The sequence below is a fragment of the Anomalospiza imberbis genome, chromosome 21, assembly GCF_031753505.1.
Source record: "Anomalospiza imberbis isolate Cuckoo-Finch-1a 21T00152 chromosome 21, ASM3175350v1, whole genome shotgun sequence".
NCBI lineage: Eukaryota > Metazoa > Chordata > Aves > Passeriformes > Viduidae > Anomalospiza > Anomalospiza imberbis.
Window position 1 is genome coordinate 1,273,231 of NC_089701.1, and position 213,216 is coordinate 1,486,446.

The 213,216-nt window shown below is 44.6% G+C and overlaps 2 protein-coding genes and 1 long non-coding RNA gene across 19 annotated transcripts; 2 read left to right on the forward strand and 1 right to left on the reverse strand.

The window, feature by feature from the left end:
- The first annotated feature begins 1,455 nt into the window (after positions 1–1,455).
- DENND1A (DENN domain containing 1A) lies at positions 1,456–157,063 on the forward strand. 10 transcript variants are annotated; one of them, XM_068210944.1, is made up of 24 exons: positions 1,456–1,614; positions 7,328–7,398; positions 32,513–32,556; positions 47,304–47,353; positions 50,158–50,277; positions 70,058–70,127; positions 70,633–70,713; positions 72,813–72,866; positions 76,427–76,537; positions 80,317–80,417; positions 86,133–86,178; positions 94,509–94,610; positions 101,235–101,360; positions 123,450–123,551; positions 124,057–124,144; positions 124,674–124,714; positions 125,630–125,701; positions 126,763–126,819; positions 131,703–131,834; positions 142,814–142,873; positions 147,222–147,310; positions 150,718–150,846; positions 153,140–153,395; positions 154,243–157,063. In XM_068210944.1, exons 1-24 carry the CDS (start codon positions 1,598–1,600, stop codon positions 155,527–155,529), a joined length of 3,306 nt encoding a protein of 1,101 aa, XP_068067045.1. In that variant the 5' UTR covers positions 1,456–1,597; the 3' UTR covers positions 155,530–157,063. The 10 variants fall into 10 exon arrangements, with proteins under 10 accessions (XP_068067045.1, XP_068067049.1, XP_068067050.1 ...); XM_068210948.1 differs by lacking the exon at positions 150,718–150,846; XM_068210949.1 differs by lacking the exon at positions 150,718–150,846 and having other exon boundaries at positions 142,817–142,873.
- Positions 94,660–96,536, forward strand: LOC137486066 (uncharacterized). Its single transcript, XR_011005569.1, has 2 exons — positions 94,660–94,894; positions 95,545–96,536. It is a non-coding gene; the product is annotated as an uncharacterized lncRNA (long non-coding RNA).
- A 161-nt stretch (positions 157,064–157,224) lies between the features above and the next one.
- Positions 157,225–212,974, reverse strand: CRB2 (crumbs cell polarity complex component 2). 8 transcript variants are annotated; one of them, XM_068210923.1, is made up of 14 exons: positions 212,835–212,974; positions 206,109–206,172; positions 181,060–181,758; positions 179,130–179,325; positions 178,576–178,715; positions 177,940–178,122; positions 176,944–177,057; positions 167,750–168,688; positions 166,428–166,984; positions 165,438–165,603; positions 164,166–165,033; positions 163,250–163,366; positions 162,685–162,811; positions 160,150–160,777 (listed from the first exon to the last, which is right to left on the reverse strand). In XM_068210923.1, exons 3-14 carry the CDS (start codon positions 181,637–181,639, stop codon positions 160,550–160,552), a joined length of 4,215 nt encoding a protein of 1,404 aa, XP_068067024.1. In that variant the 5' UTR covers positions 181,640–181,758; positions 206,109–206,172; positions 212,835–212,974; the 3' UTR covers positions 160,150–160,549. The 8 variants fall into 8 exon arrangements, with proteins under 8 accessions (XP_068067022.1, XP_068067021.1, XP_068067024.1 ...); XM_068210924.1 differs by having other exon boundaries at positions 206,105–206,172; XM_068210921.1 differs by lacking the exons at positions 160,150–160,777; positions 206,109–206,172; positions 212,835–212,974 and adding exons at positions 157,225–159,740; positions 191,975–192,112.
- Positions 212,975–213,216: the final 242 nt, after the last annotated feature.

The window sequence follows — 213,216 nt, forward strand, 5'->3', positions numbered from 1 at the left end:
GATTTGCACTTTGGAGGCTTTTTAAAGACAAATTTAAAATTCTTTAATTCCTCACTGCAGACCATCCTCAACTCTAAATAAAGTTAAAAATTGCTACACTATACTAGAAATGCTCCAAACCTTCCTGAAAAGCCTGTAAATCGTGTTTAGTGAAATAGTTGGGTACCTGTTTGTTCCTGTTTGCCAACTCCAAGACAGCATGTTTCAAAAGCTGTGATTTTTGAGTCAATATAAGACATGTTTTCAGCACACCGCATTCCATTTCTGAGAAATCTCCAGGCCCCTTTATGACCTTGCTTGGCCTTGAGATTCTCTCTAGTCATGTTTCACTGTCTTTTCATCCGCTTTGGTCTCTGTGCTCACAGTGCACAATGCTCTGTCACAGCTCTGCCAGGCACCCCTCCCAGCCCCCCCGTGCCTCTTTTCTTTGACTTCTGCAGTCCCTGGACATCGAGTACCTGTTCCTGCCTGAGACTCCGGCCTGTGCCCACGGGGACGGCTCCCTTCTGCCCGGGGTTTTCCGAGATGGGCAGTCCTGCTCATCATCTGGCCTGGATATCAGTGGCTATTCGGGGCTCGGGATCAAGCCGGTGACGCGGTTTGGCCCCGTCAGTCCCGGCCTGGCCCTGCTGTTCGGGGTCACTCCAGGCCGCTCCTCAGCTGCTGAACGCGGCGGGCAGCTGAGGAGGCCTGGAAGGAGCGCGGCCGGCCTGGATCTCCCTGAGGGGAGCGGGGCCCGTCCCAATCTCCCTTGAGGGGAGCGGGGCCGCCCGTCCCAGTCTCCCCGAGGGGAGCGGGGCCGCCCGTCCCAGTCTCCCCGAGGGGAGCGGGGCCCGTCCCAATCTCCCTGAGGGGAGCGGGGCCCGTCCCAGTCTCCCCGAGGGGAGCGGGGCCCGTCCCAATCTCCCTTGAGGGGAGCGGGGCCCGTCCCAATCTCCCTGAGGGGAGCGGGGCCCGTCCCAGTCTCCCCGAGGGGAGCGGGGCCCGTCCCAGTCTCCCCGAGGGGAGCGTGGCCCCCCGTCCCAGTCTCCCCGAGGGGAGCGGGGCCACTCCGCATTGCCACTGCCGACCCCCGGCACAGTAACAGAGACACAGGATAGGTCGGGTAGGAAGGGACTTTTTGGGGCATCTGGTCCAACCTCCCTGTCCAGACAGTCATGAAAACACATGGTACAGGATCGTGTCCTGACGGTTCTGGAATATTCCCTGTGAGGGAGACTGCACGTCCTCTCGGGACAATCTGTTCCAGTGCTCGGGCACTCGCGCAGTGAAGAGAGTCCGCCTCGTGTTCGGGTGGAACTTGCTGTGCATCAGTTTCCTGCTGTGTACTCCTGTGGCTCGGCACCACGAGCAGGGCCCGGTCCTTTCCGTGACGGTCGCCCCGGACAGGGACACACCGCCCGCCCCGGACAGGGACACACCGCCCGCCCCGGGCTCCGCCGCACTACAGCTCCCGGCAGCCCCCGCGCCGTGACTCGGCCGGGGCGCCGCGGCGCGGGCCGGGATGGAGTGAGGGGCGAGCGGCGGACAGAGCGCGGCCCTGCGGCCCCCGCCCGTGTCTCGCTCCGCCCCGGGTCTATGCGGCCTCCCGGAGACCATGGGATCCAGGATCAAGTGAGTGCCCTCCGCAGCTCTCCAGCCCTGCTTCAGGCCCTCGGGAGAGCGAGAAGGGGACTGACTTCCCCGCCCTCCCTCCGCTCCGTGTGAGGCCGCGCGGGCGGGACCCCGGCCGAGCCCGCGGGCCTCGGGTTGGGCGAGAAGGAGAGGGAGAAGGGGAGAGAGCGCTCCCTGCCCCGCCGGCCGGAGGGACGGGCAGGACGGGCCCGCGTCCGGGCGAGACCCCGGCGGGACCCTCCGGCCCTGCCCCAGCAGAGGGACGAGGGCCGACCCTGCCTCACACCGAGCCCGCTGCCCCTCCCGCTCTCAGGGCCAGGCGGGGAGGGCCGTGCCATGCTATCGGTGCAGGCCTGAGGGAGGGCGGGGTGCTGTGTTGGGAACATCTTCATCGCCAGCACAGCCGGCGCCTCTTCGGGGGTGTGGAGGGGTCGAGGGAGTGCAAATTTCTTTGCCCAGGTTAGAGTGTGCTGACGGAAGGATTGCAGTCTGGCTAGGAGATAGCCAAAGTGCATTAGCAAAGGGGTTTGGGGGAAGGAGAGGAGTGATGCAAGTGATTGATGTGCTGGGCCTGCAGATCCATGCCCTCAAATGTTGGTGTTTTTTTTAAATTTTTCATAAAATTGTTAGTTGATTTACTGGTAAGCCTTGTTGGTATGATTGGTATAATCACTTTAAAAGTCTCAGTTTCTTCATATTTAATTCCAGGAAAATTCAGTTCCTCGGACACAGGTAGAGGTGTAATAAAGATATTCCCAAGCAGGGAGTGCTGTGTGTGAAACAGTTATAGAGTGGAGGGACCCAGGTGGAATCTGTTTTATTCAGCAGGTGCTGTCGAGCGCTTGGTTTTCCTTCTTGAACACAGCGTTCTTCAGGATTACATTGGACTTTAACTTTTCAGTTGTTTTGTTTAACTTGAATACAAGACTGGAGAGGACATGGTTTGTGTGATGACACATCTTCATGTTCCCAAGCCCATAGGCTGGATAGGTGAAATGTGTCTTTTCAGCCAGGTGTCTTAGGAAAATGTAACCAGATAATGAGTGTTTGTAATGATAGCACTGTGGCAGTTGGTTAGTTCCGGAAAAGAAATGAACCTTTCTTCCTTCCTTAAGCATACTGTGGGCATGAATTTTGCACCTCTTTGGAGTATGTGTTCTCAGCTGTTGATGCAGAGAAATGAAAGCTTGAGAAAGTGCTTAAACTCTTACAGTCAAATACAGGTGGAATTGACAACTGTATGTATTTTGGCAGCAGAGCAGACTGTATCTCTAACTTGCACCTTCAGACCCTGCAGCAATCACCCTTGCTTGGATCACTTCAAGATTATGATCCAGAATGACTTCTTATGATGACCTTATCTTAAATCTGTTAAGAGGTTGATGCTTACTTTAAATGCAGTTTGTTTTGTGGTGCTGTATCCACAGGCTGTGTTTGCCATCTTTGGGTTTGTGGTTGCTGATTGGACTTCAGTGGCTTTGAGTAGACTTTGCTAAATGAGAATGTCATCAAGGCAGGTGAGATGCTCCAACTAGAAACTGGTGTCAGGGAGATGTAGCTGTTAGAAATAGTTAGTGCAGCCAGAGGAGTTAAGGACCTTTTCTGTGCTAAGTCTTTCAGTGCGAACTTGTCTTTTAAGACTGCAGATAAAACCCCTGTCTTTCCCAATCACCCGAGTAGCAGAGGTAATAAACCCAGGTAAACATTGCTTTTCATTCTTCGTGGACTTTGTGAGAAAGCATTTTGTCCACTAGGTGATTAAGCAACTTTGCCTTGAGCAACACTTAATAAACTGCTTTTTTTCCACTTTGGGCAGAACACTGTGCCTGAGTAGTGTAAGGACAAAATTTCAAAACAGTCTTAAAATATATAGAGTGAGAAAGCCTGTCTGAGTAAGAGGCTTTTCTGGTCTGCCTTTCTGAGCTGGATGTTTAATCCAGCAAAGACTTTAATGTTGGTAACTTCCTTATCGGGGCTAGTTGGAACTGTGAATGGGAGAACTGTTTGTTAACTGGGAAGGGTGAGGCACGTCTTCTTTAGGGGTGTCGCCAGTATGTGCTGGAGCCCCAGTAAACATCCAGCAGTCAGATCCCTTGCTTCTTGCAGTAGATTGATAACTGAGAGGGATGTTAAACTGCTTGGCACAGGATCCCTTGCATGCACTGTGATAGACTCTGCATGAAACCTGGGCATATCTGTCAGTTAGATTTCTGATGGGTGTATAATAATGAGTCATTTGAGTGAAAGATTGCTTAGAGAAAAGCATCAGTAGCTGCATCAGACTGAAGTGAAAGAAATCAAGGAATTGCCAGCAGTCCTGTAAGCTTTTGGCTTCTGTATAGCTGCAGGCAAAAAAAAAGCTAAATTGAGCATTGGGTTACAGTGCTGGGTTAATCCTCTGTCTCAGGGAACGTGCCAGGCACTCTTTGCCAGCCAGGTGAGGTAGCAAAGGAGCTTTGTTAACCTGCTGCTGTCACTGCTCCCGAGCCTTTGTACTCCATGTTACAAGACAGAAAGGGTTTCTTATTTATTTATCTTAAATAATGTGTCAATATCAATCTGTTCAGAATGGCATTGCACTGTAAAAACAGTTGGCATGTCCCTTTCCAGAGGTGGTTGTATTTCACTGGTGACACAATAGGTGCCAAGTGTACATCTGGGAAAGCTTTCAGAGATTTAACAGAACGTTTGTTATATGCTAAGATGAAATATTATCTACCTAGGGAATACCAGGCAAAAAAGTTAAATACAAGGAAATTAATCAAGCCTTCTGTTATAGTTTCTGAATTGAATTAGTGATTACAGTTTTCTGCTAATAATTTACTTTCTGCAAGAGTTGAGCAACTAAGTCTTGTTACAGGACAACTAATTATCAGGCAATGTCAGACTCCTCTCTTATGCCTCAGTTCTTAAGCTGAATGATACTTTCTGTCATAAGTGCTATTGCATTTTCCTGTGTGTACAAACAATGCTCCTGGCAGAATCGAAGTAGGCTGTAGATATGTAAAGTATGTACTTCCAGCCATGCAGCTTCGGAGAAGGGCTTGATTTAATTTTATTCTGAATAAATCTCTTACAGTTTGGTAAAAACTACATTTTTTGATCATAAAAGGTGCATAAATACCTTATTTGAAATATTTTATTTCAGTGTAAAATTGAATTTTATATTAATTGCTTTGAAACGGATGCTATTTCTAGATCAGAGATTTGAAGTAATTCATACAAATAGCATTTATCACAGAAGTATTATTTTCTCGTACAGCTCCATCCTTAGCTAGTGTTTACAAAGAAGTATTGCATTTCCTTCTGAAATTACCTAGTTCTCAAATAAGTGAGGTACTATGTCTTTTTGTACCTCTGTGTCCTATGTATTTTTTTAAATTGCATCTTATTGTTCACTTGGTAAGTGACCATGGGTCTGTAAGTGATTTCTGGGAGGAGGGAAAACTTGGTGTATGTGTTCAAGGCTCTTGTGCTGTGGAGGATTGCTGGGGTTTCTGTGCAATTCTCAGGTGACACTGGACTACAGAATACACATTTCTGATCATGTCTATGCTGTATTTGCAAACTGTATGAAGTCTCATAGTGACTTTTTTCCTTAATGCCCTGAAAAGTTATAAAATATCCACAATCCAACAATGGCTTCATTCTCATACTGAGGTGCTGGTTGTTGAATGCAGCCTTTAATACTGAGTTTCTCACTTGGGAAGGCTACTTTAATTTCAGTGTTCATAGAAATAAATGGGTGTTTGTCATGGAAAATTAAAATACAAAATGTGATGTCTTTTTGTCTGAAAGTTTTGGAATATGGTCTGTGCTCCTGCCAGCTGTGTTACCCGGTGCTTTCACTTAAGAATTTGAACGTGGGTTCTAACATAATGCTAAAAAGGTGTTTGTTGTTTTAACCATTAGCTGTAAAAATATAAAGTTTATAAACTTTTAATTAAGGAAACAGAGTGCTAAAAATAAAGGCATAAACAAGAAGGGTATGATAAGGCTGCCCAGCAATGTGTATAAAAGGAAAAATACATTTCTGGTGCTCTGTGGGTAGCAGGGCTGTCGGATGGAGCTAAACCCCAGTATTTGCAGGTTATTGCTGCAACTTGAGCAGCACAGTGAGAATTATGCAAGATTGCTCTTATATTGCACAATAACAGCTGACTTTGGATTTCTCATAACTTATGAGTGTAGTTTTCTGAAAAAACAGCTACTTAAGACAAATCAGTTGGGAACTGGTGGCAAATTAAATTACCATTAATTGAGTTGTGAACCATTGTTGCTCCTGAGAGGAGCTCTGTAAAACTGAGGAGTGTGATCCTGTGCCACTGAAAGCAGTGGTAGCTTTTCTGTCAGTTTAAATAGGTGTGGGGTTTGGCTTAGAGCCACTTGAGTTAGGCTAAGTGGGCCTGTGGCATGGTTAGAAATGTTTTCCTTAATCCTTTTGGTGTTAAAGTAGGATTAAAAATAATAGAAATTCTCCGAAGAGTTAAGCTGAACTCCTTGGCATGCTTGTATGTTTGGTTTGAAATGTTGGGTAAGATGAGTTTAATTTTTTTAATTATCATTCAGGAATTCTAGCATTTATATTTACGGGTTTTGTCATTTTTTTTGTCCTTAGCTGTAAGGAAGTTACAAAATTCACAAGTAAATTATAGCACAGCAATTTCCTAATGTTAGTTTGCATTAACACATAGGAGACAATATTATCACTATGCAAGCAGCTGTAAATTTAGAACAGTAATTATGCAATTTTGATTCTTGATTTTAACCAGAAAGTCTAAGAATAAAGTGTCACATGTTCAGACCTGCAAAATCCTTATTTCAGGACTACAGTCTCTTTAATCTCATAAAAAATATCTGGAGTAGCTAAAATTGTTAGTCAGGAATTAAGTCAAAATAGTCTTTCTTATATAATCACCTGCTGCCTTTGCATGCTCATTATGAGATGTAATTCCAGAGCATCACTTAGGAGTTAAATTAGTAAGAACTGAAAATATACACTAAATTGTTTGTTTGTTTTGAAGTAATAGCATCAACTTCTTACTTTTACTACTGGTATATTTATAACTCTTGAGCAAAGTAAATCTCTTTCCTCAAGCATCACTTACATCTTCTAGCTCAATTTGGTATGGTTTTTGACTGTCACACTTATTTCTATGCATCTGGCAAATTTCTGGATTTAAGACTCTGGAGTCTCATGAGACCAACCTCATGCATTTGTAATATTCTCCAGCATGGCCTTTATTTGGCAAAGAGGTAGAAATATTTTGACAGGTTTTAAAAAGGGGCACTGTCTTCATCCTAAATACAGCCTCTTAGGTTTTTCAGTAGTGTGTGCAGAAAGTGATTTTGCCTCCTCTTGACTGCATCTCCTTTTTTTTTTCCAATTTTCCTGGGCAAATAGATGTCATGAAGTTGAACTCAAGGGTCACAGTAGTGAAAATGTGAATCTGGGTTCTGTTTGTCCAGTGTTGGACAATGTGACTTTTCAGTTTGGTGAAAAGTTCCCAATACCTTTTTTTCCTGAAAAACATCCTGTATTTAGCACCTTACAAAGGTCTGATGAGAAATTATTCAAGGCTGTAAATGAAGAAATGAGGATTCTCTAGTTGTTATTGTACTGTGTGCATGCTGAGAACCCTTTCTGACTGCCTCAGTGCAAGTGCTCTTAAACCAAATTCTCAGTGTGCTAAATACCTTCCTTTTGTTTCAGACAAAATCCAGAAACTACCTTTGAGGTGTATGCAGAAGTGACCCACTCAGGAATCAGTTGCATTGGGAAAGGTACTGTTTTGCACTGTTTCTACCTATTTATTGGCTAAAACTATTCTTAAAAACCATGTATTGTGAGATAATTAAGTATATTTAACATTATGCTGTTCTAGCTTTTAAAATATCTTAATTACAGGTTCTGTGGAATCTTTTACAGTTAGGACTAAGAAATTTATGTTTCTGTATCTGATTGTGGACAATTTTCAGGTTTTTTGACTGTTTTGTCTCTTTTTGTCTTTTAAAATAGAATTAACTCTTTTCTTGACTTGGTTGAAAAAGTAAGTGCTTTTTCAAATTGGTATTTGCTGCTCATGTAAAAAAGGGTAGTTTTAAACCAAAAACATACTCTTAAGAGATCCTGATTATTTGTCTACGGAAGTATTTTTATCTGCTCCCAGGATTCTTGCTTTGATTAAATGACTTTAACTGGAAAGTAGGCATGGATGCAGCTTATGATTTGGTTAACTGTTTTTACCATTGTTATAAAGTCATAATTACACGAGTATTTTTATTTAATATTATTTTTATAAGTATTCCTATGTTTATGGTAGAGGAATTTTTGATTGCACTTTTATCTCACCTGAGGAACTTGATCAAATAAGCAGGAAAAGCAAAGGTTGAAATGGAATGCCAAAATTTAGTTCAAGGTACTGTTATGAGGGTTCAGTCTCTAGAAGGGTACAGAAAGGAAGTTTGTCAAAATTAAATAGTTATGATTAGTCAGCATGTACTGACGTACTATTTCTTTTGTCTTTTATGAAAAAGAATCGTGTGTGTGTGTTGTAGATATGGTGAAATGAGCCAATAGAAAGGATTTTTCTATTTTATTGACTGGAAAGCCACTTGCCTCCTTTTATATCTGTGTTTGTTACAGTCTGCAAAAGTCAAATAGCTGCAACTCCTTCCTTGCCTGCCAAAGCCTCCATAGGAGTTGTAGCTGGAATACAGTTTTGGCTTGTCCTACTGCTCTGTGCCATCACAACTATTTGATGTAACTGCAGGAGCCCTTTTAATAACTGGTCTTTGTTTCTGCACATCTGACCTGGATTCTAGTGCCAGAAAATCTGAACAAATTTGACCATAAACATTACATTGTACAGTACTAGTGTCTGGGTATAATCTTCTCTTTGAAGTTTGTTTGCATCCCCCTGGAGGGATTAATTCCCTGCTGTGGGAAGGTGGGTTAAAAAGCATGGAAACTACTTTACAGGTTTTTAATTGGAGAATTTAGTATACATTTTGTTCTATAAACCAACTGATTCTGTGGGAGTTTCTCTTAGTTGTGTTTTTAGGTTTGTTGTATGCACTTGTAGGTGCAAAATCTTTAGAATTTCTTTTTAGGGAGTAAAAAAACAGTTTTAATAATTGTTTTTACTAGCCATGTATTTTGAAGTTACTCTCTCTGAGGAATCTTTTAAGACATTTTTCCCAACCATTTTTTTATGCTTAAGAGGTATACTTTATTCTCAGAAACCTCAGATTTGTGTATACCCAATTATTTTGTCCTTCTGTTCTGAATGAAAGTTGTCTTGTTCTCTGCAGTGTCAGCTGTATTTAACAGTTGTACTGTATCCCAGGCAAATCACCATTCCAGAAATACACACCTAGAAACTTTCATGTAGTCTGTGTCCACTTTCTGGCTGTCTCTTCCATGCCAAAAGCCTAAGAATATAGATTAACTTTTGTTTTTTTTGCAGTTGGGGAATGTTGCATGGCAAGGAGCAGCTACTGTTGAGAAAACTAAAATGCATAAAAGTTGTGTGAGAAGCAAGTTATCAGGCAGATTTGAAACTATTTCTCCCCATTTAATTGGTCCCAAAATTAATTAAGGCAGCTATTTTTGAAGTTTGTGTCTAGTATAATAGCACTGTTGATACTTAAAATGCTCTTAATTGTGGTATCAATCTTCTGACTTGGTCTTGAGGAGAAAGAATTGCTCCAAAGCTGTAACTGTCCTAGTGTGGGGGATTGTCTGGCTTGTGGAGGGTAAAACTTGCCTCCATTTTGGTACTGAAAAGTTTGTGTAGCTGTCATGGATTAACCCCAGCTGGCAGCTCAGCCCCACGCAGCCGCCCGCTCCCCAGCCATGGTGGGATGCGGGAGCAAATTGGAAAAGTGAGAAGGTAGCAAAGGATGTTTCCATGTGACTGTGAAGTATCAACTGAAATTTTAGGCTTTAATGTATTTCAAAGTTCACAGTCAACTGCAGAAGGGAAAAATGTGTTCTGGATTCCACAAAAGACACCAATAAACCAGACCCAGTTCAATGGAGGGCCGCAAAGGTGGTGAGCGAGCTGAAGCACTGCAGTGTGAGGAGACAAGAGTGCTGGGCTGGTCCAGCCTGGAGGAGGCTCCAGGGAGCCTGAGCAGCAGCCTTCCACACCCGGGAGCTCATCGGGGTGAGGTATCCGGGCTCGCCAAGTGATGCGTGGCAGGAGGACAAGGTGCAGTGACAGGCTGGATCAAGAGACATTCTCAGTGACTATGGAGAACCTGTTCACCATGAGGAGTCAAGTACAGACCAGGTCACTCAAGAGATGTTGTGCATCTCCATCCGTGGAGGTTTTCAAGACTGAACTGCTTCAAAACCATGAAGAATCCGGTCTGACCTCACACCTGGCCTGTGTTTGAGCAGGAGGTTGGACTAGAGGCCACCCAAGGTTCCTTCCTGCCTCAGTTATCCTATGATCCTAAGATTTGATTTCTAGAAGTGTAAGCTTCAGGATCATCTGGGGAATATTTTGTATGCTTAATAAGGTGCAAAGAGAAAAATGTCATTGAAACCAAAGAAGTTGGAAAAGCAAACATTGTTTTATTCCAGTCCAGGCAGAACTTTGCTAAACCACAGTGAAATGTGTGAACTGAGAGTGGAAATGATCACTGGATCAGCTTCCTGTGCTCTCACTGTCCCTTCCCCTCAAGATTGTTTAGAAATAATAATCATCTGTGCTCAGCACTGTATATTTTTGGCACATGAAATCTTTGGTAGATTATACAATTCCAGCATTCAGTCGTATTTAAAGGTGTTTTTTGTGCTTTCTTTGTTGAATTCACAGGTCTTACTTGGAAACTTACAGATTTTTTTCTTAATTAAGTAAATGTGATGTCTTTTTTTGAGAACTATGATGCAGGATAGCTTCAACTCTGACTGCGTGAAGATGAGTATTTCTTATTAAAGATAGATTTCCTTAGGAGAAGACAGCACCAAGCCATTTTTTTTTTGCCTAATGATTGCTGTTTCAATGGAAGCTGGTAATTCCCCTTTCTGAGAGGACATGTATTTGTCCTGTTCTTTCTTTTAGTACCAATATACCTATAAAAGCTTTTCTTGTTGTCCTTGGTGTCTTTGGCCAGATTTACTTCTGGCAGGGCTTTAGCTTTCCTAACCTGATGCCTGGCTGTTCAAGCAGTTCCTCTACATTCCTTCCAGGCCATGTTTCCCTGCTTCCACCCTCTGGAAGCTGCCTGTTTGTGTTTAGTTTGTCCAGGAACTCCTTGTTCATCCTTAGAGGCCTCTTCTCCCCTGATTTCCTCTTTATAGGCTTGCATTGCTCCGGAGCCTGGAGCCTCCTCACCAAAAGTGAGAAGCTGCAAATTAGAACAGAGCTTGTGTTTTTACAGTGACAGTAGGTGGAGTTTATCTAGTGAGAAATCTGTGTTGTGTGTGTCAGGTATAAGTATGTCAAGCATAGGGACTTTGCAATTCTAATGCTTCTCACCAGCTCCCACACATTTACTTTCAGAAAAAGAGGGAAAAATAGCCATGGTTTTATTGTAAAAGTGAAATATTTTAGGGAAAAATTGGCTCAAAGTAAAACTAATAAGTTTTGTGTTTCTCGTGCATGATCTTCTCTCGTGCATTGAATTGTTACACGATGTGGATAATTAAAAGCTTTTTATGAAATACTGCTATTTTACTGGATTTCTTTTCCTATTTTTAATCTTTGTGTAAAGAAAGGAAAAAAACATTTGATAAGATTGTGTTTTTTTTATTTGTCGTGCATTTCATAATACTGGAACTTCACAGAAGGTGAGGCAGTAAATTACAAAGGACTTTTATTGTTTCTTTTACAGAAGATAACTGCTTAAGCTCACTTAAGCACTCTTAGATATCCAGTTCTATGCTATTGACACATTGTAGAGAAGTGCATTGCAAGTGTTTCCTATGTGTTTAATCTCAGCCAGGAGATTGTTTTGTGCGAGTTTTTTGAGACGCAGAAGTAGAAAGGATCTCCTAGCAAATTTAGTTTAAATACCTTTATAAAGAAAGTGAAAGCTTACTACTTGTGAAATTTTTCTTTTAACGTTCAAAGCACTTTATGATCTTAAAACTGCTGCAGATCATTCATCAAAAATAGGATGTGACAAATTTAAGGCTGTTGCTGGACTTCAGCCAAAGATTCTCTCTTGTTAGAAAGGGCTGTGAGGAGAATTGTAGTCTGACTGTCAAACTGTTCATATAGCAAAAGAGAATTTGTTAGTCTAAAGTAACTGATCAAAATAGTCTCTGAAGTAAGAGCATTTGAAAGTAAATGCTCACAAGAGTAGAACACCCCCTACACCCCTGTCTGGGAGGACGTACCATGCTTTTGTGTGGGGTTTTTGTGTTCTTGCCAAAGCAGACATTATAAAAGTATGTCAAATCTGTAGCTTTACCATGTAGTGTGCCAAAAGGCCTTTCTCTCCAAGGACCTCATTTTTCATCTTTTTGTGAGTGTAGCATAAATTCTTGCTGTGTGTTCAAGGAAAAAGCTGAAATGGTTTAGTACAGCTAAAGGATTTCTTTCTGAGTGTTTTTTTAAAAAACCGTGGTAAGTTAGAAGCCTAAATGCGACCGCATGGACAAAGTGTAAGTATGGTAGAGTTTAACAAATGTTCACTGGATTAGGAAAGGAAATGTAGTTTATGCTACTTCTTTTATGACAGAATTTAAAAGATCTTGCTGTAAGACTCTCCGTGTGCTTCTTTCTTTTCTCGAAAACATACCCTAAGTTGAAAAGGGAGATGAATCTTAGAAGGAAACTATTAACTCTGAGGTAGTTTATCATTGTTTGAGTGAAAGGATGAAATTTACATTTGAATTGGCTCCTAGAGTAGCATGTACTACTAATCTTGTTCCTACTAGAAGCTTGTGAGTAGTTTAAGTACTTCCTTCTTTACTTTTCATGTCCTAGCCTTGAGTTGTAATAGCTCTTTCCCTCCCTTCCCCCTTCCCAGTAGATCACAAATGTATAACTTAAACTAATCGAAGTCCTTAACTCTACTGGGAGAAGTCATGATGTACTTGGGCCTTAAAATTATTCTACAGCTGTCACTGTGGTTTCTGTGCTAGGACTTTCACAGGTAGGGAGAACTAGCAGCTTTCTGTCTCTTGTCAGACACACTGCTGCTCCCTGTCCCTGACAAAATTATCTTTTGTCATAGATTATAATGTTACATAGCAGAGCAGTGCCTCCTATACTGATGTAGGATTTTCTTGAACATAAGCAAAGTTACTGGACTAGGATTAAGTTAAGAGTTGATCATTCAAAGGTTTGTCAACCTTACCATGCACCTCTCAGAGCAGCCTTTATTTTTTTAGGATGAAAGCATTTTATTGGTTCCAATATGCCCATTCTGTATTGAGAAATAGATGAAATGTTGAAGGTTTAGGACTGTCAAAGGTAGTGCAGAATGCAGGTCTCTTTCCATTAAATAAGGGCTTTCTGTTGAAGGGGCTGGAATTCCCATATCACGAGTTTTCCTATCCCATCTTTACAGTGTTGTGTTGCTACACCAAACTTCCTAAAGCAGGATTGGAAAAGTAACCAAAGCTAAGTAGGTAGGTGGTATTTGGGAATTCTAATTCTCCTAAGCTGCTGCTTTGTTTTTCTGTTTCCATTTGATTGCTTTGCTTCTAAGTACAAACAAGGTGGAAGATTTTAACAAAGAGCTTGCTGGGACTGCAGTGTCAGGGTAAGTCAATAGCACAGTTTGAGCTGTTTTCTGTGAAGACAGTTTACAGTTTGGTTTTTACACTATAAATGAAATAGAGAACTCAATTTGAAGAGAAACTCACCTTAGGAAAAAAGTACTAGAATCTATCATTTTGCAAGTCAGCATATATTTTATCTAACACATTTTTAGGCGTATTCTTGTCTGAGAGTACTAGATTTAATAAACCCCCAAACCAGTAATATCAAATCTAACTGAGTGTTTCTCTGTTGCTGTGAGCTATTTTGTGGGAAGAGAGCTCTTTGGCCTTTTTGCTTCATGCTTTAACTATTTCTGTCTACAGTCTTTCCTATTTCACAAGTATTTACTAATCTGCAGTATATTGCTATGCTGGCACTGTTTAACTAGACAGAAAAAATTCAGCACAGAAAGTCTCACTCACAAGACTTTAAACTCTTTTGTTGATTTATATTTTTTTAAAGGAGCTTGACATCTTCATCAAGTTCACAGTGGGCCTGCTTTGTTTGCTTTCCTTGAATGCTTGATAAGATTTTTCTTCTATTGTTTTGTGCAGCAAGGACAGAACTTGCCATGGCTGAGGTGGTTTTTTTGTAAATCCACAATATGGTCATTGTCTGCTGCTGAATAATTGTGACTGCTTTTTGTACAACCAGAACTAAGGCTTTGGCTGTGAACAGATTCCTTCTTAGCGTGAAAAGAGACTAATCCATGTAAATACAGCCCCAAAATAAAGCTTTACAGAAAAAGGGAAAGGCTGCTAAGCAGGAGGGCAGAGGTCAGCAATTTAACCTTTAACCTAACAAATAAGAAGCATGAAAGTTCCCGAATTGGTTTACAAAGGCAAGCTCCTGTGATCTGTCAGTTTTTCTTTTCATGATAGAGTTGGGTGAGAAAACTGACTGACAGCTAGTGCCTTTTTAACTGCAGGTTGGAATTAACTGCTAAACTGAAACTTTCTTAGGGAGGGTTTTTCTAGTGATTCTAACAAATTAATTTCATTCACTAGCAATACTTTTTCTTGAATTTATAGATGAATTTGGGTGGTTGTTCCTTTCAGAACGTTCTTGAGAGACTCAATTTAGATACCCAATATTACGGAGACATTTAAGATTTCAGCATTTGAAGCATTTAGGAATTTGGGGAAGCACTTGTTGCAATTAACTCTCTCTTACTGTGCTGCTTTAAGAATAGGGCTGCCATGCCAGTAACTGCAAAGAGATTGTACTTTGAACAGAGTCCAAACGTTGATGTTAAAGGGGGGCTGTGTGTGTGTGACTTTATTTAAGGGAGTAGTTTAAACTTTAGTCCATTCTTAGTCATAAGCATTTCCAAGGGGGTTTGTTTTTTGGTTGTTCTCAATCACAACAGGTAATCTCGTTAATGAGTGTTAACTTCTGCTAAAAGCTTAGTGCATCTGTAGTTAACCTGGATTCAGACATTGCTGTAAAGGACTTTCAATTCGAGCGGCATTCAGGTGAAAAAGAAACAAAGTAGTAATGACTTTAAAGGAGACTCCCTGTGGATTTAAGAACAGGAACTTTGGGTGGTTCCTTTCCCTGAAGTGAGCACGGTCCCCTCAGTGACTCTGACTGGTCCATCCATAGTAGGATGATGCTTCCTGTGAATGTTTTCAATAGAAATACTGGAATTTAGAATTTGTGTCTGTCTTTATTCCGCTGTTGTGTAGGTTGGTAGCTGCAGCAGAGCACTCCAAAGTGCTTTAGGGCACTTAGCAGAGCACTGCTTCAAGGGCAGCACTCAGGCAAAGCAAGTGTGGGGAAGTAAAAGATGAACTAGATCTATTTGTATTGCTGGTTCTTTTTCTTGCAAGAAGAGAATGCAAACTGGAATTCAGAAAGAGGCCTGTGAGTGCCCAAGGCATGGGCTGCCTGCCTTTGGTGTGGTATTTTTTGTCATGAACAAAAAGTGACATTGTTAGGTTTTCCTGTGGTTTTTTGTTGGTTTTGTTTTGTGTTGATTTTTTCTGTTTGTTCGTGGTTTGGGTGTTAGGTTTTTTTATAAATTAAAATGGAGTTTAAAGATATGATTTGAGGTTAGATTATTATCAAATAAGTGTAAAATTAATGCAAGACTGTAGTTTTACTTCAGCAGTTGTCAAAACCCAAGATCAAATCTAAACAAATCCTAAACTCCACCTTCTGTGCTACTAGAGACAATTTGCATTTTGGTCCTTCTTGGACTAGCAAGTTTTGGTAAACCATTTGTCAGAATTCCAGATGCTGACAGATTTTTGGCTCCTGGGCAAATGATTTTTATGTCATTTTTAAAGATGTAAACAGCATTTTATGTACATTTTAATATTACTTATTTCATGGAAGTATCAAATAGAAACCAAGGAAGTTGGGCTTCCATATTGAGAATGAAAACCTTGGATAGAGGGATAGGAAGAGACGACTAATACTGATAATCTGTTGTCTGGAATGGGTTATAGTCTAGAGAGTTTTTTCTGAACACTTTCCTGACTGGAATATCTCCCATTAGAATTTGTGCTGGGATGTTAAGTGAACTTTAATTATAGACTCTCAACTCCCATTGCATTACAGGTGTTAACTCAATCCCGTATTTGGTTCCTTTGAAGAATCATTTACTTTGTAACTATGTCGTTCAGAATACAAATAGTGGTAACATGACCCCTTCATTAATTGATTCTTACATTGTTGCACCCCTTCAGAAAATGACTCTAGTTTCTGTCTGTAAAATACTTTGGAGATCCTTGAGCTCTTCTGTTCCAGAGGTTCTAAAACCGGATTATCACTGTGGAGAAACACCTATCAAAAATACTTAATGCAGGCTCAAGCCAAGTGTGAGAATGTGAAGACAGAATGGCTGCTTGAGCACCACAGTGTGGGTGGAGGCAGAGTCGGGCTGCTGGTGTTCCCCGGGTTAGCTGTGTTTTGACTCGGTGTTATTTCAGTGCTGTGCTTGGTGTTTGTGTGAATCTGGCACGAGAGAGTGCAGACAAGCAGGGAAGGGTCCCAGGAGGGGAGGAGCAGCTCCAGTGGAGCAGAAGCTGGCGCGTGCTGTAGGACGGGTCCGTAGGACAGAGCTGCTCCGTGGGCAAGGGCGGAGCAAGTGCTAATAAAACACGGCAGAGGAAAGGTAAAATGCAAAAAATCCCAACCCCAAAACCAAACCACAACCCCCAAAACTTTCCTTGAAAGAAATATGAAATTTTCTTCTGGAGTTGTGCTTCGCTTGCACCTAAAGTAGTTTTTGGTTTTAGCTGATACTTGTCTGTTGGTCATTGGCTCAGTTTAATTTGAAGAGTTTATCAAACATGTAGAAAAGATTCATTAGGGTAAATAACCTTCTCTTAAAGCTATAACCTCTGTCCACAAATGCATTAACATTCTTTTTTTTTTATGTTTGCCACAAAATAATGGATTGACCTCATCTTATTCCATTTTATCTAGAGGTGATCCTGGTGTGCAGAAAAGTGTTACAAATATGATTATTTTGCTTCATTGTGATTATTTTCTTTCTACGCTAAAGATCAGATTATATTTGCCCTGTGTATTTGTTAAGGCCTGTTTGTGATGATCCATCATCTTCTTTTGTACACAGTAGTGGTAAAAACTGTTTTTAGTTTGTGTTTGGGAAAATTTACTTGTAAATTAATTGCTAGAAATATCTACTGCTACAGTATATCACAGTGCATCAATATTGTGTAATTAAAGAGACCTCTTTAAGCTATTTTCTGCTGGAAAGAATTAGCATGTTAAAACAGAAGTGTGCAGCTTTGTGTGTACGTGGCAGTGTTCATAAACAAGAATAGATGTAGTGAGTAAATAGAATTATTTAACTTGTTCAGTATTTTATTCCTTAATGAACCGTAGAGGTAAAGAGTAGTAAAATCTCACAATTTGCCATCTCTCTTGCACGGATGGCAAAAGTGTGTTTTGTTGCACTTAGAAATACTAAATGTGGCATCCAGTAATACAGTAATTACAGCTTATCATTTTGATGTATTTCTTGATTGCTTTGCTCTACCCTGGCCATGGGATTCTGTCCTTCACTAAATCATCTTGAAACAATTCTGTATCTAGACTAAATCCTTAGAATACAGTGGGTATCAATCACATGGACAATTAAAATTAAGTATTGACATGTTTTTAAAATAGTCATACATCTCAATTTTGTTTATCTCAAAGTTTTAAAAACCTAATGACCTCATTGCAGCTCGACTATAATTACCATGTTTAAACTTCTATGCATTTTTTAGTTTAAACAGCCTTTGTATTTTTTTTAAACCAAAAGAAAATTAATGAGAAGAGACAAAGAGACATCAAAGAGGTTTTCCCTCTGATTGCAGTGTTAGAAGTTTTGCCTGAAAATAGGTTACATTTCTTCTGTTTTCAGCTGAATCCTCATTAACTTTACATTTTAATGATGTCCAGAGCAAATTATACGATTATGGGAGATGCCTTAAAGGGAAGCTTAAAGGACACCTTTTTAATGTTTGTTTCTTTACTGGTGGCAGTATTTGCACCAGTATTATAAGCAGCATTAGACTGCTGAAAGTAATCCCAAAACATATCAAAAATATATTCAATTTTTGCCATATATGTAGTATGAGTGTCTTAATTTAATATTTAACACAAATAGAGCATGTTATGGGGAGATCTTAATCTTTGTAGAAGAAAAATGTAAATCAGATCCTTTGAAAGAGTTTACAAATTACTTGTGCATCTTCTATTCAGTTTTATTTATAATGATCAAGTAAAATGGAGACAGATGATTTAACAAAGTCTTGGAATTGTTTTGTTTTCTTGAACCTTCCATGGAAACAATGGTTGAAGTGTTAATAAAGTGCTAGTTTGTATTTTTACAATGACAAAAAGCATTATTGGGGAAACTTGGTAGAATTTAAAATTATTCTGTTTAGAGGAGCTCTAATAAAGGCAGTTCTGTGTTCTAATATACTTCTACTAAAAATTAAGGTTGCATAATTAACTTTCTAGATGAAGAATTGCGTTACATCAAATGCAGCAGCAAAACCTTGTATTCAGTGCACCCTAAACAAGGTTACCTGGAATTGGCAATAGCTGGGATGGAATTTGGACAGTTTGGAACGAAATACATAATTTCTGACTGTAGCTCAATGAAAAGTTAGAGGAAAAGATCTTGTGAAAAGTGGGGTCTTCTGTTTCGTGTCCTGGCACTTGGTGTCAGTGCTTTATGAATAGAACCTTTGATTTTGTTGTGCTGCACTTCAATCAATAAGTTTTTGGGAGCTGGGATTATGACAAGGGGATGGGAAGAAGTAGGAGTGTGCCGAAGTGCAGGTGCAAGGTAGGACTCAAAATCCAGCTGACACAGTGAAATGTTTCCATTTGTTTGAATTCTTCATCACTGATTACAGACTACTGTGTCTTGATGGAAGCATTTGATATGCCTGTCATTAATAATCATTGAATAAAGCAGGAGTTGTTAGACAAAAAGAAAACTAAGCTTAGCCTTTCCATTTCAGTATGATTCTACATCTTCTATTTCATGTTAATTTTCTGTAGAAACTTTTCAGAAATCTAAATTGTCATGATTGTCTGGGAGTTATGACAGACCCAAACTGCACATCCAGCTTGGTGGACTTTATGTGATATTGTGTTAGAAAATGGATTTGAGTCTTCCAAAGGTTTGGCTCTCTGCAAGTGTGAAAACAGCTGTTGAAAGCCATGGTTTAAGTTCCTAGTTAATCTTAAGTCTTTTAGCTTTGATGCCTGCTAATGTAACTTTAGCTTGAAGATGGTGTTGCTAAAGGAAATAAAGATTGAGTGCAATTTCCTGCTTTTTCTCATCTTTATTTTATAATTATCAGAAAATTGACAATCTTTAGTTGAGATGCAGAATAAAAATACTGATTAATAAACTCAGGAAGATACAGATTACTAACCTCTAGCTGACAGAAAGATGTGCATGTTATTTTTATTACCTTGGCAAGAAGAATTTTGTATAGAATCGTATTAGCACTGAAAACATGGAATGTTCTTCCTGGTAACGTGTTCTCCAAGTATTTGCAGTGTTGCTGTTTCCAGCCAGTTATGTGTTAATGATACTGCAAGGCTGAAGCATTCCAATCATTCATATGCCTGTCCTCCCTTTCTCATAAGGGTTTCTTTGCTCAGGGTTTTTGCCTTATTCCTTTTGCTTTGTTGTGGTCAATTCAGTCAGTATAATAGCAGAGATACTGGCTTTTTCCCCCCCTTTTTTTTTCTTTAATAGAGAGTTATGTTAGAGATATACTATAACAGAGATAAGAGCTATTTATGTCCTAAGCTATTGATTTTTAATTAATGTTGCCTGGGCTCATACATGTTGGCAGAATTGCTAACAGCTTGTGGCATTTTTTAATTCACATCTTCTTTTTTGGTATTTTGACAGTGTCATTCATATCTCATGAAAAAGTACCTCGTCAGGTTAAATGTGTTAAAACACCGAGCAAAAAAAAAAGGAGAGAATGGAACATAGGGCTGCCTAGAAACCTTGATCCATTGCCAAAGTATTTAAACAATTTAGTGTTTTGGTTTTCTAGCTCCAAGCTGCTTCTCAAATCCCTTGCTAATTAATCCAGTTAATTCTTTGTAGACTAACTGTATGCAGGGCTTTTTCTTGGGCCTCTATCGCTGAGAACCCTGTTTTGTTTGAAGCAAACCTAAGCTCAGTTATAAAGGTTGTAGTAACAACGTGAGTACTTGCAGATGTAAATACAGTGTTTTGAGCCTTTTTAAAAGCAGTTGTGTTTATGTGGGTAACTTCTAATTTAATCTTTCATGTTTAAAAATTAAACATATATACTTGTATAAGAAGATGGAGAGAACATCATTGGTTACTTAAGAAAAGGCTGTGGAGCCTCTGTGGAACAATTATGGCATGGAGCACTGACGTGGTACTAGACTTTATGATACATGTTTATTTTTCAATGAGTAAACCATGGTAAATAGCATTAATTTCTGTTCTCAAAAAGGGTGTTTGGGCATCGTGCTAATAAGAGTTTAGCAAAAAGGGGAGTTTTTAGAAATGACCTGTTGGTGCTTGAAATTCTTCTGATGAGAGTACAACAGCAGTATGAATTCAGACCTGGAAAAAGCAGCTGGGGAGCAGAGAGCTTAGAAACCCAGTTAGACATGGAATGAAATAATGAGAACAGAATAGGTACTGCTCAAGGTGTGCTGGTGTGTGATAAGAGCCGCCCAGCTCTTGAGCTTCTTTCTAGTTTGTCCGATTTGTGAGAGCTGTTTCCTGCAGCATCCCACTCCCAGAGTCAATGGCCAGCTGCACTTCAGCACAGCCTGGATCATCAGCCTGTGGAGAGAGTTTGTACAAGTGGATTCAAGTTACAGTTTTAGATTACCTTTGGAATTGGTAGTGAGGGAAAAAGATTGTTTTCAACAAATCTGCTGGTCAGGGTGACCAGGTTGAAATGAATCTGCAGAGCTCTGAAAAGGGCTGAAAGTTTAGTTGGGAGTTTGTGGTTTCTTAAAGCTGGGCAAGGGAAAGAGAAAGGAAATCAGTGAAATTGCTGGGTTTATATACACCTGATTTCCAGGCTGTGACATGATCATGAAATGTTCCTGCTCAGAACTGGACTTCTCTGCTCTCTTAGGAGCATTTTGATAGCTGGATGTATGCTCTCATACATCTTGGAAGTATCAAGTGTCTGAAAACATTTTTTGCGGTTAAAAATCCTTTTGATACCCTTGCCTTTTCTACAGTAGCAGAAGTGTTTTAAATTTTTTTAGCCAGATGATAGATTTCCTGTCTAGCTGCACTCAATATCAGCGAACTCCTCTTTATCTAAACCAAGTTTCTCTTCAAGCGGACAACACTGCTTTAAATGTGCTAAACTTATTTTCACAGAGACCTTCCTTTTGTTTCAGCGCTGCACACAGCATATTGAGCTTTGCTAGTGGTAACTGAAAGTGTAGCAGCCATGAACTAGGTCAGTCCTGCAAGTGTCGATATATCCATGGCTCTGTTGTGCTGCCTGGTGCTGTCCAGTTAATGAACTTTCCTCCAAAAGGGACAAGTCATTCTGAGCAGCTGAACACAAAGTGATGTTGTTTTTCTTTCGTCTCACGGTCATTAGCTCCATGAGATGTATTTTTCCATGTTAGGACCTCCTTCCCCTCACCCCCACTACGTTTTGAATTATATTCAAGAAGTTCATCTTCTGTCATCAACATTTCTGACTCCATGGAAATGTTTTGCTGGGGTGCATGTTGGATGCTTTTCCTGTTCTTACAAACTTTCCTCCCATTTAATACTTTGGTTGAAGGCTTTCACGGGACCCCAGTGATGCTGCAGCCTTAGGTGAGGCTCACTGTGACCAGTCTCTGTTTTTTTGGTTTTTTTAAACTGGATTCCAGCTTACCTGTTCTTACAGATTTTTACTGTTTTACCATTTTGAAAGAATGGGCAGCACTAATAGGAGTGGTGAATTGAGATGGGCATGTTGCATGGCTCAAGCTGAAACAAAAAGGTGAGGCTGAGTACTGAAGGGTACAAGGCCAAGTTCTGAAGTGAACCAATAAAATAATTAGTGCTCTCTCTTATGGATGATCTTTTAATATATGAACTTATACACCTCAAAGCTCAGGAATACGCTGGTGACCATGGAAACCCTCGGTTAGTTCTGTTTCTTAGCCCAGGTTTCTGGGGTTATCAGTGCAGTGGGTGTGAAGCTCTAAGTATGTCTGCACTAGAAAAGCTACAAGCAGAGCACCGCTGTGAAATCAGCTCCCCAGAAATGCTCGTGAGGTTTGGCTGTTCTTTGTTGGTAGGGACATGGATGAATCAGATCTGTGGTATGACAGATAAGCTGTATCCTACTGCACATGCCCAAAAACATTTGTGGTGACATCTCCACTGCAGGGACCAATGGACTGGAGAACGAGGTTTTCAGCATTTCATCTTTGATGGAGTTGTTTTGTTTCAGTGCCATACGGATCACTATGGCATCCTGAACTAGGCAGAGGTGCACTAAGAGAAGCCATCGAGCCCCAGCTGCTGGTGCAGCTCTGCTTTCTCTGAGCTGTGCAGTTGCTGTGCCGGAGGTTCCCCTCAGAGGGAATTTGTGCAGTTGGTGACAGAGCAGTGTCTGGGAGCAGTGCTGCTCCACTGCAGTAGCACACGGGCACTTGGAGCCTGGAAACAGTTGGAGACTGCCGATACTGAGAGCATGAACGTGGGGTCAGAGTTTGAATTAGAAAGTTACATAGCTTGAGGCTTAGAAATCAGTATTCACTGTTGCATGTGTAACAAAGAAGGTTTCTCTCTGTAGTTCAGGCAATTATCCAGTTGCTCAAGAGAAGGGTTGTTGTTTTTCCTTTCTTAGTACAACACTTCAAGAACTTATGGTTGGCTACAACTCTTCTGTTCCAAGTTCCTTTTTCAGTCAGTTCAGATTAAACCTGATATGTGACAATGTCTATCTGAAGTTATTGTGGTCGGTGAACTTTGGAAAGAAATTTTTAAAAAGTCAAACAATTGTAAAATGTTCTCTAAGACATAGAAAATATAGATTATTTCCAAATTTAAATGGTCAAACTATCACTAAAGCTAAACCCAAAAATGACAAAAAAATAAGCATCTTATAAAACTCAAGGTATTTTCTAGTAGTGAAAAGCCTGGCAGTGTGTTGGAAAATACTGTTTGTTTTCATTAGCAATTCCTTTAGGTTTTGTAATGCAGTTGATTGATTGCCATGGCCACATTGTGGTTTTACACAAGTTCCTTTTAATACACTATTGCTAAAAAGCAGTATGAAATAAAGTGTTAATTCTGGTTTTCTTCAGAGCAGCAACCAAGTTAAAAGTTATTTGGTTGACACAGGAAAGTAGAAAATGTATCATTACATAAAAATTTCTTGTAAATTTAATTGAATAAGGATCTTTTAAATGAAGGTGCTTAATATGCTAATTAATACAGTTGGGTATTAATTCAGTTGGCTATAAGCTCTAATTTTATCAAATATAACTTTTATTTTTGCTGCTGTACAGAGTGAGCTTAGGGAAATTGTTTTGGGCGCATGTGCTTGGCCCTTCAGCAGAAGAAGTGGTCTTGGGCCAGCAGACAGGCATTCAGAAGCCATCTGAAATACATGTCCAGTAAATATTAAAGAGGTGACTGTTTATGGTAAAGCTGTCTGGTTGCTTTGGTCTTAGCCTGAGAATTTGCATACTGAGAATCTAAGCTAACAGATTTAGACAATTACTGCTTGTGTCTGGTATTGTTAAACTCTAGATGATGCACTAATTTGGATTAATTAATTAATCAGGATTAATTTTTGCTGCATGTTAGCTAGATGTGATAAAGGTCTTTTAGTTTTCTTTCTTTATTGCTTCTGAGTCTTTTAGAAAAATCTTAGCTTGTAAATCCTGCACTGCATGGTATTGGCACTTGCAGACTTGTCACATTTAAATCAGAGTCTGAAATATTAGTTAACTGATTCTTTCATATCCCCAGGACAAGGAGGGCTTGCCAGCTGCTGTGGAAGTGGGGAGACTGTCACCAGGCAACTCCGCTGTCCGGAATATAAATACAAAGGGGCAGGAGAGAAACAAATTCAGTATTCATGGCCTGAGCACTTAAAACACATCTCTATTAAATTTATAGACTGTCAAAAAGGTTATGAGAAAAAATACTCTGATCAAACACAAATAAATTAAAAAATTATTAAACCCCCAAAAAAGCCTGCTTAAAGTAGGTGTTCCCATTCAACTTCTGCATTTAAACTCTTTTGTATGATTATTACAGGCAGCCTGTAAAATGTTTCAAAACACTTCGTATTTCATTTTGTGAGCTGGGCTTTGTGGATTTCTTGACCATTGGAGTACGATTTTACCTAATTATATTTTTTGCAAGTTTTAGCTGCTGTATAATTTGCTGACTAAAACTACAGGGGGAAAAATAATTTAAAATATAATCCATTCAAAATTTGCAGTTTGCAGGACTCCTGGAGTTTGGCTTCGAATTGCAGGAATACGACATTTCTGGGTTGGTTGAAGAACAGATGGTTATCAAGAGAAATATCCCCTTAAGTGCACAGTAAAGCAAACTCAAAAGATTCATCAACCGTGCTTTAATGTGGGCTCGAGGTATCACCAAAGTCATTAACCAGCGCAGAGAAAAGATCTGAAGGCCTCAAATGGAGATGGGAGATGTAACAAACAGGAAATACGATCTTATTTTGTCTTCTGGTTTTGATCGCTGTTATTTTAGTTTTAGCTCTATCCTGTGCATCCCCTTCTTATAGTTCTAGCTTTAATTCTGTCAGTATCAGCAGTTTAAAAATTAATCTGGACTGAAAGCTTCCTGCTCTTCTTCGTAAAGAAATAATTCTGAGTTTGCTGATCACTTAAGACGTCTTAGGCTTTCCAATGTCTCCCTACTCTTAGCAGTTTGGAATGGTAGCAATAGGCATTAATCTGTACCGTTATACAGCTGGGTTTTGTAAAACCAATATCTTGGTGTGGATGAGATGAACTTAAGGGTTTAATAGAGAGATACTTCCCCAATTGTATTTCCTATTTTGAACACACTGCTTGCACCACAACTGTTTCCCAACTTCCATTAAAAGAATTGGTAAATTTTTGATTACACCTGGCCCCATTCCCTGTAAGAGTCCAAGGCAGTAAATAACAGCAGTTAAGATGGAACATGTTGCCTTTTAGGAGGGTCTGACTAAATGCTCTGCACGTGGCAAACTGGGCAGTTCAACAGCTTGACATGACAACTAATAATTGATGAGGAAACCAATGGAGCCTCTTCTGTTTGTAAAAGGCAGTGAGTGTTTTTCCTGTCTTCTTATCCAAGAAGTGAACGTTGTTTTTGTTTATGTAACAGGATTGTAAAGTGAACCAAGACCCTTTTAGATGGAAAGTTGGTTTGTCTGCTAGAAACAATGAAAGTCTCATATTTAACGTTTACTCTGAATGACTTAGAAAGCTGCTGCTGGTCTCGTGCCTGCACTGGAAGCCTGGTGTGAAGGGATCAGAAGCCTGGTGTGAGGGGATCAGAAGCCTGGTGTGAGGGGATCAGAAGCCTGGTGTGCATCCCCATGTATGAACATAACTCTGACAACCTGTGCCAATTCTTGAGTTGTTAGAGCTGTTACCTCTGTCCATCTCTTCATTCTGGGGAGCTGTATATTGCCTTAAGTAAAAATCTGCAAGGTAATCTGTAACTTAACCTGCTTTTTGTTTGAAGGATTTTTTAAAAAACACATATAAGATGTTGCTGAACACTGCCGAGGAAAGTTTTGTTCCTCACTGCCCCTCTGGCTCTTGATGTGTTAGTAATATAAAAACAATTATGGAAATCATAGTGATTTGCTTAATCTGTTCTGGTTTTCTCCCTTCCTTCCTGTTATCTATGATGTATATTTTATACTGCCTTTGCTCTCAGTCTTTGCTGCTTTCGCATCACTTTACTGAAGCCTGAACAGCATTTTGTGTCTGAGTTACAAACCTTATATTATGTTTCTAGATTAAACTGTTGTGAAAAGCATTTCCATGTTACCAGTGAGGTTTTTGGCACTTGCAGGGCAGACTTCCAAATGTTCTGTTAAAGAGGGAGAAGGCAAACTTAGGAGTCTGTGTTTTGTGACGTGACTGTCCGTGGGCTCGTGCACCGCGGCTGATGCACCAGTCCTGGCTGGTTCTCTCACTGCAGGGCCGTGTCCACCGACGCAGGCCCAGCCTGGCACAGGGACGCAGCCTGGATGCGGGGGTGGGATGTTTGTTTGCTCTGTGATCTGCTAGCTGAAGAGGTTGGTTACAAACTCACGTGGGTTGTGTGTTTGAGCGTGGAACCTGCTGTGGGTGCTTGCTGTGCTCAGCGACGCCTTGGGGAGACATCAGTCTCCCACACTGTGGTGCTGGCAGTGGGCTTGTGTGATGGGGTGTAAGACTTTCTTGTAGAGTTTTCTTTTGCGTCTTGGTTGTTTTCTGACTTGCACACTTCTAGAACAAAGTGCACTTTAAAGAGAAAAGATTGAAGGCTTAAAACTGCATATTAAATAAAAATGGAAATTTTTATTCCATATGTATTTTATGCCAGAATTTGTTCTGAGGTTTCATGTCTGTCTGGTGTGTGTGTAGGTTTTTTCTTTCCCACATTTTCTCCTCCCATCCCCGCCTTTTTCCCTCCTCCCCTGCTTCCCGCTCTCCGAGATGGTATCTGCAGGCTGAGCTGCAGCAGGTTAGGGGCAAGCAGGAGTGTTCGGCTGGGCTGAGTGCAGGACACCAAGGAGTTTGCAGAGGTTTGGAAAGAAGTTTGCATTGCTTTTTAGTTGTGCTGCATAAGGATGAGAATGTGTAGTGGGTATTGAAATTAAAAGTTACTCTGAATGGAATTCCTGTTCATTTTAGAGGGATTGCACCTATAAGGACCTTAAAGGAGTGAATGAGGTAAATAATTAGTTAGGAGAAAAAATGAAGTAATTTTCACTATATTTTTCAATTTGGGATTGAAATTATTTATTTGTAGGCAGTATGGATTAAATTGGCTGACTTTTATCAGAAAAGCAAGTTTGTTTATATTGGGTTTGCATGGTTTACTCTGGGAAGTATTTTCTGATAATTTTTTTAAAAATTCCATGGTCTTATAATTTCCATACAATTCGAATACAGACCAGTTTGAGCTGTGCTGTTTGTAGAAGTAATTAAGCATGTGTCTTTTAAAAGCAAAACTCCTCACTTTATGACGTAAGAAAAGTTGTGAGTAAAAGAGCAGCATAGTTACACTAATATGCCATTGTAGCATGTTCCCATCCTGTCATCTGGAAAATTAAATCAGGTTCCAGCATGGATTAACATCCAGACTTGTGTGGAGGGGAAGGTACTGTCTTAAATGCCATGAAATTGAACAATGGGATTATACAGTTCACAGCTAATTTCAATATTCTGCTGTACTTGGCTTTTTGTTAAACAAGATCCTGTATGGAGAGGCCGGGATAGCTTTTAGAACTTGGAAACATTCACAAATTAAATTAAATACTAACAATAATAGCTGGGATATGTTTGAGTAATGAATGCAGTGCTCTACGTCATGTGCACAGATACGACGTGGAATCTCCACTTCCAGAGGGAAAATCTGGATGCGTTAGCCGTGAGAATTGCTCTCACCCAGTGTGGAATCTGTGCTCTGTGTTACCCCTCTGGTGAGTCTGTAAATGCTGCAGAAAAGCCTTGCTCCCTGTCCCCGAGAACGAGCTGGCTTTGCTCACCCCTTTCCAAAATAATTGTTCCAGTGGGAAGCGATTCCGCCGGCTCCCTCAGAAGCACCTCTTAAAACAGTTGTAAGGGGCACTGCTGCAGAAATAGCCACATAGCCTATTTCATCCGGGGTTTTCCAGCCCGGGCCTCCCTGGGACACGCTGTCCCTGGTGAGCACCAAGGGCTGCTGCAGCTCCAGGACTGTGGCCAGCTGAGATTTTGTGGCAGCAGCTGCTTTGTATGGAGCTGTATCCTCTGGGACGAGAGCTTCAATGGTGCACGTCAGGTTGGTGAGTGAGCCCACGCTGGCTTCACTGAAGTCACTCGTGGATCTTAGGGAATTGCTACAAAGTGCCATTGGTTAACAAGTTTTTAAACCTGAGTGTAAGCATTAGGAATAAAATCGACTTTTTTCTTGGTAGCAGCAGTTTAAGTTTGTGACATACGTGTATTTCATTGCATTTGTGTTCCTACAAGAAGGGGAGATTGTAGATGGGATGGTGTATTTTAGCTTTATTTTGGAATGTTATTGCTTGTATTCTTTCTGCTTTACACTTGAAACTTACAGTTTCCAGTGCTGTATTTCAGCATGTATTTATATTCATGGATGGCTGTTTTCCAGGGAAGTTTGTGAACACTTGCTTTAGGCATAAACTGTGTGGATCTTGTCATCTTTGTGAGCTGAAACTACAAAACCAGTTGTAATGGAAGATAAACAGGAGATGCTAGGTTACCAACAACAGAAAAGTTCAGCGTGTAGCACAACCTGAATTCCTGGTTTGGGATTTGGATAAGTTTAGTTAGAGAAGCATCTCCATAATTCCTGTGACTTTTTCCTTTTGGGGATTAACCTGCACTGCGTTTGTTCCTGCTTTGCAAGGTCTCCTCCTGCTCTCAGCTGAGCTTTCAGAGCTCTGTTAAGTTATAGGTGACTGCAAGGCTTCAGCTCAGTGCTTTGCCCGTAGCTGGGCAAGAGGTTGGTTGGGATTTCAGCCTGGCTCTTCCCTTGTTCTGATGTCAGCAAATAGATTCCACTCTCCTGAACTTGAAAAAAGGTATTTTACATGTGTTTACTTTGCATCATTTCACTCGAAAGCCTGTTAAGTACCTGGAATAACAGCGTTCACTATGTTTTGAGTTGCAGAGGGCTTTCTTGCTGTCTACAACTACAGTGGAGCTGCATCTAACTGTTTGCATGCGCTGTGCAAAACAAATTACTGCGAGTAAAAGTGTTTGAAGTTCCCAAGTTACTTAAGTTTTACAGGCAGAGTTGACAGTCAGTTCTGTTCATGTGTTTGCCAAATATTTCACACGAGTGCTGAAACAGTTTTCACTGATTAAAGCTGAATCCTGGGTGCTGGCTTGGCCTGTATCTGTTTGACTGTTTTCTCTTGTTCAGAATAATTTGGATATCTTGTCTGTTGTGATTTTTGTGTGACTTGTGCTTATTCCTTCAGGGGAGAGCCTGGCTCTACTGAATAATATAATAGCAATGTTTGATTTAGAGATATTTATATTTCATAAAGTTAGGTATCTTGAGGGCCACTGTTGTATGTATTTATGTCAGTCCTCTTGGTGTAGTGAGGGTAGTCTGGCTTCCTGAAACTTCACGGCATGACCGTGTAGAATTTAAATATACTTCTATTGTGTATACCTGGGTAGGTAATTGTAGTTGAAAACACCTTTCAAATTCACACTGTGTTAACAGTGAAGAATGGATGCAGTGATGAAAGCTGTAAGATGTGAAGTAGTTTCTTTTTCCCTGTGACTAGTGTAGTGTTTTCCAAATAAAGACAGTGAAAGTTTAGTAAATATTCCCAGACCATTTAAAAGGTGAAGTGATGGAGCTGACCCTATGTTAAATAGAAAGGACTTGTGAAAACATGAGGACCTGTGGCTGCCAGGCATACCACAGAGTGGTTTTCTTACCTGTAGTGTTCCAGTTTGTCTGGATTAGCCATCCTGATGCTGTTGTGAGTTGTGTCATCCCAAGTGGCCAGTGGACAAGCTGTATCCCTGTGTCACACGGGCGTGTGACACGCAGGGCAGTCCCCTCAGGTGGGACCAGAGGCAGGAGCAGGGATGTGTTTGCTCAGGGTGAGTTCAGCTGCTGTGGATGCCGGAGTCTCACCAAGCCCTGCACAGACCTCTGCCTCTGGACCAGGAGCTGAGATGGGGCTCAGGCTTCATTTAAATACACTCCAGTAGGTTTGTCTGGGCTGTCCTTCATGGCAGGGAGCTCCAGGAACACAGAAGGGCTTTCAAGATGCTAAGAAAACAGCAAAAATACATGTTTACACACACACACAATTACTTTGTATGGCTAATCTGTTTTGTTGGATTTTTCAAGAATGGTTTGCCATCTATGGACAAATGTGTTTAGAGCAAACACACTTTGGATTTATGTCAAATTGAGTTCCTCATTTCCCTAAGAAAATGGTAAATGATACAATGTTGTGTGTGGCAGTATGTGTATATATATTTATATTAAGTTTGAGAGCAATGGATCAACTCGGGGGCAGGGGGGTGGAATGTAAGTTTTATGTTCAGACACCATTACAGATGTCTGCAGCAATAGAAATTTGTTTCTTTCATTGATTTGGGGTTTTTTTTTCTGTAAAATTCTGAAATCTTGCCCTCCGTTAATTTAAAAATTGTTTTAAAATATGCATCTGACTAGGTGTGGCATAGTTTCCTTTTAGCACTGGTGCTGTACTTGCTGTGCTGAAGTGTGAAGCCGTACTGTCCTAATTGCTAACTGTGTGCAGAGAGGGCCCATGCCAGCACAGCTGGTCACATCTTTTGGTGTGTTTGACACCTTGCTCACTTACCTGCGTGTAGGCTGAAGAATTTTCAAAGTAAGACTTTAAAAGGAGATCCTTGCTCTCTGTTTCTGATTTGCTGTGGTAATGTAGAGGGGTTTGCTGTTATGTGCATGTACAGTTTGATATATTGAATATATATCACGGTGAAATGTTAAGACCAAGTATCTGATTGTCTGGAAGATGTAAAGCTGGACAGTTTATAAAGGCCCAGGCTGTTGGATTTCTCACGTGGACAGAGTACACCGTGAACAGGAGCTTGCACCTGCTGGCAACGCGGCCACCGTGGCCCAGCGCCTGAGTCGGCGAACGCTGCTCTGGGGACTCCGGCCTGGCACCCGTGGCACAGCAGAGGAAGTGCCCGTGCCACCCCTCGCTCCTGAGCCCGGCATGGCCCAGCCTGGGGCCGTGACTGCAGCACAAAACCCAGCCTGGCACCCGTGGCACAGCAGAGGAGGTGCCCGTGCCACCCCTCGCTCCTGAGCCGGGCATGGCCCAGCCTGGGGCCGTGTCTGCAGCACAAAACCCAGCCTGGCACCCGTGGCACAGCAGAGGAAGTGCCCGTGCCACCCCTCGCTCCTGAGCCGGGCAGGGCCCAGCCTGGGGCCGTGTCTGCAGCACAAAACCCAGCCTGGCACCCGTGGCACAGCAGAGGAGGTGCCCGTGCCACCCCTCGCTCCTGAGCCCGGCACGGCCCAGCCTGGGGCCGTGACTGCAGCACAAAACCCAGCCTGGCACCCGTGGCACAGCAGAGGAAGTGCCCGTGCCACCCCTCGCTCCTGAGCCGGGCATGGCCCAGCCTGGGGCCGTGTCTGCAGCACAAAACCCAGCCTGGCACCCGTGGCACAGCAGAGGAGGTGCCCGTGCCACCCCTCGCTCCTGAGCCGGGCATGGCCCAGCCTGGGGCCGTGACTGCAGCACAAAACCCAGCCTGGCACCCGTGGCACAGCAGAGGAGGTGCCCGTGCCACCCCTTGCTCCTGAGCCGGGCATGGCCCAGCCTGGGGCCGTGACTGCAGCACAAAACCCAGCCTGGCACCCGTGGCACAGCAGAGGAAGTGCCCGTGCCACCCCTTGCTCCTGAGCCCGGCATGGCCCAGCCTGGGGCCGTGTCTGCAGCACAAAACCCAGCCTGGCACCGAAGGACGGTGCTGCCATGACACTGTTCGTTTGTTCGTGCATTGAACTTCATTTTGAACTCTTGCCTGATTGTTACATGGTTTGGTGTTTGTAATTAAAAAATTATCTTTGTAGAATGGAATGTGGCCTTCTCCGATGTATTCCTTTGAAAAATGGATGGCTTTGAAGAGATCTGTTTTAAATAGGTTGTCGTATAAATAATTTCCATCATGATATTCTGTTGTTTTATGAACATCTCTAATTAAATTTAAGATAACTTCTCAGGGAATACTACCATATTATTTATTCTGACAGCCAAAGGAGTAAGGACGTTGCATCAGTCTTGAATGCTTGGTACTCTGAAGTGTTTCACACTTGTTTTCCTGATGAGAGAGGTTCCAGAACTGTGTTAATTGCCTCTTCACAATTCTGGATAAATATTTTTGGGTTTTTAGGGAGCATACCTTAACGTAATTATAAAGTAATTTTGAGGGATTTGTAAACTGGTATCACTGAAAACTGTCTATGGCGGTAAATTAACACAGTGCCTGGAGGTGGCAAAACTGATTGTCTGATTTTAACCAAAATGAGGTGCACTGGGTAACCATTTCCTGGTGACAAGCCCAGGTGGCAAATTGCAGCCAGAAAAATGTAGCCCAAGTACCAGCCTGAAGTTCAGTCTAGCACCAGGGCTTCTCTTAAAAAGTAATTTATATATTTTTATATATATATAATGCGCGTGTGTGTGTGTACACACAGGCATTTTTGGTTTCATGTGTTTTGTGTGTGTTTTATGTACAGTTTTTTTCTGTCTGGAGGAGGGTAAAGGGAGAGCCTTGAAAAGTCCTTCCCTGCTCTTATCAGCACAGCAGCCTCAGCTGCCCTCCTTGGATCCCCTGCCAGGGTTGCTATCATCTTCTGATCAAATATTAATGTGTGATTCTCTGCTTGCTCACTAATCCAAAGCCAATTAATATTATCTGTCAATTATTTACAGATCCTGAGGTGCGGAGGCAATTCCCAGAGGGCTACAGTGACCAGGTTTGGAATGCGTAATTAATTTTTTACATGACAAAATTTATTTCAGGGTTGTTCAACATATTATTGCTGCTCTTTTTACTGAAAGAGATAAATGCATTCTTAGAAAGAAAAAGAAGCTGTAATTAGAAGCAGAAGGATAAAAACATTTTTACACATAAAGCAGAAAACGGAAGAATTTGGATCTCATAAGATTGGTTTACAATCTCATTTTTACAAGCGAACATGAGAGCGAGAAGGAAAATTGATTAATAAATTTCACTTTTTGCCTTTAGGTGCCAGAGCTGCAGTTCATTTGGCAGAGCTCTCTGCATTGTCTGATGTTTATAGCTGTGTTTAACTGGGCACCTGGCACTACAGAACATTTTTTAAATTCTTGCCTGATCATGCAGTCTCTAGTCTGCTTCAAAAAGATGGTATAAAAGCCCAAATGTGTGGGTAGAACACACAGGCATTTATCATTCGGTTTAAACGCAGATTGAATTCGGAATTCTTCCCAGGATCTCTAGCTGACTCAGGAATTAACACCTCCAAATTTCCTTGCCCGTGCCATCGGGAGTGGCCTGGGCTGGTGCTAGGGTGGAGACTGTTCCGGGGTGTCGGGGGAGCACTGGGTGCCCAGTGCTGGTGCCAGGCTCAGCACTGGGCTGGTGCTGCCCTCAGCTCCTGCTCCTCCACTCCTGGGAAGTGCCGAAGCTGTGGCGTGGCGGAGCTGTTCAGCAGAACAATACATTTGGTCTCAGTGAGTCTCTGATACTGGGTGATATCAGGTTAGGGTCAGCACAGCTATATTAGCTCAGATCCTTTCCCTCTAATTATGTTTTCACACAACATGAAGTTCTGTGGCATTTAGACTAAAGCATTTAACCAATTGTTAGCTGTGAGGGCTCACCACAGCCAAGACAAATGGTTTCATATTTGGCTGTAATCACTGTGTGCACTGGGACCTTGACCAGGCCTTCTGGGTGGTTTCGTAGTAATAGTATTTTTTCAAAACACCCATTGAACTACCTGACAGCTTTTCACTGTAGTTCATTGTTTGGACTTGCTGTACACACGGAGTATAACATGGAACTAAACCTTTTGGAGGACTGCATCCTTATTGCCACTGTGGGTCTGTAAGTAGTAAATAAACAGCTCTCTGAGTTTGGATTTCCATGAGAACTAGCTGCTTTTCAGCAGTGCTGTGTCTCAGGTTAATCATGAGTGAACGGATGGTCCTTCAGAGCTGGGATGGTCAATTGTGTCCAGGATCAGGGTGTTACAGGAGAGTCTTGTAATATAATTGACTTTATAAAGTTCCTAATGATCCCCTTTCTTCTGCTGGAAATGGTTAGACTTGTATTATATTGCTATGAATATGCAAGACTGAAGGAAACTCAGAGGAGCCAGAGGCTCATAAAAATTCGTAAGATGTTCACCCAGTTCTAGTCAGAATTTCCAATTGCTGATGTCAGACCCCCTGAAAACACAGAGCTGTGTTTGTGTGGTTTTGGGGTGGGGTTTTACTTTGTCAGTTATTTAGCACATGTGAACTTACAGGGAAAGCAAAAGAAACGAGGCTGAACTTCTCAGATTTGAGTAGATTTCAAAGACCTTTTTCCTGTTGATGCACAGAAGGAGTATTTTCTGATCCTGGTAGCTCGATTTTCCTAAAGAGGAGAACATGTCCAGAGCTGACAGATTTAGATTTGAAAAATCGCTTACTTGTGAACATCGAGTAAGCAAGAGAGGAAGAGCTACATCCATGTTTGTCCTTATTGATTTAGAGCTCTGAAAATACAGAAGTTGCAAAAAATTAAGTTAGGTTTATTTCTTAAAACTTCAGTTTATTATTCTTTGGAAGAAAAAAAAATGTAGAAGTGCCAAGTCACTGCAGAGGAAGATCCACGGTAAAAACCCCTTGATTTTTCTGTGTGTATTCTGTATGCAAAGGAGAGAGATGATCTGCATGTTAGTGCAGGCAAAAATTGTTTCTAGCAATCAAACATTTATGATTTAATCCAGAAGGAATATTTGAGTTAAATCAACACAAGGTAAAGCACTTATTAGTAAGAAGAAAAAAAAGGAAAAACACCTCAAGTTTTTTTTTTATTCATCTAAACTCTCAGTGCTTGTTTTTACATACACTGTATTTCCCATGTACCAGCACATCTGATCAGAGACCCTCACTGCTGCTAGATGTTTTATTCTGTGTGTTCTTTGTACCTTACAGTAAAAGAATCTGTCACAAATTATTGTGCCTCACTGCTTTAGAAACTGAGAAAAAAGGGAGGTTAGATTGACATCTGTGACTGAATAATGATGACCAGCCTTTTGGCTCCCCTTGAGCCACAAAGCCAGCATTGCCTTTAGAGAGGAAAAAGGAGTAAGAAGAAAGGGGAGGGATAAAAGAGAGTTACAAATCTGTGGTCCCGGAGATGTATTACTGTTGGGCCAGTTGTCTGCGTGGTATGATAATCCATTTTGATCTTCTGTCTTAATTGTCTGCTAAAGACAAATGGGCAGTAAAAGTTCATCAGTTTCATCTTTTGCTTCTCATTTAGAGACAGAATAAATGATCCATGGCTACAGAAGAAACCTTTCTTTCTGACACGGAAGTAATGCAGACCCAACACGTTTTATTAAAATATTTCTCCCTCATTATTTCAGTCCTCTCAGCTCTGATAGATCTTACTGTTTCATGAAGAATGTAATCTGAAATGTAAATAAGGGGTTTGATACAAAGTCAGGAAGTAATGAGCAGGCCAGCCACATTGCAGGAATTTTGATTGTAATTACTGACAAAGTGAATTCTGCGTGTCCTGATTTTTTTCCCTCAAGTTGTCTTTGACATGTTCAGACCACAATGACATCTACGGTTTAAATCTGTTAAATAACTGTATAAGGGAATATTTTATAGAAAATGTCATAGACAAGGTAACTGAGGAGCCTTACCAAGGGGAGAAAATGCTAATGATTGCTCCAGGCCTCTTGAAATGGGCAAAATGAGGCTTTTTTGAATGGCAGGAGGGACACTGGAGTAGTCTTGAGATACATTTTTAAATATGAGACTGTTTTAACTTGTTGGGATGTTTTATAATAGTTTTTAAGAACAAAATGTATATGTATATGTTTGTGGTTTTACCTAGCATGAAATCAGTAATTGTTGGTATTATAAGCAACAGTTTCCCAGTGCTGGATTTTCAGCATGACCTCAGAATTTAAACCAGATGAGAACTCTAAGTTTTTCTTTATAAAATGCAGTCACTGTAACTAGAAGTATCCTTTCAAAAACTTGACAAATCCTTCTGTATCACTGTATTTTCTGATTTGGGCTCCTAATAAAAAGTTAATAATGAAGTTAATGTTTTTTAGGTGGAATCCTGTGCTGTTGGGGTATTGTAAACATCATCCATGGCAGGTCACCACATGAATTTTGGCTGTCCACTCTTTTGAAGATTAATCCCAAGATTAACAGCTCTCCTGGGTTAATTTAAAGACAAGGACGTTTGCAGCAGAGATACAAACTTCTATCAGAAACAGTACAGCAAACAGTTGTATAAATATATAGAAATAGGAAGTAGTAAAACAATCAATGGAAGGTATAGGAGGAATTACACAGCCTTGGAAAATGCAGTACATTTAAAAATACTTCTTTATTTCAAGTAGTGCATCATTTGGCTCCTGACTGTTTTAATCTTTATAGCTCATCTGAAAAGGAAAGGAGAAATGGTGTTTGTGAGCTGCTCTCAGTGGTATGATGGCTTGTCTGTAATTTGATGAACTATTGTATGTTCAGTTAATTACTCCAGGAATGACTGAGGTATGTGTGCTTGCAAGCTGGTACTTATGCAGATTGCTACTTCTGTTCTGCTGGTAATTTTTCTTTCCACTGGCATTGAAACAGAGTTTATAACGAAACCAACAATCTTTATACATTTATAGATAAACTATAAAACTTTATGGCAGTCTTTATATAGAAACTAATGGTCTTTCTTGTACAGAGTCAATGAGCATTGTGCAAACATTGCACACAGGGAAAAATGAAAAGCACTTTCTTTGTGTCATTGAGAGTTGTGTGATTGGAGGCTGGTTACACAGTGCTGGCCACTAATGGAGCATAAACCCCCTGTCTTGGAAAGTCTGTGTGCACTAAGGGACTGAGCTGCTCGAACAGGGATGATTATGACCCAGTTGCATATTTCTGAATTGCACATAATCTGAGGATAAACTTTTTACCTTACAGGTTGCATACACAGTATGATAAAACCTATCTTAAGAGTGATTTCAATTAAGAGCTGTCCTTTTGGGAGCAGATGAAGTTGGGTGGGAAAGGCTGAGCAGTTAGTAATTTAATAAATGCAGAAAAGTGGTTCTGGTGTTTTTTGTCTTTGAGCTTGTGGTTGAAGTAGCTGCTGCACATGATCCTATCTGGGAAAGAGCTGAGGTGGAAATGTTTGTTTTCCTGTTTGTGCATCATTGATGGCATTAATTGAATGTCTTTTCACTTATGATATCTGTGTCTCAGAAGTCATGGTGCAGGGCAGGAGTGGTAAAGGTGCAGAAATCAAATAGTAATTAACTGGCAATTAATGTTTTGAAGGAGCTCAGGAGGTCACTTGTTTTGGCCTGAGAGTACCTGAGGTAGTGTTGGACTCTGGAGTCTCTCTGTGAAAACCACACCAAAAGCTAGCGTCCAGAAGTCAGAAGAATTCGGAATAGAAATAGAGGAATAATTGGGTTCAACTGTGAGGAAATATGTCCAAGCCACTTTTTAAACCATCTCAGTTCTCTTTAATGAAAAATTTGAATAGATATTGGAAGTTTGCTAAACACAATTTGATTTTACTACAGATGATTCAGCGAGTGCAAATATTACTGGCTACAGTCGTATGGCCTTTGTTATACAAGAGGTCAGACTAGATGATCATAATGGTCCCTTCTGGTCTTAAAAATCTGTGAATATATGAATAATTTAAAACCTGTTCTGCAAACCCTTATTCGTTGAGGTGGTGATATTAAAATCCTGTGGGACTGCTTGTGTGAGTAGAGGTTGTGGGATCAGGCCTAGAGTGAGTAATCGTTATCACTTCTGTTTAAATTTATTGATAAAGGTATAAAATATTCACTGCCGGTAAAGCTGGGTTTCTTTAAAATGGGAGATGCTTCAGCAGTATTATTCTACTTAGGTTTGGTGAAGCAGTCAGTAGCAAAATAGTTTTGGAAGTTGTCTTGTACCAGGCTCCTGAACCATTCCATTTTATACTGGTGCTATTGATCGATTCATAAACTATTTCAAAATTATTGTTTAGAGACTTGTAATATATAGAAAGCACCTTTGTTTTGCTTAAGAAGAATATGAAATAACCTTCAAGATCCTGCCAGTGGGGGTTTGGGCACGTTAAAGTACAGTCAGCTCATTCCCTGCCCGTAAAGCTCTCCCTTGCTCCTTGTGGTGGTGGTGTTTGCATGGACAGGAGCTGGGAAGTGCTGTCCCTTGCAAAGAAGGCTTTGTTGGTGATGATGGATGACACTCACTGGTATTCACACACTCAGTCCTTCACGTGTGTCTGGACAGCAGCGTGGAACTGGTGGCGTGTTAGAGGGACAAGCTGGACATGACCCTTGTTAAACCAGGGAAGTCCAAAGTTCTTTGCTTTGCACTTGGAAAACTGCAGATTCTGAGTTTGGTCGTCTTTGGTCATATCAGCTCTCCTTTCTTCAAGTAAGACCCACTTTCCTAATGAATGTTTTTATAGCTCTCAGGTTTTGACCACAATTCTCTCTAACATATTCTCGTATCTGAATATCTGAAAGTTGTAGAAATGCTGATCTATTTAAAAAGCTTTATCCTCTTATAACCTTCAGTTGTCTGAAGTGATCACTGACTCCATCTCATCTCTGCAAAATATGTTAGAGAAGTTCTTCTTGCCCTGTAGGCAAGAGTGTCCTCATCATACTCATCATTTTAATCTTTGTTCTTTAGGGAATTCTCAAACCGGTGCGATGGGAACACGAGCCTGAGAAACAGGGCCTTGGGAAGTTTCAGAGTTGGTCAGCTGTTGCCCCCTTTGGGATGATGGTTCAGTTTTGTTACACTTCCTCCCTGCAACAGGCAGATACTACCTGGGTGAGGGAGGTGTTAAACAACTTGGTTAGCGGCAACTTCACCGCGTTCCTCAGCAGAGAGGAGCATCTTGGGCACAGCAATTGGACACCTGCGAGAAGGCAAATCCAGGGGCTGTACCAGCTGCTGGTACTTGATAGTGCTGTGACAGCTGCAGCCTTAGCAGTGAGATTGCATTTTCAGCTTACAACTCCTGAAGTGTTACTCTGTTTTCTTCTGAGTCCCCTGGCACTGATGGGACAGGTTTCCTCAGTACTCGTCAGGAATTAGCTGCTTGCTCGGTTGTTGGTTTGGGTTCCCAGCCCATAGCTTATTTCTGCTGAGGCTGTCACTGATGGAGATTTGTGGTATGAAATGACAAAGGGAATTCGGGATGCTCTTTGGTAACCACTGCAGGAAGAAACTGAAATCTAATGCTCATGTCTCACAGTTTTTAATGCTTTGAGTTTCCATAAAAGACCTTTTCAGTGAAATTACTTAGTTTTGCAGTGGGAGATGGTAGAATTTCTCTAATATGGAAATGGCAGAAATGTGATTCCAGAGACCTCCTGTGCACAGAGGCAGAGGTGCACAGAGGATTGGTGACCAATCCTTACCCTGTCCTCTTAGACACAAAATTCTGCTCTTGGCTTTAAAGTGTTCCAACATTGCAAGTTTCTGCACATCCTTTTTCTGGAGCAAGAGATGGGAGTTGATTTACTAAGTAGTTTGTTTGTTTTTCTCCTTTTTTTTTTCTTTTCTTTTTTTTTTTTTTTTTTTGCTGGCTGTTTGTTGACAACATCCTAGGGATTAATTTTTCCTTTAATTCAGTTTCCCATCTGTTGTGCCTGGATGTGGCAGAAGTGTATATGAAAATTTGCACCCAGCTAGAAGAGATTACAATCTTTAAAAAAGTCAAAACTGTTTGTGGGTTTTTTCCTACCTTATGAAAAATGAATCTCCTGTTGGGACTGAACTACAGTGCAGATTTATAAAGGTGTAACGTAGTTACATGGGTGGGTTTTGATTGTAGGTTTTAATTTCCATTTGGAGCTCTGGCCCTTCTCTTTTAACCTATTATATTTGTGAGAATGAATTCCTGTGGCTTGCATTATCTGACGATAGCAAAGACCAAATCTGGTTGTGTATATGACTGAAAATCTAGTTGGAACAGTGCTGCCACAGTAGTCTCCTGTGATGATAAAGTTTGTATTTGACGAACAGAACTCTTTTTCGGGTGCTGTGGCAGACAGTGCTTCCAAGTATTTCCTTGCCTTGTATTTTGGAGAGGCTGCACAGTGGATGGGGCAGTGGTGATTAGCAGAGCCTGATGCTGCCCAGTTATGTAAACAGAGCATTTCTTTCACACACATCTTGTTAACTCTCTGCTGCAGACCTTTATTGGTGCTTCTTCAATAATTTGTTTAAACTATGCAGTACAGATTCCTTATTTTAGCACTAAGACTTACAAAGGCTTCTTTTAGCAGCCTTTAATTTCGTACTTATGTATGTGACATAGCCTGTGGCTGTGATCTCTGCTGTGAATCCGCAGTTGTTTTGGGATGAAAGCAGAAGGCAGCTGGAAACTCAGTAGCTACATCTAGCTGTCTACCTAGAGAAGGCCTTGATTTCAAGTTTATCTAAACAAGCTCGACTAATCCCAACTATCTGGGGGGATCCACTGTCAAAACAAGCAGCATGGCCCTAAGGCAAACACAACCATACAGAAATGAAGGCTGGGACTTCCAATACTCCAATGACTGCATACTGGAGGCTTTTTTCCTGAAAAGAGAGTAAGAGAGGTGCAATTTGCATAATGCCTTTTCATCAGGAACTTTTGGAAAGCTGACAGAGGTCCAGCTTATAGCGCTGTAGCCACAATACAGAGTCTATAGGAGAATCCTTGAATGACCTGACCATATTGAAAGAAAAAATGAAAGCATCGAAGTATAGCCAAGTGAGTGTGGAAAAGAGGGCTGGTGCATTGTCTAACATCTGCTCTACTTCTCGTTAGTTTTGTTCTTCGGTATTCTATGTGGACTTTGGAGAAACCTAAGACAGCCTAACATGAATCCTATAATCTTCCTTCTGAATATTTATGTAGTGTGCCAGCCTCTAAGCTGTCCTTTGCATCTTCCTACTTCCCCCTCATTTTCATGCTCTCAAATGAGGCCAACATTTCAAAAGCTAAATAAATGTTTGTGAATGTTTATAAAAGATTTGCATAAATTTGTCCTTGTTTGACAAAGATCACTTTTTTCTTATGCCAGTTCTGAAATATTTTAAAGGTTTCAGTGCTTGTCTTGACAACAAAGTCCTGCCTCAGAGAACAATGATTGCTGATTAAGTGGGTATGTGCTCGGAGCTGAATAGACCGATGGAGAGACGGCTGAAAAGGCCACTCATCTTAAGCCAGAATTATAATATTTAACAAATGCTAACCCAAGGATAGATTTAAAGCTTTGGTTTCGGTGCAGTGTACCTGTGCAACTTACTTAGGGGGCTGAGCAGGATGTGATTATCTTTTCACAGCTAATAGTTCTCACCTCATTTCTGCTAAATCTGCAAGTGAAAATACACTTGGTTTTAGTAATTAAATGTTTAAAATACATTTAATTGAATCAGTGTTCCAGCTCTCTGCTATTGACACTTCTTACCTTTACCAATTGATCACTGTTTATGCACATAATTGGAACTGATTTTTTTTATGCCTGTTAGTATAATTTTTCAGTTATTTCTGATTTCAGGCTGGAACAATTATTCAACAGTACAACAGTAGCTGTAGATTTTTTTTGTAGCTAAAATCTATTTCTCTTAGAATGAAACTAAATCTCTGCTTTTACTGAAGGGGTTTTAAAGACATTTGTTGAGGAGATCTCTCTGAAAAACTGCTTAAATATTTAGCTCAGCTTTACTTTCAGATTTTTTTTTCTACTGGAGAAAAGTAATAGTCGTTCCTGTTCTTTTGTTCTATGAGTTGAGAGGTTGAAGTTGTCATTAAGGCAAAAACTAGAGCTACTTCTCTGACACAGTTTTTATCACATCTGCTAGGCCTGTGTCCCAGGAGGAGCTGAGCAGAGCCCGGAATTCAGCGTAGGCCCATTATCTGCTGGTTTTGCGCGTGTTGTAAAAGGAGTGAGACCTCAGGGAGGCTTGGAGCCTCCTCCCGTGTAATGTCCAAATCAGATTTGAAGGACTGGTGGCAGGAAAGCTTTGGCCTTGGGGTGTGAATTCTAAGAAACAGAGTCACAATTAGGTTTAAAAAATTCAGGGATTTTGAGCTTTATCTTGAAATATGTTTTTAGTAATGCAAGGAGAAAAGTTGCCCATCTGTGCACATATTTTGTACGTTTAAAATATTTAAATGCTAGCAGGCTTCAATATGCTTAGGAAATGTTATTTATCTCCTGCTCTTCCTGTTTCCAGGATTGTGGATATGCGTGTTGGGGTCTTTCTGCTTGTTTGTTTGAAACAGTGCTTTCCTGAGAACAATCAGTTACCTTCAATGAAATGATGTTATTTTGTATGGCCCTGTTCCCCTGCTGACTCTCAGACAGGGACAGGCGACTTTGGGAGAAAAACCCTCCCCTAATTCAAGCTTTAGAATTGCTCAGAAAGAGCTGGTGGATTTCTGGAGCACAGAACAAATGGATAATCCAGTGCTATCAAGTTGTATTGGAATACCAGTAGAATTAGAAGAGTAGACATAAAACTAAATTCAGGCAATTTAAAGTAATTTTATTAAGCACATTGTGTCCAGATTTTTTTGGGTGTAGAACATTCTTTGAAAGAACTAATGAAAATAATTATTTAAAATATTTACTACATTACAAAATTCAGTAATGCTCAGTAAGGATATAAGGCATAAAAAGATTTAATTGCAAAATCAATGCAATATGAAATTTGACATAAATATTTTAAAGAAGCAAAGATTTTTTTTACAAAGAATCTGTGTTGTACCAGTTTTCTCAAAACTAGAGAAACCTTTGGAACTTGGAGAAATGTTGGGTTTAAGGTTATTGTTTGCTTTTTTTAATTCTTAAACCTGTTACTCCCTTGCAGTGGATCATTTAATTAATTGTTAACTTAAAATTATCCAAATAGATGAATTATATATAAGAGCAGTTTACAATTTTGTGGGTATAGGAGAGCTTAACGGACAACCCAAGTTCAGTTGGATAATATTTTGCTTCCGTTAAGCTCTTAGCATTTTTAATGCTAAATTATCATTTCTGTAGTGTTTAAATTTGCTGCCGCTTCTGAGGAGCGGTGAAGTCACCAGTAGCTGCTCCCTGGCCTGGTGGAGATGCTGGTCCCTGTGCTCACACGCCCTGAGCCCGTCAGGCTGGACGCAGTTCTCTTCTGGGCCCTCCCTGTTCTCCAGTTTCTCCTCCATCCTTCCTCAGTCTGTGATGTTCTTGGAAGTCTCTTGGTGTCCCTCCGTGGCAGAGGGAGCGTGTCATGCTGGTTTGCTGGGTTCAGATGGCCTTTCAAGCTGGGTAAGGAGAAAGGTGCTTCCACCCTCGCAGTGTAGTGTTTCATTTGCAGCAGCCTCAGCTGCACTGTGCCTCAGGTGTAAGGGCAAGTAAATGAAACAGCAATCCACCTTTTTCATCACAGAGTCATCTCTTCTGCATGGAAAACTCCTCTCGCTGGCCATGTTCTCTTGTAACATATACTTGTGGGGTTTTGGGTTCCTTCCTTTCCACCTCCCCTCCAGGATCCTCAGCTGGAGTCCAGTCTCTACTCTGGGTGGTCCTTCCAGTTTCATCTAGATTTTCCTCAGGTTTTCCATTACGGGTTCCCAGCCGGTTGGTTTGTGTGGTGTGTTGTTTCCCTGCTCTGACTCCCATTCCTATGTAAGTATCATACCTTAATCATTCAGCATTTTCCACAGATCTCCTGGTATTTTAATTTCTTTTCTGTCCCACTTCTCCCTACACTTCTTGTTCCCCTTTGCACCTCTGGTGTCTCGTGCATCTTTCTAGGAGCAGATACTTTGCAGCAGACCCTTCTCTAGCCCAGCCATTTGCACATCATTTATCAGCGCAGTTTTATTTAATTGCAGCTGCACGTGGGATATTTGTTAGTGCTGTTCATTTGAGCAGAAGTGAAGCAACCCACTGTATTTAAGAGAATCTGAAGTTGTTCTGTTGATTTGGAAGTGGGAGCATACGGTGAAGGGTTTAAAAATAAAAAAGACTTCAGCTACAGCTTGCATATTAAATTCACAAGTGAATGTGCACATTTTTTCAGCATTGTTGAGCTTTCTTTGCTGTTTGGTTGCAACAGAGAGATGGTTTGGGACACGAGCCCGGTGTGTATTGTGTGTATTTCCCAGCCTGGCTTTCCAAGTCTGTCCTGCCCGTGTAGGAAAGCCTTGCCGAGCCTGCCTCACCTTCAGAGGTGGCTGTGACACAAAAGGGCTGAGCGCGGTCTTCCTGCCTCATTTATTTTGAAAACTTCGCTGTGAAACCAAACTTAATCAATGAGATCTGTGTTGTGTCCGATAAGTTATGTACTGGCTTTATTGATTGGGAAGGATTTTAGAAAACCCTTGTGGGGTTTCTAATGTCAGCGGTGTTTTGATTATGAAAAGAGTTGGAACCTTGGGACGGGGAGCCAGGTGGTGCCTGTGCTGCAGCCCCCGGTGCCGCGGCTGCGCCGCATCCCCCGGGACACGGTTCATGCCCTGCACTTCAGCTCTGGTGCCTGGCTGCTGGAGATGCACTTTTTGCTCATTAAAATGTTAAAAATCAAACTGCATGTAAAAAGATTTGTGAAAATATAAACTTGGGGATTGATCCAGAAAACTGGCGCGTGGTCCCCTGGAGACCCCGGCGGCAGCTCCTGGGTAATTTACATTGATCAGCTGCCTGTCCTGGACTGCTGGGGGGTTCTGGTCTTCTTTTTAGGGGCTTTTGCTTTACAGGCATTTATGCAGGTTTTTCTTTAGGAAGATAGCCATAAGGGAATAAAACTAGAAAACAGACTATTGATACGTCCTCTGTGCTTCATGATGGGTTAAAAAACAATAAAAGGTTATAAGATGTTGACATGGAGCAATTGTAGGTATTGTTTGGTTTTGTTTTGTTTTGTCTGAAATCATAAAAAAATGAAGATTTTTCTAGGTCATAAGCAATAACCCATAGAGGTTGGGTAGAATGTTGCATATGAATGATGTAGATATTGCTTATCTTTCAAACTGAGGAGTATTTAAAGAATTTTAAAAAAAGCAGCATTTAGAGTAACGAGCTTGCAACTTGAGCAAAAATGGGATAGTTCTCCAGTAACTATTTTTCTTACGTGCAAAAGATCAGCAGTTTTCCTAATTAAAAACTAATTCTACATATGGTATTTATATTATTTTACTAGTTACCATTGAAAAATAAGCCTGCAGTTAACCTGTGCTAGTCTCAGTTTTTTTGGTTGTGAATCGAGGCAGACAAGAATTGGTGCATAATGAAAGGCAAGTTATGTCCAATGACATTGCAAAAGTCAGATAATAATATCACTGTAAAATCTTTCTTTAAAAGAGAGGGCAGTTTAGAGCACTACAGAGCCAACATATGCCCTGTTTACGTGAACGTTTCCTTTGCTGCGATTAGGAAGCTGTAAATATCAAGGCACAAGTGCGGAGTAAGTTCTGAGTAATGCACTTCTCCAGTGACACAATGCTGATGAGATGCTGAATGTTTTATTATGTGAATGGTTTCACTTGCAGTTACAGGTATTATTCAAGTCATCAAAATAATAGAGAGAATATATTCTGCCATTTTGAGGTGACTGATGGCTTTGTCTTCTGGCACTGTTTTATTTCAGAATGTTATGTATCTATATGATTTTGTTTCTGAAAAAATAGCTAAAGTCGTTGTTTTGAGGAGTTGATAAGGCCGATAAAGATACGGGCACTTTGTTCTCCTGATAGAATAATTTCACAATTGTAGAAATCTTTTGTGGGTTTTGTTTGTTTGTTTGTTTGCTGGCATTTTGCACTGTAAGATTTCAGTTGTGGCAAAGGACCACTGTGTAGTAGTTAAAATTTGTCCAGATGCAGTTTGTGTGCCTGAGCAATTGGAGTTGTTCAGCTTGTGAAAGTCAGTGAGATTCTGCACCAGGGGGAACCTGATCATATTAATGAGACCTTTACTATCAAGGCATTATTTTGTATCAAAATAGAGATTTCTGCAGAGTTTCCTTTGCAATCTGCATAGCTCCTTTCCAAGTTTCCTGCTGCAATTCAAAGGAGGAGACGTCTTTGCTCTACGTGGCATTCTTCAATAGATCTTTCTTGTTCTTTAAAAGCAGGAGGTTGTTAAATAATCTATCAATAAACTGTCAAGAAGTCAAAGTTTCCATATCTGTTTTTGCCTGAAATCCTCAGAACTTGCCACGTTTTAGTTGTCAAGAAACCTCCAAAGAAGAGTGTGAGCAGTTGAGCCTGAAACCACGGCTCAGGATGGGCTGTGCCTGTTTGAATTATGCAGGAGGAACGTGTTCCTGCAAGGGAGTCAATATGTTTTGTGCTTCACTGGAGAGGTTATTAGATTGATGGAGTTTATTTGGGAATGATGGCATTTGGCTTAGAAATAAATGAAGCAAGAAGCATCTACTTAGTTATTGATGATAATTTATTGCTATTGGTCAGAAAAGTGTTGATTTTGTCAGAGGGTTTGTTGTTTGTTCAGGGTTCTGAAAGCAGAAATAGAATTTACACTTCAGGACCTGAAATATTGAAGTGTGAAGGAGAATGAGCAATGAATTGGCTGTAGGAAAGATCTGTAAACTGAGAGAACTTTCTGGTGTCTTGTGGGTTACAGAATTCCAATTTTGAAGATCTGATGGTTTGCTTTTGTCTATGAACACAACTGTTTTGGGACTAACAGGTTTCTGGCTTTGCCTCTTTAGTGACTGTACTTGTTTAATGTTGTAAAGTTGAAAATTACTAATTTATCTGCTGATCATGTTTTCACTTCTCATATTCATCCTTTTCTTTGCTCTCATGCTTAAACGCTTTTCTGTTTGTGGTGCTGTTTTGCAACTTCTAGAAAATGGTTGGTAGGTTAAACAATCCATATCAATTTTAATACACATAATTTTAATCAGTCTTTTAACTCTGAGATTTCCTTTCTAATAGCAGTAGGCAACATTAAGCATTCCTGCTATGAGACCTATTGGCTTCATCTTTTGTTATTTATCTTGCTGATGTTAGGAAGTATTCTCTAATCCCCCAGACCTCTGTTCCTAGGTAACAGTCAAAAGCTGTGCCAGCAGAAGTGGTCCTGCCAGGCCAGGCCCATGTGGTTTGGTGTTATTCACTCCGATCCATATGGTCAGGGTAGGGACTGTCCCCAGAGAGGTGTTAACACTCAGCAACCCAACCTCCTCCTCCTCTTTGGAGAATTGCTGGATGGCTCCTGCTGCCTGCCCATGTGTGAATCTTGATTAATTTTTCATTTTTAATGAAGTTTGATCATGTTTATTATTTCACATGATTGACTGCCTGGTACTACTTCCATGTAATTGATAAAGCCCATATTTCTTCATCTGTCTTTTATTTCTTCAGGGCAAACTTGTGAAATTGTGTGATGTGGTTAATATTAGATTTATTGGTCCCCATAGATGTATAAATTATCTTTTTTTTTTCTCTCTCTCTCTACAGGAAGTTCTACAGACTCTGACCAAGTTTTGTTTCCCCTTCTATGTGGACAGGTATTGTTAGCTTTTCAAACTTTACAAGAAAATAAGCTTGTCAATAAAACCCCTGTAGAAAATAAAAGCCATACCATTCATAGTGTTCTGTCTGTGTGACTGGGACTTAAAGCACCTGAGTGCAAATTATAGTCTCAGAATCACTTTTTCCTGGGGTTTTTATGGGCACCATGAAACAAAAAGAAGTTTTAAAAGTTGGAGTTGTTTGGTGGGAGTACTCTGAGGGCGTTTTGTTTTACTTCTGCACAATGCTTGGATGGAAAATGCTTGGGTAGGAATTGTCAAATATGCATATTAATATCAAAGTTTGGCTGCTTGTGCATTTTGTTTCTTAATTGCCAAAATTTGGGTGGAACAATTAATGAAATGCTCTCCATTTGAAGGCCTCTTGATGTTGCTGGAATGCTGCTGCTTTACTTGACAGGTACTTAAGGTGACATCTGATTTTGGGGGAGAAATTCTGAAGTGAATGTGAGAAGATCTGAGAATATTTGCTTCCTGTAATTTAGGAAACTGTAGGACTTTTTTAATTTTGCATTTACTGTGAGTTATTCTTGATGGTTTTGTGAAAAGAACAACAATTGAAATTTTGAAAGGCTTATCTCTGAGCATCACTTAATTGGTCAGAATGACTTGTCTTCATCAGCTGAGACACAGAATGGTTTGGGTTGAGGGAATTGACCTTTACTGTGATTGAACTGCTGCAAGTCTTTTTCTCATTTTAGAATTTGGAATCCCTGTTTTACTGCTCATCCTTTTCATTTCCTAAGGGCTGGAAGCAGGGAAATACTCATACATTTTTCTCATGTATTTGTTTCTACTAGAAATAGTTATGCTTTCTGAGTGTAGATTTATTGTACCTAGGGGTTTTGTTTGTTTTGTTGTTTTTGGTTTTCCTCAGCAATATAACATTTTGAAAGATAGAACACTGAAAACCCATATGGGGTGCAAATGAGAACATAATGAAAAGTGATTCCCATTTCTGGATCCACTTGTTTGTCTGAATGTCACAGACTGTCACTGAAAGACTGCAAGCCAGCCAGTTTGAACGAAAAGGAGACACTGTCACCCAGAGCACACTTAATAATTTCAGATGGAGAATGGACTTCCCACACTGCAGGAGGCAGAGCACACCTCAGGCTAAGGCTGTGGCAGCTGAAGGAGATGCTTGTGCTCCTTCTCTTCTGGGTGTGAAGAGGCAGTGGTGGCTCTGAAGGTTGTGGCTCTCAGTGGCACAGACACTCCATTCTTTTTACACTGACTCTGTTCATGTGTTGGTCAGAACCCCAGGGCCTGGCTGGCCATTCCTTCAGGCAATGGCCCAGGAGTTTTCTGCTCTTGTGGGGGTGGAATGAGGCAGAGGCTCTTCTCCAGCTGCAGGAGAGCAGAGCTGCTCCTTGGTTCTGCTCCCTGCCAGGACTGATAGTCAGGTGCAGGTGCTGGGGGGGATTTTATGGAAATCACTCCTCTCCCCTTCCCTCCAGCCATAACTTCGGTCTGCCCTGTTAGAGATGAGGTTTATGCTGCTTCCATCCTGTGAGGCTCTAAATAGATCTTCTGCCCATTTGAAAGCAGAGCTGGGAATCTGAAGGGTTGATACTAAAATCTTAGGAAGAACACTTTTTATGTGGCAAAGTTTATCCTTCCCTGTGAAAAACTGGCACTGAACTTGAGCAGGACCTGTCAGCAAGGTTTGGTTTCTCCAGGACACGTGAATGCAGGACTCTCTAGGTTTGCTCTGGAGGAACTCACCGGCTTGTCCGAGTTGTTTAATAAACAAGCTTCTCCCTGCTGCTAATGAAACGTGTTTTTTCCCCCTGTTCCATAATTTTAATTGTCAGTTCTAATGCTATTTCTCACACACGCTCTGCTCTCAACCTTGTTAAAATTAAGCATATAATACCCTTTTAAAACACCATACTAAAATCACCATAGTAACATTACGTCCAAGCTTTACAGATACAACACACCACCAGAGAGGGATTTTGGGGTATCCCCAGCAGCTCAGTGTGGTCTATGGAAGTAGTTGCTCTGCTGACATTTAGATTTCAGGAGGATGATAGTACTCACTATCTAATTCTCAGACTATTGGAATGCTTTCTATATCTGTCTTTTTGTCCATCTTCATCGCAGCATGTTTTCCCTTCCCTGTTTGGAATCCACTGAAGGATTCTTCTTCCTAAGTTGGACAGTGCCATCTTTCCCATTTGGATCCAGCTTTTATTTCTGCAAGTCTGTTTTTCCTTTGTTCCCTCTAGGCACTGAGTGTGTACTCTCCCACAAAAATTGGTTTTTTGCATGTGGCGTCATAGAAGAGAACATTTTAAGGCCTGTGACTGTTAGTTAAATGGCTTTGAATTTACCAGGGTATTCCTTGCAATTGGTAGGAGTGACTTGTAACGCTACATGGCAGTGCAAGTCAGATTTCTCAGTTCTCAGAAAACCTAAAAAAACCCTAGAACGTGACCTGAAATAAGTCTTAATTTCCTATAATTAGAAATATTTGGGTTATATGAGAGAACATGGGGTTGGTTGCTGGTTGATAATCAGAACCATTTTCTTTTAAAGATAAACTCATTATTAGTATCCTCCCACACTTAAAAAATGGGAAAAATAAACCACAAACCCCCCCACTCCTCCCTCATCAAGCACATTTAAGGTTCTGGAGAGTGCATACTTTTTAGTTCATTTCTCAAAGAAAACTCTGCGGAAAGAGGAAATGTTATAGGTTCAATGACTTGGATGTGATACTTGACACAGAGTTAGCTCAGCAGTAATTTTTCTCTCTTGCTCTCTGTTTCCAGCCATGCCATTAACCAAGTTGGGCAGAACTTCACGTTTGTGCTCACAGACATTGACAGCAAGCAGAGGTTTGGCTTCTGTCGCTTATCTTCAGGGGCCAAGAGCTGCTTCTGTATCTTAAGGTAGGTCTGTGGTTTGGCTCCTGGCTGACTGCAGGAGCAGTGTTTGACTTTGCAGCTACACTGCAATTACCATTTCCAGCTGGTCAGAACTATTTCCCTATCTGCTCCTCAAAGTCACTGTTCTTCTGCACAAGTGGTGCAAAATCCCTTGCACTTGGAGTTCCTCTGTAGATAACTGTATTTGTTTGTAGTCAACGTTCTGGAGTTAACAAAGTGGAAAAAAAGTCTCTGCAGTAATTTGATATGACATAGCATGATGGCAGCTGTTATCTTTAGCTGTCACAACTGATCTTGTTAAGACATTTTGTGGACATTTGTACATGCAAGTTTTATTAACAAAACATCTGTTGGTAACCGAGAGGATGTCACTGGTGCTCTCCACAGCCCCAGAGTTTATATGTGTGAGCTTTGCTCTGTCCTGTTGAGGGTTTTGCGAAGTTTGGCATAATAAAGACTGTTAGTGGAAGTTTGAGCTATGCATTTCACAGAAAATGGGCCAAGAGGCTCTGTTAGAGTAGTTTTTGATAACCTCCCACAGCCATGTTGGAATACAGTCCAGAATTTTTATTTATATTTGCTGCAGGAAATGATGCCAGTAAAATCAATTTTGATGTCTACCAATATTTTAGTTCCATTAAGAACTTCCATGGATTGAAGATTTTCATGTGGCAAATGCTCTGTCTTGTTTTAAACACGTCTAAGAATTGCCTCTCTTCTACTTTCTGCTTTTTGTGTGCTCTTGAGGAATTGGAAGTTTAGGAGCAGTAGCCCAGGTGAAGCCAGCACAGAGGTGACTGAGGACAGCCAGGGAGGTGACAGCACAGCTGGGGCTGAAGCCTCCCAAATGAGGACACTGCTCTGTGAGCAGCTGGACACATCTGTCGGGGCCATCCCTGGCTGGCTTTGTGCGGGACGCAGCCAGGGTGAGGACAGAGGAGCTTCTCTTTGTCTCATGTGGGGCACCTCAGTGGGACCCTGGGTGTGTCTGGATGTGCCCCTCTGAAGCATTCCGGGGGGACATTGAAAATACAAGGTCACCTCTCCTTGCAGGGGGCTGCACACAGCAATGCCATGGAATGGGAGCTTAATATTCAGAGAAATTGTGAGATCTACCCAAATTCCTCATTAACTGAGCGGGAGGCGGAGTGACAGGTGTTTGCTCAGTATCTTCTTCCATTCTGTCTGTGCTGCAGCAGACACTTCAGCTATTATTAGCTCTGGCAGTCCAGCAGCAGGGACTGTATCCTGCAGGCAGGAAGGTGTTTCCCAGCTCTCCCCACAGGGCTGCTCCCCGGTGCAGCTGGGTGCCGAGTCCCTCAGTCTCATGTGGGCAGTGCCTGCCTTCAGAGGGTAACTTCACCTGATCAGTGCCAGATTAAAGGAGAAACGCAGTTCTGAAAAGAAAATCTGAGTGAGGAATAGTCTGGGTCCCTGCTTGATCCCTCCTGGACCAGAGTTCTTTGCTGTCAGCTCCCTTATGGTGAGTGAGTGCCAAGAAGAAATGCAGGAGTTCTGTTGTAGTTAAATGCCTTTTGCTTCAACTCGTAACCAGGAACAGCCAACCACAGTGGATGAACTGGGACTCTTCACTTCCTGTTGCTTCTTCTGTGCACTGACGGAAAAAGAAAGTTCATTATTAATACAAGTTCGTGCAAGTTTTAGAGGAGAATAAAGAGTGTAAATCAACAATACATAAAATCACTTCCTCTATTCCCAGGACTGCATCTCCCATTATTGATGTGACACTTCTCAGTGTCCTTTATGCACTAAAGGATGGTGCATGGTAAATGGGTGGGGGAAAACATGCTGAAAAATGGGAGAACGATAAGTAAAAGCAAATGGGGATGAAAAGAATGCTTGTTTAATTGTTTTTAAATTACAGATTGGATGGCAGCAAGCTTCAAGTAGTCCTTGCTATGCTCAGCAACAGAGCAAGAGCTAATTATGGTGTTTATTACTAGAGGTGATAGTCACAGGCTTAGCAGGGATCTTATGGGTCTGGCTGTGGTAAAATGGTTTGGAGGTGGAAAATCATCCTATGTTTAGATTAGTTATTGAAGAGAAACAGCAGAAAAAGGAATTATTTTCACTCAGAGAGTGCTTGAAAAAATTTCTGCAATGTTCTGGACGCAAAGTACTCTAGGGCCAGAAGTCAGGGTCTGGACTTGAGCTTTGAAGTGACCCAGAGGCTTTTCCCTGTGGATGCAGAGCACAGCGAGGCGCCTCTTGGAGTTCAGTAGCAGTGGGGTTATCCTGTGGCCAGCAGAGAGGCAGTTCCATTTGGCAGGGAATTGCTTTGACTGTTTTAACCAATACTGCTTAGAAACCTGCTTTTGAGGTAGTTACCACAGCGTTTTTCCTGCTGTAGTAGCTCCCACAGATCAGTGAACTCTCTGATAATTGTGAAACCTGCTTTTCCGGGTGTTCTGTGGTGTTTTCAAGGTAGAGGCACCCTATTCAGTGCCGAACCTGCCTCTCTTCTTCGGGCTCCTCTTCCCTGCCCCGGTTTTGTCGCTCGGGTGAAGCCGCGGGGCCCGGCCGGGCGACCCGGAGCGGCTGCGCTGCGGCGGCGGCGCCAGCAGAGGGCGCGCGGGGGCGCAGGTACGGCCCAGGTGAGGAGCAGAGCCCGGAGGGTTTGGGGTGAGCCCAGGTGAGGAGCAGAGCCCGGAGGGTTTGGGGTGAGCCCAGGTGAGGAGCAGAGCCCGGAGGGTTTGGGGTGAGCCCAGGTGAGGAGCAGAGCCCGGAGGGTTTGGGGTGAGCCCAGGTGAGGAGCAGAGCCCGGAGGGTTTGGGGTGAGCCCAGGTGAGGAGCAGAGCCCGGAGGGTTTGGGGTGAGCCCAGGTGAGGAGCAGAGCCCGGAGGGTTTGGGGTGAGCCCAGGTGAGGAGCAGAGCCCGGAGGGTTTGGGGTGAGCCCAGGTGAGGAGCAGAGCCCGGAGGGTTTGGGGTGAGCCCAGGTGAGGAGCAGAGCCCGGAGGGTTTGGGGTGAGCCCAGGTGAGGAGCAGAGCCCGGAGGGTTTGGGGTGAGCCCAGGTGAGGAGCAGAGCCCGGAGGGTTTGGGGTGAGCCCAGGTGAGGAGCAGAGCCCGGAGGGTTTGGGGTGAGCCCAGGTGAGGAGCAGAGCCCGGAGGGTTTGGGGTGAGCCCAGGTGAGGGGCAGAGCCCGGAGGGTTTGGGGTGAGCCCAGGTGAGGAGCAGAGCCCGGAGGGTTTGGGGTGAGCCCAGGTGAGGAGCAGAGCCCGGAGGGTTTGGGGTGAGCCCAGGTGAGGGGCAGAGCCCGGAGGGTTTGGGGTGAGCCCAGGTGAGGGGCAGAGCCCGGAGGGTTTGGGGTGAGCCCAGGTGAGGGGCAGAGCCCGGAGGGTTTGGGGTGAGCCCAGGTGAGGAGCAGAGCCCGGAGGGTTTGGGGTGAGCCCAGGTGAGGAGCAGAGCCCGGAGGGTTTGGGGTGAGCCCAGGTGAGGAGCAGAGCCCGGAGGGTTTGGGGTGAGCCCAGGTGAGGAGCAGAGCCCGGAGGGTTTGGGGTGAGCCCAGGTGAGGAGCAGAGCCCGGAGGGTTTGGGGTGAGCCCAGGTGAGGAGCAGAGCCCGGAGGGTTTGGGGTGAGCCCAGGTGAGGAGCAGAGCCCGGAGGGTTTGGGGTGAGCCCAGGTGAGGAGCAGAGCCCGGAGGGTTTGGGGTGAGCCCAGGTGAGGAGCAGAGCCCGGAGGGTTTGGGGTGAGCCCAGGTGAGGAGCAGAGCCCGGAGGGTTTGGGGTGAGCCCAGGTGAGGAGCAGAGCCCGGAGGGTTTGGGGTGAGCCCAGGTGAGGAGCAGAGCCCGGAGGGTTTGGGGTGAGCCCAGGTGAGGAGCAGAGCCCGGAGGGTTTGGGGTGAGCCCAGGTGAGGAGCAGAGCCCGGAGGGTTTGGGGTGAGCCCAGGTGAGGAGCAGAGCCCGGAGGGTTTGGGGTGAGCCCAGGTGAGGAGCAGAGCCCGGAGGGTTTGGGGTGAGCCCAGGTGAGGAGCAGAGCCCGGAGGGTTTGGGGTGAGCCCAGGTGAGGAGCAGAGCCCGGAGGGTTTGGGGTGAGCCCAGGTGAGGAGCAGAGCCCGGAGGGTTTGGGATGAGCCCAGGTGAGGAGCAGAGCCCGGAGGGTTTGGGGTGAGCCCAGGTGAGGAGCAGAGCCCGGAGGGTTTGGGGTGAGCCCAGGTGAGGAGCAGAGCCCGGAGGGTTTGGGGTGAGCCCAGGTGAGGAGCAGAGCCCGGAGGGTTTGGGGTGAGCCCAGGTGAGGAGCAGAGCCCGGAGGGTTTGGGGTGAGCCCAGGTGAGGAGCAGAGCCCGGAGGGTTTGGGGTGAGCCCAGGTGAGGAGCAGAGCCCGGAGGGTTTGGGGTGAGCCCAGGTGAGGAGCAGAGCCCGGAGGGTTTGGGGTGAGCCCAGGTGAGGAGCAGAGCCCGGAGGGTTTGGGGTGAGCCCAGGTGAGGAGCAGAGCCCGGAGGGTTTGGGGTGAGCCCAGGTGAGGAGCAGAGCCCGGAGGGTTTGGGGTGAGCCCAGGTGAGGAGCAGAGCCCGGAGGGTTTGGGGTGAGCCCAGGTGAGGAGCAGAGCCCGGAGGGTTTGGGGTGAGCCCAGGTGAGGAGCAGAGCCCGGAGGGTTTGGGGTCTGAGCTCAGGTGAGTTGTCATGGCACACAGCCACATCTCCCAGTGAAACTGGAATTCCAGGCTGCCTTTTTCAATGAAATATGGTACAAAACTTTAAAATGTGCTTTTGAATAATTTTCTTTACAATAGAGTACGAGCTGGTGTCCAGTATTCATATTCTGTGTTCTAATTTGGGAATTTCACACCAGAATGTCTTTTCTTTCTAGGACTTTATTTAAGGATTTCAGGATTTCGGCTGCAATGGGATAAATCCTAATAGCTATACATGAAGAGGCTGAATTTTTATTGTTTCACTCCAATTTTGCATCAGATTTCACATGGGCTTTTGAGGGAGAACAGTGTGGATAGTTCTGGATTTAGTGAGGAGCTCTGGTCTTTTATTTAAAAGAAAACAAAAGCAAGCCCAAGTTTGTATAATTTTGCTTTGGTTCACAAACTTTCTGGGCAAAATTACTGGTTTGCAAAGGTCCCATGTGCAAGTGTGATTTCAGTTTTACTGAATTTGAAGTTTTTGTTGGGTTATTCAGGTTTTGTACGCAAACTGAAATCATTCTTTTGAAGTGAAATGCAGAAACATTTGTGTGGAAATCCCTCTCGGCACAAAATAGCTGAGCTCTGCACCACTCTTTTTCTAAGATAAAAAGAAATGAATCCATAATAGTTTGTGACAGATGGCAGAAAATGTAACTAAGTGAATGTGATTCTGTATGGAGTTATTTGAGGTTTTTGGTGTGATTTGTTGTGAGTTCCTCTCCTCCCCCCTTCCCTTCCCTTTGATTGCAGTCTTTGTCCATTTATTCTTAGGACAGAATAAGATTTCTGAGCAGGGGCCTCTCTTGTGGTGCAAAGTGAGAATTGTTTTTAATTGAGCAGAAACATGTGGAAGGATCAGGAATATCTCAAGGGATTACAGAAAAATTCCAAATTTGTACTACTTACAGCTTGTGTTTAGAGCGAGGTCTGCTGGGAATAAATGTTAGTTAGTGTGACCTGTGACCTTAAAAACTGTTGACATGGATTTCAGCCAGAAACTGGCCACAGAACTCCTTTGTTAGGCTCATTCATAGCTCCTTGAAAACTCCAGTCAGTGAAAGTTGCCAGCTCAAATCTAAGGAAAGCAGAGCCCTTTTTTTCCTTTTTTTTTTATTTTCTTTCTTTCTTTCTTTTTTTTATTTTTTTTTTCTTCCCATGCTTTGGAAACAGTGGCCGCCCCTTAACCAGCAAGACTCCTTTAATAGGGCTGCAGGGCCGGGCCCTGATTGGAACTGACAGCTTCCTGGCCCGGGCGTGCCAACTGGCAGGGCCCTGAGCCATGGGACACACAGACAGACAGACAGAGCCGGGGGCTGCCCTGCACGCAGCCCCGGGGCCTGCTGGGGACAGAGCTGCCCCACAGCCCCACAGCCCTGCTGGGGACAGAGCTGCCCCACAGCCCCACAGCCCCACAGCCCCACAGCCCTGCTGAGGACAGAGCTGCCCCACAGCCCCACAGCCCTGCTGAGGACAGAGCAGCCCCACAGCCCCACAGCCCCACAGCCCTGCTGGGGACAGTCCAGCCCCACAGCCCCACAGCCCTGCTGGGGACAGAGCTGCCCCACAGCCCCACAGCCCTGCTGGGGACAGAGCTGCCCCACAGCCCCACAGCCCCACAGCCCCACAGCCCTGCTGAGGACAGAGCTGCCCCACAGCCCCACAGCCCTGCTGAGGACAGAGCTGCCCCACAGCCCCACTGCCCTGCTGGGGACAGTCCAACCCCACAGTCCTGCTGGGGACAGAGCTGCCCCACAGCCCCACAGCCCTGCTGGGGACAGTCCAACCCCACAGCCCCACAGCCCCACAGCCCTGCTGGGAACAGAGCTGCCCCACAGCCCCACAGCCCCACAGCCCCACAGCCCTGCTGGGGACAGTCCAACCCCACAGTCCTGCTGGGGACAGAGCTGCCCCACAGCCCCACAGCCCTGCTGGGGACAGTCCAACCCCACAGCCCCACAGCCCCACAGCCCTGCTGGGATCAGTCCAACCCCACAGCCCCACAGCCCTGCTGGGGACAGAGCAGCCCCACAGCCCCACAGCCCCACAGCCCTGCTGGGGACAGAGCAGCCCCACAGCCCCACAGCCCCACAGCCCTGCTTGGGGACAGTCCAGCCCCACAGCCCTGCTGGGGACAGTCCAGCCCCACAGCCCCACTGCCCCACTGCCCCACAGCCCTGCTGGGATCAGTCCAACCCCACAGCCCCACAGCCCTGCTGGGGACAGTCCAGCCCCACAGCCCCACAGCCCTGCTGGGGACAGAGCAGCCCCACAGCCCCACAGCCCTGCTTGGGGACAGTCCAGCCCCACAGCCCCACAGCCCCACAGCCCTGCTGGGGACAGAGCAGCCCCACAGCCCCACAGCCCTGCTGGGGACAGTCCAACCCCACAGCCCCACAGCCCTGCTTGGGGACAGAGCTGCCCCACAGCCCCACAGCCCTGCTGGGGACAGAGCTGCCCCACAGCCCCACAGCCCTGCTGGGGACAGAGCTGCCCCACAGCCCCACAGCCCTGCTGGGAACAGAGCTGCCCCACAGCCCCACAGCCCCACAGCCCCACAGCCCTGCTGGGGACAGAGCTGCCCCACAGCCCCACAGCCCCACAGCCCTGCTGGGGACAGTCCAGCCCCACAGCCCCACAGCCCTGCTGGGGACAGTCCAGCCCCACAGCCCCACAGCCCCACAGCCCTGCTGGGCCCTGCTGGGGGAGCGGGCTCAGCCCCCAGTCCTGCTGGGGAGGGAAGAAGCCCAGCCCCACAGCTCTGCCAGTACCTACCCTGGGGGAGGAGATCGAGTGTTTGTGGTGAGGCTTGTTTTATAGTAATTGTCCTGTTGTTTTCTAGAATTTTCCCTTTTCATCGATTTGGCCAAAATCAATGTTTTGCTTCCATATCTATATGATTCTTTGAAGCCTTGCAGAAGATGTTTGGTAATGGCTGGAAATGCTTGGAACACTTTTTGGACAGGCTGTTTGGTCCTTGAGGTGTATCGACCCTGGAATCCCTGTTCTACTTAAAATGCTTGGGAGATGAAAGCAAATGGCAAACTGCTTCTGTTAGACATGGCAAAGGCCACAAAATACATGTATAAATCATGGGCAATTGGATCTCTGATTCAAAACTGCAGCGGAATTGTACCTAATGAAAATGTTGCTGTTGAGCCTCTGATGCCTTCATAGATTTTTTTTTCATTATTTTTTTTTATCAGCACTTGCACTGACTGTCAGTGAGAGCTGGAGAGCAGAGATTCCTCAGTTCCTTTGCATGGGCCTTACAGAGAGAAGGGAAGAGGGCAGGCAGGACTCGGAGCTGCAGCCTGGCCTTCTTCCACAGAAACTGGAGTTTCTTCCAAGCTGTAACTGCAGCAAAGCAGGGCAGCTTCGTGTGCTGGGTGACGGGAAATTGAGCTGAAGTGGCTCAGAAAATGTGCGAACGCCCCGAGGGCGTGTGCAGGGCTGGAGGGGCTCGGGGTGCTACAGGCATTCTGCCTTAACTTGACATGTTTATAAAACAGTTTACATCTCAAAAGTTTAGGGTTTTTACCCCTGTTGATTCGCTTAAACAGACACTGGCTCTTATTTTCAGTTGCTTGTCAGAATATATATGGAAAACTGATGAACCTAGTGAAGAGGGAGCTTGACATCAATTAAATTTAGCTATCTGCTTTGTGTTTCTTCTTCCTGATACGCTGTCTCCGTATAGCTTTCCCAAACTTCCTGTGGTTTTCCATTATTGTCCTTACAAGTTTTACAAGATAGAGATGAGCTGTTTGAAACTACCGTTCCAGGAAAAGAAGAATAGAATTTTGTATTACATCTGCTCATTTGTTGTCCTCCATTTTCATCTCTGCGATTAACCATTTTGTAGACTCTAGAAACTTCTTCCAGAAAGCCTGTAAGGCCTAGTATCTTCTCTTGCTCAAGTATCCTTGAATAAGATCATGGTAGTTTAAATAAGCTATTAATGCCTTATGGCTGGAGTAGGGGACTTGAAGTCTTTGCTGCGGAAGCTCTGCTCTGTGTGATCAGCTGGTGATGCTGTTTGAACCAGAAGCTCCCCTCTGTTTCTGTAATTTTTTTCTCTTACTGTCCACTAGAAACAGAAATTATTTATGTCCATCTAGTGAGTTTGAAGTTTTATCTGCAGGCGTGGCTGGCTGCACTCAAATGCTGAGTTTGTAAGAGGTTATTTGGGTGATATTAGGAAGGTGTTTTTTCCTGCTGAACTTCTAGATAAACCAGACTGCTCATTGGTAAGTGCAGCCATGAGCTGTACCAAAAAATGGTCTGTCCTGGGAAGTACTGATATTGGAAATAAATATTCAAAGTCAAATTTTCAACAGTCAAACTTTAGCCTCTCCCTGCTTGTAAATCATGGGCTGCAAAGAAAGCCCATACAGTGCTTGGCATTGGAGTAAAGCTGCTGATTTTGTGTTTCAATACGTGTGTGCGTATGCACATCATCATTTTTAGTTGAAAGTTGAAGTGTTGTCCTTTAACACCGGTGCTTATTTATTCCCATGTTGGTTCTGGTACCGAGGCTGAGCTGCGTACTTGCATTAATGTTGTAGTGGGATGAAGTTATCCCACTTGTGAGTTAGTAGCAGCCAGAAGTACAGGGAGTTGTTTACAGGGAGCCCATGGATCCTGCCTTTCTGTGGAAGCATTCAAGCAGCAAGCCCTGCACAGTCTGTTTGGCACAGTAGCCGCTCTCAGCTGGCCCCGTGCCCTCCTGCTGTTAGGCAGGGCAGAGGATGTGCCAGATCCCGCCTTGTGCCGGAGCAGAGCCTGCCTGCAAATCTGCTTGTAGTTAGCCTGGGGCCTTTTGGCAGCACTCTACAGCCCATTGATTTAGTTGCAATGCTTTTTCCTTAATATTTTCCATCTGGCCAACAATGACCTATAACGACAGACACAAAACAGAGTTTGAATTATGAGCAGCGTAATTGTGCAAACGCTTCCAAATCTGGCTCTAGAACCTGCAGCGATGGGCGCCGCCGCCGCGCGGCCGCGGGAGCTCGTTCCACAGTGCTGGTGCAAAGGAGAAGCCTCGGAGCTCTCGCGTTCCAGCTCTGTCCCAGAGAAATGTGCAGTCCAGTTAAACTGGGAGTGTGTTCCATTCTTGCTTTTCCTTGCTGTCTGTTGGTCCTGAGCCGGCGGTGCAGCTCCCACAGCCTCAGCTTCCTCACGCTCCCCTGCACACACACTGCCAGGGCCAAACCCTGCTGTGGGGCCCTGAGCCAGCGGGAGAGAGGGACCCTGGAGCAGGCCTGGGGCAGCCAGGGCAAGAACATGAGTATGGAAACGCTCCAGGACATGCAGCGACAGGTTTGGGGCCTTGCACTGTCAGGGATGTTCTGAGCTCCCACCTGCAGCCATGCTTTCCAGAGGGAGCTGCTTCCAGAGCTGGGCTGTTTGTCAGCTCTCCCAGTTCTGGACAAGCAGAATTACTGCTTCCATCACAGTGATCATGAGCACTTCTAGTCCTCTTTGTCTTTAAAGTCTGTATCCTTGAAGATCTGTGAACTTACTTGCACTGTTCCACACATTCTAGCAGTCCTGCAAGCTTCTTCTCTTCCCTCTACATTGCCAGTCCAGGGAATACTAATTTAACTGACTTTCAGTAAATGTGAAGGATAGTGAAGCTGTGTCATAGAAAGTTTATTGCAGATTTTACTGAAGCTTTAATCTTGACCGCAAGTCAAAACACTTTTATAAAATATCAGTGAGAAGGATCACAACAAAAATGTCAAGTGATAGTAACGTATCACTACTGGTGGAGTTGGATAAAGCTGATAGTGCTGCATTCAGTCCAGCTACTTCACTGGTCTTGCCTTCTGACCAGAAACCAATTTTACGTAATTAATTAGCCCTTCATGCCGCACCTTCTTTCGTTGCTGAACAACTGTAACAGAAGTAATTAAATCATGTCACTTTTTATTACCTTTGGCCCTGGCTGACTGGCTTGGAAACTTCATCTTAGAGCTAGTACAAACTGAATTAGTGCATCAGCTTGGGAAAACCCCCTCCCTGGCATCAAAAAGGCAGAGAGGAAGCAGTTAAAGTGCAAGATGGATAGATCCTCTCTTCCACAAATGGATCACTTTTGGGTTGCTGTCTGAAGGCTTACAAATGCATCTGTCAGGAGCGAGAGCATCCTGTCCCTGCTGACAGATGTGTACAACATTCCCAAAGAGATTACATGGCAACTTCCTCCTTCAAAACTGGAGCTGTGGCAGAGCCCTCGGGTTATGCAGAGGTAATTGGAGACGCTGGGGCTGATGGAGAGGTGGAACTGCCAGAAAAGCTGCTGGAGTAACTTGTGCATGTTGTTCCAGCAGGAGCCCTGGTCCAGGCACTGTAGTCATGGGAGAGAGGCTTTGTGTGGCTTCCGAGAGGCAGAGTTCCCTGGGCTGTGCAGGGAGCCCAAATAAAACCCCTCATTTGTAACCCTGGCTGTTTATGAACATGCTTGATAAGGGACAGCGCTTCCTCCACACTGAGCATTACCTGCACTAATGGTTCAGTGTGTTTTAGAATTTATCAGTGTTTGAATATTCAGAGAATAAAATTATTGTGGGCAGTTTCCTGGTTTAATCAGTTGTTTAAGCTGATGGTTAGACAAGAAGTCTCATAAATAAAAATTGGGCTTGCTGGCCAGGAAACAGGCCAGAAAGACTTTTCTGTTAATTAATGTGTCATACATTTTCAGGAATTCTGTGGATAGGTTCATCAGTGGTATTTTTGCAGGTGAAGATCAAGTACTATCATTTTATGTGCTTATTTTTACATCTGAATGTTCGCTGTGAATCTAAACCATCGTACAGGGTGGCCATAAACAATCTGCACTCAAATGTCAGACTCTGACTTGATCTTTGCAGCCTTCCTATTGACATCTTCTCTGCAAGTGCTTGTTTGCTGTAAGTAAGGTGATTTTTACATGCCTAGCCCAGTTCCTTGCATTCTCAAATTATCAGTTGCAAGTACCACAGCGCTGACATAATCATGAATTTTTCACTTGGCTCTTTCAGCTCTGCTTGTGGTTTAACTTTTATGACTTCCTACCAACTTTGCTTATTATTAGGAGCTGTGTGTACTCCCTCTGAGCATGTGAATATTTCTTCCCTACGATGAAGCTCCCTCCCTGTGAAGGGAACTGTAAAACCTCTTGCTTCACTTAACTTTGTTTCTTGCCAGTAGGGGAACACAAGTGGTTTGGGGAATGCAGAGGAGAGGTACATGTAATTGGTTTCTCCTCTGTTACTGAAATGCCCTCATTCCCCACCCCAGCGTCCTCTGTAGCTAATTTGCCAAAATGCAAGGATTCACCGCCGTGTCTCAGAACTCACACACAGGCATCACAAGTATCACACACAGGTATCACAAGTACACACCTGATGCTCAGCTTTGACTTTCAATGCGTGGCAAATCCCTTTAGCAGCCGCGCACAGCTGGCTGCTGTGCAGTGGGGCTCTTGAACACTTGGAGTGTAAAATTTTTCTGTATGAGGCAAAGCGACGCAGAGTCCCCAGTCAGGTGCAAAACCCTGGCCTTTTTAAGCAGTTAGGCCTTTATCAATTGCATGGTTTTTAAGTCATAACAAACATAATCAACCAACCACCATAGACCACTATATGAACATGTAATGGTTATAGAGCTTGTTCTTCTGCCTCTAATTCAGCTGAGTCACTTTCCCATAGCCCTCTTCTACCTAGCTGAAGTAGCAGGCCTGAGCTGTGGTTTTACAAGGGTAACAAGGCCCTTATTTTATAAGGCGTTACCTATATGCAACATTTTTCTTCCCTTCTGGAATTTATCTGTGTCCCAGAGAGGCTTTGGAGCTCACTGCAGCGCGTGCCAGAGCACGGGGCTTGGTGACTGGGAGGGAGCACTTTTGATTTATAATAAAAAGTTCATAATGCTACTGAAATTTCAGCTGAAACTTAGTACTAGAGGGCATAGCTTGACAAGCACATATGATTGGAGTCAGTAATGAAAAGGAGCTGTTTCTCTGGTCAAGGAAAAAGGGTTAATTTGCATCGGGATGAAAAGGCTGTTCAGGATCTACTATTTCAACCTGTGATAGACTTAACAGCAGGCTTTGATCCTCAAATGAAATGTGATGGATTTCAACTGATGCCAGATGTCTCAAACCTAGTGGGATCTCTGATTGTCTGCCACATCTAGAATTCTCTCTTCCAGCACTTTCATGTGTGCTTTTAAACGTGGTTTGAGAAGAGAGATTCCTTGACAAGCTAAGCCTTTGGAATCCTCTCTCTGTATTGTCACTTTGGTGGGGATCTTGCGGCTCTCATGCTGTCTAGTGCATCCTGCTTTTTAAAATCAGGCTTCGTGTACCAAACTGCTCTAACTCCTGCATAGCCAGTGTTTTTAAGTCCAGGTAATTTAGAGCCAGTATAATCTGTAGCTCTTCTCAGTTTAAGGCTGTTCTCTGCCCTCTTCATGTTTGTTATTTAGAGCATTTTACCCTGGCTGAGTGAAGCCACTGGTCACTGTGTTTCTGTGGGTGTTGAAGGGAACGAGGGAACGTAAGTGTTGACTTTTTTACTCCAAGGCTATCTTGTTGCATTTCATATATCTCATTATAAAGTGCCAAGGCCTTCAGCATGCCCATCTTCTCACCCAGTGGGCTTTCTGGGATATCCTTTGCCCTTAGGTTTAAGAAAAGCATACAAACATAATTGTCAGTGTGTAAATACAAACAGATGTTTTTCTTGTTTTTCTTATGTACCTTTATTTCCTCTCATTCCTTCAGTCCTTTGCTGTCAAACATGCTTGAAGTTTCTGTGTTGGTCTTAAACTAAAAAACTCTAAAGGTCTACAGGTTTCTTTTCTGAAGAAAAAATGAAGCACCCTATGATTGTGAGCGATCTACCTGAGGGAAAACAGACAGTCCCAACAACAGACCAGGCCACAAAGATACTTCTGAAATAACTTGAACACAAAATAGTCTATCATATCATTCAATAAGATTTCTAAAATTTTAGAGTGATTAGTAATTCACAAGGAGAAAGCTTGACTATTGAGAATGTACTTCAAATTTTGCACCTTCTAAGCCGTGCTGTGTTTGTGAACATCCAGTCCCTTGTAGGGAGCGGGGGGTGGTGGTCCTGGCCCTGGCAGCCAGAAGGTGTGGGATTCACTGTAGTGTTCCAGGCTCCTAAAACCCCTTGGTTTCAGATGAAACGTTCTCCAGTGAAAGCTCAAGGCATGTTCTTAATGAAAAACCTGGTTATTTTTCATACTGTAAAATGAAGTTGCTCCGTCCCTCGCTCTGCGAGAGGCCAGGAGGTGGCCGTGGATGCTGCGCGGTGCCACACACTCATGCTGAACTCCTCTGAGTTCCTTCCATTTGCAGCAATTCCACAGTGCAGCTGCACTGGACTCTTGTTTCCCTCCAAGGTTTTAGAGTGACCACAAAGAGCCCAGGGAATGGTGACAGCTTTGTCCCGCTCAGCCTGCAGCTCCCGTTGCCATGTCCCAATTAGGTGGCAGTGCACCAACAGAAGCCTCTCCAAATGGGCATCTCGAGCTGCCCTGGCACTTCTGAGCTTGACTAAAATGTGAAATTGTTACATCATAAATCTCTTTTTTGCAGTTTTCTGGCTCGTGTTGTTCTGGGGGCATTCAGCTGCCTTGAGCTCCTTTGTGAGCTGCAGCTCCAGGGCCACGGGAGCTCCTTGGGAAGGGCTGGGCTCAGCGCTGGCATTTAGGGAACTCGGGAGTCTTTGTGCCAGGGAGACTTGCTGGAACTGCTCAGACATGGTCACACTGTGCAGAGAAACAGGAAAGGGAATGCTTTAATTGACTTTTGTTGTTAATACACAATGGCAAGTCAGCAAAGTAAGCACTTGCTGTTGACAGTTATTTATGAAGATGCTCCATAAGATGAGATCCAGTTCTGTGGGGTTTAGTACTTCTGAAATATGTACATGAGTCATGCTTGAGCTGCATAACTTTAAACTGAATCATGGAATGATCACTCATGGGTAATAATCAAAGGAAGTTTGTTACAAAACTGGGGCAAATGCATGAAGAAAAGACATCGTGTGGGAGGGAAAAAAAGCAAGGGTGCAGCTGGCTTTGTGCACTGGCAGGGGCACTTCCAGCGGGGCAGGTCTGATGCACGGGCAAACCTGAAATAAATAAATGAATGGAAAGCTGGTGTTCAAAGGAGGCTGTCGGCTGCTCCCCTGGAAGGCAAGGCTGCATCTCATCCACATGCACAGGGGTTGCTATGGAGATTTGGGGTGTCTGTGCTTAAGCTCCTGAGTGTGAGAAGGTGTCAGCAGGCCGAGTCTAGAGCAGAGAATAACGAGGCACTGAGGTCCACGAGGTGTAGGGAACACACTGGAGCACAGAAACAGCTGAACTGAGAATTTAGCCTACAGAAATTCCCAAATGAGCCTAGAGATGCCTTGGTTCTTCCAGATGCATTTTGTAAAGATGCTGGAAACACTGGGTGACGGAAGGAAAAGAAGGTGGGGAAAAGAATTTAATAGTGTATTCCTGCAAGGAAAATAATAGCATGTGGAGAGTCATCCCTCTCTTGAGTGGAGAAATGGGATTAGTTTTAAAAATCTGTAGTTTAATGTCATTTTACTTCATCTTAATTGTAAAAAATTAAGGTGAAATTTAGAAAGAATTAAAAAGGGAAATTAATACTTTTAATGAAGGGAAGGAAAAGGGGTTTTGATAAGGTGTTTTTGCTATTTAAAATCATGATTGCATAGAAGCCCTGAAGACCATTGTGGCTTAGCAAACATAGCTTAGTTTATCATTAGAACCATTGCTAACCTAAAATAGAAAGTGATTCCATGATTAGGAATAATGCTGGCTGGGGGAAGAATCATTAGTTGCCAGGTACAGGAGGATGGAAGGAAGCAATATTTGGTTTAAGTTTAAATTGCAGAGTTTTATCTTTAAATGCAAGAAGTCCTAAGATAACAAGTCACCAGGAGACTGGAGTAATTTTTGACATGTTTTCCATCCTTGCATTTTTTCAAACACAGTGTTGGGATTATCCACAGAGATCCTTCTCAGTTCCTGCTGAGGATCTGTCGTTTATCCTGCAGGAATTGATGGGCACTGAGTCAGAAAATGTGTTCTGCTTCACCAGGAACCTTGACTGGGTTAAGATATTGAAATGAAAAATGGCAATAATAATAATAATAATAATAATAACAATAATAACAATAATAATAACAATAATAATAATTTGTCTCTTTTTCCAATCTGCTGAATTTTCCTCGGGATTTTCAGCTCTCTCCTACCTGTGCTGGCGTTCTGCTGCTGGTTACAGTGATGGTGTGGAGGGGACACAGGGAGGGGAGCAGCTGCCCATGTGGCACGGGTCCCTCCTGTTGCAGTGTCACCCTGCTGGGCTCCGTGGTGGCATCACTGCCGCAGCACGAGGCAGGGAGTTGTTATTTGTTATTTTCTGTTCTTCAGCGTCCATGAACCGAGGCGCTGGGTGTTTCAGTGGCACGCGCAGGAGTAGTGCTGGCAGAAGATGCATTTGGCCTGAGTTTCCTCTTGCTTACACTTTTGTCAGTGAAGTTAGTGATGATGTGTCTATAGTTCATGTAATAGCTGAGATCGTAATTGTATTCCGTGCTCTAGGTCACTGTAGATTATTGTGCTGAGCAAAAAGGTCAAGATTTGGGAACTCCGTGAAACCAATCCTGGCTAATACAGACAGATTTTGTAAGCCTGTCACCACAGAGAAGTGTGCCCATCTGCAAAATGGAAATGACTGTTCTGTTTTGCAAGGGAGATGGCAGTTGGTTATGCTGTTATCAAAATATATATAGTATGTGTTATAAATAAATACGTGTTAAAAATTCCACTTCTGATCTGTGTGAATGGATGGAGTAAAAGTTATGTGTGCTTGCAACTCAGTCTAGGAGGGGATGCTGCAGAGATGTGTTGATGTCAGACTAGTTACTGAGTCACATAATTTCAAACGAGAGCTGTGCCTGGGTGCAGCTCAGCCTGTACGCGGCGCAGGAGCTGCTCTGCTGCTCCAGGACTTGTGCACCAAGGTGGGGCTTCACAGGTCCAGAGGAAACCAAAGGTGCCGCAGGTGCCCTTCCACAAGTGTTGGCTTTGCTTTTTCATGGTGTCAGCACACCAGTAAATGGAATGTTGGAGCTGGCAATGTTAGACATTAGCTTTATAAACAGATGCTATGGTAATTGGCAAATCTTCGTAAATCATTTGAAAAGGCCCCCCTTGCCACTAGAGTTTGCTGCTGCTGCACTGGGAGATGGAGTGTTTTTGCTGACAGGGTTCCCAAACCCTGGAGCGCTCCCTGGAAGTTGGGTTTGATGAGTTCAGCATTCACAGGTTGGGTATCCTGCTATTGCATCCTCCTTCCTGGTTGCCTGCTACAAGTAACACTGGAAAGTCTCTCCTTTTTTAAGCTGACTTCTCTGGAGCTTCACCTTTCTAAGAGTAAGCACAAAGCTAAGACAGAACTGAAATTTCAGATCGCCCCTTTACTGTTGTTTAGCCCTCAGCCCGATGTGGTCCCTGCTCTTGGAGGCTTTGAACTGCAGCCCTGCTGGGGCTGAGCTGTCCTGGAGGGTTTGATGCTGTGGGAGGGGCTGCTCCGCTGGCTCTGGGCAATCTCACTGCTGAGCGCTTCCCTTCCTTTGCTTAACCTCTGACCTGGGAAAACAAGAGTTCATCAAAACTTCTGAGGCAGCTAAGAGGAAGGGGAAGTGTTTGGTTACAAATTAAATATGAGCAAGTCGTGAGCCATAAATCTTCAGTAGTGCTACCAGTTGTGCTACTTAAGGTCCACGCGGTACAGAAAATTTTGGGTTATAAACTCTGCCTGTGTTTCTTTGGAGGGATGTTTAAAGGCTGCCATGAGGATTTGCTTTCTTTAAGAAATAAAAGAAAATCCACATTGTTTTCCTTTTTCCTTTTGGCAGACATCTACAGAAACAAATTCAGATAACTGTATTTCTTGGGGGATTTTTAAGATTTTTTTCAACTTTATCTGGTCACAGTTTGGTCTAATAAAAGCAGAATTTTTTTTATTCTTGAGTAGTTAACACATAGATTAAGTGATGAAGTAAGAGTGTTGAAGATGGCAGGATAAGTTTCTAATGTATCCAGAAATTTTGGGATGAGAGAGATATCCTGAATTGTGCTGTGACAATGGAGGGGGGTGAAAACTGAAGTGAGATTGTCTGCATAATTTGCACAATTTTGTGGTGGGTTTGTCTTCGTTTGCCTTGCCCCTCTCTTGAGCAAGAGCCGCACAGATCCCCATGTGCTGTGGAGGGATGAGTTCTGCTTCAAATACCAGCTCGTTCCCTCGGATTCCAAACTGTGACACTGTCCTCAGTGCGGGACATTATTCTCAGAATAGAAAAAGAAGCAGTTATGATGAGATGCTAACCCATCATTTGGAAAGCAAGGAGGAGCGAACGTTAAGAAAAGGACAGTAGGTTCATCAGAGGATGCTGGGGAAGAGAAGGGAAAGCCGGGGAGTCGCGAGGGTAGCAGAAATGGGGCTGTGTCTGCTTCTGTGGGGGGGTTTGACATTGTGTGAGTATGAGACCTGTCTGGGCCGTTTTTACTGGAATCACAGCGGCTCTTTCCTCGGTGCCCAGTAAAAGAGCTGAAGTTGTTTGGGCTGCAGTGTTCTGGTGCTGGAGCCCGCAGCTGTGTCCTGTTGGGTGTGTGCTGGTAATGCAGGAGCCCGCTGGGAGCTGCAGGGAGGCTCAGCCCTGAGCACGGCCCTGGCAGGACAGCTGAGGGAGCTCTGCAGGACACCCAGCATTTGGGGGCTCAGCTTTGGGGGCTCAGCCCGGCCCCCTTGGCTCCCGGCTCCAGCTCCCCTGGGCCCTGAGGAGGTGGAGGCCTGGGGGAACTGCTTTTGTTTTCCTCTTCTACAAGACATGGTACACAGCCATTAGAAGCACAGTAATGGTTTTAAGGACTCTCATTTTAACTCAGTAAATGTATTTTTCTGGCCAAGTCCCTGAGCGATTAGGTAGAACTTTAATGGTGCCTCTGTGGAAGCAGCTGTGGTTTCCCACTGCCAGGGGGCTTTCTGCCTTCCTGCTTTTCTGTCTTCTCAAACTCTTTTGATAGATGCCTTGCACGGATTTGTTTACCAGGTTCTTAATCTCTACTTAGCAGATATGTTTGGAGAGGATTTCTTGTTACTCTTGTAATGGCTTTTAACTCTGCAGAAGTTTATTTAACTAAACAGAAAGAAAGAAACTTATCTTCTACCTAATCCTTCTGGATTGTTTACAATATAATGTCAAACTTAAATGCTGTTTAAAGTGGTAATTGTCTGTCTTTCTGCTCTATTCGAATACACACTTTGTAAAGATGTTTGGAGCGTATTCATTTAAACGATAATACTGTCATATAACATGAAAAGTTAAGTTGCTTATCAGTATATTTTGATAAGCTACTTACATTTTACAGTAGCATTTGCAGGCTTCAAACAAACGCTAATGATGGAGTGCCAGTCACTTTGTCTGTCTCATAGAGAGCTTCTCACCTCATTTATCACCAGAGCTGCACAGCCAGGGACCACGGGGCACTGCATTCCTTACAGCTGTCAGGATGTAGTCATATTTTATAAAAACTTTAACTCCTGTCTGACTATATCAAAAGAGAATCCATTTGCTTCAGAAAGCAGCTGTGACTAAAGAGCGTCAGGGAGTGCATCTCTGGCCGGCTTTGGCCGAGGTGAATTCCCACGTGGTGTTGGGAAAGGCAGTGAAATACAGAACTGTGCCATGGAACAGGGCACAGAACCCCACCAAAGCTGCAGGGGAAAGGAACATACTCACTGTCTTACTTTGTGGAATGGAGATGTAAAGAAATGAAAAAGATGTGCTTTTTCTGCATGTTTCCCTTTTCATTTTGTTTCTTCTTTTCTTTGGAAGTTGTGTGCATGTACCGAAGGTGAAGTTTCTGTTTGACTGAAGCAAGGGAAGATACAGTGATGGAATGAGATTTTAAAACAATTAAAAACTGAGATACTGATTATTAAATTTTAAAAGTCCACTTGTATTAGGATTCAAACCAAAATAACTGTATTTTCTTTTTTTTCCTTTTTTTCTTTTTTTTTTCAGTTACCTCCCATGGTTTGAAGTCTTTTATAAACTGCTCAATGTCTTGGCAGATTATTCAGCAAAAGGACAGGTATTATTCTAAGATACTGACCCTCCTTTTCCTATCCCAATATCAAATGAATGAGGGTGAGAGGATGAAAGAAGCTGTTTGAAGAAGTGCTTCTCTCAGAGATGACCGTGTGAATTATTAATCTGTATGATGCAGTGATACAGAAGATCATATTCGGCTTGGCAAGCGCCTCTGAAAAATAAATACACATTGAATTTTCTTTTTGAAAATGATAAAGAGCAAGACCGTGGCTGTGGATCCAGCCCAAGACCCTGCAGTCACCCATGCTGGCTTTCCTGACCCCCTGAGCTGTGTTCAGCACTGTAATTCTGCCGTTCCCATAGTGCACAGTCCCATCAGTCTCTGCCAGTGTCTGATCCAAGTTTGTCATGGGCAGTAAAAGTACAACTGATCTTACAAATGCAAAATGTTTACCTACCCCTGTGGCCTGCCCTGCCCTTCTGCCTCGGGCCTTCCCTGGTGACAGCAGTGTTTGCTCAGTATTCCTGGTTTATTCTCATTTCAGGATAGTCAGAGGAGTGAGCTCCTAGAAACATTTCATAAACTCACCATCCCTGAGCCTGGAACCTCTGTTCATCTTGGAGTGGTAAGTGTGGGGGGTGGGAGATGTAAACTAAGGTGTTTAATATTCATTCCATGTCCTAGTAGAGGAATGTCAAAAGCAATCCTCTCTCCTGGAGCTTGTACACAGGTGTTGTTTTCCTGTGAGGAGCTGTGAAATTCCCTTTTCACAACTGGGGCCCTCTCCTTCCCTCTCGCTAACCTTGGATGTCTTTGAAATGCAGTTGATGGGAGGAAGGCTGTGTGTATTCCCCTGGGAATGTCTCACCATATCCTCGGTGACCTGCAGGAGGTCAGGAGCACCAGCAGGACATTTACTGCCCACACTTCTGCTCAGCTCCTGGCCCTGGGAGTTTGAAGGGGGAGCAGGCTGGGAAGCAAACAGGCACTTACCTGTCACAGCAGCCTTGGGAGCATTAACTGCTCATCACATTTTCTGGTTCCTTCTCCTCTTCCTTCCCCCGCCTCAAAAAATCTCACACAAAAATAATTTATTTCATTTTTATATTTAGTGAGAAAATTAAGCAAAGCACACTGACAGTATAGATGTGGGATTGCATTGATAGGATTGTATTTTGAATTTATTCTTGTGGGGATTTTGTCTTCATTTTAGCAGCACAGCCTTGTGCTCCAGGCTGTGGTGAGCACTGCAGATGCTCCTCGCTGCTGCTGCCAGCCGAGAGTTCATGCGGACCCTCATGGGAAGTCTCCCTTGCATCTCCTTAGCTGCTCTTAAAGCGCTGTCTGGCAGGAAGCAGCTCATGGCCCTTGCTCCCCCCAAGGCTGGCAGTGCCCAGGGAGCAGCTGTGTGGCCCTGCTGGTCCCAGCTGGCCCTGGGCACGTCCCCAGCCCCTCGAAGATCCCTCCTGAGGAGCAGCATTTCTGTTTGGGGATGAGCTGTCTCCCAAGGCCAGAGGCAGTGAGGATATTCCAGTTTTTTCATACCAGTGGTTCCAAGGAATGCTGCCTGTCTCCCCTTGTCTCAGACATTTCATGGGCAGTGGAGCAAGAAAGGATAGAAGGATAGAAAAAAGCAGCCCAGGGACCGTGTCTTTCTGATTTTATTTTGGCTGTTTCTGAGCCCATGGCGGGGTCGGAGCGAGGTTCCTCTGTGTGGTACAGCTCTGAGTGCTGTTCCTCTGCCTTGGCTTTGCATCTTTGCGACCAAACCAAACCAAACCCAACCAGTGAAGCATCAGAAAGCAAAACTTGTGTTTCTCATTTAGTGTCTCCGTTCAGTGGAGCTGTGGTCCCCACCTGCTATTTCAGGTTACAGCCTGAGATGGCTGAGACTTGTGTGCAAGAGAATTGTGCCAATTGTGGAGCTGTGCCAAGGATGGAACAGCCTCTAAGGCTTCAGCCAGTAATTAATAAGTAGCCCTAAGACAAATTGTGAAAATCTTAAAAATTATATGAATTGTATACAAGTCCCATTCTCTCCTTTCCAAAGCCCTGACCAAGGATCATGCAAGTCATCCATGGGGAGATTGGGAGCTGCAGTGAAGCTGGGCTCCTGGAATGCAGACAATTAAAAATATTGAACAATATAATGGATTGTGAAAATATGAGAGCAATATGGTCTTTCAAAATGTGCTTTCAGGATGTATAAAAGTGACCTAGAACTTTCCAGTATTTCTCAGGTAAGCAGGCATTGAACCTTAGGAAGCATTTCCCAGTACATTTCCATAGCTTCCCCCTTGGCTGGAATGAACCTCTCTGGTGCTGTGAGTCAGAGAAGACCCTGCCTGCTGCAGCTTCCTGAAGTCCATCCTGCCGTGGGCTGGGGAAAGAGCCTGAAGTACAGCCTGCCTTGGAGTTTCCTTGGCATCTGTCGCAGCCGCTGTGAGTCTGTCTGTGGCAGCAGCTCTGAAGAACAAAAACATGGACTATGACTTTGCAGGAGCATTTGATACTTTCTGTCTTACTGCATGTCCTATTGCCGTGTGATCGGGGAACCCAGCCTGTGGAATCCAGGACAGAGAACTCAGGCTGGTAGTTGGTAACTGATGTTCTGCCATTTCTACTTAGCTGAGCAACTGCTGTTACTGCTGATACCAATACCAAGCAAAAAATGTCGACTGCTTTCGACATTATCGAAATAATCAATATTTGCTCTTTTTGTAGCACTCTTACTTTACTGTGCCTGACACCAGAGAGCTTCCCAGTATACCTGAAAATGTGAGTATTTGGGAGGACCCTACACTTCACTGCTTCCATTTAAAGTCAGCAGCTGTATAGAGACAAATACTGCTCTGCTAGGTTTTGTTCTGTAAAATACTGAGCATTCAGGAGCTGACAGTCTGCATGTGTGATTAAAAGCTGAACTGTGTGAAGGACAAGGTACTGATGGGCAGATTGATGTGCTAAGACAGCAGCTCTGCTAACCCTTCACTTCCACCCCTCTGGAAGAACGACCTGAGAGAGCAGGGAAAATGCTCTGCTTGCTAGATGGCTCCTGAGAATGCCAAGCACACCTGGGCTCTTCAGAGCCACTTTTTGGGAGACCTTTTCAGCCTCACACAGTCACGTGTGTTCCAGTCTGGCTCAGCTTTCCAGCCAGATGATAAGTCTGTGGGGAGACAATGCTGGCATTTGCTTCTCTTAAGTACTCTTTAATGTGCTCCTGCTCTGTCTCAGCCAAACTCCTGTGCCTGACATCTCAGTTTTCTTTCCCGAGCGTTTTACGGTGGGTCTCAGCATCATATCCTTCAGCTGATGGCATGAAAGGAAAAAGGGAGTCATCGAGACTTTCCATCTCATTTGTGGGTGATTTGTATAGCAGATAGCATTCGGGGATTTTTGTTTGCCTTTCAAAACACTGTTGCTGATTTTTGTGTGTTGCAGACTCTTCAGACTGACACATATTCTGACAGGAAATTTAATAGATATGCTCTTTCTTCTGAGGTGCTTTATTTTTGTGCAAATATGATAAGCTGGGCGTAATTCAGGAATCAGTTCCTGAGTCTAAACCAGCCATTGTCCTAATTCATAGATTCATAAAATCCCAGAATGATTTGGTTGGAAGGGACCTTAAAGCCCATCCAGTGCCACCCCCTGCCACGGGCAGCGACACCTTCCACTATCCCAGGGCTGTGTAATTTCTTAGGAGGTTTTTATCTACCTGTTAAAGCAACTTTCCTGTGGAAGTGGAGCATATCAGGAAATAATACAAGGAGATTAAATGGGCATAAGTCTGCTGTATTTTAATCAATTGATCTGGTTTATTCAAAATTCCACATATCTTACCAGGAATTGCATGTAAAACACATATTAGCAAAAGTTTTAGTGGTTCCAAACCTGGGAGCTGGATGTCATGATGAGTGGAGAGCTGCAGAGAGCTCTGTTTGGAATGTTACCAAACCTGTTGGAATTACCTGACTTTGTGTCAGGTCAGTGTGTTTAATGAGTCACAGAGCCATTTAGCACGGGCACCTTTCTGTAACAGCAACTCATTCCCTGCTTCAGGAGATGTGAGTTGTGTGATGGATATGAAAATGCAGAGTGACTTCAGAAATAAATGGGGTTGGCTGCAGGAAATACAGTGCAAGACTGGAATTGCTGGTACTAGCTGTTGTGTTTCAGAAGTAGCAGGTAAGTTAACAGGCTGAAATGGTGGCATTGTCTTGGGGATGATGTCCTGTGTATTTCTGTATCACTCAGTCCTTCTTCCTCTTCAGATGATGGTGGAAGAGAAGTGATTTTTAATCTGAAAGCCAGTGTAGTCAGTATGTGTTTATTGATATTAGATAGCAAATGATCAGATGGATGATTGATCTGGGAATGAACCTTCAAAGCAGTGTGAGGGAGTTTTGTAGCGCTCTTGGTGAATTTTGAGAGCAGTGGGGATACCTGTTCTGAAAATCCCCCTTTTTACTGCCCCAAGAAAGGTTTAAATCCTAGGAAGCAAAATACATAACAATTACCCTGCAAACTGGAACGCTTTCATTTGTATTTATTTAACTCATTCATGGTTTTGTCACTTACGAGACATGTCTTTCAAAATACATGTGTAAGTCCCAATTTCAGCTTCAGAGCTGACAGCTTTCTTATAAATACAACTTCGAGGGAACACGTGAATCTCCTCAGTACCAATACATTTCCATGCAGCCCACATGGTTCCCAGGTGTCCTTGGCAAATCTCAGAGAGCAGACAAGACTGAAACCTTATAAATCTTTCCATCTGAAGGTACATTTATGTGTCATGTCATCACAATAAACGTGATGAAAGAACAATTGCAAACCAAGTCCCCACGTCCATTTTCCTCTTGCAGCGGAGGCTGTTGCCTCACAAACAGATCGTGTGGAGCAGGGCTGCATCCTCGGGCTGGATGCAGGGATTGTGTGCTGCTTTTGCTGTGCCCCTGAGTTGGGTGCCATCAAAGCGAGTTCAGGGCTCCTTAAAAATTCTTCTAATTCCCACTGTTAGCAGGAATTGTGTCGTCACGCGCTGTGTTTTGGCGTGGTGGAAGGGTGGGTGAGAGGGGGAAGAAGAGCCGTAGAGAAGACAGCTTATGTTTAGACAAAAATATCATGTTAATCAGCACAGATGGGATGAGAAATACAGAAAAAGTACATGATAGTTTAATAGGTTTTTGGCAAAATGCGTTGGCTTTTTTTTTCTCCTTTGACTGTACCTGTCTGTGGTTCCAGCTCTGCTGTAACAAAGACCTGAATGATTGTTTTATTTTACATGTTTGAAGCCAACCATAATGAGCTCAGTTTTTATCCCTCTACATACTGGTACCGAAGTCTCCCAAATACAATGCTTAATTTTCCTTCAGCTCTTTGTGTTTGGATGGCAAGCTGGGGAACATATTTTTGCACAGTATGAAGCATCTTGGCAGACTTCTCAGGCCAAGTATCTTGGATCTGTCAAAAGTGCTAATAGGCTTTGTTGAGCTTCTTTAAGTTTCTAAATCATATTTGCTTTTTGCTTTTCTGCACTTTTTTATTTAAGGATGATTAAGATTGCACTTGAATTCATGACTAATCTAATTTTTCTCTCACATGTGCTTTTTGTATAAGGCTGTCTTTATCCTATAGCAACCCTTTCATGTCTGTAAGAAGCTATTTGGAAACAAATTCCCTAATTCAGCATTTTTGGGTATTACCTTTTCCTCCACCTCTCCCCTTTTCTTTAATTTCTCTGTTTTAAGAAGTGAAGTGCTCAGAGAGAGAACTCCCTTCCTGCTTCCTCAGCCTCCCCAGGGAAGTGCTCCTGTCTCCCACCCAGGAATGTCCGAGGGAGGGGTCCGGTTCAGGCAGCTGGGTTTGCGTGTGTGAAATGACCAGACGTGTTCCCAGTAATCACAATTGTTCTAGCACAGGCTGAGCTCATAACTAAATTTACTACATTAGAATTGTCCTCTGAGAGCTGCTTTTAGTTTTGGGATGTGGGTTTTTGGTACTTTATCAGGCAGCTTTGAAGTCTCCATAAAAGTGCCAAAACATTTTTTTTCTCAGACAAGTATCTTGTATTCAAACGCTGTTTGTGAAACATCATCAGTCCAGCTTCCCAAAACTTAGGGGAGAGATACTGCAATTAGAAAGGCCTCTGCCACAAGATGAAATCCTGCTTGCATTTGTTAAGCCACGTTCTGGATGTAGCACAATAGAAGGATGAAATCTCTGTGCTTTGGGTTGGGTTGGGGTTTTTTTTTGGGTTTTTTTGGGGTTTTTTTTTGGGACACTTGGTTTTGTAATATCATGAGTCAAAAATGATTTTTCTCTCTCCCCAGAGAAATCTGACAGAGTATTTTGTAGCAGTTGATGTCAACAACATGCTGCATCTCTACGCCAGTATGCTGTACGAGCGCCGCATCCTCATTTGCTGTAGTAAGCTGAGCACTGTAAGTAAAATGCACAAGAATTTCCTCTATTCACAGTATTTAATTTGTTTTAATTGCAGTCATAGGTAGGAAATTACCTGACTGTCTCCAGGTCTATCTTTCAACGTCAGTTATGCGGCCCCAGCTCCGTTGTGTGCCTTATTGTATGGATTTTGTGGAACTTCTCTTGGCCCCTGATGTTCAAAACAATTTTTTGGATGCAGGCGTTTTTGCGGCTATTTGGTACACGAATGTTCAAAGACTTTTGCCACAGTGAAATCCTTTATTCAGAATTTACTTGACAGGGGAAAAAAAGATAAATGTCACTGTCAAATGGATGTTCCAGTGACCTCCGGAACGGACCAGAGGAGTGGGCTAAAGTACACTGACAATGCACAGTTTTGCACTTGTGTTTGATAAGGTTTAGTCTTAATGCTCCTTAGGCTCCGTCAAGTGTCTGTGAGATGAAAGCTGCTGAATATTCTAGAGTACTCTCTTCTAAAAATGGCTGGAGATCAAAACAAGCACAGGGCTTGATTCAGTTCAAAGTTTTGTGTTATGCATTTCAAGGTTTAGCAGTCAATAAGATTGTGATTTTCTGTATGAAAGCCAATGTTTGCTCTGTAAATGGCTATTGATTGCTTTCCTTTGTGAGCGCTGAAGATGGTTTAACTAATTTTGGTTTCTAGTGCTGTGGGCTGAGCACTGAAGCAGTCCTGGCTGAAGTACAGCTGCCATTTCCATTTCCTAGGGCTGTAACTGGTGTCTGGCTGTGTGATCAGACCTGCTTGGTGCTTGAGATTCAAACTGCTCCATGGCATTGTGAGTGCTCTGCAAGGCTGGAGCGATGTCCACAAACCCTCGTAAGGATGGTCTGTCAGCACAGGGCAGACAAATGAGAGGAGTAACACCTCAGACTTAATCCCAGAATGACCATTACACTATCACTTTGAAAGTAAGCGAAAGGAGAGTTATAATAGCCTCTGGCACCTAATAACAATTATTAATAATGTTTACAATCAATCCCACATTTAACTGAAAGCATTTAAGTATTATAAAGTTTAATACCATAGAAAACTTGTAAAATCTTAACTTCTCTATCTGCCACATGTTCTATGTCCTCGCTACTAAAATAAGGAAAATTCCATCCAGGTCTGGTAATGGAATCAAATGAAGGAGAGGTGTTTATTTCAGCAACCTACAGAATGAAAAGAACAGTGAATGATCAGAGAGGAGGGAAGAAGAGAAGGGCTGCCCAAAGCATTTCAGAGGTTGTGTGGTTGGTTGGTTTAATCTCTCCCTTTGTGACAGAGCCTGGGAAGAGGAATTACTTACCTGTCACTGTGCCTTCCTTAATGAGCCAGTTCACAAGTGGGGCTGGGTTTTTTCCTCTCTTTCTGCTATTTCTCTTCCTTTTGCCTCTGTCCAAGATAAAAGCACGTCTGGTTCTTGGGAGGGAGGGGTATTCATACTGGGTGTTCCTAGGTTACAAGTTTCTCTATAAACTGCTGGCAGATTGGCGTGACAGCGTAAGGCAGGTTTGAGGAGCTGGGCCGGAGCCAGCGGTTGCCGCTCGCCGTTCCAGCCCAGGAACATTCTCTGCTCCCAGCCTGTGCTTGGCAGTGCCAAGACCTTGTCCCTGGAAAGGAACCAAACCCCCCTGTCCCCGAGTGCAGCCAGCCTGGGGGGCTGCTCAGGGGCTGCTGCCTTTGTCTGGAGCTTTTAGCTTTTAACACACGAGTGGAAGGGACCTGTTTGCAGGTCACTTCTGTTAGTCCTGGGAGATACAGGTCAGACTTAGGGCTTGAATTTAGTACCAGGTAAGAGAGGGGAAAGGAAACCACCCTGGGTAGAGAGGCTTTTATGGTGGAATGAATTCTGGGCTACAATACATGATCTCAAATTCAAAACTTGATTTTAAGTGTCCTTATACCCTTAAGCTGAATAAGATTTAGAGGTAACTGAACAAAGCTGTGTTTGTTAGCTATTTTATAAACCATGTGTACTGAACCTATGGAGAAATTATAGCTGTTTGCTTGGATTTTGTTCTTCTTCTCTACAAATGGAAATGCAGATAATTTCTCAAAATGTTGAAGCAGCTATTTCTGTTAAATTTCGTTACATATTCTGTGATCTAACTCCTCAAGGAAAGCCAGATATGAACCAAAATGATAAATCCCCTGTGCCAGAAGCTCACCTGCTGGTGGGAGCCTGCTGCTGCAGAAATGAAACCAGAGCTCTCCTTGCATCCCGAGTTCTCCTCTTCAGAACCTGCAGCGTGGCCACCCCAGGGTGTTTCCTGGCTGGCAGCAGGGCAGCAGCATGCTGCCTCTCATTATTAGGTGTCATTCATGAAGCTCTGAAATGACTTAAACTCGGGGATTTCAGGGATGCTTCTGTCTGGTTCCATCATACTGAGGTGGATTTCTTTGCTTGATTTTCCTGTGATTTTTGGAGTTTTAGCACAAAGAGAAGAATCCCCTTGTGACACAGATACTGCTTTGATCCTGGAGCAGAGCTTCCCGTGCCACTTCTGCCACGGCACGGGGAGCTCTGGCACAGCCTCTTGCTCCTTGGCTGGGGTCTGACTGGCCTAGGGCTCTGAGGGTGAGGAATTAGAACAACACACGAACGCTTTGATACCCCACCTGTGCTGGAATTAACGGCATGACTTGTCCTTGCTTAGTTTGAGCTTGGACACCTTCAGGCCACACAGGGACCTCAGTGCCGTGGAGTTTGTCTCCTCAGGACTTGTGAGCAGTGCTCTCCCTCCTTCCCCCTGCCCTGCTCGATTTCCTCCTGCCTTCCCAGAGCTGGGAGGGTTTGTTGAGAGTTGTGTTCAGAACACCTCTCACAAGTGAAGCTCAGTGTAGTGCTTGAGCTGAGTGTCCCTGCAGATTAAAGGACACTGAACTGGGAACGTGGGCAGGGTGGATGTGACTCTGCCCTGTCACCTCTGAGTCTGCCTTGGATGTGTCTGTGTGTGAGTGCTCAGATTTATTTATTTATCTTATTTCCCCGAGTGCGTGTGCTCATATTCTTTTCTTACAGTATTTGCCTATAGCTTTTGCTGAGATTGGCTTATTGAGCATTACCACCTGCTCCATATTAATATCCGTAGTGAATGTGACACATATCCTGCTCATCTTCTTCTCCAAATTAATAATTATTGTTTGAAATAGGATTGAGAGCAGTAATTTCCTCTGTGAGGATTCTCCCCATGGCTTCACTGGCACTTGCCTTTGCTATTTGAGTACCTGTCACACCAAAACTCTTCTGCATGAGTTTTTAACAATATAACTGAGCAATTCGATGGATCACATGATTAGGTGAAGGGCAATTAGATAAAATTCCCTTTTAATGCATCAAGATTTAATCACTGAATTTAGTGTACTGTGGTTTTACGAAATGCATGCCACGTTTTTTTCAGTTGGTGTTATAATTTCAGAGCAATTTTATGATATTGAATGGATGGCAATTTCCAGGTTTGGGATGTTTGCCATTACTATTTCTTTTTCCCTTTGTGTTTTCATTTCCACGTTTCTGTTGCTTTATACAATACTGGGTGTTCTTTGCAGGTTGGGTTTGTTGAGTGAATCATGTTCTCAGCTGTTCACAAAGGCAGATGGCAGCCACTCCTGCTCCCCCCGAGACCCTTGTTTTTGTCAGCAGGGCTGTGTATTTTCTAATAAAGTATTGATAGGAAAGCAGAATTGATTCTTTACTTTCTAGCCTCCAAGTTGACCACTTGAAGCTTGGGGTTTGTCTCACGTACGCTGCGGTTTCTCTGTGTTTTTCAGTTAACTGCCTGCATCCATGGGTCTGCAGCCATGCTCTACCCCATGTTCTGGCAGCACGTTTACATTCCTGTCCTGCCCCCACATCTCCTGGACTACTGCTGGTAAGGCCACGTCTGTGTGTGCAGCCCGGGTGTGTTCTGGAGGGGTGTGTCGGTCCCTCACGCTGGGCACACGGCTTAGAGTGAGTCTGAAGCCCTGCCCTGGTGCAGCTGCTCCTGGGGATCCAGCTGGATAACCAGCAGTGAGTGAAGGCCTGGAAACCAAATTGTGCAGCTTTAAAGGAAGTTTGCTCCTGTGCAGCTGATTTAAGTGTTGTGTGTGCCCGTGTCAGGAACGGGGAGCGGAATCTAAAGAGTTATCTCCTGTGGAAATGAGCTTTCCCTGGCTCCCTGCGCAGGGAGGGCAGGTCCCAGTCATTTGCAGTGCCAGCAGGTGCCCTTCCCTGGATAATGGGCTTCTCACGTGTAATTAACACTTGGAGAGGCTGCCCCAGCTCCCCTCAGGTACCTGCTGCTCAGCACAGGCTCTGCCTTCCGAGATCAGTTATTCATGGACTTCCTGACAAAGGCAGGGACGGAGGGTGAAAAAGCAAACCCTGGGGCAAGAGAGAAAGCCAGGAGTCACTGAGCATCACTGAGGGCATTCTTTGGTGGCCAACACCCAGCCATGGCAGGAGGGAGCCGGGCTGTGTGCAAAGAATGATTTCAAAATGTACAGCTGTTAGGCAGCTCGCAAATGCAACAACTGATTTCCTTACCCAGCCAGGAACTTCAATTGGAGAGGTAGCTACACACTCGGTCATTGTTTGAGTAAGTCAATTTTGCAACAATTTATGAGCCGTAAAATATTTCCCAAAATAGAGTCCACCATCTATTTTGTAACCATGTGAACTTGGAGATGTCATTTTTGCCTGGGAGGACAGAGCAATCAGCTCCCTGCTCCCTGCTTTAAGGCAGTATTTCTGCTTCCTGGTGTCTGCCTCTAAAGGGAAATGACCTGAGATTATTTGAAATAGAAGAGTTCCATTTAATTTTAATTATTGCCTGGTTATTTCTTTTGCAAATATGACACTAGAATTTGAGAGAGCTGAAATGGGAGCAGAACTTGAAGCAATGAGAATTCTTCAGTTCTTATGAATACAGAATATCTAGTTCATTCAGTTGGCTGTGCTCACCTACTGACTGTGCTGTGATGTTTTGAATCTTCTCCTGCTCTTTTGAGACTCACAGAAGGATGGATAGTGCGTGTCACTCGAGATCTTTGGAAGTTTTTTGAAAAAAAGTATATTCTACCTGTGATTCTTTGCCTTTTGCTTCCCATTTCCCTCTTGAAAGGGTTTTCTTGATATTTGTATTCCCTTGCATTCCTCACTGGTGTACCTTCCCTCAGAACTGAAAACGCTGAAAGGCTGTGTCTCCCAAATGTCTGCTCTCAGTGCACTTGCCCTGCAGTGGGGTGCTGGCTCAGTGCTGCTGGCAGATCCTCCATGGAGCTGCAGTGACTTCTGTCACCTCGGCCCTGTCAGGTAGATTGCTGAGCACCAGGGGCAGGAGGGGAAGCAAGCAGAAGAGTGCTATCCTTTGTTTTTATTTTTTAATTAGGCACCGCTCTTTAATGTATTTTCAGCCCAGGGAAGCATTTTTGGAGCAGGAGACTAAAATACTGTCACTAGAGACCATACTTTAATGCACAATTGCTTGTTCCTTTGAATACAGAGCAAGAGAGGAAGTACAGAAGCACAGCTGCACTGCTGGTGGCCGGTTTGGGGTTGTTTGGTTGGGTTTTGTTTGTTTAGAGCACATGCCAGCAGGTGCCAGAGGTCCTGCTTAGTGAGGTGCTGCCCCCAAGCATCGATAGTCAGGCACATACAACTGTTTGAATTTGGCCAGATCTTGTCCATCTATTTAATGGGAGTTTAAACATTTGGTGATGTGAAGGAAGCAGTGTATCAATTTTCCTCACTACTTTTCCCACTTTGTTTTCTTTATGCCATAAAACCACTCCCACTGTGTCTGTTTGCTTCCTTCTTGCTCTCAGCGTTTGTGTTTAAAATGAGCCCTTAGAAAAGCCTGGCTTTGCTGAGCTGGGACACAGCTGAGTGTGTGCTGAGCCCCAGAGCTTTGTCACCAGAAGAAACAGTACGTTTTGCAGGGTGATTAAAACAGTCCTTTCTATCAGACAGACAGCTTAGCAGCCAACGTGAATAAATTCTGAGAGCACCCTGGCCCAGCTGCTGAACAAACACTTCTGTTGGGGCAGTTTGCCCTTTCTCCAGGAGCTTTTTTAACCCCCTTTCTCCTGATTTCTAAACCTGCATATAGTCAATGTGCTCCTCGAGTAAGTGGAGGCGGAGCTGGAGTCCTCCTGCTGCTGGGAAACAAAAATTCCTGCCCGGGGAGCTCTCAGTGGGCATTGCCATTGAGCCTGGCACACCTGGGCACTCACTGAAGCCTCTGGTAGCTGCTCTCCTGGTGTCGGAGCCGTGCGTTCCCCGCATTGTTCCAATTTATGCAGTCAGGTTTCTAATTTGCATCAATTACCCCAATACATTTCGGGTGGAATTCTGCTGCATTTCAGTGAGGAATTTGAAGAGAAATCAAGAGACTGCCCTGGAGAGGGAAGTACCAAGGTGTGGGAAACAGCCACCCGTTAAATCAATGTTTGTAGAGCAAGACATGAATGTGGTAAATGTGCTCTCATCCATTTCCCTGAACAATGAAGCAAAATGGTGAAATCCCTGTGTAGCTGTAAATAGGAACCTTTTGGAGATCCCTGGGCTTTTACATTACTTTCCTGGTGAATTGCAGTATTTTTTAAGGCTGGGCTTTTTTCACTTAAGAAGAAATGTCCCTCTATTTCACCTGCTTCTCTTCCAATTAGTAGTTGCCCACCTCTTGGGAGCATAATTAAGAGGTCTCTAGTTTGCCTAAGGAAACGAATTAAAGAAATTGTAAAAATGCAACTGTAATAAATGGGCAATATATAGCCATTATGTCCCCAAAATCCATATTCATGCTTATGCATTGCTACTTTAATGATTTGATATTTACCTATGTAACTCATTTGATTATAAATAAGGCTGATTGCCTTGGGAGCCAGCATAGCACAAGAGGAGTAATGACCCCTCTCTTTGTTCCAAAAGGCTCATGCAGGCACTTTGTTTGAGCAGTAAATACATGTGGTAGAAACTGATACTTCTTAATTTTGCACTTAATGGCTATTGGCTGCCAGCAAACAACTTTGAGTAATTAGTAGTTGTGGCTGCAAGAAGCCCCAGGACTGATGAAGTGTCAAGCAGTGGGGAAGGCCTGCTCTGAAGGGCAGTCTTTAATCTGCCAGGGCTCCCAGAAGGATTAAAGGTTGTGCCGGGTGTTTCTGCCCTTTATACACGGGATGTGTCTTGCTGAACTTCACTTGGAAGTCTTGCAAGTACAAATCTACCCTGATAAAATATTCAAAACTGCTGGAGTGTTCCACGTCTCAGGACCTGAACGGCAGTGAGGAAGGACAGTGTGTGTGCCCTGGGTGGGGAGGGGGGGACACACCACATCCCCCTGCACAGGATGCTAAAGGTCTACTTAAATAATGGCCTGTGATTAACTCATGGTCAAGAGAAATGGTGATAAAAGCAATTTATGAAGCCTGACATGAACTTGGGGCATTTACTTCTAGGTGTGTTTCCTATTCAGTCATATTGATGAGTGATGATGGAAGAATAGAATCTCTCTGGTAGATTTTATTGGAAATACTTATGCTCTTTACCAGAATTACATTTTATTGAGGTTATTTATGCAGTCCCTGGAATTATTTTGTGTGCTTTATTGCTGTTACATGTAATGTTTATCACTTCAAAATTGAAAAGCTGAGCCTTTGCATCCAAAGCTGATCCATGTATCTTGAGCCATATCTTTTCTTGCCACGTTTGGAGATGTTAATAAATGGCTGGTTTTCAGGAATACTGCACTCTTCCTGCTTCCTTTCATTCCATTAGCTGAGGTTCCACTAGATGAGACATTTGCAGGCTTAAGACTTCCTGCCGAGGTTCCGACTTTGTACGGTGGGGATTGAAGCTGTGGCGTTGCTGGAAGTCCCTAATTGGAACCACATTGGTGGCGGTGGCACCGGAGGGGCCGGAGCAGCCCAGCCCGGCTCGGGGGCCGTTGTGCAGCCAGAGCCAAAGCAGGGCTTCATTCTCTCGGTGTAAAATCCCTGGCTGTTCCCTGGCTCCTGAGCCGTGGCCGCTGGAGCTGAAGAGATGGCATTTGTCACAAGTGCAGCGTGTCTGTGACAAAGCAGTGCTCAGCTGAGCAGCCCTCGTGTGTCCTGGGGAGCAGTCAGACCTCCGGCCCCGGGACTTGGGTGCGTGTTCCGCTTGCCACCTGCGGGGCTCCCAGCAAGCGGAACGCTCGGGATAATCCTGTGCTGTAGCAGCCCCTCTGGGCTCTGTCCCACGGGGCTGTGGGGTGCACTCATTGCAGTGACGTGGGACTAGGTGCTGGAATGTTCTGCCAGTGAACTGGGAAGGGGCTGGGGAAGTTGTATGTGTTTAATGTCTCAGAAAAGAAAAAGAACTGGTTTCACATGGAATTTCTACTGCAGGGGCTGTTTCCACCTCGGTAGAGCATCCTAGAGAGTGGCAGTTTGAGGGGGTGTATTAATCAACAACATAAATATTAATATGCTTATCAGTAAATATATTTTCTAAGGTATTTCTCAGGAAGAGGAGAAGCAGGGATTTTTGCTGCCCTGGTGTCTCAGGAGCTTTTTCAGTACTGTACTGCTCTTACTGAGCAGTAGGCACCAGCTTAGAGCAGCAATATGGGAGATATTTTAATCCAAGGCAGTACAGTGACATTTCTCTCATTTTTTCATCTGAAATTGAAAATGAGCTCTTTGAGCTTCTGTATCCAAAGCGAGCTGAGGCTCTATTTTAGAAGTTGTGTCTGTCTGTGTGCGCTGCGTTTCGCAGGCAGGATGTGCCATATTTGCAATTAGCAGCTCTGGCAGCCTCGCTGATGGCTCTGATTGCGAGGGGGAGGCTGCGAGCAGCTCAGTGCTGAAATCCTGGACACGGGAGGCAGCGGGAGGCAGCTCCCCTCCAGGGCTCTGCTGCTCCTGGGGTTTGCTCACATCGGGGAAGGGACGTGGAGACCAGTGTCCCCTTAAGCGCCGGGGCTGACAAAGGGGTCACGCCTGTGTCCGAGGCTAAAACCCGGCCTAAGAGCCTCCGGGGTATTTAACTTTTCTGTCCTGAGGGGAATATCGGTGTCAGCGGATGTCCCAGGAACTGTGGAGTTTATCAGGACCTTCTAAAGTATTTTTTATGTTTTCTTTTACAAATGAAAACGTGTCAAGATTTATACTTAAAAGTAAATTACTTAAAATGTGTTTGGACTCATTCAAAGAATTAAAAACTTGTATTACTGGGTGATGTGTATACATTAAATTAACCACTTGACACTACAACAGGGTCCAGTTTTTGAAAGAATACTCTTGGAAAAGTCTGTGTATGTTTTTAAAATTGCAATAGCACGTTTTGTTTGGTTTTCTAACAAAAGACCCCAGTGTTAGAAACTCTGATGTCAAGAAAAAGTGAAGTCTTACAGGAGTGGGAGAGTATTGCATACAAAAAAACATCTTTCAAATAGGGACCAACACTTTGTTCACATGTGATTTGTTTGTATATATGCTATCTATTATTTTTTAAGCAAAACCTAATCCAGTGTGCCAGTGTTTTCCTGTAGCCGATTTCATTAGTCATGTGTGTTATTCAGGGTTACGAGGATGTAAAGCTGTGTTTCTTTTCCTCTCCACAGTGCCCCCATGCCCTACCTCATTGGAATACACTTAAGTTTGATGGAGGTAAGTCTCTCTCACCATTTCTGAAACTATAAATAGTGGTATGATTTAGAGCCAGATTCTGCACGCAATTACACATCCATTCATATGCTTAAAAGTGAAATAATGCTGTTAAATTGGGAGTGCTGGGGGAACTGAGTGAGGCATGCATGATAACGTTGAGCGTTCAGGAGCCTTACCTGCTCCTCGGGCAGACTTCTGTCACGTCGTGCTCCCCTCGCCACCCTGGGCCTTCATTCAGCCACTTCAGTGCCTTGCTTGGACTCAAGCACAAAGGCAGACTCGATATTAAACCACAATGTTGACAGTTACAGTTCTCTTTTAGGCTTTTGCAGACAGATTGTAATTTTTTTAATGTTCAAAAGATCTGAAAAGAAGGAACTTGCAGTTAACGTTAACACAAAGCTGGCAGAGCACCAGCCCTCACAGAAAGCTTCTCCTATAAACAATTCCCAGTAATTCATGTGACTTTTTTTAAAAACTCTAAAAGTGGAAATAGCACATTTGCTTCCAGTACTGGTGAAACAGTGGATGACTTTCCTCAACAGTATCTGGGGGACAGCACAAGGTAGTCATTAAGGTGCCTGTGAAACCCTCATCCTTCCTGACTGTGCCCGTTCCCCAGGAGCGCTCGGGGTGGGAAGAGGCATTCCTGCCCAGGGAGCTGGGCCTCCTCGGGGCAGGGCTGGAGAGCGGGGTCTGCACGTGTGTCCCTGCTTTAGGTCCTGTGTGTGGAAAGGGAGCCTCCCTGCTCCGGGTGCAGAGCAGTTTAGAGGGCTGGGCTTTACATCACATGGAGGAACTGTTCTTGTATTGTCCACAAAGATGTGTCATTTCTGGAAATATTGATAAATATTCTTTCCCTGGGGCAAATGTGTGTAATAACGATGCCCCGTGTGTTTGTGTGTGCTGTGTAATACCCCCCCCCCTTTTTCCAGCAGTAATAGGAGTAATTTTAGAAGGCAGTTTTTTCATGAAAAGATAGATTAAATGTACAGGATGTCTTTTTTCTTTTTACCATCCTGGGCACAGATGATTTTTTTATTCCCTTTATACTGCAAAACCAAGTAAAGAATTGCAGTACAATGTGTTTGTGAATAACCAGTTAGTTTAAAAGTTAACACGTACATTTGTTTGCACATCATATGCTTCTGCTCAAGGGGCTACTCATAATCACCCTTGGATACTGCACAGGCAGGAATGAGGGAATATCTGGGAAGAAATGTATTTTTCATATAGATCAGGAAACTTTCTACCCCACATCTCTCCCAGGCAATCATTGGTGTGATTATTGTGGTATCTGTCAAAGATGGAGGAGAGCTGGTAGAGGATGGGAGAATATCTCCCTACACACACTTGGCAGCTTGCACAGATATTTGTGCTCACAGTGAGCTCTGTGGTTGGCCTGGGAATGGATATAGAAAAGAAATTTAGTAATTACACCTTGGAGTTGCTTTGTGTGATGTCTCACTCCTGCCTTGCTCCACAAATCCATTGCCTCTTCCTTTGTCTCCGTGTTTCAGACTGCAGGGCTCTGTGGGCCTTCCAAACTCCATCTGTAAAAACTCAAAAAAAGGAGTTGTTCTTGGAGAAGCCAATTTTCATCCATTTTAGTAACTTGTGAAAAAATCTGTTTAGTACTAAATCCAGTCTGGCTTTTGAATAGCCAGAGATTCTGGAACACAGACACGCTTTGGCAAAGTACAGTTATTCAAAGTGCCTTATCAAATAAATTAAATAAACCAAACTGTTTTCTCTGCTCTTATGGATAATTTCAGTTACAGACAGAACTGCATCTTGCAGCTAACTCTGCTTATTCCATTGAAAAATAACATAAAATTCCACAGGGGCTGCTGGATCTGTCTGGTGGCAAGTGCTGCAGAATGTTTGTGCCCTGGGCGAGGGAAGGTGACATTTGTCACATGAGCTGGACACTTCCTAAGTTACCTCTCGTTTGTGGTGCTGAATGCTCACTCTGTTTGTCCCTTCTTTCATATGTAAAGTTGTGTGGTTTTTTGTTCAGAATAGCATCCTAGTTGCAACAGCAGTTCTTTTTCTCGTGACCTGACAGTTGTGTTTGTTTGAAAATATATTATCTTTTCCATACCAAAATAATTTTATAAACTAGAACTACAACCTACTGCCATTATTCGGTATTCCTTCTTCTCTAAATGCTGAAATGTCACCAATAGGACTTAGGGAAGCAAGATGGGATTTGGGATATAGGAAACAATTATTTCCTACCTCTAGTCTTGTTTCTGTGGGCTTTGCTATCCCAGTGTTGGAATGGGGCCTCTAGAAGAAGCAGAGGTATTGGTGATTTTAAACAAAACCCAGCCTCTCTCAGCTCGACAGATCTTTCCTGAACTGTTTGGTACCTTAAAGTTAGTTTGCAGTTTCCCGTGTTCCACAGGGGTTCTGTAGAAGGAAAAGTTATTTTAATGGAAAATGACAAATTTTTCTTATGATTAAAATATCAAGCCTATCCATTGACTGTTAAATCTAATTTGCTGTGACTGAAATGTTCTCCAGTGAGATAAGATAATCTCCTGTTATAGGTCAGAGGGCTCCAACTGATTTATGGGGGAAAACCTTGGTAGAAAATACAGAGCTGTGTTTTGTGCTCTTATTTTTCAGCTTTTCTATCATCACCTAGTTAGTCATTCTTTATAAGATTTCCATTTAGCAATCCATAAAGTGACTTCAAAGCAAGCTAAAAGTTTATAAGCTGTTGGATAAGCAAGGCTGGAGCTATCACATGAATAATGGAACATGCTTATGGAACTAATTGAATTCATATTAGATGAAGATAAGTACTTAGTAGTGATAAATAATGAGATAGGAAAATGAAACTCTTATCAAAAGAACACACCCCTTTCACTATCTTATTTTCTGCCTGTGCACTGTAGGCTGTTTTAGTCTTCAGACTCTAGAAAACTGCCCTTTGTGTCGGAAGCTGTGTCAAACTTAGTTGCAGCCTTTTATGTTTTGTCAGAGAAAACGATTGTTTCTGCAACTGCTTGTGTAGGAAGGTTATCAGTGTGATGGTGCTGATGGAGGGGGAGTGCCCTTGACCTAGGAGCTCCCTGCTGGAATTCGGGCACATGTGGTTTTGATTGACTGCTGGGGATGGCTGTGCTGGGCTCTGAGATGTGGAGCTCTGGCAGCCGACTCCAGCGTGCCGGGATCCACTTAGGAGAACATCCACCCTTTCCTGCTCTGCTCGGGGCACACACCCAGATTTGGGGTTAGAATTACTCATTGCAAAAGTATTTAGTATCTTTTTTTATTAATATTCCAGTTGCTCAAGTACCTTTTCTGGGACTTCAGAACTGTAATCCTTGCAAGATTATCCAGGATGAATTTGTGTGTGAAATTGCACATTGCATTTCAGAATGTTCTTCTAACCTTTTTCCGAAGGAAAGAGGACACTGGTGTATATCATAAAAGCTATATGAGTAGATTTTTGTTTTACTGCAACCTGATACCAGTAAAAATGTTCATGTGGGGAAAGAAATGCTCAGTGAAATTCCTGTTGTGTGACTCGTGGTAGGACACGGAGGCTGAGCTCACCTGGTGTCGATCGTGTCTCCTGTGCAGCGGGGCCGTGGAGCTGGGGCTCTCAGAACCCCCCCATGCATTTGGGGAGCACTTTTGGGCACATTGCCCTGCTCCTGTTCGGGGTGAGGATGCCCTGCTCGGGATCCAGTGTGACCAGAGCCCAATTAGCATGCACTGAGTCTGAGCTAACGAGCCCTGAGCACGGGTTCTGTGAGCTTGGGCTCAGGCCTGACCCTGCCATGGGGGTCCCCTTCCCAGAACACACCCTGAGAATTCATTGACCGCTGGCATCTGCCACTGGTACTGTTAATTGTTAATTATATTTTCAATTGGGGTGAGAAGCGTTAATTAGCTTTTCCCACCCTTTTATACTTAGTAAATCAATGCGTTTTCTACCTGTAACTGAGCAAGTGCAGCTTTTCCATAGGATTTTAATGAAGGGTTATAGATTAACTTAAATCCAGGCCTTAAACCCCTAAATGCAGTTTAGCCATTCACAAATATTCCCGATATGGCTGGACATGGTTTCAGGAGTATTGATAAAAATGCATTTCAAACACGGCAGATTACTTACGGAATTGTGTTTTATCTAGTTATTGGGAAAATGGAAATCAGAAGCGTGTTTTAGTAAGGGATTCTGGGGGGATGCGTGAGGGGGAGTTTTCAGAAGCCAAGCCCTGCGGTACCAAGCAGGCTTCTCCAGAAGCAGAGAGGTTTTTCTCGCGTGCCACAGCGCCGGGGCAGCACGGGTGCCGTTTGTCACTCAGTTGGCAGCAGCTGCTTGTGATAAGGATCTGGGGAATCACCTGTAGAGGCTCGGGGTGCGCGGGCGGAAGGGTGGGAGATGGGCTGGGGGGGCAGCCCACCTGCTGTGCCCGGATCAAAGGGCCCCGGGGTCAGGGGGCACATCCCGCTTAAGCAGAGCTGTCTGCTGAATAGCCATTTCAGATTGTAAATCTGGCCGTGATTTCATTAAGTCCTTCTGGCTGCTCTTGGGGCATGAAATAATAAAATTTTATATCCGCTGCCTTTCCTGCTTCTGGCAGCCAGATTGACACATTGTTGTCTGCAGCGTCGTGGTGTTTTCCTTAAGAAAATAAATGGAAACGATTAATTCAGTAGAGACGAGTCATTAAGCAAATAGATTTTAGACTTGTTGTGAATCATATTTTCTTTACAATTTCAAACCTAGTGCACAGGCTCGCTAGACTGTTAGTTTTTGTTAGGAGTTCTGCCTTTCCAAAAGAATCGGTGGAAGGTATCACCCTTTTACTGTTACAGCACTTTTTAAGATGCTGATCACGTTTGTACCTGGTTATAAAACCTCATGATCGGCTTGGTTTATGTTTTGGCAGCAATTTAGCCGTGAAGTTACGCAAACCTGGTTTGTGGGAGGAAAGGCAGGGGGTGCTGGTGTTTGATGGTTATGGAAGTTTTTTTTGTTTTGTTTTAAATTAAATTAATGAAACAATAAAATTGTTCACCTGAAAGAAGTTTAACTTGGGATTCCTTTATGGCAGAAAATGAGGAACCTGCCAAGTGTAGCCAGTGCTGATAAAATAGCATTTAGTGTAAATGGGTGTTATTGTTATGGATGAATACTGCTTCTAGAGTGGCATGGAGAAGCACCCCTTAATTCTTCTATTAGAATATGGTTTCTGTGTTTTTGTGAACTTCCACATAAAACATTTAAATGACTCGAGTGTTTGGCTGCCTGTGAGCAGGGCAGGCACCCGGACTGTGCTTATTTACGGACCTGGTGTTTAAGGCCCCCCGGAGTTTGTTTGAAAAGTTAAGAGATTTTCACAGTAAAGGTGCCATTTCTGAAATTTAAAGTGCTCTTTTCACCAGGAGATAAGTTCTCTCTGATTAAGTCAGTAATTCTTACTAAGCCATGTTTATAGAGGCCATAAACAATGGGTTCAGTATGCTTGTTAAAGCAGCTTTCCATACCTCTCCACTCTTTTAAAAAGAGACATTTAAAATAAAAGGCAGGTGTAGATGTTAGTTTGATTTAGATGGATTTTAGGTGATTAATTATGGCTACAAGTAATTGGGCAAGGATGGTTAAGAAAGGTTTGCCGGAGTGAGATGTGATGCACATTTTCACTGAATCTCTCCGTTTGACTCGGTACATCCCTGACCTGTGGGAAAATAAGAAAAGGAATCTGTAATGTTCATATTTCCTCTTGGTCCTTGCGTATCCACATTTCTTTTCAGCAAAATATGAACCTACTGAATGCAGTCCAGTCTGTTGCACGGGTATCACTTGTAAAATTTTGTTTAGCTCTTCAGGAAGTTGTGAAATATGGACTGGGGCTGTGTGTGGCTTGTGGCTGTCCCTTCCCATTTCCGAAAATTGTGACAACACACAAACTGTGCTTGGGAAAAATGATCTGCATGTTTTTGTGATTCACAGAATCCAGTGGGGTTTAATGTGAGAATCGCAGCTGAATGATGGCAATTTTTACTCAGTTCCAACAAGAGAGTAAATACTGGGATTTCCATGTTGGTTGGGCTGATTAGGTGCCAGGTTTAGTGAAAGAAGTGTGTAATTATTTAACAAAAGCCCTTAGAAGTGCCTGATACTAGCTTTATCAAAAGTGGTAGTGAGAGGAGAAATAACAAAGCCAACTAAGGATTAAGATGAACTGGTCAGTCTGCATTTCTGTAGAATGAGCCACAATCGGACCATCAAAAATTATATGTTTTTGAATGCATTGCAAGACAGATGCTATTAATCAAGTCAGTCTCCAGTGTTTTATTAAATCTGAGGGCTGGTCTCAAGGGAAATCCACTGCCTTTGTACAAATACTGCAAATGTTTACAGTGAGGTTGGGCTCTTGGTGGTGCAGAGTTTAACATCAGCTTCCTTTTGGATACAAGGATTTCTGGGCCGGGTGTGGGGTGATCACACTGAGCAGCATTTACACTCCCTGTACCATGAGGGCATCCTCCTGGGTTATCCCCCCTGGCTGAGCCCTGCTTGGCACAAGCCTGTTCTGTGCTCCAGGAAAGCCCACATTTTGCTGAAGGGGAGGTGCAGATCCAGCACCAGAGGAGCAGAAACAGCCCTGGCTCGTTCACCACGCGTGTGCTGCTTCTTCAGCAGCCAGCAGGAGAAGCGTTTCCTTCCTTCTGTCTTGTCCTGCCAGCACTGAGGCTGACAAGCTTCTGGCTTTGGTTAAGTACTCTGCAAGACCTTTTTGTTGGAGGTTTTTAGACTCCTCTGAGTATAAGTGAGATTTTTAATTTTCTGAGACAGGAAGGAGCAAATCAGTTTGTCTGGTGCTTCCGGACTCCTAGAAGGAGCGAGGCTCCTGGATTGCTTTAGAGTTTATCAGATGCAGCCAACGGGGTGACCTTTGGTTCCTGCAAGCAAAGTACCTGCTTTGTCAGGCAGTGCTGGTGCTCTTTATGTGGAAAGCATTAAATGTAATATTCTTCTATTTAAGTTAAAGAAATGTCTCATGAAGACCTAAACTTAAATGTCTACAAAGTGGATTTTATTGTTGTTGGGGTTTTTTTCAGCCCTAAGTACACAGCAGTTTGCTTTATAGACAGAGGACTGAGCCTTGAAAACTGAGGGTAATTATTTAACTGCCTAAGGCTCAACTTTGCCATTGTTTTAGGACTTGAGTTCCTTTCTTTTAAAGGAAACAATTCCCTCCACCCCACAAAACCTTAATTAAAAATTGAGTATGTTTTTGTTCATTTTCCTGCTCAGTAACTTTCATTTGGTCCTGCACGTAGGTAGGTAGGTACTTAAATATTTTTTACAGTGTCACTGGGAAATTTCCTCAATTACCATATTCTATAATTGCAGTTTTTCTGATTTTGAAATTTCAAGCTTTATTTGAAGAGATTAAACCTGTGTGATTAGTCAGTCAAAAAAAAAAAAAAAAGATTCAAGCCTCCTGTTAGTGGAAGAAGTGTTAAGTGTTTAAATGCTGCTCTGTTTGGAATCAGTGACTCATTTACTGTTGCCTAAGCAGGGAAATCGAGTCTGGCAATATTTAAATTTGCTTAGATCACTGATACCTTTAGACACTTAGAGTCACAGGTACTGATGATCATTCTTTTGAGAAATAGGTTCTTCTTTTCTCTTTAATGTGTAAGTACTGTTACAGAGGACGTGAACTTCAGACTAGATCAGAAACTGTCCCTCAATTCACGGGAACAGGAGAGAAATTTCAGACTTGCTGACCAGGATATGGTGGAATTAAATTTCTCTTAGCTTTGTTTTTTCCCCTCCATTTTAATTATTTACTGATTAGGCTCTTATAGCATCCAGTTTACTGAAATGCAGTTGTAAACTTGTCTTTATTAGACTTCCAAAATTCAGTCTGGAATTTGGAAATCAGTTCCCATCCCTGACTTAATGCAACTCTCAAATCCTGGAAAATCCACTCTTTATTGTTATTGAAATGAATTTACAAATAGAAGAAGATTTGCTTGAAATCCAGCCTTGACTAGAAACTGTTAAACGTGCAAACAGGACACCAAGACAAACATTAGTAGAGGTGCTTGAAATAAATCTTTGCTTGAATAATCACAACTTCGTCTGCCAACTGAAGGTTATTTTTTTAGCATTGTAAAATGAGTAAATAAAACAAATGATGACAGGAAGTCAGGAATGTTGATTGTTTTTAAAATGGTTGAGGTTCTGTAGTGCCATGTTGTTCTGCCATCACTTGTGTCCTTTATGCATAAAATTTAATTTCCCATACTTACATTTTCCTTTCCCTTTTCCTGAATTTGCTCACATACAGAAAGTAAGAAGCATGGCCCTGGAAGATGTGGTGATCCTCAACGTAGACACCAACACACTGGAAACCCCTTTTGATGACCTTCAGAGCCTCCCCAATGATGTGGTATGTATGCCGTGACTTATCCAAGGCTTCTGCTGACAGCAATTCCTGCTGCCTGTCACCGAGGGCTCTCACTGGGAGCTCTCGCTGGTAGCACTGAACTGCTTTCCCTCAGCTCTTGCTGTCCCAAAGCGTTGGGGGATGCTGGTTTCAACGTTTGCAGACGTGCATTGAAGCCCCCCAGTGAAAATCAGCTAATGCTCACGTGAGCTAGAAATCCTGCATCGTTAGTTAACTGTTGTTTCCAAATGAAATTGTGTGAGTTTTTTTCCTGTGACTGCTTCCAGGTGAGCTTTAAGGAATTTTGTTCATTTTATATCCTGAGATATGATATGAAATGGATGCCTTTACATTCACTTCAATCACTGCTAGAATTCAGAACTCATTTTCTTTCTCATTCGCCATTTTAATTGGTAAATTATTTCGTGTTTTTAATAACTTGATAGAAATGGTGTATAAATACCTGACATTTAATGGGACGCAAAGACATCCCACTTGCTGCTGCAGTCATCTCCACTGAAGGAGCTGAGAGGGGAGAGCAGAAGAGTGAGAGTGTCAGGAGCTGTTTCCAAGGCAGAGAGTGAATGTTCAGGAGCACGTGGCAGGGGAAATCCGGATTTCCTTTGCTAGTTGGGAATGTTGTGCTGACTGTCAGGTCTGAACATTTTTATGTGCAGTTGAGAAATAGAACTGATGTGCAGGGAGTGAGTGTAAGCTGGTGTGTGAGGAGAAGCTGCCGTGACAGCGAGTGCCCAGTGCCTCCTGCTGTGACACCCTGGCATTCCAACAGATCCCTTCTTCCCAAACAGGGAGCTCAGGAGGAAAGGGCCATCTTGATTGCGAACATTTTGGCTGTAGTCAAACATTTAGTCTGTAAAAGTTGATTCCATTATTTTTTCTGGCATTATATAGTTTTTCATTTTGATTTCACTCCCAGCATCCAAATCTGCCAGCTGGTCACTGCTCGTGCCATTATCCACAACCCGGGAATGACAGACTTGTAAATTTCATGGAATTATGTAAGAAATGTCTGGATACAGTGAGCACGGGGCCTCAAACATGTATATGATTTGTCAACAATCAAGTATTATATTAGATTTTATGAGACTTCATTAAAGGAGCTGTTGTGGGCATACTGTAGAACATCAGAAGAGACTTCTCCAATAAACACAGAACTTCAAGCTTTGGAATGTAATAAATTTTAAGAGACTTCCTTCCTTTCATTATTTACTTTTACTTCACTTTTATAACAGTAGAGAGTTGTGTTTTATTAGTTGAAATTTCTTGATTCAGTTTTCCACAGGTCTGTTTAAGAGCTCCATTTTATCTTGGAGGATGTTGAGAGCAGAGCAGAGGAAGTGCTGCCAGCAAATTCAATTAACTGGCAGGGCTCACCAGTAGCATATATGGGGTATTTTTTTTTCACAACTGCTATATAAATACAGCTGGGATTAATACTTATCACAACAAAGCTTTAAGCTGAGTCGTGTTGCGTTGTGTAATTAGTGCTTGGGCTGGGGTTTACGTGGGATTTAGCTCTGGCGCATTGTTGCAGTTACCTGGATGAAGCAGTTCCTCCTCCAGGTCTCTCCCTCCACACGGTTCCAGAGTTGGCTTTGACCACTAGAGAGCAGCTGCTCTGCTGTGCCAGAATTGAATTTCTGTCAGTTCTTTCATGCATCATGTGTTTGGAACTGTAAGTGGATCAAGTTGTTCATCTCAGCAGGGAGATGCTAAAGCCAATCCATTAGACTTTTTTTTTTTTTTTTTTTTTTTTTGCTTCCCTGGGAGATTTTGGGAGTGTGTATCCCCACTGGTCTTAGTCTAAGTAGATGCATTTCTGATCTGAGAAACTAAAAATGTCTTCAAGAGTTTCCTGATCATAAATGCCTGTTATGTCAAACTACTCTGCCAGTTTTGCTACTTAATGTGAGCGGTGAGCAATCCATGCACTGCTGAATAGACAAAATTTACTTTGCTAAATTAAATCTATGTATATTCATCAGTGAGCAAAAACATCTTTTCTGTGGTGCATTCACCATCAGGTAATTAATCCAGTGGAAAATTTCTAAAAGCTGCTTTCCCTCTCTCCTTGAACTGCTTTTTGAATCAAGTGAATGAAGTCTTATGATTATTTTAGAGCCTTGGGTAGCGAGTTGTTCTTGAGTTTCATGATAGTGATGTTGCTACCTAAACTGGTTCTTGGAAATCAAGAATAAACTGTTCTTTATTCTTTAATTCTTAGGATCCAGTCAAATACAGGACCCAGTGAAAGGTCTTTCCAGTTAGAATTTGTGTCAGAGGAGCTGGACAGAACTGAGGCAGTTCCAGCAGAGTCAGCTCAAGCTGTTCCTTTGCCCCAGTTTACCTCAGCAGTACCTGCTGGCTGTCAGGCTTCTCAAGTGGTCAGGTCATGTCCCTGAAAATCAAGATTTGTACTACTGTGGTACTGATTAACTATTTGAAATGTGAAAACCTGCCCTTTCTTCACCTTCTGCTTCTGATGTATTGCTGGAAATCTGGCAGCATGAGAGCACCCTGGGAAGTAACTTTCCTTTTAAAATAATCAATATTAAAAAAAGCAATTTATTAAGGACTGTGATTACAATAAGTGCATCTGCTGCTGACAAGTCTCCTACACCACCGTCTGTGTTGCAACGAATAGCAAAGAGGGGGTAGTAAATTTTTTATTTTTTTTTTTGTGCAACCCGTATGGATTTTTCATGTATTTCCAAATAAGTGTCATCTTCTAGTCCTAGTTGTAGTCAGAGCCCCACGTTACAAGGAATAAAGTATAAGCTCGCTCTGTCAGCTCGTGGTTGTTGCTAAATGAAGGCCTGGGGGTGGCTGGGGCCTCTGCGTGTCCCGGGCTCAGCTGTGGGCTCCTGCTGCCACTCTCCAGCGAGCCACCACGGCTGCTGGTTTTCACACGGGCCATGAGCTGCTTCCAGGGCAGCCAGGAGTACCAATCTGCAGCTCTGTCGCCAAACCATTTTCCTGAAGGTGAATCCAGTTTTATTTCTTATGCTGTGTTTGCAGTAGAATGTTTCTTGCTTTATTCATGTTGACAACTGAAAAGTCTTGGACCTAATTAAAAGAATTTCCACTAGCACCTTTACTGAACCATTTCATTCTGCTGCATTGCACAGATTGCATTCTGAAACATGGTGAGAGTTGAAATTGGACCTTTAAACTTCAACTGCCAGAAGTATAAAAATCTTCTTTAAAAACACTCTCAGGGTAGACTGCATGTATATGTGTCTGTTTGGCTAGAAATAATCCTCATTTTCAGTGGTCACAATCTGAGGGTTTTTTTAAAGTATCACTGTCTCTGTAGGCAGGAAACCAGCCTAATTCTGCTAGTATAGTCTACTTTGTATTACATGCTCATTTTTTCCAAAGAGTACACATGAGGGTGTTTTGGGGTGGATTTTTTTGCTACTTGTTAGTATATTTAAATATGTTGTTGTTAAAATATTGACTTGCCTATTGCAGTAATCCCACATGTATAAAAAATTGACATCCTACAGTATTCGAGGAAGTAGCAAAACACCAGTCAATACTGTGCTTCTTTCCCAGCCAGGGGAGCTGAAGCACAGAAAGGCTGTGACCAGCCCTCTGAACTCTTGGTTTGTTTAAAACAAAGCATGGAGCTTTTTCCTTCTATACAGATGGAAGGTTCTGTATCTTCACATGAGTGTTTACAGAAAACCCCTGATAACAATGTTGGAGGTGGATCTGAAAGCTTCTCAGAGCTCGGGATATTTTATTATACTTTTAAATGGTTTATATAAGTTAATATAGAAAATAAAAGCATATTTCAACATTACAAGTCTAGACCCCTTCAAACATGAAGTATGCTGTTTGGGTTTGAAAATCTGGTGAAGCTTTTATATTTAGAGGATTACAGAACTCCTTGAGGAACGTTATTTCACTGAATAGGAGTGAGCTTATTTTACGGGCTTCAGGCTAAATCTGGTATCATGTGTTATGTTAATATGGGCTTGTGGGCTCATTAATGCGTGGATCATTGGCATAAGCATTCAGATTTATAAACAGTGCTGGACACGCTCCTGGTTATTTCTGTTACGCTAAATAATGAAACGCCTTTTACAGCAGGATCTGCAGAAGATTTAAAAGGAAGTGGCTGTGTAACAGTTTTAGTAAACACGAGCACGAAGATAACAAGTAAAAGAAAAGCGAGTAGTGCCCAGCATGGATTCCATATTTAGCACCCCTGGAGCGCGGCAAGGAGCCCTGGTGCCCTCCCCGGCCCAGGCTGCTGCACGGGGCAGTTAAGGTAGGGATGTGCTACCCGAGGGCCAGTGAGGCACTGCGTTCAGGAGAATCACGCTGCTCTGGGCGACCGAGGCAGGCTGCTGGCAACGGCCCAAGGCGGAGAAAATGCCACTCATCTGCTGGGATTCTGGGGATACGGATGAGGCCACAGCAAGCTTTCGTTGGGAGCTGGAGATGGGAAGAAGGTCTTGAAAGTTAATTTGAATATTTGAACCATCGGCTTGTATGGTATGAGGTGTAATTCATACTCTCCAACAACAGTTAGTTATGGTTGCTACTAGAGGATCTGCTCACTCTGTCAATAATATTCCTACAGCATTTCTTGCATAGTGCGAATGAAGTACACAGAGCTACCCCATGGAGATTTTCAGTATGGCATTTGGAAAAGGAAGGTTTGCTAGTTACTGGCTCTTTCTGTTAAATTCATCATATGGATATTTATGGAGTCAGTCATGTTCTCCTGCAAATCGGGTTAACTAGAGATTTCCTGCCGTTCTGTTTTCCCCCTGGAATGGTGGCTCCTGTTTTCTGCGCCAGGTATCCCACTAAACTCGGGCTTTGCGCGTGGCACGGCCTCAGCCTCTCACAGCACCGCCTGAATTCCTTTCACGAGCCAGTGCCCCGGGAATTTGGGTTTGTCTTGCTGTGCGTTGTGTGAGATCTGTGTCAGAACCTCAGCTTGTCCCGGTTCTGTCTGCGGCGCCACAGGCCGTGAGGGAACCATGAGGGAACCATGAGGGAGCCGTGAGGGAATCCTGAGGGGCCATGAGGGAATCCTGAGGGGCCGTGAGGGAATCCCGAGGGGCCGTGAGGGAATCCTGAGGGGCCGTGAGGGAATCCTGAGGGAGCCGTGAGGGAATCCTGAGGGGCCATGAGGGAATCCTGAGGGGCCGTGAGGGAATCCCGAGGGGCCGTGAGGGAATCCTGAGGGGCCGTGAGGGAATCCTGAGGGAGCCGTGAGGGAATCCCGAGGGGCCATGAGGGAATCCTGAGGGGCCGTGAGGGAATCCTGAGGGAGCCGTGAGGGAATCCTGAGGAGCCGTGAGGGAATCCCGAGGGGCCATGAGGGAATCCTGAGGGGCCATGAGGGAATCCCGAGGGGCCGTGAGGGAATCCTGAGGGGCCATGAGGGAATCCCGAGGGGCCATGAGGGAATCCTGAGGGGCCATGAGGGAATCCCGAGGGGCCGTGAGGGAATCCTGAGCGGCGGTGAGGGAATCCCGAGGGGCCATGAGGGAGCCGTGAGGGGCCGTGAGGGAATCCCGAGGGGCCGTGAGGGAATCCCGAGGGGCCGTGAGGGAATCCTGAGGGGCCATGAGGGAATCTTGAGGGGCCGTGAGGGAATCCCGAGGGGCCGTGAGGGGCCGTGAGGGAATCCCGAGGGGCCGTGAGGGAATCCCGGGGGGCGGCCGGGGCAGGACACAGCGGATCCCGGGCATGGCCGAGCCCTCGGCAAACAACTCCAAAAGTGTGTGAGAACGGGCAAAAATGCCCACATCACACAGAGGACAAGTGTGAGGAGTAAGGAGGCGCGGGAGGAGCTGTCGGGACTGACATCAGAGGAGGAGAGGCGGGGCTGGGGCGGAGACTTGGGCCGGTAAGAGGCGGCGGCAGGGGAAGGGGTTTAAGTTTCTGTCTTTGTTTCTCACTCTCTGGCTGTATTTTAACTGCCAATACATTAAAATAATTTTCCACATTGGAGCCTGTGGCTCATGGGTACGCATCTCCTTGAGCCCCCGAGCCTGGAGTGCGCGTTTGCCCCGAGGCTGGGCCGGGCTCCGGGACCTGCTGAGGGCAGCCAAAAACAGCCCTCGCGGGGTCACTGCTCCTTCAGGCGCTGAAATGCGAGGCAACTAACCTTTAAAAACCCTTGTGTTTGTGGCGAATAGATTTTTCAGACCTTCAGGATTTGTTCCTAGCCTTGGTGGTGATGGATGGCCTGGTTGTGTGGAGCAGTTTCTCTTGTAATCTGATGTTTGAATTAATTTAGCTGCCGTTGTTTCATGGATTCTAATCAAGAGTGACACATTTTCATGGACTACCTTTAAAAGAGTACTCAACAGCGTGTTAACAGTGGATTTTAAGTAGGAGGGAAGGTTCAGTGAAGCTTTTGGTATCCTATTGGTTTCTGAATAGAATCCAAACATATCTTAGAGAAGCAAAACAGCTTGAAAAGTAACGCTCTTAGAACTGAAAAATTCATCTCTGAATTCACAATGACCTTTTGTCATAACTGCTGCTGTGGTTAGCACATTTTTCATTTAGCTGTGCCCCAATGTGTTGCGCTTTGTGATATGAGAGTGATCTAGACCTGCTGTGTGATTTCAGGTTTCTGCACTGAAGAACAGATTGAAGAAAGTCTCTACAACCACTGGAGATGGTGTTGCAAGAGCGTTTCTAAAAGCACAAGCAGCTTTCTTTGGGAGCTACAGAAACGCCCTGAAAATTGAACCTGTAAGTAGGCAATTAGTTGGCATAAAATGTAAATGTGCAGCTGTGATGGAGAAAAAACCTAACAATTCAAAGTGTAGCATAACCTACTCTTCCTAAGGTCAGCATGGTGGCTCTTTGGCTGACTAGTACTGAAAACAGTGTTCAAGTCTCCAGAATTAAAGAGGTACAACAAGCATGATCCATCACACAGGGAAAACCTTCACATGGAAAGGGATGTTGGTTAGTTCTGAAGGCAGTTGAATTAGAGGAGAGATGGTAAGAAAGAATAAATTAATGACCATAAGAGGTTAGTGCAGAGCTGACCATTCCCTCCTCTGCAAAACCAGTTTCTTCTTTGTGTTTTTGTGTTAAAAGATGATGTGTTTGGCATTCTCCTGCTCTTTGAAGATTAATGAAAAGATCTGACCTGCAGACGTGTGATAAATTTAATTTTAACCATGATGTTATGGTTACATGGCCAAAAGTTGGACTATGGGTATAGTGTTTCTTGAGGATTTCAGTAGCTAAAGCCTCTCCACTACTATAATTTGTCTTTTTATTTTTAAAGCCAGGAGGAAAACACAGCTCAGCCTGACTTCTAAACAGCCCAGTTATTACCTTCAAATAAATATCATTTCAACAGTTCATCTTCAGGTTTTAAAAATTAGTTTTCAAGTCAGCAGAAGTCCTTCCACATCTTACTGGGGGAATCCGTTTGTGTGTAAAAAAATAAATTGTATTGACTTGTGTGTCTATGTCTGGGTGTAAGAACTGGGCTTTTAAAGCATCGCAGGTGAAATAATGGAGGTATTTAAAATGGGGACCATACAAATGACAAAGATGGAAGCAGCAAGGCGCTCTGGCTGTGAGCCTCCTTTATCCCTGCTGGGGAGACACTGACTCCCCTCCATCCCTGCAGGCTTCCTTGTTCTCCAGTGCTCCTCCCTGTAGTTGCCAGGCAACTCTGGGAATATTGGTGTATGCTTTGCCTGGATGTGTGTGTGAGATTAACTAGTTAAGGGATTTATGAAGGAAAATAAAAATTTAAATTGCTGTTCTGGAAATACCATCTGGTATTTTGAAGGCTGAATGTTAGAGATGAACGTTTGAAATGAGTTGACAGTGGCACGCCCCTAGAAAGTGCAACTTTGAGGGACAGCTAACCTGAGGAAGTAGCAGAAATGGTTTAGTTTGCTTCTCATTCCATCAAAGAAAATGTGTAAATATAGCTACACAAATATGTCATAAAATTCACTTTAATAATCAGAAAGTGGAAAAATTCAGGGCTTTCTTTCCTAAGGCTTTTTGTAAACCAGCAGTTTGATTTGTGATTATACCTTTCAGTGTTAAGATTTAGATAAAGCAAATTTGCAGGTGTTTCGTGTTCATGTATCACCTTCACATGGAGTAAGTACAGGGCATAGGCAATACCAAAGGTGAGATGGTTCTTTGCATTTCATGTACTATAACTCCAGAAACCTGACTGTTCTTTTAAAATCATCGATAATTAGAAAATGCATTCAAAGAAGTACATACAGAATACATTTTCCTCCTTTCATAGTTTCTGTCTCATAAGACAATCTAATTTCATCGGCTATCTCATTGGTATGAGCTGACTTTCCAGGATAAATGGTGTGAATCCTTTTTTCATTATTCTGTGTAGGCCCAGAATGTGTCACCGAGCAGGCTCTACATTCACATTATTATACTTCAGCATAGTAAGATCTCTTATTTGTTCAGAGGCTTTTACTTTAGAGATGCAAGGTTGTGTAATGTACATATAAACAGAACACTGGCAATGAGTTTCTGTTGCCATGAACTGAGGCCTTTGGTAACTAGAAATTGCATGAAAAAACATATCCAGGTATACAGTTGGCAAGCACAGTAATATTTACTTGACAAAGTAACTGCTGCAGTGCTGTTTCCTACGGTGTTTCCCGTAGCTGCACTGAGGCAGTTTTAAATGCAGAGGAGTATCTGCTGGGTGTGATGTACTGACAGCCCCACAAAGCTCTGTGGCTATTAAGTCCAGTCCAACTCAGCAGCAGCTGGGTGTTCACTGGGCTGTACTGAGGCAGATTATCCTGATGCATATGGCTTAAATGTCTACCAGTGACACCAGTGTGCGCATTTTGTTCACTTGAATGACCTTTTTCAAATTCCCAATTTTTTTGTTGTTTGCAGAGGGAATGATTTTACCTCTTCTAAGTATTTAATTCACACAAGTAGCTGATCTTCAGCAGAACAATCTGTGTGAATACGAAGTGTGTGTAAAGGTGCTTGGTAGGACTGAGCAGTTGGGGGATGTTGGGAAGCAAGGCTCAGATTTTCGGGATGGGAGCCGTGGCCGTGCACTTTCTTCTGCTGACACCTAGTGGTTCCAGGCATTCAGTCGGACTCTCGCAGGGTTTGTGAGGAACAACCCCTCCCACCTGTGGGTCGAGGTACGCTCCGGGTGGGCTGGCCCAGAGCAGTGGGGTGTAGGTGTGACCCAGCAGGATGTGGGGGCTGCGGGGCGGTGCTGCTGCTGCTGCCTCAGCCCTGTGGGGTTTGCCCCCATCTCGCGTGGGAGCTGCGCTCCAGGCTCTGCTGGGACGTGCAGTCGTCCCAAATACATGGGTCTGTTCTGCCTGGTCTGTGGCACTGCAGCGATTCTGACAGGGCTGGTACTTGTAGGAAACCACTGGATCACCTCCTGTTACCGTGTTGTAAATACTCCTCCATGAGTTACACCTTTCACGTGGAACTGGGACCATGACTACTGATACCTCCTTGCATGCAGTGGGAGCTACTGAGGATACGTGAATCTCTGCAGTGAAGCATCAATTAATTCTCTTTGTCTTCATGGTTAATTATTCAGTCTTATTCAGGTTTATTTGCCTGAACAACCATTAGTTGTAAACTGGATAATTTCTGGTTATTTGCATTGTTCTGACTTGATTTGGGTTAAATTTAACCTTAATATTCCTTGGATACATCCACTTAAGAGTAAGCAGGAAATCTGAGGCAGAGTCAATGTGCTTTTCTATTTCCACGCTTTTCGTGTGCTTCCATTGCTGAAGTTACTTTCCAATTTGTGAACTGCTGATCTTAATATGAGACTACTTATTGAAACTCCTAGATGTTTTGTATACTGCAGTTTTCGTGCTGCATTAGCTGAACTACACTGGTGGAGGAATGTGTGTTATACGCACATTGCTGCCTAAGTTCTGTTGTCCTGTCAAAGCCTGATAATTTATATTTGGATTTTAAATAGAGAAGACAATGTACTACCAATTTTCATAATTGTAACTTTGATACGATTTTTCTCATAATGCAATGCAATTTGAGCAATGGTGGGAGAAGAAACCATTATTAATCGGAGGAAATAAGTTTTTTTCTTTCTCAACATAATACTAAATTCAACTTCAGGACATAATTAAGGCATTAATTATTTTACAGGAATCTGTGGAACAGACACAAATAAATGCCTTCAACAGTTCCAGATTCATGAGATCAGAGTCAGAAAATGATATTTGGTGCAGAGTAAAAAAGCAAATGCCAGATGAGTCAAAAAGGAAATTTTGTTGGAATGTGTGTGCAGTAATATAAAGCAAGTGCATGCTACGTACTGGTGCATAATTCATTTTGCAAAGGCTTTGTAGCATTCAGTGCTTTATCTACTATGAAGTATGATTGTTGCCATGGTGAATTATTTTTTTAAGTTATTCAGTGGAAGAGTAAATAGTCATTTCCAACTCCCAGTAATTGCCTTATCCCAGTTCATTCCTCTCCATGGCCATCTTCTGCCTAGCTTCTTTTCCTTGCATGTATATTTTAAAGGCACACACTGCATGCAGAGTAAATACTTCCCTGTCACCGGAGCTGTCTCCACAGTTCAGAGCTTTAGGAGTGTTTGTCCGTCTGTAGAAAATATGAAGAAGGATGATCCCTAATGCTTATATAACTTGTGCACAGACCTGTTAAAATGAACCCCAAGCTGTAGGGGAAAGTGAGCAGAAGCTAGTTAAATAGAACTTTTTGTTTTACTTGCAGTTTTATTGTGTTCTGTTTGAAGACAGTGCTGATGTATAGCATCAGGAATTTTCTCCCACCCATCTTTACTCTTTTTCTGTTCAAGTGGTTGAGCTCTCAAATCCATCCCTGTAGAGACAGCCTAGGAATGCCTCAATGACAGTAATTTCTAAATGTCATCCTAGTGACTTTACTGACAGGTGAGAGTAGACAATGAGAATGGTACTGACAGTGTGTAAAATCAGATTTTTTTTAATGATAAAAACAGACATAAATTGAGTTTCTGTATATCCTGGAACTGAAATTTAGGCCTTTTTTCTTCCTACTCTGAAGATTCTGTGTTTTGTGACATTTTAAAGACCCAAGGTTTCAGCAGCTTCCCTTAGAAGCCACCTGTAACTATTGTTGTGTTGTACCATCTATGAGAAGTGCTGAATTCACAGTCATTGACTGGAAAAGATTTAGTGGGGAAACACAGTTTTGTTTGTTTTCTGTGTGATGTTTGTTTTCATTTCAATTCTGTTGATGTTTCCTCTCTGAGCCTTACTGTTGCTATAGACAAATTTCTGCTTTTGCTGTTTTAAACCTTAAAAATGGCTCTTTTTCTAACAAACAGTTACTGTTCTTCAGAATGGCATTTATTATTCTACATCTAAGTCTGTTGAGATATACATATGTTAATGAACCTGAAAAGACATTTTCTTTAATCTCTTCCAGCAGTCTGGTATGTAGTAAATAGAATTGTTTTGTAATTTCCAAACTGTTATAAGATCCCGTGTTATCTCATTCTGTATGCCACGCTAAGGGGAGGGGGAAGCCAGGATTCTGAGGGGAAGGTAATACAAAGTAATATTTGAGAAAGTTAACATGACCCTCTGCTGATTGGGGTGTTTCTGCCCAGAAAGGTGCACACAAACTTCCCTGTCCATCATGCATGTTAAAGTAAAACTCCAGCAAAACTCAAATCAAAGCAAAAATAGCAAAAAAAATCCATTGTGGGAATGGTTATGAGTGTAGGAACTTTGCCCAAAGGGATGGGGTGCTCTGCATCTTGCTGTGCAATAACAGCAGAAATGTGAATTTCCTTCGAGTGTGGTGCTAGAATGCTGATGTGCGTAGGTCTGCTTTGAGATTATTAACGTTTACCTGCTTCATGCTGATGTTTAGGGCTTTGTGGTCACTTTGTTTGTGGAACCTTTGAGCAATTGAGAACTCTCTTTGGCTGTGTTGTGTGAGTAACTTTGCAGCCCCCATACAAGTTGTGCGTTCAGCCGTCAGCCTGGATCAGGTCACTCTGCATCTTCTGTGGTGGTGCTGCAGAAATAAAAGGAGCTTTGTGCCAAAGCCTCTCGATCTCCCTGTTACAGGGCAGGCTGTGCAGGGAGCAGCACTCTGTGCTCTGTCAGCTTTGCTGGGCGAGGATTTGGGTATTCGCTTACTTGGCTGTGCCTCTCACACCTGATTCTGGGGTTTTTGTACTATTTGGTGCACTTGGTTTTGCTTCTTCTCAATTTGTTTCAAGCCTTTGGTTGTTTGTTTTAGGCTGGCTCCTGCCTGTGTTTTCACTGCGTTGTCTCCTGATACTGTGGTTCTAATTGTGAGTGCACAGCCTTGTGCAAATGCCTCCATGCAGGAGAACTTGGAGATATTTCCTGAACTAATAAAGCGCAGGGGACTTGGAGGGAAACAAGGAGGCACATAAACAAACACCAAGCAGAAAATAACATCACCCTTGAATTCAGCTTCTGTGTGAGGCACTCAGTGACTGTGTGTTTTATCAAATGAGCTGTTGTATCTGGTATTAGGGAAAAAAACCACCAACACACACAAACCCATGAAAAACCCCACCCCAAGGACCTTCAAGCAGGTGGCAAGGAGTGAACATTCTCAGTAGTGCAAGCTGCTGTACAACTGAAGAGAAAGTATCACTTCCGTTGACAGAGATGGTGGAAGAGATTTTGGGATTTGGATTTGTAAAGTAGCCTTCAGTGGCAGATAAAGTTGATGAAATTATGATAAAAATTGAAATATTGAATCGGGCTAGAAACGGAACAGAGAAGCCATGCTGCTCCGGGCTTTCATGGGGTATGTTGTGTATGAATGGGAGTGTACAGTTTGTACTGGTGTGGTACCAGCAGAGGCAGGGGAAAGGCAGTAGATCCCAGTTAGTTGTAAGGGTTTGCATAGCTGGGTGATAGACCAGTACAGTGACACCTGGAATGCAGTGGGGCTAGAGGCAGCAGGAGCCCCTTGCTCATGAGCCAGGACTGACAGTGGAGTGTGGGAGATTCTGACACTGCCCTGGGGCTCAGGGAACCCCATGTGTGCGCGGGAAACTCAGAGGGGACCAAGGCCCCTTTCTGGCTCTTGCATGGCATCAGAGAGCTGGGCGACTGCTCTTCACATGGAGCGTTGATTTGCTATGGGAGGGCATTAGTGACAGGCAAATTCTGGCTCATGGCCAAAATGCTGAATAGGCAAAACTTAGTCTCACACTCAGGACCACTTTTTTTCTTCCTTATTCTATTTTGGGGAACACAAAAAAAAATGTAAACTCTGCAGAGGGCTGATATGTACGCAGGTCCCTAAAACGCACGCTGCTGCAGTCTGGTAAAACATCAAATGAAAACATTCTGTCCTTTCTTATCTTTTTCTAATTTAATTCATTGCTTTCTGAGACTTCCGTTCAGTGAGTAGCAGCTCTGGCAATGACAGATATTCTATTGTGACTGAAATACGCATTTTGTAAGTCATAACTTTACTTGGTATTTAAATAAACTGTGTATGTACAGCGTGCAAGATTTATGCAGAACACAGCTGGAGGTATTCTGCTCAGAATTCCTATGGTTTAAAATGTCTCTTTCAAGTTTGAAAATGTGTTGTGAAGTAGATACCATTATGATAATTGGAGGTTCAGCTTCTCTGTCTTGCTCTATTATTTTTTTGAATACAATTAACACATCACACACATTTCACCTGGTCTCTCCTCATTTACCTCTGACACTTCCTTGATATTTATTTAGACACATGTGGTGTCTTTGCTTTGAACTCAATAGTTGGTATATTCACTAGTTTGTTTTTTTTTTTTAATAAACATTTTTCTCATTTAGAGATATACAACTAGTTTGCACGGTTAGAGAAAGGTATACATATTGATGTCAATTTAAATATTTTACTTATTTTTTAGATGATCAGGACGTAAATTGTATAAAGATTGTAGAGAAAACTGTGATTAGTCTCAAATCAAAATACCTGCTGTGAAGTTGCAGAAGCAGCTCGTTTATTACAGTTCTCATGAGAAAACAGTACAGAGCAGATATGCACAAAGCTGTCTAGAGAAGAAATTAAAAATATATATGAATAATACATTTAATTTAGAATTGCTATATTTTCTTTCAGGTAGCATAAAGGTGAAGCACATATCTCAGTGTTTACTTTGAAATAAGCTTTATTCTTCCAGAGTCAGTAGCAATGCTTTTGTTTCTAATGACAAAACAAAGACTAAGTTTTGGTTTTAAAATATAATCAAATTCTTAAACTACATACTGTTGGCATAGTTTTTAACTAAAATAATGTATGCGGTGTGCTGTGTTATATGTATAAAACTGTCAGCAACATAACGCCAGTGGCCTCCAGAAGACAATTACAAATTATATCAGGTTTATAATTTTGAAGGGGAAAAAAAAGGGATCTGACTCATCACATTTCAGTGATCCAGGAGAAAATAATATGAAAATATCATTAGGTGTATTTCATTTGTGGAAATTAGGCTTGGAATTTTCTTTATTTCTTTTTTTTATTTGATTTTGGTTTTAGGAACACTTCCAATGCTTGGAGTTCTAATAAGGAGTACGCTTGTTCCTCAAGCCTAAGCTTGTTCCTCACAATAACACAGGAAACTTCTCTGGATTATTTAAAAAATGTTGGCTGCACTTCGGAGTGAACCGGGGCTGCGATTTTGCAGAGTTCCTGTTCACTGTCCCTTCCTCTGATAGCTGTTTCCGTGGGATTTTCTGTAACTGTCTTTCTGGAGATGTCTGAGATTTGTAAATTAGTTTATTATAGGAAAAAGGTATCATCTACCAACTAAGAATTCATTTGCTTTGTCTTAAAATTGCAGTGATCAACTAAGCTTTTCAGGTGCAAGGCTTCTGTATGAAAGTTTAGAAGATTCTCCCCAGAGGGAGTTTTTTGTTGTCTTGCTCAGGGCAGTCAGGGGCCTGGCTCAGCCCTTGCTGCGCAGCTGCCTGTGCTGGGAGGCCGGGCTGCAGAACCCATCAGAGCAGGCGTTTGCCCGGGAGATCCCGGTCCAGGAGTGCTAGAGGAAATCAGGGGGCTTCTTTCAAGGTACCTTGCACTTGGACTTCAGTTTTCAAAATGCACATTTAAAATTATCTCTGTAAAACACTCCGTGGAAGAGTGTATATATATTTTTTTTAATTTTTTAAAATGAAATAATTCATAGTAAAATATTTCAAGTCCTGGCTAAGCTGTAAAGCTTAGGGCTGATAAACAAAGCATCTGAAGCCAAATGGCCCCTTAGCTAACCCCAATTAAAATAAAGATTTCATTGCGCTCTGTCCTGACAGAGAGGGAACATATTGTTGCCTTTAAGGGAGTTTGGTTTAGTTAATGAAAGAATTTATTTCATTTTTTCAAATACAGAACCTAATTAAATAAGTTTCAACTTGACTTGTAGTTGAGGACATTTTAACTCCTTAAAGGTTACTCTTGTGTCCAAGTATAGCTGTCTCTTGAATAATTTCTGATGCGGTATTTAGTGATTTATATAATAAGAAATTTTATAGTAGAGCTCACGTAACTGCCTGTTAAATGTATATCATAAATATATGTTGTTGATTCCTAAAGTGTTAAAGTTCTTATCGACATTACATTATTTTGATGTATCACATTAATTTGGCATCAAGTGTTACTCCGAGCTAGCAACTAATGCAGGATTCTTAGAAGTACTGTGGAAATGAAGGTGCCAAGAGTTTGCTTTGGGTGCCTTTTAAAAGCTGTAGATTATATATGTACTTTGCTTACTCCTGGTGCTCAGTGAAAAGAAAAATATATCAAAGAATTATTTAGGTGAAGCTCTCCAAGCAGTAGTTAAAGTCTGTATGTCCAGAACATTTTTTCTTAAAGAGGATTAATGGTGAAAATGAAAGCAATTTGTGAGGATTATATGTGTGATTAGTTTGCCTTTCCTTAGGATCTGTCTGTACTTGTACGGATAAAGCTCATCCCCCATTTGGCAACCAATGATTTATTACATATTCTCAACATAGTCTCAAGAATAAAGAACACTTCTATCTAAGGCTGCTTTCTTATTACACATGAGAATATTTTACTTGAAAGCAGTCAAGAATGGGAATGCTGATGCTTACCTGAATTTCTTGCCTAAAACGGGAGGAGTGTTGAATGGCTGCTGTGTGTCTGGCAGTAAAACCAGAGGAGGTCCAGGCTGTGCTGAAGGACAGGGATGGTGCTGCTTGGCTCTGCTGTTTAAACTTGGTCACAGGAGTACCTGGAATTAACAGCACCTAACCAGCATTTACACAAAGGGAGGGGGCTTCTGAATTATTTGTTACTGAAACTGAGGCTAACCAAGGGAGTTCATGCTTAAAGGAACATTTTCAGTTGGAACAAGTATGTCAATATTTTCCCCAAATGTATCTATCAAGCTCTAAATACGTTTTGTTCTGGAGCAGTGGCCCCCACTGCATAGGGAGGACTGCTTGATTTAAGGACACCCATATGTGCCCCTTCATTTGGGGATTTTAAGCTAACGCTGGAGTGTGTGTTCTCTTCCAAATGCCACTCAGTCACGTGCCCTCCTTTACATGTTCAATGAATTGCAGTTCAGCTCTCTTACAGAGAGTTTTCAGGGTGAGCAGTGAAGCTGTCTCCAGTAAAGGACGATTGATTTCCCTGAGTCAGGGTCATTCCCAAAGCTCTTGACAGTTTCTGCTTCAGGTCTGTGTGATTGTTGCCTTCAACTGTGGAGGTAAATGATACGCAAAAAATTCCTGCCTCTGAGAGGAAATTAACAGTTTTATTTATGGATAAGTAACAAAATATTAAATTGTTTAGGAGGGGCTTGCAGGGGCTTTTTAGTTGAAAAAGAGTGTTCTTTGGTGTGGGTGTGAACATGAATGAAATTAAGGGTTAGGTGGTACTGGGGTCCTAAAAATCTCTGATTTATTTGAGATATGTTACAGATCCCGAGGTAGCTGAAATGCAGTGCTGTTCTTTTCTCTTCTGTGATTTTCTGTCGATCATTATAATTATGTTGTGTTTCCGAAATCTCAATAGTTGCCAAATGTAACCAAAAATAAAGCATCACATCCAGCCAGAGTTCCAGATATCCTCACTCTGCCCTAAAGCCATGTTTCCAGCCATTATCTTGTCATAGCTTATTGGGCTCAATTTTAATTAAATGTTAATAGCAATTTTGCAGTCAGAACTGACATGAAAGTTTTCCAAAGATTATTATACCCACAGGATATCTTTATTATGTGCTTTTCTTGTTTCTTGTTTATTATTTTGTCCAAGCCCTGTTCTTTGGGAAAGTCTTTGGTGATGGAGAACATGAAACAGAAAATGGTGCAGTGTCTTGACTGACAAGGATCAGTTTACATGGGCTTATCAACTGAATTTTCTATTCTTCAAGAACATCAAAAACTTAGATGTTTGATAAGGATCTTGGGCTTTATTTGATTTTTCTTAGTGTGGTGTATACACTGAGTGTTCTACATTTAGGTTTCAACATACAGATGCTGAGTCTTTAAATACAAAAAGGGCTTTTGCAGTGCTGCAACCTGTAGTTCTTGTGTCTCTGCCTTTAAGGATGTTGTGTTCACAAATGGTAGGCACAGCTTATACTGTTGGATGTTGGATCACTGGTTCTTACTGTTGTATAGGAAGCCCTGTAGTATTAATTGGTTGTCAAATCCCTAAGAAATAACAGATTAATGTGCTTGATCACAATGCCCTGTTTAGAAGCTGCAGTTTGCCCCTGTCCCCAGCCTCCCTGTGTAACACAATTACAGATGTGCATCCAGGACATTTAGTGGATTGCGTTTCATTAATACAATTTGAGCAGACAATACCAAGTTGCTGTCGGGCTGTGCTGACAGCTAATTACTGAAATGAAGGGTGTACATGGTTAAGAAACAGTGGAGCATGTCTCAGGAATAGGAAAGCAGCACAGAAATAGTGCCACATCTTGGAATCACTCCTCTGGACAGTTTGCTGTCACTGCAGACCAGCTTTGTCACATACGTGATCATGGTGGGGAGTTAGACTTCAGGGAAACAAAGGTTGTTACTGTTGATGAAAATGCAATGTAGTTCTGGTTTGCCCTTCCCTCTGGTTAATTCAGACACTTGTATGTACTTACCCATCCGCTGACCACACTTAGCTCTTGCTTACAGACATCGCTGCACATTTTCCCCATAGAATGTCCAGTCTGCTTATACGAATACCAGGGATACTGTGAATGTCAGTCGATTTTGTAGCATTATTTATAGGGGAGGCTCTCGCTGACAGTTTGAAGGAGGAAGATCAGGAGAGACTCCTCATTGTTTTTTCCAGTATAAGAAACCACAGGCAGTCAAGTGGGGTTTGTAACAGCAAAGGCTTAAAAGAAAGAAGAAGTGTTTTATGTAGGATAGGCAATAATCTTGCTAAGCACTTGCTCAAGTGATACTGAGGAAGTATTGGTTTGGGGGAATTTGGAGAGATACTCAGGAGAAGCCTTGGTTCAGATTTGTTTGATATGCAGACACCACCTTCTCCAAGTGCTTCTGCGCCTGTCCAAAAACTCCTTGGCTGTTGTTCTAGAGCAGTGGAAGCTGAAGCACAAGGTGTTCACTAGTGGGCAAGGGGATTAGGACATTTGTAAAAACCTCTATTGCCTAATGGAGTTTGGTCGTTACAGTATATCTGCAGATTTATTAAAAATAATGGGATGCTGGCTACAAAGAAATTTTATCATCCAATTCATTCATCTGACATCATGTATTGGAAGACAAGGTGCTAGTTATCGTTGGAGATATTTTTCTGTTGATGCTCAGAGAACTCTTAGATTACCAGTGTGGCTTATCCGTATCCTGATGGTAACAAGAGCCAGTGGCACTTCTGAGCAACTTATGTTATTTATTCTGTGCATCTCCAAGTCCACAGGCAACATGGACATAACAAATAATCTATTTCTTGTTGAAATGGAATTGAATCTTAAAAATTGTTGGTTGAAATCTGCTGCTTGTTTGGAGAAAAAAAGGTACAGTAGCAGATTGCCAGTAAAGGATCTATTCTGCCTGATGAACTCAAAAATTATGTTGAGGCGCTGCAATAGTTTGCTATTTTTGCAATTCATTTTACGAAACAATTTCCAGATTGAGCTCTGCTTACATGTATTCTCTCTCCATGGAAATTATGTCCTTTTTCTCATTTCAAATTAGGTGAGTACAATGAAATCCTTATTTTACATATTTATTAACAAGACTTTCATCCCTGTGGTATTGTAACTGCCCTCAGTACTCTATGCAAAGAAATTACACAGAGAACTCATCTTCAGGAGATATATGTGGTCACTCTTTTTCAAGCATTACTGCTTGAAAAATTACAATTACAGTTGTGTTATTCTTACGTGTTGCTCTATCAGCCCTTATTTTGTGTCCTTCCTTTCTGGAAGCTGTCAGTGGCATTGATTTTTTTGTTTTTTTTTTTTTTTTTAATTCTGAAATAAATCACATTAAAGGCCTCATGCCAAGTCTGAATCTCATTGGATATTCATTGTTAGAAAATTGATGAGTGAAGAAATGATATCAACTGTGCTGTCTGGCACATAGAGGGTTAAGGGAATTTTTGGTCTCACCAAAAAGTATTTGGTCAGGTACTCAGGTGCTGGAAATTTTCTTAGCAACATCAGTCACCTAGGAACATGATCATCTGCTGTTCTGGGGTAGAGATTACAGAGCTTAATGATTAGCTTCTATAAGCTGCAGCTGATGCCAGACTCTACCCCCTTTACACCTAATTAGCCTCATTAATGAGCTCTTCTGCTCTCCACAGAGAGGGCTTCCTCCTCAGAATAGGAGGTAAATACTTCACCCAGGTAGATGTGCTGAAACCTTTAATTATTGCCCACACCTGCAAAGCGTTGTGTGTCTGACAGCAATATTGCTTACCCAAACTGCTTATTTACAGTGACCACAGCACCAAGCATTAACTCTTTAGCACCAGCAGAACTGTTTAGAACCTTTGCCAGTACTTATAGAGGGTGGAAGGATAGGCAGTTGCAAATTTAATGCTTAATCAAGTTGGATGTGATCTGGGGGGGGGGGGGACTTTGTATGTGATGAAAATGGTTTTAAAAGTTTCTGTGTGTTTTGTTTAATCCTGAAAAATGAGCTGAAATTGCTGTTGCATGTCAAATATAGCAATAGCTGGACTAAGAGCACCGTTAGGCAAGTTCCGGTCTTTAAATGAGCAACTTCTGTGTTTGAAGCAATGTAATTTAGTGCTGCTAAAATGGAAACATGGAAAAATACACTTGTAGTGATCAATGGAGCAGGCAGTAACTGTGCTAATGAAGTGTTCAGGGTGATTCTGAGCCGTAGCAATTCCTGGTCAATACCTAGTGTAGGCTTTGGGAAGTGTGGAGCGCTGAACATGATTGGTTATTAGCTGTGCTGCTGAGGCAGCTCTGTAACGTTTTGCGTGCATGTTTGGGTCCCAGCGTTGTCCCCATGTCCACAGTTGGAGCTGGCTGGTTCGTTAGCAGCTCTTTCCTCAGTAGCCAGCATTCCTGAAGCTTCCGCAGGCAGTGAGCATTCCCAGCAGCCATGGTGCAGGTTCTCTCTGGCACTGGCAAGAATTGCTGTCGGGTTGGTTCCGTGGAGTGCTCTGCCTTGTGGAGTGTGAATATTGGGCTGCAGGATTCTCTGAGGCTGCAGGCAGCTGCCCTCACAAGCTGGGCATCTTTCTGAGAGAGTTTGAGGCGAGAAAAAATGTTTTCCTGGAAAATTCATCTTCTAAAATATGTAGATGATGATGTGCCTCCTGCAAGGCATGGGCAGTGCCTGTGTGAATGAATGGGATTTCCAGGCAAAGTGATGCATTTTCATGCATTTTAGTCAACTCTGTTTCCCTTGAAGATGCTCTTAGCAGGCTGCTGAGCTAATGTGAACAGAAGCCTTTGAGTTAAAAAAGGAATTTGGAGCAAAAAACATGTATTCACGTAACTGAAAATTATTAACAGAAAATAGGGTCTCCAAGCTGTGAGGTCACTGCAATAAGAGACATCATTATTAACAATTCTTTTGCATGTGTAGGGGAACATTTGTTTTACTTTATTAATAATTAAAACCAGCATCAAACTTCCCCAGCCAAGATAGAATCATGCACCATGTGAATCACAGAAATTCCTGTGCATTTTTCCAAGAATGCAGTTTTAACTGAATGCCAAAATAAAGCATCAAAATGAATTATTTTTAAAATATTTGAATTATGTTTTGTCAGTTGTTGCAGCTTGGCATCATCGTTACATAAATGGGATGGATGCACTGCATGTGGACTCTTCTGGTGGAAACGCTGGCATGTTCAGTTCCCTTTCCTTGGTGGAAGCCGGGGGTTCCAGGGCAGATGAGAAGGACTTGTACAAGCTCCAGCTGATCTCTGAGGGCGTGTGGGTCTGGAGGGGAGCAGAGCCCGGCAGTCCCTGCCCATCTGCTCCCTGTCAGAGCACGCAGCCGTGCTGCTGGCCCCGTGCCCCGGCCAGCCAGCTCCGGGCGCTCCCGCCTGGTCTCCACGACAACTCCGGGAGCCGCCGAACCACTGCTCCCAGCCAGATGCTTCCCTGCACATGGGCTCTAATTAGATGGCGTTTTCCCCTCACAAAGGAGTTGGGAATTTTGCGTGGTTTCCATGTCAGAAATGTGTCGCGATAGGATGGGAGTTGGGAGGAGCCATGTGGCCCAACCGGACATGATTGCACTTGCAGGCTGCGGCGTGTGAGCCGTGGGTTTGCAGGAATGCACGACGGTTCGTGGACAGAGCAAAATGTGTGGGGAGAGCGGAGAAAGGAGAAGTCTGCTTCCTTTTTTGTCCTCACACTGGATGCAACTTCATGTTTGTAATGTACCAGGGTGGAACTGGGGGACTGAGGCAGATTACACATCTGGCACTAGCTGCTTGGAAGACTCAGCATTCCCAGGCTCTCAGAGGCAAGGTTTCTTTTTTTTTTTAATTCTTATTTCTTACTTCTTAAAGTATTTGGATAAGAACTACAAGCTGTGAGATGTTGTACAGGAGAGCCTGGGAAAATGAAATCAAACCTAACCTATAAAAATGATACGTTCTAATATGTCTGGATCCTCAGCCTGTTGTGGGATGAAAGTGATAGAAGATCAGCAGCTTTGATGATTATACTGATGTGGTGTTTTCTGTGTCTTGCCTTCTCATGAGGTAAAATCCGTGCCTCTTTCTGACAATGGGTGAGAAAATGGTAAAAGGACAGTGAAAAGTTCTCATTTATTTTAAAAGGGAAATGCTTTCCTTTGCTCTCCTCCATCCCTGAGGAAAGGCATCTTGAGTGGTTATATCCTGATGGCTCAGCTCTCTCCCTGGAGTGCCTTGGCAGACACAGAACAGACTGATGCTCTGGGACAAGCAGAACAAATGCAAGTGGCTTTGGAATGGCAGGTTCCAGCTGTCCCCAGGAGTGGATGCTGTGGTGTTTCTAAGAGGACCAAAGTTACTGAGTTACAGTCTCACCCCTGTGATAAATGACAGTGAGCATACACGTGTGTGCATGTATGTATTCATCACTGACCACTTCAGTTTCCCCAGAATCCTGTACGTGACTCGGGCAGGAGGGAATGGAACCTTTTTCCAGTGTTCTAATCCAGGGCCCCGGTAAGCTGTCTCAGGGGACAGGATCTGCTCTAAGATGAGCCTTTTCTGGCTGTATTTTTCCGTGGCAGTAGCTGAGGCTTCCTCACCAAGTTACTGAGTGGTGTAACAGGAGGACAGATCGTCCCTCAGTGAATTCTGCTGTAGCATTTCCTTTGCCAGTTACTCTGTGAAGGAGGGGCACTGCAGGCCATGTTCTTACATTGTGCACGTCAGTGGATCTACCAGAGATTGGGTGTGTCTATCTGAGTGCAAAATTAAAGTTTCATTCCATTAGGTCCATTGTATTTATGGAGTCAGGGGGTTTGTTACTTAGCTAAGAGAGTGGGATTTTATGACCTCTCTTTATGACTAAGGCTTCTCTCACGTTGCTTTAGTGAAGTTAAAAACAGTTTGTTCTCTTTCTGCATCTGTATCAGCATCTAAATCTTATAGTAAAATACCTTGCTCTTCAAAATAGCTGTTTATTGGATGTGGTTTTGGGGAAGAAGAAGTCATATACAGCGTGCACAAAAACATATTTTCAACATATTTTTCTGGAAACCTCATTGATTTGGATGAGTTTGGACATTTTACGTGTATCTAAGAAATCAAAGAAAGCAAAATATTAACAACTGTGATCTTGAGGCATGTTGGTCATTTGTAAATCTCAGCCAATGATTTGTTATTTCTGCAGAGATGTTTTTTTCCTATTTTAACAAAATACCTTGTATTCTATTGAGTTTTAATAGGTGAAGCAAAAATAGCTCGTGGTTTATTCTGATAGGCAATACTTTGCGTAGATTGTTTTTCCAAGCACACTTTTTTATTTTGTCATAGTATAAAATAACTCTTTTAAAGAATTGCACTGCAATTTTTCTCCTCCTCTGTATTGTCACTAATATTCCACAATAGTTAAAATAGAAAAAGGCCTTTTCATTTCAGGGACCCTGAATTGGCAGCTGCTTTGCATGCCGAATGTCCCAGCTTCAATGGGAGCATTGCTCATGGAATGATTGCAGAAGCAGGCCCTGAAATTACCTTGCCAGCTAATGATAAAATCGCATGCAGGCCACAGGGGTTTTTGTGGAATAAATATAAGAGTGGAACAATATCCAGTACACATTATACCAGTAATTTAAAGCATATTCAGGACAAAGAGAGAGTTCCCAGTGCAGGCAGCATCATAGAGATTTGCTGTATCTGATAAAGATTAGGTTTCTCAGCTCATAATACCATACTATTACTTTCCTTTTGTTAGTCTTTCAACACCTACACTCCTGCATTGACACAATATCAAGTAGGAAGAGGAAGAATAGCCTTGTATTTAAGGGACTGAGCAGGGATTAAAGAAATTTCGGTTCTTTTCCCTGGCTCTGCCAGAGACTTTTGTGACCGTGTACAAGTTACTTATTATTTTCATGCCTCTATTCTTGATCTGTGAAATGGTGATTTTTTTTTTCATTTCTTTTTCCTCCCAGCCCTAAAAGCTTTCTTGCTGGCTTCTTTGCACTTCATGTGCTAGGCTTGTTGCTTGAGTTCCATCTAGGAAGCTGTAGCAGTTGTGTAGGGACAGGAAGTGTCTGGCTGCTGTGGGTGATGAAATCAGGACAGGCAATGGCTGGAATTAGCCATATGAACACTTGGAAAGCTGGCTGGCTCCACTACAGGGATGTCCTTTCATTAGCTGTGGGTATGAATGTGTGTCGTTTTACTTGGTCTAACATGAAAATGTCAGGTATCCTGATGAACCAACAGAGTTTGAAAGAAGAAGCAAAACCATTGCTCTGCCACGGAAGTTTTCTCTGGTCACGCTGACAGTTTCATCTTTTATTTGAAGCTGGTTTTGTGCCCTCTTGCTGTGTCTCTACCAGAGGCTGTATTCTGTAGTGAGGAACTGAAAAAAGTCTGAAATTGGGCTGGTGAAGGAGCTGAGCTCTTACGTGAGACACTGCGTGTTTGGGCAGTGCAGTCTGCATTCGTAATACATGGCTTTAAAACGCTTTTCAGGATTGCACTTGGCAGTAATAATTTATCAGAACTGGTAGTCTCTTATTGAACAGAGCCTGAATGTACTTTTCTTTAGAAGGCGTGTGGTCAAATCTCTGAACACGTGATTTCTTTGTTCCTGAGCTGCATCTTGAGATGCTAATAAAGCTCTGGTATCATTCACTTAATGCGGAGAGTTTGATCTCTGCTTTCTGGATCCCATTATGACTGAGGTGGATGCAAAGAGCTCTCTTGTGCTGAATGTATGGACTGGTTATGGGAGGTTATTTGTCAGTGCAATTGCAAGCTGAATGAGCTAATGTCCTATCAGGTGTCTGTCACTGATTTCAGGTTTTCTTTATGGAATCCCGCTGGCTGGCTGATGATACTTCTTCAGCTGTGATGAGCTAATCTCTCCCTGACATTGCAGTCACAGTTCTGGAAAGGTCTGCAGAGCAGTGCCTTGCCTTTGGTTGCTGCTGTACTTGACATAGACACATATATATCCAGATCATTCTCCTGTCTTGCTTTATCATTCTGGATGGAATTAAGGCTGATGAGTCCTAGAATACCCCTAAAACCTACTGGCTTTACTTTGCCATTTGCAGCATAACCACTGTCAGTACAGGATGTGGTTATTTGCAGCATCAGGTGATAATAAACAGGTGGTACATGACTGGCTTGCACGCCCTTGGTTCGCTGTGTACTGGGGGGTGCTGCAGTGGCACTGGGCTTGCAGCTTGCCCGCTGTCACGTGGGCGTCTCGTCGTGAGCAGCTCTCGAGGCTGTGCCACGGCACCCGCGGCACAGAGCTCATCACCTGCCCCACGTGCTGCCCGTGCCCGCGCACACGCAGCCCTCCTGCCTTCCGTGGCACCGCTGTGACAGCTGTCTAAGCAGTCTTCAGCTGTGGCTTCTTGGGCTTGGTGATCTTTTTGTTGGGTTTTTTCCCCCCCTCTTAGAATTGAGTATTGTGAAATCTTTGCTTGTGTGAGGGATTCTCACTGTTGACCTAATTTGACCCGTGCCTTTGACCCCTGTCTTTATTACCTTACTGTTCTATCCAGCATCCACGTGCTGCCCTCAAAGCACTGTTCTCCCGGTGCACACTCCTGCGGGAGTAGGAGTAGTTGGATTTCCATGGCTTCTCTGAGCTCCCGTGTCTTTCCAAAAGCATCCTTTGTGTTTGCCTCTGTCCCTTCCTCCATGTCGTTCTCTCATCTGAGCTGTCTTGTGTCCCACATATTTTAATCCTTTATACTCACTCTGAAAGTTCCTGCCATAACCCGTGAGCTGGGGAAAAATGATTTCCTTAAAATATAAGGGATGGTGAAATTTTTTACAGTGTAACTAAACAAAATTGGGCTTTATCTTTTAATTTGTATTATGGATTCTTAAAATAAAACAGCAGGTTTCCTGAAACTCTAGAACAGTCTGAAATAAGTCCTAGACTCCTTTTATTTTCCAGTTGCTGCCTTAAGTATTTTTAAACATTATTTTAGAATGTAATAGAATTCCAATATAAAAATAGGTCTGGCAGCAGATCAGATGTGGGCTGAAACTTTTCAGCTTTTTCAGGGGTCATGAGATGCAGCACTGCCCTGATGAACTTCATTATGCCAGATGAATATAAAACAGTCATATAAAGGGAGATTTGCAAAGACATAAAGAAAAGGCACCTATTTTTTCAGTGGACCTGGGAATCTTAATCTTATATTTTAATGGTTTTTCTGTTGTGTTAAGATTGCAGATTAAATGTGTGCATTTTTGTAATAAAAATAATTCTGTGATTCAATCTTGAAATAGATGTGAATTATCTGTAACATTACAGATGAAGTCAGATTCCTCATCGAGTCATGTTGTGCGCACATTTAGAGCCTTTGCAGTGCAATACTTCAGCCTCTGTTAGGCATTTACAGTTCAAAAGGGGATTAATAGATATGTAAGGTGTTGATGAATCAAGGCCTAAATTTTAATTGTTGGAACCAGCGAGTTTAGGAGTTGAGTTTTTCAGGACAAGTTATTTTACTTGTTTCACATGCAAACGAGACCATTCATTTCACACCAGATCTGCAGTTCTGCGGGTGTCCCCCCCGTATAATGTCATTTGTCAGTAAGAGCAGAGCTGATTAGCTTTATACTTTACAGTTAACCAGATCTGTCAGGAAAATGGTCTTATTGTCCAGCTTGTCTTTTTGTCCTGAAGCTGTGGCTGGGGGTGGAACAGTGTACGCACCTCGGGGAGGTCAGCGAGGGTGGAAGGCACTAATGCATTCTGAGCTGCAAAGCTCACGCTTGACCTCGGTGATTAAAGTTTTTTTCTGTCATCCAGCAGCCGTTGAGCCTGAAATGTCTCTTAAGAAGTCAAAAGGTCTAATCAAGCTAATGAACAAACTCAATCATTAGTACTTTGGGAAGGAAGTGTGCTAGCACCGCTGGTGCCCCAGCTGCAGGGTGTGTGTTGCTGGGGGCGCAGGAGGAGCTGCTGGAGGTGCAGCAGGGCACAGCCGCCTCCCCTTCCCAGGGCTGAGCTCATCCCACGGTGTCCCCGCTCTGCGCTGGCCCTGGGAGAAATTTCGCATTCTTGTAGGTGATAGGAAGGGATGCTTGTTTTCTTTGAAGGGTTTTTAAAGTGAGGATTAAACAAAAGCTAAACCTTCCCTGGATGAACGTCTGTGCCTCTGAACTAATCTCCATTTCTCTTTATCCATTCCTCCCAGCTCTTTTCACTCAGATTTCTCTGACATGGATAAAATATTTTTCAGGGATCCTTTGTTACGTTCCAGTATCTGAAGTTAATGGGAAAGCCTTTTTTACACTGGTCAAGTAGATGACAGCTGTTAGTCATTTAAATGCAGTAAAACCTTTCAGACAGTGCACACCTTGGCTTTGGAGCCAGAACCTTTGTCATGTGTGTCCTGGAAACTGGCACCAGTGTCTCAAATACACGCACATACCAGCCAGACCTGTTTTTCCAAACACTTTCTCTTTGTTTTTTTTATAATGAAGTGTCTTCTAATTCTTTATTCTGATGAGAGCAAAGCCACAGCAAAGAAGAATAAAGTAGTATTTTCACACTTGGGCTTCTTGCCTGGGAAGCATGTACTGATTTTGGTTTTCCCTGTAAAAAGAGTAAATCAAAACCAGTTTATTATTTTTAAAATAAATTACCCTGAAACTGTAGCTATCACATAAGAAACCTTCTTTTTTCTTCCAAATCCACGGAAATCCACTGGTTCAAGCAAGGGGTGATAGAAACTCTCCTAAGAAAGTAACTTCTTCCCTCTGTCAAGAAGACCCATCCTGTGCTTAAACAGACACTTGCAATTGATCCTCAGTCATTTTAGCTGCCCTGTTGTCTTGATTTTACACAGCCAGTGGTAAATATGAGATTACTAATTCAAAGCTTTCAGAAATAGAATGATATCATTCTTTTAAAGAGGATGCTTTAAGACTTTTTGCTATCTAATGTTACTTTTGACTACTCAACAGATGAAGAGTCCAAATATATTCTGGGTTAATATGAGCATCCATAAGCATATGTATGGGTTAGTATGAGCATCCATAATAATTATACATCAGTTTAATTTAGTCCTTCTTTGTTATTTGTTTTTAATTCAATAAATATATTTGCTCGCTATGTTGTGTATTTGTAGAAGTGTGGAAGAAATTGGTGCCCTTATGGCAGTTACAGAGCAGACTTCAGCATTACCATAACTCATTAAAATAAGATAAAAGTAGACCTGTAAAACAATTTCTGTCTTTTACCGGCAAAATTGTGAAAAAGGGAAATTCCACTCCTCCAATATGAGTTTTTCAGAGATGCGGAAAGAACAGAGTGGACCTTCCTGATCCGTTTGTGCTGGCTCTGCTGAGACAAATAAGCAGGGTATACAGAATTCACATGACTGTGTGTCATATTTTGGGGAGAGTAAGTGATACTAGCTTTTTGAATGATGAAAGTTCTTCAGCTGTAGCAAAATGTGTGCAAAGCCACTCTGGTTTATTTTGATGATCTGCAATTTTCCAGCCTGTTTTTCCATCCTGTGGTTGGGACTTGCAAATAAAGTGCAGTTTACTCAGTGCTAGGTAAGGCCCGTGTTCCTTACCTGATTACTTTGGAAGGGAAGAAGGTCGGGTGCAGGCAGTGGATTCACAGGGACTCAGTCAAGGCTGTAAGAGTGTTTAATGCTCTGAACTCTCCAGGGTGAACCCATCACTTTCTGCGAAGAAGCGTTTGTGTCCCACCGTTCGTCTGTGATGAGGCAGTTCCTGCAGAATGCCATCCAGCTCCAGCTCTTCAAGCAGGTACTGCCTCCAGTGATCCATGGGGAAGCAGATTCTGTAACAATTCACGTGGGGTCTGGGGGACTGTTTCTAAATCTCTTGATCCTGTGGTGCAGCACCTCACTTCCTGCTTGCTGCCTTCCCTCAGACACAGGTGCTGAGGCTTTCTGTAGAGGTGGATGGGTTTTCCCACTAATGGTCTCTGAGCTCAAGGGTTTTTCTTACCTGAGCATACTTGGACCCAAGATATCTCCTGTAAACTTTGTCCAGGAAGCATATTACTGTTGAACATAGAACTACTGCTTTAGGGCAGCTGAAAATGTGTGTGTGTAGCCAAACATGAATGCTAGGGCACACCTTAGGGCAGTGCTCAGCATTGTGTCAGTTTGGGTGGTGTTTTCATTCTATTTTGAGTCCCTACCCAATGCAAACCTTGAGGTTATTCCGGCTAATGAAGGATAAAATCTTTCTGAAAAGACGAAGAATGGGATGGTTGATGTGTTTCTGTCTTCTAATGCTGATGCAGTTCATTGATGGGCGTCTGGATCTGCTGAACTCGGGGGAGGGCTTCAGTGACGTGTTTGAAGAGGAGATAAATATGGGAGAATATGCAGGTAAGAAATATTTTAAGGTAATTTCAGACACTTTTGTTGACTTACCATTTGTGGGTTATCATGATGGAATTGGTCATTGCTGCTAGGTAAATAACTGAGGCTTTGTGATCTTGGCAGACTGAAATGTCTTAAATTTTTGTTCTTTCCTCTGTCAAGAGCTTTGAATAATGTATTGTAGTCTGAGTAGTGCTTGTTCAGTCTTCAAAAACCTCAGCATTACCACTTTATTAAAGTACAAATAAAAGAGTTCTTGCATGGGAGGAAAAATCTTGGCTTTACCCAGAAGCACCTCAGATTTCTTTTAGTGAACTTAAAAACATCTGTCTTGTCAAATGTCTGAGACGATGCAGAGAAAACAGGAAAATGTAAATCTCTCATCAATGTTATGTTTTCTACTGAAAGAAAAGGCTGGCTGTCCTGTTCTGTCCATGCTCCAGAACCACCAAGTGCCAGCACTTCACATTTTGAGCTTGTTTTCTGTTCAGCAGAGGGTTACAATTTGTTTGTTTGTGTGTTTGGTTCTCTGTAGGTAGCGACAAACTGTACCACCAGTGGCTGTCCACAGTGAGGGTAAGCACACGAGATCCTGCCACACACCCTGAACTGGGGTTGGCCCGTTGAAGATTTTCATGTAGTGACAGAGACAGTAAATCTTACAGCTGTTTACATCTGCTTGCATATAATCAAATTTGATTTCTGGAAATGTTATTTTGCACTGAAAGTAGGAAATACAACATTGGCCAGGGTTTAATTCCTTGGGTTTTGCCCTTCTGTGTTTCTCAGTAAGGTGCTGTACAGCAGTAGTCCGTGGGGTGTGGCAGGGGTGTAGAGCAACAACCAGGTGAAGAGATGATTGCAGTGGGTGTATCACTGGCTCATCACTGATTATATTCATCACATGAAAGTCAACTGTTCTAGAGTTAATGTTTGTGACTGCAGTTAGATTTCATCTTCCCTCAGTTCATCCCTTTATCAACTACTTGTATCTTAAAAAGGCACCATGTGTGTGATAATCAGGACTGTGGGATGAGGGAAAGGAAAAGAGCAAAGTGAAACCAGGTCTCCCCTCTTCAGATTGAACGGACAGACTGTCCTGAGGCAGAGTCTCTGGCTCAGACATTGAGTGCTGCTCAGGATACTTGTGTCTGAAACTTGGTTAGGATTTTAGTGGAATGTACAGAGCAGCCCTGAGGTGAGTGGAAGCACAGGACGCAGTTTGTGAGACGTGTAAGACAAGGGCTCTTGGCAGGCACCCGTATTGTCTCTTGGACAAGTGCTGTATTAAACAGAACTGGGCAAAACCAGAGCGACATTCAGAGTGGTTTTCTTTGGGTCTTTTTCTTTAAATCTGACCTTTTCATACCCAGCTCTGCTAATAAGGATAGTTAATGCTCTGTTATTTTAAGTTAAGAATGGTGGATTTTAGATGGCTGTTTGCTTTAAAGAGCTTTGATAACATTTTTTCCCTTGTTACTATAATTACAGAAAGGAAGTGGAGCCATTTTAAACACAGTAAAGACCAAGGCTAACCCTGCCATGAAGACTGTCTATAAGTTCGTAAGTATTGAGTACTGGCTTACTACTGAGATAAGAGTCTAATTACAATTCTGTTTTAACCTTTCAAATGAGACTCAAGACTTACATCCGTTTTTATTGGACTCACAAAATTACTCAAAATATACATTCATTCAAATTTCAAATTTAAATGAAAAAGTCATTTTGAAATTTAAACTCAATTGAAATGCAAAGTACAATGGGAACTTGTGATTTCTTTTGAAAGTACAGATGATAAATTCCATTTATTACACAGAACTCTTTCTGAGAAATAGCGCCTGTGTTCTCTGCTAGGCAGCTCTACCATCTCATCATTACTCTGTTGGAAATCATTGTTACCTCAGCTTTCCCTGCTTGCAGCTTCATTGAAAGAAGGGAATCCTCTCATTTTCCAAATTGTTTCCATCTTTTCTAAACGTCAATTAATTTTCCCTAGAGATTTCTAATACCTGCTTATTTTGAGCCCAACTTACTGAGTTATTCTTTAAATGGAAGTGTTTTCAGTGCTGGTAACAAACAGCTGGTGTGTTGCTGTGCTGTGGTGTGTGGCTGCCAGCTCCACGCTGCCAGATCAAACAGCACAGAAACAAGTGAAGATTTCTGATATGCTCAGTTCTGGGGAATAATGCTACGAAAATCATTGAGCTAACCATTCAAACTTCGTTTCTTTCCTGCCTTCCTCCAGCCTGAGACAGAGGAGTAGGATGAGATTGGCTCTACTAAAAGGAACTGGCAGAGCACTGCGAGGAGAGTTTGCAGGCTCACTGCCAGTGTGGAAGAATAGAAGTTTATAGCAAAGATAAATACTTACTGGGGAACACTGAGGGTGTGGGATGCAAAAAGATGAAAGATGTCTGTGGCTTCAAAACAGGGCAAACAAAATTTTTGCAGCAAAGGTGGGGTGGTGTTCTTTGTTTATTTGGGGTCTTTTTAGCTCTCTGTTTGTTTTAATGTGTTTTCAGTATCTTGAAAACATTTTTTCTTGCCATTTTTGTTAACTGAAAACAAACTTAGTCACTGCTGGAAATAGAAGGGAATTTTAACTTAAATTATTTTTCATGCAGGCAAAAGATCATGCAAAAATGGGAATAAAAGAAGTGAAAAACCGCTTGAAGCAAAAGGTACTTGAAGTTCTTATTCAAAATGTATAAGCACCACGTCTGAAATCCTTAGCCACTGAAAGCATGATGTGATCAATAGGAAGCTGTTTGATACAGTGCTGTTAGCACACTTCAAAATGCATTACCAGCTGTCCTGGATTTTTCACACTTATAAATATTCACAGATAAAAAAAAATTGTCTTCAAATACATGAAAGCTCTGACTTAAACCCACAAAAGCCAGAAAACTGAGTGTTCTGCTTGGAGTGGTCCTGCTTCTGTCTTTCGTGCTGGGGCACTGTGTGAGGGGACTGCATGTGGACTGGGAGCACTTCCCGACAGTTCTGGCAGTGAACTTTTTGCAAATGGCAAATTGTTGTTGTTTTTGCAGTAATCAGTCAGGAAAAATAGCATCATGTTTGTCTGCCATTGGGAAGGGGATTTCTGCATTTCTTGAATGTCTGCTGCAAAGTTCAGACAGGAAGGAATTTATTAGAGTTGGTGTCCTTTGCCAGTTGGAATTATTGCTGGAAAAAATACTCAGACTGTTTGTTGTTTCCCAAATCTGTGTGTGTTTGTAAACAGCACAATTCCCAGCTGCTCCGCTGTGTTTGAGGGATGTGTTATCCAGTCCCAGCTGCTCCTTTTAAAGCACAGGTGCGGCCACACTGGCACACACCTCATGGGTACCTGGGTAACTCTGCCCTGGCTTATTGCAGATACTGCCTTTATTCTGTGCATCAGAGCCCTCGGAGTCACGGAGGAAGCCAGGCAGCTGACCTGCTGAGAGAACTGAAGTTCTTATTCAGAAATTAGTATTCAATTTGTTGCATAGGAGTTTGGGTGGTTTTGTTTTTGTTTTTTTTTTTAATCTGTGCTCTCTCTGTAAATTTATTTTCTAAATTTCTAGACCATCCTCTTAAGTTAGGGCTACGAATGTTGGTGGGCACACAGAAGTGTTCCTGAGCCTGTCCCCAGGCTGTTCCTCCAAAGGGTTTCTGCGCAGCCGGGCTGCGAAGCGAGGATTTGCCTGTGTGCATTCCAACTGCTGGTCCCTCTCTGCACACTCCAGACATTGCTGCAGAATCTCAGGGAAGATAAAGTTGCTTCAGATGCTTTTATGTTATTTTATTACTCTACATCATATATGACCACTGTAGGTATAATTTGACAACAATAGAAACATGAAGCAGTTTTCTTGTACATGGATTTTTTTATGTCATTCCGTGTGTTTCCCTTCTGGACACAACATTCTGCCTTCTCACGTGTGTTTCTAAAGCAGTTGGAGCTGTGTAACATGACCAGGTTTTTTCCTGCATTTTAAATGCTAATAGAATTGTGGGCTGTTGTGTGACATTTGTATATGAGGCTGAGAAAAGCCTCATTCAGTCATTGCTTTGTTTTATTATTATTATTGTTGGCTTCCTGGTTTGTCGAGCAGCAAGCTTCTCTTTAAAAAACACACATAACATTTACAACTAAATGGCCCAGTTTTTTTTCACCTTCTTTATGTGGTGTATTTGTAAGGGAGATGCTTAAACATGATTGTTCAACATAGGCTTTCACAGGAACTTAAAAGATAGCTGTGTGTAGTTGACACACACTGCTCAACCTCTCCTTTATTATTCTGTCCTTTTCTCTCCCATCCTCTTCTCCGTGTGAAGGCAGCTAGGAAGGTAGCTAAAAGTAGGGATTCATCTGTTAAAAGTGATAAAAATAGCAAACATTGTTTTGGTCACCCTCCTTTTTAATCTAAATGTCTGTGCTGCTCCATTATGGGTCTGTTATGCACAGGTCTATTCATGCATCCTCCCCAGTTTTTATGTTAGAGCGTTGTATTTATCCTGTTTCCTCACTAGCATGGGTGTTAACTGTCTGACATGCTGGTATCATTAAAGACTTACTTTTTGCCAAATTTGGGATGCTAGTCTTTCATCTTCTAAGAGTAACCTAAGGTTATTTTTAAACTGAACTTACTGTCTGCTGCATTTTAACATACTATTTTCCATTATTAATATAGAAAGTATGCAGGCCCCTGGTAAGGAAAAGTCAAATACAAACATCTCTTTTCCAGTTTTTGCTGCCAAATCTGAGCAGCTTCTGTACAAGATATAATTTAAAAATGCAATAAAGCTGGAGGTTCTGCTTCTTCCAACTCTGCATAGCAATGGTGACCTCTTAAATATAATCAAGAGCCCATTTTGCCCTTGGTCTGCTCCAGTCTTGGGTTTGAATTGCAAATGAGAAATGCAGGATTGACCTGTTGAGAGGTCACTGTGGTGTGTGTAAGGTCCTTCTTTAATATGATAGTGGAGATTGAATGGTGCTCCATTTCCATCCCTTGTTCATTTGTGGTGCAGTATTTCAAAGCAACAGAAATAGTTTTCAGAGGATTCTTATGAGTGAGAGCAAATAATTGTTAATAGATACAGCCTAGTAGCTTTATTTTATATCTGATACAGTTTTTTTTCCTTTTTTTTTCTCTTTTTTCTTTTTCATTTCCGTTTTTTTTCCTTTTTTTGCAAAGGCTGCCTTTTTCCATGGACCATGGTGGTCAAGTCCCTCCGTTAGTGGCTCATTTGAAGCTTAACTGCATAGAATTAGGGAGAGGGAGGAATATGAATGGTACCGTCCTCAACTTTCAGTCAGGAGAATGGAACTTACTGAAAGCTCTGGCTAAGACAATTTATATAAATGGTTGGGCACTTGGCATTAATATATTCAAGATTATTTTAGTTACTAGAGCCCTGTGTGGCTCTAGTTTATGCCTGGTATTCTAGAAACAACTCATTTAGAGCTTTATAACACAACCTGCACAATGTTCAAGACACTCAGAATGTGTTTTGCTCCTCTCCAGCCAGTGTTTGCAGTCCATCACAAAATTTAAGATCAGATTTCACTGTTTTTTTAACTCCAATGTGTTTTCATTGAAGATAGAAAACAAGCCTTTGTCAAGCAGATTTTGCTTTGATAAGCGAAGCCGTTTTGATGATTTGTTTGGCTTTTGGGGATGTTGAAAAAATAGAGAGGAATCAAATAATTTAAATCTCATATTTTATTAAGCAGTTTAAAAAAATATATATTGTGGTTTCATTGGAAGTCTGTGCACCAAACACAGTGGAAGTAGGCTTTAGGAACGTGTTATCTTTTATATGCAATTATATCATCAGAGAAGTAGGGGCAATCTATAGCAATAAAAGCTCAAGGATTTGCAGGGATCGTTACACATCTGAGGGGATTTTGCTTAATGGCTTAATCTCTGTATCTTTCATCTCCTCCCATTCCTCTCATGTCCAAACTTCTGTGTCCTTTTTCTGCTTTTTGGGGGATTTGCCTGGGAAGGTGCCTTGCTCTCCATTGCCTCCCAGCTGTGTGCTGCCTTGGTTGGAGCCACAGCCCCAGGCAGGGCTCTGCAGGGCCGGCAGCAGCCCCTGCCCAGAACAGGTTGGGTGGTCCTGGGAGTGCTGGAGCTTTGGCATCTCCAGGCACCTTCAGTGTGGCTCCACCCCACAGAAATATGTAAATAGGGGTTGTGTTTAGTCTCATTGCAAGGAATGGTGCTGCCATAGGCTGTGTGAGTCCCAAAGGAGGAGATCCCTTGGCTGCTCGGAGCTGTCTGGAGCTGGAGTGGGAGTTTGACGGGTTTCTTGTCAATGCCTTGCCTTGGGGCTCTTCGTTACTAATTCGGAGGACTTTGTTGTACCTTTTCAAGACAAGGTGGCATTGTGCAGCTGAAGGGCGAGGGGAAGAAAAAGTTTTTCTCTCTAGTTTGACCTTAACAAGTTGTTAATTCCCCATGATCCTTATGCCCTATTGGGGAACCACTGCTCTACCAGCTGGATCTAAAGAGGGGTCTCAGCTTCTCTGTGGAGCAGACAAAGCCCCTTAGAAAGTCCATCCAGCTTTTTGTTTCATTTGACCTAAACACATTAGGTCAGTGTGTGTCCAAAGGAACCATTTCTAATTGGCCATCAGCTTACACGGCTCATTATTGTACCTGAGCGAGCCGGGGGCTCGCAGGGCCGTGTCAGAGGTCAGGGAATCAAAGCCCTGCCGGTGGCAGCAGCCACCCTCAGGTCAGCCTTGCAGAGCTCCAGCCTGTGCAGCCTTCTCTCCATATTTACCCAGCATTATTTCCTTGGCATTGTTGCAGAGATGTAAGGTTTGGGGCCCACTGCGTTACAGACTGCTTCTCAACTCATTTCAAACTCTTTGCTCCTTCTCTGATTCCTGGTGTCTGCAGGCCTTTGTCTTTTTCAAAACCTGTGTTACACACCCTGCACTTGCCAAGTCCTCTAACCTGGGCTGCTGGGTCACTTCACTTCTGGAGATGAGAACTAATGTCAAAGCAAACAAAAAGTGTTCTGCCAGGCAGCCCTTGGTGCTGTACCCTCTCCTGGAGGCACATTCTGTGCACACAGACTCCAAGATGAAATGCAAAGCTAACTAAGCTCTGAGTTCCATCTTTCCTTGCCACTTCCACCAGTAATTGTTCTGCTGTGGGTAATTCTGTGCAGTACGTTAATGGAATTACTGTGTTCATTTAGGTTTACAATAAGCAGAATGCCCCGTCCCTGTGCTTCTGTTGAGTTCATTTCTAAAACAGAAAATCTGAGCTGTGTTTTTTTTCTCCACATGCACTTCCTGGCTTTTGCGTGTTCAAGTCAGACATTTTATTGAATGTCCTGTGTGCACCACTGGTACTGGGAGGAGAGAGGGGTTGTGTACAAGCTCTGATGGATGGAATCTTTTATTCTAATGATGTTTTCTTTTCTGTACTTTGGTGTTTTTTTCCCCTAACATCCGAATTGTTAGTCAGCATTATCCTCTAGTGTCTCCTTTGTGCACCTTCCCCTCACTCAGGCGTGTTCCTGGCCATGCTATTCTCCTTTTCCTACCACACAGGACATTGCTGAGAACGGGTGCTCGGCCGCGCCGGAGGAGCCCCAGCCAAGGACAGCACCGTCGCCACTGGTTGAGAAGAAGGACCCGAAACTAAGAGAGGACAGAAGACCAATCACAGTACATTTTGGTCAGGTAGGTCTTAGTGTAGGTTGTTCTCAATCGTGTGACTCAGCAAGAATAGTCCAGAGAAAAGTCACGATAACAAATATGCCAAACGCTTCATCATCTTTAATCACTGAACTATGCCATTTTAGTTTTATTTCTGTTCTCTCTGTTTAAAGGGGATTCTGAAACCTGATTTTTGGGGGTTTGTGGATTCCTTTTGTTCAGACGATGATTTTGAGGAAAATAAACAATGCGTGAATAAGGGGGAAGCATAAATATTGTAGCAATTTTATAAACTATACTGTGGCTCTTTTAGCATGCAAGGTGCTACAGCCCTCAGGACTGAGGGTGTAGAATTTAAAACATCTGCTGTTATCTAGCCAGATCATTAGTGTCAATATGGAATGTCCAACTATTAAAGCATTTGAACATTCTCTGAAAATTAAATGCATGAACTAAGATGGAAAAATCAATTAATAGCTTGTTAGTGTGCTCTGTATTCAGTATTGACAGCTGAGCTGTTCACGTTAGTTACTCCTGTAATGCTTCTTTTGATATGTCTGCAAAACAGAGAGTTTGGGGGTGGGGTTTGAAGAGCTAGCTATTCAGAAAATGTTGTAGTTGCTGTGGTTTTCACGGAAAAACATACCGTGTTTATTATCAGTTTGCCGGTGTTCCCCTATTAAGTATAGACTGACTCAAAAAATGGCATGATTTGTGTTCACAGTTCTCTTTTCATTTGCTGTGTCTGTTCTCTACACTGTTCTGACCAGAAAACAGGAGGGAATATCTGATTTCTTCTAAGGAAGCAAAGTGTTAATGTAAAGCAATTGTAAAACATTATAAAATGTGAAGCAGACCAGTTCCAGAGAAGTGTCTCTGAATAGAAAGCAGTTGGTGTGGCTGCATTGACTGTTCAGGTATTACATAGGGCTACCCAAGGTCTGATCAGTGCTCAGAGCAATGTTGTCTGCATCATTTCAGAGTTAGATTTATTTTTTTCAGTAGTTTCACCAGTGTACTAAAAGTAAGTTCTTGGAGATTTTAAAAAAATCATTCTCTTCCAATTAAGTATTTTCTGTAGAGATCTATTTTTCTGTTACTTTCAGTGCCACTACAGTTGAGAGGAATTGGGGCTGCTGGAGGAATGCAGCCATCTAGCTCCAGCATGTTACATTTCATTTGAAGCAGTCAGAAATCAGATAATATTACAATTTATTTTCAGTTTTTCCATTAGATTTTTGTGAACAATGGATGGTTCAAACATGATGGTAGATTAATGAAATATGTTTGAGTGGTAAGCGCAAATTTAAATTCATGAGGTTTTTTAACAGTCACTTTCAAAATTTTTAATGATCACTTTTCTGTGTTGAAAGTAACACACATCAGCTTTCCTGACCGTGGGGAGAGGCTCTCTGGCTAAATGCTTGTTGCTGTCATCACATTACAAATGTTGGTTTCCAAAAACCGATCTGACTTAGCAGTTGTAGGGCTGTGTGACTCAGCCTTCGTCCTGGCACGGGTCTGCTCTTCCTGATAGCCCAGTGCCAAAACAAAAATGAAATCATACGTTACGTTCATTCAAAAGGAAAAGATGTTCAGGTTTATGAAATATAGATTAAGGCTTTGGGGAGGAAAAAAGCAGCAACATTTACTGTATAAATGGAAGATGGCTTCTAACTCGTGATTAAAGGCAGAGATTTTAATGTCACTTTTAACTCTGTCTAGAATACAGAAGGTGGGAACAATTAAAAAGGCACAAGAACTCTGAAATAAGGGCTGTTTGTGCATTCACAGCTCTTCTAAAGTGAAGAGGATGAAAGGGGCTTTTTTCTCATTGTCAGGGGCTCTCTCGGAGTGCAGCATTGTGCGGCTGGCAGCGCGGTTTAAAATGCATGCATGCGCTGGGGTCAGGGCCCGGCTCGGGGCGGGCGGTGCAGGCAGCCCGGCCGCAGCGCTGCAGCAGCGCTCCGCCGCCGCGCGGGCCTTTAATTGAGACGTGCTGTCAAAGTGACAAACACATTTGCATACAGTCTATTTATTTTCCTCGGAAAGGTCTGCAGTCTGCTGTTGGTTGAACATTCTTAATCAGCTCGCTGTAAGTGAGCCGGCAGCGAGCTGTCCTGTGCTGGGTGCTTCTCTTCATTACATGACAGATTAGCTAAAGGGGGATGGGCTAGCGAGCCAGCAACAACCTTTAATTTTAACTCATTATCTCTCACCCTAGAGTGAGGGAGTTGCTGGCTTTTCCAAACACAGTTGTGTATCTGCAGTTGTTAGGCTACAAAAAATATCAGTAAAATACCTTGAAATGCCTGTAAAAGCACAGCCCCTCAGCTGATGGCTCACCAAAATTTGGCAGTAATTGGCTGACTGGGGGAGATTCTGTATGTCCTGGCTCATCTTGGTGAGTGGTGATCAGGCATCATTGGAGAGCCTTGTTTATTATGGAATTGTTTCAATGATGCTTTCTGAAGTACTAAGACATTGTAGGGAAGCTCCCCTTGATGGTGAAAAGAAGGATTTTAGCCAGCTAGCCTGGGGCAGTGAAATAAAGATCTAAACAGTGTTCTTAGTAAGACACCACCGTGGGAGGGTGGGACCACTGCTTTTCCTGGGTTGGGACTTTTCATGCTTTACCCAGAGCATACTTTTCTTATTGATCCCTGCATCAGCCAAATGCAGGAACTATCACCGTGGGCTCTGGGACACCACAACTGTACTCAGCAAGAGCAATACAGGCAGCTTGGGGTTTAATGGGTGGGGAGAAGAGGGAACAATTTTCAAACCAAGGCCAAGATTCAAATGGAAAGTTTGTAGTACTGAGTAGTGCTCTAAGTCTGGGGGAAGAGTAAGGTTAATTCTTATGGAAGATGCAGTGCTACAGAGAATATCTCTTGTGGTGCTGGGCTGATGGTTGGACTTGATGATCTTTCCAGTCTTTTTCAACCTTAATGATTCTATGAATGTCCTATTACTTCTTTCTTCTGGTTTGTTGTCTTAAAAGCTGACCAAAATGTCCTTAAAGCATTGAACACATGCTGCATATTCAGTTGCCAGAGCTGTCCTCAGGATCCTTTGCCGTGTGCCAGGCAGGGCAGCACTGGGAGCTGCCCAGTAAGCCCCGACCAGGGCAGAGTGGGACACTAATGCAGGTGATTTGTGCCTCGGGCCTTTGGGCTCTTGTTTCCATGCCCACGCTTGTACCTTTTAGGTAGAACACATGTGTCTGTGTTGCCTTTGAGCTGTTTGGAGAATAAACACTACTCGGTGTCATGGCACACCTTGAACAGGTTCCTTGTCCAAGCAAGCAACTGTTGAGGCTGCTTTGGCAGGACCCCCAGACTCCATACAGGATTGGTACCTGTGCCCAGTTTTCCCACCAGTCTGGGAGCAGTGGTGTGAGCATGCAGGATGGGCCCAAGGGCTGCAAAATCAAACCTACACTTAGAAACCTTCCTCCTTAGGAACATTCCCACAGTCAGTAGCACCCCTGATTTAGTACAATTAAACCAGCAAATGATAAGCTGACGGAAACATCACTTGTTGGGCAAGGGAATAATTTCATTAGAAGCAAGTGATCCTGGCAGTTCTGTACAGCTCTCTAATTGTGTCTGTTACAGTTAGAATGTCTTTTGTCAGCTTAGCTGGGTTTATGTTTTCTATTGCTTGTTTTTATTTACCAGCAAATAGGTCATTTAATTCCCATTTATGCACCAAAAGGTGTAAAGGTTAAGAAAATACAAAAGACTCTTCCACATAGATCTTTAGTGAAGAGATTCAGTCATGTTCCACTCTTGATGTAAACTACAGAGAATCAGTGCTCTGGGGACTAATGTAAATAGCTAATGAAACAAATGGAAAATGCACTAATGTACTGAAGCAGCTTGTCTGACTGTGGAAAGGCTTCTCTGGGTTCTCTCCCTGGCTCATTCTGACTGCTGTTAAACTCTTGCAGGCCACAGCATGGAAACTGCCATCTTATTTGCTGTTTTGAACCCTTTTGCTGTAAATGAACATGTGCATTTTTCCTAGTCACAGTCTGCACTTGGACACACAGAACAAACAACTCTGTTTTGTAGGGCAGTGCTCTTCTTCCAGGAGATTAAACGGCATTAAGAGGTCAGGGGAAAGATGGGGAGAACACCAGCCAGCTACATTCCAGGAATGCAGAACAGGATCACTGAGGCCAGAGGCAGCAGAGGAGGGATTATCTCCAGGGTAAAAGGGATGAAGTAGGGAAGAGAGGAAGGCTCCTTTGCCAGACCCTGTGACTCCCTTCACACCCAGGTGCATCGGAACAATAGCAGGTTCCCCTGGATCACAGCAGGCATTGTGTGGCACTGAGGTAGAAACCAAAGGGGAAAGGGGAAAACAAGTTCATTTGCTAATATTCATGTAACTGTATGCTCTGCTTGCAGAGCCAGCTCCTCCTCCGGCCACTCTGAGCTGCTCGGACAATAGCAGGACCTTCATTAAGAAAATGAGCCTCCCTTCCACTCTTCCCCACGGATGAGCAATGTGGGTTCCCATTTCCTTTCTCTGGAGCCACATGGGGCTTCCTCCCTCTCTCCATTTGATTCTTTATGGATTTAGCAAAAGTATAAGTTCTTTAAAATGATTTTGTCTTCAGAAAGCATATCTTGTGCTCCTTTATTTGCCTGTTCCTTTCAGAAAGGAATTCAGTGTTACTCAGTAAAAGTCACCTCACAAGAAAGACAGATGTCTTGGCCCAGAAGCACTTGTCCATCTAATGTCTGCTTGAGACCACTCAAATGTCCCATCAGGTTCTCAGGGGACAGTGTTCTTAGTCAGAGTAGTAAAACCAGTGTCAGTGGACAAGACAGTGATGCATTGGATTGAAGTTGCACTTTGTGGTGTGCAGGATTAGCAGAGATGGCAGTCCATGTGGTGGGACTTAGGGAATGCCTGCACTGGCCATGTGTGCCAAAGTGGGACAAGTGTGAGCAGCACCTGCAGAGCGTGCCCAGGGTCTGTGCCCCTCCTGCACCTGCTCCCCAGGGCTTCCCAAGGAGCAGGCACAGCTGGGTTCTCTCCAGCCCCTGCGGCAGGGGGCCTGGTGCCATGCCACGCAGGAATTCATGCTTTGCAGTGAGATTGTGGCCCCAGACTGCGTCCAGCACACCTGTTCAGCCATGAAAAAGCACATTGCAGACCATGGCTTTCAGTGTCTTCCAGCTGTCTCGGTATTTGAAGTGCTCCTTACACAGGGATGCTGGAATCGCTGTGCTGCCCTGAGTACACCTGTCAGGTGCTGCAGTGCCTGGATGTGTGAAGGGAAGGCTGGCAGAGCCGACCTCCCAGGGCTTGTGACAAGCGACAGCAGCTGTAACGCGTCTGCAGAGTCTCCTTGTTAGACCTGTTCTGCTGAGGAACCCATAAATATCTCGTAGGGACATCTTGGTCCATCACTGCTGGCATGTGGAAGGAGAGTTGTGCTTTATAAATAATACATACGTTGAAAATAAATACATCAGTACATGCAAGGCTACCCAAATCACCTAGATTGACAACTTGGGGAGAGCTCCCAGTGTCTTATGGGTGACTTGCTTCTCTATCAATGTAGATCAGCATCCAGAGGCTTCTTATGTATTACTTATGAAGTTGATACGTACAGCTAGGCCAGAACTGTGTGAATTGACCTCGGGGCCACTGGATTAAACCAGGAGATTAAAGGGAAAGAGTATGTGAAACACAGAATTCTTCTAAATGCTGACCCCACTGTGAGTGCTTGTTTGGCCAGGCGTTTTTTAGATTTGCCCTTCAGAGCTGGGCTGATGAATACCACCTAAAACAGTTGTGAGTGCAGGCTGCAGATGGAGGGTCCGTGTCCTTCTGTGGGTGTGGGGGGGAGAGTGTCCCCCCAGTTATGCAGCCTGGCTTGGTGAATGAGGAAGGTGAGTGAAGCAGAGAGTCATTGCTGTTTATAGAACCCCTTAAATGAGGAACATGTCTTTTTTCTTTTTCTTCTTTTTCTGTGCAAGTATTCCACTTGCTAGAGAGAAATAGCTGTTAAGAGATAATAAGGGATATGTCCATTTTCCAGCATTTTAAATCATGTAGGTTACATGATCTCTTTGATTTGAATTCCAGCATCAGGACCACAGAAAGCCAATGTAAAACCGGCAAAATGACCAGTTAAAAAACACACACAAACCACTGTGGCTTTTTTCTTTAAATTTGATATTGCATTGCTGGATTTTCTAGTATTTTAAGTGAAAAATATATGTAGTTAGTTCCATGTTGATAATGTCCTTGAGGATTTGACAGTGAGATTTTCCAGCAGTTGCTCTTCGTTAGAATCCTGGTGGTGTTTAATAAGGCAGCCAAACTGCTGGCACCTCGGGCTCGTGTTTGTTCTCCGAGGGCTCGGGGCTGCTGCAGTAAGCACATCGACCAGGGCTGATCATTACAAGGGCGTACGCCACCATGAATAAAAATGTCACACGTTCTCCCATCTCACAGTGGTACAAAATGTCAGTCCTGTCAAACAGACATTGCGAGTAGCACTGAGCAGTCAGTACAAATTGGGAAGCTGAATATTCCCCCAGCTTTCTGATATTCTTCATCTGAAGCAGAAGAAAAGCAGTTGTTAACCTATTAGCTGTGATTTTAAACTCTGCTGAGGTAGTAGATGGATAGGCTTTAACACATGGGGATAAATATATTCCTGGGGTCTGGGATTTTTTGCAACATGTCTCTCCATCCATGTATGTTGAGGAATAGACAGAACGAAAACAAACCACAGCAAAATGAACTTCATTTTGGAAGAAGTCCTCTGGAAAAATGATCATCTCAGTGAGATTCTCTTTCAACCTCTTGCCAGTTTTACCTCTGTGAATAGTTGTACAGAAGCCCTCCTTGCTGGTTTGCTGTAATCCACAAAGGGCCTGCTTTGATGAGTTAAGGGAGTTTTCCTTCATGGCCCTGTCATTATGCAGCAACATCACAGAGAGCTGGAGTTTTATTCTCTTCCTGGACAAATGAAGTTGTGCTGCTTCAGGGTGAAGCCCACTGTGCAGTGCAGAGTCCATAGGATGTGTTCCTTCCTGGCTTAGTGTAGTACCAAGAGCATCCCTGTGTGTTCACAGAGTTACCCATCTAGGACTGAGGAGTGGGTATTGTAGCTGCAGGATTCTGCTGTTACTGCTGGGTCCAGAAAAAAAATCTGGTGCAAAATGTGAAGTGCAAAGTGGTGCCAAAATATCAAAGAAATAACAAGAAATTATACAAAGTCAGCAGCGGTTGCTCGAGAGGACAAGGAGAACAGTTCTGTGTCACAGTGAGTATTTCAAAGAAATGGACCCAAAGTCCATTCCTTGTGTAGAAATTTCTTTGTTTTTTTCTGACACCTTCTCAGAACAAAACGCTGGTGTGTGTTTAGAGTAGTGAATCTTGATAAATGAATCCCCTGCCCAAACAGTGGTGAGTGCTGGAGCAAATTGCCAAGGAAGGCCCAGTGAGGATCAGGGCTGGGAAAGCTCTGCGGGACCAGAGCAGGTGGAGCAGGGATCAGCAGAACCCATGCCTGCTCCTGCCTTGGTAGTTACTGTCTGCAGCATGATCCTTTGTTATCCAGGGCCTCACTACATGGGAACAAAATGGAAACAACATGTGTGAGGCTTCTTTGAACCAGAGTGACTCTAAATGGAATTAAATATTTTGTGCTCTGTAGGCACCTGTTTGCTGTGGGAAGAGGTGCCTACTGCACATAGCTCAGTGTGCAGTGCCTTTCAGACTGTGGTCTGCAGCACCTGGGCTCTGTGCCAGGTAAATAAGAGGCTGTTGACAGGCATCTCCTTTGGAAAATGTCAGGAGTCCTCAAACTGCAAAGTGTCAGATAGTATCAGTTTAATGGCTCAGGAGTGGTTTCCATTTCTTTAGAACTGAGTGCACGTATAGATGGGAGGAGGTCAGCGTTGATGCTCAGTGGACAGAGTGAGAGTGGAGCACTCAGTGGTCACAGTCTCAGATTTTACTGATACCACCTTCTGTGGGTTTTACTGCTGGTTTACATGGGACAGGGACTTTCCTGCTGCTGGAGCTGGGGAGCCATCAGAAGCCTTGACAGGTCTTTAAGCACAGGTACCATCATATTCCTCCTATCTACATCACAGAGCAGCACATGCTGCTTTGGGCATGGCCTGTCTGAGCTCCTGAAGACACACAGAAAAATGGATCATGTGATTCTCAAAATTCTTCTTTTTTTTTAATTACAGACAGAAGAAATAAAATACCATTCAGTTCTATAGCCCAGGAGTTTATTGTTTAAGGCATGTGTTTTGAGAATAGCATCAGTTATCAACAATAATAATCCACAGTGGTGTTCTCATGGTTTTGGGATTTTGGCTTTAGGCATTGCTGCATTTTTGTCAGATTTGTTCTACCTTCCCAATCTACAAATGTGGCTTGAAGAATGAGGCATCCCTTAAAACATGGAGATTATTTTTATCACAGGACCCAGCAGACTTCTATTGAAGTATTTCAGAGTGTAAATTAAAAATATATGCTGTAAAGCATATACTGTTCCTGTCATCCCAGTTTGTGAGCTGTACATATGGGAGCATGTAAAAAGCAGAGTGTGCTGTGCAGGGATCTGGCTGGATAATAAAACAGCTGCCTCGTAGACTCCGTCTGCTTTCTCTACTGAATCTTTTTAGGTACCAGACATTTTTCAGTGTTGTTATTTTCTCCCTTTTTTTTTTAATTGAGTGTTCAGTTGAGTCCAGCACGTTCTCCCAAAGTCAGCACGTCAGGTTTCCTCCAGCCTGGTGTGTGTGAGCCTGGCCTCATCCAGGCATCTCTCTCCCATGGCTGATTGACTTTAAAGTATTTTCAAACCAGTCCTCAATTTTGGAAGGAAATAAGATATTCATCTAGAAGAGCTTTGCTTTGGAAGTTACTGGAAACACCCTCACTGCTAATTGAGAAACACTTCTTTCTCCACGTATTAACAAACCAGTTCTCATCTGGTTGTGTTTCCTTTAAGCATTTCCTTCCAGCTGCACTTGTTGCTGCACGTGAACTAGCACCTCTGATTTACTCAAAAGGCTCTGTTTTGAATGCCACTTAAAAAAAAACCTCAAAAGACATCCACAGCTATTTTGAGATAATATTCTGCTCACAAGCTGTTATGTCACAGACCAAAAATTATCCTTTTGTAATGTTTTCTCTGGTATAAAAGTCTGAACAGCTGTATTGGGAAAGTTCCTTGAGTATATAATAGCTATTTTATGAGATGTGGTATCTATCATATTTAAATAATATTTTGATAGTGTAAAAGTGAATGTGAGATTTTTCTTGCTCCAGCATCTCATAGCTTAAAGTCACTTGTCTGATAATTAGCAAAGCAGTGCCAGATCCTCAGTCATAAAAATGGCTTTCTGCAAATTTCCTGTCTTGTTGCTTCAGAAGTATTTAGAACAAGACGATTAAGCAAATATCCAGAGGAAAAAGGTATGCTGGTAAACAGCTATTGGTGAGAAAGTGCTAATTTAGACAGTTCTCCCCTTCACAGAAAAAGCTATAGTACATATATTTAGGACCGTACCTGGAGTAGCAATTTAGCAGCTTTTAGCACTGCAGCCGTGTGTTGGTTGGTGCCCATTCCTCTCTACAGCCCAGGTAATTAAGTTGATATTCCAACACATCTTCACCTGCTGGCCTTTAGAAACAATGTGTTTTGCTGCATTAACAAATTACCTTCAAATCAGTGGCTCTCCCGGCAAACACAGAGTTTGAACACTGCTTTTGCCGGTGTGGTGCCAGGCAGGAGCTCCAGCACTGGCAGTGCAGCTCTGGGAAAGCCCGCGCTCCCTGCGGGTGCCTCCCCTCCGCCCTGGGCCTGCTCCTGCCTGTGCTGGAGGTGTGCTTTCACAGCCCTGCTTTACGCCAGGCCTGGCCCAGCTCAGTGCAGAGAGCGCTGCTGGCCCTGGGCCCTTCCGTCGGAGCCTGCTCCGAGATCTCCTGAGGCTCAGCAGTGCACTGTGTGGTGCAGCACGCACAAACCTCCAGCAGTCTCCACTGCTGGGAGCACTGCAGTGACATCAGACGCTGGATCCGTTACAAGCGCTGAGGTCACAGTTCCGAGAGTTAACACCATGCCTGGTTAGAAATCCGAGACAAAAAAGTTTCTACACCTTTAATCTTTTCCCAAAGCAGCATTTGTATGTGTCTTTATTGTGGAAATACATAGAACTGTTTTTTGATCGGAGATGAAAGTTTAATCCTACGTGATATTTAAATCTCAGCTGGAAAAATAATCCAGTGACAAGATAAGGGTATGAAAGTATTGGCTCCTGCAAAGGAGTAGTTTTTTGTAATATAAATATGTAGAATATTTGTATTATGTTCATTTTCACTTACACAACTAAAATGATATTTGCACAAGTAAGTTTGGGTTCTAGGCCATCATGATGCTTTAAGGCCTGATTTGTTATTGTCAATTGTAATTGTTGATCACTTAGGAGTAAAATCCAGGACAGGATCTGAGCATAAGCTCACCTTTAAGTGCATGAAAAGTTTAACTGAATCGGGGTTTTTTCCATGCTCTTGCAGTCTGGTTCGAGTCCTTCTCCATAAGTTTTCACAAGCACTAAAATCACTCGAGATTTTAGTGAAAGTGTTTTTGAGTATCCTGGTTTCCATTTGCAAAAATGTAGCCTAGCACACTTGGACCTCGAGGTCCAAGAATCCGCCCTGAACATCTTTGTTGTGTCAATCCATTTTGGCTGTCTGGTGCTGTCCCTGCTGCTTTTGGTGCGGCAGGAGCTGAGTTCAGCCCGGCAGGGGTACCTGTGCTGCCGGGGCACATCTCAGGCCATGGGGATTGTCAGTGCTTTGGACAAGCAAAGTACGAAAAACGGCGTTTTGTGAGGTGAGTATGAAGGTAAATCACGTGCTGTCACATGCTCATGCTGCTTTTGCCAGGACATCCGAGGTGTTTCCATGCAGGTGACTTTAATTTAGTCTCCACTTTGCTGCAGCAGCACAGACTCCGCCCGCCGCGCCCGCCGCCCCCAAAGATCCAGCGCTCCTCCAGGCCCGTGAGTAGCTGGGGATTGTTTCACTGCCACAGCTTAACACTGCCTGAGTTACGCTCTTTGTAGCACTACTAAACCCTGGTAGTTGGATTGTCAAACTCTGCGCAGAAGCCATGTGTGAATTTTGCTCCTAAACTGCCTTCTCTCTGCTGCGGCACAGCCCTGGGACCCGCGGTTGTTCTGCTTTTCTCTGGCGAGCCCTGCAGCTCTCGGGCAGCTCTGCAGGTAACTGGGGCTGCTCTGGCCACGTCTGGTTTGACTTTTGCGGTGGTTTCTTACACACAAAGCCCTGCTAGACTGGCTGGTGGAAGTTTTTAGCCAGTGAGCTTTTGAAGACTTGCACTGAACTCAAATATGAAAGGAAGCAGAAGTCTGAAGACGTAATATTTATTCTCTGCAAGTTACGCTTTTAATTAATTTGGGATGCCTAATTCTTCTCCATGTGTGAATAGACTTGAAGAAAGCGAGGTTGATCTTTGGCAGTAGAACATTGGTGCCGTGTTATGGATGGCGTACGCTGGGTAATTCCATGGTGTAAAAGAAGACCCAGCAGGTTGGCCAGAGGAAGGGACTCTTCCATGGAAGAACTGCACAGAAATTACTGGCAGTGCAGTGCTTGTACGTGTTAGGTAGGGAAACCTTATCTCAGCAGTTTTTCCCCAAAACCACTCACTATAGGACAGATTTTACCTATGGACTGTGCTGGATGGCGTTAAAACTGGACACCCTGCTGGGTCTGCACCAGATGTTTATTTTTTTTTAAAGGCACAGGCAAGAAGCATCAATTTAGGAGGGCTGTTGGTTTTTGGCACAGCATTGGAAGATATTTTTGTGTATTCAGGATTATATTCAGCTTTATGAATACAGTTCTCCCCCCCAAATCATCTTACTTCTTGCTTCCTTACCCATACACATACATGCATAAGAGAGAGAGAGATGCAAGTTTTCAAATCTGATCTTGCTAAAACTTGTTAAAATGTGTTTTGGTTGAGCAGGTAACTGGTTAACAAGTGCAACTGGGCGTGTGTTTTAACTTTTGATCTCTGGTGCATGTTCCTGTGTGACATTTCAGTGGCATGTGTTTCTTCTCCTCCGTCTTTTTAACTCTGGGTGTTTAGCTTAATAGAGTCATGCTTATGGATTTTTCCCCTGAAGATTTCTGTTTTCTGTGTTTAAAAAATAGCATTGACTGTGATCATGTGTGTTCTCTTAAATACAATGGGCATGGGAGACCCTCCCAGGTGTGTTTCACTAGGATCAGACTTTCCATGTGCTGTGGGGCTCCTGTAGTGCTCCCATGCCCTCGTGTTCCACATTTGGCAGGTGTAAGGGGGCATGTTGTGATTCCTCTGTACCAAAGTTGCTGAACTGCATTGTTCAAGTGGAGTCATTTATTATGTGGAGGTCTTGGTAAGACTGTTTAATCTCCCAGCTGTAGGGTATTAATAGACCTCACTGTAACATGGTTGGTTCAACTGTCTTTGCTCCCAATGTGATTGATAAAAGGTTGGAAATGTAATAATGAAAGCTCCTGTTGCATTCCTCTGGCTGCCTCAGTAAGTGGAACAGAAAGGCTTCATTCATCAAGGGGAAATTCAAGATAAATGTAAATTATTATAATCAATCCCAAAAATATACTTGTATCAAATATACATAAATTTGTTGTTGTTCAGAACTGTTATTTGGCTTTTAGTAGTTGCAACACATTTCTGTATGTGTAAATAATACTTTTTGCAGGCTGCTTTTTCCCTCTCAGGCTTCGCAGCTCCTACAGAGGTGGGTATCAGCAAGTGGTTTATCCTGGCCTTGTACACAAGCACTAAAGGGGGTGACCAGGTCCCTCTGCTCTTCCAGCCAGGGCCACATAATAGCAGAATTCCTGAGAAATGTTTTGTGCTGCAAGGAGGAATACATGGGCACTAGTGCTTGCAATATGAGTAATTGCTGATAATAAAGCCAGAAAACACAGACCAAAGAAAGGTTAAGGAAGCAGAACAGAGATGTTCTTTGCATTCTGCTGCTTTGGAAGTAAGTGGTGGTGGTATTATGAAAGAGAGAGGGTTGTTGCTTCTAATTAATGGAGGTCTGTTTGGATTAATAGTGGTTGTTTGGAAACTTTATTCAATTAGAAAAAGTTAAAATATAATAATCATGCATTACGTTAATGGGGACAGTAATAAGCACATTCAACCCTTCTGTCCTGGAAGTTTACCTTTTTTCTTTTGGCTCTGTGCCCACGTAATTGGATTTCTTTGATATTTTGCATTTGATAAGCATTTAACCTTGCCTCTGCGGCTATGTGAGACTCAAAATGCAGCAAGGAATTGACTTGATTCCTGGCTTTTCCCTGCAGTTCCCCAGGAACAACGCTCTAAATCCCGCTCAGCTTTGTCACCTTGCACCGCACTGGGTGGGGGCCCCTGGAGCCACCCCAAACTCTCACCTCTCTCCCTCCTCGGCAGCACACCCACCCGAAAGGTGAAAGTGTTCCCAGCACGCTGACAGGCCAGCTTTACACATCAGCTCCCAGCTCCCATTTAATTAAGCAGCCTTGCTTTCTTCCTCTCTTTCCCTCTCTCCTTCGCGCTCTCCTCTCCCGTTCCTCCTGCCTGTCGCCCCCCTCTCCCGCGCTCCTCTCTGCGGTCTCTCCCTGTTTTATCAGCCCTAATGAAGCAGTATTCTTCATCGATCCTGCTGATTGCCAGCCCATTCCTTTTGTTTGTTGGCACCGAGCCATTCTGCTGCGCTCTGACAGCTCAGCTCCTCTAATTAGCTCTGTTGTTCTTTTCCCCATGTTTCACCACGTTGCAAGTTCAGTTGAAGTTGCCACAAACTTAATCCTTCCATTCCTGCCATAAATTCACATTCTTAAGCTGTCTTTATTGTAGAGAGGAGCAGCCTTGTGTGGGGACTGATCTCCAAGACCTTAACATCTGACCTTTTCATAAGCCCTTTTTCCTAAGAAATAGTGGCAATACAACTCTGGATTTCTTCATCATATCTGCTGTGCACCATTTCCTTTGAAATGAAAATTCAATGCAATAATGCTGCTGCTATTTTCTGCATATTAGTGCGCAGGGCAGAAGCACTACATGCAATTTGGGGCTTTTTCCTGGCAGGAAAATTTGAGGTTTATGTACCTGAGAAGAAAAATTAAAGAAACAAAACCAAAACAAACCTGGAAAGCCCCTCTCCCCCAACAAATTTGTTTTTTTTTTTAAACTTACGTAGTCACTCCAGTGCACTCAGGCTGTAGGCCATGAACAGCTCCTTTCTCTTGCACCTCTGAAGGGAGCACAAGCTCTGGGAGGTCAGGAGCTGAATTGTATTCCCAACTTTATTTGGGTGTTTGGGCATTTCTGTTGAGATTAGCATTGAGCTGAGCCAACAGATCCGACTCTTTTCAGCTAGAGTTGTGCTTTGTTAACAAAACACGGGAAGCTGGTGTGTACAGTCTTCCCTGATGCTGCAAATTCCCTCATTTGGCTCAGGGACAAGTTCAGCACAGGATTCCTCAGCAGTGTAAGCTGGCACATACACAAACTTTGAGCACAGGTGCTTATTCCTTTCCTTGAAATAAGGCTTGTTTGCTTCTGGAGATCCTGGTCAGAAATCAAGCTGAATTTCCATACATTAGAAGGTGATGGATATGTATGTGAAACTGGATTGGCAGCAGCATCATCTTCCACAGAAAAGCTTTGGATTTTACTTACAGACAGCAGAAGTCTGACTTAATACCAGGAGTGATAATGACAATATGGCTGGCGAGGGTTTGTATTCAGCTGCTGGAAGGAAGCAAATTTTGAATGAAGAATGAGCTGAGTTGTTCATGTTAAAGCATTTACCCTAAGTACACATTTTCCAGCACAGCCTTGCACAGAAGTGCTCACCTGAGAGGTTGGGTTCCTGGGAGTGAGTGGCCAGAAGGGCGACGGTGTCAGAGCTGAGCCCCACTGCCAGGGCAATGTCCAGAGCACACGGACATTCCCAGCTTTTCTCTCACCACTGACTGCTCGGGGAAGCTCACTCTTAGGGAATCTTTCTCTGAAATTCAGCCGTACCAAACAGGAGAGGGCAAATAGCAAACGGTGACAAGCATGTATGTTTCATTTGCAATTCACTTGCAAGTCGTGGTTCATATGGTTTATATAAACCACATGGCCAGGTGGTTTCTGTTCATCCTTTAGAGTCACTGATGTAGCCACACTCGTGGAACATTGTTGTGGCACAAAAGCCTAAGCCAGGCCCGGTGGAAGATCCCTGTAGGACCCTGGTGGCTGTCCATGTGTTGTCTGTGCCTGCTGCTGGATCAGGGGCGGTGTTTGATGAGATGTCTGTGTGCATGTCACAGGTTCGCCCCCCAAGACCTCATGTGGTCAAGAGGCCCAAGAGCAACATCGGTGTGGAGGGCCGGAGGACCTCAGTTCCCAGCCCAGAACAGTAAGTACTGTGCTGCTCTGCTTCTCTCCGCTTGCATCAGTGTGTTCAGACCTGGGGCTCGCCAAAGGAGACATGAAAAATACTACAGATCAAAGTTAGTTTTTAACTAAGAATTTTTTTTTTTTTTAATTTTGGAACATTGTAGGGGAAGCGTGAAAAATCAAGTAACCAAAGTTTGCTTATGGAAAAATTATGGTTTGCCAAGTTACACATACTGTGATCAGCCTCTTCAGTAGAAATGTTCAGGTTTTGGAGGTTTGTTAATTTCTTTGCTGTTTTGTTTTGCGCTTTTCTTTCGAGGAAGTTGTCAGTTCCGGCCCTGCAGATGCAGTGTTCTTGCCAGGCTGTAGCTGGAGGGTGCAGAACTGTTTATTTGACAGTGATGGCAGAAGGGGCTGTGTCTGACTCTAGCACACATTAACAGGATTGTGATGTCTGTGTGAGCTGTGTGGTGAGGGCTTGTAGGGCTTCACTTTGCACAGTACCAGCAAATTTATCCCCTTTAGCTGTGCCAGGGAAGGGGGAATGTTCCAAATCGTCTGTGCTGCTGCAGCCCACTGCTCCTGGACAAAAGGTGCTGGTTTCCAGTGTCTCACTTGTGCATACCAGTACGGGCATGTTCTGTTGCCTCGGGGAGGCTTTTTCAGGCACTTTCGCTGATGTCACTTGTCCAGGGATTTTTGCGAAGACAACAAGGGGTGTGTGTTGCAGATTCCTGCCGGTGCCAGAGTGGAGTTAGCAATGGCCCCTCAGGGGTGACCCTGGCCTGGGAATGGATGTTCTGGGCTGTAGATGCATTGAACTGTGGATGTTCTGAACTTGCCAGCACAGCCCAAACGTACTGGAGGGACATCAGTGCATGGATAGCTCTCTCCAGCCACGCCGGGGTAGGGGCAGACTCTGGCTTTGGCCTAAACTGAACGGTGAATTCTCCCTTGTACAGGAGTATTGGTCCATTTTACAGTGGAATTTGGTTGCCCTCTTGTGGAGCAGATGCAGCTCCTGCAAAGGGCCGTGCTGGCCCTGCACAGAGGTTGTGGGGATTTTTAAACTAAAGCATTTTCTTAATATTTAATCTGATGAGTCACTGCATTTAGGTGGAGGATAATTGAATCCATTTAACATTTATGTGTGTTCCTATGGAGGATTCTGCATGTTTGGGTTCAAAAGCTGCTGACATCCCAATACTGCGCTCTGCTAAGGTGTATCTTCAATTCCTGCCACTATCAGACAGCAGATAAACATAAACATGAATGGTAAACATTGTACCTATGCTGGAAATATATTGTACTTTAATTATTTTATTTGGGTCTAGTTTATTGCTGCTAGTTTTAGTGAGTCTTTACAGCTCAGCTGCTTTCACACAATACAGAATTTTCATGATGTTTCCCACAAACTTTCTTTTTTCTGTCACAGTAAGAAGTAATCTTTGTATAAGTGTTCTGAAATGGAAACAAGAGAAGTGTTATCTCTTTAAAAAACTCACTCTTTTCTCTCTCTTGGATAGCACTAGAATCAGTGAAAACACCGTAAAATAAGTTTCCCATTGTTTTACCTGGTAGCATTGAAGGTTAGGGAATTTATGTTTAGTTACATAAGTTAATTCTTTTTATGTGAGTAAAAGAAATCATTGCCGTGGGGATGTCTGTGCCCATTTTCTAATCAGTGTTCAGTTAAAGCACAGGGCATCAGGAGCAGTGGCTGCAGAGCGCAGCCAAACCGTGGCTCACATCTCTCGTTAAGCCCGCGTGTTTGCACGAGCTGGGGCAGCAGCCCGTGCTGGGACAGGTCACTGTGGGCCTGCAGCAGCCCCAGGGCTCGGCACAGGAGCTCTGCACAGGAGCTCTGCACGCCTGGCTCCGGCAGCGCCCCGGCGGGCACTGCCCGCGGTTCGGGATGAGCTCGGCGGGGCAGTGTGGGATGGCACCGGCGCACGGGCAGCGCCAGCTGGACCCGGGCTCTCAGGGCCCCGCCGCGCAGCGCCCGGGGGCACTGAAGGCTCTCCGTGGCCTCGGCAAGCCGGGAGCTCTGACACTGAGCGTGCAGGTTGTGCAGGAAGGAGTTCCAGCGTGGGCCTGTGCTGTGGTCACAGTTGCCAGGTAATGCCCTCAGTCCCAAGCCTCCTATCGCATAGCGGCGAGAAAAAGCCCGTGCATCCAGATCCCTCATTCTCTGCGTTAAAAAAAAAAAATTCTTCCTCAAATCTGAGGAGCCCTTTTGGGAGAATAATGACAATTCCATACACCCCTTTGTACCATAATCTCTATTCAGGAAAAAGCAATACCATAATAAAATAAACTAAATTAATTTTCTTATAAGCAGAATATCCTTTAAAATTATTACAGAATTCCCCTTACTAATTCCCATATCCTGCACTCCCATTTTCTATATTTTTTTTTCTATCTCAAGTACATTTAGGTGTCAATTAAATTTGAAATATCTACATTTGTCAGCATTTCATTTTTGGCCAGCGTGATGTGCTGCTGATTTGTCCATGCATCCTGACACATGAAAAAAGCTCCCGAGATGCAGATCTTCCTCATTAAAACGGAGCCCCCGCTCCGCGCTGCTGCCGGCGCCGTGGAGCGCGTCCCGTCCGCGCGGCTCCGGGGCCGACACGGGATTTACCGGAGCGGCTGGCAGCGCCGGGGGCCTGCTTCCCCGTGATACCTGTTACAGAAGGAGAGGGAAAGAAAGCAATGCACTGGCTTTAACTGGAATAATGCAGACCTGTTAGAGACCTTTTATTAATTACCTCTAACCTGACTGTGAGTAAACATTCACTGCCAGTCGCAGCTCGGGCCATCTTGGGCTGTTGGTTGCAGCATCCACCTTCTCTTTTCCTGCCCTAATCTTTAAGAACTGATTCTCAGTTAACTGCTGAGGAAAGGAACATATGAACCTTACTTGACAAACTGCATTTCATACCAATCCTTGGACAGCTTAGGTTTTATTCTAGACTGAAGCAGTTTCAAATGTGAAAAATAGATACAAGTAGGAACTGGTGCCCTGGAGTCAGCTCCTCTTGTGCATCAGACTAAATGTCTGTAAAGCAGAGAGGGAGATCTAATGTTTGTCAGAGCTCAGAGAGCCTGAGGGGCAGAGCTGTCTGAAGAGCAGATGGGTGCCCAGCTCTGTAGGGAACATGGTGGGGAAAGGGGGTTTCTGTATTGTCCCCTGCGCTGTGGGTGGCTGCAGTCCCTTCCCTTGGGCACCCCACGGTGTCCTGCCCTGGGCACAGGGGCTGTGTTCAGTGCCTGGGCAGCAGAGCTCAGCGTTCCCTGCCGAGCTCTCTGCTGTGCAGTCAGTCGGGGTCAGGATGGTCTGGGTCTCCGGAGCCCCTGGTTTCTCCCCTCAGGAGCTGTCACTGTGACTCAATAACTTCCTTTTCTCTTCCTGTTCCCCAGCCTCGTAAAGCCCATGCGACACTATACAGTCTTCCTCTCTGAGGACTCCTCTGATGATGAATTTCAGCAGGAAGAGGATCCTGTCTCTGGCTTCTCTGAAAACTTTTTCTTCTCTGCTCCTTTCGAATGGTCTATCCTTTACTCTTTTGCTGTGTTCATGCCAGTTTCGAACAGTGGGGTTTGCATTGCTCAGGGCATGTGCTCCTGTACTGGGATTTTGGAAATGCTCCTGGGGTCTCTGTACAGTGCTTGATGAATGACCAACATTTCTCCTGCTTGTTTGTCTTGATGTTGAGCAGCATGAAAAAGCATCCTCCTGCATGAAACACTGCAGCACCACACAGCCTATGGGCTTCCATCGACTCGAGCTCTGTGGGATGTCACCCTTCCGTTTGTCCTTTGTTCCAACATGCTGCTTGTGCTCCTGTCCAATGTCCTTTCACCGTTCATTCTTGTGTGGTGTTACTGTGCTTTTGGGTTGTCCTGTGAGCCTTGTTCCAGTGCAGTTACCAGCCTTTTGCAGTGTCACCTGTTTGATCCCAGCCTGTCTGCTCTGCCAGGTATCACATCCCTGCAGGTGTCCTCTGAGGGCATGGAGTACAGTCTGACCATTATACCAGAAGCAGGAAGCTTGTTTGGTCTATTTGTATCCAGCTTTTGAATTGGTAACTTGTACCTTCCCAAGCCTCTGTAACTCTGTCTTGAAAGACGGTGTTGAGCAGCTGGGCCAGAACTGCTCATTGGTGCTGGGCCTGGAGGGTTCTGCCCCTGCCCACGGTGCCTGTGGTCGGGGAAGAAGCACAGCCTGCCCAGGGTGCCCGTGTGAGGTGAGGGGAGCCCTGCCAGCTGTGGGCTCAGCTGCACTAAATCCCTCTTGCTGCCTATTTGAATATCCCAATCCCAGCAGGCAACTCTGAGCTGAGCCCTCACTGAATGTCAGCAGAGGATTTGTTATTTCCGAACCTCGCCTGCTTGAGGATTTCTAGAGGATGAAAGGTAGATAAATTGCATGGAGTTGCACTCATTCTTTTAACAATGCGGCCCCTGATTTGACCAGAACCTGTAGGAAGAGGGGCCAGGGTACTGTGCACTGCTGCTTCAGAAATCCACATGATGCCACATCCAGGCAGTTCAGGCCTGGGAGATGGATGATGCCCAGTCACAGGTGAGCAGCTGAAGCCTGGCAGCCACAGCTGGGTAAGACCAGGCTGGAGAAGGAGGCTGCCAGAGTGACGGAGAGGTCTGCAGTTGCTAAAATCCATTGTGTGCTGCAGACACAGGTTCAGAGGCTGACAGGGAAGAGATCTGACTGCAGGCAGGTGGGATGGGGAGGATCAGTAGGAAAGGGCCAGAAAATGTTGCCACGCTCATGTTTGGGGTGGAGGAGACCAGTTTAGTTTTCAGATATCCCTTGGGGGGTTGCAGTGCGACCCACAGTGATGTGCGACTGAAGCCACCGAGGTTTGTGAGCTCCCTGCCCTGAGGCCATGTGCTGGCACTGTCTGCCCTGTACCTGCAGTGTCCCTGTCCTGATGCAAGGCTCAGTGCCTGCTCTGTGTGTGCTGGGGAGGGAAGCAAGCTGGGCTCTCTGAATTTGCATGATATAGATGTATTATGATAAAATATGGAAAGGGGAGAAGGCTTCCTCCATAGGATGTGTTTTTGCAGGTCTCACAAATATTTTCTTTTAATTGAAAGCTTGTTTAAATGCCACAGTACAACTGGCTGCCAGTCAAGTGCCAATCCCCACAGCCATGTCTGGCACTTGTTATTAATTGGATGCACATCGTGCTGCTGTTCTCCGTACACACACCAAAATGCAAATGTGCTGGTTCCATTTTTTGCTGAGGTATGTGCAAGAGAAACATCCTGCTAACTCAGCCTCGGCTGGTAATGTAAAGGAGGTGTCTCCATAATGGATTGTGGTGTTTCTTGATGAGATGACACCAATGAAATCATTGGAACCTGCGCAGTGTTCCCAATTATTGCAGGAAAACACTGAGTTGTGTTGTGTGCTGAGTTAGCTCGAAGCCAGAGGATGTCAGAGCCTGCCAACACGGGGTGCAGAGGCTGTGCCCAGCCCGAGGGGAGCCCAGACAGTCAGCATGGGGAGCTGGTACCCCATTATCCCTGCTCTGAGAGCTCCCTCCTCGGCCTGGCTGTGCCTGCATGACCACAGCTTTCCTCTGAGCACTTCCCACTCGGCTCTTGCCCTTCCGAGCACCCTCGGGTGCCAGGTCCCCTTCTGCATGTGCTCCTGCCCTCAGGCACTGCTCACAGCCTGCTCTGCATGGAGGGCTCTCTGAGCTATATTTGCCACTGGGGAGCTCTTTGTAACTCATCCGGCTCCTTAGGAAACCGTGTTCAAAACAAAGAATTAGAAATACGGTCATTTGCAATGTGATTTTTGGTTCTGTGCCAGGCCTCAGCCGTACCGGGCGCTGAAGGAGTCGGACAGTGCCGATGGGGAGGACGTGGGCAGCCCAGAGAAAGCGAGAGAGCCGCTGCCCCCGAGCCCTCTGCTCTCCAGCAAGGCCTCAGAAGTCAACCTCCTGGAAGACATCTTCCCCAGCTTGGAAGTAGGAGCCCAGCCCCAGCCCCTCAGCCAGGCCAAGAGCCTGGAGGACCTGCGGACACCCAAGGAGGAGGCAGAGCAGCGCTGCTCCTTTGAATACCAGGTCAGGGGCTTCCCGTGCCCTGGGGGTGGCACAGAGTTCATTCTGAGGATCTTGGTCATATTATTGGGTAGATCCTAGTAATCATCGTCATCATCATCATCATCTGTTTTCCAGGGATTTACCTATGTGTTTCAAAATTAATTTCTGAATTAAGAAATGGCTTAAACAGGACTCAGTGATAACTCTTTGAAGCCTTTGCTTCTGAAGGAGGGGATATTTGCCCTGTTCTCAGAATCTGTTTGTCCAGTGGCTGTCACACACAGTTATCTTTGAAGTTGATGGCCGGCAGTGAGAATGAATAGTTGATAATTTTCAGGTCCCCTCCAAACTTTTTTTTCTTTTAATCTGGCTATTTTGATCTAAGCATCATTTGAACAATCCCCCTCTGAAGAAACGAGATTGTCTATGAAGGACCCTAGCTCAGAAAGTGTTAAACTAAAGCAGACTCCAAGATCTTCATCTGACATTAAAGAAGCAAATGTCATTTCTGCCTTATAATAATGTTGATTTTAGTGTTACATTTAGATCTTTCATTTGTCAGCTTATTCCCTGCAGCAGTTAGGGCTTCTCAGCTTCTGTGCCTTGGACACAGGTGTGTGCTCCTTACTGGGCTGTGACAGATGCACAACATGTCCCAGCTGAGCAACCCCATGGTGGCAGAGCTGGAACTGGAGCTGCAGAGTCCTGGCTGGTGTCTGTCTGTCCTTCCTGGCCACAGGCTGTTGTCCCTCTGCACTGCTGGCAGCCTGGGGACAGATCCTCTTCCCTCACAGCAGCCTGAACTCACTTCCTGCTCTGTCTTGTGAGGACATCAGTAAGAGTTAATGTTTGTTTTGCTCTCTTGCAGAGAATGGATCTTGGTGTGTCCGAGAGGAACAGGATTGTGCCAAGCATGAAGCTGTCCCACCCTTACAACAAGCTGTGGAGTATGGGCCATGATGATATGGCTATTCCCACCAAATATTCCCAAAGCTCACCTGAAAGACCCTTGGCTGCCCTGAGTAACGTGCCCCCCATCACCAGGAGACCCCAGAGCAGAGACGGTGGTCTGGCTCCTGCAGAAAAGGAAGAATCCAATCCTGCCATTCAAGGGAACATAACCATTCCTAGGCCACAGGGAAGAAAGACTCCAGAACTGGGGATCGTGCCGCCACCGCCAGCACCCAGGGCTTCCAAGCACCAGGCTCCAGCTGGGTCAGCAGAAATCCTCACCCCTCACGGGCGCAGCCACTTGGTTTCAGATCTTATCCCAGAGCCCTTTGGGGCTGGGAATGTGTCCTTAGACCCCGAAACGCAGCAGTCTGTAAATGCCTCCTGTCACCCGTCGCAGCTGCTGTGCGCTGCGGCCGGCAGTGCTGAGATGCTGCAGCCCGTGCGGGTGACGGCGGAAGGTGCAGGTAGCGAGAGCGAGCTCCTGCTGAGCCTGCTGGACCCGCTGAGAACCGCGGCCTGGCCGGGCAGGGCCCCGCAGGGCTCGGCCCCCGCGCCCGCCTTCGGCGCCCTGCCAAGTGACTTTGTGCCTCCTCCAGCTGCACCGTTTGCCCAGCCCCTTGGCTATCCTGCCCCAGCTCCAGCGCCTTTTCTACAGCCCTCCCCGAATCCGTTCACCCAGACACTGCCAGGAGCCCTTCCAGTGTCCCTGGTCAGGCCCCCGAGGGGCTCCTTTACCCCCTCCTTAGGTCACGCGTACAGCTCCAGCTTCATAGCCCCCACTGCCGGCTTCTACCCGCCTCAGAGACCTCAGCCCCACATGGCCACACTCTCCATGCCAAACCTGTTCAGCCAGGCTCTAGCTGTGCCAGCAGCTGGCCCCTTGCTCCTGCAGAGCCACAGCCCTTCTCCCACCAGCTCCCTCCAGCCAGCGTGTCTGGGTGGTCCCTCCAAACCCCGAACGTTACAGGTGGGCCAGCCCAGCACAAAGGTAGATCCCAAACAAGCCCTGGCTCTTCTGGCCAGTGAACCCCCTCTGGTCCCCGCCAGGCCAGCCAAGGGCTTGGAGTCAGTGTTACTGTCCTCAAAATCAGAGGAGACAAAAGATCCGTTTGAAGATCTGTTAAAAAAGACCAAGCAGGACGTGTCACCCACACCAGGTAAGGTGGAGCAGCTCAGAAAGCGATGGGAAACCTTTGAGTGATGTGCCCCATGGCCTTGGTGTCCTTTTGGAAGTGACAGAGGGATTTTTTGGTTTTTTTGAGCCAGCATAAAACCAAGCATTTCTTTTAAGGAAGGCTGAGCCAGGACCGCTGCAGGACCATCGCTGAGCTGCAACTCAACACGAGAGCTTTTTGCCCACAGGTCAGAGTCCCCCACTGTCCCAGTCCCTGACACTGCTTTCTCACTCCCCACCACTGAACCCTGGCACTCCTGCACTGACCAAAGCGTGAGGGGAGGCGGGTTGGGTTGGGCTGGGTTGGGATTTCCACACACGGCTTTTCAGGCAGCACTACAGACGCACAAGTTCCTCCCTCCCTGTATTTTCAGTCCTCGGCACACCTGGAGCATGACACAGCCCACTCTGCTGGGGTTCATTCCTGCCTCAGTTTTTCTGGCATTACGCAGCGATACGACGTTTTGTTCCCACATGCAAAGTGCAGCAAAGCAGCCCACAAGTCACTGAACTCGTCGGTTGGTTTCTGCTTGTGCTCACTGAACCCCAGCCACTCCTGGAGCTGTGCTGTCAAATGGACTTTGGTGGCTCCTTTGACTCCCCCCACCCCGGACACCAGCAGCCAGGGCAGAGTTGTCACAGGGCTGCAAACCACAGCACAGAGCAGCTGCTCAGGGATTGGTCCTGCATCTCTGTTGGGAAACTGGAAACACCAGCAATTGTCTTCATTTTTTTGACTTTGTTTTTGTTAAATGCATCAGAAAATAGAGGCCATAAAGAGTATCCTAGTTCTTATATATGTGTATCTTAATAGTATCTATCAATATTATAAATTGCAGTATATGAATGGAATGTAACAATAGCTTACTTGATTATTACAGAGAAGAGAAAAAAAGTGGGGTATCAAGGTTCCCAGCTCCTGAGTGCAGGTGAAGGCCGCTGTGCTGAGGGCTGAGGGCAGGTGTCCAGGAGGGGCCATCTGGGCTCTGTGGCCTCGCTGGAGCCTCGGGCTGGCCCGCGAGGCACCGAGGGCAGGGGACGCTCAGCTGGCTGTTCTGAGCCCCCTCTGTGTTCTGCAGACATTTCACACGAGCCGCGGCATCCCAGGAAAGCTGCTGTCTCTGATCATTTCTGTTTCACTTCCGTGGTGCTTTTTTGGTTTGTTTTGTATCTGGGCGCACTCTGGTGTAAAGCCTGTCACTCTCGCAGAGGGAATCACATCACCACTGAGCCTTTGATAAAGGAAATCATCTTGGACACATGGGGAAATTCTTGGAAAGCTTTATCTGATTTCCAGTGTATCTATTTTATTCATGTTATCTTGGAAGTTTTCTTACTCTGGGGAATGGGAATGGCTGTCTCTGTGTTCGAGTCTGGGCAGTACAAAAGAAAAATAATATCTGAAATGCTGCTGGTTTTGGGAAGACCACAGTATTCCAGGAAGATTCTGTTTCTGTACAGTGCTGTTCCTCTGACAAGCCATTCACTTGGATTTGTATTTTCTTTTTGTGTTGAAAGACAGATGGGTTTAGTATTGAATAGTAAAATATTTAAAGTCTAAGACACCAGTTCCATTTTATTTGATAGAGTTCAGAATCCTTTAACTGTGAAGAGCCATCAAAGTTTGCAGCTGTGCAGGGGGTGTGGCACAGACCATGAGCAGCCATCCAGACAGCAAGGTGTTCTTCGGGAAAAACAGTCACAAGTCAACAACCAGGTCTGTTTTTAACCAAATTTTATTGTAAATTCTTTTGAAGGACATTCTAATTATTTACAAATTATAAAATTTACAATTAAAAAAGAAATCAGAATCATAATAATTAACTACAGCAAGTCCAGTTTTGTGAAAAAATATATTCAAAAATTAAATATCAAAAGTAAGTTAAGTTCATTATTGAAAAAAAACAAACACCTTCCATAAATTATTTTGCAGAAATGCTCAAGACACTGACAGAGTATTTTAACAGCTTTGCTAATACTGGCTTTGGGTGCTTGGCATGCAGCCCTGAGGAGCTGCTGCCGGGGCACGGCCGGACCTGCCGGGGCTCCAGGGATTTGTACCTTGCAGGGAACTGCAGGAGCGCGGGGAGCTCTGGCAACACGGCCTGGTGTTCAGCACCCCGCGGGCTGGAGGAACGGGGGCTCTTCAGATCCTCTGCTGCCTGATGTCTGCACAGAGCAAACGGCACACGGGAGTGGAGTGGAAAAGCAGGAGCAGGACCTGCCTGGGGCGCTGGGACAGAGGTGGCAGAAACCCCCGAGCCCCCCTGAGGTTATTGCAGCCCCGGGCTGCAGGAAAGCACAGCGGCCCTTGCCTGGCAGCACAGGGCCCCGGGGCTGTGCCTGCCCCTGCTCCTGCCAGGAGCCCCCACGCCCCTGGCCCCGGCCCAGGGAGGAGTTTCTGTCTGTGGCGAGCAGCCCCGCGGTCCTGGCACAGCTCTGCTGCCCTGGAGCCTCCTGTGCACGAAGGCACAGGAAAACGCCCTCCCCTGCTCCCAAAGCCCCACTGCCACAAGGGGACCGGGCAGTGCCACTGCCTGTTCGTGAGAGTGCTGGACCTGCCGAAAGAGCAGCTGACAAATGGCCAGAGCAAACCGGTGACGGGAACAGAGGAAAGGAGCCGCAGGCTCCCACCTGCAGCCAGGGCATCTCTGTCACTGCCAGCTCCAGCTGCCTCCCGGACACAGCTGGGCTCACACCTTCGACTCCTCCACTGCTAGAGGGAAAGTGCTCCTACAGACAAAATATTGTCTGTCTCCCACTCCTGTTCTTTTCTATTTTCTAAAATTTTCATTCTGTCAGCAGCTGCCTGCTGCAGAGACCTGTTCTTACACAGACACACCTGTTCTTAAACGAACAGATGTGAGCAGCAGTTCCATGCCCCTCCCTTTGCATGGAATTACAGAAACATTTACAGCTACAGTAGAAAAGAGAATAAATCCAAAAGCAGACCCGAATAAACAGCATTTTCTTGTGGCAATGATCTAGTAGGGCAGGTTCCCACCCTGATTTTTAATAGTATTTTGGAGATTAAAAAGCAGACACTGTTCTAAAATATTCCTTATTGATAGTTGTTGTGATTATCCTGAAACACTAATGACTTTAGACCTTACCTGGCCTGCTGTGCTGCATTTCCTTCCACAGCCTCTGCCACATTATGTTAAAGAAGAAACAGCACATTCAACAGCTAAAACACTAACACAGGAGAAGTGAAGCCACAGAATCAAACCCCTTTTTAGTGCAGTGGAAAATCGGATGCTGTGTCACTTACACCAACCCTCGTTTCGGCCTGGTTAGCTGAATTCCACTCTCCTGTACAACAAGCCCCAGCCTGTCAGTCCAGAGAGGTCACGTCTAGAACTCTTGTAGAACTCTTTCTTTCTCCCCTCCTCACCCCAGCAAGTACCTCCTGATGCTCAGCCCCTGGCTCTCACAAGGGTCAGTTCCATGGCCCGAGCTGCTCAGGGGGTGGTGGAGCTGGATCAAACAACATGGAAACGTTCTCCTTTCACAAAGGTTAAACTGTGACTGGCACCCCAGGATCAGAAAGGCACGTCAAATATTCCTGTGGTCTGGTCTAAATCTCAGGGAAAGCTCCAGCAGCCGTGTCCAGCACAGCCCAGTGGGACTTACTGCCACGCCAGCTCTGGCCCAGCTGGAAGGGCAGCAGCAGCTCTAGGAAGGATTTCCCAGCACTCACTCACCTGGCTTACCTTGCAGAGGAGCCGCAGGTATGTGTCTTTTTGAAAAAACCTTATTATTCACGTTACTTCTGAATGCAGTGGTTTAATTCCCCTTCTGCCACAGCCCCTGCTCCCTCCCCTGGCCTCAGCAGTGGGGTTTTTGCTCCCCAGCGCTGCCGCTTTCGCCGCCAGAGCAGTTTGCTGGGAACGCTTTGTGGGATGAGCTGCAGTGAGCAGCCCGCTGGGGCAGTGCCAGCGGGCAGTGCCCGAGGCCGTGCAGAGCTGTCCCCGCCGGCCCGCGGCCCCGGGCAGCGCCTGCGGCAGCTCCGTGACCCCGGCTCAGATCAGCCGCTCGGTCGGGGGCATCTTGATCACGTTCCACATTTCCACTCGGGCCCCGTCCTTCTCCTGCCGGCTCGGGCTGTAGGTTCCCTGAGTCGCTCTCCTCCTCTTCATGGCAATCGCCGTGGCTACAACCAGCGCGAGGAGCAGGGCAGCCCCCGCAGCCCCGACTGCTCCCACCACGGAGGAGTGGCTGAGGTGCGCCCACACTCGCTGCTGTGGTAGAACAGGGAGTTACTCAGAGCTTCCACCAGGACGCTGCTGCATTTCACACCCCTCAGCCCCCACAGCTGCGCTGTGCTGACAGCGGTGCAGGGCAGGAGCTCCCTCTTCCCTGTCCCACGGAGCCCAGGGAGTGCACAGGAGGCTGGTGACCCTTTTGCTGCTCCCCTCTCCCCTCCATGCACACCCCAAGTCCAGCATCTGTGGCCCAAACCCCCGGAGTCCTGCCTGTCCCTTCCCTGCATGGTACCCATGGGAATGTCTAACAGCACCATGGCATTCAACACTGATTTATACAAGGATTTTGATCATTCCCGACAATTCCCTGTAACACTGGGCTGTCACAGGGAGGTCACAGCTGCTGTTGCTGTTGAAGACTGAAAACCTCACACACCTGAGCTGAGAGAGTTTGAATGTTTTTCAGCTGTTGACAAAACCAGAGCAGAATACACAAACCAGCCACGACCTTCCCAGCTCCTGAGTGGGACTCAGGGAGCTGAACGTGCACAGGTGCCTCAGGTCACCCTGCCTTGGGAAGCAGATTGAACGTGCCTCTCCTGCCTGGGAGGGGACAGGAGCCAGAGCCACTTCAGCCCCTGCTGGGATGAGCGAGGGGCAGGGCAGGAGGCAGGGCAGAGGCTCCCCTGGAGCCACTGGTGTGCAGCGGTGCCCTGGCCCCGCTGCCCGCGCGTGCCGTCCGTTCTTCGTGAGCGGGCCCTGGGGAGCTGGGATGGGGTGGAGCTGCCGCTGCTCCAGGTCCAGGCAGACCTCGCAGGTGCAGGTCCTGGGCACGGCAGGGCCTAGATGAGGCGCTCTTCGGGTGGCACCTTTAGGACACTGTCCATCTCCAGCCGAGCTCCTGCCACCTCCTGCTGGCTCGGGCTGTAGGTCCCCTCGGACTGGCGCCTCTTCCTTGCCGTGAGAACCATGAATATGAGACCAATACTGAGCAGCAGCACAGAGCCACAGCCTACAGGGACAGCTACTTCAATTAGTGGGGAGGGGAAGAGAGCACCTGGAGTCCCTTTCTGTAAAAGAAATTAACGGAGAGACAATGAAACCCCAGCGGTTACAATAACTGCAATAACTGACCAAAATGGCCAGATGTGAGGGAAAAAGGTTTTAAGAAAAGCAAAAAAAAAAAAGCACTTTTCCACAGCGAGACGGCTCCTTAAGATGTAAATGCCAGTTTACTCAGCATCTACAGTGGGAGTCTTTAAAGGTGACTTCTTATCAATATCAGACTAAAATACACAGGTGGCACTGGCAAAGTTGTGACCAGTGTTGCCAAAAAAAACAAAAGAACAAATTAAAAAAAAACCAAAACAAAACAAAACAAATAAAACACTTTAAAGTTAATGCAGAGAAATGTGGATTTTCAGTAACCCCAAAAAAATTCCCAAAAAGCAGGGGAATGATACTAAAAAAAAGTTCAGTGATGCCTGTAGTGGCAAAGCAGAGAATTGATTAAGCTGTTAAACTGTGAAACAGAACTGCAGAACTTGCAGCAGGAAGGGGAAGATGTTGAAGAGGTCAGGACATGGATGGGAGATGGAGATGGTATAAAGCCCAAGTACTGAGGAGAGAAATGAGAATTCCCTAGATTCGGGTGGAATCAAGGATGGCATGGAAGACAACAACATAACTAAAACAACTGTGGAATTTTTGTCATGAAACAAAGTTTTAAAATTAGAATAAGCTTAAAAATAAGATATTTCTTATTGTTAACAATGGCATCGGCCACCTTACAGCCAACACCAAAATAATTCAAGCTCCATTATTTACAGGTTTTGGATGCCATTCAGTCTGTGCTCATGTCACAGAGCAAAGAAGGAACATTCCCAGGGCGTCGGAAGCCCTTCTGCCCTTTTCAAGTGCCTGAAGTCCAGGTGGATTCCCTGAGCCCGTCCAAACCCGAGCGCCGTGCGGGGTTAGTTCCGGCCCACGCGGGTTAGTCCTGCGCCACGAGGGCCCAGCAGGGCAGCCCTGGAGCTGCTGCTGTGGGAGGAGAGAGCAAAGGGAGCTCGGCTCCAGCTGTCCCTGGTGGTGCCGAGCACCATCCCCAGCCCTCCCTGCCCCACCAGGGGCCTGGCTGTGCAGGAGGGAAAGGAAAGAGTGAAGAAAAGCAAGGGGAGGGTGATGGAAATGAATACAAGAAATCCACAGAAGTGTCCTGGGCCAGAGGAGATAGAGATGCCTGAAGGAGTCTGTGCATGCAAACTGGAAATGTCAGGGTGACCTTGGCACGTGCATTAGAGCCCTGGGTAACAGCAACAGCAGCAAACCCCGCCTGGCACAGAGCCCTTTCCATGCAGGATGGGTTAGTACATTCCCAGGTTACCCAAAAAGCTGCCTGTCCATGCAACAGCTTCACAGAGAAAGCGGGGGTACGGATCCCATCTCCCTCCAGGAAGGATCCCAGCCCCACCCCAGACACTTGCATTACGCACACGGGGACGGCTCAGCTGGGCTGGGGCAGCAGCAGCTCAGGGACAGGACTCAGCTCTTTCACACAGACCTGAACCTTTCTTGGCCTGACTTAATCCAACTTCCCTTCTCCAAACATCCATTTCTACTCAGATCGTCTTTGGAGAGGGAAGGTGTTTAGTAACTCTTATCCAAGAAAAAACACCAAAAGAAATTCCACTCTCCAGGAACTTGGGTCAACTGCAGGAGTTGGATTTCTGTCCAAAGAGTTGTGAAATCTATGGAGATGTGCAGAGACAGCCCCAAAAGCCATATGGCAGCACATGCAGATAGTGCAGATATTTACTGCAGTTGTTTATATGCTGGAGACCAATAAGCAGCAGCACTGCAGAGAAAAAAAACCATTCAGGATTCCCCGACTGCACTTTAGGCAGGACAGGAGCAGAGGAGCCCCAGCAGGCCCCGCTCAGAGCGCAGGCACAGGCAGAGCCGCGGCGGCGGTGCTTACGTTGATGTCGCAGCGCTCGCCGGTGTAGCTGGCGCTGCACACGCACTCGTATCTGTTCTCAGAGTCCTGGCACGTGCCCCCGTTCTGGCACGGGTTCGGGTCACACTCGTTTATGTTGATTTGACAGCTGGAAAGGAAGAGTGTATTAGAATTGTCATATACATTCTCGTGCCACAGAACACAACAGCATCCGCTCTAAAAAAGCCTCTTTTCTTTGAAAAGCGCCCACTGCAGCTTCTCCAGGTGCTTTCTCTGGAGTCCAACAACTTGAAATTCTCCCCTGTCCACACCAACCCTCCTGTTGCGGTTTCTATGGGACTGAGGCCAGCACAGGTCTCCAGCACAGGTAGTGTGCTTGAAAAAACTTGGAAGCAGTTCTCGCTGCAAAAACTGGTGTTGGCAGCTGGATGATCTGAAGCCTCCCTCTGCTCCAAGCAACAGCTCGTGTTCCCATCAGGGGCAGCTGTTTGACTGGCACAAGGACATGGAGGAGGGTGAAGCAGTGGCCCTGCTCTGCCCCCCCTTAGATCAGGACTGGAGCACTGGATCCCCAAGCAGCACTTACTTCCTCCCAGTGAAGCCAGGCCTGCAGGAGCAGTTGGCTCCCCAGCTCTCGGTGATGCACCTGCCACCGTTCAAGCAGGTGAAGTTCTTGCCACACTGCTGAGGGGGGAACGGCCACCTGGGGAGAACAAGGGACAGCCTTTAGAGCACTCAGGTTTTGGGGAAGGGCAGAGCATGCTGGGGCTCAGGGGGAATGGGGCTGGCAAGGGTCATAAACACAGCCCTTGGTATTTCTAGGTAGGAGTTTGACGTAAGTGAAAAAGGAAATAGAAATCATCCGTAACATCAGAGTGTTCCTTGGGTCATGCCCTGGGAACAGACAGCAGCTCTATCAGTACTCAGACACGCCTGTTCTTGCTAATGAAAACACAGGCAGGGACAGGACACTGCCGGAACAGTACAGCCAGGCCCCAGGAAGGATAATGCCAGTACCAGGTAACTGTCTGTCCCAGCATGCAGCAGGAACAGCAGGAAAATCATCCTGGATAGATCAGATAACTGAAATGCAGCCATGTCAGTATTTAACTCCGTGTTCCATTTGAACTGGCACAAGATGTTTTGTTTTAAATCGGCACAGGAATATGGCAGAGGGGAATCAAGTCACAGAGAAGATGGACATTTTGGGGAGTGCTAGAGGGAAATGACAACAGGCCAGAGTATGTGCCCTTCAAACAGCTCTGAAAGGTAGAATGGGGATACCCACACCAAAAGGAAGGATCCTTATCCTGTACAAGGCTGAACCCCTGTCAGTGAGGGTTTGGACCTGGACAGCAACTTCCAAGTCACAGCAGAACTTAGGTTCTTTACCTACGAGAGGCTTCCAACGAAAAAAAATTCTCCCAAAGTGTCCCAAAGTAAAAGTCCAGTTTATCTGGAGGCTCCTCAGCCCCCTGCATGAACGCAGCCCCAGCACTTACTCGCAGCGAGGCCCGGAGTACTGAGGGGGGCACTTGCAGGAGTACCCGTAAACGCCATCGACGCACGTGGCTCCGTTCAGGCACTGGTGCCGCACGCAGTCGTCCACGTTGATGTCGCACCTCTTCCCGATGAAGCCCCGGAAGCACTCGCACTGGAAGTCTGCCACGGCATCCACGCAGTCCCCGTGGACGCAGGGGCTGGGCTGGCAGTCGTCGATGTTGGCCTCGCAGCGCTGCCCCGCCCAGCCCGCGCTGCAGCCGCAGCGGAAGGCGTCGAACAGGTCCTCGCAGGTGCCGGCGTTGAGGCAGGGGCTGGAGGCGCACACGTCGGCCCCGGAGCAGCCCAGCTGGACACTGCCCGGGCCGGCCCGCTGGAACTGCTCGGCCTGCGGGTACGGCCGGTGGGGCGGGAAGGGCAGGAAGATCCCCCCGATCTGCACCCGGCCCAGGCAGCCGGTGAAATTTTCAGCCAAAACCACCGACGCGTTGTTCTTGAGGAAGTCCAAGTTGCCGGCGCTTCCCTGCAGAGTCACGTTCACTGACCCATCCAAGCAGAGCAGCCACCGGGAAGAGAGCGCGGCCGGATCCTCCATGGACACGGAGACGCTGTGCCAGGCCCCATCCGTGACGGGCTGCGGGCTCAGGAAGCTGACACCCTCAATGCTGTTCCCACTCCTGATGTCAACAAGCAGGGAGGAATTCTTAATGGCTACCTGGAGGGAATCCACCTCTTCCACAGCCTGAAGCAAAACAGCATCTTCATCTCTGGTTCTGAAGTCCACGCGGAGGCTGCTCAGAGTTCTGGTCACCGATGTGTTGGTGGTAAATTCTATGGCAGCATAACTATTAAATGTTGCATTAGCCAGACCTATAAATAAAGGGGAGAGCACGAGGGATTTCAAAGACAGTTGGTGTCGGGTTTGAGCCAGACCAATGGCACACCCCTGGCAGGTTCTCTCCCTAAGAACCCCTAAGCTTAGTGTGAGCAGGATTACAGGCGAGCTGCTGGCAGCCTTAAAGCTCTTCCTGTTTACAGCTGCACCTCCTGTAATCATATGCAGCTCTTAGGCAGCAATTTGTACTCCTCAGCCATGCTCTGTCACACCCCAGGGAGCCCACGCTGCCTGCAGCAGTAGGTACCTGGGCAGCACTCCGTGCCCTCCTTGCAGCATGTGTTCGTATTGTTTCCAACAGCACAAACTGGGAACGCTGATTATAGACAGGGAGCGGGGGGTGATTTTACCAACACACAAGCGGGAGAACAGAACTTACACACATATCCTGCCACAACGTCTATGCAGGTGGTGGCTTCAGGACATGGGTCACTTTCACACCAGACTTTCTCTTCACAAAACTTCCCAGTGAAATTTGCTGGACAGCGGCAATGGAAATCATTCCAAGTGACAATGCATCTGCCACCATTCTGACATGGCTCTGACTGAAAAACAAAACGGGAATTTAGGGGCAGAGTAATTCATCTTGAGGTCTAAGAAAGTTTGGTAGAATTGTGATGCTGAAGATGAGCACAAGCAGCATTTGAATCAAAAAAGGAGGGAAATGGAACAATTACTCAAGAGCAGTGAGGGAAGCACAAGGGTCTCTGTACAAGAAATTCCTGAGCCCCTGCTCCCCCCTGTGCACAGCACTGACCAACAGGAACTCCAGCAATCTGGCAAAGAACAAGGCACAAAAGCACAGGTGAGGAATGGATGAAACAAACTGTGGTGCTCCCAAGAAGCTCACAAAGTTCTGTCACCAGAAGGACACCCCTAACACCACAGGCGTGACAACACTTCAGAGCACCATAAGCAAGAAGAGCAAGATTAGGGGGTATGGCCTCCCCATCACCAGGTGTGGCACAGAGGAGAGCCAGGCTCTGATCCAAGGGCACATGTTGTTGAAATGGCAGATTCTTGGGGAAGAGGTTGTTGTGCAATTGGAACAGGATGAAGGGAGGGGCTGGCAAGATTACAGGTTAGGGAGGGGAGTCTGGAACCAATGTGGGCTCAGCAAAGTTGAGATGGGCAGCACAAAAGCCACCGCTCAAGTCCTAAATCCACAAAAACTACAGAGGAGCTTGAGAAAACTCAGTGTTTAAATCATAGGTAGCATATTCAGTGAGGTGGGGGCACAGAGAACCCTGTGTTGTTCAGTACATCAAAACCTCCTCTTTCTGGTATCAGCAACAGTCAGGCTTTTGTGTAATAACAGAACTACAATGAACCCCTGCACACACAGAGACAAACACGACACAGCACATACCTTGCAGGTGTCATCAGAGATGCAGCCATTCACAAGATTTCCAGTTTGAGTCCTGTTGAGTCCCTCTGGCAAACTGTTGTTTTCCACCTGGAAAAACTGTATCTGGTGGCTGTTGAGTTGGATGTCCTGCAAACAGCCTTTGAAATAGCCTCCCCACAGCTCAGCACTGTCGGGGTTCGGGTGTCCCCCAATGAACACTTCAGAGCCGGCTCCCAGCGCTTGTGCTGGCAGCTGCCCCAGCTCCACAAACGTGTCTGACTGCAGGGCACCAACAGAGCCTCCTTGGAAAGACAGGGCTATCAAATGTCTTCTCCCATCAACCACATTCCCTGGAAAGGTCACGGTGTCCGTAGGTGACATCTCTACGCTCAGCTGGCCATCCCTGAGGTACAGGGTGAGGCAGGGGCCTGGCCCATTGCAGACCTGCAGTAACAAACCATTGGGCTTCCGGCTCCGCAGGAAAAAGGAGAGGTTGAAGTCTGCACCAAGGCTGTCAGAAAGGATGAAAGAGGCAAAGCTGGTGGAATTCTCTAGGCCAAATGTTGCTGCTGGGCGCTCTGGAAGAGAAAAGAAACAAGCTTCAGCACAGAGATAAAGGGAATGCAGCTGGCACAGGGATGCAGCTCCTTAGGAATGGGGCAAAGGTCTCTTCTCAACGTTTTCCGCGTGTGCCGGGGTAACGGTGCTCCTCCCCACAGGTCCGTGACGCTAAGAAGTAGGTGAATGTGTCCTTGCTTCCTCTGGAGGGCACAAATTCAAGTATCCAAGAAATACAGCTCTAAGAGCCCTTGCCAATCCAGCAGATTTACTCACGGACTTTCGAGATACAGAGCTGCTTCTAAAATTTGTAAATTTGGTAACAGCAGTACATGTCATATTTAGGGCTCAGAAGAGTTGAAAAAAACCCCAATACTAATACAAGCCTTACAGGAGCAAAAAATGCAAATAGATATGATTTTAACTCAAAATTGTCAGAGCATCCTTCAACAAAGCAATACATTCCTATTCATCTTCAATTCAGAAGCTCAAGATCAACTTTTCACAGTAAAACAACTTCCCTGCTCCCCTGCATTCACACAGATCTGTTAAAAGGTGAAGTCAGAGCCTCTGGCTCTACCAGGAATAACCTGCATCACAAATCTGACAGTCATTCCTGCAGGAGCAAACCACAGGAAAGGGATCAATGAGAATTTTATTCACAGAGGCTTTTGCTGTATTTTTCCCCCTGGTCAAATAGAAAGCGAAAGTCCTGTTTCCAGAACTAACATCCAAGCTTCTCCAGTACCTGCGGAGCTGGCAGGTGTCAATCCCATGGCACTTACCATACGAGCAAGCTGGGCCTCCATAGGGCCTGGCACAGTCACACCTGAAGGTGGCCCAAAGGTCCACACAGAGCCCTCCGTGGAAGCAGGGCTGGGAGAGGCACCACTCGGTGCGGTCGCAGCCCGGCCTCGCCGGGGACGACTCCCCCAGCGGCAGATCCGCCGGCAGCACGGCCTCAGCGTCCACCTGCAAGTCTTCCAGGCAGCCCACAAAGCCTTGCTGGCTCCGTGTGTTGTTGGCCATGGGATCCTCAGCACCTCCAATGTACAGATTCAGGAAGGCTTGTGGGATCACAGCAGTGCCCGGTGGGACAGGAGAGCTCTGCAGGCAGACCCCGGACTCACAAGAGCCGTGCCAGAGCTTCAGCTGCACCGTGCTGTGCACAACAACTTCCACTTTATGCCACTGGCCATCATCCAGTCTCAGCCCCTTCAGGAGCAGTGGGTACCCAACATCCTCCCTCTTCAGCTCTGCATGCAGGATGCCATCCAAGAGTTCCAGGAACAAGTACTCAGCTTCGCGGCCTCGGTAAAAAAGGACAGCGCTGGGCAGAGTGGTTCGGAAGCGGAGGGACACGCTGGCTCCTCCTGCACCCCTCCCGCTCGCACTGTTCTCGGGCAGCTCAATGAGGAGATACCCTCTGGAAGCAAAGGAAAACGTTGTTGGTGTCGAGCATGTGGCATCAGAGAAACCAGGCTGGCACTGGCACAGGTGGCCGTGGCTCTCAGCTTGGTAGGTTGGGATGCACAAGGCCTCGTTTTGGCAGTCGTGCGTCTGGCACCCAGTGAGCTGGACAGAGCAGTTCTTCCCTCCCCACGTAATGCCATCCTGGCCAGGGGCACAGTGGCAGGAATAGTCAGCAATGCCATCCTCACAGACAGCTCCATTCTTGCAGGGACCCTCCTCACACTCATTGATGTTAACAGCACATTCCACACCTGCGGAAGAGATTCAGAGATGGGATCTCACCGTGGGACCGGGACGCCCTCCCAGAGCCTGCCGGGCACAGCCCTCCCCAGTTCTCTCCAGCAAGGAGCCCCACACTCACCCAGAGGGTCCTGCTCGTGATGCAAGAGCAAGAAAACCAAACTTCTGTGTCCTCCTAGATGCTATTTCTAGAGCTTTGGCCTGTCAGCCCAAATCCCCCCACCAACTGCTGTCCTGTCCCAAGCTCAAACCCCACAGGCAGTCAACGTGAAGAAGGTACGGAAGGACCAAACCAGCACAGACAAGGAATTTATGCTTTTTTCTTAGTAGATTTGGTATGTTGAAAGGCCAGGTAGGTCTATAGATCTGACTGGAGCATGTTCCAGGCGCCAGTGTTGCAGACAGCAGTAAAATGGGAAGTTACTGGAAAGCCTCAGTTAAAAAAATCCAATTCCAACACGACCCATCAGTTGTAAAACTCACAAAACCCAATTCATTACCAAACAACAAACACAACATGCTCCACAGGCACTGTGCCATGCTGGCACTAAGCTGATTTCAGTTCTGCCCAGTCCTGCAGAAATGAACTGGGTGAGGTCCTGCACTGCCGTTCTGTCTCCTGGCAGCACATGGATCCCAATGGGGCTCAAGTAAATTACCAAATCTGGCTAATGAAAATCTGCTGTCATTTTCCTGAGCACCCCAGACTGACAGAGGAGCCCTGAATCAGTTCACTTTATCTAGCCTATAACATTGGTTTTCACTAATCTTCAGAGACAGTCCCACAGATAAACCAAGCATGGATTATCCCAATCTAATAGCATTACACCCGATCCAGCCAGCAAGCACAACGAGGGCAGCAGGAAGAAAAAGAAGGAATTCACACACAAAGGAGGGGAATCAAAACACAAAGGACATTTGTAAAGAAAAGCCACTGGACAGAATGTGCATGTCAAAGAGATTAGAGAGCTGCCTGGAGCAGAGAGATGGGGGGAGATGGGGCACTAGGAGCACTGGAGCTGGACTTGATGTGTGATTAAAAATAAAAACTTAGCAAAGGTGTAGGTTCTTGAATATTTGCAGTGATGGTTTGTCCCCTAAGCTCTGCAGAGAGATGAGCACCAGCTTCCAGCTCCAAACTGTCAGGTTGTGCCAGTGTAGGGACAGAGCTCTGGGAAGCACTGAAAGAGAAATGCAAGGCCCTAGTTCTTCACTTTCCAGATGTGCCAGAGCTGTTCTGTAAGCAAGTGTCTTCAGCACAGCCCTCTTCCTCTTACTATTGGGCTTGCTCAGCAAAGGAACACCAGGGACAGAATTAAGACTGCAGCACAAAGCTATGAAGGAAATGTGCTGGAATAAATAGAGGATAAGGGACGTCACTGGGCCTGGAGAATCCCAGGGAGAAGATGGGGTGGGTTTTCTCGGAGGGCTGTCCAAGCTGCAGGAGGCAAGTCTGCAGTCAGATTTAAGGGGAGAGGCTGTTGAATAAGGAAAGGCAGGTTTGGTTCAGTCCCAAATCCTCCAGATGCTGCTGTTTCAGACCTGAGTTGCGGATATTTACCAAGACAATGAGGGGAAGATAACATTGGTTTGGATAACAAAAGGAGAGATGCCGTGAATTTTTGCATTTCTGAGAAGGCTGGGAGGCAGGAGAGGCCCATTCTCCCATTCCACATTCCCAGCCCGAGCAGGTCTCAGCTCTCTGGTGGCACCAGGAGCACCTGCCTGGGCTGTTCCTGCCCTGCAGCCCGCAGTGCCTCACACCAGGTGGGACCTGAGGCCCCAGGGTGGGTGCACAGCCCCAGGCTGGCGGCTGATTGAACACCAGGCTTTCCCGAGGGATGCAGTTGGTTTGATTCCTTAGATGATTTGTTTGAAAGGGGTGAAAAGCAGATTACACAAGAGTTCTAAAAATCTGGCTAATGATAATTTTTTTTTCCTGGAAGACTTACTAAGCAGTTATCTGGAGCTACATCACTACAGTTTCCAAAAGTACAGATCATTTCCTGGATATCTGTTATTCCAATCTTCTCCAAGACATGGACAGTTGTGTCTTTGCAGACCCATTGGGAAGTAGATATTAAGAAGTTGTTCGACACTAATTGTTTTTTTCTAAGAGCAGCATAGGCATCCCTTTTCAGGTTTATTTAAAAAAAATAAATTGGAGGACATCACTGTTCAACAAAAACAAGTAACAAAACCAAGTTATTCTCCTTGTAAACAAGTAGTACTCTCCTCTGTTCACTCTAAATTTCATGGCTGAAATGTTTACTTTTATTTGAGCCATCAACAGTAAAAGCAACCAATCTGATTCATTACACCATTAGGAGACTTTGGAACGTTTAATGAGTTCCTTATCTAGTTAAAGACTAACAAGAGCAAAGCAGTGGGACTTGTTATCTGAAAATCAGACAAGCGGTATCTAAAAGGCTGCTGTCCGGAGTCAAGGATTTCAAACATTCTCTTAATTCAGCAGTGTCCGAGGTAACGGTCCCAAGCCACCGACCCACAGGGACTGGGTCAGAAACATTCAGAGGTGGCTGAGTTTTCACAGGCTCCAGTATATTCAAATATTCAAATACAAATCCTCCACCACGTTCAGAGTGCTAGTGCTGTGGTGGGAACAGTCCTGTTTTGTAGATGCAAGTGTGATTAAATCCACACAGCTCACCACTTCTGAATGGAGGGAACGATTTACTGGCTGCTATTAATAAGTAAAGATTCATTGTATACAGTGTAAGAATCATATACTTCAACAGATACATAAAATGTTAAAAGAATAAGCACAAATGAAGTGAAATATTCTAATTTAGCTGTCAGATATCAAAAAACCTTGAAGGACAAGGTCTATTCCTTGAAACACGGGAGTTCAGCAGGGCTGCCCGGCCAGCACCGCCTTGCCCTCTCCTTAAGGCAGCTGAATTCCTAACGAGCCTTCCCTGCTGCATCCTAATTAGGGATTGTATTATGATTATCAAAAGGAAAAAGGAGAGGAGGGAGAGGGGGTAGGCAGAGAATTAGCCGCAACAAACGGACCCCGACACAATTATATTTGCACAATTACTGCCATTTCCATGGCAACCCCTGCTCTGCCGCTCTCCCACCGCGCTGCTGCTCGGGGCGAGGGAGCGGGAGGAGCTGGGGAAGGCACTGACCACCAAAGGGTTTGTCCTGGGTTACAGCCACAAAACCGACTTCCCAATAAGGCAGCCTTCAATCGATAAAGGAAAAATGAAAACCGAAAAAACATCAGTAAAAAGCAAAACTAACGTTTCCCAGAAGTAGCCGGGAGGCACCTGTGTGTCTCCAGAGCTCACCTGGGCACAGAGCCGTGCCCCGGAACAGCCGGCTCGGACACTGCACCACAAGGCAAACTGCAGCACAGTGACTGTGGAGCTGTCAGCCAGACCCCTGCCACAAGGAAATTCCTCACCTTAAAGTTTCCAAAACAAAACTTTAGGTCTCTTCAAAATAAAAACATTCTTCCTTTCTAATCAATTCGGGTTCCTCCTCATGCCTCCAGCCACCACTCATCACACACGCAGCCCCCTGCCCTGGGCAGGCACGCACACAGGCAGGACACGCTGCAAGCACTGCACACGTCTCATTACCTGCTAGCAGAAAAATTCCCTTCAGGATCACGCCAATCAGCACAGATTTCATGGCCGACTCCTTGTGGACATTGGGAACGGTAAAGCAAAAAAAAAAAAAGGGGGGTGAAGGGGGGGAGGGATGACAAAAAAGGCCGGGCTGACAGGGCAGTGTGTGCAGGCGCTCGCTGGTGCCAGTCCCACGAGAAGGGATTGGAGCGGAAGAGCCGGGGGAGCAGAGCCCTGCCCTGCGCCAGGTCTAATCCAGCCCGGCTCTGACCCTCCCAGCTGGCCCCTGTCCGTGCTGACACCAGGAATGTGTGCTCCCAGCATATTCCTGCTCCGTGCCTCCCGCAGCGCCCGGCAGTGCCCACAGCCTCAGCCCAGCAGCGCAAAGCCAGGAGACAATCTCCCGCCCTCGCTGCGGTCCAGGTGAATCTGCCAAATTCCGTGAATAAGGCCAAAATGTTCTTTTCATAGGCTAAGCCAAAAAGCTGCATTTCCATCATTGTGCAATATCTAAACCATAGGAACAAGGGGAGTTCCCAATGCAGAGTGAACCTGGGCCCTGCTGCACATCCACTGCTGAGGGAATCGGGGTCCATCGGGCAGTTTTCCTTCTCCCTGTGCCCTGTTCCAGTGATCTGTGAGCACAGACATTTCCACTCTGCTGTATTCACTAAGAAAAGTCTCAGGTTTTAATGACCATGATCTGTTTCCCTGAAGTCAAACTGGATGGAAAGAAATTCCCTGCATTATGCTGAATGTACAGGTTCAAACATGGCAGCGCGCAATCAAAATTCTCTCTTTCCTCATTAGCCACCTTACTAAATTAGCTATTGCAGTCTCCTTTTTCCTCTATGGTTCTGGGGTCTTTGTTTTTTAATATGGTTACTTTCACATTACAGAATTTCTGGAGGCAGAGTTGTATTTTTGTGCTGTAAGGACCCAGAGAAGTTTCTTATTTCTATGAAGAAATGTTATCTGAGAGCTTTCCCCCAAACTTGGAGTCTCTGTTTGTATCAATGTCAGGTCCAAGCAAACAAAACCTCCCACACGTCACTGTCTGGAATCTCCATTAGCAGTATCACTAAGATATTTAAAAAGCATTCCAACAACTCCTCTAGCTATTTCACTTTTGTAATTTTACTCAATCCAAACATGCCAGTCACTTTTACAGATAGTTGAAGTGGGAGGGATATGGTGAGTGTTTGTTTGGAGTCAAAACTTCTCAGAAAGCCACAGACCTGTGCACACACAGACCTATCCCAGCACAGATTTGGAACCTTATCTTGTGTTCAGGAGAAAACAAACAGGCAGTTGTGCACATTCAGCCACTACTGCAACAATAAAGTGTACCAACTGTGAAGACTGCAGAACATTCACTGTCTTCAAAAAGATGCCCATTTTGGTTTATGCACCCACACATTTATCCCCCCCCACACACACAGAGTCTACCTGGACACTGCTGCCTGGAAATCCATCACACCCCAATGCACCCAGCACAGATTCTGCTCTCACCTGGCACCAGGCACAAGCAGGCTCTGGACTGCAGCACTGACAGCCTTCTGGTCAGATGACAGGGAAGTCAAAAGGTCTGATTAACATGGAGCTGTGATCCAGCAGGGAGAAGAAATGTGGAGCGGAAGGGAAGGGGGGGAGCCTCACCAAGTGCTGCCTAGCTCCCTTCAGCTATATTTACCAAAAGGGATTTGGTTGAAGGTGGAACAGGCCTCTAATCTCTTTACTATCTTAACCTTTTAGCTGCCCTTGCTCTAGAGGCTCCATCTCTAAAACAAATCTGACTTAAGAAATACCTGCACAAAAAAATTAAATCTATTCAAAGGTGGTTAGAAGGAAGAAGCAACTCCCATTTATTTCCTCACCCATGACCCAGGAATTCAAGCCCATTTGATCTGGGCTGGCACCCTTACAGAGTCCCCATTTATAGCTGCTGCACAGAAGGTTTCTACTTTAAGGAGACAAAGACATGGCTGAACAAAGTGAGATGGTCAATAAGCCCTCCAATTATACTGGGGCACACTCACACCGCACCACCTTCTGATTCCTCATGAAAGCAGAAGTGTTGCTCAGCCGTGTGCAGAAGAGCTCAGAATGCTCCCACGATCACAAGGAGCCAGTGCCCGGGGCTGCCCAGTGCCACAGTGCCTGCTGCAGGACACGGCCTCTTCTGCTGAGCACAGCTTCAGCTCCCGTGGGAGCACTCAGGCCATCTGGAAGTTTTTAAGGAATGAATGATCCAAACTTCAGTGATAGCCTTTTTGCAGGTTAAAAATCAGTGTCCATGTCAAATGGAGGTGCCAGTCTTTTTCTCATCCTGGCCTAACCTATTGTCTAATAAATATCTTATGGACTGAAACCATTTCTGAAAAAAAAATTCAGAATTTATTTTGTTGGATTTCTTTTCCCCCTAAAAGACAGACTTTTCCTAATATGCTTTGTCTCTCGATCACAGTTGACATTAATTTCCAAGAGCATGCAAGATTCCCTCTCCTTTGCACCTCATTTAGTACCCCTGCAATCTTTTGATTTGTACTTCTTGTATCCTCTCAGGGTACCTATATCCTCTGCTAAAGCACAAAGCATGTGCTGAACAGACTCTTCCGAACCTGTTAGGTTGTTCTCTCAGGAATCAGGCACCACTTTAGCAACAGCTACATTTCAGAGAGAAGGTTCATCTGCCCGCACTACACTGCGACAGCACTGAAGCAGTTAATTTGCAAAGAAAGAATTTCTCCTGACTTGCATTGTTATCCCAACACTCCCCAAATTCCTCAGACTGAAGAAGCAAACACACAGAAGGAACCCCTGCCGCCCCAAGAAAGCATTCTTCATCAGAGTAGCAAGTTCACTTTAATGAGCAGAGGCAGCTTAAACCCAAGTTCACGGCAGATCTAAGCTGCCACAGAAATGTGTTGTGGAGAGAAACATTATGGGAAGCTTCACAAAGTTGTTCTGTGATCCTAATATGAAGTAATAAGCTGTTTACCCAGCATGACTGTGCTGGGACTAATTGACAAAGGAGGGGAGATTAATTGCTATTATTTCCCTGTCAGCTTCACTCCTCCACACGCACTCACTGATCTCACAGACTGCTCCCAGCCTTTCGCTGTGCTGATGCGTCAAAACTACCTCAGCTGAGACAAAGTCCTTCACCAAAAGTAATATCCAGAAGAGCAACCTGCTTCTAATCCCCTTCAAGTACTAATGAACCCAAATTTGATGCAACAGAATGAACTCTAACACTCCTTTGCCCATCAGTCCATGCTTCTGTCAGCTTTTCCGCCCATGAGCATGCTAAGAATTGGAAAGGATTAAGCAGATCTGCAGATTGGCAAAGAACAATAAAATTCTGAGCTCTGTGTGGGTGTTGGGGCACTGCAGGAGGAAAAGAGAGCAGGGCACAGATGTGAGTGGGAATTCTGACAAGAAGGATAAACTTTAAACCATCTCTTTGGACAAGATCTCAGTTCAGAGTACAGCATTGTAACTGCCTGAGAAAGCAGTGATAACGAGCTTAGATAAAAGCTGATTTTCAAAGGCCTCATCTACAAAAGTATTTTTTTTTCTTGATCTGGCCTAAATTAGCAAATGAGATAGGCCAGAAAACCCCACAAATAATTCAGCCCAGTTACAGAAGGTGATAACTAGATGAAATTAATAGGTCTTCCCAGGAAAGAGCTGGGCAGAATTAAACCAACACAGCTCAACCACTGCAACCACAGAAGGAAAAGAGAAAATTTTCCCATGCCATAAAGGCCTGAGAGAGTCTCAGGAATGTTGTTACCTGCTGCTGCAACTTAAGGGACAGGGTTTTCTTCGGGCATCAATTGTTTCGTTTTCCCACGAGATGGCAGCCTGGTAACACTGTGGAGAAGTTACCCTTATCTCAAACCCAGAAATCCAGGATTGTGCTGGGATCACCTTTCTTATAAACGACTCTGGTGTTAAACTGCCCAACACATGTGGAATTTAAAGATGAAGAAGACTGAGAACGAATATTTTAAAGAAAGATGAGGTTTAGTACCAGTTAGCAGAGGACCTTCTTCTCCCAGATTCTCAACCAGCAAACTGCACCCTTAGGGTCAGGCAGGCCGTTTGGGGAAGAATCCAGACTCCTGATTCCCTTGTAAACAAGAGAAGGCTTCCTTTGCTCAGATCACAAAGACCTTTTGACCTCCTAACATAGCAGATCACTGCTTTCAGCAAAAAATGGCTGGCTCTTATCACGCCAGGGTGTTAGTGAATGGAGATGTTTTACAGATGCTTGTGTGCTGGTGAGCCCATCTGTGACACTTAGAACGTTAAACATCCCTTCTTTTATTTAAAGGCTGCTTTTCTATATATTTCCTGCATGTATAGAAACCCTCACAGTTCTCCCAGGTAACTTTCACTCCAGGATACAGATGCCCTGGATACTCTGATCTTAGACTATGCAGTTGATCTTATGTCTCCAAATCTAGTTCATGGCCTATCATCTCACTTGCCCACACTCACACAGCTTTGAGCCTGAACTGCAGACCTCCTGCTGCACACTCCCAGTGCAGCTCGGTCCTGCCCTCTCATCCTGGAATCCTGCAGCCAGGCAGCAATGCAGCAGCTCAGCATTAGCCAGCCAGAAGGCTCTGATTCCAGCCACCCCTTCCCCAGGTTACCTGAATAACCAGGTGGGCACTGACAGAGGAAGCCATTCACCAGGTCCTGGCAGAGCCCTCCGTTCTGGCAGGGCTGGGACTCGCACTCGTCGATGTTGGTAAAGCAGGTGTCCCCTGGAAAGTGAAAACACAAACACACCTCGGAAGTGCACTTGTGCAGCAGTGAAACAAAAATGACAACTGCAGTCATAAGTTTTGCACTTCTTTCACCTAAAAATGCAAAAGAATTCATTGAAGCCTAGCACGTCTCTGCAGGCACTGGCACACAAACACCAGCACAGAACAATGGGGGCAAATGAAGTATGAAATTATTTCCCGGTCCCGAGCACTGTCAAGATCGGAACTTCTGAACCATTCCCATCTGTGCAACAGTGGACCAAACACTCTTATTTCTCTCATGAAATAATAAAGTATTATTGTTTATGCCTTCCCACTAGGGAATTTCCCTAGCTGTTAAATCCAGCATTTTACACATATCTCCAATCCATTGAAAGGGTGATATTTCAGTGGAACATCCACAGAGCTTTTAGCTCCAAGAGCTCCATACCAAGAAACTCCTCTTGTCCCACTTTGATTATACAGTTGCTGCCATGAGAGTCGTCTCACCAAGAAAACACCTAGAATAGTAATCTGTGACTTCAGGGAATTAGCTTCCTCCGATGAGGAATTTCAGAGATATCCCTAGGGATGAATCCTGCCATATGCATGAGAGACCGAGGAAGGGAAAACACCCCGGCACCTGCACGGCCAGAGGGCATTCCTGGCAGCACAGGGAAGTGCACAGGCTGCTGCCTCAGCCTGGAGACAGTCTTGGACAGGGAATGACATTCAGCTGTCTGTAATGGGAGCAGAAGCACATTCCTGATGCATCAGGCTGCCAGCCCCTCTGAAGTACCAGTCCTTAAGAGATTTATGTTGCAGAGATAGCATTGCCCATCTCCTCACACAGCGGTACCACCCAGTGCGGACAGGATGAACATTTGCTGTGCAGCTCACCTGTAAAGCCTGGCTGGCACCGGCACAGGAAGCCAGCTGCTTGGCTGTAGCTGAAGCTGCTGGGGAAGTGGGGCTGTGTCCCGTAATGGGCTGGGTTGGAGCGCTCCAGGCACAGGCCACCGTTGTGACAGGGCTCTGTCACACACTCATCCACATCCTCCTCACAGTCGTGCCCAGTGTAACCTGCCACGAGACACTGCTGTCAGCACCGTGCACAACTTCACTGGAGCTCAGCTCCCAAATGCTGTGGCTGACTCAAAGGAGGGAACAAGACCCCCAGATCTCATCTAGCAGAGAGTCCTGGGCCCTTTCATTTCTCCACTATGTCAAATACAGGAACCAAAATCATCAATTTACAGGAAATCATCACCTCGTGATAGAGGAATTCATGAAGGAAAATGTCAGAAAACAGAAAGAAAACTTTATGGTTGGGAATCAGGGTGATCTTTGGTCAGCTGGATTTTGGGATGACCTGTAAAGGGCAGCAGTGTAGCCTCACTGTTCCAGACAATGAAAACCCACACGGGGCCATGCAGTATGATCATTAATTTTCTACTTCTCCAACACAGCAATCAAGCACGTGCTGTCCATGGCCGTGTCCCCACACACCACAGGAGCAGAGAGGCCCCAGCCCACCTGGCCAGCAGGCACAGCTGTAGCCCTTGACTCCCTCCAGGCACGTGGCATTGTTGTGGCAGGGGTCAGAGGCACACTCCAGGATGTCCAGCTCGCAGTGGGTCCCCTCGAAGCCGGTGTCGCTGCAGTCACAATGGTAGCTGTGGAGCACCAAACAGAGCAAGGCATCAGTTCAGCCTTGGACAGCAAAGCCCCGGGTGAGGAATGGGCAGAAGAGCTCAGCTGTCAATGCTCACACCACTTGTGTTCACACCTTACCCGTGGAAAGGCAAATTCAGACACACAGGTATGTTCTCAGCAGTTGCCTGTGCTGCTCATGCTCTGCAAACCACTTCTCTATGTTTGTTCCTCCCTTCCTTTAAGCACCCCAGGAGTTCTGCTGCTGGGAGGGGTCTTCTCCCTTATTGTCACAAATCATTGTTACTGCCACTCAATGTACAAAACACTAAATCCAATTCCCCCCACAGCTTTCGACTCTGATTTTCACAGGCTGCACTGAGTAGACCTTTAGATCAGTCCTGGTGTCTAATTGCCCCCCACCACTGGTTTCTCACCTGTTAATGAGGTCGTGACATGTCCCATTGCTCTGGCATGGCTGGCTCTCACATTCATCGATGTCCACCTCGCACTGGGTTCCTTGGTAACCTGGTGCACAGGTGCAGGTGTAGAACCCAACATGATCACTGCACAGGGCCCCATTCTGGCAAGGGTCTGAGGCACATTCATCTATTTCAGTATCACAGTTCACACCTTTGTTAAAAAACAGAAAAATATCTGTGTTACGAATCCACAAAAGTGTATATGTGCTGCCTGGAATTGTGAGAGGAAATCACAAGAGTTATCTTCTTTTGTCATCAGTTATCAACCTCAGCTGGCTACCAGAGTGATCTCTACCTGATTCTCCAACAATAAATTCCATTTATTTCAATTGTTTGTAACTTGCTTTGTGATACCCAGGAAAAAAGCATGAAGGAGAGCAAAACAGAGGCTACAGGGATACCTGATGTTAGGAAGTGATTTTATTGGGAAATGCTATTAAAAATGCAATGTTAGCTCCACTACTGGTCTCAGCAAGTAACACCTGTTTGGTACAAAGTCCCAACCTCCTTGACAGAACAAGACCTCCTGAAAGATTTCTATGCAATTATCTTATCTATGCTCCACCTCTTTGAGCTGCCTGTGGCCTGGCATCACCTCCAAACCTTACTCATTGCAGTGCCACCCATCAATCCATCTAATCTGCCCTCCTTGGCAAAGGCTCCCCACAGGGTGGGCGTGGCCATCCTAATCCTGGCGGAATGTGGGCCCCCTAATCTGGTTCAAACCCCTCAATACCCACACAAAACTTTCTTCACCCAAATTCCAGCTGCAAGCACCAGGAAACAACCTTGCCTTGCTGGCCAATGGTGCTCAAACCTCTGGATGAAGAACTAAATCCCAAGGCTAAACCTCATGATTGACATCAGAATAACTTGAAGCACAACAAACTCTTTCCAGCTGCCTGGGTCACTTTATTGCTCCTTTGGCAGGGAATCCCACAATCCCGAATTGAGGATTCAGCATAAAGATAAAAAAAAGAAACTGATTTGCAAAGACAGAATTATGCTTGATACTCAAAATCACCAGTAACCTTAGAGCCCACATAAAAAAAAATCTGTCTTGTTTCTCCTTCATCTCTTTTCATTTTTATCAGAGAGTGAGTCAGCATCAGGGACTACATTCCTAATGTTGTAACTTCTCCTCATTCCACTGGTAATCAGCAGCATTCCTTCACAGCAACTCAACTCCTTAAACACTTCAGTCTGTGAACAGGAGGAAGGCTGAGAAAGTTCATGTGCGAGGTGGTACCAGGCAGACACGGACACATTCCACCCCAATGCACTCCGATAAGCAGGGCTGGGGGAAGGAGAGCCCCCCACTGCCTCCCTCACAGATAACCCACAGGTGTGGATTCCTCTCTGAGTCACCATTAGCACAGATGCACAAAAGAGAAAGCTTAAATCATATGCCAAATAAACATCCGCCAGGCATGAAAGAATTGGAAATGTCCAGCTAAAAGACACTTTTTTCCAAAAGACAAGTACTTCCCTTGGAAAACTCCTGCTGGACAGAACAAAGACATACCGGCCAGGTCAGCAGAGCTAAGTTATACCTGGAAACACTAAGTATCCATTTCCTGATGATAAATATCTTTTGATGTTATCTCCCTTAATTTTATGCTGAGAACTAATCACAGCTACCCTGTGCCTATACCTGTGTCCAGTCTCAGGTAGTCCACTCTTGGATCCCTGTCTCTCAACACCTGCACCACACACGGAATTCAAGGCCTCAAGCACTGCCTGGAGGCTGCTGCCAGCAGCCCCACAGCATTACTCACAGCCAGCCCCAGACGCTGTGGGAATGCAGAGCCGCAGTGAGGCAGTGAGGCAGTGAGGCAGCTCCTCAGCCCCGGAGCCCCGCGGAGGCAGGGCAGGCCGGCCGTACCTGCATAGCCGGGCGCGCACCGGCACTCGTAGCGGTCCATGTGGTTGAGGCAGGTGCCGTGGTTGCGGCAGGGCCGGGACGCGCACTCGTCGATGTCGATCTCGCAGTTGGAGCCCTGGAAGCCGGGCACGCAGAAGCAGCTGTACTCGCCCGCGCTGTCCCTGCAGATGGCCCCGTTCCGGCACGGCCCCGACGCGCACTCGTCGATGTCGTCCCCGCACGTGGCCCCGCTGAAGCCGGGCCGGCAGAGGCAGCGGTACCCGCCCGGAGCCGCCACACACGTGCCGTTGTTCAGGCAGGGGTGGCTGGAGCACACGGAGCTTTCTGCCGGGCAGCCTTCTCCACCGGGGCCCTGCTGGCATCTACAGGTGTATCCAGTTGGGCTATCCACACATTCCAATCGAGGGTCTGTGCAAGGGCTGCTCCCGCACTCGTCAACACTGCCACAGTCGGCACCTGCAGAGCCGGGTGTGCACACACATTCGTATTCCAGGAGCCCGGGAGTCCGGGTGCAGGTCATGTGGGCAGGACAGCCATGTTCAATGCAGGCATCATAGAGGAGTTCACAATTTATGCCCATGTAGGCTACAGGCTCCACAGGGCAGGTGCACTGGTAGCCCACTTCCAAATCCTTACAGCTCCCCCCATTCTCACATGGGGACGAGGAACAGCCACTGTCATTTTCAGAGTATGAAGTTCCTGATGAGAAAAGAGACTTTTTGTTAGTCAGCATTTGTAGCTCTAAAGAAAAAAAGTTCTGCCAATCCCCACATACGGCTCGGAGACTGCCCACCTAAATTCCACACAACAAAGGGCTGTTACCCGGGAGATGAGGATGATACTGGAGAACCAAACATTTACTGTAAAGAAGACAACAGCCCTTCATTTGGTGGCAATCAAAAATCTCTTGCCAATTTGGGTGACCAGCTACCTGATTTTTTAGGAGACGCTCACAAACCAACTATTTTACTTGTGCTTATTCATCCATGAGTCACTTTGAGAGCAGTGACACATTTCACCTTAAATCCATTCACAAGATTAACTTAGTGTAAAATTCCATGACCCCTTTCACTGGCAGGGCACAGCGTTTGTGCCTGGAAACCCAGAGAGGCAGGATGAGTTCGGGTATTGGCTGCAGCTCTGTATGTCCCAGCTGCTCCTTCCGGGGATACAATTTTTTCTCAGCTGACCCAGAAGTGATTTGAAGATGCTCACATAAATAAGGCAAGGCCAACTCCAAATGGGCACATTTCACAGAGTCTCTGATTACATCAGGCAGCTCAGGTTGATAACCACTGACCCTCACCCTCTCCTCGAGTTAGACATGTGAATTTACACAGCAGGACAATTTTAGCAAGGAAGAGCAGAGACTGCTGAGGTCACTGTGCTGATGGCATTTTGGATCAGTACCTGCTGAGCCAAAACACCAGTCTAACAACCAGATAACCAGGAACTCATCTTGAGACGAGATTCCCCTAAATCTGGGAGCATTAGGATGCGATCAGTTAATTCACACTGAGCCACAATGCCTTCCTGTCCCCTCAAAGGAAGCATTTAAAAGGCTCTTGCCCCATTAAGCAACTCTACCATCCGGAAATGTGATGGGATGTGCCCACTGAACTGCAAATTTAGTTCATATAAATGAGATTAAGTAGGATACACGATATTAAAAAAAAACAAAAAAGTGTTCAACACAGATATTTCAAATGAAGCAGAATGGAACAATAGGAGGAATCCTCATTTCTTTTCCAAAATAAATTTTAAATTTACTTTGTAAAATAAGGGGCAGATTGGCCAAAGGGCAGGACAGCCCAGGGAACAGGAGATAACGACCTTTATGTTAGAATTAGGATACATGTCCTGAATTCAATGCCACAATTAAGCACTTTCCAAAAGACACAAACCAACAAAAAATTAAATAAAGGGACAAAGGCAGTGGAAACAGAGAACTTCTACAAAGGCAGTAGTCATTAGCACCTCATCCCACTGTAGCCTTTTCTGATCAGAGCTTTTCATTCTGCTCAATTCCAAGATAAATAAGAGAGAAGCTGTGTGGTAGAGACAGCCCAGCCTGATTTCTGTATAAGTGTTATGAAACATCCAAACTTGGAAGTAACTCTGCAAACAACTCTATAGCAGATGTTTGGAAAATGTCTATGAAAAATGGTCTCAAAGCACAGATTAAAGCTCATGAAGGAGCAAATGCTCCTGAGAAATTGCTACTGGCGAGACAATCCAGACTTCCCCGGTGTTGGAAATCAAGCCATCCCTCCAAGCCTTTGGGCAAGCAGCTCTTCACCCTTTTTGCTGCCCTCTCTATGTGGCCGTGGCCCCGGTATTGACAGGCCTCAGTCTCTGTAAACCCCACAAAGCTGTAGGTGGAAAGAAGGCAGGATCCCAAATCCCTGCAGCTCCCTCAGCCCCCCTGCTCGAGGAGGAATGTTGCTTTACCCTGCCATGCTCCATGCTAAGGACTGGCCAGGATCACACACCTCAGCACTGCTCCCCAGCTGACCTCCACATCCTCTCACTGGTGCCAGCACTATCCTGGCCCAGTTTTGGGCACGTTTGCCTTGCTCTGGTGCACCTTATCCACCCCTGATAGTTAATCTGTGTCAGTGGTGCTCTATCAACTCTGCCCCATCAGCTCCTCAGTTTTTGTACCTGAAGGTGGAGGCACCGACTTCAGGGCCTGAAAGGGATTTATTTATAGGAGACTTTGGTTTACAAAAGCCTGCCCCTGCCCTGACCTCCCCCAAATTCCTCCCACCAAAGACTGTAGTGTTCCTAAGTCTTCTTTTGAGCGGCAGTGCTGCTGGGGGAGGGAGGGTGCTCAGGGATTTAGGCAGCCCGTTCTCTTCCCAGCATCATCTCCATGGCCCACCCCTCCCTTCCCCTCTCATGTGATGCTGGGGAGAGCTGCTGAGCCCTGCACTGTCCAGCAATCCCATTATTCTGCCATCAACCCTTTTATTCTCAGATTCCCAGTCAGGCAGAAAACAAGGATGACGGAATCTGCCTGGAATCTCTGTGGCAATTAGAGTGGAAGCCCAGGAAACTATTCGCAAAAGAGCTTTACTAGGCAGGAGATATGAGCCTTTGTGGGCTTAATGAGTAACCGGCCCCTGCCTGCACTTTCCAGAGGCCAGGAGCACAGTTTGGGACAAAAAAGGAGTCTGGTGCATGTTGGGAAGGAGCTGCAGCACACTCCATCAGCATAGAAATTCCCATTTCCACAGAATCCCCAGGCACTGCTGGCATAGCCAGGCTGAGTCACTGCCAAGGCTCATGTGTGGCTTTCTGCTTCCATGACAAGAACACAGGCAAAATGCTTTTTTTGCAAATAAAACTAAACATCAAAGCCCTTTGCAATTTCATGCCTTACCCAAAGTTCTTTCACAACAGACACACTTTTTTGTACCTTTTCTGGTTCGGTCCATCATATAGCTCAACCACAGACAACACAAAGCTTCCCAAATAAGTGCAAAGGCCTTCCTGGCTACCAAAGACAGCAGGGAAGGAACAGGGAGAACTCTGGTATGCTCAAAACTCACTGTGACCATGAACAATAGCACTGAGGTTAATATATGTACTTCAGCAGGACAGCATTTTGGAGGAAAATGTTCCTTTTCTGGAGCAGATATCCTGAAGTAACACAGCGATGCTCACAGGGCATGCATGGAGCAGGCTGAGGACTATGCAGTGTAAATCACAAAAAACACAACTTATCTAAATAACTGCAAATTATTCTGTGAACTGCAGCTGGCAGAAAATGCCCCACGTGTTTGACGGACTCAGTGGAGGCTTCAGGCACACTAACAGCACAAACCCCACACTGTATCACACAGTCCCTTGTATCCAGCACACCGGTACTAATATGGAATATTCCCAAGGACTAAACATGGCCCTGTGTGAATGTATTCTAACCCTAATACTCCTTCCATGGCAGTGCTGAACGTCTGGCTCGACAAAGAGCACATCTGATGATTTTATTCTTTTCAGCCATCAGTCCTAGGGCATACACTTACTGCTCTCAGTTTTGGAATAGATTAATATATGAATGTGAATAGCACATGAATATGCACCAAACGCTAATAAGAAAAATGAATAAATTAGCTTTTCCTGCTGCACAATATAACAACCATGAAAACATGTAGTTCAGACTATGCTGGTTCATGAATACTGTGAAATTCAGGTCAAGGAAATCACTGAATGACAAAACTTTCTAGTTTTTCACCAAAGTAGTTGTTGCTGGATTAACAATGACATTCAGAAGTTTTCCTTTATGTTTCACAAGAAAAATACAAATTAGTGATATTTGTAAGGGAAAAAAAAATTAGAAGTGTATTATAATCATACCACCCTGCAAGCCTATGCTGAATTGAAACTGGAGGAGACCAGAGCTCCTTTGAAGAAGAGTTCCAGACATTTAGGGGTGGATTAGGAGGAACTTCAAAGGCTACCAGAGTCCCATATAAAGCATTCACTGAGCTCTGTCAGGACAGGGCTGGTTTTACACTTTAAAGGTAGCTGGCAAAGATTTCCCCCAAACGATGAGGTTTGTGACCTTTTGTAACACTTTAAGGTAAACAAGCTGTATCACCAGGCTCTGTTTTAATAATTTACTTTAATAAGCTTATACTTTATACCTGAACTATGTGATCTTGTCAAAGTTGCAACAGAGAGTTTTTTGACCACAAAAAAATCAGAAATTAATGAGAAGTTAGGCAATTATTTATGTGATTGGAGATGCTGCTTTAGCATTACTCACTGGCTTCTATTTTGGGCGTTTGCTTTTCACAAGTTTGTTTTCTCAAAGTCTTGGGTAACTCTGATAGAGGATGGATGTAGTCAATCTGCAGACACTCCTGACTTTGTGCAAGCTGCTCAGTGCTGCACTGATAACTACCTTAAAGGTGTCTTACTGATCACTTAAAATTCCAGCAGGGAAGAGGCAGCACTGGGGTTCTCAGCTCACAGTTTCCTTTTGTACTGAAGGACAGAAAAAAATCTGAGCAGAGGCAGTGGTACCTACTGATGGGGAAATCCCCATCCCTGAATACCTGTCCATGCACATGGACATGGTGAAGTGGGAAAAAGTACCATCACCTGTGCACAACTTGTGCAAAATGGTCACAACCACAGACGCAGCTCCCAGAAAGGTCAGGCTGCCAGAATGTTATTTCCTGGCCTAGCAAAAACTGAATATGAGCTCGGACAAGCCAGATCCACCTCAAGTGGAAAGAAGCTTCCTTCAGATGTTTTTCACCTGCCCTACTCACTATAACAACTGAAAAAAAAAAACCCAATTTACAACCAAGAGGTGAGAACAGCAGGATTCCCAGAGCACCACAGGTCCCAGCTGCACCACGACAAGACAATCACGGAGCTTGAGGGATATCCAATTTCCAAAACCACAACTGGTCAAACCCCAGCCTGGGGCAATTCTCACCAGTCAGGCTGTGCTCCTGCTGCTCATCCCAGCACACCTCTCACTGGAGAATGATCCTGAGGCCAAGGGTAGAGAGGGAACCCTTCCACCAGAAGGAATTCAGAGCAACAAAACTACTAAATAAACTCTGAATAAAGGAATGGAGAGTTAGGTCTCCATGACAACCGGAAGGCATGTGCTTATATTAGTAAATCCCTGCTGACCTCTGCTGATCTTTCCCTATCCTGGTCAGTGTAAAGGATTAGTGAAAGGGGACACACGTTGGCCTGTTCACAGGATCCACACAACCAGAAAGGGAAATGGACAGGCTTGAAAAGGGGCTTTCATATCCACCCTCTCTCTTCCCCACCCCTGCTCACTTTGGAAGGACAGCTATGGAAGAGAATGGCAGGGTAAAGCCAAATACTTCTTCAGGAAGCACCTTCCATGTACCTGCTCAGGGTACAAGGCCTCTTCACACATCCCTAGGGCTTTACAAGCCCCATTTCCTTCTTGACACACAGAGATGAAAACCTTTCTATCCAGACCTGAGCTAAGCATTGCTCTGAGTAATACCAGCACCAGCAAACACTGCCCAGGACTCTCTGAGACTGCTGGCGAGCTCATGACGTGCTAATAACTGGCAGTGATAGCTCACCTAGCCCAAAACATTCCATAACCTGTATTCCCTGTCCTGTTTAACACAGCGGTGGCACTTGTGACAGCTGCTTTAACAGCAGGCTTTTCTATTTAGCCTCAGAAAAGGGGATGTGGGAAAGGGAAACCCTCCAAAATACCAGTGTTTGATCACAGTTGCTAACTTCCCACCACCCAGCTCTGCTGGAGTAACTTGGTGACTCTGGGGCCCAGAGTCAAGATCTTCCTCCTCATTTTTTAAATGGCAGAAAGGATTCTGAGATATATCTGCTGGTTGAAATGAAACATTATTGTTACTGTCTCAGGTTATCATCTTTTCAGATCTGATAATTTATGTAAAGCAGGACATGGCACTATGACCAAAAAACCACAAACCCTGAAAATAAAGATTAGCTAATCCAAAAGTAGCATTGGCAATCAGCAGGCAGGACTTCTAAGACAATACTGAATAAATGGCCTGACAAAATGCCAGGGTTCCCAGCAGTGCCAAGAGTGCCTTTTGGAAACGACAGTTTTAAAAAGAGCCTCACTATTCACGACTTTGATGTCTCTTGAGAGTTTTGGTGGGTTAAGCACACAAGCCCAGTGTCTCAGCCAAATACCAGCTTCAAGGCATGTCCTCACACCCCTGCACACAGGCCAGATTACAGTTTTACCCAGATATGGTGTGTCCATCACTTCTCAGACTGCTTCTGACATTGTTTCTCTTTGTTACTTGAGAGCAACAAAGTCCACATCACATTTGTACACGAGGTTTTTGTTGTGACAGAGTTTTCCATGACGGATATATGTACACAGCCTACTGGTGTAAAATATTTATTTAGTATTTATGAAGGCCTAGACCTAGGCTTTCATTCATTCAGGCACGAGAAGTGTGGCTCAGGTTGTTCTTGTGAAATATGCAGAATATTTACCCCCTCAAAGAAGGAGGATGGTGATTCCTGGCTCTCTGCCCCCCAGCTTGCCCAGTGAATTGCTAAAAGGTGCCAAACAGTGGGCACCAATCCATGGGGCCCAGCAGTGCCAACATCATGGCCCAAGGCATTAACAGCATTAGTCAGAAATACCACTTCAGGGAATTGAACTCATTCTTACCACAGAACAAGAAGCCAGCTAGCTTGTGCTCATTATCAGCTCACAGTTTGACTGCAGATTTGAAGGTGTAACTCCTATTATCATGCTTCTAGAACTGGGGAGAAGGCAAGAGCTATGAATCCCTGGTTTATGACAGCATTGAATATATTGCCACTGTAACTCTTTGATCTTCTGTGCTCAGGACACCCCAGTATTTTCCCTTAATGAACACTCCTCCAAGCTGACCTTCATGTTTCACATATTCTCTGATCTTTCAGCCATTTCCACAGATCAAACACTGGGACAGGGACTTTCCTGTGTATTCAGTTCACCAGAGTGAGTCACAGGCTTTAATTTCCAATTCTTATTTAAATATACTGACAATGAACAAAACAGCTGGAAAGATTGGTTTTGTTTGTTCCCCAGTTTTGAAGTAAGCCTTCAACTGTCCCTGTGTCCGAGCTAATCTCAAGAGCTGGCATTAGAGCTGATAGCAGAAAAGGTTTGTCTTGCACATGCTCTCCCTCAGCAGGCATCCAGAGCATCTTCCAGGCAAAAGGTATGTGAATTCCTGTGCCTGCTGACGGCTGGAGCTGTGGGAACAGAAGTGAGAAGACACTCCTTCTGCCCTCCAGAATCTCTTTTAAACACAAGGAATTAGCTGGGAGCTATTCTGTTGTGTTTCCATTACACAGGCAGCTGCAGTAAAAGGGGAGGTGCAGGCTCTGCCCCTCCGGGGGTTTCTTTTAAACAACTGGAGATTGTGAGGATCTGCCTGCAGGATACTCTGATGGGTACAGATTGCACCAGGTCAACCGCATTCTCAGGATTTCCACAAAAATTCTGAACGAGTAGCTTAGGCACTCTCTGTTTCAAAGACATTTAGACTCAGTCAATTAGAAATAAAAGTAGTGATATGGTTTATAAGGGCGAGAAAAGACATTTCTTTATGGCCTTAAAAACCTGCGAGTGCTACCTAAATAGCACCATTCACTCCAGTTAAAATCTGTCAGAATTCCCCTTGCAAAACAGGAGTAGGTGAAAAGACTACGAAAATCAGCACTTCCCTCGAGCCCTGCTGGCTCCAGCAAGAAGAGTCATCCACCCGCACTCAAAAGAGCACCACGTTCTCACTAAATCAGTGCTCCAGAGAAGAGCTTTCTCCAGGAGTGAAAAGCCGCAGGTGCAGCGGGCAAAGAGCACCAAGCTCCGAGGCACGGCCCGGCCTGGCAGCCACGTGCGGGAGATCCCTGCACGCACCGGCCTTGCCTCTGCCCAGCACAAAGCCACCGCCATCGCCTCACGCTCCAAACCAGTAGCTATGGTTACTAGATACAAAAGACAGTCCTGCTGCTTCCCTGTGGCCAGAGGAATTCCAGGCACTTGGAGCAAACATGCCAGACAAAGAAACTGGTATAACGAAGAGAAAGCAAAAAAAAAAAAAAAAAAAAAAAAAAAAAAAAAAAAAAAAAAATCACATTCATGGTCTGAGGTGGTCAGAGCAACAGAAATTTGGGAGGCTTCAGAAGATAAAAAAGTGACTGTTGGGGAATCAGAGGAAAAGCTGAAAACTTTCCAAATCTCTAAAATTACATAAACATCACCTATTAATGCAAGAAAATGCCAAGTGCCACGTTCAGCAGACACAAGCAGGGAAAAGGCTCTGACTGTATTTTCTCAATGTTCTCCTATTTTACATCCATTTCTTCATGTCATGGATCATACCTGTACTTGCTCAGTGGAAACCAAACCTGACTTGCACCTACAGGTAACTGGCCTGGCAGTGCCGAGGGCAGGATAAGGAGGCCAGTTCAATCCCAATCATACTTTCCAGTAAAAGGCTGGACGTGTTCCTGACATGACCTTATAATCCCTAGATGACTAAAACAGATGTCTAGGCCCAGCAGATCTCTAGGCACCTATTCCAGAAGAAACAGAGATACCTATTTTTCAGCGAACATAAGATATTTTAAACAAGGGTGTCAATGGAACCCAAAGCAGGGTCTAGGGAATTTGGAGAATCTCAGCGTACTCAAGCAGATTCTTTGGCTATAAAATAAGTTTTCAGCGTGGAAAAAACACAAAACAATACAACTCCCCATAGACCCATTTGTTACCTCATTGCTCCTTGCACTTTGAGGATGGATCTGCTTTTTTCAAATTCTAAGTGGAGAAACCCCTGTGCTGTGATCTCCCTCCACATTTTGTACCAGATGTGTCTGGCACTACACTCCCCTGGGTACCATCGTCTTGTGCTCAGATGTATTTCTTGAGCATACAGGATGGAAATAAAGGTCTGTGTTTCTTCTGTGTGGGCACAACCAAAATATTCAGACCTTTCCAGTGGAGAAAATGGTTACTATAATAGGTGAATACTTAATTACATGAATGCTTAATTACTTTCAGTTTTTGTTAATAAATGCAAACATACACGTGCACAGGAGAGAGACGAAAAGAGACAAGAAATAAATAGAAGGAACAACACGTCTAGAATGAAACGCCTATTTATCTTCCTGACAAGAGTTTTCAGGCTACAAATCTAACTGTAAGATGCCAATTTGTTCAATATAAGGGCAGGTCAGAGATTTGATCCAAAGTTATTGCATAGGAGCTGGGCAAGAATCAGGCACAGAAGACAAAAACTTACCCCAGAACAAGAGGAAAAGTGGCAGCAGGAGAGCAGCACTGTACGGCCTGGAGGTAGTTTTCTTTAATTCCATGACAAGTGTAAGAGTGGCCGTTCTAAAGCCCTCCGGGGAGAGACGGGAGCTGGAGGCCAGCAAGCCCCTCCTGTGGCCACATCACGGCGCGGGGCGGGCTCTGCCCAGGCCGGGCGCTCGCCCCGCGCTCCCCGGGCCGCAGCAGCACCGAGCCCGCGGACAGAGCCCGCAGCCCGCGCGGGAGCGCCGGCAAAGCCTGCCTGGATCGCGCGGAGCGGACTGCGCCCGCCGCCCGCGCCTCGGGCTGCCGCGGGACGGCAGCGGGGCCTCTGCCCCCGTCACGCCGAGGACACACCGGGGCTGCCCCCCACAGCCGCCACAGGGCTCAGAACTGCCTCGGCACAGAGGCGCTTTGGAGGATGCCGAGTTCTGCATCGGCTCACGCTGACAAACTCCACAGTAGGATCGAGCAGAGTTTTCTGAGAGAAGCTGCTATGTTCAAAGAGAAATAAGACAAAAGCACTCTGTTGACCCCAAAAAGCAGCGTTAGTCCACATTAATCTTTACTACTGTCTCCTCAAGGTGGGGTGATACCACAGGTCAGGTGAACTCACAAAATTACAGGAACCCTCTTCCCAAGTGAGGAACAGTTACAGAGATCAACAGAGGTGCAAAACACAGGCACCAAATCACACCACCTTTAGATACAGGGGTTCAGTTTTAGAAGTGGAAAAAGTTATCAGTGTGCATTGTTTAATGACAGTACCTGGAAAAAGCCCACACTCAGCCAAGACCTACTAAGTCTCTCTAAATCCACATTACAATTGGATTAAACTAACTGCAATGAGAATTAAGTACACTGCCTCACCCTTCACTAACAACTAAAAATAGAACACAGGTAAGATTCCAGACAAATTCCTAGTTTAAACAAGAAATAAGCAAGATAGCAATGAATTGGTGCAAACACACTTAGGCTGCACATGAAGAAAACAAGGACAAAATTACAGTGAGTAATCTGCATTATCCCTTGCAGGGCAGCAGAGGCTGGTGGGATTTGTGCATGGAGATGGGATAGTTACTGCAGGGGTTTTACCTTCAGTGCAGAAGCAGAACAGCCACAGCAAGAGCCTTTCCACCACCCAGACTCTGCAGTTCAGGAACAAATGGTTCATCTCACTGTCCTGCCTTGGAATGCTCCAAAGATGATATATCATGTGTTATCAACCTTATCTGGACCACCCTGCCCCCTCTTTCATCTCTGGTGTCCTCAGTCTGTTTTCTCAAGATCAGCCTCAGTATTAGTTTCTTGCCAGTTACTACAACCATCTGGAACTCATTTCTGTCTCCTTAGACTCTGGTTTTGCTGTCAGGGGATGTAACCAAACACTGACGTGTGCAGAATCTTTCTGCTCAGAATATTTTTGCCTCACCTGTGTGAATTATGCTCTCAACATCCACCTTTTCCAAATCCCAGCAAATACATATGAATCATTGCACAATTAACACGCCAACAAAGCACCATTCTTAGCCAGGCACTGCTGTAAGTCTCACAACACCTGGAAAACACACCTAATCCGTGGTCATTTATGGCTTCTAGGACTACCTGAAGGACCTGCTCAGCTTTCATGAAACAGAATGAGTATGACAAACCCCCACACACAGAAAGTGGACGTCGTCCCACAGAGGCTGATGTCTGTGCAGCCCTGCTGTGCTGTGTGTCCTGTCACAGCTCAAGCCCTGGACAGAGCCATGACAGAGCCTGTCACACTAGCCAGACTGAGGGAAGAGGAAAACAGTTACATCCAACTTCCTCATAATAATCAAAATACCTTAACCCATTGTCTACCTGTGAGGACATTAAAATTTAATTTTATCAATGTTCATGGTTGCAATTTTATGGGATTTTGCCAGCATAAACAGCAAACCATTCCTGTGCTGGACCCCTGGGCATACGAAAGCCAATGTGGGTATTAACCAGCTTAGTCCAATTAAAGGACCCTAATGCAACTCTGTTAAGGCCCTGATTTGTTAGGCTTGACTACATTTCCAAAAGAGCACAATTGGGTGGATTTGTTATCTAAAGCATAAGCTCCAAGTCCTTAGTCATCCTTGCTAAAGCCTTCCCCAAACTGGTCATGGTTTGTGCTACCTCTGCATCACTGCCATCAACGTCACCGTAATCTGCTCTTTAACATAGCATTAAAACTAGAGCCAAAGGACACAGCTGCTTTCCTTGGTGTAACACTCATTATGAGAGATTTAAGGACAGCATAACAGCAAGGCTTCTATTCTCAGCCTGAAGCAGGAACCTTCGCAAGCCGGAAATGCATGCCATAGAAATGGGGCAGCAGTGGGCAAGCTGGATTAGAGGAAAAAGGAGAAAGTAGCTTGGGGTACTCAGCAGAACCTTCCTGTCCACTTATTCTATACCTTTCTGTACACCTGTCATACAACAATCTCATACATCTTTCTACAAAAGTTCAGAGAGAATCATATACCAAAGCACCTCAGAAAAAGTCTGCTTTTCACTCAAAGAACAATGTACACTCGCATGAGTTTCACAATCTTTCCTCACACAGGGCTTAAAATAATCCTAATACTCCAGATTGGATACTGGAGACGTGTGACAAGCCAGCAAATATCAGAGTACAAATAAAGCCATTCCTCTCTCCTGTCACGTGCACACTGTAAGTGCCACAGAGGACACAGCCTCACCTTCCCTCCTCACTGTCCTGGAACCACTGGGCACAAATCTATTTTACTGAATTGAACAATGGAAGTCAACAGCATCAGTCATGATTTTTTCCCCAACTTTGTCCTCTAGGGGTCATTAGGCACAACATTATACAAAGCAGTCCATACTAACAGTGGCTGCAGGCTTGGGAAGTTGAGTCAGTAAAGAAAAAATCTTTCAGTTCCACTCAAAAACTGTGCCAGACTTGACTGTTTCCATACACTCTCCTGTTTTCTGACACTGCTGAAAAATGCCAGGAATATTTTTTAAAACTCCATAAGTTTTGGAATTTTAAGCCTTCAGGCTCACAGGCCAATTCCATACACTGAAATGTTTACATACAATTTGGTGCTGTAATGCTCAAGGGTTCTCCAGAGTCCAGTCTCTAACTGGAAATTGGCTCTCTCCTGCTGCCCTGAACAGGCACTGTCCCCACTCTCCCATCAGCCCACTAGATGTCCCTTCTGCACTGCCAAAGTTGCCAAAGGCCCCCGAGGGAAAATAGGGGAGCTGGAAAGAAATGAACGTTCCAGCAGCACTGAGGAATCAGAGCAACTGGACACATCCCGAACTGCTGCAGAACTGTGCCAGCAGCACCCCGGACACTGCAAGACCTATTGCAACATCCCCACAGCGGAGCAGCCAAGGCAGAGTTTGGGCTCTGAGCCAAAACTTTAAATTTGCTATTAAAATCTGGCAAAATCACACAAAATATCCAGTCTTGAGACATCCTAATTGCATTTTTTAGACACAATAAATTTAGTTTCCTACCACTGCTAATCAGAACTGCTGGCAAGCAAATCATGCTGCCTGGTAAACGCCAGAGTCCTGAGCCTGTGACATTGGTCAGTCCTGAGAAATGGCAGTGGAAAAAGTGGGCTCACAAGGCAGAGCAAGAGGGTCATTGTCTGGGCACTGGCACGGGTGTGCAGAGTGCTGGCACAGCCTCACTTTCCTGGAGCGTGATCATCAGATAAAATTGCAGTGCTGAGGAAGAGGAGGGGGGCAGTCCAGAGGACAAGGGCGGAATAAACATGTTTGCCTGAGGTCTGAAATTACCTGCTCTGCCTGGCAGCACTGGCTGCTTGTTCAGACATCTTCACGACATGCTTCATTCCAAAAAAGAGCTAATTGTAAGGACCATAACAAAGATATCCAGCATGTGCACAGCACCCGTGCCTTCCTCTCCAACAGAGAAACCATTCAAACACACACAGACGAGGCTGTGGTTAAGACAGGGCCACACTCCTGCCAAGCTATCTCTCGAGGAAGTCACAGAAGTCAGGCTCTGACCATGGATGCACCCTTTGATCTACGTGAGAGCCCGCTGGACTGCTGCAGGTCAGCCTCATGCCCTTTGATCCTCTTTCCTGCTTACAGCTGCCCGGTGGAGGTGAATCCCTTCCAAGGGGCCTCTCTGGCACAGGGGAAAATGGGAATGTTGATCACCTAACAGGAGGCAGCCAAAAGAGTGTAAAAAGGGTCTCAGGCAAGATGTTCTGCAGTAAAATGTTACAGCAGGATTGCCAGGATCTGAGGGTGTTTTCAAGGCAAGATGACTATTGAGAGGCCTTTTTGCTTCTGTTTTTGTCACAACCGATCCAACGCGTTTGTAAATAGTCGCTTCCCAGCGGGGCTCAGGGAGGCTCTGGCGCCGCTGGAGGGCAGGTCTGTGCTCCCAGCCCCAAAGCAGCCTGCAGAGCTTGGATCAGCCGTGTTTGCTGCAGAGCTCCGCATTGCCAGAGCCCTGGAGCCAGGCTGGGCTTCAGGGGAAAACCAAAGGGACCGATGCTCTGAGCCAGAGGGAGGGAGGCTGCCCGGCAGCACAGCCCGGCTGAAGGAACCTCCTCCTGCTCAAGTTTGTATTCCAGGAAGGCCAAACAGGGGAGTGGGAGAACAGAGAGTTGTGGACCTGAAAAACAAACACATCCAGCTGCACCGTGTGAGCTCTGAAGATTAGTGTAGCTTCAAAATCTTGTCTGACATCTATCTCTGCCATGGAAATTACACCTTTGGATTCTGCATAAAATCGGCAAGCTCTGCCTCATTTTCCTTCCAGCTGCAATCTCTGCTTTTCCTCCACAGACTTCACACACAGTCTGCTCAGTAATAAGGCCTCTGGGAAAACTGGACCTTGTCACCACGTAGGTGGCAGGAACTAAAATGGATGCAGATCACAAATGTGCCAGATCTTGAGGAATGAGTAATGTTCTCCAAGATGCCAAAGATGTGGGGCTCACTTCTGTGTATTTGCACCTCAGTGAACAATAAACATCTCTGTTATCTCCAAATCTAATCCAGTCAACTAAAGAGAGGTTTGTCAGTATGAAGGCAAGGAACAACTATAAAGAAAGAGTCCCACATTCAGTTTCCTGACTCAAAGGTGGGGATATTGTCCAGTACTCTCAGTATTCTGGGCCGGCACACTCCTGCCTTTCTAGGAAATACTAGAAATATTAGGAAAATATTGAAAGTACTGTTTCACACCAGTATTAGCATAATTACTTCACAGATTGAATCTCCCATGTGAGTCAATCGTTTCTAGTTCACAAATGCCCCAGAACAATGGCCCTACCGAAAGTGGGTGTGCACAAGTTGCCGGATCTGCTCTAGCTTGGCTGAGAGGCTCTGGCAGGGATTACCACAGCGCACACTGCCATTTTGCTGGGATGCTAAACCCTGGTGTTTCCATCACTAGCCATTAGTCAGACTGCTTAACAAACCTCTAAGAATGACCAATACAGATCTTCACATAGGTGTTAACAGCATCCAAGCTTACTCTCATGGTCTCCAAATGAGTATTTTTGTTTGCTTCTACTTGCAGAACTGGACCAGAGACAAGGGCTTCAGCACTTCCCTCTGCCCTGAGGGAAGCTCTGTGCCACTCCTCTTAGCCAGCATGGTTTATGCACATTTTCTACTTCATGTCTCACAACAGCAGGCAAACCTTGCTCCTGCTGGGCTTCTGTCAGAGGAGATATTGATCTGCAGCACGAATGCCTGAAACTTCTTGCTCTGCTAACTGGTGTGCTGAATGTGCACAGGAGCTCATCAATATGTCTGAAGCAAAATCTGCTCAATGGCTTTTGGGGAAAAAAAAGAAAAACTGAGGTTTCTGATGAGGTTGTATACAAATATTCAAGTGGATGGATCTAGAAACTTTCCAAGAACTGGTAAAAGCACCATGAAGCACCACTTCATCTGGTTTACAACCATTTCAGTACAAGCAAGAATAAGCACCTAAGCATCTCTCTGATGAGGCACACAGAAGGCTTCCCATGAGGCTGTATACAAAATATTGAAGTGGATAGATCTAGAATCCTCCCAAGAACTATGGGGAAAAACATAAAAATAATTATAATACTTTAAATCAACTATTTAATGTCAATCCGGCCTTGCAATTCACCAATTATATGTATAATTTCTGGAAAGAAACATAACTGACAGCTCATTGGAACACTATCCATTTTATCCCCAAGAAACTTCACTGCACCTAAGCCAACTCTATATATACCCCAGTAAGAAGCAGCATCTTGTATATTTAAAGAAGTTTTCCATGCCAAGGCCAGTGTGTCAGCACCATTTGTTATGCTTGAATGCTTTATGAGACAGAAGTCACAAACCTGACAATTTAACTCTCACTAGATTTGGGAGTGACTCCATATGCCAGCCCAGCTACACTCTCTGGGCAAATCATGAACGTTTTTGCTTCCAGTTCAGCTTTAGGTCCCCATCTATTACAGGACTTTAGTAAAATTTCCTCTGCTGTCTCTGGGAGGAGAAGGGAAGCCAAATACAGATGGCTGAGCTTCCCAGAATCACAGAGAGCAGCAGAAGCTCAGCTTTGCTCTGTGGTGTCCGAATTGATCTGTGGCTCCTTGGCTCTGCTAACCCACACCTTCAGCGAGTCACTGGAAGGTCATGAGGGCCCGTCAGTGATTTTCAAAGAAAACCTTGGGCTGAAGGTTTAAACTCCGTTTGATCCAAACCCTTTTTTAGTGCATGATTCTGAACTTTGCATGTTTCTGCCAGTCTCCCTTCGCAGGAGGTCACTATGGCAAGCATGCTGGAAAAAATAGAATCCAAGAAGCAAGAAAATCTATTTGGGTTATGTGTCTGTGTCTGTGTGTGTTCTGAGAAAATGACAAACTACTGCCACTTGTAATATATGAGACTAAGTGAAGATTTCTTCAATTCCATTTCTGCCTCCTGTAAAGCTTGTTAAAAACACAGGCTCCCTTGGCTTTCCCTTTTGCATTTCCTTTGATTCATGCCAATGGAGATTCATCAGTAGCCAGTATTTCTGAGATTTTACAGCTTCCTTTCACTTAGGAAGGTAAAAAGTCGACTTGTATGGGCTGTTACAACACTTCCTCTTTTAACCTGAGGAATCATACAGGCATTTCCCTGAAATCTTGGATGAGCAAATGATTACTTTTAATTTTATTTTGGCTGTCAGAGTTAACCCTAAGTAACCTTGTGCACATTACAATCTGAACTATCCTCTTACTATAGCAACCAACTTTTGGGAGAACAGCAATGAGAAAGCCAAAGCAACCAAAATGCAGGGGGGAAGCCAGCAATGTCAACACATTGTGTTTCCCCTTGAAACAATTTCTTTCCATTCATAAGAGGTTACATCCTTCACACAGGATCTTAAAACAGTGAATCCCATTTGTGGCTATTAACTTCCACACTGATATACACTAAGCTCCAATTTCCTTATTTCTTTCCCCTCCTAACTTAACCCTATTGCCACAATCTGGTACAATCAGAAAGCTGACATTGTATTCCCACCACTCAATATCCACAGTTATCACTGAAGTCAAAGCCACAGTTCATCCTCTTTCTATGACTTTAAAGCTCATAATCCTCTGTTACATCAGCCACAAAGACATTGATTTGTTGAATCTGCCCAGCAGACTCTTGTCCTTTTCTATTGCTTTGCAGAGATGGTGCTTCCATTACAGGCACATCCTCGAGGGCTGCTGGAATCTCATGGCTAGGTCAGAACTGGCCTCTACAATGTAGGAACTAAATAACTTATTTGGGCAGTAACACAGAGGAATTGCCACAGCAGCAGTGGACACAATGCTTCCCAGTTCATTCATCCATCTCCAGCTGAAACGGAGCTTCCAGGGGTGAAATGAGGTCAAAACAAAGTAAAAGGGGAAGTGGAATCTGACCAGCAATAAACCAGGTGTCAACATCTGTTGCACAGAGCCTGACCAAGGACAACACGGTCATTCTCTGTTAGCTGTGCTGGGATGTTGGGAATTTTGAGCAGATGCTAATAGGATGAATACGTACCAGTCGTACAGTCTCAGAATAATAATGCCTGTGAATGCCAAAAGCATATTGATCTCCTGAAGTGCATAGTCAGAGCATCTAATGGCTCTAGAGAGAGCAGGGAAACACTCAGAAGGGGAAGAAAAATAAAAAAGAAAAGAGAAGATGCTTCAGATTGGAGAATTCTATCAGCTAAAAGAGCCTTGGGGTACACAGGGATGTTAAACTGCTGCTGCACAGACACATTCTGAGGGACCCAAGAACACACAGTTTGTGCACAGGAATGGAAGAATGAATTTACAGAACTTGTGTAATTATAACAGGTCTAAACCACTTATTTTAGAATATTAGAACCAGGAAGAACCTTAAGAGGAAAATAAATCCTTACTGCACTGTCGTGATGGACCAGAACTGTGGGAAAAGAAAAGCTAACACCAGTGACACAGAGAATGCAGATACTGTTAAAAAGAAATTAAAAGGGAAATTCTTTCAATTTTAATACCTCAGCTGTTATTAGTGATGCATATCGGGGCTTTGTTCTAAAAGTAAATCTCGTAGCTAACCTGTGCTGTCTTTTTCAAGTGGGAGACATTGAAAGCTCCGTTTTAGACCAGGGCTGTGTAACTGGGAAATTCAATTAATGCTCTTTGCTTTGATATATATTTAGTTCAGCACTACACACACTGTCAGAAGCAAAATATTATCTTTCACTGCACCTGAGGGCCAAGTAGCCCAGTGTCATTTTCTCCATGGAACTGATGCAGTGTTTTCACCCTCTCACAAAGACATGCAGCTCTTTGAGGCAGGACAAGACTCCAGGACAACAGGACTGCAAATTACCAGCTTAGTCAGAGGGGATTTTCCTTCTTATGAGCTACAAACCAGAGCAAAATACACTAACAGAGGTATCCTTGTAAAGTTCACTCCCAGCAGTGCCACCATAGGAGCATATCGGAATTCTAGCAGCTCTGGTCAATAGTATTATATATCCCCTGAACCACTAAGGACATTAAGCAAACACATTGAAGAGATAAGAAAAGATTCCAGTTATCCTGAGCTTCCCACTCTCTGACCACAAAACCACACTCTCACATCAAATGGGGAATGCAACTCAAGGGACATTTTAATCCTACACCCCTATTCTAATTAATAATCCTACTTTATCAATATTTGATGGAGCTGTTATTATGTCTGCTCTGGCCACTTCACTTTTCAGAGAATGCTCTGAATGACACGGCTCGATAGCAATGCAAGAGCAATGTGCTCCTTTCAGGGTAGTTCAGATTGCAACCACGGCACGTCCTCTCCTAAGGCAGTGCCTCTGCAGAAGGTCCTGCTTCAGGAGCAGCCTAGGGGATGGACTGGCAGCTGCAGCACCTGCAACTGAGCATCAGCTGATGCACAAAGATCTACTGACTCAGCCTTAATGACCCCTCCCCATTGTGGCACACTATGCCACCATCGGATGGGAAAGAAAATAAACACGTATGAAAACCAAGCCACAACAGAGACAATGGTGAGCACAGAGCCCAGTCATTGTGTATGTTGGCACAGAGACTAACAGTTAATAAGGCACAAAACCAATTATGACAAGAAAAACTCACAGCTTTTTGCAGACAAAGTGTTGAAGAGAAGGAAGCAGACTACACTGTGCTAACCATGACAGACACGCCTGGCCCTCACCGCAAGCCTTTACTCAAGGCACACAGCCTCACTCACATGAGTATCTGACCAGGGCTGCTGTTGGGATTGCATTTCCACAGAGTCAGGAGGTGATTGCTGCTCCCCAACTCCTCAGCAGCACCATCCACACGACAGTGCTCCCCCTGTGCTCTGCCACTGCAAACACAGGAACTGCCCCAACAGCAGCCTTGACATGAGCAGCAACATGAACTCAGCAATTGCAAGTGCTTCAACTGAAGTCAATTGCTTATGGAAAGACACTCAAAAACAATAACATGCTGCTACAGGAAAAGTAAAACATTCCACAGTCCACATCACACTCTTTAAGGATCCTCTTCGGGAAGCAGAATACTCAAAATTCTCCATCAGTGCAGAACTATTAAGATCAGACCTTGCTGCGGAAGAACTGAGACCCAGGGAAAGGCAGTACAAACCCCAGGATGTAGAAAGGGCTTTTTCTGTACGTTCCTCAGACTCACAGTTTCTGCATCCTGTACCTTCCACCTGCAAGTGCATTTTCTAAGTGCTACCCAGCTTGTTTCTCTACAGCACAAGTGTTCCCAAAGCAGAGGTAGGGACTGAACTATGGAAATACATTGGTGAGCTCTCACTTTCCTGTCATATGGCACATTTTCCCAGTTTCAGGATTTTACTGCATTATACAATGTAGCATCATAAATGCAAGTATCAATTACTATACAGTGAAGGAGCAGAGAAGCAGATGAATTCATCCCAATTCAAAGGCTGGGAATAATGGCTATTCATGGGACAACAGGTAGCAGTCAGAGTGCCAAAAGAAATCAGACAGATCCCTAATTACTATGTGCCTTCTACACTTAGCATCTGACTCAAAGCCCAAAGAAGCAATTAAAGACAGCTAACAATTACAGGAGGCTTTGGTTCAGGCCAGTGGAGAACCTGCTCCTCGGGAGCTCTGTCCTTCCACATTCCAGCAGGTTGTGATGGTCACAAGATTGTCAAAGGTCTGAAAACCTATATAGAGAGGGAATAAATCCTGAATAACAGCTGTCCAGTGAGTCAAAACCACTGGATCATGCAAGCTTTGAGGGAAACTTTATGTCATCTGTTCTGTCTTTAGAGAGAAGAAAAGATGTAATGGCATTATCTTTTCAGAGCAACGATACAAGCACAGAACAGCAAACAGATGGAGGTGTCATAACAAAGTGTGAAACAGAAAAAAGAATAAAGTGAGAGCCCCTCTGTTTGAGATCCTCCTGCTGTTTGGAGTGACCTGTCAGAAAAATGCCTCAATTACTACAGGCTGGGATAAGCACAGGTACTTAACCTCCGAGACAGAGGGTCTGACAGCCCCCAAGGATGGCCTGGGGATCCCCACCATGGAGCAGGGCAGGTCCTGGCACTGGGCAGGGTGAGGGCTACAGCAGTAGCACAGCACACCCTGGAATTAAACTGCTTGCAGGAGTATTCATGCAAATTCTGAGTAGTGGAGCTCCTGAGAGGTGCCCAAGTGACAGAATAATGCTTTGGGTTGTTTGTTTCCAGGAGGAGAAAAAAAAGGGGAAAGTACAGAAGAGAAACATCCCAAAACTGGAAGGAACTAAATGTTATCAAGATAAAATGGAAAAGGCTTAATACAGTCTACCAAAGACTAGGTATCCCCATCACAACACATGCTACCAAGGTTTAACTGAGCAGTGTGGATTTTGAAGGACACTGCTTCATCTATAAAAGGTTTGGAGATGTTACAACTTAGTCTTTTTGCCAGGAGATACTTTATTAAAATTGCTGTAAACAGTAACTTGTTCAAGCAAAGAAGAGGCTCTTCCTGCCATGAACTTAAAAGCATGTTAGCCTTCAATTCTGTTTTTGAAGAATGTTTCAGATATTCAGATATTCATTTCTACCTCATACTCAACATAAGTTAGGTTTTCTTCACAGTTCTGGTGCTCAGAGGAGAGGGCAGCAGCATTTTCCTGAATCTCCTGAATCTTTAAACAGATCTTTTCTAACACCATGTTCTCTGGTTAGATCTTCCCAATACTTCTCCAGCAGCTGTAGAAACCAAAGTATTTGGCAATACTGAATTACTCAAAGAAATCTGAGCCTTCTCTCTGTTCATAGGTCTCCCTCAGGGCCCTGAGTGGGTTGCAATAGCACAGACAGTTGCTCTAAATAGCTTAGATCCAAACACTCTACTTGATGGTGATTAAATATATAAAATGTTACACATCCAATGTTTGAAATGCAAAGGCCCAGGGCACCTCAGAAATTCTTTCCACTCAGAGCAATTACAGCACTGGAAGTACTGGAAATGCCATCATGTGATCCAGTCCCAAAGTACTGATCTAAAGAGAAGGAATCTAGAACAGAAAGGAACAGGGAGAAAGTTCAAGATGTATGATTGATGTTGTCCCTTTTGTGTAAGCCAGTCTTTATTGCAGACCTGTATGAGAAAACAGATGTTGTACACACTTAGCTGCCACACAGACACTCTTCCAAGGAAGGATCACAGTCCAGGCCATTCAAGGCAGAGCTTTTTTGCTGCTACTGTTAGATCTGTACCCTCCAAAAGTTAGGGTTTTTTACTTTGAAAAGGCCGTGCTTTACAAAGATGTTGCTAACAGAGGAAGTGAATCTATGATACTGCAAATTAATTAGTCTTTGTTATATAGTTATACTTTTTTCTAACAGAATACTAATCCTGACAGCACTGATTAGTATTTTGGAAGTGGCTCCCAGGAGCTGCTGGCTCACTGGGCCATGGTCCTCACTGTTTCAACAAACTACAGAAACAGGCAAAGCAAAAGCACAGACCAGGCAAAACCCATCTATGGCTCATCAAGGAATTTAAATACATGAAAGTAAGTGTGGCTTTATAGTCCTTTAATTATGCATTGCATCTGAATTATGTATGGAGCAGAGGGCAGGCAGGAATTCTGGTGGAAGGAAGCAGCACTGTGCACTGGCACTTCCTCCCGGGATAAGACAAGACTGTGCTCTGCACCAGGCTCTCTCCAGTTTAATGGAAGCCTGCCATTCCCAGGCATTTTGCACACCCATTCTCATGGCAAGGAGCTGTCTCATCCTGCTCAGCAATCCCTGCTGCCCCCTCAGAGGAGCACATTTCCATTGCTGGTGAGCAATTACTTCCCCTAGATACTGCTGTGCCTTTATTTAGTCCAAGTACTCTTCAAGAATAATGTAATCCATAGGTACTTTAAACCTATAAAACCTAACTTACTTAATGTCAAGTGTTTAAATACAGATCATGCCTTTCATATCAGTCAGTGCTTTGTAATAAAGTATGGCATTTGTCTGATCTGCAGTTTTACCATTCTGTTGACTGCAATAACTGTTTTTGCTACTCAAAGTCAATATTTACACCTTCACCATTTTTGTGAGGCACAGACATTGTCTCTTGTAATGCCATATAATCTGGCTGTAAGGTCCCTCGGAAACAAAAGTCAACTTTAATCATTATATCATTAGTCAACACTAACCATTATCCCCAGTTCTGCCATTGCTACTTATAGTAAATCTATAATAAATGTACACATACAGAAATCATGCCTGAGTACAAAAACTCCACTCTCAGTCCTTACTTCCATACTCTTCTTTCCATTTGCTTTTGTTTTCTGTTTACTATTTTTCACTTTAAATGCACAGTTGTGTATTACACATGAATAAATACAGACTATTTAGAGAAGCGATAGTGGATAAAGGATTAATCCTCTGAGACAGTTTTACAGGTTGGTCTGTCCTTATGCATTTCCATAGCCAGACATCAACAAAGAAATCTCTCCACCTCCACTCCCCCTCCTCCTTAGATTGTGCCTCACACTGGGCGAAACGCAAAACCCTGCTCCCTGAAGCAAGTTTTGTGCAGAAAACAGACACTGTCAACTTCAGATACAGCCCCACACACAGGCTGACATTTGCTTTGTGCAGGGAGAACTTCTGAGACTCCAGGTGTGATTTTGCAGAAGGAATATTTGTGCTTTTGTCTTCCCCTGAGGCACAATGACCTTCCCTCAAGCAGGAGCAGCGCAGCTCTGCAGCCAGCCCCGGCCCGGCACTGAGCTGCAGCTGCCACGCGGTGGCAGAGGTTGGGTACCGTCACCACAGCGCTGCTTCCCAGGAATGCACCAGGAATGCTTATCCTCTGCTCAAGGTGACTCTCAAGATGATTTCTTGCCTCCTCATTAGTTCCTATACATATTTATAGACAAATTAAAGACTCAAACAAATGTTTATTCTATTAATCGCTTAGAGTTCTAGTGGAACAAACAGTATCAAACCAGTTCATCAGCTCAGGGGCTTATGACAATTTAACACAATTTAATTTTTTTCTGTTCCCTCTCTGCGGTATCATGTCTCACACAAGAGTTAAAACACCAAACACCGGCAGAGTTCTTTGTAACAGAAGGAGCATGAGGAGTTCTGAACCATCAACTATTTACTGCAACTCACAATGAACAGAAAATTGATTGGATGCAATAATCAAGTTAGGCTTGCTTCTACACCCCTCTCCCAAAGACATGGAGTCTAATCTTTCAATACTTATCTGATAATTCAATTACCAGCTTATTGAGAGCAACTACAAAGACAGTGCATGCTACTCACTGTGATTTGGATCACGTGAATGAACAGTATTCCACACAAGGTGCTTCTGAACGCCTGCTTTGTGAGACCCTGCCATCCTCCCACTTCAGAGGAAGCTGCATATTTTATCCTTTAAAGATGCTGCAACAGTTATGGCTCTGTATAGCACATTCTATGTATTTTTAGATCACACCAGGTCAACCAAGCCCCCTTCCCCCTCTCTGCCACACCATTCATGAATCCTCTAATAATGCAGCATAGCTTTGTTCTGCCCTCAGTATTCCAGCCTTGCCTTCACAGATTTTGGCCCATTTCCTTTATTCACACCCTGTACAGTCTTCTGCTTTCCAAGTAAATAAGCTGTGCCAACGCATGTTTTTATTTGCAGCTCTCCCCGGGTTTGCTCCCTGCAGCATGGCACCCAGCTTTAGGCCAGGCTCGCAATGGCCTGGGCAGGGCTGTGGGAGCTCTCCCTGTCCATGGAGCCGTCCCTGGCGAGCACAGCCCCGGCACTGAGAGCCCCAGAAAGGCCCTGCCGTGACGATGACAGGGCTGGCACGGTGCTCAAGGAGCGGCACCCGGCACTGCCACACTGACGGCCTGGGGGTGGTGCTTGTCCAGGTTTTTTAACTCCAGATTTCCATCACCCTTCTAACGGCAAAGCACCTGAACTAATCAAGAGTCAGCTCTGAGAAAGAAGCATGATTGCAAGCACTTTTGCAAAAAGAAAACAAAACCCCTACACAGGAATGCCTCTCAAGGCCAGCATGACAAACCTTCTGCAAAGAAAAAATGTGAGAAGATCACACTATACTTGCTTAGGAATCATTTTGTCTTTACAGGATCTGAATAGAAATACTCCTGCTGTGTTCTAATAAAAATGGAAGTGGAATTACAAAGTGAGAAAAGAGCAATTTGCAGGATAGGGCTCACTCACAAATTGCAGGAACAGGTTACAATGGACAATCTTCTGCTCTCAGTCCTTTCCAAGTTTCAGTCTTCTGCAGAAACAAAATAGAAGATCCAATAAATTTTTTATGAATTAAAAAAAACATTATAATCCCATCCTCGGTACTTCTACTCTTCCCCTTTAAATTTTCCACAGAACGCTGTTTTTGTAGCTGCCAGTTCTGTGACCTTGCTGGAAGTGGCCAAGCCAGAGATCAATTAGTGAGCACAGAAGAGAGGAGCAGCTTTGCCTTGGTTGTGCTGTCCCTTGGGAGGAGGGCAGATCGTTATCCAGCGGGAGTGCTAACACAGGCTGGGACTAACTGCAAGATGCACAATGCAGCAAAACTGAAAGGAAATGGCAGAATCTCTTTTTTTCTTTGGCTTTCGCATTTTACATTTTACTATAATTTAAAAACACTTTAATTTTGCAGATAATAAAACCGTGTTATACTAAACGATATCTACAACAAACACACCATGCTGACTTCAAACACAAATTATGAAGCAAGCTCTCTAAACCCTCAGGAAATCCCCACTATCTCCCATTTCATAGCCAGGATGACCTAAAGCACAGAAGAATTTAGAGATTTTAGTGTTACACACTACAAACCACAAAAACCATAAATATTTCATATAAAACTTAGCCTAAATTAAGCCACCTAATATAAGCTGGTTACTACAGCATTACTACAGTCTGTCTGCTTGCCTTAATTTGCAGACAACTATAATGCTGCTTGTGAGACACAGTATTCCTTAAGTCCTCCCACAAAAAACCCTGAGAGATCAATAGTTCTTAAATAAGTAATTGGAACAGCTGAAATAATTTAGGTCATCAAAGAACAAGCAGGATAAATAAAAAGTTATAGCGCTGTGGACACTTGCATCTAACAGAATTTTTACATTTATTTGAGTTAACTGAGAGAATGGCTGAACACCAGAGCATGAGGCAGAACTGCAGTACAGCATCTGTAACAGGAAGGCCAAGTAGGATAGCACTACATGCACATATTAAAATTATTTGGCAGGTGAATTAAAATAAAAAGAATAACCAGGATACAAGATACACCAACAGTGCCCAACTTCCCACTCTTAATGCAATCAAACTTAGATCAACATGGGAAAGTACATGTAAAACATACTCTCCCCAAAATACAGGTACATTTCTGCTCAAATGCCTAATCTAACCATTTTGGACTTGCACTGGGGCGAGAAAACCCTGGGAGATCCTTTACTGTAAATGCTCATCACAGGGATAACTATTTGTCCAAACATTTGGGCGTCCACCATCTTTACAGACTGGGCTCAATTTTCCCTTTGAGAGAAATGTGGTACACTTCAAAGCTGATAGTCAGCATTGCAGTCTCCATACCTCCTACGACACAGGCATCCAAATCTTTCTCAGTGTTTCAGCAGACACACAGCTCATTTGCTAGTCACAGCTCACTGACATCTCCAGCTACTGAATATCCACATTTAGATAACATTTTGGCATATCAAAGTTGATGAAATTTTGAGGTACACGCCTGAAGTCTGGAATATGACTTGTATCTGTTGCAGATCTGTTTTCTATTTATCATATTATGTGACAAAACTAGTCAGCTCAGCAGCAGCTTCATGGGTACACAGAGTGAAGAGTCTCAGACATGGAAAGGTTACTTCTAGTTTGTGCAGTGTGAGGGGACAGCACATCATCAGAGAGGAGACAAAGCAGACTGCAAAGAGCCCTTCGTGCTGGTCAACTCCCATTTGTCACCTGCAGGCTTCAGCATGCGGGACTTTGTCTGTTTGCTCTGGAGCCTCAGCCACCTGGAGATGAACCAACATGGGACTGACAGTCTGCTCCGAGCCACATCCCGTGCTGGGGGCGGGTACTGAAGGCTTTAGGAAACACCCTCACCAGCTTCAGCAAGGTCGGTGTTCTATCCCAAGGGTACTGCCTGGGAGCAGCTTCCAAATGCCATTGAGTTCTGGCTCTAGTATCACAACATTTCTGATGAAGTTATAACACTAATTCATTAGAAGCAAAATTCTCATTGTAGCAAGATTTTTAGACCATATTTCTGACCACAGTTCAAAGTGAGGCAATTACAATTATTCCTAAGAGTACCCCACAGTCTGCTGATGAAAAATTAATCTTGGTAAAGCTTTTTTTTTTTCTTTAAATTATTATGACTGTGCTGCCAGCTGCACTCAAACTCTGATTCAAGTTCTAGGCTTCAGGGTCATTGATAGACACTCAGCTACTGCTTCCACCAAAAAAATACTGATTACTAAGACAGAAACAGATATGGGAAGGAGAAAACCTGAAGCTAAAAAACCAAAGAGGGGAGAAACGAAACCCAGTGAAAACAAAATTTTTTTGTACCAGAAACAGATTGAAACCAGAAAGGAAATTAGCATTTAGGAATGAAAAAGCCTATTCACTGTTGATGTTGAATACAACACCCGGGGAGACAGAAGCTGGGTTTATTTTTGATAGCAGCATAAACATTAAAGATAAGCCAACAGCATTTAGAAAATATGGGTGCAGTACAAAGGCTCATCTGATGAGAGCTGTTTTGCTTTTAATCTTGACCTGAGAAACCTTTTGTATGACAGAGCCTCTTTTCAGTGGAGTCAGTCCTGCCTAGTTGCTCTGACTATTAGTGATAAAAAGGCCACCCAAGTTGTTTCTCCTTTGGAATGATGGCAGGTTTCAATCTTAAACTTCAAAGGAAAAGGAAGAAACTCACCCTAATATATCTGTCTAAGGACCTGCACCAAACTCCTGTCATCCCTTATCTGATTCAATCACACTCTTCCCTAAAACAACAATTCTTACAACTGTGCCTCTGTTTTCCTAGAAAGGATGTACATGTACCCCCAAATATTTATCTTGCCACTGATATAAATGAAAAGACTTATTTCATATTGATATGAGATAAACACATATCATGTCCTATCCACAAAAAAAACAGCTGATTTCCAGATTGGTTCAGCATGTCTAACAAGCCCAGTAACCCAGAAGTGCAAGCCACATCAGCCACAGTCATTGAGGGGGCTCAGTGACCACAGAATCTCAAATGTGTCTTACGAAGTATGAAGACTGAAAACTGTGAAGCTCTGTGAAGTTCAGTCCTGCTTTGGATGTCTGTTCACATGGTCTGGGCATGTCTAGAGAGCAGAGTTACAGACCAGTGCTCAGTCTTTGCAACTTCACACCCTTAAATTGCAGCATGCAACTTGTTGCATACGATACTGCCAACCCCACAGGCAGGACCCTAGAAGTTTCTTTCTGCCCCTTTTGCTTCACAGCTCACACAGCAGAGATGCCCTGCAACCAGCTGCAGTCTCCATTCCCATGGGCACAACAGGCACCTGCACCTTCATTCACATCAAAAATGTTGAAGTGCAGATGAAGTACCAACACCCCATGTTGATATGTCATGTTACACCACGTTACAGATCAGGAGATTCACACGGCCATTTAGGGCATCACCTTAATTAGAAAGTGTAATTAAATGCCCACTGAAGGTTGGTAATATCATTTTCTTCCAGGCCTTCTTATTTCATGAGGAATGCTCTGCTGGGTCAGATCAACTCTCCCGTGGAGCCTGGTACTGTCCCTCAAAGCTGTGTTTACTGCTCCGAGTTTTGCCATGACCACCAGAAGAAAAGTTTTACACATTCAGCAGTTGCCAGATGGGGTGAGGACACAGCCAGAGAGAGCAGTGAGGGCAGCACAGTCTACACGACAACTGAGCTGTCAGGAATGCCGAGCTGCGCTGCCTTCTGTCCTAAACAGCACCTATAAAAATAAGATTAAAGCACTCGTGTTTACAAATGTTTCAGGAAGCTGCTGGCCTGCAGGTGAGCACAGACACTGCCTTTGGGCTGGCTCTGGCCAGAGCAGGTAAGTGTGGGATGGTGTGACAGGGCCACACCACAGGGGCTGGCAGGTGAGCGCTGCTCCGCTCAAGAGCGATTCATGTCCTGCTTTAAGGAACGCTCTGTACCATGACTGCAAAGCTGAGACACCTCAAACAAGAAAGTGAAAGCAGAAAATTAACGAGTAGAGCAGCACATATTGAGACATGCACTCTTTTTTTTTTAACCTAGACCTTTGCTGTTTTTAATAATTGATATACAGTAACAGATAACTCACTAATTGCACTTCTAAATTGTAACCCAACCTGGAATCGATCACACATGGCATAACTTCTGTTCTTATTTGAAGCTAAATCCACCACAGCGCCTTTAGTAGCCGCTCTAATAATTGCATTAGTCATAACCTGAAAGTATTTCCCATTTCCTTAGTTCCAGTTTTGCTTGCTATTCAAGCTGATCCACATCCCTATTGCTTAAAAGATCTCTGAAATGTTACCCTGCAGAGCCTGCTCTGGGACTTGAGGAGCCCTGTGCAACATTTTGTGGTGTGATTCCTCCTCTCCTGGTGTCTAATTTGCCTCCAGTACCATTTTATCTCCTTTGCTCTAGCTCAGAGAATCATTCACAGTTGCAACAGATACTAGCAAGCACTGTGTAAAACTTGGTGAAGAGTTAGGTACACAAATGACGGCCAGCATAAGGCATATCATCTTTTGTTTTGCAGCACAAATTCTCAGTTTTTAAGTATCCTCTACACTGGATACTGACCTGCTTGATTCTCTCCCTTCTATGCCTGAGATACACTTTAAAATAAAAATTAATACAGATCTTGTAAGGATTTTTCAAAATAAAACTTTTTGCTGTATCAATCTTATGAGACTAATTTCCCATGTAAAGACAGTTTTTTTCTATGAAGATTTTTAAGAGATATGCACATGAAGTTATTTTTTTGCAGTTCAAATTCTGTCCTTAGCTATCTTTGCACGAATCCCATTAACTTTAGTATATGTCTAAAGGCAGAATTTGAAACCCATAAAGAACTGGGTCACTGGACAATGGTGAGTCTCAAACAGAGATTTCTGAGTTATACCAAGGAAAAAAATCCCTCTTCCCTCGGGCACTACAGGAGCATTCCCATTTGTCTGTAAACAACACCAAACACTCGAAATCTGACAGGCTGCATTTCATCCTTGCTCACTTAGGGGTTTCCCCTGTCCCGTAGCTAATGGCCACTGAGTGCTCAGTGTGGCATTTGGGGCTGAACCGCATGCCCCAGTGCCCATCCCTGCTGCACAGCAGCGCCTGCCTCGCCCCAACCTGCGCACTGGCACCAACCAGCAGCCCCTCACAGAGGGCCCCTCGTTTGTCTAAGGGGTGCAGGTAACATTCAAGCACACATGACAATGTCTTAACTATTTCTATGGAAAAATCCGTAGGAAGTACATTATTTCCATTGTAGTTACATATTTTAAAAAATAATTCTTTCTATGCCAGTATTTTGTCCCAAGAAAGAGCATAATTATTGTTAATTACTTCAACTTTCACCAAGGTAACTCTTAATTCCATGTTGCTTTTGGTACAGTTCAATCCCCGTCCTTTATTGACTATACTTAGAGCTATGAATTCAATTTTCTTCCTTTTTAGTCCATGAAGCCTAAAGACAGATGTTAACTTTTTTCCAAGCCTCAGATGCTCTTTTCCTTGTTAAATGTATATCCTTGTACTGCAGCGCCAAAGCTCCTTCTATCCCCTGTATTCTAAATTAATCCATCAATCCCCTTTCCTCTGTGCTTTTGCCCTTAGCAAATCATTAGCCCAAGGGAGAACTCAACAGAAAAATTCAAGATTTCACTCAGACAGACTACAGCTGAAAACATCTTTCTTGTACCTCTGCAATAACTTCACTACCTGAGGTGCCATCTCTTGCAGATTTTTCCCTCCTCACTACATTTCCAGCTGCACTGCACAGCCACTCATTTCACAGCTGCCCCTTCCCAACCCAGCAGCCTTCCTCCACGCTGTATTTATGCTGTGTCTCTATTTGATGCAATTAGTTTCAAATAAAAGTGTTCTTATGTTAAGTCCTTGGACCAGTCCTTGATTCCCAGCTATTATCTTCTGCCTCTTTTCAAGGCCCACACTAATATTTTAAGGTCACACAGGAGATTTGGCTAAATTCATTCATCGCTTTGAAATCTCTCGATCCAAGACATGAAAGCAGTAACTGAGTTTCCTCATATTTGTTTCTCCTTTCAATCCTCCAACATGACAAGATAAAAGTCTGTTACAAAGGCAGAGCAATGTCTGACTGTTCAGAAGCAGGGTGACACTTCAGCCACAGGCTTGCAAAGGTGCACACAAAATGTAAGTTTAATTGGAACAAGGTGGACCTCTCCCTGCACGTAAAGTTATTAATGCACACGTGCTTTCCACTTCCACTCTAATGCTGAAATCACTCTATTGAATGAAAGTTACTGTTTCACTTCGGCACCACAAATCTCCTGATCCTACAGTCTCTGGCCAAAGTTCCCTCAGGGGTTGCTTCAGCACAGAACCTTGTGTACTGATTATTTTGGAATACAGCTCCCCAGTCTTTAATCTTCACAGCCCGTATAAAATCAGTTTTGAAAAGTATAAAAAGTGATATTGAATATGATTGCCATGCACATGTATGCTGGAAGCCGAGTTCTAAAAGGCACTTAACCGAGAAAATCTGGCAGAAAGTCTGAAGCACTCGAGTGACTATCAGCCATTTGAGCGTTGAAGCACAGGGAGTTCTGTAACTGTGCTGTGTAACACACATACAAAGAAGAAAGAAAATCCACCAGACTCAACCCTCTCATACCTAAAGGTCCTGCTCGTCAGGGCTGCTCTGGAACGCAATGAACATCAGCTCTGGGAGTTCTCTCCACCTCCACTGCAGGGCCCGTCTGCTCTAGAACAGCCACCTGCCTGGGATTGGGAAGAACCGTTGCAGCAGCTGAAAACTAACTGAAACCCATTTGTCTTGATCTCTAGAAGAAAAAGATAGAAATCCTTGACTGCCACACTCCTGCAGCCCAACCTACCCAAACACACCAGGAAAGTGCCTTGATTTGTCCTGAGCCACTGAGGATTCCACAAGGAGCTCAACCGCTCACATGGAAACCCTGTTCCTCAATTCAGCTTGGGAACCAGCTCTTTCCGAGCTGCTTCGGATTTGGCAGCGGGATGTGAAACCCTCCAAG

Excerpts from the sequence above, each read along its gene's own strand:
- DENND1A (XM_068210944.1), top strand. Across the intron at positions 32,557-47,303 it reads CAGAGGGCTACAGTGACCAG|GAAGTTCTACAGACTCTGAC; the intron begins GTTTGGAATGCG and ends CTCTCTCTACAG. Across the intron at positions 124,715-125,629 it reads AGTGGCTGTCCACAGTGAGG|AAAGGAAGTGGAGCCATTTT; the intron begins GTAAGCACACGA and ends CTATAATTACAG.
- CRB2 (XM_068210919.1), bottom strand. The coding sequence starts at position 192,095 with ATGATATATCATCTTTGGAGCATTCCAAGGCAGGACAGTGAGATGAAC. Across the intron at positions 163,367-164,165 it reads TACTCCGGGCCTCGCTGCGA|GTGGCCGTTCCCCCCTCAGC; the intron begins GTAAGTGCTGGG and ends TGTTCTCCCCAG. Across the intron at positions 160,778-162,684 it reads GCGAGCGCTGCGACATCAAC|AAAGGGACTCCAGGTGCTCT; the intron begins GTAAGCACCGCC and ends TTTCTTTTACAG.